This window comes from Emys orbicularis, chromosome 5, assembly GCF_028017835.1.
Source record: "Emys orbicularis isolate rEmyOrb1 chromosome 5, rEmyOrb1.hap1, whole genome shotgun sequence".
NCBI classification, from domain to species: Eukaryota; Metazoa; Chordata; order Testudines; family Emydidae; genus Emys; species Emys orbicularis.
In genome coordinates, this window is record NC_088687.1 from 89,452,187 (window position 1) to 89,740,544 (window position 288,358).

Sequence of the window (288,358 nt, forward strand, 5' to 3'; positions counted from 1 at the left end):
AGGAACCCTAATAGAGGTTGCAGTGATGTCCTGCTGTTAAGGGGAGGAAGAAAGGACTAACTGGAGCTCAGGGGACTGGAAGTTGAGCCTGCGAAGAGAAGGGCCAAAGGCTGTTGTATGCCTGACATAGGTCCAGAATGGAAATTTAGTGTTTTCTTTGGACCCCAAATACCCTCAAAGCAGTGGACTTTTGTGACTTCACCAGAGGGCCCAATTACCTCAGCAACTGAACTGTGCTGAAAGATGAGCATTGAAAAGCATTGAAAAGCCAGGATTTTTGTGTGTGTGTATTTATATGTGCACATATGCATGTGTGTACATATACCTAGGGGAGGGGATAATGACTATAGACAGAGCTAACTCAATAACATATTCTTAACTGTAGTCCCCAATAGATCTTTCAGGACTATCAACTCAAAGAAAAACAACCTTAACTATCTCTATAAATTTACTCACACCCAAGGCACCTAACCTGTATGCTTCTGGCATTCCTGACTTAACAATAAATAACAATAACCATGTCTTCTTGCCACTCACCCCCCTCCCTCTGAAATTTTTGCCAGCATGTGTCACTGATGTATAATAACTCACCCTGAACTGTTCCATTCTCTTACTGCATGCCTTAAGGGAGGATCACATAATGGCAAAGAAAATGTGTCAACTGCTGCGACCACTAAGAGATCTAATCCAACAAACTCATTATGCCTTTTATAATGAAATACCATTGGCACAGGGTGTTATTCTGCATCCAAAAAAGAGGTAGTAGACAACTCTTGGGTTAGTTATGTGGCTATTTAACTACAATCATCACAGTGAAGAAAATGCAAGAAGCTGTTCTTCATCAGCTATTGCTAATGCTAAAGAAACCCTCCATTAGCTCTGGCAATTGTGAAAACATTCTTTGACAGGACTAAAAATGTTTTATCTCCCCCATTGAGTGAAAATGGACTCAGACCCTTAACTGCAAATATATATTAACACTATACTTTGTAGAGCTTAGAGTACTGGCTAGTACTATAAACTGCCAACCATAAAGCTTTCCTGTGAGTAAATATCATGCAGTTTAGGACATGATTTTTTTTTTTTTGAGACAAATGCTACAGGAAGGGGAACAAAAATATTTATAGATAGATTACAGAATGCATATACTATAACCAGACTGAATTTTTGCAATTCCATTCAGCTATTGCCTGAAGCTCTCCCCAGTAATGACTTACTTAGAGGCTTTTTTCCCCTCTCTAGAGCAAGATCCCTAAAATAAAATCCTAACTTAAAGCTTTTCAGATTGTGAACTTCTGAGAAACTTCTTCATTACTAGCAGCAAAGAGTCCTGTGGCACCTTATAGACTAACAGACGTATTGGAGCATGAGCTTTCGTGGGTGAATACCCACTTCGTCAGATGCATGTAGTGGAAATTTCCAGAGGCAGGTATAAATATGCAAGCAAGAGTGAGTCAGGCTAGAGATAACAAGGTTAGTTCAATCAGGGAGGATGAGGCCCTCTTCCAGCAGTTGAGATGGGAACACCAAGGGAAGAGAAACTGCTTTTGTAGTTGGCTAGCCATTCACAGTCTTTGTTTAATCCTGAGCTGATGGTGTCAAATTTGCAGATGAACTGAAGCTCAGCAGTTTCTCTTTGAAGTCTGGTCCTGAAGTTTTTTTGCTGCAGGATGGCTACCTTTAAATCTGCTATTGTGTGTCCAGGGAGATTGAAGTGTTTTCATACAGGTTTTTGTATATTGCCATTCCTAATATCTGATTTGTGTCCATTTATACTTTTACGTAGGGACTGTCCAGTTTGGCCGATGTACATAGCAATGCCCCTCTGCTATGTACATCGGCCAAAATGGACACAAATTTCAGGTGATCTGGGCAGCAGCACCTTGAGAACAGACAATATCTCGTAATTATTAAGGTTACTAACCAGAAGAAAACCCTCAAGTTTTATTTTTATACTATGTTATATAGTATACATATGCACGTGCACACACATGTACACCCATACACACACAAACACACATAAAAGTTGAAGAGAATAAGTGTAGTACAATCATTTTGAAAATATTAAAAACTATTTTAAATACATTTGCAGCAATGCACAAAGAAAGGGGAGAAAGAGACTGTAATGACCCAACCTCCCTTTGAAATATTAACAACTTATTTTGAATTGTGCAAGTGACCAGTCAGGGGTAAAGTGAGGACATGGACTTAATTTTCAGCATAGGCAGCCCCAAACTAAAACCACTCTTTGAAGGCTTGTTTACCTGTGGATATTGGTTTTAGTTTATCTCATAATGATCAAGGAAGGCAAAAGACTGCGAGCTAATTAACTTTTTTCCTGTGGATAATAATTTGTCATATCTAATTCTTCCCAGGGAAACCACAATCACTTCTGAGCCTCTATAGATATCCCGCCACCCCACCCCACCCGATCCCATCCCCCCGAAAAATGGGAAGCTAAAAGGAGAATTACCTACATGCAATTCTTCTCTGAAGGTGTCAGTTGTAATAAATCACCCCTCTTGGGGCTGTGATCTTACTGTGATACTGGCAGGAACTCCCAGAGCTCACAATTTTAAATTTGTTGGCAGAGCCTACAGCTGCCCCTGTTGCAGAACCATTGCAAACCCTACTGCTTCCAACTATCAGTTTCTTTGCTATAGAGAAAAACTATTTTCTTTAAGGTGGAAAACGTACATTGCTGAAAAAAAAACCAACCTCAGCTCTCAGTGAACTGGATGGGCAAGAGGTATAGTCTAATAAACTTTCATCCTTAGAGATGAAGAATTACAGACAAGTCAGTTTATTTTCTCTAATCAAGCCAGTTTTCAAAGATCACCACTCATGGAGATTCAAAAACTACAGGAATGTCTTTATAAAAAAGGATGGGGAAAAACTATTCCAAAAGCCACAGACATTCTGCAAGATAAAAACTTGGTATATTTTAAATTTTTGTAATGACAAAGGCCCTGATTCTGCAACTGACTCTGGACAGACATCTGCAACCATCTGGAACTCCCATGAAATCCATCTAAGCCAAACCTGAATTCTTAATAAAAGGCCAAGTCCAAGTAATAATGCTAGAAAAACTGTATATTAAATGCGATGTGGTTGTCCTGGAAATTTCTTTGGCAGGAATTAACTTGAAACAAACCTCTGTAGAAACCAATTTTCCTTGGAAATGCGTCTCATGAATGTGAAATTGCAGACTTGCCAAAAGGAGGCAACAACAGAACCATTCACACATTTAGGCACAGATGGCTGGATTTTTAAATGAATTCAGGTAAGTAAAGATGCAGATAGGTACTTTTGAAAATCTCACAACTTGCCTATCTGCATCTTTAGGCACCTCAATACCTTTAAAAATCCAGGCATTAGTCTGCAAACACTTAAACATTTGCTTAAACTTTAAGCACTTGAGTAGCCCCATTGACTTCAAGATCAGCATGATTTATTTACTGCATGGCTTTCCAGCACACCTGCTTAATCTGAGGCTTTTGATTGGAGCCTCAGGTATAAGAGTAACTAAAAAAATCTCAGAACTCTTATGAACACTATGGTCATGGTGGCAGAGACTGTAGTCATTCCAGTTATGACAGTGGCATTTCATAAAATAAAACAGGAATAGAGTGATAGAGCTTTTCCAGGTAGGCCACCAAAAAGATTACTTTAGTCCCTCTCCTGTTATTTACTTAAAATGGATGATATAGAGTATTATTTTATCAGTTTAAAATAGGTGTATGTTTTTTCCATTGGCTAAGAGAAGCCCAAGATGGTAGCAGTGGTGTAGGTCATGAGCAAAATATCTTGTTATTCAATTTCTTATGGCAAGCAGTCAGGAGTCATAGTGGAAATAAGTAGGTTGTGGTATTCTTCCAACCTCCACCCACAAAGTAAACTCTACCCACAAGACATATGGCTCACAGTAGATTGTGCAGACATTTAAGACATTGTCATACATACTCTCACACTGCTTGGTTCCCCCTCATCTGTGTCCAAATACACCCATAGATTCCACTGGGCTCATGATGCTTGGCTTCCCATCAGTAAGACTTATACGTCCAACTATGTTTCTTTGGTCCCTTTTTGAGGGCTACGTGCCCTAATGAGCTGTATTAGTCATCTTCTGTTTGACTCTTCCTTGACCTGGGCATGAGATGGAGAAGAGTGTTGGCATCTCACAAGCTTATGCTCTTGGGCTGCCAAAATAAGCTGTCATTCACCATTGATTGTGCAGATTTACATAAAGTGATTCTCTTCCTCCTTTCCTGCATGCTTTGCTGAGCACTGAAATAAGTGTTGATGTTTAAAGTATTTATTATCACTAGGCTTCTGAATTAGCCTCCTCTGCAGCGAATAGAGTAGCTCACACCTCTCTGTTTACTGTTTCAAATTCTGCAGATGCAAACAGACATCACTGTATCATCCAGCCTCAAAAATGTGAGTCCAATGAATCTCAACAACCATAACATCTAGGCCCAGATATTTACATGCCTATACATGCTGACTACATGTGGTGTGCTCATCCAGTACATCAAATGCCCCGACCACAACTATGTGTGTGAAACCAGACAATCACTATACTTTCAAATGAACGCAAACAGAAAATTGATAAAAGACAAAAATACGCTATCAATCGTGGGTGAACGCTTTTCACAGAGCAATCATTCCATATCAAACTCTTCGTCCCTCTCCTCAAAGGAAACCTGCACAACACCTTCAAGACAGGAGTTTGGGAACTTAAATTAGTAACTTTGCTGGACATTAAAAATCATGGGCTTACTAGAGAAACTGGTTTTATAGTTCATTATAATGATTTGTAACACACCCTACTGCCTGCTAATCTTAGTTATCCCCTTCATTTAAAGTTGTCTCCCACAGCATGTGTGAAATGCCTATGTTTAAACTGTCCCACTTCGTATTTAGCTCAGACACTCGTTACCTCTTCCAGACCTTAAGAACAGCGCTGTAAAATTTAAAAGCTTGTATCTTCCTCCAACAGAAGTTGCTCTGATAACAGCTACTCCCTCACCTATCCTGTCTCTCAGATCGTTAAAGATATGTAAACATTGTTGTGCTGAGCATTGGGACAGTTAACTGTTTGAAGAGCCTAAATTTCATTTTCAAAGGGGATTTAGTCATTTAGGAGTCAAAATCTGATTGACAGTCAATTTGCAGTGTTGTTTTACCTATGTTGGTCCCAGGATATTAGGTAGGTGAGATTATATCAATTATTAGACCAACTCCTGTTGGCTTTTGAGCTACACAGAGCTCTTCTTCAGGTCTTGAGAGTCAACAGGGTTTAGATTCCTAAGGGCTAGATTCACAGAGAAACTTAGGCATGGCAAGGCTGAGCATCACATCCAACTTTTAGGCACCTTGAAAGTCACTGGGATTCACAAAGCCTGAGTTTGGTGCCCAGCCTCCCTATGCAATAAATGGGGAGAGACATATGCCTCAGAATGGGATTCACAAAAGCCAGTATGCTAGGCTGCTCCCCACCAAAGCATGCCAATGGGAGATGTCAAGATGATGGGTTATTCTAAGCCCTGTCCTCTCTCACTGACATATGTGCCTAAGTCTGGGCTGAAGGGAGGTGCCTGCCTTCACTTGGGATTCTCAGCTGGAAATCCTTTATTGAGGTTAGACACCTACGCTGCTTTTACAGGAAGCTGGGTGAGGATGACCTCCCTCATAACTTGTAGCCCCATGGGTATAAGGGAACTCACCTGGGATGTAGCAGACCCCTGGTTGAACCCTCTGCCTGAGAAAGAATCACTGGGCCAGAGAAAGCACACTTATGAGAATGACTTGGTAGCCTGGTGGTTAGAACACTCCGCTGAGATGTGGGAGACCCAGGAGCCTTTCTTCCTGTTCCAATGACTTTTTAAAATTATTTAGCCACAGTGGAACAGCTTCAACAGAGAGATAAGGGAGCCCCACATCAGAATATCCCATAGCCAAGTGGCTACTGCACTTTCCTGAGAGATGGAGATACCTGTTCAAATCCCTTCTTCCCAGGTGGATGGGGCACTTGAACTGGGGTGTTGCGCCCATCCCAACTGAGTTCCCTAACCACTAGGCTAAAAAGGGGTCATCCTCCCCCCAGCCATTTTGTGTAAGCTCACCTATAGGGGCCCAATCCAATGGGTGAGTGCTGAGCATGCTTACCAGATCAGGTCTCCTGAGTTAGGGGAGGAACACCTATCTTCCCCCAGTTTGTGCATTGCTCTTGGGCTTAGGCTTCCAGACACCTGGTGTGGGGTTGCAGTGCACATGTCCACAGGCAGAAGCCTAGGTATCTGGGGAATTTGAGTACAAAGGTTTTGGCATTGAAAGAGTTTAGGCATCTGCAGTACTCGACAGCAGTTCAGTAGGGGGTTTGTGATTCCCAGTGGGGCATGATTCCACAATGTAGGTGCCTAAAGTTACATCTAGGGGCCTAATTTCTTTTGTGAATCCAGCCCAAAGTGCCTATGCCACTTTTGAAAAAGAGATTTAGGCTCCTAAAGCAGTTCAGCATTGCAATACTGAGCACAACAATGACTAAATAGCTTTAAAAATCTGGATCCTAGAAACTAAAATGGCATTTTGTTTTGAATGAAAGATTAGTTTCCATAGAATAAGAAGCCAGCATTTCAAGAGGTGCAGGAATGCTATACTGGCTACAAGCAAGTATGCTCTCTAGGTAAAGGAAGGAGATCTGCTAGAGTATGCATACTACAAACTTGTCCAGTCTATGTTCTTATCAATTACGCTACAGAATACAAAGCTCACCAGTCTTTTACCTTAGGAGAGGAAATCATTTCCAGTGTTTCTAGGTTTCTTTTAGAATCAGGGCACAGGGGAAACAAACAACACTCAGTGCTGAGAGAAGCCATCTTAAATCATTTGAGTGGGCATCGGGGTGGCTGATTTATAGCCTTATATAGTACCACATGGTGGCAGCTATTAAGTATTACAGTCACCTATTGTAGTGGATAGAGAAAGTCAAATGTTACTTGGATATTTTTTTTTCAGTTATGCTTTCTCATCTTGTCTCTTTACAGGTGAATGGCATCCTGCTTATTTCCAGAGTAAGTTAAGTGAGTATATTATTTTAACAGTTTGACAACAACAAAAAAAGGAAGAAAAGAAGAGTGGGGAGGGGACTCATGAGACATAACAGAGAAACACAGATAGGGCCGATTGGCTGAAATGAAAGGAAAGTAGCCCCAGAACTCAAAGTTGGTTTCTAGTGCCAAGGCCAAAAGGTATAGACTACAATTTAGCAAGGGTGAAGTCATCTAAGCAAAAATTAGGTTCTTGTGCAGGTGTAACTCAGTAGCAGTATCTGCGAATGGCAATTTGATGGAAATTTTTAAAAGGAATTTAAGAAAAAATGCAATATTTTGTTATAGAGCAGTATGCTGTTTGGGCTCTGACTTTTCTCTCTGCATCTCACATTTCCCATGCTACAGACTTAGAAGGACAGGTCTATTTCATATTGGGGCATAGAACGGGCATGATAGTGTAGGGAAAATATTGCTTGATTAGGGAAGAATTCTAACACAAACTTTGGAAGGAATTTAGGATGTATCTCTAGCACCACCTTAATCTTAAAAAGGTAGGCCATGATTCTCCACTACCTTGCACCTTGTGGTGCAATCATTTACACTTGGCTCGAGTGGGTATAAAAAACCCCTCTACATTCTGATTTGGTAGTCTCTTTATACTCGCTTTACATTCTCTAAAGGGGTTTTAAAGTTGCATCAATGTAACTTACACCCACTTTAAGACCCAGAGCAGCATAAGGGATCTTCATGTAAATGAGGCTCAGAGACACTGAATATAACAGTACAGCTCATATGTGTAATATTAAAGCATGTGTATGAGTATTTGCAGGATTAAGGCCTAAAATATCTAGATGGCACTCCACTGACAGCACAAGCAGAGCTTCTGATCCCTTCCCAGGTGCTGTTTTATTATCTGTACAGGGGTGAAGATGCACTTCCATCCTTTGTAAACAAGCTACAATGGTCTGCAAGCATTTTGTAAAGATATGAATCAGATAGCAGCTATAAAGGTGACATTTGACATTGTCAGTTCTGTACCTGTGTCAGAAGACTGAGATACAAGGATATGGGTATACATCCCAATCAACAGATTTGTTTAAGGTCCACAGCACATTCCTCAAGAACAGGGATTCTCAACCTGGGGAGCAGGAGTGTGAACAGGTGTCACAGGGTTGTGACCCCCCCCCCAAGCATTCCCACATTGCTAAAGGGGAGGAGAGGCCTGGTTATATGGGAAGAGAGTTTCCATACGGGAAAGGTTGAACACCACTGTGCCAGAACACAGGATGATTGTTACTAGAGACACAGTTTAAACTTTCACAAGATAGAAAGTAAGATCTCCAAACTCTTGGAGGAACTTTCTTCATTTTAAGACATCAGGATAGACCTAGAATAAAAATCTTCCCTCTTTCATATTGTGGGATTAATTTGACAGCTTTCTATGGCAAGAAAATTTGAAAGTCCCGCAACATCTTTTCCCCAACATTGTTGATCTAGAAAGCATTATCACTAACTAGGACATCTCTATTGATCAAAATCTGGAGCCTTACTTTACAGTGCTCAGGACCCATATGACTGAGGTGACCAGGGACCATTGTCTATCACCTTCAGGGAGATCCTCTGAGACAGAAACTGACTGACAGGCTATTTGCTCTGGAGCCTCATGGATTATGGCTGTAACATTTGGAGGTTTAGGGCCTTTTGTTTCTGTCACATGGCAGAGGACCTTGAGTGTAGTGAGTACTGAGATTTACTGGTAGTCTTCCAATGGTTTGATCCTTCAATCTGAACTGAATAGGTGTACAATCACTCTTAACTTTTTGGTCAAAATCCTTGCTGTTCTTGAGTAAACCAATTCCAGGAAACGTATCTATTAGAAATTTCAATGCATGAGGGAAAAAAAAAAGCCTACACAATTTAGAAGCTTGTTCAACATTTATTTTCTTTATTGTCCAAGTGGTATTAATAAATTATAATATGCTCTATGTGATCAAATAACAGTTTTAACTTCATGTATGGTTTCTCCAATAGCAGGGTTTTTTTTTTTTTTTTTTTTGGTGTGTGTGGGGGGGGGGTTCTAAAGTGCATCTCAAGACAACTTTATAACACTTTACCAAAAAAGACCCCAGTCATATCCTTTTGGTTTTTTAATAACCTGTCAACAAGGTGGCAATACAACCACAAGACACATTATAATTAATGTTCTTTAAATTTTGCACCATTAAATATACTGTATCCACAACAGTTTGCCACATTTTCCATTAAGATATTTAACATTTAATATATAGGTTCCTATAAATTAAATGAAGCATTCTTTATGTAAGGCATAAAAACAAATTCTTTTCTCTACAAGAATACTGTAACTTATCACACACAAAAAAAAATAAAAAAAAATACACAGATGAACCAACACAGGAATCTTGAATAAATGTAATATAGGTGAGCAGATATCAGTAATTGCTTATCTTCATAGTAAACATTAGCCTTATGCATATCCCACTTCATTTAATTAAGAAGCTGAAAAGAAAAGGAAAATATGATTAAATGCTGAAAAAGGCTTAGGAAACGTGGCATCACAAAATTAGTTTAGAAGAATCAACAAGGACTTTAAAACTTAAATTCATTAAATCATTCAGTATTTGTAGGACACAATCTTTTAAAAAAATGTATATGACACATTCAGTAATTAACAAAGTAAGCATGAAGTAAGTTATTAAAAACAAAAAACAAAAACCTGAATGACTGAATAAATGTAAAGATTATCCCATTACAAATATTTTAAAATGCAAAATTTACTATAAGCACATATTTTCTTCCATTAAGTTAGGCTTTTGGTCTTAATATTCAAAGACATAAACAAGTACTGCCACTCTCCTGTGGTATTGAAACACTTGTATTCCAAAGATTTGTTTATAACCATCCTTCTCCACAGCTCAAGTGGCCCAAGAGTGTGCTCAGCATACAAGAGTTGGCAAGAGTCAGTGGGTCTGCAGATTTTTAAAAAAATCTATTTACTAAAATGTGTTGAAGCTCAGATGAAATTACTTCACTCAGTATTTATTACTGTCTCAATTTCCTTGGAAAGAAAATTTCAAATATACTGATCATACATATAGTATTTTTCAAAAAACTTTACAGAGAAGATATGATCCACTATCCCCATTTTACAGATGGAGGAACTGAGACACAGAGAGGGGAAGGGCTAAATCCACAAAGGGACTTGGGCACCTGACACTTTAGGCACCTGAGTCCAACATTTAGGTGCCATTCTGCTTCTCAAAACACTCACTCAGCTGCTCCCTAAAGTCCCTATGTTTCTACCTGTGGTCATGAGCAAAACTGCCTAAGCACTGAAGCCACTGAGCTGCTTGGCACCCTATCTTACATCTTAGCACTGGCAGGATTCATGAACTAGGTTTTCTCAGAGCACACCTAACCTGCACAAAAGGTAGCTCGGGCAAGCAGATCAATGATGGTCACCATCTTCATTGTACCCAATAGATCAGTGGTTAGTGCATTCACCTGAGATGTGGGAGATCCATGTTTGAATCACCACTCTTTTGAGCAAGGACTTGGATCACAGGTCTCCCTCCTCCCAAGAGAGTGCCCTAACCACCGTTCTATTGGCTATAATGGGCTGTGGGAGAGGGCAATCTTTCTCTCTCTCTCTCTCACCCCCCCCCACACACACACTTTATGAGAAAGTCCTGACCTGGACTAGGTATCTAACTCCAGGATCAGGTTCATATCTTTGAATCCTGAGTAGACATAAGTGCCTCTCTCTGGCCTGGAGTTAGGCACCTAAGTACCTTTGAGGGGCAGGAGTTAGGCCATACCCTTCTCCTCAGCATTTCCTACTGACTAGTTTAGGTGGCTCTCTGTTCAGCTTGCTGGATCTGTGAATCCCATTCTTAGGCACAAAATTCTCCCTATGCATTGTCTATCGAACCTAGTGCTTAACTCAAGATTGAGAATTCCATAGAGTGCCTAAAAGTTAGGTGTTGCAGTGACTAAATCCCTTTATGGATCGAACCCAAAGTGACTAGCTCAAAGTCACACACAGAAATAATAATGATAACCCAGAAATAGAATCCTTCCTGTTGGTCTGGTGACGTGTCCACAGGACTGCAATATTTTAGAGGACAGCAGGGAAGGATTGCTATAGTTTCACTACAACATTCCTCTTTAGCTTCTTGTAAAATATTATTTCGCAACTTCTTACAGATAAGTTGAGTTCCCTGGCATACCTACTATGCAGATATTTGAGGGGAATAATCAGTTTGTTTATGGCATTATTAATTATTATGAAATATCCATACAAACACCATCAAGTTTAAGAATATTTACAAATATAGTTCCCATCACAGAGTTTACAAGATACCAGACACATGGCAAAACAGATGCCAATTGGTCAGAAGCTGCAGTGTGAGGGGATTATTAAATCCCCATTTTGCTGAAAAGACAGCAAGATGATTTCATGAAGAGGTGGGGATTTAAAAGGAGATACAGAATGCTCAGCTGAGAAAACACCACAACTGATCCAGACATAACATGATGGAAAGCGCAAAGCCAAGAGTGAGAAAAGGAAATGAAGAGAGGAGTAAAGTAAGACAATAATTCAACATTTTATATGCGCTAAACACTTCCGGTTTATCCTCTTCTCCAAGTGCTTCAAAATGGATTCCTTGAGGACCTGCTCCATGATTTTTCCAGAGATTGAGGTGAGGCTGACTGGTCTGTAGTTCCCCAAATGCTCCTTCTTCCCTTTATTTAAAGATGGGCACTATATTTGCCTTTTTCCAATCATTCGGGACTTCACCCAATCACCATGAGTTTTCAAAGATAATGGCCAATGGCTCTGCAATCACATCAGCCAACTCCCTCAGCACCCTCAGATGCATTGCATTCGGCCCCACTGTGCATGTCCAGCTTTTCTAAATAGTCCTTAACCTGTTCTTTCATCACTAAGGGCTGCTCACCTCCTCTCCATACTGTACTTCAGCTTTTTCCACATCATCTGTCACTAGGTTGCCTCCCCGATTCAGTAAGGGTCCCACCTTTCCCTGACCACCTTCTTGTTGCTAACATACCTGTAGAAACCCTTCTTATAGATTCATAGATTCATAGATTCTAGGACTGGAAGGGACTTCGAGAGGTCATCGAGTCCAGTCCCCTGCCCGCATGGCAGGACCAAATACTGTCTAGACCATCCCTGATAGACATTTATCTAACCTACTCTTAAATATCTCCAGAGATGGAGATTCCACAACCTCCCTAGGCAATTTATTCCAGTGTTTAACCACCCTGACAGTTAGGAACTTTTTCCTAATGTCCAACCTAGACCTCCCTTGCTGCAGTTTAAGCCCATTGCTTCTTGTTCTATCCTTAGAGGCTAAGGTGAACAAGTTTTCTCCCTCCTCCTTATGACACCCTTTTAGATACCTGAAAACTGCTATCATGTCCCCTCTCAGTCTTCTCTTTTCCAAACTAAACAAACCCAATTCTTTCAGTCTTCCTTCATAGGTCATGTTCTCAAGACCTTTAATCATTCTTGTTGCTCTTCTCTGGACCCTTTCCAATTTCTCCACATCTTTCTTGAAATGCGGTGCCCAAAACTGGACACAATACTCCAGCTGAGGCCTAACCAGAGCAGAGTAGAGCGGAAGAATGACTTCTCGTGTCTTGCTCACAACACACCTGTTAATACATCCCAGAATCATGTTTGCTTTTTTTGCAACAGCATCACACTGTTGACTCATATTTAGCTTGTGGTCCACTATAACCCCTAGATCCCTTTCTGCCGTACTCCTTCCTAGACAGTCTCTTCCCATTCTGTATGTGTGAAACTGATTTTTTCTTCCTAAGTGGAGCACTTTGCATTTGTCTTTGTTAAACTTCATCCTGTTTAACTCAGACCATTTCTCCAATTTGTCCAGATCATTTTGAATTATGACCCTGTCCTCCAAAGCAGTTGCAATCCCTCCCAGTTTGGTATCATCCGCAAACTTAATAAGCGTACTTTCTATGCCAATATCTAAGTCATTAATGAAGATATTGAACAGAGCCGGTCCCAAAACAGACCCCTGCGGAACCCCACTCGTTATGCCTTTCCAGCAGGATTGGGAACCATTAATAACAACTCTCTGAGTACGGTTATCCAGCCAGTTATGCACCTACCTTATAGTAGCCCCATCTAAATTGTATTTGCCTAGTTTATCGATAAGAATATCATGCGAGACTGTATCAAATGCCTTACTAAAGTCTAGGTATACCACATCCACAGCTTCTCCCTTATCCACAAGACTCGTTATCGTATCGAAGAAAGCTATCAGATTGGTTTGACATGATTTGTTCTTTACAAATCCATGCTGGCTGTTCCCTATCACCTTACCACCTTCCAAGTGTTTGCAGATGATTTCCTTAATTACTTGCTCCATTATCTTCCCTGGCACAGAAGTTAAACTAACTGGTCTGTAGTTTCCTGGGTTGTTTTTATTTCCCTTTTTATAGATGGGCACTATATTTGCCCTTTTCCAGTCTTCTGGAATCTCTCCCGTCTCCCATGATTTCCCAAAGATAATAGCTAGAAGCTCAGATACCTCCTCTATTAGCTCCTTGAGTATTCTAGGATGCATTTCATCAGGCCCTGGTGACTTGCAGGCATCTAACTTTTCTAAGTGATTTTTAACTTGTTCTTTTTTTATTTTATCTGCTAAACCTACCCCCTTCCCATTAGCATTCACTATGTTAGGCATTCCTTCAGACTTCTCGGTGAAGACCGAAACAAAGAAGTCATTAAGCATCTCTGCCATTTCCAAGTTTCCTGTTACTGTTTCTCCCTCTTCACTAAGCAGTGGGCCTACCCTGTCTTTGGTCTTCCTCTTGCTTCTAATGTATTGATAAAAAGTCTTCTTGTTTCCCTTTATTCCCGTAGCTAGTTTGAGCTCATTTTGTGCCTTTGCCTTTCTAATCTTGCCCCTGCATTCCTGTGTTGTTTGCCTATATTCATCCTTTGTAATCTGTCCTAGTTTCCATTTTTTATATGACTCCTTTTTATTTTTTAGATCATGCAAGATCTCGTGGTTAAGCCAAGGTGGTCTTTTGCCACATTTTCTATCTTTCCTAACCAGTGGAATAGCTTGCTTTTGGGCCCTTAATAGTGTCCCTTTGAAAAACTGCCAACTCTCCTCAGTTGTTACCCTTCTTGTTACCCTTCACCTCTCTTGCTAGCTGCAACTCCAATTGTGTTTTGGCCTTCCTGATTATACCACTGCATGGAATATTTTTATTCCTCCCTAGTCATCTGTCAAATTTCCACTTCCTTCCTTTTTATGTTTAAGCTCACCGAAGATTTCTCTGTTAAGTCAAGCTGGGGGGAGCCCCGAGCCCTTTAAATCTCCCCCCCGCAGCTCCGGCAGCCGGGCTAGGGCCGGGATTTAAAGGGCTCAGAGCTCCCCGCCGCTGCATGTTGGGAACACACAGTCACATACATGTATACACTCTGCTTCTGACTGTGGGTTTCATTTCACAGCCACCCAAACGTATCCCTTAATCGTCCAAATTCCTGTTCGTCATTGCTCTTGTTGAAGACAAATATAAAAAAGATTTTCAGTTTCTCAGCCCTTGCTGAGTCACTAATTTAATCACTCTGCTTATTAAGGCCTAACTTTTACTCTAAGCCCCCTGCAAATACATAAATTGTCCAAAGACCAGACCTGGCATTAAATTGCTCCCAAGGGGAGGGGAACTTAATGATAATGAGCCCCTTTACCGGACAAAGTTTACTTCCTCTGCCATGCTTGTTGGTATATTGGAGGGCAAAGGACCCACCACATGCCCACTCATATATACAATAGATTGATAGCAGCCACATGAAGGCTGCTTTTCTCTCTGTGCCTCTACTTACACCCTTCCTCCCCTGAGTTGCAGAGTTAGACTCATGGCAATTTAGCCATTATTCATGAATTTACTTTTTGTCTTGTATGTGTTTCCTCTAATACAGTGGCTCTCAAACTTTCCAGACTACTGTACCCCGTTCCAGAGTCTGATTTGTCTTGCATATCCCAATTTTCTCCTCACTTAAAAACTACTTGCTTACATAAGAATGGCCATACTGGGTCAGACCAAAGGTTCATCTAGCCCAGTATCCTGTCTTCTGGCAGTGGACAATGCCAGGTGCCCCAGAGGGAATTAACAGAACAGGTAATCATCAAGTGATCCATCCCGTCACCCATTTCCAGCTTCTAGCAAACAGAGGCTAGGACAGAGGTGGGCAAACTATGGCCCGCGGGACCATCCTGCCCAGCCCTGTATTAGAAGCTAGCCCCCGGCCTCTCCCCCGCAGCCTCAGCTTGCTGTGCCACCAGCGCTCTGGGTGGCAGGGCTGCGAGTTCCTGCCGGGCAGCGTGGCTGCGTGAGCCGCTGGGTGTAGTGTATTAAATTGCTCCCCATAGGAATGTGCTACTTATGGTGTACTACTTATGGCTGCCAGTCCTGGTGCTTCGTAAGTAGCACATTCCTATGGGGAGGAATTTAATACACTACACCCCGGGTAGGGAAGGCTGTGTCTCCCCAAACAGCCTGGCCCCCGCCCCTATCCACCCCCTCCCACTTCCAACCCCCTGACTGCACCCCTCAGAACCCCTAACCCATCCAACCCCCCCTGCTCCTTGTCCCCTGACCGCCCTCTCCTGGGACCCCCCACCCCTAACAGCCCCCCTGGGACCCCACCCCCTACCCAACCCCCTCCCTTTCCCCTGACTGCCCTGACCCCTATCCACACCCCTGCCCCTGACAGGCCCCCCAGGACTCCCATGCCTATCCAACCCCCCCGCTCCCCGACCACCCCCCTCACCAGAACCTCTGCCCCATCCAACTGCCCCATGCTCCCTGACCCCAGACTGCCCCCCGGGGACCCACCGCCCCTTATCCAACCCCCCCACTCCCCACCCCCCTACCATGCCGTTCAGAGCACCAGGACTGGCAGCCGTAAATAGTACACCCTAAGTAAGGAGCACATTCCTATGGGAAGCAATTTAATACAGTACACCAGCCCTCCATACAGTTTTGGAACCCCAATGTGGCCCTCAGGCCAAAAAGTTTGCCCACGCCTGGGCTGGGGACACCATCCCTGCTCATCCTGGCTCATAGCCATTGATGGACCTAGCCGCCCATGAATTTTTCTAGTTCTTTTTTGAACCCTGTTATAGTTTTGGCCTTCACAACATCCTCTGGCAAGGAGTTCCACAGGTTGATGGTGCATTGTGTGAAAAAAAATACTTCCCTTTGTTTGTTTTAAACCTGCTGCCTATTAATTTCATTTGGTGGGCCCTAGTCCTTTTGTTACGAGAAGGAGTAAATAACACTTCCTTATTTATTTTCTCTACACCAGTCATGATTTTATAGACCTCTATCATATCCCCCCTTAGTCGTCTCTTTTCCAAGCTGAAAAGTCCCAGTCTTATTAATCTCTCCACATACGGAAGCTGTTCTATACCCCTAATATTTTTTGTTGCCCTTTTCTGAACCTTTTCCAATTCCAATATATCTTTTTTGAGATGGTGCAACCACATCTGCACACAGTATTAGAAAATCAGACATAAAAATATAAAAGTGTCACAGCACACTATTACTGAAAAAATTGCTGACTTTCTCATTTTTACCTTATAATTATAAAATAAATCAACAGGAATATAAATATTGTACTTACATTTCAGTGTATTGTATGTAGAGTGGTATAAACAAGTCATTTTCTGTATGAAATTTTAGTTTGTATTGACTTCGCTAGTACTTTATATGTAGCCTGTTGTAAAACTAGGCAAATATCTAGATGAGTTGATGTATCCTCTGTAAGACCTCCGTGTACCCCTAGGGGTTCACATATCCCTGGTTGAGAATCACTGCTCAAATACATACATAAAAGCCTCTAGCATCTGCTCATGAGGACAAAGACTATGAAAGACACAAATGATTAGAGAGCAGAGGGAGGGGTTTTGGTTCAGTGGTAGCCTTCTGAGGAAGGACCATGCCTTCACAAACTTTTTCTTTAATTAATTGGTGAATGTAGATCAGAAATATTGACAAAATTAGGCTAATAGTTCTGAACAAACAGCCACACTGAAGAATTGTTAAGGAAAAATAGTATGCAGAGGCTTAATTTTTTGTCTACTTCATAAAGAAGTGGGGTAAAATAGGCAAGATATCTAAATACATGGCTTGAGAGGTGGTTTTAAAGGATTTAAAATTGTTGGGCCCTAGAGCATTCTGAGATACTGTATTGATTAAACCAAATGGGGATATTGGTTTGATATCAACAAACCAAGAACCGGTAGTGTTAAAGAAAAAGGGAATTGTGAAGAATTTATGTCTGCATGGAGAACGAACAAGTAGACAATAGTCTCAAAAAAATTGGTAGATCATTTCAGGAAAGCACCCAATGGTTATCTGAATCTTATCAAAACCTCTTGAGACTGAAAAATTGGGCAGGAGGTCTCAAGAAAAAAAAGACTCCTTCTCAAGAATCTTGGGACTTCCCGCTTTTGGGTTTGACCAAAAATACGGTGAAAACAGCGGTCAGCCATTTGGCTTCCAGCTTGATGCAGGAAGTGCAAAGATGCACAAAAGCATTTAAAAATAGAGAAGCCAAACTTTGAACCCAAAATACGTTCAAATTAAGTTTCAATGTGACTTTGGGGTGAAGGGTGGTTTTGTTTGTATTGTAAGTAAACTTATTTGCTCTTCTCCAGTCAACATGGAGAAAAGAGGGAATCATAATGTTCTGGTAGAGAGGCAGATGCATATATAAAGGTAATAGAGCTTAAACAGTGTAAAAGTGGAATTTATAGGAGTTAATGTAGGTCCACATTCATGAACAACGTGGTATTTAACTACTTATGGACAATAACAAATAGCTCTGCAAAGCAAAGTACAGCAGGAAGCCCATCCATACAGTAAACTGAAAAACGCTATATTGTGCATTTAACTGAAAGCTGACTGCCAAGTAGAAGTAAATTTGGAATTTCATTGCAAAGGGAAATTCTTCTATAAGAGGGACTGTCAGGAATAGAAAGGAGGCAGCATTGGTGAAAAAGAATTTATCAGAAACAGAAGAGGGCATTTGGGGAGAAAATAACATCAAGAAAATCAGTATGGACCTTCAACAAGAATACTTGCATTGAAGCTGGAGAGAGACCCAAGGCAATAACTGAAAGTACGTTTTTTAAATTGCATTGCCTTAAAGCATACAAGCAAATCATAGAATGCACTTGTCATCTTACTACTCTGTATTATATTCTTTACTGTGCTTATTTTGCTCTGCACAGACTAAATGAATAATTCCCCATGTGACTGAAATACAGTAGTTCATATAGTTTCTCTCTCTTGTGGTGGGAACATACCAGTTTAAATATTTTTGCAAGCAAGTTACAAAACAGTTTTCTCACATAAGAGAGCAGCTTATAAATGCTTTCTGGGTAGGGCAGGAGGGACAATATTCAAGATCACTATAAAAGAAAGTAACTAATTATTTCAACATTAAATGCCAGCAATTCAAAAACTGTTATTTCAGCAAAATGGAGAAATCAACACTCTGCTGCTAGAACAGTGGACTTGCAAAGGCATAAGAAGTCCCCTCTATGGAAAAATGACTAACTCTGGAAGAAGCTGTTCAGTACATATTTAAGCAAACTGTTTTTCTTCTTGTATTATTGTTATATTTACCCAGTAAGAAATCTTTCTGTTAACCCCACTCATGATCATATCTTGTGATTGGCATTTGGTCCCAGTTTGCCTATTGCTGTGTTATTTTTCATGGTGTAAAAATGTATTGATAACTAGAGTAAAACTATAAAAAATTCATTATGGCAGAGATTGGAGCAGCTTCAGAAGAAAACACTACTTACATTACTCTGTACTGTAAAGTCAGAAATTATTACACAAATAATGGAGCTCACAGAGCGTGAACAATATGCAAATGTGCTGTATCACATTATTTTTTCTGCAGTGAAAAGAAAACCAAACACACACACACACACTCACAGCTTCTGCCCTCCCCCCCTTTTCAATCATTATATGCATTTATTTTTGTCACCAAAGTGATCAACAGCTGAAGTAACAATGGCAGAGGCAATACTGGGGTCAGGGGGCAGCAAGCAGCAGCATTCCTATCATATTGTTTTATGTACTTTTATAAAAGAAAATAACTTCCTTTCTCCAGTCATTGGCTCTTGATATATCTTACCTCATTGAGGTCAGTGATGGCAGGAGAGAGGATGCATACAAGGAGACATGTTATTTCTTAAATCCTTTATTGATGGACACTGTTTCAGTAAAGATTTACATGGTTGTTCAGTGACAAACAGCAACCAAGTAATTTAGTATTTTTAACTTTCTCTGAAGAGGGACAATGGTGGATTTGTGATGTTGCTTGTAGCTCTGTTTATACAGCATGAACGTCATTTCAAACATTACTTTTTAAACACATGCAAATATGAGCTGAAAAAGAAACCAAAACAGCCACCACCCTACTTTTTTCAAGACTGTCAAATGTTATAGTTAACATATCCCATTACTAGGTTTCATTTTTAGGGCCAAATTCTCAGCCGATGCAAACTGGCATAGCTCCCTCTGGCCCTTCATGTTCATTGCACAGGTGAGATTTACCAACCCAAAGAAAACAAAAGGTAACAACCATTTCCCATGTATCCACCAGCTGCACAATGTGAAGAACTCAAAGAAGTAATGGGATATTTTATTACTCAAATACAAACTGGAGATTATTCAACAGAAGAAGTCAGGTAAGGCAAGGATTTCCTTCTACTGCATAACATGTACATCAAATACAAAAAAGAAATGATATTCAATGTGATACTATACAAAGCAGAACAGAAGAAAGGATGAAAAGCAAAAGGTAGGAGATGAACATTGAGAACATAGAGAAAGAACATTGTAAAAAAAAAATAACCTGGTACCACTGTCAGTAACACATTTGGTATTTTTCTATATATTTATCATCATGTGGATAAATTTGGAGGATTAGTGGTAAAAGGAAAACAATTTATAAGGCTACTAAAATACCAGGGGTTGGAAATAAAGAATACAGACCAACAAAAAAAAAAGGGGAGAGTAAATAAATACTACAGATACAATTTTCCTAAGTACAGTGGCTAAATGAGGGAAATTAATAATTTAAATACAAAAGGGTCTTTATGTTCTGTCCTTAGTGTTCTGTGAGTGCACACACACACACACACTGATGAGAATTACATGCATGACTTGAGAAGAAAATTGAACCTTAAAATTTAACAGGACCCAGGCAAACAGGGAAGAAGCTAGTATGACCTCTAAGGATGACTGTAGAAGACAAGTTGATATCAATCACCTCTTTATTCACAAATGAGAAGGCAAGACTCCATTGGCTAGGGTAAAGCTTCACCAATTGGGCAGAGAGAAATGTTAGAAACATTTGACATTACATTGGAGCAGATAGGCAAAAAGTGAATAAACGTCGACAGAGTAGCAAGCAAAATCTCAAGGTGCAAAAGGAGTAACAGCTTTAGAGATAATATTCATTAATTCTCCAGTGTGAGGATCACACAAAAGGACTGAATGGTGAATAATTTGTTCCCGTTATCTGTAAAATGACATAGAAGAATCTAGGCATACAAGTCTGTAACCTTACTTCACTTCACCAGGAGGGGAGATACTAGAAATGCTAATAAAAAAAGAACTAAGTAGTTAGAATGGAATATTTAGTAAACACTGTCTAATTTAGTTGTGGCTTCATAAAAAAGAGTGTGCCTTGTGAATCTGCTTGAATTTTTAAAGAACATTACTGATTTGGTAGGAATCAAAGAGGTTGTAATGGTATATTTTAAGGCAGAATTTGGTCCATGAGGCTACTGATTCCATTATGGTAATAACTTGCTATAGCCATATCTCATGATGTGATAAACTTACACATTTCAATATTATACTTGATCCCCTATGATATCTTTGTTCTATTCGCATGTTAAAGCTGTGGAAGAAAAATAATTTTTTTTCTTATATATGCTGTGTATGTCCATTTAAACTTCTTGGATTTTGAAAGAAAGGTCTGATGGATTATACAGTTTTCTTCTATTTCTTAATGTTTTTATTCTCTCATCTTGGACAATGTTTTAGTGAAGGGTGGGTCTGGAATCTGCTCAGGCTTTTGATTTGTACCAAATACACTGGCTAGAAGAGATATGGAGTCTTCCTGAAAACCTTCTGAGTGGACAGTAGAGATCTAGTAAGGTGGAGAATCTGCTCCAGTGGCTATTCACATATTATTGAATGGGAAATAGATTCATGTGGAAGATGTTAAGCAAAATATTTATAATATTTTCAGAAGAAAATGATAGTAAGCCAAAAAAGGAGGGAGAAGATGTATTTCAGATTCTTTGTGCTGATTCAAAGGGTACAGGAAGCATGAATGGGCTGAAACTGAGCAAATGAAAAATTAGGCTTAACACCAAGGAAAAGATTACTAAAAGTGAGGTGTACTGGCTGTGAAATACTTCCAACATGGTAAGTGGTAAATACCCCATGATTTGCATCAATGAAAATGAGGGTGGACTAAATAAGCAAGATTATTCTTACTATTAATTATATGAATTCCAATATGCATTAAGTTCACTTGTCAACAATGAATTCCATCTGCCATTATGCTGCCCTTTTACCTAGCTTTGTTAGGTCCCTATGAAGTTCTCACAATTTTCTCAGTCATCTGCAAACTTTGCTACCATTATTCTTTTCTGGATCATTAATACTTAAAACAAAAACAGTCCTAATATCAAATCTTGAGCTTCTCACTTTCGCCATGCTGAAAAAAACTGTTTAATTTCCTTTGTAGAAGTCTTGCTGGCTTATTCATGTCATTATGCTAATCTAGTTGTTTAGACATTCCATTTTTAAATATAGTTTTAACCTGTTTTCCTGGTACTGAAATAAGGCTTGCCAGTCTGTAATTCCAAGGATTTACTCCTGTGTCTTTTCAAAAGGTAGGTATTATATTTGCTACCCTCCAGCCCTCTGATATAATAGCCAATTTTAATGTTAGGCTGCTGAATGTGTGATGCTATTGGATTTAAAAATCTCCATATGAAGAACTGAATAATTCTTTCATTAGTTTATTTTTAATTTCTCTTCTAAAGTATCTGTCTATACAATTTTCATTGCTTGGTAATAGTGTATTCCAATTCACATACAGGGATAGACGTTTTCTGAAATGGACTAAACTACAGTTTTAAGAGGACATACTAAACTCTATGAATGTTATTCTGTTAATCATATTGATTCACAGAATAACCTCAGCAAACAAGGAAATAATGCAAAAAATTAGTTTTACTGTTATCGCAAAACTATTAGAAAGTATTGTTTTAATTTCTCTCTGGCTGAAAACATCCATGTTAGGTGCTTTACCATAAGAAAGGTTTTTATGGCTAGAATGGATTGTTAGAATAGTGTGACAGGCATAGTTTCACAACCACGAAGACCTTGCTGTGGAATGTAAAAAACCAAAAACAAATTAAACTACAAAAGGCATTTGTGGAAAAAGTACAAATTTTCCCTAAATCACCCAGTCACATGGTCTGTATGAAGTGGCAGAAAAAATTTCTCTTGATTTGTATCAGTCTTCCAAAAGAGAACGTAAAAAGGCTTTTAAGAACATCTAGAACTGTGATATTTCATCTTGCAAATTATTGTTTATATCATACCAAAATTGTTCCAGACACTTTAGAGACAGGTGAGTAGACAAGGTCCCTATGCAAAAGGGCGTACAATGTTAATAGACAGATATGGGGATAGAATATACCACAAAGCAAATAATTCAGCAGTGAAGTTCAGCACAAACATTTTGTTAGTTCCAAGAGCTGTTTACATAGTATTTAATATTTTAGTAATATTTGTTGGGCCACAATCACCGCCAGCAAGAAAGTGAGCTACTGTCTCCTACCTAGCCTTCACTAATGGGTTTCTTCTGAAGATACTGGATAAAAACATGCACCCCACCAACAGAAAGTAGGGAGGGTGGCAATACAAACAAACAATGTCTATTCTCCCTTATAGAGGTGAATGCCCTCACTGGTTCAGCTGGCCTGCTGGAGTTTGCAAGCTGTTCCTCTTCTGCTAGCAAAGGTGAATCAAGCAAGTTATTCATAAACATTCTTAGAGTGGAGGAATAGAGCTTGTAGGTCTGTTGGGAACAGAGTGTTTTGGGGAAGAACTTAAAGAAGCACAAGTTAGAGAGGAACATGGTAAACTAGGAAAAGAAAGTAATATTTTATTAGTGCTGTACTTTGGATCTGATTAGCTTAATCCTTCGGAGTTCAAGGTACAGTCATTTCAAAACAAATGTAAATAAGCACACAAACATCACTTTTTAAAAATGCCATATGTATTAACTTTCAGGGTTTGCTGACAAATACATTTAGATAAGGCTGCAGGTATAGGAGCACCAATGGCCATAGAGTGTTTTTAATTGTATTGCTGTGTAGCAGGAAAGATGCATGTGGTATCTAACTAAGGGCTTGTCTTCCCTACCAATGCTGCTGCAATCGATGCAGCAGGTGTCGATTTAGCGGGTCTAGTGAAGACCTGGTAAATCAACAGCAGAGCATTCTCTGGTTGACTCCGGTACTCCAGCTCCCCGAGAAGAGTAATGTAAGTCGACCAGAGAGCATCTCCGATCGACGCAGCACAGTGAAGAAACTGTGGTAAGTCGACCTAAACTATGTCGACTTCAGCTATGTTATTCACATACCTGGAGTAGCATAACTTAGGTTGATTTACCCGGGTAGTGTAGACAAGGCCTACCTCAGCAGAAAGGAGATAAAAACAGGCAAGGCAAGACCACAGGAAACACAAGGCTCCTAGAGTATCATCTCATTTGGGGTTTATCTCTTGTCATGGTCCATGATTTTCAAAACCATGAATAGTATCGGCTGTAGCTATCTGAAAGATCACATTCCCTGTGCTGACCGCACAACAGATTTGTCCATCGCAAAAATAAAGCTGTCAATAAACAGAGAAGGCTTATATCTGTCAGATGTATCTTCCACAAGAGCTAACCCATGGCAGTGGAACTCACTGCTTGTTGCCATAAGAATGTTCACCACCATGACCATGTTCAGAAATAAATGAAAAAACATTTCTTTATTTTTCCCACAAAAATGGTCTCCATCACATCACCATCCTCATACTTTATTTTTAAAAATAACTAAGCTAGTTCCTGTTGGTAGGGCTGGAAAGGAGAGTGGGTTTTATTTTTTTCTTCTTGTGAAAGGTGCTAAGATATCACAGTGATGGAAGACAACATAAAAAAAAGTCAAGCGAGTGCTAGTTATATATATAGTCACACAGCACACAAGATCCAAGTCTTACACACAAAATGCCATCCTTTTTTGCTTTTGCAAAATGTAGCCAGATTCTAAGACATGTTGCAGATGTTTTTGAGATGATGGCACAGAAGAATTAAATCCAAAACATTGGAGAAGAGAACAAGCCAAGCTCTCACCTCTGACTGTTCTTGAATCAGATTCCAGTTCCATTCAATATCACTTCTTGTTAAAGGATAGAATGGATGTAACATTATGGTCTACTGAAATATCCTACAACAATGAGAAAACTCATCATTTCACTTGTGCTGAGGGAGTGAGCAAAAGTAAAATGAAATAAAAGGCAGAATGTCAGAAGAGTTTCAACTTTATTTCCTCTTGTTTGATGGAAATGTTGTTGATGAGATTTTACCACATTTAACTTGGGGGGAAGTTTACAAAGTAGGAAGAAGAAAATAAGTTCTCAGCTCATCAGGATATCTTTCTCTTGACATGGTAGGAAGTCTTTTTCCATTTATGTATCATTTATAATGATTTGCCAATGAATATGAAGAAAGAACAAATGTAATAAAATGAATTATCTTTACTGAAATAATATGTAGGCATGTTAATGAGACTTAAAATCTTTTAGTTTGAGACATCAAACGTTTTTACATTGGCCAATATATAGTAATCAAAGATTTTAAGCATGTAATTTAGATTAGTATGCATCCTTCCATGTTTTGAAGGGGGGTTCAAAAGAGGATGGAGCTAGGCTCTTCTCAGTGGGGCAGATGACAGAACAAGGAGCAATGGTCTCAAATTGCAGTGGGGGAGGTCTAGGTTTGATATTAGGAAAAACGATTTCATGAGGAGGGTGGTGAAACACTGGAATGGGTTACCTAGGGAAGTGGTGGAATCTCCATCCTGAGAGGTTTTTAAGGCCCCGCTTGACAAAGCCCTGGCTGGGATGATTTAGTTGGGTTGGTCCTGCTTTGAGCAGGGGGTTGGACTAGATGACCTCCTGAGGTCTCTTCCAACCTTAATCTTCTATGATTTGGGTGGTAGGTAGCAGCAGTTTAGGCTGCTCTACTTCAGGGTATGGTCATCCCTGGCCATGCGTGCCTCTGGTTGGTAGTACCTGATTAGGGCTTCTGCTCAGGGTAACAAGTGAAGGCCAATGACAAACTCAGCAGATGAGGGCAAAGTTCCCCAAAAGGTAGTGAAGGTGAATGAGCCATGACTATGGATGTGTGGATCGCATAGTGTAGAAGAGCCAGATATTCATAATGGTTGTTCATGCCCCCAGGAACCAATGGCATCTGAGGGACTAGTTCCTAGGAAGTGGGATGGTGTCCCCCACATATGAAATCCCTCTATGTCTCTCCGCCTCAAGAAGACAGTGTGAAATGAAGGGGGAAAAAGCCACGACAGACTGTGACAATAGCACCAGTATTCAAGTCCCTGCTATTATTGACTGCAGAAGGAGAGGCGTGCTCTGCCTGCATAGGACAAGTGCAACCCAAACCTCTCATAGGGAAGGCGCAGCCCCAATGACCCCAACTTCCTGGAAGTCCAAACCAGATTTTAGAGACATTTTCTGTGTCACCACATGGAACATAAATATATATATATATATATATATATACCTATCTCATAGAGCTGGAAGGGACCCTGAAAGGTCATTGAGTCCAGCCCCCTGCCTTTACTAGCAGGACCAAGAACTGATTTTGCCTCAGATCCCTAAGTGGCCCCCTCAAGGATTGAACTCACAACCCTGGGTTTAGCAGGCTAATGCTCAAACCACTGAGCTATCCCTCCCCCCAATTCATGTTAATTCATATTAACCCTGAATGGCATTGGGTACATGACAGTTCATCAAATAATTTATCCGTTAAAAGACTGTAATTGTCAGCATCAAAGAGCCCTGTCTACCAGAAAGCAATCAAGTTACTGTAAAAGGAGCAACCATCCTCCATGCTGGTTGTCCTCATCCAGCTCAAGGTATGGCACTTATTAGACAGCAGCTAGTATAGACTTTAACCACATGGAACCCCATCTCTCCAGGCTTACTCTTTGTTTGGCTCCAACATCTTTGTGGACACTTATCTGTCATTGTGGCCTATGAGCCAACAAAAAATGCATCATCTGTGGAAAAGGACACATTCTACCACCAGCTAGCAGCAAATATCCAGTTAATTCCACCACATGATAGACTACTAGTGCATAGAGAATATAATGAGATGAGTGGCTGTGATTGAGCTGGGGAAGTATGAAAGGCCTTTCAAAAGTTATGGAATGGACCATACTGCTTGACCTGGTGGCATTCCACTCCAACTGCTCAGAGATGCCTGAAACCAGTGAGCATCAGCCTGCATCAATTGTTCTTAGAAGTGTGGCCATCATGCAAAGTACCAACAGAATTGAAAGATGGCATCATAGTGCCCTTGTAAAAAGGATCTCACTCTGAGTGTGGCAACTACAGGCCAATCTCATTGTTACTGGTCTCTGGAAAGGTCTTTTATCATGTTCTGCTTAGTAGGATGCAGCCACTCTTTAACAGACATTGTCCACAACAATCAGGGTTCATTGCTGGGTGGTTGGCAATGGATGCTGTCCTTACCCGCCGGCTTCTGGCGGAGCTTCACCAAACATTTAAACACCCACTTGACATAATATACATCTACATCAAATTGACTTCTGATTTGGTTGACAGGTCAGATTTTGGTTCACACTGAAAGGAGTTGGTATTCCAGATATTCTAAATCTACTGCACAATCTTCACATTGGTACTAGCGAGAGAGTGTGTTGGTTCACAGATTCACCACATTTCTATACAATCTCAGCTGTGTGGCAAGAATGCATCCTCACCCTGACTACTCTGTCATGCTACTGACAGGATACTTGGACTTGCTGCATCACACATTGGATGGAATCAAGATTGGTCAAGAAGTGTTCTCAGACTGAGCCTATGCTGACGATGCTGCCCTGCTTGTGAAAAAGTCAAAATTTCAGCACTGTCCTCCAAGGTCTCCAAGATGCTGCCCACATTGTGGGGTTGAATGTCTTATGGTGGAAGACCAAGGTATAGAAACTTGCAGGTGGGCCACCAGAATCCCTGGTGCAAGTGGTGTTGAGTACCATGGGTAGTGCTGACAAGTTCATCTACCTAGGCTGCAAGAAGAGTTTAAACGTTCACAGCAAACCAGTCATTCATTGATTAATAGGTCTCACTGCTTCCTTCATGAAGTCCATGTTTATGGAAGGAAAAACGTCTGTGCTGAGACAAAGTTCAGGATCTATCAAACCCGTACTACCCGTATTGCTATAAAGGTCAGAAACCTGGACCCTCTTACAAGCAAACTTGGAGCAGTTAGAGACATTCCATATTCACTGTCAGTGCCAAATCCTAAGCATAAAATGTTTTGATTTTATGCAAAATGTCATAATCCTCACAGAGCTCTGACGTTCATTCAGGTGCTCATTCTATTCAAAAGTGTTACTGCACACTATTCTGCCATGTCGCCAGGATGGACAAAAACACCCTGGCCCACCATGCTCTCAAGCTTCTTATTGATGTACACCCCGACTCTACTTGATGCCTACTGCGAGGGTGCCCTAGCAATTCCTGGATACAGGATTGAGCCAGATATGCGAACTTCACTACACAATGCCCGGTACTGCCTTCAACCATGGTCACTCTGGCTGGTGCAATGGTTCTCAGTAGACTATGCATGTTGACTCAACATTCATGTTATTAAAGTAAAAAAAAATAATAATCTGAAAATCAATTGAGGTGATATGTACACATTGTCTGTTGAAAAACAGTGACAGCTGTGCTATGTTCACATTTCAGTGAAGATTTCACAGTAAAAAAGTTGTTTCTACACTTATTTCTAGCATGTATGTTCTTAACCACCCACTCTTGTATATTTAGAAGCATTCATATATATGCAGCACTAGCTATATTTTCCTGTCCCAAAGGTGGGGGAAAATTCTACCCATTAGAGTTTGTGTATTCCGATCTGAAGTATTTGTGGTTTTAGTTTATATGGTATGTGAAGTTTCTTATGGAATGTTTTGACAGGGTGATTTATCCATTATAACGAATAAGGGTATTGCTTATCTGTGCAGTAGAGAGAGCTTGTTTGAGAGCTGGTCTGAGATGTGGAATAAACTTCCACAGGAACTAAGGACCATCACAAACCTCATCATCTTCTACTCCAGGTGCATTATCTTTCCTGGGCCCACTACAAAGAAATTCAGTCACTCACAAACACGTCCTTTGACCTGTAAAGTGCAGCAGAGCTGCTAAGACAATGGGTCAGTTACTTTTTTACATGTATCCAAACATCACTGTCTTTTTACTCATGGCTTGCTCCTGCTCCCGTAGATATCAATGGCAAAATACTCATTAACATCAAGGACAGCAGGATCAAGCCAATCTTTTGAACTTTTAAAAATACCCGGTACCCATTATAATAGAAAAATGGATTTAATAACATAAAAGATTACCTGTATGGATAGCCATGGTATTTGGAGCGGAATATCGACAGCAGGAAGCTGAAGAAGAAAACCACCAGACCCAGTCCTACGAGGCATATTACTGGAAAAAAATATTAACTGTGTTTACTAGCATATAAAAACATGGAAAAGATTAACATCTAGAGTCTATACTAAAAATATCATTTATGTCAATCACTTACAAAGAAATTTGGCATAGTTTAGTACTCAAGTTTTGATATATTGCCTTATGATGTCCAGTATCTTCTAACAGGGCATCAAAACACACCTGGAAATTATTTATTTGTGGTTATTAAAAAAAAACTTCTTATCAGTAGAAGTGTATTATTGAGGAAAAAGGAACAGTAGTTTGCAGCTTTTGGATACAAACACCTTACTGGAGACTGTGGATATAGACATCTTTGTAAATTATACATTTCAGGCAATGTAATGTAATATAAATTCCTTTGATTACCCCTCCACCCCCCCCCCCCAAAAGAATCAATTAAATTCATTCAATATCCCTGTGACATCTGGGATAATCAAGAATGTTAAGTGTAAATTGGAATCTGAACAATCAGGGTTGTGTGTGGGGAGGGGGGAATCACACTATTCCTATTGAAATAAATGGGAGAAACCATTTGCTTTAGTTCATCTGTAAGAAAAGAGGCAGAGAAAGGAAGAAAAGTGAGAGAGAACAAATACCTTATTAAACTCAAGGCAGGTCTAAACTACAAATTTTGCATCGGTGCAGCTGCACCGCTGTAACGCGTATGATGAAGCTGCTCTAAGCTGATGGGAGAGAGCTGAAGTCAAAGGGCATTTTGCCAATGACTTCCATGGGAGTAGGATCAAGTTCTAAATGCCGTAAGTGGTCACATTGTGGGGGTCTGGCAAGGGGCCAGCTCAGCTGCAGGAATGCCTGGAGGAATTCTTCCTGACTCAACATTTACATGAGAAACTGAAAAAAATGAGGGCTTGATATTGAGAGGTGGTGATCACCAAAAACTGAAGGCAGTGGGAGATGCAAACACTGAGCACTTCTCAGGGTATGTCTACACTACGAAATTAGATCGAATTAATAGAAGCCGGTTTTATAGAAATCGGTTGTATACAGCCGATTGTGTGGGTCCCCACATAAAATGCTCTAAGTGCTCTAGTCGGCGGACCGCGTCCACAGTACCGAGGCTAGCGTCGACTTCCGGAGCATTGCACTATGGGTAGCTATCCCACAGTTCCCGCAGTCTCCGCCGCCCATTGGAATTCTGGGTTGAGATTCCAATGCCCGAATGATGCAAAACAGTGTCGCGGGGGGTTCTGGGTACATGTCGTCAGGCCCCTCCCCCTCCGTCAGAGCAACGGCAGACAATAGATTCGCGCCTTTTTACCTGGGTTACCTGTGCAGACAACATACCACGGCAAGCATGGAGCCCGCTCAGCTCAGCTCACTGTCACCATATGTCATCTGGGTGCCAGCAGACGTGGGACTGCATTGCTACACAGCAGCAGCAGCTAACTGCCTTTTGGCGGTAGACGGTGCAGCATGACTGGTAGCCTTCATTGGTGATCTGGGTGCCGGCAGCCGTGGGGCTGGCAGCCGTGGGGCTGCATTGCACCAGCCCCCTTGCCTTTTGCCTTTTGGCAGTAGATGGTTTATTACGACTGGTAACCGTCCTCGTCGTACAGCAGTGGCTGTCAATCATGGGCACCTGGGCAGACATGCTCAGTCCTATGGAACTGTCTTGATGATGATGGTTATCAGTCATAGTATGCCATTTTCTGCCACGCGCCCTGTTGGCTGATCGCACGTTAGCTGAGTCTTCCCTGAGCAGCAGATCGTGCAATAGGCCTGAAGGCTAACTGCCAAGCGCCCAGTATTTGCTGCCAAGCACCCAGAAAATGCCGAGGGCTATCAGTCATGCTGCACCGTCGTCTTAAGATGTAAAAAATAGATTTGTTCTGTATTCATTTCCTTCCCCCCTCCCTCCGTCAAATCAATGGCCTGCTAAACCCAGGCTTTTGAGTTAAATCTCTGGGGGGGGGGGGAGCATTCTGTGTGACAGTTGTTTGTGTTTCTCCCTGATGCAAAGCCACCTTTCTTGATTTTAATTCCCTGTACCTGTACGCCATGTCGTCACTCGCCCCTCCCTCCCTCCCTCCTTCCCCTGGTCCGTCAGATACTAGTTTCGTGCCTTTTTTCAGACCAGACGCCATAGCTAGCACTGGGATCATGGAGCCCGCTCAGATCACCGCGGCAATTATGAGCACTATGAACACCACGCGCATTGTCCTGGAGTATATGCAGAGCCAGGACATGCCAAAGCAAAACCAGGACCAGGCGAGGAGGAGGCGATTGCAGCGCGGCGACGAGAGTGATGAGGAAATGGACATGGACCTAGACCTCTCACAAGGCACAGGCCCCAGCAATGTGGAAATCATGGTGTTCCTGGGGCAGGTTGATGCCGTGGAACGCCGATTCTGGGCCCGGGAAACAAGCACAGACTGGTGGGACCGCATCGTGCTGCAGGTGTGGGACGATTCCCAGTGGCTGCGAAACTTTCGCATGCGTAAGGGCACTTTCATGGAACTTTGTGACTTGCTTTCCCCTGCCCTGAAGCACCAGAATACCAGGATGAGAGCAGCCCTCACAGTTGAGAAGCAAGTGGCGATAGCCCTGTGGAAGCTTGCAATGCCAGACAGCTACCGGTCAGTCGGGAATCAATTTGGAGTGGGCAAATCTACTGTGGGGGCTGCTGTGATCCAAGTTGCCAGGGCAATGAGAGACCTGGTGATATCAAGGGTAGTGACTCTGGGAAACGTGCAGGCCATAGTGGATGGCTTTGCTGCAATAGGATTCCCAAACTGTGGTGGGGCGATAGACGGAACCCATATCCCTATCTTGGCACCGGAGCACCAAGCCACCGAGTACATAAACCGCAAGGGGTACTTCTCAATGCTGCTGCAAGCCCTGGTGGATCACAAGGGATGTTTCACCGACATCAACGGGGCTGGCCGGGAAGGGTACATGATGCTCGCGTCTTCAGGCACTCTGTTCTGTTTCGAAAGCTGGAGGAAGGGACTTTCTTCCCGGACCAGAAAATAACCGTTGGGAATGTTGAAATGCCTATCGTGATCCTTGGGGACCCAGCCTACCCCTTAATGCCATGGCTCATGAAGCCGTACACAGGCAGCCTGGACAGGAGTCAGAACCTGTTCAACTACAGGCTGAGCAAGTGCCGAATGGTGGTGGAATGTGCATTTGGACGTTTAAAAGCATGCTGGCGCAGCTTACTGACTCGCTCGGACCTTAGCGAAAAGAATATCCCCATTGTTATTGCTGCTTGCTGTGTGCTCCACAATCTCTGTGAGAGTAAGGGGGAGACATTTATGGCGGGGTGGGAGGTTGAGGCAAATCGCTTGGCCGCTGATTACGCGCAGCCAGACACCAGGGCGGTGAGAGGAGCACAGCATGGCGCGGTGTGCATCAGAGAAGCTTTGGAAACGAGTTTTGTGACTGGCCAGGCTACGGTGTGAAACTTTCTGTTTGTTTCTCCTTGATGAACCCTCCGCCCCTCCCCCGGTTAACTCTACTTCCCTGTAAACCAACCACCCCACCCTCCCCTACCCTCCCTCCTTCGAGCACCACTTGCAGAGGCAATAAAGTCATTGTTACTTCACATTCATGCATTCTTTATTAATTCATCACACAACTAGGGGGATAATTGCAAAGGTAGCCCAGGATGGGTGGGGGAGGAGGGAAGGAAAAGGACACACTGCAGTTTAAAACTTTAAAACTTTAACACTTATTGCTCAGGAAATCATCTGGGGTGGAGTGACTGGGTGGCCGGAGGCCCCCCCACCGTGTTCTTGGGCGTCTGGGTGAGGAGGCAATGGGACTTGGGGAGGAGGGCTGTTGGTTACACAGGGGCTGTAGCGGCGGTCTGTGCTCCTGCTGCCTTTCCTGCAGCTCAACCATACGCTGGAGCATATCTCTTGCAAGACTCTTGCCTTCTGTGTGCAAGCTGACGCCACCTCTCCTCTTCAGCCCGTGATTCAGCACGCCCCCTCTCCTCTTCAGCCCGCGATTCAGCACGCCACCTCTCCTCTCGCTCATATTGGGCTTTTCTATAATCAGTCATTGACTGCCTCCACGCATTCTGCTGTGCTCTGTCAGCGTGGGAGGCAGTCTGTAGTTCTGTAAACATTTCATCACGCGTCCTTCGCTTCCGCTTTCGAATATTCACTAGCCTCTGTGAAGGAGAAAGATTTGCAGCTGGTGGAGAAGGGAGAGGTGGTTAAAAAAAGATACATTTTAGAGAACAATGGGTACACTCTTTCACGTTAAATTTTGCTGTTCACATCACACAGCACATGTGCTTTCGTTACAAGGTCGCATTTTTCCTCTTATATTGAGGGCCTGCCAGTTTGGTGTGAGAGATCACTCAGGCAGTGCCAGGCCACAGATTTCAGCTGGCAGGCAGCCATGGTAAGACACAGTCTTTTGGCTTTTTTAACCTTCTTAACATGTGGGGATGGTTTCAAACAGTACTGCTCTCATTAACCATACCAAGCACCCGTTGGGTTGGCCATTTAAAATGGGTTTGCAATGTAAAAGGAGGGGCTGCGGTTTCAGGGTTAACGTGCAGCACAAACCCAACTAATTCCCCTCCCCCACACACCCAATTCTCTGGGATGATCACTTCACCCCTCCCCCCCACCGCGTGGCTAACAGCGGGGAATATTTCTGTTCAGCAGAGCAGGAAGGGGCACCTCTGAATGTCCCCTTAATAAAATTGCCCCATTTCAACCAGGTGACCGTGAATGATATCACTCTCCTGAGGATTACAAAGAGCGATAAGGAATGGATGTTGTCTGCATGCCAGCAAACACCGGGACCATACGCTGCCATGCTTTGTTATGCAATGATTCCAGACTACGTGCTACTGGCCTGGCGTGGTAAAGTGTCCTACCATGGCGGACGGGATAAGGCAGCCCTCCCCAGAAACCTTTTGCAAAGGCTTTGGGAGTACATGAAGGAGAGCTTTCTGGAGATGTCCCTGGAGGATTTCCACTCCATCCCCATACACGTTAACAGACTTTTCCAGTAGCTGTACTGGCCGCGATTGCCAGGGCAAATTAATCATTAATCATTAAACACGCTTGCTTTTAAACCATGTGTAATATTTACAAAGGTACACTCACCAGAGGTCCCCTGTGTGCCCACAAGGTCTTGGGTGAGTTCGGGGGTTACTGGTTCCAGGTCCAGGGTGATAAACATATTCTGGCTGTTGGGGAAACCGGTTTCTCCGCTTCCTTGCTGCTGTGAGCTATTTACATTATCTTCATCCTCATCTTCCTCGTACCCCGAACCCGCTTCCCTGTGTGTTTCTCCAGTGAGGGACTCATAGCACACGGTTGGGGTAGTGGTGGCTGCACCCCCTAGAATGGCATGCAGCTCCGCGTAGAAGCAGCATGTTTGCGGCTCAGCCCCGGACCTTCCGTTTGCTTCTCTGGCTTTGTGGTAGGCTTGCCTTAGCTCCTTAATTTTCATGCGGCACTGCTGTGCGTCCCTGTTATGGCCTCTGTCCTTCATGGCCTTGGAGACCTTTTCTAATATTTTGCCATTTCGTTTACTGCTTCGGAGTTCGGCCAGCACTGATTCATCTCCCCATATGGCGAGCAGATCCCGTACCTCCCGTTCTGTCCATGCTGGAGCTCTTTTGCGATCCTGGGACTCCATCACGGTTACCTGTGCTGATGAGCTCTGCGTGGTCACCTGTGCTCTCCACGCTCAGCAAACAGGAAATGAAATTCAAACTTTTGCGGGGCTTTTCCTGTCTACCTGGCCAGTGCATCTGAGTTGAGAGTGCTGTCCAGAGCGGTCACAATGAAGCACTGTGGGATAGCTCCCGGAGGCCAATAACGTCGAATTCCGTCCACACTAACCCAATTCCGACCCCCTAAGGCCGATTTTATCGCTAATCCCCTCGTCGGAGGTGGAGTAAAGAAACCGGTTTAAAGGGCCCTTTAAGTCAAAAGAAAGGGCTTCGTCGTGTGAATGTGTCCAGGCTTAATTCGATTTAACGCGGCTAAAGTCGACCTAAACTCGTAGTGTAGACCAGGCCTCAGAGTCACGCTCTAAACATGTAGAATTTCAGTATCTCAATTAAATTATGACTGAAGCTTAATGGCATATTAGACTGATTCACAAGAATCTCTTTTTGAAGGACACTGAAAGACATCTACCAATATTTTCATCAATAGGAGCTGATTCAAGGACAGTATACCTGTCCCCGTCAAGTCCTCATGCCTGGGGTGGAGCTCTGTGTGAGTATTGGCATTTCCACAGTTCAGTAACTTTATAAAATTAAATCATTATCTATTAATACTACACATCACAGGATTGCATCACAAGATAATTAACCCCTTTTTTATAAAAAAAGAAGTTGGTAAGTGGCAGTTCAATAAATATGATGAGACTGTCAATTGAATGGACCTGACTAACCCTAATAGGAATTTTAACATTTTCCAAAAAACACTTTAGCAATTATGCTATAATAAATATATAGTTTGGTATGTTACAATTGACATGTTAGCTCTTTAAATGGCAGATGACAGCTGGCAACTTTCATTATTTCCTCATTTCCTTTTAAACCAGAAAACAAAACGTTAGGACATTTTCAGACACTGCTTCTCCCCATCACTTAAGGGCCAGATTTTGCCATCCTTATCAGATTGAGTAAAACTTACTCTCTGAGCATTAACATTTATTTCAATGGAAATGCTTGTAAAATAAGGTACTATTCATCATGAGTAAGAAAGTCAGAATCTGGCACTAGTGTAATGCAGACTTACAAATCCAAGAAATACGATCAGAGAACTACAGTCAAATTTAAATCAAGCAACTGTCTATTTTGACATTGATGGTAAGTTAGGGACTGAGGACAAATTTTTCAAAATTATTTTAGCAGCCTATGTCCAATTGAAGGAGACCTGAGAATCATTGTAGATAGCTTGATGAAAAGGGAGGATAGTGCAAAGACCTCCGTTTTTACTGGGGGATGAGGAAATACCTTGAATAAAACACTCTTCCCCTTTCCTGTGAGGGGACCTCTTCTATGGAGCCAAGAGCTAAGATGACTGGACCTTCTGGTGTAGAGTGCTCTCATGAGATGGGTCCCTGAATAGGGATGGGGAGAGTTGGTGGGTAGGAGAGGAAGTCAAGTGTGTAGCCCATCTCTACAATGCCCAATACATACTGGTCTGAGGTGACCAGAAATGGCAGAAATGAGACAGATGTATGCCATACAGAGTAGATGATCAGGGCTGGGTAGTGAGTGGCATGCTGTCTTTGGGAGTGGAATCAAATCTGCTGCCTGGTTGCAGAGAATGAGGGACAGTGGGATGTAGTGGCCACTCCTGAGGGCCTTCTCCCAGAAGTCTTCTGCCCCATTCTGGCATACTGGTGTGGTCTATAGTAGAGGGCCTGCTTACATGCTGAGACCTGAAGTGCTGTCTGGGGTGATGGCTGGGGTGCAGAACCCCAAGGACTTGAGTGTGGCCTTATATAGTTCTTCAGTGATTTCATGGCCTCATCCATCTTATCATGAAACAAAGAGCAACCTTCAAAGTGCAGGTCCTCAACTGTGGTCAGCAGATCCTGGATGCTATGTGCATAGCATCTAAAGCCACCTGGACGACTGTTTTAGAGACCAATTTCCCTTCGAACACCAAAGTCCAGAACTCACTCTTGAATTCTCATGGGAAACTATCCACAAAACACCCCACAGCACTCCATATTTTGCCAGGATCGCCTAGTTATTGAATATCCTCATTTGGAGACTTGAGGTGAGAATATGATTTCCATGCCCTTCTGCTCTTTATCCCTGGTCATCGATTTCTGCTGACCCTGATATGTTTTCACTTGCCACTGTCACAACTAATGAATCCAGTACTGGGTGTGAGAAAAATTGCTCATAGCCCATAGTTCATATCTGGTACCACCTGTTGGACTTCTTTGAAGTTGGAGCTACCAATACAGAATTTGCCATAAAACCTTCACTGGCTTCAGCAGTCTCTCATTAATGCTTATCACTATGCAACCTGGTACCAATGAGTGCAATACATCAAGCAACATATGAAGCGCTTTCCTGCACCTTTTTCTATAGTGATCTCTAAATTTGCCACTACTGTCAATATAAGTCCTGGAAGACCATATGGTCCTCCAGTACAGCTGATGCCTAGTGCAGCAACAGGGTTTTATCTGATCAAGACAAGGAAGTTTTGGCTGGTACCTGCTGAGAGACCTCCGACTCCTGTGATTGCAGTTCCTCATCTGGGCCATGCAGAGGGGATGGTGCTCTCCCATCCACTGGGAAGCTGACCTGAACCTAGAGTATGCTAGGGACGGTAGGCCCAAGACAAACTGAGGCATCCATGGCATCCATACAGTCCACAGCTTAAAGTGAAACGGCAACGGAGGCTGGGTCATGGTTCTGGTATGGATCAGTACTGGCATCACAATCTTCTTGAAGCTAAGCTCCCCTACCCGGTGGAGGTGGTGTGTGTGTGTGTGTGTGTGTGTGTGTGTGTGTAGGTGGTGTGTGATCCTGCTGGACCCCAAGATGTGGTTGGGGATGACTGTGGGCTGTCCTCCAAGTCCAAGGATGACAGGTATCACTCTTCTGGGAGCAGGGGAGCTCTCACTGGCATTGGCGGTACCAGCACCAAGCATGTGGATTGCCTTCTGCTCCTCTTCTGTCCTGAGGACCTCTGTTCAGCATCCAATCGATCCCAGTGTTTTCCCCGCACCACGGCCAACTTAGAGGGTGCCTCATTTTGAAGATGCATGGGGCACAGACCTTGAGGATCTACAGGACCTCTGATCCCCTGACAATCTGGAGGCCTGGGAACTAGGGTCTGAATCCAGTCACATGGACTTCTTGAGAAGGGATGCCCTAAAGCAAGACTCCCTCGAACACTGGTTCCATTTTGAGAAATAACTTCCAGATCAAACATATACCCAGAATATGCCCCTCACCAAGGCAGAGTAGACATCTTGTTTGACCATCATTGAGAGGTATGAGGCCTTGCAAATGAGGCAGTGCTTGAAACCCAAGGACTTGTGGTCTGCCATGCAGAACTGAAGGTGGTACTGGTCCTATTGATGACCTGTGGTCCCATTGGTCCTGAAGACTAACTAGCTAAAAAGGTAAGTAACTCTGAAAGGACCTGCTGTGACACACACCATGGCAGTAAGAAGGAACTGAGTGTGAGGCAGCTCTACCCTTTATACTCTCATTGAATGCATGAGGAAGCAAAGGATGCATGCTCTGTCCCCCAGTCACAGATAACTAGAAAGTTTTCTAATGCATCTGCACTGGATGTGCACTTATCAGCTGTGGAATTATATGGATTATCACACGAACCACCACCAGGGTTATCAGCATTAATGGCTACACATTTTTGAAGGGATGCTATATCTTAGGCTTCAGGTTTTAAACAATCTCTAACCATAAGAGATTAGGATAAGAACTATTGTGGGAGCAGATTATCCCACATCTGCCTACTGCAAAGCACTGAAACATCTGGTACTGGCCAGTGTTGGAGACTGGTTATACTGAACTAGATGAGTCTAATCCAGTATAAAATTCCTATGTTCCAATGAAAGTCAATGGGGACTCAAGATTCAAAATTCACTTTTGAAAATAGAACTTAGGTGCTTTTGAAACTCCTACCTTAAGTCTCACTGACTTCAACAGGACTTAGGCTCCTATATTAATTAGGTGCTTTTGAAAAATGTTACCCTTTGGTTCCTAAGTCACTTAGGACTTGTCTATACACAAAAATGGCAGTGCTTTAACTAGACCCTTATAGTTAGAGAAGTGCAACCCACCTAGTGTGGATGCAATTATATAAGTATAAAAATGTTTTATACTTGTATAGCTATTTCTATATGGGAAGATCATAAGGCCTAAGCTATATGGGTATAAGGTACCTTTATACTGCTATAAATGTGTCCATACTAGGTGTCGGACTTATTTTCTAAAATAAATCACATTCCTAACTGAAATACTTATACTGGTATAAAAACTGTGTGCAGACCAGGCCTTAGGCACTTTTGAAAACTTTAACCTGAATGGCAATTCTTACCTTTGTGTTTATCTCAAAATGCCTTCAATAAGTAAAATTCAGAGATCCTACAAATTACACTAAATAACTTACTTCTCCTTTTTCCAACATCCCCTTTGGAAGTAGCAGCTTCATTCAGAAGAACCATTCCCATGGTGATAGCCGCATCTATACAGTTGTTGTCAAGGAAACAGCAGAAATATGGATGTCTCAGAAATCCATGAGAGTGCATCTGTGAACTAAGGTTTTCATTTTCTATAAACCAAAAATATCAAAAATGCTCTATTCCATAAATAGGCTGAAAATTTATGCAAAACTGTAGGGAGACAAATATTTAGATGTAGTGATAATTTCCATTGTGTAAGCTACATTTAGTAATCGAATTTGTGTGTTAAAGTTAACAACATGTAGCTTTACATAAAACTCAAAACATTTTAGAACAGAAATAAAATTTGAAAGATTTTAAAGGGATCAGGTAGGAGCAATGATGCTTTTGTATTTATGTAAATATTATAAAAACATAAGCCAAAGTATGTGAAATCTAGAAAGCAAAGTAATTTTACCAATGCAGAATGAATACTGGCAGAAAACACATGCAGTGTACATACTGTGGCAAAGTACCTTCTTCTCCTCAGCAGGCTCAGTCCTTTTTAGCCTTGGAGACACAGGCTTCGGCAAAGCAAATCCTTGTAGGTAGCACAGGGTCTGGCTATTCCTTCCCTCAGTCAGTCCCTTGTGCTTGTTTATCTTCCCTTCTGGGGATAGAGTGCGGCCTTCCTTGCAGGAAGGGTTCAGAGCCTTGCTGCTCCTAGCTTACTGGCAGCTTTCCTGCTCCTCTCACTCTCTCTCTCTCTCCCCAGTCCTTCCACGCCGGGGAGGGTTTAAAAAGGTCCCAAGCAGTTGGAGCCAGCTGAACCTAATTAGTTTCCTAGTAACCCCTTGCCCAGCTGAACCTTATTTCCGCATGGTTCTCTCTCCTCAGTGGCTTGGGAGAGACCGTTTTAACCCCCTGGGACTGATTACTACCCCCCCCCCCCTTTTGTAGCTGTTTGTCCTGGGGTTGCCACAATACATATAATTCTGTTAATTCATTGATTAATTAATTGATGCAAACTGAAGCAGTTGACTGCATGCAGCACACCCTTTTCAATGCTTTCAGATTTACAAGATCTCTCTCTATGCCGAAATATTGGTTAATATTTTGTTCAGCTTAGAAAAACCTCAAGCAAGAAAGTTTTTTTTTCACTTGCATTTTTATTGTCTAATTACAAGCTTTACAAGTGCAAACAAGTGCATAATGATAAAACAATTTAACTAATTTAGCATGATCCTCAGCCATTCACTTAATTGTTTGAAACTATCAGTGAAAAGGAAGTTACTACTGTACTTAACATCTGTTCTGAACAGGAGGCATGCATGAATGCTATATTGGAAGATGGAGTGCATAATGCTTCATGGAAGTTGTATTTGTAATCAGCCATTTAAAGAAATAAGAACTTCACTGGTACACTATGTATCTAAAGATATTTTTTGGCCAATATTATTTTTGCTGCAAAAAGCTTTGGTTAACTTACTTCATCTGAGGGTAACAAATTGTTCATCTTGTTTTACTGTTTAACAACAGTATATTAACATGCTACAATCTCCTTTGTGTTTTTATTCCAAAATACAATTGAGAGTATTTTAACATCTGTTGCTCACATAGGAGCATAACACGTGTCCATCCATCTCCAACTATCCTCTCCTCTGAGCCCTGGCTTGTCTTTGTGCTCAATAATTGCTTCCACAAGTACCTCTTATTGAAGAGATCACTTGTATAGAGGACTTCATTAGAATATCAGTTTTTCAAAATTGTATCCACTCACTTTTCAGAATACTGGTACTATGTTCCTGGGAATGACAGCTAGGAGCTTGCCATCACCTCTGAGTTAGTATACTGATGTGGATAGCAAAAAGCAAGACTTACTTACAGGTGTCTGGAGGGGCAACCCAATGTTAAAAGATACTTACTTCTCTAATGAGTGAAAAATAGAATATAAAACCAAAGGTAACTCTCTAATACAGTTTGGAAAAAAACAATTTTGTTAGTGTTACTATTCCAGGGTTAGATGGGAGAAGATACACCAACTATCAAATTAAAGAGAGGAGAAATGTACAGACGACATTTCAAACATGCCACATCTATAAACATCACTCGTATCCAGTAACATACCATAAAAAGCTCTACAATGCTCCCCGGAGCATCTATCCCTTACTGCAGTGGGTCTTAAACAGGAGTATGTGCACCTCTAGGGGTATGCAGAGGTCTTTCAGGAGGTACTCAACTCATCTAGATCAGTGTTTCTCAACATGGAGGTTGCATCCCTCAGGGGGTCTTGGGATGGGTTTAGGGGGATCGCAGGGCCGACATTACAGGGTAGCAAGCAATGCAACTGCCCGTGGCCCCATGCCACGGGGGGGCCAACAAAGCTAAGTTACATGGTTCAGGCCCGACGCATGGGGCTCAGACTTCAGACAAGGCTCACTAGTGAAAAACAGGCTCAAATATCACACTGAAATGTAAGCACAATATTTATATTCCAATCAATGTATTTTATAATTATATGGTAAAAATGAGAAAGTAAGCAAGTTTTCAGTAATAGTGTCCTGTGACACTTTTGTATTTTTATGTCTAATTTTATAAGCAAGTAGTTTTTAAGGGAGGTGAAACTTGGGGGGTATGTGAGACAAATCAGACTCCTAAAAGGGATACAGTAGTCTAAAAAGGTTGAGAACCACTGCCCTATTGATTCCATTGAATGGACACCTTGGTATTCTTCATACCTGATCTAAGTTTTATTTCTCAAAAATAAACTATGCCTGAAGTTTTAGTTACAATACCCGATTTCTAGGGACTTAAGCACATTCTTAAGCACTTTGTCTACATGCTTAAAGTTAAGCACATGCTTAAGTGTTTTGCAAAGTTCCCATTATCAACAATGGAAGAGGGTTATTGGAAGTTGGAACAAAACAATGTTATGACTGTATGAGCCTCTACTGTATCTGTGACAATAAGTAGAAAGTATTGTAGAAATCCAAATAGCATTTGATGGGGGGCGGGGAGAAGAACATTCTAACAAACCATCAGGACTAATTCATGTCACATTTTATTATGATGACACTATATTGCTATTTGGAGATACAGTGATGGGATAAAATACTACATCTCACTTAGCTCTCTATTAAGTTTGCTCATATGAAGCCGTCAACTGCTTTCAGAAACAATCAGTGAAGTGGAATTACATTTCTGTAAAGAAAAGAAATAATACTGCCAACACATAATCTCATTATGTAGATAAAGGAATTGTATTAAAGTATTAAAAAGCTGCACATATTAAATACTGCAAAGTTTTCCAAATTTCAGCTTAACAAGCTTTCCCTAAGGGTGCAGAATCTGGGCTGTTTCAGAGTGAACCCTACTCGAATTATTGCTTAGTTTCTTATCTAAATACAAATAGCAAAAATTAAGTTAAACTCGTCCCAGGTTTGATTGAAGCTGGAAAAAGCAAGGATATTCACAGATAAGACTGTTCTGACCTTAACTCACCTCTTTGTGCACAAGAAATGAGCAAAGAACTCTAAGTAGATAGGCTGCAATAGGAGTGTGATAAGTAGCTGCCATTATTCAGAATTCCTTACTGTTTAATATCAGACAGTGTTATGAGGTTTTCTTCCTATTTTTTATTTTTTAAATGAACAGAAGTGAAAATGACAAAGGCAAAGAACATCAAAATAAAACTCTTCTGATCTAGTTCATGAGTCTGTTGGGCCCACTGCTTCAGCTGCTGAAAGTTTTGGTTTCTTATACTGATATTGAAACGGTTCTTTGGAAATGTAGTGTCAACTTTTAGCTCTAGTTTTGTGCATGTACTTGCTACTCACTTCATCCATTTGCTGAGGGTGTATGCATTAAAAGCAGTATATGCCATACACAGTTTATATATATATACATATATATATATATATACACACACACCTATCTCATAGAGCTGGAAGGGACCAAAGGTCATGGAGTCCAGTGCCCTACCTTCACTAGCAGGACTAAGTACTGTCCCTGACAGTCCCCCATCCCTAAATGGCTCCCTCAAGGATTGAACTCACAACCCTGGGTTTAGCAGGCCAATGCTCAAACCACTGAGCTATCCCTCCCCTGCAAGTTAGAAGTTTATTTTCCTCTCCATGACACTTTTGGACTGATCCTGCTTTACTGAAGTCTTGCTTACAAGACTCCTGCTAATATGTCCCAGAATGATGTTTGTTTTTTTTTGCAACATGACTCATATTTAGCTTGTGGTCCACTATGACCCCCAGATCCCTTTCTGCAGTACTCCTTCCTAGACAGTCATTTCCCATTTTGTATGTGTGCGACTGACTGTTCCTTCCTAAATAGAGTATTTTGCATTTGTCTTTATTGAATTTATTCCTGTTTACTTCAGTTTGTCCAGATCATTTTGAATTTTAATCCTATCCTCCAAAGCATTTGCAACCCCTCCCAGCTTGGTATCATCCACAAACTTTATCAGTGTACTCTGTATACCATTATCTAAATAATTGATTTGAAGATATTGAACAGAACCGGACGCAGAACTGATCCCTGTGGGACCCCACTTGTTATGCTCTTCCAGCATGACTCTGAACTACAGATAACTACTCTCTGGGAATGGTTTTCCAACCAGTTTTTCACCCCCTTATAGTAGCTCCATACTAGGTTGCATTTCCATAGTTTATTTATGAGAAGGTCATGCGGGACAGTATCAAAAGCTTTACTATAATCAAGATTATACTATGTCTACCACTTCCACCCTATCCACAAGTCTTGTTACCCTGCCAAAGAAAGCTATCGGGTTGCTTTGACGCAATTTATTTTTGACAAATCTATGCTGACTGTTACAGATCATATTATCTTCTAGATGTTTGCAAATTGATTGCTTAATTATTTGCTCCATTAACTTTCTGGGTACAGAAGTTGAGCTGACTGGTCTGTAATTCCCCGGGTTGTCCTTATTTCCCTTTTTATAGATTGGCACTATATTTGCCTTTTTCCAGTCTTCTGGAATCTCTCCTGTCTTCCATGACTTTTCAAAGATAATCACTAATGGCTCAGATATCTCCTCAGTCAGCTCCTTGAGTATTCTAGGATTTCATCAGGCCCTGGTGACTTGAAGACATCTAATTTGTCCAAGTAATTTTTAACTTGTTCTTTCCCTATTTTAGCCTCTTCTGATCCTACCTCATTTTCACTGGCATTCATTACATTAGACGTACAACTACCACCAACCTTCTTGGTAAAAATTGAAACAAAGAAGTCATTAAGCACATCTGGCATTGCCACATTCTGTTATTACTCCTCCCCTTTGAGTAACAAGGCCTACCCTGTCCTTTATCTTCCTCTTGCTTCTAATGTATTTGTAGAATGTTTTCTTGTTACCCTTTATGTCTCTAGCTATTTTGATCTCATTTTGTGCCTTGGCCTAATTTTGTCCCTACATACTTGTGTTATTTGTTCATATTCATCCTTTGTAATTTGACCTAGTTTCCACTTTTTGTAGGAGTCTTTCAATTTTTAGATCATTGAAGATCTCTTGGTTAAGTCAGGGTAGTCTCTTGCCATACTTCCTATCTTTCCTACACAGTGGAATAGTTTCCTCTTGTGCCCTTAATAATGTCTCTTTGAAAAACTGCCAACTGTCTTCAATTGTTTTTCCCCTTGCTTCCCATGGGATCTTACCTACCAACTCCCTGAGTCTGCTAAAGTCTGCCTTCTTGAAATCCATTGTTTTTATGTTGCTGTTCTCCCTTCTACCATTCCTTAGAATCATGAACTCTATCATTTCATGATCACTTTCACCCAAGCTGCCTTCCACTTTCAAATTCACAACCAGTTCCTCCCTATTTCTAAAGCAGAGTATGGAATGAACCAAGAAAGATTAAACAAAAAGGGCTGGAGACAAAGATGCCACTTGTGTTTCTGCTCCAGTCTTCTTTTTACAAGTGAGAAGACTGGTGGTGTTTCTGTCCTTGTAATATTAGGTCTGGTAAGGGGTGATACCTGCTTAACAAGATACAGCGCACACTGAGAGACCCAGCAGTGCTTTTAGTATCTTTAATTTTAGCTTGGTAAAAAAAAAAAACAAATAAAGGGCTGACGGTGGGACAACTTTTTCCAGGAGCCCCAAGGAGAGTCTGTCTAGGTTCCAAAGAGATGGACCAGGGGATTCAGCAAATGAACCAATGTGTCATGGCCAAAACAAAACATACAAACAAAAAAATACTGCACTTTTGTTGTGTGGCTCACCCACCTCCCGCCACAAAAAACGTCTTACATAGTCACTACTAAGAAACAAAAACTGAAAAAGAATTACAGTGTCCATCGGCAAGTACTCTTTCTATAACAGAAATTCCTGTTTCCTTGCCTCTTACTTTTATTCCATTTTTCTACAGTTAGGAAGAACAGTTATTGATAGGAAAATCTCACTTTTATGCAAAGCAGAATGCTCTTTGGGTGAGGTAATATCAAGAGAGTTCTTTTGCTGTGGATCTTTAGCCAGCCTTATTTGTTGATGTTTTTCAGCCTCACATCATTGCTTTTTAAGCTTCACTTGCATTGTTACATTTTTGCTTCAGCTGTTGCTTTTTAGCTGCAGTCAATATTGTTGAGTTTAGGCTTCACATGGCTGGCTTTTAGCTTCAATGACAGTAGCTTGACATCACCACATTTTAGCATTGGGCACATCATTTACTTTAACTCCACAGTGATGAGTGAAATATTCAATCATATTGAATTGTGGTTTCAGTTCAATCACTGGCTTCATATCACAGAATATTAGCTTCTGTCATTATTTTCAGCCCTTATTTCCAACATTTCCTAAGTCATCTTGATTTAAAAAAAAAATATGCCACAAAGGAGAATGTCAATTCTATCTAGGAAAACGACTTTTCTACAATATAATTTCCTTCTAACACAATAGAATTTAAGTTTTTGTAGTCATTTATCTATATCTTGGACAGTTTTCCATCTGAAAAAAGGAGATGACATCACAAGCTGTGTAGATTTTCTTGTTTTTCTTTATCTTCTTTACAGTGCATTGCAGAAATGTAACATTCAGCTAATTTTGCCAGAATATACAGATTGATATGCCTAACAATAGTTCCAAATTCCAAATAATATGGTTTCAGATAAATATACCTCTGCATAGTGTTTTGTTTTTGTTGGGGGAGATTTTTGGTGTAAAATCCAGTGTAATCTTTTCCTATATTCATTTCTAATTTAGAATGGTTTAAATTTTACATATTTTTAAAGATCCTGATACCCATTTTCCCAGTGGACAGAATCTGCTCACAGCAATTGACAAGACATTATTCAGTGAGTACAGTGAAAAAATGGCACTGAAAAGTTTGATACTGGAGGAGAAACAGCTTTATATTGGGATAACAATAATAAGCAGGTTCACCTACAAAATCCAGGGGAAAAAATAGGTCATTCAAATAGTAAGGGTTTGTATTTGAACAGTCCCCCCAAAATAAGGACGTCAAGTAAAAAATATCTGGAGTATAGAAATAATATGGGACAGCATCCACAAATGCCCTAGAGTATACAGAGACCATTAACCTTATTAGTAGGGCTGTCAATTAATCGCAGTTAACTCACATGATTAATTCCAAAAAAATTAATGACGATTAAAAAAAAATCAATTGCAATTAATCGGTTTTAATCGCACTGTTAAACAATAGAATACCAATTGAAATGTATTAAATATTTTGGATGTTTTTCTACATTTTCAAATATATTGATTTCTATTACAATGCAGAATACAAAGTATACAGTGCTCACTTTAAATTATTTTTATTACAAATATTTGCACTGTAAAAATGATAAACAAAAGAAACAGTATTTTGCAATTAACCTCATACAAGTACTGTAGTACACACTCTTTATCATGAAAGTGCAATTTATAAATGCTCTCAAAACAAAAATTAAAACTTTACAGCCTACAGGTTCACTCAGTCATACTTCTTGTTCAGCCAATTGCTAAAACAAACAAGTTTGTTTACATTTACGGAAGATAATGCTGCCTGCTTCTTATTTACAATGTCACCTGAACGTGAGAACAGGCGTTCACATGGCACTTTTGTAGCCAGCGTTGAAAGTATTTACATGCCAGATATCCTAAACATACGTATGCCCTTTCATGCTTTGGCCACCATTCCAGAGAATGTGCTTCCATGCTGATGTTGCTCCTTAAAAAAATAATGCATTAATTAAATTTGTGACTGAATTCCTTGGGGGAGAATTGTATGTCTCCTGTTCTGTGTTTTACCCACATCCTGCCATATATTTCATGTTATAGCAATCTCGGATGATGACCCAGCATGTTATTCATTTGAAGAACACTTTCACTGCAGATTTGAAAAAATGCAAAAAAGGTACTAGAGGTGAGATTTCTAAAGATAGCTACAGCACTCGACCCAAGGTTTAGGAATCTGAAGTGCCTTCCAAAATCTGAGAGGGATGAGGTGTGGAGCATGCTTTCAGAACTCTTAAAAGAGCAATACTCTGATGCAGAAACTACAGAACTCAAACCACCAAAAAAGAAAATCAACCTTCTGCTGGTGGCATCGGACTCAGGTGATGAAAATGAATATGCATTGCCCTGCACAGGATCGTTATTGAGCAGAACCCATCATCAGCATAGATACATGTCCTCTGGAATGGTGGTTGAAGCATGAAGGGACATATGAATCTTTAGCACATCTGGCACGTATATATCTTGCAATGCCAGCTACAACAGTGCCATGTGAATGCCTGTTCTCACTTTCAGGTGACATTGTAAACGAGAAGCGGGCAGCACTGTCTCCTTCACATCTAAACAAACTTGTTTGTCTTAGCAATTGGCTGAATAAGAAGTAGGACTGAGTGGACTTGTAGCTCTAAAGTTTGACATTGCATTCAAAAATAAAAGTTATTTTTTGTGCATAATTCTACATTTGTAAGTTCAACTTTCATAATAAAGAGATTTCACTACAGTACTTGTATTAAGTGAATTGAAAAATACTATTTTTACAGTGCAAATATTTATAATAAAAATAAATATAGTGAGCACTGTACACTTTGCATTTTGTGTTGAAATTGAAATCAATAAATTTGAAAATGTGGAAAACATCCAAAAATATTTAAATAAATGGTATTCTATCATTAACAGCGCAATTCATTGCGTTTTTTTTAATTGCATGATTAATCGCAATTACGTTTTTTTTAATTGTTTGACAGCCCTACTTATTAGTAATAAGCTTTTGATGGTTTCTATTATTGTACTCTAATAGACAATACCATAACTATCAATTTCACCCAAACTGCTCAAGAGAAGGAGAACTAGATGGGTCAGAGGACTGGTAATACAATATATCATTCAGATCTTTCTACTTCCTGGTGGCTTGCAGCTTCAAACTCCATCCCAGGAGTGGGATACACAAAGATACTTAGGTGCCTAAACCCCAGACTTAGGCAGTTTTGGCTCCATTGTGATTCACACAACTCCTGCCAAACCCTGTAGGTGCCTAAACTCATTCAGCACCTAAGTTTTTCAGAGTAAAATTTCCCTAGGAAGCTATATTTGGGCCTCTGTACATGCCCCTTGCTACCTCCCTCTAGGCATCTAAATGTCTATCTCCTACCTAAGCCCCAAAGCAATTCATGAACCAGGGAAAGAAAGGCATTTGGATGCCTAATCACATGCAGGCCCTGAGGGAGCCCCACAATAGAATATCCCATAGTTCAATGATTAGTACTCTCATGAGAGGTCTGGGAACCTTGTTTAAGTCCTTTCTCACTCACAGGCAGAAGTAGAACTTGAACCCAGGTCTTCCACATTGTAGATGAGCAGGCTAACCCCTGGGCTACAAATTGGGACCAGCACCATGTCCTCCTCCTCTCGCCCTGCCATTTTCTCCCATTTAATGTTGTGTGAGGCAGATGTCTAACTCCCTCCCTCAAAAAACAGCTTAGGCACCTATGCCGCCCGACTCCAGGTGGCAGTTTCCTATTCACGGATCGCTATGCTGATGTTGGCACCTCCCTGCAACTTGGACTTAAGCACCTACCTCCGAGGGACTTATCACTTTCCCTCTCTTGTCAGTATCTGTCAGGAGACCGGGTCATAGGCACTCATGCCTAGTGGTCAGAGTCTGAATGCTAAAGCCCAAGGTCAAAGCAGAGTCAGAACTGGGATCAGAGCCAAAGGTCAGAACTGAAGTCAGAGTTCAAATGCTGGAGCCAAGGGTTGAGACAAAAATCAGAGTGATGCTGTCTAGAGTGGCTCACGACCGTGAGTGCCTACCTCAGGGCAGAGTACCAAAAGAAGGGAAGACATCCCAAACTGATGGTGTGTTCTTTAATTAGAGTTCACCAACAGTACCAACTGTGAACGCCTGGATCACTACAATAGTTTTACCATGGAGTCATAGACAGTTCTTAGACTTGCTAGGCTATCTTGCCACCCAGACAAACTGGATTTATGATAAATGGTCATTATATATATATATATATATAAAAATCACAAATGTTCTAGGTTATTCCCAGTCCCAAGAGACCAGTAATTCACCCAGGTTGAGTTGCATTCTAGCTCTCCCACCAAAGACAATACTAGTAGCCAATTCTATAGTAAACTAACTATAGGTTTTCGTGGGTAAGAACCTCACTTCTTCAGATGCAAGACATCTTGCATCTGAAGAAGTGAGGTTCTTACCCACGAAAGCTTATGCTCCCAATACTTCTGTTAGTCTTAAAGGTGCCACAGGACCCTCTGTTGCTTTTTACAGATTCAGACTAACACGGCTACCCCTCTGATACTTAACTATAGGTTTATTAGCTAAGAAAATGATGAGAGTTACTGAGAGGTTAAAGCAGTTAAAATATATGTTCAGGTGAGTAACAGTCTATAATTCCAAATGGTGTCAGGAGTGTAATAAACTGCCAGTTTCCCCAAAGTCCCCAAAATGTCTCGATGATCTTCACTTTGCATCCAGTATCCTTCCCTATAAGAGTCCAAACAGTCCAGAAATCCACGATCTTTCCCTGAATCCACATTTATAGCCTCGTCTCACAGAAAACATGCTGACAGGGTTACACCCCACATGGACTCTTTCTTTGATTGGTGGAGAGAGAGGAGCACATTTAGAGTCTTTGATCTCTGCTCAGCACACACATGAATTGCCTTCAAATGTGCATGAATTAGTACTTTCCTGCTAAAGTTCTTCATTTGCATTACACAAGGCTTCTTTCTGGTTTGACGGGTTACTTAGTTACAGGCGTATGTACAATGTAAATGTTTGCTATTACATTATAATAGGATATAGATAAGTGACTTCATATGTAAGATTAAAATATTTTTGGCACCATTACTGGTTTTGTAGAGGGCAATGTTTGTTTCACAATATTGAAAAGATTATTGCTAATAAATTGTGAACAGCAGTTAGCTTACAGTATTTATTATTTGATTTTGAAAATATAGAATACATTTAAGATATATTAAATGACAATTTAAGTGGCATAAGTCTACAAATCTGGAAGATAACTCCTTGTACACAGACTGAAACTACCAGCCATGAACCTCGGAAGACCTGGGTGATAGATCTGGTTATGGTCACAATCGAGTTAATTTGGCAGGTTCAGTAAGCCTGTTTCTCCACTTTGTCACACTAATTTTTAAATCTGTGTAATTCTGTTGAAGTTAATTGAGTTACACAGGTGGAATGTAATGTGTGTGAGGAAATCATGTGTCGTTCTTAGTGGACATAAATCCATATCACAGAACCACCACCTAAATTATCCATAGTTCTTCCAGTACAAGAGATGTATGGTGGACTAGAATGCTAGGGGAGTTGCATGCTGGGATTGACGTGTTTCAGCAGAGTTTTGTAGAGAATGCAAGAAGTGACCTTCTTGCAATATGGCTATTATCTGTCAAGAATGCCTTACATCTGAAGAGATCTAGCCTCTTCCAATCTTTATCATATGGGATTGTCCTGGAGTGATGCTGTCTTCCCTTCTCATTTATTGCATTAACCACAAGGGAATTTTGGGTAAGGGGTGAGAATAAAAGTCCATATCTTTTGTGGGGACATAGTACTTCTTACCAGGCAACTTACATGTCGGAGGTATTGAGGCCGGGATCAGCCAGACCACCGTGGCTGGGTCTAATATGGTCTTGTTGACCAGGAGTGTGATTTTAGCCAATGTGGAGGTGTGCAATATGTCCAGAAGCTTATGGTTCTCACACTTCCTCCAATGGGATCTGGAGAGGTTTTGTTATTCTTCTAAACAATTCTTGAAATTGTTTAAAGTCATCAGCAGACCTAGGTGGAAGTAGCATGATTGCCTCATCTGGTGAGGATGAGATGTTGGTTGGTGGTGTGACTTCTTCCTTGAGACCTTCCTCGTGCTCCTCAAAAGGTTCTACCTCAGGTTTGGGAGGGCTGGCTACAGAGGAGGATTGAGAAAATCTGTCAGTTCCTCTGAATCATGGACAGTTTGGGAAACTCCTGCCTGTATGCAGCCCAGGATCCCAATAGGGTCAGTGTGGGGGCATAGACATAGGGTGGCATCCATGGGTGCCCTACCAAGGCCCTGGGTTGGTTCTGGTCTCCTGGTACTGAGGGCATGCATAATGTTCTGTTGTGCAGCTCCTGGTATGAGGGGGTTGTGTGGTGTAACTGGGTAAGGCTCTTTATCTTCTTCTTCCTCCTCACTTGAGAGGTGCGGGGGGTAGATGGTGATGGGGAGTGGTGGGTATCAGTTGCATCTGGGGGAGAGGCATGTACTGCTGGTAACTTGGTATGGAGGAAGGAAAACTCCAGGGTTTCACACACAAGCGGGTCTCTCAGAAACCTGAACTTCTGTGGTACCATGGACTACCATGAAAGGTCTAGGAATCAGTGCAGATGTGGTTGGTGTCGACTGTGCAGAGTTCAGTCTGCATTCTTCCGAATGGCCAGAAGATGCTAGAATGCTAGGGGAGTTGCATACTGGGATTGATGTGTTTCAGCAGAGTTTTGTAGAGAATGCAAGAAGTGACCTTCTTCTGAGTGCTGAAGCCCTCAGTGCCGTATGTTTAGTCAGAGTGGCAGATGCTGACTTTTAAGGCTTTTTGCCTTTGACAGTACTGTCATATGTGGTCCTGCCCTTTTAGGGTCCTTGGACTTATCAGTACAGTAGTGCTGGTACTGGAGGTCCCAGGGCAGTCACCAGAGCTAAGTCTCATTGCGAAAGATGTGAAGGCTACCAACCTTGGGGGGAACCCTTTTCTCTCCTTAGTAGGTGAGCTCAGGATCTGTTTCTTCACATCTTTACAAAAGTCTGTTGCATTTTACAGTGTGCAGCATGTCCAGGGCAGGAGATGACAGTGCCAGCAGTGACCGCTACCCAGGAGAAGCACTGGGGCCAGGGTTTGAGTCTGGCCATAGTGCACTCTCCATCATTAAAATTTTTAACTTCAGGTCACAGTTTTTGGGTCTGTGCCTTTAAGTTGAAGCAATTGGTTCACTTCTGTGGTACGTGCCCTTCTCCCATGCATCAAATGAATTGTGAGTGCTCGTCACTTACGGAGATGGCCTCACGCCAGGTGAGGCACCTCTTAAACCCAGGGGATCCAAGCATAACCTGTGTATGGGGAACTTCCATGTAGGGGAAAAGGTAGAAAAATTACTATTCTAACCTAGGGAGTAACGGGGAGGAAGGAAAAAAAATTCCAGGAGGGGAATGACTATCAACTATATACTTTTAATGAAAATGCTTAGACTGCTAAAGGCACTAAGACTTCCCTATGAAGGGCTCTGCTAAAGATTCCTCCCACACTAAGAACAGTTGAGAAGGAACTCAGGGTGATTGGACCACACAGCGCTATATAGCTGCCGCTTGTGGCACGAGACAGGGAGGAGCACATATGACCCAACGGGCACTGCTAGCAGAGATTTCTGATCCTAGATGCAGGGATGCAAGCACACCTAAAGTGGAGTGCCCATAGGGGCGCCACTCGAAGAATTTCTTAAACACTTGTAAAGACTCAGAAATTAAAAAAAATCTTGTGAAGTTACATGATTTTCTTACTTTTAACTTTCTAGCTATACTATTGCTACTGTCTCTGACATCAGGCACAGCAGGGAAAGGATAGATAGATAGATGATGACTGGAGTAAGGAGTTGGAAAAGAACAAATTAAAAGTTTGACCCTCTTGTAAGAAATATAAAAAAGACAATTCTCTGTACTTAGGTATACTTCAAGATTTGCAGAACCCATTAAACGAAAAGTTTTCTTCAGCTTTATTTTTGGTATTACAGTAATTCTGGATAAAATGTTATTTCTTTTAACATGGGTGTGTTATGATGGCTCCATTTACTCTGAAGTTCCCCCTTGTTATTGGTTGAAGGTTATATATAATATATGTGTGTATATACACACATACATTTATAAAAAAAGATATGGACAACACTAACAAGGAATAACCTACAGTGCTGTTTAACAATGGTGGAAACCCACACTAGGGTCATGTAGTTAAAAGGAAAAAGAAACTTGGCAGAGCTGTTCATTCATTGTATGACTATGGGTAAGACACTTGACCTCCGTGTGCTTCAGTCAACTCAGCTGGAAAATTGAAAGAGCAGGATCTCAGTGAAAAGCAGATGCTACATCTGAGCTGAGATATTCTAAGGAAATACATTACAAATAATATACAAATACATTGAATATATAAAAATCAGGTCAGTGGTTCACAATAATTAGTTACTCAACTATCCCTTTTAATTTTTATAAGAAAGTGGTTATTAGATGCACTCTTCCAAACTAGTTTGAGAAATTACAAAGAAACTATAAAAGTGTCACCACTAATGCTGTTGAATGAAATCATTAATATGGTAATCATCTGAGTTTGCTGAGAGTGACTTATCCATTTTCTGTGCAGTCAGAATCTCCATTTCAGTGGCCCTAGTTAAAGAGTTTTCATTTATTTTTTATTTGTATTGCAGTAGTGCCTAGAGGGCCATTGTGCTATGTGCTGTACAAACATTCAGTAAGACACAGTCCCTGCCCTGAAGAGCTTATACTTAAATTTAAGTATACCAAACAAGGAGAATGTGGGGAAGGGAAATATGGGTAAAAGTAATAAGATTACACACAGCAATCTCTTTTAGGCATTCTGGTAGTGCTGGGATTTGAAGGAAGAGAAGGACAGTGATTTTACAGATCAGTTCAAGAACAGCATTTCAGGTGTAAGGCTATTATGGAAGAAAGCATGAAGAAGCTTGTTGGATAAGGCCCTAACCAGGCTACTTCCATTTAAATATGGAATGAAATTAATAAAGCTACCAGGAAAAGCAAAACAAAACAAAAATTGAACTTTGTCCATTGTATACTCCCTTAAAAATGTAATTAAATTCAAATGATGTTGGACAGAAAAAAGACAAAAGGAACTATTAATTATATGATACAAGAAAGATTTAATCTAACAACCCAGAAGAATCAACGGTTACCTCTTTAAAGTGACACCGGAATATTTATATAGCACCATAAACATGCATGACCCTTTGTACTTCATTGCAATGTCTATTCCTGTGAGGCACTGAATGAAAAACAAAAAAAAAAAGGATACTTTTACTGTAAAGTGCATGGTGGGTAAAAAATAATTCTCTCTGTAACCCTGTACACCTCTCTTCAATTCCCAACTTCTCCCTCCCCAGTCTAACTCTTACTCCGTCATTCCTTTAGTGTCTCTCCCCCAGTCCCATACCAATTCACTCTTTGGTGAATGAGAGATTCAGCAGTTGATTCCATCCTCCTAGCCTGTTCCTTCTTGGCTCAGAGCCCCCCAAAACCCTTTCACCTCATCCAATTCAATCCCCCCGTCCCCCGAGCTCAGAAACAACTTGCCCACACTCCTATTCAGCGAGACTGAGAACACTCTTCTTCCTACCTGATCTCTCTAGCTTAAAACAGTCCCGCCAGCTCTGAATCCTCTTCCACATAACAATCTTAGCCTCTGTACAACTCCTTCAGCTGACTGTGCTAGACCACTTAAGAAATATCCTTTTCACTTGTGCTGCTGTGAAAATTGCCAGTCAAACTGAAAACAAATTTTGAAAAGCCAGAAACTGTAAGCCCTCCACCCCCCCAAAAAAGTTGAGGATAGAGTGTTACCCAACATCATGCACCAGAAGTATGTAAGTAAGGTATTAATGCAATCTTTGATGAATGAAAATACTTTAGTGGCAGCAGAATGGGAGAGATTTTTCTCCAATCTCATAGGTTTGTGGAAAAAGCTTTAGTCAAACATCAAAAATCTATCCTATATTCCCAAATCTTTCCGCGGAGTGTGCTCTCTAGCAGTTTACATTCTGACAGGATATTGAACCATTGCAGAAACAGATTGCTCCTAAACAATGAAGGCAGAATAGAGTTTTGGTGTTTTTAAATGAACTTGTCAAGTACTAACATTAAAAATACTGGTTGTTTAACAGATTTAGATGGGAGTCATACGCCTTATGATATGTATTATCCAAATTATGTATTATCCAAAATACGTCTGTGAGAGTGGTTTCTTTGATGAACCTTTTAAAACAATTCTTCCTCAAATTTTGATATCTCCTCTGGATTTGTAAATGATTAATCAGTATCTTATAAATCTCAATATCCTTCCCCTACATTTTCTGGTTAGCTTAGCTTGTTATCCTACCAACTATGAGATTATTGCTAGCTCTCAGACTATTTTGTAATTTGCTCCTACAGCTTTCCTACCTCTGGGGCATGCAAGTCACACAAACATATACACATCCCTCTGAAAGAAGTGTTTGTGTGAAATTCCTATGGTTCCTTAAGCATTGAGCATTAGAAGTGATTAAGCAAGCTGAAGAACTTTATTACTAGCTGTAATTTCTTAACTTTCACATACAAAACTCAGACACATTGCCTGAAGCAAACGGTACTAAGGCTAGTCATGATTAAGGGTTTATAATTCTATACTCATTATCTCCCACTTTTCAAACACATTTCCTCATTTTCAGACTGGTGCATCATTCTACTAATTTTTTTCCCCAGTACAAAATATTGACTTACAGCGCGCGCGCGCACACACACACACACACACACACAACCTCTCTTCAATGTCTATCGCTCCTTACCCCCTTTCTATGCCCCCATTTGTACAACTTTATCTCTATAATGAATACACTATGAATAAATTAATGTTCACATTTTATCATCAAATGTGTGCACATGAGTCCTGCTGAAGTCACTGGGAGCCAAGTGTGCATCCAAATGCAGCCTTTGACCATAAGGTTTTTTGCCTTGTTTAGCCTATGCAGAACATTTTGCAACAATATTGATCCTTTATCAGCACTGACTATGGTAAAAATGACAATATATCGCCCTTTAAATGTGTCAGGAGAGCACATGACATGGAGAAAAGTATTGCACCAAATATAGTATCAAGCTTCTAGCCGTTCAAATAATTAAATTGCATTGTGATGATTAAATGCTCAGCATAAGGTTACAGAGCTATTGTGCATTTCAATGACTCCTAATGATGCTCAGAACCCTTCTTGAAGGGCAACACTATGAAATATTTTGAGAACCAAGTAGTGGGAAAGTGGAGAGCTAGGAAGAGAGATCATGAGAGAGACTCCTTTAACTAAGTAGTTGGCAGAAAGACTGAAGAATCCGCATGGTACTTTATAAAGTTTTGGTGGATAATTTGGCAACTAGACAGTAGAGAATGTGCATTAAGTTGTAATCTTGGGGAATGTGCATTAAGTTGTAATCACACAATTTTGAGCAGAAGTCTTTACTGGACTCAGTTAAGAGTTCCACCTAACAACTGATGCTATGATATAGCTTTGTGTTTTTAGTCCTATTTCTTCTCCATTACATTTTCCCCCTCTCATTCTCTTAGTACTATGGTGATGAGTGTAATATAAAAACCTATATAAAACAGAATCAATCATACTAGTACAAAAGTTCAACTTCATTATACTATTCCCACTCTCTGTGGTGGCCATATTCGGATACCTTATTCATATTAAATAGTACCTTACTCCACAAGCATGCAACTCAGTATATATCAGAGTCTGGCCCTCGATGGATTACATTTTCACTTGCTGTATGGACTCATAGAAAGGGGCCTTAAAATTAATCCCTTTTATAGATTCATAGATTCTAGGACTGGAAGGGACCTCGAGAGATCATCGAGTCCAGTCCCCTGCCCGCATGGCAGGACCAAATACTGTCTAGACCATCCCTGATAGACATTTATCTAACCTACTGTTAAATATCTCCGGAGATGGAGATTCCACAACCTCCCTAAGCAATTTATTCCAGTGTTTAACCGCCCTGACAGTTAGGAACTTTCCTAATGTCCAACCTAGACCTCCCTTGCTGCAGTTTAAGCCCATTGCTTCTTGTTCTATCCTTAGAGGCTAAGGTGAACAAGTTTTCTCCCTCCTCCTTATGACACCCTTTTAGATACCTGAAAACTGCTATCATGTCCCCTCTCAGTCTTCTCTTTTCCAAACTAAACAAACCCAATTCTTTCAGCCTTCCTTCATAGGTCATGTTCTCAAGACCTTTAATCATTCTTGTTGCTCTTCTCTGGACCCTTTCCAATTTCTCCACATCTTTCTTGAAATGCGGTGCCCAAAACTGGACACAATACTCCAGCTGAGGCCTAACCAGAGCAGAGTAGAGCGGAAGAATGACTTCTCGTGTCTTGCTCACAACACACCTGTTAATACATCCTAGAATCATGTTTGCTTTTTTTGCAACAGCATCACACTGTTGACTCATATTTAGCTTGTGGTCCACTATAACCCCTAGATTTTGCAGGAAGAGTTCCCCATCCCCAAAGAAGAACTCCATGCACTTCAATAGAATTCATTCTGCAGGAGCAGAAATATCTTGCAAGACAGATTTCAGACAGATTTTTCTCTTTGTATCCAATAAGCTTCCTTTCTCTTTTTCAATCATTTTGTCTAACATCCACCTACACAGCACTATGCTGTCACATTACATTCTGACTTGACATACCAAGTTATCAAATTAAAAAGACTTCCATTCCTCCTTAGTTGCAAACATTTTATCAGCATTAAATGTATTCAAGTTTAGGATAAATAATGAAAAAAATGACTATCGGATTAATAGTTATTGCAAAATTCCTATAATAATGACCTTAAATTTATCTCTTGCTGTACAATGAAGTAATTTGCTTAATAATTGAAAAACCTTTTGATAATAAAAATATGTTTGCATCTTTTAAAGACTTAATCTGCATAATGAGGATTACTATTGCACAAGCAAAGTATTAAAGTGACAAATTACCTTATCTTAAATGTTGCAGCTCCAAAAAACTGAAACAAGTAGTATTAAAAAAATCTTCAGGTAAAAATGTGCTTTGATTTTTGACATAAAGGACAAAGCAGCACTTAAAAATATATTTGTTGTTTGTCAAAGTGGGAATCCAACTGTTCTCTGGTTCACAAAGAGTTAATCCTGGCTTCCCCTTCCTCTCTCCTTATACAAGAGTTCAGTAAAATGTATATTAGAAGGCTGCTGAAGAGAGAAGGAGAAGGAAGAAAATGCTGGGTATCAGATGGTTTTGCAGGGTTCCTAGGCACTGAGGGATGGGTTGATCCTCAAGGTGGGAAAGAGTTTGAAACTTTTTGCTAATATTACCTTGTTTTGATTTGTGTTTATAAAGATTCCTTCCTGCTGAACTGACATTACTGTCTGTTACTATATTTTGCAACCTTAATAATGTTCTTTGAACACATGTTTTTTATAGAATTTAGATAAAATGAATACATGGTGTAGTGTGGTGCAGATATTTTACAAGCATGAGCTTGAGGCGGCTCTATTACTCACAAGTGGCAAAGCCACCTCATGAATTATAAGAGTCATTATTATTGCAGTAGTACTAAAAGAAGACATGGCCCCTTGCAATGAAAAGTTTGACCTCAGAGGACAGGGAAGAATAATCTATCCATGAAAGCATATATGTAGGAAACCACTGCCAAGTCTTTCTCCCTCAGGTATTTCTAGAATTCCCATTGCCATACTAGCTGACTGCCAAATGAACAGGCAGAAGAGCACAATCACATGGAACATAGGTCCTACCTGAGAACATCCCTTAGCAATTTCTGTTCTGGAATGGCCCATCTGTAGTTTTTGGAAGCAGCAAGGTTAGGTACCACTAACTTTTGCCAAATTCCTGATGCTGACTGTTGCTTTTTTATTGAGTTTTTATATTTTGGCACAATACATTATATCTCGTTCTCATTTCCTAAACCAGGGAGAAAAAACTAAATTCATGCATTCTACTGACAACCTACAGGCTACTCCCACACGACGGAATTAGTCTCCTAGGATAGTGGGAATATTTTCTGTTTCCCAGTCTCTCTACTTTGGGAGGACTGGCTTATGGCATATTTTTTTTGCTCCTGGCACAAAACTAAAGTGTCATATGAACCATCCCATTTGGCAAAGGATTATTATGGAATGCCATAAGTCTGAGGGCTAGTCTTCACTACAGGGAGATCGATGCTGCTGCAATCGATGCAGCAGGGATCAATTTAGCGGGTCTAGTGAAGACCCGCTAAATCGATGGCAGAGCGCACTCCGGTTGACCCCTGTACTCTAGCTCTCTGAGAAGAGTAAGGAAAGTCAACCGGAGAGCATCTCCCATTGACACAATGCAGTGAAGACACCATGGTAAATTGACCTAAGCTACATCAACTCCAGCTACGTGAATAACATAGCTTGAGTAGTGTAGCTTAGGTCAACTTACCCCCGTAGTGAAGAAAAGCCCAGAAGACATTTCTCACACTTTTCCTGCCCCCTATACAGTCTCTGTAAATAATCTGCAATGCCCATTCTCTCAAACCACTTTCATTTTAAGAATCAATTAGAACAGTTTCTGGAAAGAGTTTAAATATGGCTTACGCCCTTTCCACATGCCAAACAATTTTAACGAAATTATTTGTTAACCATTTTTTCTAATTCTGTTTTACTTCTCTTAAAAACTATTTAAATAGTAGGGACAGGGCCATATAGACATTCATGGTGACAGACTGACCAGATCTCAGCATAGGTGTCCTACTTTGATGGCTGATCTAGTTAGACCCCAACACCAAATCCTGTTTTGTGAGATACATCACCAGGTAGAAAGTAATTTTTGACTGTGCAAAGTCAGGCCCTATACTCAACAGCATTTGTTTGTTTGTCTGCAACACAATAACGTTGGAATGCTGCATCTGATCAATTCCAAAATTTCAGGGAATGTTTTAGGCATAAGTGGCCAAGGAATGCATGCATGCAATGCACTTTGCCTACCGAAACAAAGTAGAATGTGACTCCCTAGTAAGACAGTGACACCATAGCCTGTTGATTTAAACAAATAACTGTGAGCAAGTTACATGAGCAAGCAACAGAACCAGTGGCAACTATGTACAAAACAGAATTATCTTCAGCAATTCAAATGTCACAATTTCCTAATAGTCACATCTGAAATATTGAATACAACCAAGTACAAAATTACCTACCCTGTGTTTAAAAATTGTACCAAACTCCTCTTCAAATCTATTCAACTAACTTTCTCTTCACTTCCCACATCAAATTTAAGATCCTTGTCCTGACCTTCAAAGTCCTGCATACCTTAGCCCCTGCCTACTTTTCTGGATGTCTCTATTCATTCACTGCTATCTGCCCACTTTGCTCAACCCAACCCTTATGATTAGCTATCCCTTAGGGATAGGCCTAAACTCACCATTGTGTCTTCTTTAATACAGTTTTCTTAGGACTAGAATCGTCTTCCTGGCCTGATCATACCTGCTCTCTCTCCTTCTGTTAATCCTTCCTTAAAGTACACTTCTTCCAAGAGATCTATGAACTCTAGTCCTCCCAACAGAGAAAAATAAATATTAGAAAACCTAAACTAACTGTGGCATTAACATGGCACATGCTAAACTTAACTGATCAATCACATTGTACTTGGATTCATCCCAACACTTGTATATGCATTGTGCAATCAGTTCAATCTTGCAAACACTTACATGAAGTCAACAGGACTACTCATGCGAGTCAAGTTATTCATGTGTAAATTTTGCAGGAATGAGCCCTTGGATTGAAAATTGTTCAAAGCAGGGACATTGTATTATGTCTGTAAATCATCTAGCAAATTACTGGTTCCAAACAGATTACTTTAATATCTATTTACTAATAAATACAGGTTTCAGTCTAGATAAATCTATTTCATGTACATTGGTACTTAATAGTTTATTGTGTGGTATGTGTTCACTCTTCTGCAGGGACATCTCAATTTCTGTGCTGATTTATTGATCACTGTCTTACTACTCAGGGAAGTCAAAATACATATATAATCCCACATAAAACAAGCTATTATTTTTGTAAATTACATACAGTAGCTTGCAGCAATGATCATCCAACTGATGATCGTGACATATATCTTTACATTATATAAAGCTTCATTCAATTGCACATGATAACAAGCTACTGTTGCTCCTGGGAAGGAAATCAGAATTTTGTCAATTTAATGAGAACCGATGTTGAAAACAAATATAGTACATTACAGAAGATTAAAAGTAATCTCAACCTAAAATTATTCTGACTTGCATTCAGCATTGATTTTCTTCTGCAAATATGTATCTTTAGATATTATGCATTAAAAGAAAGACAATTGTAGTTACCAGTCTATGGCTGGGAATGATCTCTAATGAAGTATGAATTTTGGCAAGTTTTTCCCATGCAATTAAAAAAATACACTGAGTCCAATTCTTCTCCCCCTTTTTATCAGCTTTACTCCACTTAATTCAGTAGAGTTACTCCTGATTTACACTGATGAGAGAGTTTATATTGTAAACCCTATAGTTTAAAATGCCACAATGAGTAGGAGGACAGAAGCTTGTAATCTTGCAGCAGCAAGCTTTGAAATTGTAGCTCATCCCAATACATTAACTGGGCGTATTCCAGTGTAAGGAAAAGTTTTCAAGCTCATGCTTGTGCTAGTTATATGAAAATGTCATTGGAGACCTCTAACATCAATATTAGGTTGGCATCAAACCTAAAGGGAAGTCAAAACCTGGGGATGGACCAGATTTTTATTTATATTCCATGAATAACTATATTTGGAGCCTCACGATAGTTGGTGTGGTACAGCCACAGTAATTTACAGTGCCTGCCCTGAAGAGTTCACAGTCGAAAGAGGCAAAACTGAAAATGGGTCAGAGAAAGAAGTATAATTATCCCCATTTTATTGACGGAGAACTGAGTCACAGAGATATTAAGTGACTTGGCCAAGGTCAAACAGGAAATCCGTGGCAGAGCTCAAAACTGCAAGCCTCTTAACCGCAAAACCATCTTTCCTCAAATGATGTATAGTCTAGATCTGAAAATTGCATTTATGCATGATAAACTTCTACAAACCATGATTTGATGCATAAGTCGAGCAGAGTTAAAGAGATGTTTCACATGATTTCTACTTTAAAAATGCCTTTCTAAAGTCTCTGCTTCACTATTGCACAAGTATAAGCTCATGAGGCCTAACCAATTATGTAAACATCAAAAGGCTATAAGTAGTGTGTTTTTTCTTCCCTACTAAAAGAAAAATTTATCCAAGATATAAACAGACTGTGGACATCTGACGGGGGACACTCACCTCACATGAGCATCTCCTATTGGGGCTGGGGGTGTATGTGTCCCCCTTCTCTCTCACTGCTTTAGCAGTGCTCTCTGCCAGAAGTTTTTCTTTTTCAGGTGGGTTTTCAGTGACTCAGCCCTCCGGTCGAGTCACACATAATCCATGCATGAAACAAAATAGAACCCTTCTGGGGTAATCAGTCCAACAGGGCCTATCCCAGTAACTTCACTGGTCTTCTGCAGCCCTCCCTGGGCTAATTCCCAAATAGTCGTGTTCTGGAATGGAGCAGTGCCCCGGGGCTTCGTCCCTGAAGACTCTTCACTGTCTAGTGAACCGACCCAGCTCTCCAACCGAGTCACTCTTTCAGTTCAGTGCATCCCCCTTCTGGGGTATTAAAAGTTCAATATATACTGGCCCTTTCAGTGTTTTTAGTCCCTTCCCTGGGCCTATATACACTCTCTTCTCAGGGCACTCAGCCACTTTGCCTGCAGCGTGTCGGGGGGACCCAGGCCTGCCCACTACATCGGGTCCCAACCCAGGCTTGGTCTACACTAACCCCCCAAATCGAACTAAGGTACGCAACTTCAGCTACGTGAATAACGTAGCTGAAGTTCGAAGTACCTTAGTTCGATCTTACCTCGGTCCACACGCGGCAGGCAGGCTCCCCCGTCGACTCCGCGGTACTCCTCTCGCCGAGCAGGAGTACCGCAGTCGACGGCGAGCACTTCCGGGTTCGACTTATCGTGTCCAGACAAGACGCGATAAGTCGAACCCAGAAGTTCAATTGCCAGCCGCCGAACTAGCGGCTGGGTATAGACGTACCCCCAGGGACCCTATAAATAGCAGCTAGTTGCTGCACCCCTTTAACTAAATTGTTGTTACTACTGTTCCCTGCCCCACTTCCCTGTGGCCCCAGCAAGTTCAGCTTCACTCTTACCTTGCTTGAAGTCTTGCTTGAATCCCAGCAGCCAGCCTTGCTCCCAAGGTCCCAGCCATCAACTGCTCTGTCCAGTCTTGGAACTGCTGCAACCAGCCAGGAGCAACAGCCTTGCTCCACTGGCTCCAGCCAGCAACTGAATGTGCTCTGATTCAACAGCTCCTTTTATATGAGCTAGCTGGGCTCTGATTGGCTGCTTCCCTGCAGCCTCTCTAAGCAGCATGGAGGACTCACCTCTTCTGCTCTTTTTCTGGGGTCGGCTATGGTAGGACCGCAAGGCCTCCAGCGGGGGGCCTTTGGACCTAGTACACCCTGTCACGGGATGTCACAGTTCAGGGCAACTGCACCTGTATTCCCCCTCTGTGATTCTGCAAGGGCACCCACTTTCAAGCTTCGCAGCCATTGCCTCAGTTGGGTGGAGACCAGCTTCTCTCTCATTCCTGATTGGGGTATTTCCAGGCTGAACAGTTCCCTGCCTTCATTCTGTTATTCCCAGAAACAGTCTGTCTAAGCAGACCTGCTTTGCTTCTCTCCTCAGGGATAGTGCACAGTGTAATGGCTACAGCTATACATAACCACACAGTTCTTTGCAAGTAAGCATATTTTATTAAGATAAAAGTCACTACAGAGAAACAAAATTAAAAAAGAATCTACACACAAGATAATAAGCTTACCAGAGATCACTCCAACAGCAATATGGGCTCTGGCTGGAGCAGTCCTTCAAATCCCACCCAGGAGTTTTACTGTTCATCACACCCTTTGCGCCAAACAAGAACACTCATGAGTAAGAGTCACTCATTGATCTGGTTTGGCTTTTTGGAGAGACCATGTTAATCAGCCAGACAACGGGTTTCTGCTCAAAGTACAGCTTCCACAGGATGGACTTGAGGAGGGTCATTTGCATTTCCCTCACCCCACAATAATTTCTTAGGAAATCTACTTCACACACAAAAAATCCTTTGAAATTCCTAATATTTCACTGAGATTGCATTAATCCTGCCTCCTTTTAAAGAAATTCTATACAATCCGACAAATGTACACTAACATTTGCATGTTCAACATAATGTACTCCTCTAATACTTAAACTTAATTCAATTAATTTTTTCTTAATTCCATAAGCACTTTATCCAAGATATTGCAGAATATTGTCATATCTGTCACAGTGGACTCAGTCCTCAAGTGAGCTAGAGCTCTGTCACCTTCCTACCCCCTGGTGACAAAGCCTGTCAGGATCCTGACAACGGGAGTCAGAATCAAGGGTCAGAGCAGGGTCAAAGCTGAGGCTGAGAGTAGCGGAGAAGCTCAGAGTCAAGTTGCAGGCTGGGGTTGATATCAAATTACAGGGTCTGGGTCAGGAGGTGAGGGCTAAATCAAGCCAAGGTCGAAGCAAGTTCAAGAGCAGAAAGCAGGCACTTTTTTAGCAGCTACAGGAGATCCATCCTGTTGCATGAACACTTCCTGGAATGTCCTTTGGGTTTATATAGGGCAGGAAGCCAATAAGGAGCCATGAGGCTGCTGCATGTTGGACCCCTTGAGGTAGGGCTTCCCATGGTCTGTATCTGCTGCAGTGGGCTGTTGGTAGTGGAGTGCAAGCTAATTACAGCTTCTGCTGTGTAGCAGTGTGAATATGTTTGATGCCTAGCAGTTCATTAGGATCATTAGTTCACAGGATCAAGACCTGCTAGGCCTTAGAGAGTTTAAGTTTGGCATACCCTGGAGCAGTCACAGGGCCATGATGGCTGGGATCACTGTAGCTTGTCATGCCCCAACTTATATCCAGCACACCCTTTATTAAGCAGCTGAAAGGTTCTGGCCTGGTGATTCTGCCCCAAATGTAAATAGTCAGTATTCCTGTATCAAGGAGCTTAGGATAAGTTTCTAATACATGCATGGAATTTGGATGTTTAACATATGAAAATTGGTCTAAGCTGTTGCTATCGAACTGCAGTGTTAGAATTTTAGCAGTTAAATGGTTCAAGATGGTCACCTGTTCATACTGACATACATCTAAGTCATCAAGTTTAGTGCACAAATAAAGTGACTCTTTAAACTAACTAAAAATCATTACTTTTCAATGTTCATTGAATACGTCTGAAACTGGTTAAAACTTGGAGAGCCTAAGCAAAATTTCTGAAAACTGCACTGTGTAAATCAGGGTTACTTTCAGGCAATTAACAACTGTGTAGGTATTTCAAAATTATCTTTAAAATCCTTTTTCAGATATTGGGAAATAAAACAATTTAATATTAAGACTAATAAACATCAAATTTCTGCAACTGTGCAAATATTAAAGTTTTCTTTAGTGATGACATTTTCTACTTTGTATTTATTTGTATTTATTTTTAAGCAACTTCCACTGTGCTATTACAATTGGTGACTATTCAAGCAATTTACCATAATAATTAGTTAGGACCAAAAAACAGATTTTTAAGTAGTTCTGTTAAAATAAAAAGTGTGATCTGATTATGTAACCAATAGACAAGTATTCTTCTGTATTTGGAATGGGTCTAGAACATTCAGGGCACTACCACAACTTAAATGATAAGCAAGAGTTGTGTGAAAAGTTTGTCATGAATAGTAGATAAGTCCAGATTTTCCCTTTTCCTCAAAAGGTGTTAAAAACACCTTAAATCTACACTGTTAAAGAGAAAAAACATGCTGTATATTCTATCACATAGCTAGAAGTGACAGCTATTTCCTTATCCTTCTATATTATAAAGTGAAATATAAAGTGAAAAGAAGCAGCCAAATGAGACATATATAGCATTAGCATAATACTTTGCTTTAAAATCTAATTCACCTTTTAAAGTTTTAATGATAAAGTGAATACATCACTGTTTATCAATTGGGCATATTTTTTAAAACTCATCTTTGCTCTAAACACCTCCTGACTAAAAAAATAATAACAAAGCAATGGAGCAATTACTAAGTACTGCCAACATAAAGAGAAGGAAACATTAATTCTTTCATGTGTAACTGTTAAAGTCTGTATAAAAACACAAGAACAGCCATACTGGGTCAGACCAAAGGTCCATCTAGCCCAATATCCTGTCTTCCAACAGTGGCCAATGCCAGGTGCCCCAGAGGGAATGAACAGAACAGGTAATCATCAAGTGATCCATTCACTGTTGGTCATTCCCAGCTTCTGGCAAACAGAGGCTAGGGACACCATCCCTGCCCATCCTGGCAAATAGCCACTGATGGACCTATCTTCCATGAATTTATCTATTTTTTTTAACCCTGTTATTGTCTTGGCCTTCACAACATCCTCTGGCAATCAGTTCCACAGGTTGACTGTGCACTGTGTCTTTTGTATGTAAGACTTTATACTATTTGTGAAATTTCTTTGCATCCAAATTCTCTGCTTGATAGTACTGAGCTATGAAATGAAACCTTAGGTAATTCTTGTTGCAAGAGACAATGAATAGTTTCATTGAAACTATTCATTCTGTCAGCCAGTTACAGTGACTTTCTATTATATAGACTGTACCAGAAAACAAAAAGATATCACAGCCTGAATAATAAGACAGACAAGTGCATTATGACATGCAAACAGAAGTTTCTTATTTATCTTGATGCATGTTGACTTTGCTAACACTTTCCCCTCTCGAAACACCCAAACACACATTGGAAATTGTTCATACTTGTATTAAGGATGTGGAATCTTCATAAAAAAAACAAAACAAAAAAACACCCAAACCTGACTATATTAAAAAAATATACAAGGAAGATAGCACAGAATTTTTATTATATAAGATATATTATATTATAAAAATCTGTGTTTTCTTTGTACATTTTTAATATGGTATTTACATCAATAGTAATGCAGTAGGAGGCAGGGGCTGGGTCTCTCTCTGTATTCAAGAAGTACCTAGCACATTTTGGGTACTACCACAATCTAAATACAGAAAGCCAGAGAAGCACTATTTCCATTACACTGCTGCCTGAGACAGGGCTCCACAGAAATAACAGGCTTCTCTGCATGCTGGGAGATGCTGCAAGGTTAGGGAGGGGCAGTGAGCCTGATCTAGAGCACTAGGAGTTTGTATACACAGCAACTGGGAGGTGTAATTTCCAGTGTGGGAAGACATACACATGCTAGCTCTGCTCAAATCAGCACCTAAAAAGAGTGTGGTTGTGGTGGCCTGGGCGGTACCTGCCCCAATACGTACTTTGGGGTTAGGTGGGACTGTACTCAGGCAGCTAGCCCAAGCCACCACCCATGACACTGCAGCCACGCTGCTATTTTTAGGTGCAGCTTGAGCAGAGCTAGCATGTGTATGTCTTTCCACACTGGAAATTACACCTCCGGCACATCAGTCTGACTCAAAACCTCATTCCCAGGCAAAGTGAGGGTCAGTGGTTCAGTACTGCCAACACCACAGTCAAAAAGCATGAACATTCCTACAGCAGCCCTGACTGGTTGCTCTTCCGCAGGAGATGGGGAAAGCAGAGGGGGATCTTCCTTGCACAGGGCTCAGTCATACAGGGACTGGAATGTCTCGAGTCATTGTGAGATTGACTCCAGCAGGGGCCAAAATCACGTAACTCACAATGAAAGAGTTGAGAACACTGATGGCTTGTGGCTGCCAGGCATCACTAACTCTCAAACTCCATGCCCTGGCAGAACAAGGATAGGATGTTTGTGGCAACAAGGTATATCTCCCTCTACGAGGCTCCTGAAATGCTGCCTAGAACACTTAGATTTGTCTTGTAGATTGCAGGGCTTCCTTACCACTGTTGTGGTGGCAGAGGGAGCCTGGTAGAGCGGTGCTCTACTAGGAGATCAGAGGGTTAAACTCTTGCTGCTGCAGTGACTCAGCTCAGGAGAGGAAGAGGGGAGCTACAAGCTGAAATAAAGTCGATATTGAACAACAGCAACAACTGATGAAACAAAGTGGTGATAAGCAACTGAACTGCAGTGCTTAAAAGTTGTGCCAGAATACTCAGAAATGCCATTCCGGCACTTCTTTAAGGAGCCAAGGTAGCATATCAGTACATCTGATGGTGGCAGGCCAGGCTCCTTTTCTGCCCTGGCTGCAAAGAATCCTCCAAGTTGGGAAGTGCCAGGCACTGGCAGAGTGTGCTTAGTGGCAGGTCAGTGAAGAGAGAGCTGGGGAAACTGCAGCCAGAAACTGCAGGGGAACATGGAGGCAGGAGCCACCAGGAGCTAAGGGCACAGCTAGAGCCAGGATGTTAGGAGCTAGGTAATGGGCTCACCTGAATAGTATAGAGCCCCATTGGCAGCAGGAGATGGACACAGGTAGGGGGGAGGCAGGGATGGGATGGAATCTAAGGGGAGTGACATCTCCTGGTCCTCCCCCAGCTCTCCCAGCGCCTTATCTTCCTCTCAGCTCCTCCCATGATCCCCTGTTCCCTTCTGCTTCCTCCTGAGGCATTCTACTGCCCTGCATTCTGACACTTTTTTTAAAGGAATCCAGCACTGCTGAACTGCCATCTTGTTCCACCACTAGAGGCAGAATTTCTGGTGGACTGAGCTGAAGGGCAGGGCTCAGTCCTGAATCCTCTAGCAATAACACTGGACCATCTCCAAATTCCACAAGTGAGAGGCATCACCTATTTGTTATGAATGAGGAGAGAAGCTGTGAATCAGAAAAACTCTTGATTTGATCTTCAATGTGCACATTTCCGGTACATTTATTCATCTTTAAACCTTTTGAAAACCTTATATTAAAAACAAATTAATATAATTTGTTATTAATAATTTTAATAATTTTAATAATTAATAATTTAGAAATTAAGAACACATAAAAATGCTTTTATCTGTTCAAAAGGATATATTCTCACCTTGATGCATAGTTATCTGATGCATTTAGAACCTGATGAAAAGACCAATGGAGTTAATTGAAAGTCTCCCATTGACTTCAGTGTGCCTAAGATCAGGATTTGGGGGCTAAATCTTCCCCTTCCCATCTACGGGACACATAAGACCCAATAGGCAGAAAAACTGATGTGGTTTCACTGCATGGAGTGGGGAGCCCAGACAGTGGATCACTATGTAGGGGGTGAAGTATGCTTGTGGGGGCCCACCCATAGATGCTGGAACTAGGGGTGCTGGCGGTGCTGCCGTAGCCTCTGGTATGAAGTAGTAACAACAACCCAAAGACATGGTTTCCACGTTCAGCACTATAAAAATTGTTCCAGCACCACTGGGCTCATCTTCCCAAACATGAAGATGGCTTTGGAACCTGTAGGACAGGGGCTATGGATCTACATCAGTGTGGATCCACTTACTAAATCCTCATAATTTGGGAGGGAGCAAAGTGATTACCAAACCCTAAGGTTTTGGCTGCTGCTCCATAGTCTGGGGAATTTGATTTGTTTCTCTTCCACCTCCCCGTGCCACCCACATGAGAAAGGTAACTGTGATTAGTAATGTGTTATAGTTTTCATTGAGTGAGCATAACTTAGGATCAGAAAAAGGGTTTAGAGAAATCACAAGTTCATCTTTACAGAAACTTTCATGCAGGTCTTCATCTAACCCACTCAAGTTACTCAGAGTCTTCCTCTTGACATTAATGGGAAGTAGTGGGTCATTTATCATCACTGGAATTGAAGGAGAAGTTAGTGCAAACAAGGAAACGTCTAGTCAGGTGTGTCTTTTCCATAGAAAGAGCTCTGGAAAGATAATCTCTTTTCATAAATATTTTTGCTATTTTTCCAAACTAGAAAACACGTATATTCTCCTCAACATTTAACAGAGCTGAAAGCTGAGGCAAAATAGTTTTAAAAGTAGCAGACAATACAAAGAGAAAAGCAAAGAAAAAATATCTGCTGATGATTTAAAGATAGAAAAGAAAGGAAAAATATAAAATAGTACTGTACCAGGCAGATTGTTAGAGTTGGCAGTTAAATAGATACACAGTAGGAGACAGCAGCTCCAGCATTCCCCAACAGTAAACAGCAACAACACTAGGTATCTGCTTAATCATATAGTAAATAAAGTGAAAATGCAATACCTGTTCAAAGCTTCAATGATATTCACTGTCAGAGCAATTTCATATAATAGCATACTCTGATTTAGCTTGCCTTGTTCTATCCATCGGTTTCTGAAGGATACTCAGTAGTAGTATAATATGGGATTCTGCAACAAATTGAGCCTGACTGCTCCCATGTATGTAACTCTGCAAAATGAGAGTAAGAAACAAAAATAAAACATCATCATTAAGGCTGTGAAAAATGTTGAAAATGACATGATTTAGTATGTGTGAGAATTAAAATTAAACCTGTCTTGCAAAACAATGCATAAATAGTGTAGTGCCCGCAGAAGATATATACTTCTAAAGTTACATTTTTTATAAACCATTGTTAAAAGCAAACCATCTGAAAAGCACATCTAAAGCCCAGGTCCACCATATGTAAAAACTGCTATACTTGATTGGCCACCCATGAATCAGAAATCCCACATATTTTGAAATTTAATTTACAAGCTTCATCCACCTGAGCGATTCCAAGTTCTTCATCCCATTGCAATTTAAATGATGGGAGGGATGAGTAATAGATAGCTCTTAGCAACTAGTAACACTGACCAACAAGAGTGTGCGTGTGTCCATCTTCTTTGAAGATCACTTGTTGACTGGGAAGGGGCTGGGTTCAGGGATATGTCTAAACATGGCTTTAACAGATATTCAAATGCCAAGTGAAAAAACAGGAGGCTTGAGAAAGGAAGTTGAACTTTGCCAAAATGTTAACAGACTATCACACAGCCACCATTTCATAGGCTACAAAATTCACAGAATCTGCAACCCACTGGAGACGCTGCCACTTCTATACCTCCTTATCACAAGATATTTTAGTTTGCCACATGACTAACCTCACGTACACAGCCATCTGCACTCACTTCTCAGAAGCACTAAATGCCGCACATCCCTTCAGTTAAAGTAGGTCTCCCAATACCATCTTACCTGAAAACAATGTGTCCTCATACTCCTTAGCTTATACAAAAGAATTTTACTGAACCACTGAAAAAAAAATCTACATCCTTTCCCAGTCTCAGAGTGGGCATCATATTTAGCATCTACTCTCATATTTGGAGGGTGTAGATGGGGGGGCGGGGAGGAGGGAGAATCATCCTTGCTGAGAAAGGCAACTTGCACTTGTTCTCTCAAGGCACAACAATTGAATAACATTGACATGTGCTTCAATGTGGTCATGATATTCTCCCTTTGTATTTGGCTTATTTACTTTAATTTCCCCCACCCCAAAGAAAAAAGAAAAAAAGAAACTTACAATAAATAAAATAAGATACATTTATTAGATATGGAAAGACATTTTAAAGAGCAAATATACTCAAAATTTGATGTTTTTGATATATAGTCCAATAATGACTTGAAAATATCGTGTTTTGTGGACTTGTTTTTAAACCAAGTGACTCACTGAAAATTGAAAGTATGTTTTCAATACAAAACTAGCTATTGTTGAAGGATAGCGAATAACCACACTAACTGAAAAAAAAAGTGCTATAACCAGACAGTGAAATCAGCTTGTCATATTACTTTTTTGAAATAATTATATACTCATCAAAAGTCAAACATGCATTTTTAAAGCACCAGGGTAAAATCCTGGCCCCACTGAAGCCATTGGCAAGATGCCAAGGGGAGCCAGTATTACCCCTCATATTTTATAATTTTCACTTTTTAAAAAAAAATTCTGTATGTAGACTATCGATGTTAGGGCCCAAAATGATTTCAAACTCGAAAGAAAAATAAAAGATGCTGCTGCTTCAAGCCACAAAAAATGCCTTTATTCAAACTGACTAAATTTTGGCTGATGTTGTTATGATAAAATGCATAGCCCATAAGATATCATAAAATAATTGTTACTCAGTGGATGGCTACCTGCTATTCTTTAAAAGTCATTATATATGTTCAAATACTCAATTTTGCTTTAGTTTGGTTAAGAAGTTCATATTTATCAGTGATTTCTCCCCAGCCAAGTAAAAACCATTTTTTTCTAACAAGAGAAAATGATTAATCTTAGAAGATTGGACTTTATGATTTTACAGTAAGGCATGATGCAAGCCAATCTATATTCTGTAAGTTTTTGACAAGCCAGCCAAGAAACTCTAACTAGCCCAAGATAGAGGAATGTCAAAGAAGAGAAGGCAATACTCACATTTTTCAGTTAACTTGAGAATAGTTAATTATTAAGTTGAATTAAACTAAATTGATTCTGAAACCATCATTATTTGCTCTGCTGTGTTAAATAGCATAAAAGGGACATTTGTGTTGCTCTTCACATTACTACTTACATATGAGGCTGACTATAATTACAGATCCATGCTAACAGTTATTCCTGCTCAGCTATCCAATGATAGCAGTGGCCTAACTAACCTATAGTCCACATGACTGTATGTAGCCATGGGAACAAATGGAGACCAATTTGATCCCAGCTCTCTCTTCACATGGGAAACCAAACACTGTCCCCAGGCACCTTCCAATAACAAAAGGGAAAACTAAAATTTCAAGTTTTTTTGAAAAATGGAGGAGAAAAGTAAGGTCTTCTCTGTGTATATGTATAAATCTCTCAGTTGTGACATTTGGGATTTTACAAACTTAGCAGACAAAAGTATGCTGGAACTAGGGGTGCTAATTCCTAATTCAAAAAGAAAATATCTGCAGTGGACTTTGATCTACACAATTATGGTCCCGTTCCTGCAAACAAACACTTAAGCACGTTTCATGACAGGGGACTGGACTGACCTCACTGTCCGTTCCAGTCGTATGATTCTAGTGTGCCTTTATTCACCTGAGCACTCTCATCTCATTCAGTGGGATGTCTCCTGTGTTTTAAGCATTTGCAGGACTGGGGCCTAAACATGCACAATAAATGGTGAATGTCTCCTACTTCTCATTACAATTTTAGTAGAGTGTAGTAGACTAAGACTTCATTATGTTTACAAAATATACCATAGTATATTTACGAATACAGTATTAACTGTTTGTATCAAATCATTCAATCTAAACTACATTTCTCACAAATTAATATTTTTGGTTGCTTACACATAATAAAATCATTTTTATTTTTAAGAAAAAGTCAAGAAATGGGCTAATTACATACCCCAAGTTGCACACACACACACACACACACACACACACAAAAGAAAAAAGAAAAAAGAAAGAGGGAGAGTCCAGCTGCACTTTTTATGTATAGAAATGTACATGTACCCTACTTTGGCCCATCTCCAGGGTGAGCTAAATTGCAAGGAAAAAGGAACAGTGGGGATTCAAGGAACCAGTCTTCAAGAGATAGTGTTGTTAAACAATGGTGATGATGCTGACTTGTTATCAAATGAATACAGAGAAAACAAATCTCTTCTGTACATGTAAAATACTTGATATCAGAAGGGGTCAGTTTTACTGATATACTTTTAATTGTCCCTATTCCATTAAAGCAATTAAAATTGATTTTAACAAGTATGAGTAACATGAAATGATCTTATCTTATGGAAGCAATCTGGCAGCTCATTTTTATCCTAAATAATACACTGCACTACTGACTTTTCCTCTTTCTTTATACATATAGTAGCAATTTAAACCACAATACCATTTTATAGACTAAGATCTTCAGTATCTTTCCATATTTGTATTGTATGCTGCTGATACCCTATGATCACAACCATTGTTTTGTCATGTCTAATTTGTTAATTCTAGCACTATATTTATTCTAGCACTGGAAGATAATTTAAATAAAAGAAAAAAATATTATTCTCAAAACTTACTGTTAATTTCCTACCAATGTGTCCTCTTATTTCATGTACACAAGGCTCTCTTCACATTTGACTGCACAATAGACAAAGCTATTTAATTTTTTTTCTTACTTAATATTGTTACACGACCTTACAGTCTACTTATTGATGGGTTAGCACAGTCAGCCAGAGCCTTAGGAATAATGATGCAGGCACGAACTCAATAAACAACAGAACTACATCTGTTTATTACTGCAATAGGGTAGAGAGGCAGCTCCCTGGCTGCTGCTGGTTACTGTTACCAAACAGCTATGCTCTCTTTGCAAGCAGGAAGCATACCCCCACCCTGATCTTCTCTATCGAGTTGCTTCCTAAAGCCAGGTTCCTTTCCCTCCATGTGGGAGAAGCCACAGTCTTTAGGGGCTGTCTGTGGGAACCAGTACAGTAAATATGTTACAAAGTACTGCTCAAATTACATTGTGTGGTTTCTGGTATCAGTAGGAAATATTAATTACAATTCTTCAGTATATTCAGTCAGTGATATGGGTTTATTTTACATGTAAATATCTAGACCTCCAACCTGCAAATTAACATTCATTTTTGTTAAGTGCCAACAAACAGCTCTGGTGCTACAAAAGACTGAACACTGAGTTCCAAACTCTGAAAATTTAGAGCCTGATTTTCCATTTTCTTACACCGGGTGTAGTCATTTACACTTGGCAAACTGAGTGTAAAATTCTACTATTCTGATATAATAGATGGTTTGAGTCCTTGACATTTACATCAATTTTGCACAGATGTGCAGACTACTTACAAGGACAAACAGTGAAGAATCAGTTTCTTACGATCTAAACATAACAGATGAGATGCTGAAATGCTTATACTGTAGCAGCAAATACCTAGAATTTTGTAGGGTTTTTTAAACCTGAACTTTAAAGAAAAACCTGAAAGGGTCTAGATAATTTAGGTCCAGTCTCCCTGAGAAACTACCTCCTCTCCAAATGATATAGCAGCGTTAGAGATCAGTTGACGCATTGGAGCTGCTTGCCCAGTGATATAATTGGGAGAGGGCTAGGGGGAAGTGCATTTTGAATTAGCTGCCCTTGGTTTTGGAACTGCCTTCCAACACTGGGTCATTAAGTCCCAAATGTGGTGACCTTTAGGGCATGCTGGAATATTTGCATGTTATGACAGGTTTTCCTGGGGGAGGAGGAATGATTATGGATGGGAGGGAGGTAATGAGACAAGCCATGCTGCTTGTTGGGAAGGATTCAGAGCTCTGATTTTTAAAATAGGTTTATGTATGTTGTTAGAGTTTGTTGTTTACTGTATGTAATATGCCTAGAACACAAAATACATACAAATGACTTAATGAAATAAAAAAACAAACAAGTAAAATACTGGTGCTTAGATACCAAAGTGATAAGTGACTTAAAAACACCTGAAATGTATATTTTAGTTTATTACATCATCATAGATACAAAGTATTAACTATTTAATTTTAAATAAAGAAAGATTATATGTCTGCAATAAACTCTACATATCAGGGTTTGATTAGTGATGGTTACAGAAGCAAGTATAATTACATATTGAGACTACAAATTCTTCTTACCCATCTTGGCAGTCCTTTGGCCTGGGGGGGGGGGAGGGGAGAGCAGGGAGTTTTATTTTTAAACAAAGAGGCAACAATACCACAACTTCCACTTTAAAAAAAAATCCATTAATAGAAGACAAACCACTAGAACTGGGCTTTGCAACAACAACCCCCCCCCCCACATAAATGTTGTAATATTTTAGAAAATGCTATCTGAGATATTCCATACTAGAATAATATTTCAGAATATATATGTATGCACATACTTGAACAGTGTGAATCTCAAAATTCCCCCAACTACTAGCTAAAATTTGAAGTCAGATGATTCAGAATAATATTTTGACATTCTCATGTGTAGCATTCTATAACATACACCTCTACCTCGATATAGCGCGACCCGATATAACACGAATTCGGATACAACGCGGTAAAGCAGTGCTCCGGGGGGGCGGGGCTGCGCACTCCGGTGGATCAAAGCAAGTTCAATATAACGCGGTTTCACCTATAATGTGGTAAGATTTTTTGGCTCCCGAGGACAGTGTTATATCGAGGTAGAGGTGTATCATGCAGATTTCTAACAGATTAATTAGATTAATGTTAGTATATTTCTGCATTCTGAACTTTTAGACCAACAAGAAATGCATTGTAACACAAAATAGACTTGCAAGGTTTGGGCTTGGGGTGGGGGAGAGGGATTGTCACTGTGAAAACCCACATGTTAACTTCAGATATTACAACACAGATTAGCCCACCCATTAAAGTAAACAGACAGACAAGAGCACATCACACCAATGCTTCACTTATTCAGTTGGATTCCTATTCCTTCTAGATCTGCTTCAACATCCTGGTCCTAATCTTTAAAGCCCTCAATGGGTTAAGGCCTAGCTAGCTGTTTCATCCACATCCAATCAAGACAGCTGAAATCCACAGCTGCAGTGATACCTAGTGGTCAGAATCCAGGCTGACTGTTACGTATCCTCTGACTAGGGCAGAACCCTTTTTGCTGAGGGCGCAAGGGTAGGGGGTTGTAAGCATGAGTTCAGAATGAACCTGAGCATAATCTCTTTTCCACTGCATTCTTATCTCTTTGTGCAAGCTCTCCTGAGGGTTGTAGAGGAATATGACATCTTTTCTCAGAGTCACATTTAGAAACAAACAAACATTAGCAATAGCATTCTGACCAATAAGGGGCGAAATAATTTGTTACTGTGTGGAAACACTGTACGATTCTGAAATGTTTGTATTCAGTGCTCAGATACTACTTTAATTGCCATAGAAATGCCTAGAAAGATATTAGAGGCTAGATGAAATCCTGCTTGAACTTGTTGTTTTGTTTTTTGTAGAAAGAACAGATTCTGGCTGCAATGGAAAGACAGAAGAAAACAGAAGACAAAGAATAGTAAGGAGAGTGGAGTGGATATAACTGTAGATGAGGAAGATTAAAAAGGGAAGCATGAGTTTGCAATGAAATGACCAGTTTGATTTTGGCTTTCAGGCAGTCCATATATGTAGGGGAAATGAATATTGTTTTAAAATAACTACAATTGTTAGTCTTCTGATAGTCAAACTTAATGTGTCCTAAGCGGGGAGGAGTCTATTAAAAAGCCAGTCCAGATGCTAAAGCAACAGATATCCTTGTATGTAATTTTGAAGTATATGTGGATAAGCTTTTATATTCACTGTGACTCTACAAATTTCTCTGTAAAGATAATACTGATATTATCAATAAAAGGTGATCAGGTTACATTTGTATGGGTAAAGTGGGATAATAAAATCAATACAAGTTACAAGAATGTCTAAGGTCAGGTGATGCAGGTGGGAAAGACCCAAGCTTGGTATATTTGTAGTGATTGTTAATTGTTTCATCAAGAACTGAACAGAACATGGCATCACATGAATTGGCCAGGAAACCAAATTGTATATTCTATAAATGTAATATTTATATTATTCTACAAATTATTATATAAATTGTTATATAATTAATTAATGCCTCAAGATGGAATGTTTCCAATCCATGCAAACAGATACTCAAAATACATAGGTACTGATATCTGGGTACAGTTTCATCAAATCATATCTTAGATGTTATATTTAATATGGGCAGCAAGGAAACACGATACAAAAGAAGAGTATGTTTCAACATGTGCATACACTTTCAGAGTATGAAAAAATTGAGAGGGTAATCTCAATCTGAACTATGGAGGGGTAACCAATTCACAGCTATTGCATGTGAAGCAATGGTGGTGGATACACAGTAATTTTAAAGGCCTAAAAATTGTACTTTCAGAGTATGTCCCTAAAATAGAAATTTAAAATTATGGATAAAAATAGGTAAGTGCCTTTTGCACACAAAAATGTTATTTCCTTTGCAGTTATATTTGTCTATTTGCATGTTTTGAAGCCACAAATCATCTTATATTAAAAATGCCAAGAACATTGGATTTATGTTTATTACTGTCAAAGCAACAAAGAAAGGCCAATACTTTCACACATGGATGTCTAAGTTATGTGCCAAACTCCATGGTTAGGCACCTACATGAAAGCTTGCCAGATTTTCTGCAGGTTTTGACAAACCATCTCTCATTTCAATAGAAGTTCTGGGTGCTCAACTCTTCTGAAAATCTAGCTACTTTGTTTTATATGACTACTTTTAGGCACTCACTGAAAAGTCTTACCTAAATAACTTAATTTACGTGGCTGTTTTCAAAATGTTGGTCTGAACAGAGCAGCGCTATTATTATCTTTCAACAAATTATTAGGCAGTGCTGTGTTACTTTCATCAAATCAAGACAATAGAATTCCTTCAATAATGTTACATTATGCCATATCCTCACTGATGTTTGCTGCACAGTGCTTCAAAGCTGAAAAGTATAAGCTGGTAAAATATAATGTGAGAACTTCAGCATCCTCAAATGTCAATCACAAATGCAATAATTTTAAACAAGGACATTTTAGATAAACTGCAGGTACAAAAGTAAAAGATTTCATCCAGGGTCTTGCACTGTGTTCCTTTCCAAATCTGTTTCAGTGATCAAAGTTACTGTACAACAAGCAATAAGGGCCAGACGCCCCCATAGACTTCAGCAAGACTTAACTGAATATGAAAGGTCAATGCTTGAAAGTAGATATCTTTTTTGCAAAGTCCTTCATCTTTTGCAGCATTATCTCCTAAATGTTAACACTGATATGACTGGGGAAGAGCTTAAAGCCACCTTAGCTGTGGTAACAAGTAACTTACAAAATGAATCTGTTTTATTAGTCAGTTATCCAGAAGGTTTTACACTTTAGCATTATCACCAAACTGGTACTTTTTATTTTCATGGATTACTAAAGTGATAGCTTAATACAAGTTAAATTAAGTTGTCACATTTTGTAAAAGAAAGATTTTTATTTATATCTATATCTATATCTATAACTATATATAAACAGCAATATATTAGAGATAAATGCAATGTCTTACTACTAATTATTCCCTTATAGACATGACATATTGTTCTATTTATTTTTTATCTTTTATGTTTTGTGTATAATTATGGTTTGTTTAAAGTGCAGTTCTACTCTGAAAAGTGCATCAAAATTTTTTACCCTTAGATTCTGAGTTTGTTTCAAGTATTCTACATCAGATGTACTCACTTTAAAAGAAAGTGTTTTCTCTTTCTAATTTCCAACTCTGCAAACTAAATCTGAGAGTAAAGAGATTCTCTCCTTCTCATACATCAACAACAGTAAAGTATTCTGGAAGATAAATCATAGCCTCAATTAATCTGTGCAAACTCTGCCTTCAAATTATGTCCTCAGTAATACCTGAGGGCTATAGGTTTGCATGGCTTTAACTGATTGCCTCTCTAACTGGAATTTAGTAAATAATAAAATCCAACTCTTTCTGCTCTGTAGGGCTTACCTAGATAAATTAGATAGATAATAGAAGTTTCTTTTGCCATTTAAGTCAGACAACATTGCTCTGAACACATCTAAAAACAATAAAAAAGTTTTGTACATATTACTCAATTTTCAGACTACAACTGCACTTTGAAATGGTGGAAAGTGTCAGCATATGAGATTGGCCTATTACTTGGGGCAGGAATTATAATTACTAGTGGTATACCTATTGCCTAGACATGACCAACAATTTTCTCTATATTTGCATATAATCACAGACAAGTCTCTCATCATCCCATAGGGGGAAATAAATGATATGAACTTTCTTCACTAGAAGGCATAAATAGACCACTTAACATTTAATTTGAAAATGTAACCAGATTTGAACTAGAATTTCTAAAGGCAGTTTATAAAAATCACTGTACCAATATGCTGAAAATCTAGCATTCATAGTGGCAAGTGTGGTTTATTAAAGGCTATTTTTTAATTCAGTAACAAAAATAGTTAATGTTTATTGCTTATGATATATCAAGTAACAATATTATGATGGAATATCCTAAAAGAAGATTGAAATGCTTTTCTTTTTGAGATTCAGAATAGGTGCTTAATTATATGGTATACATTTCTTTATAGTCTTGAAGGAAATATATGAAGAGAAGAAACTTGTTCTCTGCTAGTAAACTATGGCCTAGTTTTCCAGAAGAGAATGTGTAAATCACCTGATAACTGCAAGAAAAATAGAGTTGTGTGTGCACACATTATTCATCTATGAACTGGGGTCAGGTGTTTGAACTGGCAACTTGAGCACACAAACTTACTAAAAGTTAGGCCTATGTGCATAACACAGGTGATATACCTGGCACTCATGAAGAGAAGTGCCAGCCATAGAATTCCATCTCCTCTTTTAATACAGCAGCACAGATTGCAATATTAGGGGAGCTAATGGAATCTTTGAGGCAGCCTCAGAGATGACCAGAATTAATTTAACAGAGTCCCTGACCACATACTGCTGTGGAGTCTCCCTGGATCCATCTCCTAGATCTGAACCTGAATAAAAAGGGGGCACTGGAAGCTTTGATACAGAACTGCCTGAGCCAGGGACTTTGACAGTAGCAAGTCAGAAAGCAGCTGGCTCTTAATCCATGTCTCCTGCCAACACTTTTTCAGAAGAGGTAATGTCTTGTTTGAAGAAGTAGAGCTTAATACCACAGACTTCAGGCACCCAGAAAAGGAGATCCTCTGTCTCTGGAGTCCTGATCTTTTCTGGGATGGAGCAGGGCTCTTTAATAGTGGAAATACCTGCTGAGTTTAGAAGGAAGCCGTGTCTATGCTGAAGTGGGTAGAGTTCTAAAGGGTTTAGTTTAAGGTACCTTTGTACAGGCACAGGTGTCGCAGTATTTGATCTAAACCTAAATGTCAGACTGCAGTTTTGGCCACCAAAACGATTGGTGTGACAAGCATATGGTTTTTGCCTGGCTGAAGTGACCCATCCAAAGGACATTGTGGCATAGGCAAAAACTACTGCATTGTCTCAAGTCTTCTGGGTTGATGCAGTAAAACATGAGGAAATGCTTTAAGGCTGAGGAAAAGTAACTAAAATATGCCACCTCATTTAAGGGAGTGTACCCACAGTTTTAAGTTAGATCTAATATAAAATATAGTTTGTAAAGCTATCAGATTATTGGAGGTAGCAGTGGCATTTTCCCTCTATTTGGTGAGAAGAATGCAACTTTGTATTTTCTTTCTTTCCATACCTTAGACTTCTCAAGCCTGAGCTGCTCCAATGCACTCTACATGGTTCTATGCCTCAAGAGTACTTAAAATTTCAGCTAGTGCAGACTGTGGCTGCCTGCTTCTTAAAAATGGTACTTCTGACCTGCCACATATTATGCTTTTTTTTCTGAAATCTGTACTGACTTCCAATTTGCTTCTGGGAAAAATGTAAGGTGCAAGTGGTTTGGGCCTTTGTCCTTAGAGACTTTTCACTTAGGGCTGGCCTGAAAACAAGAAGTCCAGTTCATGAACAATTCTGAGGTTTTAGTATTTATTTTTGGTCCACATTGAGACAAAAAACTGAGACCCTTTGAATTTTTTTGTGAAAAGAGGGATCACCAAAAACCCAATCCAGGTGAGCCAACTGGTTAGGGCACTCACTTGGCACACAGCAGACCCAGGTTTAAGTCCCTGCTCTAGAATACAGACATGAGCCTGAGTATCCCATATCCCAAGCCATTGCTCCACCTATTAGAATACAGAATCACTCTCACAATTTTTCCTGTTAGAGCTATTCTACTTTGTATAAATAATTACAAATTCATTGGACAGGAGAGACTAACTCAATAGCCCAGTAATTACAGAACTCTGTGGGGGAGACCCAGAGCACAGACTTGAACTTGACTCTTCCCTAGCCCAGGTGAGTACACTAATCAGTGAACTATTGACTATTCTTAGCTTTCACTCTCTCTCAATTGCATCCTGGACATGAGAAAACTTCAAGAAGAAAGTTTAGTCAAAACTGATATGTTGCTGCAAAAAGAGTTTTGGTTTTGACAAACTGGCATTTTCCAAACAAAAAACATTGCATCAAAATATTCCTAACCTATTCTACCCTCACTCCTTATGTCATTCCATAGCAGCTGCAATCAGGGGAAGCTCTCATACTTATTACTTGCTGACTTAAAGAGGGGATTGGTCAAAAGTATTTTCAGTCAGGGGGCCTCAACTCTGTGATTCTCTTTCTCTGATCCTTAAAAGCCCCATCAAATGTTGAATGCTGCATATCACCCTCACCCCCACCCCGCAAGCTCTCCTTGTGGATGTTGATTGATTGGGTGGATTGAGGAAAGAAGCTGTTATTTGCAGTCCCCTTTTGATGATACTGAACCAATTGAATTTTGGGGGGGTTATTTTTAAGCACGCACATGCAAAGTATTTAATGCGCCTGGAGTTCTAGACAAGTGATTTTAATAGGTAAATAAAAGTGAAAAACGAATCGTTACCCCTCACCATAGTTTATGGGGGAAAAGTGTGGCAGGCTGGGGGTGATGACTGAATAAGGCCCACAGCTGAACAGTTTTGAGAATTTTGGAGATCTGGTCCCTTTCAGATTTTAAAATTCTGCTATTCTTGGGCATAAATCACTTTGAAATAATGGGAGCTGAGAATGTCAAGTGTCAGTGGCAAACATTTGTTCAGAGCATGTAAATTTCTACAAAGCAGAGTTAAGTATTTATATGCTATTGCTAAACTTATTAAATATTTAGTAGTATTAGATTAGAGATGGCACATACATATATTATGTCAAAAGGATAATCAAGAATAGCCACAATGGAAAATATTTAGTTTCTCTAAATACTGCATATGCTTAAGATCTCTAGAGTGTCATGGTTCAGTAAAATACTTATATTAAATGTAGATTGTGCTCCTTCCTTTCTCCCCATTAAACTATGTAAATAAAGGAGAAACACAATAATTTGAAACAAGGCCTCGAAGTTATATTTTAGTCCTTGAGGCAATTCAATTAGCATCAAGGATAGCCCACATTAAAATTTAAACATGATTGCATATTTCAGTTGCCACAATTGTCTCCAGTGTGGTTACCTGAATAAAGCAGCATGAATTTTATGCTTGAATTAGCCTGTGTGGGGGAATCAAATTATTCTAGGGGTGGGGAGCACTAAACTCCACTCAATTTACTAACCTCTTATCATATGGGGTTCTTTTAATTAATTAAGTTCTGAAGGATATTTCTCCTTTTTAAAAAAATGAGAAGTACATTTGTTACACATTTTACCATGCTGGAAACACTGAAATGGAAGAAACAAGGGGGTGGGTAATATTTTTTACTGCAGCAACTTCTGGTGAGAGAGACAAGCTTTCAAGCTACACAAAGCTCTTCTTCAGGTCAGACCTGAAAAACTCTGCATAGTTTGAAAGCTCGTCTCTCAGTATCCTGGGACCAACATGGCTACAACAACACTGCAAACAATGTTGAAATGAAAACATATTTGAAAGCTGTCACGAGCAGAATATTGTAATAATATCAAGATTTGTATTTTCCATATTATACTGTATTTTCTTAATTACATTCTCAGCCATCAGAGCTGATTATCTAATACTCTATTTATACAAAATTAAAAAAAAAGTACAGAATATTTAAAACAAATCTTGAATACCTGCGAGAAATTTTAAGCTACAAAGAGAAAGAAGGTCTAGGTTCTGTGAAAATGGGGACTCTGTAAACCATACACATGCTCAGATTTCTAGGAGCAAGAATTCTGGTGACTTTCTCCTTTTGGCAAAGCAGGCAGAGGGTTAAAATGGGAAGTTGTTTGGGTAGAGTGTCAATGAGGATAGCTTCTTAACCCCAGACTAACTCATGTTTTGAAACAGTTTGTCAGTCTTAACTATACAGTTACTCTAGTGGAGGGGAAGAAAATGACTTTATGTGCTCCGCATAGAATTGCTTGAATTCAATGAGCTGAGGTCTGTCAGACCTAACTTAGATTTTACACCACTGCCTTTATAGTCTTATTCTATCATGCTTAATCTGTCCTTTGTGGAGGATGTGTTGGACAATGCAGAGGGAGATGCCCTCATGAGCCAGCAGTGGATATATTGGACTACTGAGATCACATACTCCCTCCTGCAAGTTACATTGCTTAAAAACTGAGCAGATGCATTGTGGTAAAAGGCAAGGATCACAATGGTAGGGTTTGCATCCAAATGAAATAGGTGCAGTTTACTAACAAGATGAACACATGAAAAAAAGGGTTGCTGGACATTGATGCTATACAAGTGTTTAAGAACAGCTGGGCATATGACACTGCTGGAACAGACATGGACACACACAGATCTAAAGCACAGGTATATACCTTACCATAGCTTCTGGTTGTACCTGTGTCTTTACCTAGATTAAGATTCAACCAAGCCCCAGTCTCATTCAAACCCTGGGCCAGGTGTTCAACATCAGTGGCTGGATTAGGAGAAATAGCTATAAAGCTGGGTATTGTCAGAGCACTGAAAACAGTGTTATTTGCCTGTTAGTCCCTTTGTCTGCCACAGCCCAGATTTGTTAACATTTTGAGAATGTTACAAAGCCCTTTTTATTTGTTTTTGTTTTGCTCTGCTCTTTGTTAAGGCTGCTGAGGGCATGGGCTGAGATGATATATTTAGGGGTACTCCTTTTTTAATGTTGTGATTTTTAAGTTATGGTAGAGGGGCCCAGGACAGCGGATGGGCACATGTAGTCATGTTTTAAAATTTTGAAGTAATTAGTTATAATATAATGTGAACCATGTGAAACTCTACACAACAGCACCCTTAGGAATGACAAGCAATTGCCAAATATCGCACTCCAGCAACACACAGCAAGAGTCATCCAAGCATACAGGGGTCACTGCCATACCCCTTTATGAGGTACAGCTTACCCCCACTCCACTGCAACAGTGCGGGAAGTATAGGCACTGCATGATCATGACCTTAGGGTAACCAGATAGCAAGTGTGAAAAATCAGGATAGGAGGTGAGAGGTATATAAGACGAAGCCCCAAATATTGGGACTGTCCCTATAAAATCGGTACATCTGGTCACCCTACATGACCTTGACTCCTCCTCCATCCTCTCTGCCCCTTTTGGGGCACTATGTGCCCACAGAAAAGTAGGGTTGGGGCATTTCTTGGTCTCCTCAGAGTATAGGGAGTTCAATTATCCCTATCCCTTACATGTGCTGTGTTATAGGTTAAGTGAGGGAAAGCTACTTGAGTCTTACCACCCATTGTGCAGCATGCAAAGGCCAGGCAGAATCTGACCTTAAGTTTTACCAGTTGCTTTCTGTGGGCAAGATTCTGCCAACCTTAATTTTGTTAGGTACCCCATTTGGGACTATTCATGGTGCATGGTCCTACTCAGTGAATGGAAGAGTGGTAGAATATGACTAAATATATTAGCAAATTCATGAAAAATCTTTTAATGTGATTTTAGGTTTTGCCTACTGTTTTAAAATGTTGAACAATAATGAACAAATAATAATAATGCCAACAGCTTTAAAAAGTACTGTGGTGAATATATTTCTCCTACATTCATTCTGATCTTCCTCCATCTCCTTTTTACAAGGCTTACATGCCTTTTTTGCAGGAGCTCTCTTTCAGTAATTTAATCTTCCTCAACTCAGCTACACACAACTGTTATCCTAAGAAACTCCTTTTAAGTAACAATTTTGTGATACTAAAGCCTTTCAACTTATTTTCTAGGTTGGGGGAAGTCAAAGAAAAAACATAATAGGCTAGCAGACTATCATATTCGCCCCCATGAGAGTATTCAGTGTTTACATTGTTCCTTTGAAGGAAGTTCCTTTTATCAATATCCGCAAAGCTAACCGTGCTATTTCATTTTGTATTCACAAGGCAACCTAACCACTAAAGTGAATGCACCAGAGATGAATTTGGCCCAATATATTAAGAAAGTCATTTTAAATGTCTAAGGATTTCCATTCCAAGAAAGCTAGCTTCCCTTACTGACTCCTTCCCTCCGTGATGCTACTGAGTTTCTCATTTATTTTATTTTATCATCATGTTAAAATAATATATCTTTAGATTACATTTTTCAGCATATCTACCACCAATTACCATAATTTTGCATTCTGTTAAAGTAAACAAAAACAATTCTACATTCACTATTTAAATTTCTAAACCTGTTTGATGCTGTTATCACACAAGAACACAGAAAAAAACAGCAGTTTGTAGATATTTGCAGATTTGATAAATTCTTTAACCACTCAAATGCCAGAACCCTAGTATTTCAACCTTTGCAATGTTTCCATTTGTCTTTAAATTTCAGCTTTTCTAGTTCTAGGAAGTATATTAGGTCATATGATCACTGCCCCAATGCTGGTCAATGAAGAAGGGGAAAAGGTGTAGGGATTATTTGCTTCTGTCCTGGAGCTCCATCACAGGAAACAAACAAAACAACAAAAAAGACTTAAGTTTATAGAGGACAGGTCCATCAATGGCTATTAGCCAAGATGGTCCTGGGTGTCCCCCCATACTCTGGTTGTCCCTAAACGTTGGACTGCCAGAAGCTGGGACTGGATGGATCACTAGAAATTGCCCTGTTCTGTTCTTTGTCTCTGAAGCATCTGGCACTGGCTACTGTCAGAAGACAGGAAACCGGGCTAGATGTCCCATTAATCTGACCAGTATAGCCATTCTTATGTTCTAACAACCATAATGCTAGAACCACTGCTTCCCAAGTACAAAGGTGGGGTGAGAGGGAACTAGAGTACTTGTGCTGCTTTCAACACTGAATACTCCGGATGGGGTATGTCTGGGCAGACTAAGGGTGCTTCAACTCTTCAAAAGTTGGTTAAGGTCTACATTGTTTCCAGCACCTTTCAAGGCACTTTGCTAGCTCCTGATGTAGGCATAATACCTCCAGCATTCAGATAGTGTATCTCCTCCTCTCCCTTCCAAACAAGGACTCTTAAATGTTTCCATTTAAAAGACAAGTGTCAGTTCGGTAATTCTAGATTATAAAATTGACATTTATTCCAGTTAATGCTGAGATCCAAATTTGAAGTTGTTGAGGGAATCAGCAGGAATCTCTTCTTTTAGAGAGAGTAGGGGACAAACTCAGAAGTGACATAGATAGGGCAGGAACAGGCTACTCAATGGTAAATTGCTGAAAGGTTACATGCTATTCACCTATGAGGCCAAAGTCAGTGATGTCACAGCAGAGACAACTAATGGAAGAGACTAATATGAGTTTAGGTAAAAGGTAGTGGGGAGGGGAGCTACTGTTAATTGGTTTTCCTTCAACCCTTCTTTCTGCCCCCTTATGATGTGGAGAACCCACACCAGGCCTATTTACATGCTCAAAATAACATTTTTCAACCCAAGGCTTTTCCAAAATCCAGCACTCTATCCTACTTTTGCTCAGCGTATGTACTGGCTATAGGAGTTCAGTTCTCTTAATCTAAGGAAACCTGACATTTATGGTTACAAATCTACATTTAGGATTTGTATTGTACACTTACAGTTTTTAAACAGCTTGATATGATGTTCAGCAACATTTGATTAAATGTTAACAATCCCACTGTTGTAAGGGAAAGTATATCATTATCTCAGAATCTTATTTATGCACCTTATTGGAAAAAGTCTGATGCAAAATAAAGCTGAATACTTTGAACAGGAGTTGTAGTGCACAAATTGGAATCATTCTAAGAAATATAATTAGAGGAACATAAGTGCCATCTTTTTATTTTATATTTTCAGGAACAGATGCACAGTGATGCAGAAAAGTGTGTTTATTATTCAAATGGATTATATACTATTCTAACACTTTAAAAAACAGTGCAGTTTTGTGAATTCAAGAATGGGGTTTTCTGAGACTCAAACACCCTAGCTGTCAACACGAGTTTGTGCCAGCAAAGAAGCAAATCCCTACAGTTTGTCTAACAGATTTGTTGCTTTGTAATATTAGATCTGCCTATTTGTAGTTATAAGGGAGGGTCTCAAAAGACTCATTTTATTAACAGATGTTTGGATCTGTGCATCATGCACAAATAGAAACTCCCAAAGTTGTAAAGTGCTGTAGAAACCAATGTGGGGCTTGGTAATGAGACTAACCATATGTCTTTGAAAAATCTGAAATTAACATCCTAATTTAGATGATTGAAAGTAGCTGACCATCACAGACGATATGACTACCGCTGTATACAGTACATGCACAGTAGGTTATTTGTATTGGGGCCAATCAGTGTGTCAGGTATCCTCACTCATGGACACTAAAATTCACCACTCACCTACCACAATTAAAATAATCATTTGAGTCAATAACTACCTCAAAAAGCTTTAAGTCTACAATCAAATAAAAGCCAACAGAGTGCCACATACCAAGGAGTCCAGGCTAGTAATCTTTGGACAGAATGTAACTGAAGCCTACTGAGCAGATAGGACAATACACTGGGGCAGTAAAAATTGGGGAAGTTATGCACCTTGAAGTCTTTAAACCACAAGTTGAGGACTTTAATAGCTCAGACATAGGTCAGGGGTTTGTTACAGGAGTGGGTGAGTGAGAATCTGTGTCCTGCGTTGGCCACAGGAGGTCAGACTCGAAGATCATAATGGTCCCTTCTGACCTTAAAGTCTATGAGTCTAGGAGCTGATACAAAGCTGTCAAATAAAATCCAGCCCACTGTCAACATATAACCCAGACAAGCATATAGAAAGACATGGCTGTGAAAGAATGCATGTGGAATGGAAACAGAATTAACACAATTGAACAGGTTAAAATAACCCCACTATTGTGGCAACTTAGAATGCTTTAGTCTTTATTGCTTAAAATTCAGATGCATGAGATGACCAGTAAGCAACCTCTTTTCCCTAGGTGAAATTCAGACAGGCTTGCTACTAACAAAAAGTAATTGTCTGATGGCCGCTCAGAAAACTATGTGAAATGTATTGATGGTAAATCATTTCTAGAGAAGAGGTGTCTGCAATGATTAATACTATACAGTAGAATTAATTAACCATTACTGCTTTTAATGGGAATGGGAACAAATGAAACTGAAAATGAGGTAGTGAACACTACCTGCTAGGAATGGCAGATTCTCTCAGCTGGCATACTGCAACAGTAAGAAATTCCTCTATTACATCAATACAAAAACACTATCCAGGTTGAATGTCTATAGAAATAATGGATCCTGGGCCAGGTGGAACACTCCTGCCCAACTGATTTTGTCCATAGAGGTATAGGCTCGAGGTCAGGGTGGAGACACAGTGGCAGGGCATTGTACAGCTTACTGCGAGAAAATACTTAAGTTTGTAGGTACCATAGTGATAGATACTTGGAATACCTTGATAAGATTTAGATCAAATGAAACTACATAATCACTAAAGTTGCCTTAAAATAGTTTCTAATTAAACTATATCTGACATCCTGAACCCAAGATTTTAATATCAATACCAAAACATCAAGCCTCTATCAGTTTTTACATGTTGTATAAGCAAATTAGGATTCACGTTTTACAATGCTTGGCATTAGGTACTGGGACTTCCAGATGCTAACCATGAATGCAAAATGCATTAACATCATTTAGTGAGGGTCTTGTACAACTGTTGCCAATAGGCCAAGCATAGTATAGATTCTGTACTGTAGTTTAGAAGTAATGTTTAGCAGAACCCTGGTTAAGTGAACACTAGTTAACCAGTACTTCCAATTATATGAATTGGAGCTAGAAATGTAGAGGGCTGGAAGGAACCTCAAGAGGTCATCTAATCCAGAATCCTATACTGAGGCAGAACCAAGCAAACCTAGACCAGGCCTGACAGGTGTTCGTCCAACTGTTCTGAAAAACCTCAAATGATGGAGATTCTACAACCTCCCTTGGAAGCCTGTTCCAGAGGTTAATACCCTTATAGTTAGAATATTTTCCCCAGTATCTAACCAAAGTCTCCCTTGCTGCAGATTAAGCCAAATACTTCTGGTTCTACTGTCAGCAGATATGGAGAACAATTGACCCCTGTCCAATTTATAACAGCCCTTAATATATTTGAAGATTTTTATCAGGTCCTTCCCCACTCGCAAGTCTTTTTTCTCAAGACTAAACATTTTTTTAACCTTTCCTCATATGTCAAGCTTTCTAAACCTTTTATCATTTTTGTTGCTCTCCTCTGGACTCTCTCTCCAATTTGTCCACATATTTTCTCAAGGGTACCCAGTCCTCCAGTTGAGGCCTCACCAGTGCCAAACAGATATTTGCCTTTTTCACAACTGCATTGCATTGTTGACTCATTCATTTTGTTATCTACAATACCCCCCTGATCCTTTTCAACAGTCCTATCATGTAACCAGTTATTCCCCATTTTGTAGTTGATTTTTTCCCTTCTTAAATGCATTACTGGGCTTTATTGAATTTCATCTTGATTCACTGGCGAACTGGTCTGAATTCAACAAGGTCATTTTGAATTCCAATCCTGTCCTCCAAAGTGCTTGCAGCGTCTCCCAATTTGGTGTCATCTGCAAATTTTATAAGCATACTCTCTACTCCATTATCCAAGTCATTAATGAAAATATTGAGTGATACCGGACCCAGAACTGTCCCCTGAGGTTCTCCACAAGATACACCTCCCAGTCCGACAGCAAGCCATTGACCACTACTCTTTGGGTATGTTGGTAAACAACTGGGTAAAAAAGCCTTATAGTAATTTCATCTAGATCACATTTCCGTAGTTCGCTTATGAGAATGCCACGTGGGACTGGATCAAAAGCTTTACTGAAAATCAAAATATATCACATCTACTACTTCCCTCCTAGCCACTAGGCCAATAACTCTGTCAAAAAAAATTAGGTTGGCTTGGCCTTATTTGTTTTTGACAAATCCATGCTGGCTATTGCTTATAACCCAATTATCCTCTAAGTGCTTACAAACTAATTGTTTAATAATTTGTTCTAGTATCTTTCCAGGTATCGAAGTTGGTTGATCAGCCTATAATTCCCTGGGTCTTCTTCATTCCCCTTTTTAAAGATTGCCTTTCTTCAGTCCTCTGGTACCTCACCCATCGTCCATGAGTTTTTTAATATAATTGCTAATGGTTCTGAGATTGCTTCAGCTAGTTCCCTAAGTACTCTAGGATGAATTTCATCAGGCCCTGCCAACATGAATACATCTAACTTATCTAAAATAGTCTTTATTCTGTTTTTTCCCTATTTTGGTGTGTGTTCCTTCCCCCATTTTGTTAATATTGTGTTGACCATTAACCTTTTTAGTGAAGACTAAAGCAAAATAGGTATTAAACACCTCAGTCATCTTGATATTTTGTTTATCCAACTGTTTTAGGTGTCCCTGGATACCTTTAGATAAATGTAGTTCTACTTCAATGCTTTTAAAGTACTTAGGGGTAGGTCTTCACTACTCCAGCGATAGCGGCACGGCTACAGCGCTGCACTGCAGCTGTGGTGCTGTAGCATAGATGAGTCCTACATAGACAGAACGGGGTTTTCAGTCAGTATAATTAATCCACAGCACTAGCAGTCAAGACAACAAGATCAGATAAACTGCAGTGATATTGTTGCAGAGCTGTGCTCATGTTGCTTCATCTTGTAATAATTTTATATTAAGCCAGCTGATTAGTTTATATGATGAACTGTGATGCACTGATTGTATTACTAACAACAGTTTGGAGCAGATTATGCAATGGTCTATCCAGCAGTCTGTCCTGCACATGGCTGTCGTGATTCATACATTCTGTAGAACTCACTATCAGATGATATAATCAATAAGATGCCATTGGATCTTGGTGCATCCATGATGTTCTGTTTTTGTCTGGTAGGTAGAAAAGGTATGTGATTTCTAGTTGCTGCCTGATTCACTCAGTGAGTAGCAGAGTTCCACTGCTATTCTCCTTCCCAATCCCAGGCTATCCAGTGGTGTGCTGCTTGGTTACTGCATTAATGCAGCGGTTGGAAGTAAAGTCCCCCTGATGATCAGTTTATCTGACACCAGGGTGGATACGAGTTTGTCTAAGTCACTGTAGAACTTCTGTTTCTCGCTGTCGGCATTTGTCATGGAGGGAGTGTAAGCGGTGTGGAAGCAGCATTCTCCGACAGCGGTACGCTAGCATCGTCAGCGCTTGTGTTTCAATGGCAACAGTAGAAACATAAGATGATCACTTGTTCCTTTAGGTAGACTTTTGAGTTTGGCAGCAATGGAGTTGCTAATGGCAAAGCTAACAACACCAGATTGTTTTGGCTCTGTGGACCAGCAGCCTCACCAGAAGAGCATGTACCTTTCACTGATCTCTGTGAGTTACCCATTGTTGGCGAGTCCGGTTTCATGCAGTGAGGCGATGTTGATCCTATACCTGGCCAGTACTTCTGCAACTAGTTCTGTGCCTCTCTCAGGTAGGCTGGCGGTAGGATTGTCACACAGAGTCCTAACATTCTACAAAGCTATTGTAAGTTTGTTCATTTTCTGACCACCTAGGTGCACAACTTTCCAGAAGCAGTTATCTAATCAGGCTCTATGCAGAAAATTTTTAGATAACCTTTCCTAGCCCCTTCCCTGTATGGGATGAGCAGTTTAATGCTGACTAGAGCTACTCGGATACCCAAGATGTTGCTGAATTGTGCTGCTACTGCCAAGTGACCAGTGTCAGGGGCCACCTTCATGTACGTCTGTGACTATGATCACCAGCATCACCATGACTATTGCTTCACCACTCATCCATTACTGGAGGACCTTGCGCTATCATCAAAGCACATAAGTTGTTTGGTGGTGATGACTTGCACTGCACTATTCATACACTCTCGCCTATTCTCCTGAACTCTAGGGACATGCATTCACAAGACGACTGGCATGGGTGAGTGTGCAGTCTGTGGATGTCGTTATAGAATCATTCTATACACCCTCTATAGTAGTGGACAACTGCTGTGCCTGCGTGTGCTTGTTATACCACTGTAGAATGTAGCACTCATCTGTCACAAACTGCAGCGGTCTTTGCTACTGGCCTGGTAGCTGGAGGCATGGATTAATGAATGTCAAGGTGTATTCCACACACTGGTGCACCTGCTCATTGCACCTCTGGGGATCCATCCTAATCCAAGCTCTCTTGCAGAATCAGCCTGGTCACGCGAGGGCCCAGTTACCAGGTGCTTTGACTCAGAGGTACTGCAAGGTAGAGAGGCTATGCATCATCAGGGAGAACTTATGCATGCAACCTCCTTTTCACCTAAACAAGGCTATCTGGCAGCCAGTGGTGATAGTAGCAGAGTCACAGCATTTGTCACTGGCATTAGATACTTCATGCAGGTGTGTGCCATGGCACTAGCCAACCTGTTGGCTTGAATACTAGTGCTAATATAAATAGTGAGTGTGTGACTTTGTGATACTGTATATGAAGTTGCTTACACCACCTTGGGTACAGTAAAGATCACTGTATTTCTGGGTCATTCTTATAAAACCAATTATGCTATTCACTAAAAAACAGGAGATGCACTGACAAATTCTTCCATTCCAGGTCACGGTAGGCACAACAACATCATAGAGGAATCTGTGACATGACATCCAATCTAATTTTAGAGACATGTGGATCAATACTGGAATGCCAAGGCCAATACAATCCAGGGCTAGGCCAACTGTCATGACACCAAAGACTTCTATGCTGATTTGAAAGACATATATCAGGGGTTGGCAACGTTGGCACGCGGCTCGCCCGGGTAAGCACCCTTCGCTGTCCCGGGCCAATGGGGACGGCGAGAAGCCGCAGCCAGCACATCGCTCGCCCGCGCCGCTTCTCGCCGCCCCCATTGGCCCGGGACGGTGAACCGCGTCCAGTGGGGGCCGCGATCGGCCGAACCTGCCACGTCAGCAGGTAAATAAAACTGGCCCGGCCCGCCAGGGTGCTTACCCTGGCGAGCCGCGTGCCAACGTTGCCGACCCCTGACATATATGGTCCTACACACAACAACAATTACTTTGAAGAGTGAAGACAGTCTAACACTAAACACAGAGAGGAGAAACCCTTTAGAGGTGGCGACAGCATATCAGTGATTTTCTGAACATATTGTCCAACATTGTAGACAAGGCAATAGTAAGAGTAGTGGATCAGCCAATGTGCGATGACAACATGGACGCAGCCCCATCCCTTGACAAAGTCAGCACTGCAATCAGCGCCATGAAGGACTGTAGGGCCCCTGGATCTGATGGTGTTTCTGTAGAAATAAAGTACGGAGGTGAGACCTTGCTGAGGTGACTGTATGGACTCAATATATGGAGTACTGAAGAATATGTACCACAAGATTTCAAAGATACCACCACTGTCACCATATACAAGAGGAGAGGGGAAAGTCCTACTGTGGCAACTAATTATGGTAGCTCATTTCTCCCCACCACCGGAAAAGTTCTGGCCAAAGTACTCTTTAATCATCTGCTGTGCAACATAATTAGTTGCATGTTATCGGAGTCACAATGTGATTTCAGGCCAACGCAAGGATCAACAGAAATCATGTGTAGCTTGTCAGAAGCAGGTGAAATGCAGAGAACAGCAACATAACCTTAATATGGTCTTCATTGACCTGGCTAAAGCATTTGACACCATCAGTAGATTTGGTCTTTGGCAACTATTATGTAAGTTTGATTACCCAGAAAAATTCATCAACACTGAGGCTATTTTGTAATGGAATGCTCAGATGAGTTTGTTTACATGGTGTTCTGTCTGACCCATTTCCTATCATTAATGGTATTAAGCAGGGCTGCATAATTGGTTCAATCCTGTTCAATCTCTTCTATGCAGTAATGCTCAATGATGCTACAAGAAACCTGAATGCCTGTATTTGGATACATTTCCTATTGTCTGGAAAATTATTCAATCTGAATAGGTTGTGATCTTCCACAAAAGTCTTTCAGGCAACCAATCGTGACTTGCTGTATGCCAATGCTGTGTGCCTCTAGATCGGGGCGGGCAAACTTTTTGGCCTGATGGCTGCATCGGGTTTTGGAAATTGTATGGAGGTCCAGTTAGGGGAGGCTGTGCCTTTCCAAAGAGCCAGGCTTCGCCTGGCCCCCACCCCCTATCTGCCCCCCCCGAGACTCCTGCCCCATCCAACCCCCCCGTTCCCTGACAGCCCCCCTGGGACTCCTGCCCCATTCACCCCCCCCGCTCCCTGTCCCCTGACCACCCCCGGAACCCCCGCCCCTGACTGCCCTCTGCTGCTCCATCCAACCCCTCCTCTCATTCCTGACTGCCCCCCTGGGACCTCTGTTCCCATTCAACCACCCGTTCTCCCTGTCCCCTGACTGCCCCCAGAAACCCTGCCCTTGACTGCCCCATGCCGCCCCATCCAACGCCCCCTCCTTCCTGACTGCCCCCCCGGGACCCTTGCCCCCATTCAACCCCCCTGTTCCCTGCCCTCTGACTGCCCTGCCCCCTGACTACCCCCCGAACTCCTCTGCCCTCTATCCAACCTCCCCGCTCCCTGCCCCCTTACCGCGCTGCCTGGAGCACCGGTGACTGGCGGCGCTACAGCTGAGCTGCCTGGCAGGACCCAGCCACGCCACCGCGCAGCACAGAGCACCGGGTCAGGCCGGGCTCTGCAGCTGCACTGCCCTAGGAGCTTGTAGCCTCGCCACCCAGAGCACTGCGCTGTCAGTGGAGTGACCTGAGGCTGCGGGGGAGGGGAAACAGCAGGGGAGGGGTTGGGGGTAGCCTCCAAGGCCAGGAGCACAGGGGCCGGGCAGGAGGATCCCATGGGCCAGATGTGGCACATGGGCCATAGTTTGCCCACCTCTGCTCAAGATGCACATACTCAAGAAGAGATACAGTTGACTAGGCCAGATTCACAGAGTCTTGAAAAAGGTATGGGATGACAATCTGAAGTCACATATCAACCTGCGCCAGAGAAACCCTACATGAAACCATCAGCAACGCACAGCTGAATGTGGTTACTCACTTCTGCTATCTTGGCAACACATTGTTGAATGATGCTATTATAGACAAGGAGCTGACAAGTCACATCAACAAAGCCAGTTCATCATTTGGCAGACTGTCAGTCAGAGTCTGGCAGCAACATGGTATTAAGTTTCAAATGAAACTAAGAGTCTGTAAAGCAGTTGTGCTTTCCAATTTGTTGTTGCGAGATATGGACCTGCTACCGGCATCACATCAAGCTTTTAGATGAGTTCCTTTTATGACATCTGCGTGCCATACTCCACGTCAAATGGCAGGATAAAATTACCAATGATGAGGTTTGGAATGCAGCCACTCCACAGGGATTGAAACCATGCTCTTTGGATACAGTTATGTTAGGCTGGTCATGTGTTGAGGATGGATGACACCAGAATGCTAAAGCAATTGCTTTATGGCAAAGTGAAAGTGGGTAACTGCAAACTAGGCAGCCAGAAGAAATGCTTCAAGGACCCTGAAGCATAACTTGAAGCAGTGCAGCATTGATGATAACTACTGGGAGTGTCAGCAACAGACAGATCACATTGGTGAGCAGCAGTCAACAATGGGGTTACTCAGTTTGAGGTTAATCACTGCATGGATCCTGAGGCAGAGGCCATGATGTAAACAGCAGTAGATTTAGCAGGCACAGACTGTAATCCCTTCCTCGATATCAAGCTACGTATGCACTCAATGTGGAAAGGACTGCCACTCATGCAGCAGCCTATTTAGCCACAACTGTACTCATAAGATGTAATACCATGCTCTGCATCATCTTCAGTTATGAAGGACAACAATTTAGGACAGCTTTATAGTTAATCCATCTCTCAAAGAGGTAGTAGCTAGGTCAATGGAAAAATTATTATTCTGCCGACCTAGCTGTGTCTACAGGGGGGTTAGGGAGATCTAAATATGTTGCATAAGGTGCAAAATTTTTCACAGCCCTGAGCGATTAGGTAGGTTGATCTATTTTTAAGTGTAGACCAAGTCTAAGATAGCAAGCAATTAGTTACTAGAAGTGAAGTGATGGTTGCGGTATTTGCCTCACAATTACACATTTAGTAAAATATTAGCTTAAATACAGGTCCCGTGAATCAGCATTTATTTTAATTAGGTGCTTCTCTCACCTTGATTAATTACTGTGTAGTACTAAGAAAGAAAACACAATAAACTCTTAAAGAATCACTACTTTGTGAACTTAATTCCATTCAATAAAAATAGACTCTGGAATCATTCATTAAGACCATGGCTCTGCCACCCATATTTATGTTGAGTAGTACATTTCTCTACAAGTTGCTCCACTGCAACATGCTTACAACAATATCATTTTGTTGAATAAAGTATTAACAAGTATATAGTCATTAATCTGAAACACCTAAATAGCAGTGAAAAGACATTTACAATGTAGAATATACAGTCTAATGTTAGCAGCATTTGTTTAATATCAGATGATTTCTGGTAGCTTTAGAATGAATGTCGCTATTTTTCTTTATACTTGGGAGAGGAAATAAAGGCCTGAACAAAAGCCCATTTAAGCCAATGGCAGTCTTTCAGCTGATTACAGTAGGCTTTGGGTCTGGCATACCTGTAGAATTTCAGATGCTATTGGTAACAGCCAGCAAGTGTTCATTTCTTAATGTTCACTATGACCAACTAAATCTCAACATTTACTACTACTAATTAGTTTATTACTTGAAATGGGAGAGTTCAGAACAGATCTGTCATTTACCATTGGTAAAACAGGAATGACTAATTGTTGTTCACTCAGTCAACAATTATGAAATTTGGTTGTATCCTCTGGAATTCTCCCAAAAATAGGTTTTCGGGAGAGAGTTCCTCTTTTAGTTTAATACACATCTTTTTTACTGCAAGATGTCTTTTATAGTCCTTTCCCAGCATAGATTAGGTTGGGAAATCTGAAACTCTAACATACTGTGAGACTCTGCCAATTAGTGCCACTGTAAATTTGCTACATCTTTCCAGAGAAAGACTGAGCACAACCCCTTTAAATTGGCCTAGTTCCAGACAGTTCAGATTAAGTGCTTCTCTATACAGTGTGGCACTGCGGACTAGAGAGGTGTGAATTCTAAAGCACACCAATGTGTTGCACTCTAACTAGCCTTTGTAGACCCTACTGGACAGCACTACATTAACATGCACTAGGGAATGTTTAGTGCATGCCAGGAGGGTCTATATGGGCCAGTTAGTGTGCAACATGGTGTGATTTAGAATTCACACCCTTCTAGCTTGCACTCCTGCACTGTGCAGACAAGGCCTAAATGTCTCAGCCTACTTGAATTAAGGAGTAGACTATTTGGGGGGAACAAAAAGAAAAAGAAAACTAAGAAGGTTGAACAAAAATGTAGAAATTATGATGCATATAAATGTAACCAGGCTGTCTAGGGAGAGCCCACTTCTGGCCTGTCAGGGCCTGACTCACCTCTCTGTCTCACCCTTCACAGATTTGGTGATGTTGTGCAATAGCCCTCTGATCATGGCACTCTTGAGTCCCTACCCCTTTCAGGGTGTAAGAGTCCAAAACCAAAAAGGAAAACAATTTTAAAAATGGGGTCATCTGTAGATTTATTGGCAGGACCCTGCCTTTCAGCTCTGGACTTGTCTTCCTGTGGCTAGTCTCTTTTAGTCAGTCTTCCTGGGCGTCTTTGTCCCATCCTCCAAATAGCTCATTCAGGTAGCAAGCTGCCCCAGGCTCTTCACTGGAACCAGGCTTCCCTTGTTAAGGAAGTAGCATAATTCTGATTGATCAGCCCTGAATTGTCCTAGTTTTCCTTCCTTTAACTCCCCTCTCCACACCTGACATTGTGTAACCCTGCAGGTGTAACAGAGCAGGGTCAAGTGGGTCCACATGTTTTCCTTAGGCTCTACACTGGCAGTGAGGGGGCTATTCTGCCTCATTAGCCCCCTCATTGCTAGTGTAGGGCCTATCCACCCCATCACAATCCTCTATAGAAATAAAAGTCCAAAAGTCAAATTAACACAGTAGCTTTTGTTAAAAAAGCTTACTATTAGATCTTGAGATCCACATTTCCAGGATAAGCCCTCTTCTTTCTTCCCTCTCCCCCCAGAACTTTACAACTCAGTCATTAAAAAGCTTGCTATGTATTGCCAGGAACAATTTTCTTTAAAAGGATATTAAATCTAGTCAGTATAGAAGAGGAAATGCTTCTGACATGATACTGAAATTAAACTGAATAAAATGAGACCCTTAAAAGGAAAATCTGAGAATAAGGAACGGCATACTGACACCATGTTTTAGGACATAAGACTTGGAAATGCACACACTGCTATTCATGGAGTGTATTTCCTAATAGTAAATGTTAACTAATCATTTATGAAGGCAACTATGGTGTAGTCACTTATTTAATTTCACTGTTTAAACACATTGGCAGATGCTTCCTAATGATTAGAGTGTAAGAGAGATGGCATTTTCTCAAACATGCTGCATCATTAAACATTGTTGGCAATCTAACTTCCAAATTTATAATAATGATGTTTCCAAAGTTCTTTTTGTCGTGGCAAGAATAAATTTAATGTCCCATAAATGCTAATCTGTAAAATTTCACAATACAAAATAGATCTGCATATGGTGCCATGCACACCAACTATGTGCAGACAGAAAAAAGCCCAGACCAGTGATTGTGCGTGTACACACACCCCATGCGTTAGTAGGGCCAATTTCACAAAGCTGAAAACAGTTATGAGCCAAATCAGCTGGGTGGAAGAACTTAATCAGAAAAATGGTAATAATAATTGGGAGTTTTAGTAAAGCATATTTAAACATGTCTAAAAAGCTACAGTCCCACAACTTAGGAAGAAGGACATATTGATTAAAAAGTGGTAGAATTATCAATAATACAGAAAAGGCAGAAGTGTTCAATACATTTTTCTGTTCTATATTTGTGGGGAATATAACAGATGTAGTCATATCATATGATTATGATAACATTCCCTCCATTCCACTAGTATCTCAGGAGGATGTTAAACAGCAGCTACTAAAGTTTGAAAATTTCAAAGTCAGCAGGTCCAGATAACTTGCATCCAGGAGTTTTCAATATGTCTTGGAACACTGAGGAATTTCCAGAAGACTGATAGAAAGCTAGTGTTGTGCTAATATTTAAAAAGGGTATCAGGATGACCCAGATAATTATAGGCCTATTAGTCTGACATCAATCGTAGGCAAGATAATACAGGATTTGACTAATAAAGAATTAAATGGAGGATAATATAATTAATGGGGAAGTCGTAAATAATGAAGAGGACAGGTCACTGATATGGAGCTATCTAGATTGCTTGGAAAGCTGGGATCAAGCAAACAATATGTATTTTAATATAGCTAAATGTAAACATATATATCCAAGAACAAAGAATGGAGGCCATTCTTATAGAATGGGGGGCTCCACCCTGGGAAGCAGTGACTATGAAAGAAATTTGGAGGAAGTGGTGGATAATTAATTATTTAAACATGAGCTCCCAGTGTGACACTGTGGCCAAAGGGACTAATGTAATCTTTGGATGTAAAAAGAGGGGAATCTAGAGTAAAAGTAGAGAGGTTATTTTACCTCTGAATTTGGCACTGGTGAGACTGCTACTGGAATACTGTGTCCAGTTCTGGAGTCCACAATTCAAGAAGGATGATGATAAATTAGAGAGGGTTCGGAGAAGAACCATGAGTGTGATTAAAGAATTAGAAAGTGCGTTATACTGAGAGACTCAGGGAGCGCAATCTATTTAGGTTAACAAAGAGAAGGTTAATGGATGACTTGACTACAGTCTACAAGTACCTGCATGGGAACACATTTAATAATAGGCTCTTTAATCAAGCAGACGAAGTCAGAACATGATCTGGAGCTAGGTAAATTCAGATTTGAAATAAGGCATACATGTTTAACAAAGAGTGTAGTTATCCATTGGAACTACTTGGAACTTTTAAATCAAGATTGGATGTTTTTCTAAAAAGATCTGCTCTAAGAATTATTTTGAGGAAGTTCTATGGTCTGTACTACATGGGAGGTCAGACTAGATTATCACCATGGTCCCTTCTGGCCTTGGAATCTATGCATCTATTCCAGAACACAATACACAAAACCCAGACAAGACCATTTCCAGCCACATTTTAAGTTACCTGGAAGAGAGGTGGGGAGGGGGGACACTAAGGAAATCAGGACCATGAAACTCTCTCTTGGAAAAAAAAAATCCTATCCCTAATCAGCACTACTACCTATTTCCTCACATCCAGATACTAGTTCAAGGCTGTCTAGAAATATTCAAAGTGCTAGCTCCACCAGATCAGGACCACCATAAAAATTACTGCCTAGAAGGGGATAACTTATAGAATATAGAAACATTATGTACATTTTGGAATAAAAAATGAATTTATCTGAAGCCAAATTAATTTGTTTTAAAGTTCTGTAAAGGTGTAAAGTGTTCTCAACTGCTTGATCATGTGAGAAACTTGACAGTTCTTACTACAGTACGTACGAGTTAAAAATCCATGGTTAACAGAATCAGATAATTTATTCATCGACACATTATGTAACTGCAGTTCAGTGATAAGAAAGACATGGACTAATATTTTAATCTCAACATTAGAAAGGGGGGGGAGATCAGCTTGAACATATTTCACAGATAACAAAAGTCAAATATAGTCCTTGTTTACGATGCTCAAAGTTCATAAAGCAGCCAATCCTTTCCTAACTTCTAAGTTGCATTTCCATGATGCAGTCAGAGTTTAGAAATAGCTAATAATGAAAAGTCCAATCAGCAAATAAGCCTTTGGTTCAAAGGCCACAGTGAACATTAACACCATAGTGCTGAAAATGGATTTCTTCAGAAATAGCTCCACTTACCCATACTAATGGGTTTTCCCTTTCTCCACAGGTGACAGGCAGATGAATCAAAAAGTATAGTTTTCTCTAGTTGAGGTCAGTTTTTAGGACAGAAATAGAGCCAAAATAATAACTAGACCATAATTAAGATACTTAACCCAGCTAATGAAAAACAAAAACAGCCAACCTCCACTGGGCATATGTATGGATTATTTTAAAGTACACTCAAAGAAACCCACTTTACATATATTACTTGAGTTCCTCCATTAGCTGATACTAACAGGGTCTAAATAGCAATAACAATTAATTGAATTATAGAATTGAAAAAAAAATCCACTGTTTCTTCAACAATACTATTTTAAAATATTAGCCCATAGGATGTGCATGACAGGACACTCACCTTTAGCAAGTGCCTCCTGTCGGCTAAGTGTGATCCTCCAGTCTTCTCCTGCCCCCAATTCCTGGCATCCCTTGGAGGTTTTTGGCCTCACTTGGTCGACTTTCAGGGGCTCAGCCCTCTGGCCAAGTCACACTGTTGTAACTGGGGTATTCAAATCCAAAACCAACACAAACAAAAGCCTTCCCATTCCCTGACTAAAACTGGAGTCTGCCACTGAGGGTGCCTTCTCTCTTCAGCCTCTCTTGGGCTCTTTTAAGCCCAGCCCTCTGCTCAGGTTTCTAAAGGAAACTTATCCCCTTCTCAGGGCTTAGCAATGAGTCCCATCAGAACGGGGCCTCAACAGGACCTTCATCCCTGCCTCTGTACCCCTTTATATCTAGCCCCTTTTCTTGGGCTTTTAAAATTAGCTGTATCCCTTTTACAGAGGTTAGGCCACTCCAGCACTGGCTGCTGGGGGTAGGCACGACTGAGGACAAACCACTGCTCTGAGATCCAGCCCAGGGACCCTATATACAGCAACCACACACTACTTCCTTCAATTTGCTGCTGCTATTCCCTGGGCCTTTTTCCTTGTAGCCCCCTTCTCTTCACCTTTACCTCAGGGTTACAGGTTCTCTTATCCACTGTCTCCTTGCAGAAAGCAAAATGCAACCAGAACTCAACTTCTGGTTATTGCTCAGGATTCTGTAGCCAAAGCAGAGCATTCTTCCTCACTAATCAGGTCCCCGGCAGGAAGTGGCTTACTATGCCCCTGCAGATCCTTTTAACTGAGCCTTCTGTACTTTGATTGTCTGCTTCTCATAAGGTCTCTCTAGGAAGTCCAGCATGACCCACCTTTGCTTTACACCTTCTCCTAAGTAGGTGTGTAGTAGGGCTGCCGGGCCACCAGACAGGGGCCTCAAAGGGCCAGGTGCACCCCACCACGTGTCTAATGAATGTTGCAGCAGTAGACACACTAACATCCACTCCATAATGATTAGTGAGCAGTAATGTAACTAGGTATTTTAGTGCGGGGGGAGAACTAGCATATTTGCACCCCTACTACAGTCCTGCGCAGGACTATTTTTTTAATCCTATCCTATCCCGCAATACCCACTCCCACTCCCAGCCGCTCCTGCATTGGCTGTTGAATTTTTATCCTTCTTCTGAGAGCAGGTGGGAAGTGGGTATTGGGGGGCAGGATGGGAGCGGGATTAAAAAATAGTCCCCCCTGCACCACAACAACATGAATGCCCTGGCCAGAAGCCGCTGCTGTCCAACTGCCCAGCTCTGAAGGCAGTCCTTCTGCCAACAGCAGTGCAGATGTCAGGGTGACATGGAATGATATTGCCATCTTTACTTCTGCGCTGTTGCTGGCAGCAGTGCTGCCTTCCGAGCTGGATGGCCAGAGAGCAGCGGCTGCTGGCCGTGCACCCAGCTCTGAAAGCAATGTCGCTGCCAGCAGCAGGACAGAAGTAAGGGTGGCAATACCATGCCTGTTGCAGGGCTCTACCCAATACCATTTTTCTGACCCATTTTTCCATCCCCACCCTAATTTTGTGCCCTGGGCAGCTGCCTTGCTCGCCCTGCCCTGGTTATGGCCCTGTTAGTGAGGGCAATGACAGATGACTCACAGATCTACTTGTCTACTCAAGTCCTGTCTCTTTCTGTCTAAACTAAAATCTTGACCTGTTTCTGACATCTCCACATCATCTTCAACCCAGACCTTTCTCTGGGTCCTGTGATCCAGGCTATGCCTACATCTTGCCAATGGAGTTTCCTCTCCAGTTTTCCAGGTCTGTTAGTCTTTGATGCAACTTTTCTTTGTAGCCAGTTCTTTGTTGGCTAATTGTTTCTGGTTCTTTTCTATTTTCTGGAAAACCACGGTCCATGATAGTATAGCTGCTGGTCACCTCTTCAATCCATTTTGCCACCCCAGATTGAATATTTTGTAGTTAGGTTTCCAAAGCTGTTCAGATATTTTGTAACTTCCAATCCATTAAATATTTATTTCCACCAAACTGATTTTGATCTATTTCATCAGATCCTCTCTCATTCCATTCTGTGAAGTCTCAAGATCTGTATTAGTTCCTTCTGAGAAGTCTTATTTTGATTTTTTTCTGGTCTGTTTTACTGGGTGGCTTTCATTTCTGCTGGCACCTCAGCTATTTCTGTTGATATTCAACAAGAATCCCAGTTAACAATTTATCTCTCTGTCAACTATACCTAACTCCTCAAACCACTGTTGTCTATTTGTTGAGCAGTGAAAGATTGTTGGGTCAGTTTTTCCTTTAGATAATAAACAGGACACAGATTTCTGGTATTTTCTAATGTATAAATTTTCAAAACATACACAAGTTCTAGTTACCTTGAACAAAAGTGGTCAAAACTGCACACAGGCATTTCAAACCATTGGGTTAAGCCCTGTTTCCAAGATCCTGCTCCTTTCTCTCTTACATTTGATCTCTGTCAGGTTATTTTGGAATTATAGTGTTTTCCCTAAAATATTTGCTAGTGCTATAGATTAATATATTAGCATCAAATTCCACATCCTATGTTCATCAGGCAATGCAGATTAGAATAACGATGTGCTGCAGGAAAGAGTTCATTCCAAATATTTCAGTATGTCTCAGTCTTATCCCTGTTGTAATTCAACATTCATGACACTGGTTCATTGATTTCTATCTCTAGAATGTCTTTCAAATCAGATAAGTTACATTTGTTTTTGGCTTTTTTGTTAACAATTTAAATTTCCAATTGGAATTTGTCATGTAACCCATTTAAAAATACAAAAATATTTTAAGAAGGTGGTTTGTAATTTATAAATTAAATTATTATAAATTATAAGATACAATATTACTACTGAAACTATATAGCCTTTTTGTTGCAATATTTTGGATAAAGTTGATTTCTCCCTTATGTGCTTGGAACTTTAATGAAGGTCTTCAATATATGACTTGCAAAAGATTGTTGTCTTCTAGAATGGAAAAGCCTAATTGAACCACTGTTGTCTCAAATTATTGCCATGTTTGGCTGGCCTTAGAGAGGGAAGATTTTAAATCATGTTTACTTAAGAAGAAGAACAGGAAGAGAAGCTGATTAATAGGTGAAATACTTATTCTTCACTCTTGACTCTGCATTACTGTAATTTCCATTCTCTGTTTAATTATTTTGATTGAGTAATTGCAATTTAAACTTTAAAATTTCCTAACTTCCCTAAAATTACAAAAATGTGTTCAGCTTCTTTCCCCATAAGTTATTAGTGAATTTAAAAGTGTAAATTGAAACATAATCAGTTTCATTGTCTAAAATTTCCTTTGTTATGTTATTTTTTAAAAATAAATTACTTGGCTTCCATGTATACATTGGCTTAAAAATCTATGCTATTTTTTCCTGTCCCCAGCAGCCAGGCCAGGGCGGGGAGAGGAGGGGAAGGGACGCTGCCACCTCCCCAGCCAGGCTCTCTCTCAGGCAGCCACCGTGCTGCACAGGAGCGGCCACCTTCACTCGGCATGAGCAGCAGCTCCATCCCGCCCCCTCAACTCCCCACCTGGGCCTGGCTGCTGGGGGGAGGGGCTGAGCCAGCTGGAAGTGCCGCAGCAGAGGCGCAGCAGGAGAAGGACAGAGCCGTCCTCCCCAGCCAGCAGGCTGAGGAGAACAAGTCCTGCAAGAGCAGTTCAGCACTTGACGAAATCTGGCGGGGGGCACTTGACCTTGCATTTCCCCCCATGTGTCACCTCCGATCCCAGGAATGCTACTGGTATAGCTTCCTTCCTTCAGCCCACAAGAAAGGAGCTGAGGGTAAAAATTAAAAGATAACTGCTGTACTGTTCTTAAAATATTGTACTGTTTATGGTGCATCAAGGGGGGCTATAGGGTGACATTTGGTTCCTTTCAGGAATTACATTTCTTCTTTAAAGGCTGGCCTTGATTTGGAGAACATAGCGGTGTTCAAGGTACCAGAATGGAAAAAGAAGTGGCTTTCCAGGCCTGTGGAGAACACCTGGCCACCTATGCCAGACCCATGTTTCTGCTAATGGTCACCTCTCTTCATATTGATAAGGGGATGGGTTTGGTGAACTACAAAGGAGGGCCAAGCACATTTGCCTTGTCATTAAATCTGAAGAACCAGCTTAAATTTGTGCAGCACCAAAAATTTGCTGAATTATGCTTACAGGACTGGGAGGCAATTTGATAGGAAATTGATTATATTCTAAGATAGCAGATGGAGTTTCCATGGAAGAGGAAGAGAAAACATCCACCCACCCCATACCACCCATGCCTCACCAGGAAATCTGCCTCCTGTGTTCAGTAAACAGCACTGAAAGGGACAGAGTCATACTGCAGGTGTATTTCCTTCTCGAAACTTTTGGATTAATTCCACAAAGCAGTCACTGCTAATGGACACTGTATTGTGTTTGTGCCACTGCTGGAATGGATGCTTCACCCACGCCGCCTTCTCCCAGTTTCTGCAGAGTGGCTCAGTGTGTGAAGAGGGCACTAGTATTTGGGAATGATAACGAACATTTGAAACGGTCATGGAGGGGAAGGATGGCTATGACATTCCTCAGTCACCCCAATGATTCCCTTCCCTTCCCAGACCTAGGAAGGCCTGTACACAAGTAACCAAGCACCCTGACCTCCCTTACTCTCAGCTAACATTCATAAGGGGAAGGAAATATGGAGGGAGGAAGAGGAGTAATATTGGGTCTTTGTACCAGTGTCATAAAATTGTTCTCTTTCCACCCTTTCGGAAACCACTCCCTCCTTTCTTTCCTTTCCCCCTGTCCATGATGCGGCCCAGGGACTATCACTGCCAGAGTGCTGGTTGTGATATCAGGGTACAGCTTCATGAGCCACAATACGAGCGGGTATATGGGATTCCCCAAAATAACTGGGTACAGAAACACCGTATAGACCCACATCATTTCTTCCCCCTGGTAGTGTAATCCTGATCTTCTGAGCACCCTGGCATCGTGGACCTTTCCTGGGTGTCCAGTGTTGGTGTTCATGAACAAATCCCTGTGGTCCACTAAGACTTAGAGAAAGATGAATAGTAACCTCATCAGTTCATTTATTCATTGGCCTTTTTCGATAGGCAAAATATTGGGATGTTTGTTCCATTATTGGCCCTACACAGTTTAGAAACCCCATCCTCTGAAATCCCACTATGATTTCAGGGATTTCGTTTTTGGCAGCCAGCAGTGGGTAGACTACAGTACTGATAGCTTGGCAAACTTATACCAAGTTTGCCAAGTCGACTGACAGTCGACTTCCCAGACTGAACTGACCAGTAGCTATCAGGTGTTGCCAGCTTCTAAAGGGCAATACCCACCCACTTCTGTACTGGTATAGGTTTCAAAAAACAAGTTTACTGGCACTGGGTGGTTGGTGCAAGCTGCTCACATAATTCCATGAAGGTCCTCATTCGGAAATTCTCCAGTCACTGGTTGTCATTCCAGGTTTCCACTACACCATGCTGGTTTTCTGGGGCTAGAAGTGGCAGTCCACCCGTGGGCATACCGTTGCAATTCTAGCATTCAACACCTAGGACCTTAGTCAATTTTAATTTGCCCTCTCATTTGGTGTCTTGAATTTTTCTGTACCCATTCCATATAGTATCCAGTACTGGACTGCATGAACATTTGTCCCACAAGAGTACCAGGAGCAGAACCACATCATCATGGACTTGCTCCATGTCTTCAATGCAGGTTGGCGGAAGGGACAGATGGCTGGGAGCTGCTGTCACCAAATGCATGAAGCAACATGCAGCAAGGCAGTTCCACGAGTGTCTCCTATGATGCAAAGAACTCTATGATACCATCAGTAGAATGGCAGTGTAGAATGGGTATATGCCTGTGTACAGAGTATACCCGTGCCCAGCACAGCATATGTGGACATTTACTCTGGGTACAGGGTACATGTGTTAGCAGTACAAAGACCAATACCTGGGAAGCATGTAACTGTAGCTAAGCATGTAGCCTTAGAGAAAATATCAAAAGCCTTGCCTGCATTACGCTGGTATGAGACTAGCTTAACTGTGAGCCTACATAATTACAGAATAATTTATTTTATCTTCATTGAATTTAATCAAAGGCCACAATAAAAATCATATGAACAGAACTATAGCCCTGATCCAAGAAAACATTTAAGCATACATCCTAAATGGGGATGCTTTCTTGAATCAAGGCGAATAATCCATTTTCTTTTCAGTATGAAAACATCAGCATATTAATCAAATGCTATACTGGCCTTTTATGAGTAAATATTGTCTATTCACTGCAAGGGCATGGGGAGCTGAAAGCAGCAAAACGAGTCCGATGAGGCCTGAACTCCTTACACACTACAGAGCAGTGCTCCAGGACGATTCCTTCCAAAACTGTTTGGGAGCAGAGAAGGTGGATCCATAGTTCTGAAGAACAGCCATGAGGGCTTTTGAAACCCTGAGGATACAGTAATAGTCACAAACAACCCCTGTGGGTTTTCTTATGCTAATCCCATATAGTCATGCTAAGCATAGTGAACAGGATTGGGTAGTTATTAGTCATGATAAATATGTCCATGCCTCAAACACTTAACTGATTTAAAATTAATTATGGCTTGTCTGTTCTCATTTAGTATTCAACAATATTTAAAGGCATTCTGAAATACTACATGCATTAGATGAGCCAAACCAAGAAATTAAAAGTACATTCTAGCAAAATAAAAAACAAACAAGACCCTATAATCCAGTTTAAATGTGATCTCTGCACATATAGTCAGCAGTTAAATGATGAAGTTTGAATAGCTTACCTACAAAAGCTTAAAACTCATAGTACAATTATCATAAATAGTCTGCTTATTATTGTATTTTTATGTTACACAGAAGGACTACATTGATTCCATAAGCAAGTTTGTATTTTAGCACTAAACTTTATAGTAAAACCTGGTAGAAGAAAGTTGACAGTTGAATACATTCTTCACCAAAACAAATATACATTTAATGTCGGTTTCTTTAAAAGAGTTAGAAATCTGTTTGAACAATGAAAGATTATTCATAAAATATCTGTATATGATCAAAGTCGAAGTTCACACTTTACGTGGACTGACGGCAACATTTGGGATTTATTTAGGACATATGAAATATTTATCTTTTTACTAATAGCTGAACTGTATGAAAAACTACATTTCAGTATATGCAATGAGAAATTGGTTACACTATAAAAACACTGATAATAGTGTTATCTTTTCCGTTCCAGCAAATATAACCTCAAAGAGGAAGCTTCCTCTATTGACAAAGCCTTCTTGAGTATTCACATTATGACTCTGACATTTGCATGACTGATAAGAGACAAAGTCACAGAACAAGTTTGAAGGTTACTCTTTTAATTGCCTCACTTGAAACCAGTATTTTGAATACAGTACTAGAGACCCTTGTCTGGTTTCAATGCTCTGGGAAAGAAACTCACTATTTTGGGGTAGAAATTAAAATGCATATGCATGCAACCTCTGGTCATATGAAACTGTTCTTTTCCTTTCCTTATGATAATAAAACTATCAAGAATAATCAGTCTGACCTTTAAAATGACAAGGAAGCATTCTAATTAGGAAATATGTATACATTATTGTATTTGTGAAAGTTCTTTTAAAATATTAAACCTTATATAAATGTATATACCTAATATCTTAAAAATGTAAAACTTGATTCGATTTTGTATTTTTACTAACTTCCCAAAGAGTTTTACAAGATTTAAAAACAGTAGGAGTGAATGTGGAAAGCTGTAGGACATCATAATTAAATGAGGCGATATTGTTTTAAAACTACAGCAAAAATTACAGAAATGTAGGGCTGAAAGGACCCTCTAGAGGTCATCTAGTCCACCTCTCCTCAACCTCCGGAGGTAGGAGCATGTATACCTAGATCATCCATGACAGGTGTTTGTCTAACCTGTTCTTAAAACCTCACTTGGTAACCTGTTCCAGAACTTAACTATATCCTTATAATTAAAAAGGTTTTCCTAATACTAAATCTAAGACTCCCTCACTGCAGTTTAACCCTATTACTTCTTATTCCACCTTTGGTAGTCAAGGAGAACAATTGATCGTTGTCCTCTTTATAACAGTCTTCAGCCTATTTGAAGACTATCATCAGGACCCCACTCGGTCTTGTTTTCTCAAAACTAAAAATGCCTGGTTTTCCTCATAGGTCAGGTTTTCTAAACCTTTTATCATTTTTGGTGATCTCCTCTAGACTTTCTCTAATTTGTCCATATCTTTCCTTGCCGGAGTTCTGCTCCTTTCCCCGCGTGCTGGTACCCCTCCCAGTGGGGAAAGGAGCGGAACCCCCAGCCCTCTCCTCCGGCAGGGTTGCTGCTGTAAGGAGCTGGAGGAGAAGCAGCTCCCTGGAAGCGTAGGGAGCGGGGCTGGGAGTTTTGCTCTTTTCCCCACTGGGAGGGGCAGCAGCACACAGGGAAAGGAGCAGAACGCCTTAGCGGGTGTGCCCCCCCCCCCCCGCACCCATACCGGGAAGAAAATAATTTTACTTGCGCCACTGCCACTGCCACACCAGGAATGCAGCTGACTTGCTGGGCACTGGCAAGGGCGCCATTTGGGGGGGCAGCACTCCCCCCACCCCCCTGAGTTTCATACAGGAGGTGTGCAAGCTCCCAGGTGGAGCTCTTAACTACAGCACAGCAAGTTGCAGCACGGTAAAGTGCCAGTGTAAACAGTGCCCCAGCGTTGGGAGTCGTGCTTCCAGTGCTGGGAGCTACGCACCTCGGTGAGGTAGAGCAATGCTGTTATCTCCATTGTACAGATGGGGCACTGAGGCACACACAGACTAAAGGCCAGATTTTCAAAGGTATTTAGGCACCTAGTGAGATTTTCAAATACACTTAGAAGGTTAGGTGCTTTGTAAACCCCATTAGATGCCTAGCTGCATCTTTAGGTGCCTAAAAGCCTTTGAAATACTGTCCTTAAAGCATTGGCCTGGGGTCAGAGAGGAAGTCCATGGTGGGAGCAGAACCCAGGTCTTTCAGGGCTAGCTCCCTATCCAGCAGACCAGCCTCTGTCTCTGCTGCATGCTGCCAAAAAAAGAGGACTCTGATAGATGGAAGCAAAACAAAGGCAGCCCTTTCTCTGAGATGCCAGCAAATGGTCCCGGGATGGATGCCATGGCTGACAGCATGAAAAGCAGCACAGAGGTTAGAATGGATGGAGAATGAGAGTCAGATGAGAGGAGATCACTTAACTCCCAAGAGGTGGCAGGTTCTACCCTATGCTGGGTTGTAGAGCAATGGCTGCTGTGCAATTTTACATTTTAACTGAAAACCATTTTGTTCAGTCATTTTTTGTTCTGAGTTTGAGAAAAGAAAAGAATGAGAAAGTATTGTATGAGTATCAGATGTGTGTATGACTCAAATTCTTAGGGTTCAGCTGTATTCAGGCCAATTCCAGAACAAAGAATAGAAACTGCATCCGCAGAGTCCATGAAGTCAACGATTATTGTCATGATTTGCATTATTCACTGGGCACCATCTGTGTGCTCAGCACTGTTCAGAATATGCCAGAAAATCCAGTCCCTGAGCCAATGCATATAACATGTGTAACTCTGGATAAGCTGGCTCAGATATTTAAGTATGATGTGCACATTTATTGACCACATGTGTTATCACATGTTCACTATAATGTTTATATCTATGAGTGGAGGCACTGATGGCAATAGAAGTTTTAGTTGATTAAGGATTAGAAGATTTGACCCTCCAACTTTCTTTCTAAAGGAAAAGCTGCCCAGAGCTCCTGTGCCTGTTTATTTTCCTTTCCTGCCTACAGTGACCCTGATATACCTCAGAAGTCTCCGTTTTTTTCTCAACTTTAATATGTAGAATTTTCATGGTGTTTGGTTTTAAATATTCTCCTGTGAGAACTGCAACTCAGTCACTGTAATGTTGTGTTTAAGAGCCTTCTGGAAAGTAACTAGCCTTTAAACAGAAATAAAAGCAGAGTTGCCAAATCTCATGATTTTGGCATGAGTCTCATGATAATTGTTTTCCTTAAAGCCCCAGCTCCTGGATTCAAGAGGATATGGGATGATTTCAGCCTTCATTCTTAAAAGAAAATGAAGTTTCTAGTCCTCGTGGCTGTGAAGAAAGCTTCAAAATGCGAACCCAGTGCACCCTAAAGGCTCAAAAAGCAGAAGGCAAATAAAAAGAACCTCAAATCTGTTATTTTTACATAATCTCATAATTTTAAAGCCAATCTCACGATTTTTGGTGAGCCTGGCTCAGGATTTTTGAACATTTGGGATTGGCAACACTGTGAAAGTGACTTGAAAGTGTCAGTTTCACTCCTGTTTAAGGTTAGTTTCTAGTCTATTATTTGTAGTGAGGTAACACCTCTAGAGCCCCAGGCACGTGCAGTATAAACTCATGGGACCTTGCCCTAGTAGGATGTTTCCAAAGTTAAATGATCTATTCCAAACTTGATGAACTGCAAAAAAGTGACAAAGTAATCTAGATTTTTCTACAATTCTTTCAACTATTGTATTTAGGAGTCCCCCCACCCCACACAAAAATTTGAAATGGCACCCCTGGGTACTGGACACTTTCAGGGCAGACTCTGACTACAGAACCATGCCAGGCCCTGCGGACTCACCTTGCCACCACCGTCTGGCTCTGGTGACTTTCCCTGATTATCCTGCTTCTAGCCCTAGCTACCCACTCACCTATGCCTCTCAGATCCTTCCCGCCTGTAGTGTCTCTCAAGGCAACTCAACACCTGATATTTCAGGAAGTAGCACAAGCCACTGAGGGAGAAATTCTGAAATGACAGAACATTCTTATATTCTGGATTTCAAGTGCGGGCTGCACAGCATTAAGCTATACATGGTTGCTGCTGAAGTTTTAAAGAAAGCCAAACCCATGACTAAGCACCTGGAACCAGAGTTTCTTGAAATTCTAAACTAGTTTATGACAGCAGTAGCTTTTACTGCAGATGTAGAGAGAATATTCTATTCATTTTAGTTTATTCAACTAGTTCAATTCAATGATTAGTTCATTCAAAGTTAGAAAAGTGATTGGGAGCTGGAAAAGCAGAAAAGCTTGTTTTCCTCTTCTAATCAATGAATAAAAACTAGGTGCAAGGATAAGATCCACTACTTCAAAAATCTTGAAGGCCATGGTGACCAGAAACAATCAGCTCAATTTGTTAACTACAGATGATACTTTCTTTGTTTAATAAATCAGTTACATTTAATTGCATAACATGTTTTGATAAACTTTTTTTATGTATTCAGCATGTTTCAGGTAGTTTTATGTAATAAAAGTACATGCTGTTTTATGCATTTTAATTGAATTTGAATTTCCATCCAAACAAATCACTTGACACAAATCACTTAAAAATTAATCATTTAGGAAATAAGAAATGCATCATTCACTATTTTCAAACACAATAAAAAAGGTAAAATTTAAGAATCTCAATAAATGTAAGATATATAATTCCTTAAATAAATGTGTATAGATATTATATAGAGCATCTTCCTGGCTACCAAAAAAAATAATAATAAAATAAAATAAAATAAAATAAAATAAAAAAGCATCAAATGTAATGTACAGGCTATATTTAGTTGCAAATCAGCATTTTAATGATTACCAAACAATGAGAATCAACTTTTCTATAGGAAAATAACTAAAAAGTAAAAATGTAAAATAAGATTAAAATCAATTATTTAAATCAGGATTTCCTGATTTCTGTTTGAAATCACGATTAAAATTGGTAATGTAAAATGATCCACCCTGACAGGTAATAACTTATATTGAAGAGAGAAAAGTTTGCAAGGGGTTAATTATACTAATTGCAAAATATATCAATCAACAGGGAGTATTTCAGATAAATTTACTGACTGAATTCCATTTATCTTTGGAATATTAATATTACTATCGCAGGTCCACAACTAATTCTGAAGGACAGTTCACCTATCTCTGCCTATTTTTTGGGTTCACTTCCACTTTTTTATATCTACTATACTTTTATTATCTATTCTGCAACCTAGGCAGAATTAATCAGATGAGTTTGGGATGCTGTCTGTGTAAGATATTTGGCTGGCTGGTTTTTCCTTAGCTTTAAAGAGGTTTTTGTATTTGTATTTTACTAAATGAAGTGTAGATGCCTCTCAGAAGGGACCATATTGGATTAAATAAAATAAAGAGAGGAAATACTAGAGTAAGATCTTGTGGGTTGATGTTTCAAAACTTTCAAAGTATTGATTTACTACTTTCCATAGAGATTCTCAGAAAAATGCAAGAGAGTTCAGATACTGAAATATTAAATGAGTTGCACAGCTTGAATTTAATTCAATTTTGTGCTGAAAATCTATGCTCAAACTGTGCAGTTAATACTGGAAATGGCTGCATGATTTTCTTTTAACATAGCAGTTTTCTAAAATTAGATAAGTGCACATTCACAAGGTTTGATGGCTAAATCTGTACAATTCCCTACTGCACACCACAAAAGCAGTTGGTGCACCAACTATAAAAAAAGCCCAAATATTTCTGCTTATTTCCATAGCTAAATGTTCTACAATACATTTATAAGCAATTTAACTGCTGCGCTGCTGTGTTCTGCGAACAAATTGTTTCACTTTTCCATTCTAGACACAAGCAACAATATTGTCTTAATAAAAGGAGGCATGGCACATAGACAAACACCTGTCAGGGATGTTCTAGATAATACTGAGTCTTGCCATGAGTGCAGGGGACTGGACTAGATGATCTCTTGAGTTCCCTTCCAATCCTACGATTCTATAGGTAATTGTGTGAGAACAAAATACAAACATCTTGGCCCTATACCCTTCAAGTCCGTCCTTTGCCACACCGAGCTGCTTCTAGGAAATACTGCTACTGTTATTTATACCACTGAGAGCTTTACAACAGAGTTCATTCTCTAAGGGCACTCATTCTTTTACCTGACAGAGGTTACCGAATCTTGGCCTATCAAGAACTACAGAATAGAGGTACCTTGGCTGACACTTTTGAAAGAAATAACGAAAAGCAGTAGTTACCACAACTCCCCGGACAAAAATAAATATTTCTCTCCTATTCCACTAATCAGGCTAACAGACAAAGAGGCCTGGAGGATTAGTGAGTCTGATCACAAACATTTCCTTTCATATATTAGAATTAGTTCCTCCCCACGAGGAGGGAGAAGAAACTGAATTGTTTGTTTTATCCACCTGGATTTTCATAGTTCTAGCCCTACATTTGTAACCTCTTTGGGGCAGGTACTCTCTGTTATGTGTTAGGTACTGTACAAACATAACGGTGTTCTAGCCCATAGGTGCTACTGTAATACAAATTAGTAATGGTACTAAGAAAAGGGAAAATGAGTTGGTCACTTCTTTGAGTGAGTATATGCAAAGAATATACCACTTCGAAAAACTGTGAAAGCCTGCATCAATACAAAAAGTTAACTTTGTGAGTGTTACATAAGTAAGAAGATAGTTTAATAAATATGTTTCTGACTCTTGTTTGTTCATTTTTCCTGGGAGAGTTAACATAACTGAATTATCCTATACTAGTCCCACACAAATCCTGCATTCTTTGTGAATCCACAATTCCTAGCGTAATGGGTTTTGGGTATACAAGGAATGAGGAGTCAAATTTTCTTCTCACTTGCATCAAAGTAAATTCAGAATAACTCTATTGTGGTCAACAGAGATATAGCTAGAGATAGAGTAGCTGCTAAAATTAGCTCTAAATACCTTGTCACATTCTTAGGCCTTGTCTTCACTACCCGCCGATCCGGCGGGTAGTAATCGGTCTATCGGGGATCGACTTACCGCGTCTAGTGAAGACGCGATAAAATCGATCCCTGATCGCTCTGCCGTCGACTCCGGAAATCCACCACGGCAAGAGGCGGCAGCGGAGTCGGCGGCAGCGCGGCAGCGGTCGACTTTCCCCCGTCCTCACAGCCAGGTAAGCCGACCTAAAATACGCAACTTCAGCTACGGTATTCACGTAGCTGAAGTTGCGTATCTTAGGTCGGACCCCCGCTGTAGTGTAGACCTAGCCTTAAAGAATCTTTTCCTCACAAAAGCAGAATAACTCATATGGAACCCTGGTTTTGGATCTTTGGTATATTTGCCATTTCCAGCTAAAACAAATACCTATAAAATAAATACAGCTTCAACATTTAACAAGAAAAAAGTAATAGGACAATTATTTTAAAAATGCTCACTTTTAACACAGGCATTGATAATGTTACAACTACATAATAACCTATACTGGCAAGTGAAGTCTCATTAGCTATAACGCATAGTGCAACTAATTTAACAATTTTCACTTTTAACTAGTCTCCTAATTTATCATATTAATGATCACAAACTAAGTATATTTTACAGAATTCCAATGGCTTAGGCTGAGTTTGTTTTAGAGACATAAACAAGCAGCAGAGTGTTTTAATAATAAATGCCACACTGAGCTTATATCTCCACCAATATAAAAACATTAGACAAATGATTCAGTAAAATTTGTGTTTTCCCAACACTTCTGAAACAACACTAAATATATTTTCAAGATATATGCCAATAATGAACTTTACAATAACTACAATCTGAACAGCTTCTTATCCATTCCAGATTTCCAGCACACAACAAACACTGTAATATAGCAAAGCACCATTCTAATCAAAGGACACTAAACATATATCAGAGGGATAGCTGTATTAGTCTGTATCCCCCAAAACAACGAGGAGTCTGGTGGCACCTTAAAGACTAACAGATTTATTTGGGCATAAGCTTTCATGGGTAAAAAACCCACTTTTTCAGATGCATGGAGTAACCAGACTCTGTTTTTGTAGACATATATGCTTATAAATACTTAAAATCTATTAGGAAAAGAAGAATCATAGACTTTGAGGTCAGAAGGGACAAGTATGATCGTCTAGTCTGACCTCCTGCACAATGCTGGCCACAGAATCTCACCCACCCACTCCTGTAATAAACCCCTGAGCTGTTGAAGTCCTCAAATCATGGTTTAAAGACTTCAAGGTGCAGAGAATCCTCCAGCAAGTGACCCATTCCACACGCTGCAGAGGAAGGTGGAAAGCCCCCAGGGCCTCTGCCAATCTGCCCTGGAGGAAAATTCCTTCCCGACCCCAAATATGGTGATCAGCTAAACCCTGAGCATGTGGGCAAGACTCACCAGCCAGACACCCAGGAAAGAATTCTCTGTAGTAACTCAGATCCCACCCCATCTAACATCCCATCTCAGACCATTGGGCATATTTACCACTAATAGTCAAAGATCAATTAATTGCCAAAATTAGGCTAACCCATCATACCATCCCCTCCATAAACTTATCAAGCTTAGTCTTGAAGCCAGATATGTCTTTTGCGTCCACTGCTCCCCTTGGAAGGCTGTTCCAGAACTTCACTCCTCTGATGGTTAGAAACCTTAGTCTAATTTCAAGTCTAAACATCCTGATGGCCAGTTTATATCAATTTGTTCTTGTGTCCAGTCTTGATACTGTGCTTAAATAATTCCTCTCCCTCCATGGTATTTATCCCTCTGATATATTTATAGAGAGCAATCGTATCTTCCCTCAACCTTCTTTTGGTTAGGCTAAACAAGCCAAGCTCTTTGAGTCTCCTTTCATAAGACAGGTTTTCCATTCCTCAGATCATCCTAGTAGCCCTTCTCTGTACCTTTTCCAGTTTGAATTCATCCTTCTTAAACATGGGAGACCAGAACTGCACACAGTATTCCAGATGAGGTCTCACCAGTGCCTTGTATAACTGTACTAACACCTCCTTATCTCTACTCGAAATACCTCGCCTGATGCATCCCAAGACCGCATTAGCTTTTTTCATGGCCATATCACATTGGTGACTCATAGTCATCCTGTGATCAACCAATACTCCGAGGTCCTTCTCCTCCTCTGTTACTTCGAACTGATGAGTCCCCAGCTTATAACAAAAATTCTTGTTATTAATGCCTAAATGCATGACCTTGCACTTTTCACTATTAAATTTCATCCTATTACTATTACTCCAGTTTACAAGGTCATCCAGATCTTCCTGTATGATATCCCGGTCCTTCTCTGTATTGGCAATACCTCCCAGCTTTGTGTCATCCGCAAACTTTATTAGCACACTTTTTGTGCCAAGGTCAGTAATAAAAAGATTAAATAAGATTGGTCCCAAAACCGATCCCTGAGGAACTCCACTAGTAACCTCCCTCCAGTCTGACAGTTCACCTTTCAGTATGACCCATTGTAGTCTCCCCTTTAACCAGTTCCTTATCCACCTTTCAATTTTCATATTGATCCCCATCTTTTCCAATTTAGCTAATAATCCGCCATCTGGAACCGTATCAAATGCCTTACTGAAATCGAGGTAAATTAGATCCACTGCATTTCCTCTGTCTAAAAAATATGTTACCTTCTCAAAGAACGAGATCAGGTTGGTTTGGCACGATCTACCTTTTGTAAAACCATGTTGTGTTTTGTCCCAATGACCATTGACCTCAATGTCCTTAACTACTTTCTCCTTCACATTTTTTTCCAAGACCTTGCATACTACAGATGTCAAACTAACAGGCCAGTAGTTACCCGGATCACTTTTTTTTCCTTTCTTAAAAATGGGAACTATGTTAGTAATTCTCCAGTCATACGGTACAACTCCTGAGTTTACAGATTCATTAAAAATTCTTGCTAATGGGCTTGTAATTTCATGTGCCAGTTCCTTTAATATTCTTGGATGAAGATTATCTGGGCCCCCAGATTTAGTCCCATTAAACTGTTCGAGTTTGGCTTTTACCTCGGATGTGGTAATATCTACCTCCATATCCTCATTCCCATTTGTCATCCTGCCATTATCCCTAAGCTCCTCATTAGCCTCATTAAAGACTGATGCAAAGTATTTGTTTAGATATTGGGCCATGCCTAGATTATCCTTAACCTCCACGACATCCTCAGTGTTTAGCGGTCCCATTTCTTCTTTCTTTGTTTTCTTATTTATATGGCTATAGAACCTTTTACTATTCGTTTTAATTCCCTTTGCAAGGTCCAACTCTACATGGCTTTTGGCCTTTCTCACTTTATCCCTACATGTTCTGACCTCAATAAGGTAGCTTTCCTTGCTGATCCCTCCCATCTTCCACTCCTTGTAGACTTTCTGCTTTTTTTTAATCACCTCTCTGAGATGATTGCTTATCCAGCTTGGTCTACAACTCCTACCTATGAATTTCCCCCCCTTTCTTGGGATGCAGACTTCTGATAGTTTCTGCAACTTTACCTTGAAGTAATTCCAGGCCTCCTCTGCCTTTAGACCCATAAGTTCTTCAGTCCAATCCACTTCTCTAACTAATTTCCTTAATTTTTTAAAGTTAGCCCTTTTGAAATCAAAAACCCTAGTCACAGATCTATTTTTGTTTATCCTTCCATTTAGTTTGAACTGAATTAGCTCATGATCGCTCGAACCAAGGTTGTCCCCTACAACCATTTCTTCTATGAGGTTTTCACTACTCACCAAAATCAAATCTAAAATGGCATCCCCTCTTGTTGGTACAGCAACTACTTGGTGAAGGAATCCATCAGCTATTGCATCCAGGAAAATCTGAGCCCTATTATTATTACTAGCACTTGTCCTCCAGTCTATATCTGGGAAGTTAAAGTCTCCCATGATCACAAAATTCCCATTAATATTTACTTCATTAAAAACATTAAAGAGGTCTCCATCCATATCCAAATCGGATCCCAGCGGTCTGTAGCACACCCCAAGCACTATCCCAGGGGAGGATCTAGTAGCTTTCTTCCCCAATGTGATTTTTTCCCAAACAGACTCTGTCTTATCTATTCCATCACTTCTTATTTCTTTACAGTCTACCTCATCATTGATATACAATGCTACTCCACCACCTTTGCCTTTATTTCTATCTTTCCTAAACAGCACATAGCCTTCAATATCTGTACGCCAGTCATGACTACTATTCCACCATGTTTCTGTTATCCCTATAATATCTGGTTTCACTTCCTGCACCAGTAACTCTAGTTCCTCCATTTTGTTACTTAGGCTCCTCGCATTGGTGTACAAACATCTTAAATTTTGCTGTTTGGCTTCACTCACATTCTTTACCCAATTAGGCACAAATATTCTACCACCAGTATCACCTATTAGACTGGTATCTAGACTACCCTTCCTCCTTATGTCCCTTCTCCTACCCACGGCTGTATCCTTCCTTTCTTCATTTTCATCCCTCTCAATGTTAAAAGTCCTGTAAAATCCTTTGGGGTCATGCATTTTCTGATTAAGGCCTCCTCAACTGCCATAGTGAGACCAAGGGTGCCAGCTATCCTTGCCAGTCATCCCAAGGCTGTGCTCTGGTTTAACAGGCCAACCAATTTTACTGAGCTCTGACCTGGTCAGGGAAGAAGGGCCTGACTTCTACCCATTCTTCTCCTCCTTGGTTACCCCCTCGCAGACCAAACTTTTTTTTACTGTGGAATTTTTATTAGAGGCTATGGGTGGGGGATTTTGTAACTTTTTTAGTGTTTTAAGCAGGGGACCATATGGGGACTGCTTGAAAGGACCCAAGGGGAAAGGAAATTTATAGGGATTTTTTTTTAAGTATAATAAGTAGGATAAAAATAGGGTGCTTTTTTAACCCATCTCTTCCCCCCTCAAACTACAATTTCCTCTAATCACAGCCACTATTCCTTTCTGCTCCCCCAACATGTCTCTGAGAGCACAACATTGTCTTTTACATTTCCATTGATTTGCCTGGGTCTTATCCTGGGATTCCTTCAGTAAGGCTCTAGCTTTCCTCATCCCCAAACACAGTTACCCAAAGTCTGAGATAGTTTTGAGTCATTACCAACTAGGCTTTCGGGGGCCCTCCTTCTGTCCAGCTGATGGGAAGTTTAGGTGTCAGTTTCTTGCCCTAAGAAAAGTTCCCTCGGACTGTCCCAAGGTGTTTACTTTTATTTAATGTTTATAATTAATTTTTATAAAACATATAACTTTGGGGTTATATATAACCTACTGGGTTACCAATTTTTAAATTTAAATAAATTGCTTATTATTTTTATTAGTAAATCATTTTTTAGTATTTTTAGTTATAATAATAATAAAACTTATATGTTAGGACCACTTAGAATGAAGGTTGCTTTTTTATTTTTATGATTTGTTATATATATATATATATATATATATATATATTTGATTAGCAAAGCTGAAATTGCAGCAATTTGGATTTGCATATGAGAACTCTGACAATTATTTCTAGCCATGTGGTATTTTGCTATTAATTAATGATGGCTAAATACACCCAAAATGGCTACGGTTTAGTTTGGTCAAGTTCTGGGGTTACACTGGAGGCCTGCCACCCACATTTGGCCATATGGGTGGCCATATAGTCCATGAAAAGGCAGTCTTGTTGGAAATGGCCCTTCTGTACACTCGTAACATTTGTTGTGGGGTCCTCCAGCCTGTGGGTCTGACCTGGATAATGCTAGTAGTCCCCACAGTGGGTCTACTCCCCCACCCCTCAGGGTGGGGGTGAATCAGCAGGGCACCTCCAGCTGGGAGTTGTCATGGTTGTGGATGGCTTCGGTTGGCGTCAGGGGTACCCTACCTCGGTCTTGCATGGTCCCCACTCAGTTGGGCAATTTGTTTCCCAGGCTTCCCAGTTTACGTGCCTGCTGTTCTGACCCCTCTGAAGTCAGGTAATCTTGCATTAAGGAGACGGCCTCAGCAAGGGTCGCCAGGCAGTGCTGCTGCACCCTTTCCTTCCCCCTACTGGGTAGGATCTGGGTAAACTGCTCCAGCATCACCGTATCTGCCACTTGGACGTGGGTCAGCTTCTCTGGTTCCAACCATCGGCAGCAGTAATTCTGGAGTCACTGGGCTACTGCCCTAGGCCTCGTCCCAGGTGGGTACCGTTCATAGCAGAATCATTGGCGGTACGTCTCAGGACAGATGCTGGTCTAATCTAGAATAGCCACCTTCACTTTGCTGTATTCCAATGCCTCGTGCAGGTCTGGGTTTCAGTAGGCAGTCTGCACCGGGTCAGTCAAATACAGGGCCGAGAGCATAGCCTAGTGTTGTGGCAGCCACTGGGCGGCAGTGGCGACCCACTCAAATGTCACAAGGAATGCCTCGGAGTCATCAGTGGGCCCATCTTGGTGGGATGCACAGGGAGACCTGCCAAAATGTCCCTGCTTCTGGCCATGCTGGAGTGGGGGAAGGTGGAGTGGTCGGCTGCAGCAGTGCTGCCATCTGCTGGACTAGGTGCTTTTGCTGCACCTGGTGATGGGCAGCAAGTTCCTACCCCATCTGCTGCTGCTGCTCATGCTATTTTGCCATTTGGAGCTGCTGCTGCATGGCAATCTGTTTTGGAAACTGGGTCTGGTGTTGCTGTTGCTGCGCCGCCTGTTGCTGCTGGCTCTTCAACAGACACTTCAAAATCTTTTCTGCCTCCATATCTGTCAGGCAGGAGGGTTGTTTTGTTGGCTGCTCTCCATTATCCAGACCCTTTTAGCAGGTCCCGGTTGATGCCCACATTATCCACCAGTTGTCGCAGAGTAGGTAAACCCCATCATGGGGTGTCAGATTGTGGGGGGTTTCAAAAATGTGTTTTTGACAGCCAAAGTGGTCTGGATCTAGGTGGCAGCCCTGCAGCTCAGGGCTGTATGGCCCAATGCCAGAGTCAGTAAGGCTCTCCTTCTGCTCGGGGAAGCATGGCCTAGCGACCCAAGTCTCTGTAGTGGCCCTGCAGCTCAGAGTAATACAGCCCAATGGACAGAGTCAGTAAGGCTGTCCTTCTGCAGTAAAGTTCACCCCTCCGGGTGTTAGCTGTGCCTGGTGGTGGGGCAGCTGGAGTAGGGAGACCCAGGCTCACCCTTCTCCACTGGGTATGGACCCAAAACCCTAGGGAACCGGTACTTCTATAATCAGTCTTGGTCACCCATTACAACAGTCCTGTTCTCTGGGCTGCTTCCTACCCTTCCTTCAAATGCTAGTAGTCTTACAGCCTCTGCTGTCTCTCCTCTGTCAGCCGTCGGCTGGGGTCCACTGGCGTCTCAACCCAGTTGGTTTCTGTGTCCTGGAGCTTCAGCAATGTCCAAAATCCTGCAACACACGTCTGCTCTCATCAGTGGCCAGCCCAGACTGATCTGAGCTACTCCCTTTTATACTCTGGTTCCAGTTGGTGCATGCCCAGCAGGGGTGAAGAAGTGTGACTTCCTTGGCCTACAGAGTGTGATTAACCCCTGCTAAATCGGTATGGGGTAGGCACACCCAATCACAGTGCCATATGGGGAGAAAGCTGCTACACTATGCCTGGCCACAAGGAGGTGTTCCTGTGGTGTGTGAACCCCTTCACACCTTCCCATGTGCACATCCTGCAGTCCCATTTTTTATTTTTTGTGCAACAGTAGCTCTACCTCCAAGTGAAATTGGATATGGTGTCTAGAGGCCTATTTTCACTCAACTTATTTTTTATCTTCTTGTCAGTGCTTGATGCTATTATTGGGTGATTTAAATTGGGTTACAATTGTTACAGGTAGTAATTAAAATGTGTCCTTTTCATTTGATTTAATCATGGCAGGTTACTTGTCTGATCATTTGTCTGAAATCAAGTCTTGGTTGATATAGAATGTGCTTTATCTTCACCTGGCCAAAACTGCAATGCTCTTAGTTCAAGACCGCATAAGCATAGAGAAATAGTAGTCCTGGCTTGTGCTTTTATGGCATATATCTTTTGAGAGCTGATTGTTTTAAGAATGGAGGGATCATTTTGAACTATGAGCTCTCTTCATCCAAGCATATTTCTGTCACTGAAATCTTGGCTTTTTTCCCATTAAAATAGTATGGTGTATAAGATAAGGTGTTATTTCTCTGTGACTACAAGAATATTACTCAATCTTTCTTTACGAGTAGATTGTGTTATTGAAATGCCCTTTACAATGACCCTTCTAGAAGACAATAAAGAAAAAGGCAGCAGACTTCTTACACAAGTTAGTTTTACATTTTCTTCCTGTACTACATTACATACAATGGATGCCTGTTTGTCCATGTTCTGATTTCCTATATTAATCCTTAAAATGCAGAGACATTGTTTTATGTTAGTTTAATATCTTACATATTGAATCTGATTTCTAAAGTTTTCTTGCTCCAATCAGAATACAGGTTTATAACTGGAGTGTTGCAAAAGCCTTTACTAACAGTAACTTCATCATAAACTCACTGCTTTGGTGGTCATTGGAAATTAATTTTATTGTACACAGACAGAACCCAAAATCCTCAACTTCTCACTTATAACAAAGCACAATATTTTATCACCAGTAAAGTAATTTATATACTTGAACAAATGCATTATTTCTGCAAGAAACTGTAATCCAAGAAAAACAGAAAAAGACCAACCAATTACCAAATCCAGGATTCAATGGGATCTGGAATTAAACAGGACTACTCAGAGAGCATGACAATGGGACTTGATCCCCCTAAGAACTACTAGAATATAAATAATAATTGAACCTGCGCAAGGATTGCAAAATTGGATGCTAAGTTTGCAAGTTAAGATAACACACTCTATAATCTTTATTTATGAATAAGGTAGCAAAACGTGTCCATATCAACCTAAAATTTATAATTGTACATTACAAACACTGTATGTGATGGAATGTACCAGGCCCTTTGATACCCTCCAGAAGGCCCTGCGGTCCTACCATACCCTGCCCCCCAAAAAGGGAGTAGAGTGGGGTCCTCCAAGTGGCCTGCAGAGGAGGCAGTCAATCAGAGGTTAGAAGGCTCATATAAAAGAAATTACAGGGTCTGGACAGCTTGGTTGCTGGCTGGAGCCAGCGGGGGAAGGATGCTGTTCCTGGCTGGCTGAGGAAGCTGCAGCAACTGGACAGAGCAGTCGCAGGCTGGGAGATTTCACAGGTACAGAGACTGGGGAGAAACTCTGCCTAAGCAGGGGAAGGACTGTGAAGCTCTCCAGGCACAGAGGCCTAAGAGAGAGAGCCCTGATAAGAAGGGCCAGAGACTTGTTAGAAGCTCACCAGGTGAAGGCACCTGTGAGAAAGAGTCCTGAGCGAACAGGGCAGGGATTGTTATGGACTCTCTGGGCAAGAAGGCCTGGGAGAGACCCTGTTTAAACAGGCAACCAGCCAGGGACCCAAGAAGCTGTTGGGACAGAGTGGGAAACAACGCAGGGAATGCTGCAATAGACAGTAGTGAAGGAAGCAGGAGGTGGCTGCTAGTCATAGGGTTGGGACCCAAAGTAGTGGGCGGGCCCAGGTTCTCCCACCTGCCACAGGCACAGTGGCCAAGGGTCAAGGAGGTGCTCGTGAATTGCTACCCCTTTACACTGCCAGAGGCAGGACTGATTTTATATTCTGATACTGTTATAATTAAATCTGGTGTACAGATATGTGTGTTTAGAATGCAATGATGTTGAACTGTATTTTGTATGCTTCAAACATTTATCCACATATGTGGAAGGCAAAAAAGCAATATGGTCTATTATAATTTACTTGGCTTGAAAGAAAAAGCCATTCTTTGAAATGGTTCAAAGCACCAGTTCAATTTATTTTAATTAGAATCCTATGAAAAAGCTATGTCAAACAATACTTAAGAATGCATTGTCACAAATAACATTTCACCCCTTAGCTACTGATGAATGTAACAGTCCAGATACTCTAAAAATATTGTGATACACACTACTTCATTCTTCATTGCCTAATAGTAAAAGTCTTCAGAGAAACTGTGAATATTTTCACCTAGTTTAAGGAACATACCGATTACCGAATGCCATTGTTGGCATTCCTCTTTGAAAAGTGATAATTTAGGTACTGTGCAAGAATAAAGACCAGTGATTACAGAATTGTTGAAGATATAGAAAGAAATGTTTGAATAAAGAGCACTGTAATTGAACATATATTTATATTTGATCCACTTTTATAAGGTGTTATATTTTAGGGGTTTAGTAAATGGACATAAATTGCAACTCCAAGGCGAAATTCTATCCTAAGAACATAAGAATGGCCATACTGGGTCAGACCAATGGTCCATCTAACCCAATATCCGGTCTTCTGACAGTGGCTAGTACCAGGTGCTTCAGAGGGAATGACAAGAACAAGGAAATGTCAAGTGATCTATCCCGTCATCCAGTCCCAGCTACTGGCAGCTATAGGTTTAGGGACACCCAAAGCATGGGGTTGAGTCCCTGACTATCTTGACTAATAGTCATTGATGAACCTACCCATGAACTCTTATGCTCTAAAAACTTTAACAAGCTTTTAAAATACATATGCCATACAAAATACCTACCGATAACCAATTCACAACAGCATCAAGCTGTGTAAGAAAACCGCCATCTGACAATAAAATAATCACATCCCACCCTCTCTCACTTTCCGTCCAGATCTCTCAATCCCCCCCACACATACAAGGAAATTCATGGGCTTTACAGTATGCTATGAAGATCACAAATCCAGACTGCTTCAGAACAAGGGTGGGCTGCCCAATTCTGCACTACACTAAGGTTTCAAATAGTTTTAAGGTGTAGTCTCATGTAGGGTACATTACAGAAGACTAATTTTGAAGCAACAAAGACAAGGATAATGGTATAAGTTGCTTCCAAACCACTGAAAAGTCAAAATCTCATGAACATATATAAATGAAATCAGTCCAGGCTATTCCTATTATATGATTATCTAAAAGCAGCTTAAAATCTAATAAGATTGCCATGTTATAAAATCACATAATCACTGGCAAGTGTACACCCTTAATTAAGAGACCTGAAATAAACTCCACCATCTCTTACTGACCTTCAGACAGCTAATGCTCATCCATGGACCATTCTTAATCAGACACCAATAAGACACCTGATGGCACCATCTGATTCAGATAAAATAGTGACAGAGCTGAATGTCACACAGATCTGCATCCAATCCTACAAGAAATATTGTGGAAAAAGGTATAGAGGAACTCCAAAAATGGAACACTGATGTAGAGAACAATTGCCAAGACAAAAGACTAGAGTGAATGATCCTAAAGGACTCATTGGGAGGCTCTCAAAACAGAACTGAAAAGCACCACTGAATAGCCACTGAAGGAAGTACCACAAGAAGACACCTAATCTATGGTTCTATTTTCTACAGTAGACATTGCTGGCCAGGTTCCTCCACCCTTAGGGTACGTCTTCACTACCCGCCGGATCGGCGGGTAGTAATCGATCTATCGGGGATCGATTTATCGCGTCTCGTCTAGACGCGATAAATCGATCCCCAAACGCGCTCCCCGTCAACTCCGGAACTTCACCAAAGCGAGAGGAGGAAGCGGAGTCGACGGGGGAGCCGCGGCCGTCGATCCCGCGCCGTGAGGAAAATCGATCTAAGATACATCGACTTCAGCTACGTTATTCTCGTAGCTGAAGTTGCGTATGTTAGATTGATCCCCACCCCAGTGTAGACCAGCCCTTACATAAGACCAAATACTAGAATAAGCTGAAATTGGTGTGACTATTAAAAAAAAAAAAAAAGAGTACTACCCAACATGAGTAAGGGTCACACAAACAGGCCCTTAACATTTACTTTCAGAAATATTCAATAAAACAACAGAGAAGTTTGAGAAAGTTTCTAATAATACATCACAAAATTAAGTGAGGGTAGTGTTCTACATTATGATCACAGTCTTAAAGTCACTAAAAGATGGTTGAAAATGTCATACAAAATAATGTGTGCAGAATTAGAGTACTTTGGGGAGGCAAGCTTAGTATTGTAAGGGTAATAGGTGAGCTAAAGATAGAGTTGTGATGATCCTAAGGAAAGCTACTGGCAAGGTAAATATTGCTTTTCAGTGAAGCAGACAAAAGCTCTTAGTCTCTTTAAAGATAGGAATTTAAGGAGAAATGAAGTTGTCATTTTAAATAATGACAAGTACAATGAATCTTCTATGGTGATATGTGAGGCAAGTAACAGTTTATAAGTAGTTATGAACTGCATTACTTTTCTCCAGTTCAGTTTAACATAACGGTAGCTGTCATGGACACCAATATTATACCATCCAGAGGAAGATATGAGAGTGCATTATGACTGAAAAATATTCTCATTTATGCTACCTTCTGTTCTACAGAGGGAAACAATTGAGTTAAAACCAGGGTGGATAAAAATCAATGATTTAAAAAAAAAAATTAAAAAAAATTAGATTTTTTTATTTAGATCGGATTTTTTTGATAAAATGCTTTTTGAGGAAAAAACCTAACTAAAGATAGTTTTAATTAAGATACATTATAGCTCAAAGATATCTCATCATGGAATAGGGATTATAAATTCTAATTCTATAGTATGAGACAATATATTCATATTGTTTAAGGAAAGTTTTGTAAATGAGTTCCAATAGTTCATGGATTACGGACCCAATTTTATGGGGTTCCACAGGCTTCTGTATAGATTATTTAGGTTAATCTTTCTATCTACCCAATGGGACTCAGTGCTCAGTCTAGAAGATACCATCAGAGATGTTTAGTTTTGCAGTTCTCAAACTGTGGATTTGTCTCCCCAGAGGTAACATGCTTGTTAACAGCAAAAATGTTTTTAAATAAATAAATAATATATAGAGGTAAAAAATAACAGACCTCAACTCTATTGTCCCACTGCAAATTTGTGTACACAGAGTCAATCCCTTACCTCTCTCTAAAAGTGCAAAGTTTCAAAAAGTTCAATGAATAGAAGATTGTTGGGGGTGGAATAGATCTGGACAAGGAAAAGAAGTCTGGAGATAAATGTGAGAAGCAAGGGACATTTGCTTGTTTTGTTAAAATATTATATGTTTGCTGTTGAAGAATAAAATACAGAATACTTAACCTTGCATCTGATGAAGTGGGCATTCACCCATGAAAGCTTATGCTCCAATACTTCTGTTAGTCTTAAAGGTGCCACAGGACCCTCTGTTGCTTTTTACAGATTCAGACTAACACGGCTACCCCTCTGATACAGAATACTTAACGTTGTCTTAGTTAAATAAAACAATTTAAATGTCTGTCTGGTGATGTTCTCCTCCTAATACAGCATGGCAAGAAAATCCTCCAAATATTAATCATTAGCCTGTTGAACTGGAGAGATAGTTCACCTCCCAGTGACTTCATAAATATCTGCTTCAATTACCTTTGGTAAATGAAATAACCAAACAATCATTCATTTTCTGATATAGCTCTAAAACTAATCTGAAAAATTTTCAAAATAAATCACTGTTTAAAAATGTATAGTGTGTACCTTCTAAAAATGAAACCTACATCTATTTCTGAGTTGTGAAGAATATGTATTAAGGTTATAACAACCAACAAGAATGCACCTTTATGTAGAAAACCATGATTAAATCGAGTCTTTCTGACTAGTGATTTAAATCGATTTGATTTAAATCAAATCCACCCTGATTAAAACGGGTGGCAACATCTGGAAATCAGAAGAGGGGTCTTTTACAGTAAGCTGCAGAAGATCCTCTTTGTTAACATCATGTCATCAGGGAACACATACTTTTGATTGCCAAGGTTTTGGAAAAGCTCAATTTTCCATTTACTTGTACATATCATATCAGTAACAAATGTCTAATTAAACATTTAAATCAGTAAGATACAGTTATAAATTCTGTACATCATCTGACTCAGAGTCTGATGGTATTTAAAGAAAGTACATCCAGGACTCAGAAAACCATATTTTAATTTGAAGATTGTTAGAGGGCAGGTCACATTCAAAATATAAAATAGAGCGATTCTATGTAAGAAACGTACTGAAACAAGACTTCAAAATTATAATTCATAATGCTGTACACTTATTTCTCTGAGAAACAGCTTTGGATTTGAAAATATAGGCCACAATCCTGCCACTCAAATAAGTAGTAGCACAGTCTATTTTCATACCAAAATTTATTATTTGTATTATCTGATTCGCAGTAGCACCTAAGAGCTGAAGTCGTGCTCCCATTGCACTGCACTGTACAAATACATAATAAAAAATCATACCTGCCCTAAACTCTTACAATCAAAATATAAGACAAAAGACAACAGGTGGATACAAATAGATGGAGGAGCACAAGGAAGCAATGAGATAAAAATGGTCAGCATGACAGGCAGTGGTCTCAGCACACCAGCTGCCTACCCATTTTTCTTTGTAGGTGCCATGGCAAAGGAGAGTTTTAAGGATGGTGTCGTCATGCTTGGTCTGGGTTACAGCTGAGAGGGCCTATCTCAGGTCAGACTGAAAAAACTGGGAAGACACGCCCATCCTTGGTGGTATATCCTATAATTAGATTTAACCAGACAAATGTGTGCTCCTGGATTGCTATACTATCTTAAAAATGGAGCCACAGACAGTCCCCTTAAATACTCCAGTCCATATTGCCACCCAGACAAACTGGACTTCTGTGATGACAGGTTATTAAAACCAAAAATCACCACACATTAGGTTCTTCCAGTGCTAAGGGGTCAGTCACTTACCCAGGTCAATGGATGCTTAGGACCTTATTCCAAAGACAACACTGCAGTGAATCCTCTAGTAAACTAACTAAAGATGTATTAACTAAGAAAAAGAAATGAGAGTTACTAAAATGTTAAAGCAAATAAAAGACATTACAGTTGGATCAAAGTATGTATTCCAAAATGATAGCAGGGATGTTAAATCTGCTAGTTTTATATAAGTCTCTCTTGATTGCCCAAATAGTTTCCCCTATCAGAATTCACCAGTCCAGAGATGGGATAGGAAAGAGGTGACCGGTGGCCTTTGTTCGCCTTCTTTATATTTTGACCCTTATTGCTGGAAAAATCCTGTGGCATGGGGTCAAGCAGTTCCATTGCATACATACTTTGCCATCAGTCCTTTATACAAATTGCAAATTTTTGCTCGCACATTCTGTGCATGTGCCATTTGAGGTGTCTTTGGAGATGAGGCTTTTGTTTACAGTTCCTTTTTTATTCCTGAAGAGCTGACCTGTGGGCATATCTCAGACTCACAACATGTTTGAGTAACAAACATATAGCAAAATCTCATAATTCCACACACAATCTCGATATACAATGTATAACCAGATAATAATACTCAGGAGATTACAACTTTTCCAATGAGACCTCACAAGGCATACTTTGTACAAGATTTATCACAGTTTTGTAAAAGTGGTGACTATGTTAGTGTAGATGCCCCTTAAACAGCATCAGAGAGAGATCTGAAGGACAATGAAGTGACTTTGTGGATGTTTAGTGGGCTTTTTACTTGCAGCAGCTGTGCCAACAGGGCTATGTTACAAACACAATGGAGAAATTATTTCTTCCCTCACTTTCCTTGCTTTTAAAACTCACGACAAATTTTGTTCAAAATCCCACCTCCACACCCTATCCTTTCCTTCCAAAGTCATCTTTGTCAGACAAGAAGCCTGGAAATTTTCAGCCTGAAAGGTGAAGATTCAGGAAGTTATGAAGGATTTAAAATGGGGTTAGAATGCAAGTGATTTTGTAAATGTATCTGATAACAGCTCTGCCTCTATCCCAAATCACATAGCTTTGGAAATATGAAATAAACATGAAAGTGATCAAATAAAGAAAGAAACAGTCCTCATCAGCTGGACTCTTAAAGCCTGCATTAAGGATTGCCTCAACCAATGCTTACTCATGACAAAGATAAAGTCTGAATATGCCTTCCCAGAGGCGTTTAAAGAAACAGGTAATTTGGACCATCACAGATATTTTGCAATTTTTTTTTAATTGACTCTCGTGGGCAGCTATTAGTCATGGCTTCAAGTAGTTCCAACTATCATGGAACCACATAAGTTAGATGGAGGGCTAGTCCAATGAACTAGACCAGAGCCAGAAAAAAATCCATGACTGAACCGATACATATACAGAGAACTGCTGATCTGAAACAGCATGGACTAAAGAAAGAAGTTTTTTAAAAGTTTTTATTCATTTGAATAATAACTACAAACTACACCATGCTACAGTAATGAAATGGAAAATGGAAAACAAGAAGCAATGGCTCTCAGACCTGCTGCCTACAGGTACACACTAAGAAAGAGGCTGCTTGAGGCCGCAGGCCTTCATATAAATCTGTCTCGGAATGATGGAATCTATAAGAAAACATGCTTGAAACAGAAACTGTCCTTGTCTTCCAATTGATTCTGAGGCACACACACTCAACTATTTTTGAAGTGGTATACATTATCCTTCCATCTAGAGGATTGTAATCTGCTAAACTACATACCACATCTAGCCAGCCTATAATAATTAAAAATGATTGAGAGATGTTGAAAGCTTTAGTTTGTACAATGTAAAATGAAGTTGTCTAAGTTAAAGGGTGTATCCTTGATAAATCTTTGGATTCACTGAATAAAATGAACAGAGCAAAATTGTTTCCGTTACAAAAATATTCATTTTACATCCCATGTCTTTGTGGTATTGAATACTCTTCTTAAGCAATCTGATAATGAGTGGTGTTTTGATGTATCATACTGTTAAGTGGACCATTAGCACTTGACTGGTGCCAGACTAGACAACATCTAAATTGTGCCAAATAAACTTGCAAACCAATCCCAGCATCACACAGCTCTAGTTATTGATTTTCCTTACATTATGTTGTACTATGTTAATTTACATGTACATTCAATTTACTAAAACTTATTTTGTGTAAAAGTAAACAGAAGTCAGTTTTCAAAAATATATCAAGTATTTGTATTTACAGACTAGTAGGGTGCTATGAAAGGGTAACTGTAGAAAAAGCTGTACAGAGGAGTTTGGTTGAATGAGGAAAGAAGGGCAGGAACATGTATTCCATTATAATTATCTATAATGCAATCCTTGGGATTTAAAGCACCTATGTAGTAACCATCCCTTTTATCAGACCTAGACAAGTTTACAGCGAAGGGACATCACTGATAATAATTTATGATGTAGTCTTCAAAATCCTATATTTCATCCTGCAGCCTTTCGCAGGAGTCAGAGTGAATTCACAAGCACAAAAATCAAGCAGTTCCATCAAAACCGTAAAGAGGACAAACACCTATCATAGGTGGAAAGTGAAATGGGTGCCAATATTTACCATTGATCAGGACAGGCAAGTGAATGAAACAAAGAGATGGATTTAAAACAGGCTGTAACTTTATTGACTGAACTTGTACTATCTCCCTGCATTTAACTGAGTCCAACGTGGGGTTAAATGGCCTGATACCAAATAACCAGTAATTCAGGGTTGGTCCTCTTCAGCCTTGCCCCTAACACTCAGTTCATCTCTGAATCTGCTCACCCTTCTCCAACAAGGCGGTATGCAGGTACCTCAGTCTGCCAAGGCTTAAGATTTCCCCATTACTTCACAGGCAAAAAAGATCCACCAGCCATATCCTTGGCCTCTTATATACACTTCTCTCTGGGAGCTGGCTCTTTCAGCCCTTTATCTGCACTGAACACCAGCTTCAAGTTGAGATAAACCAAACATTTCTATATCTCTTTCTAACCTTAAAAATCACCATTCACACTCCTTTTAACCTGAAACTGTGCCTCCATGATGCTGCAAGGAAGGTGAACAGCTCCCCCTCCCCCAACACCCCGACAATTTGGCCCCAAGGGAGAAAAAATCCCACCTGATCCCACAGATGGTCAGACCCACAACATCTGGGAAGTGCAGCTCAACAATATCTCAACCATCAGCAGTAAATATTTTTTGGCCTCATAAACATACAGTTGACATAAAGATAGAGCCCTGCAAATCCACAGATATCCATGTTTGCGGACTGTGGATCAGATGTGGATACTAATTTTGTATCCGTGGAGGGCTCTAAAGATAGAATGCTGTCTCTTTAAAAGTGTGGTGCATCTCAGGCTAAGCAGGACTTGTGAAAACATGCACTATGCATCAACCTGGATTCCAGCAACAAAGGCAGAGAATCCCTTCAATCGTAGAGGATTTAAATCTCACATTAAAACTACTAAGCCTTTATATGCCTTTTCAAGAGTGTGCATGCAACAACTGATACACACATGAGCACACAGTTGGGTCATACTTATGCATCCAGTGTATTATATACACAAAAGTGAGAACAAATTTGAACACAAAATTTAATAAATTTAGGATGTAACCTATCCATATCTCTCATGTGTCCAAGGATAATGTTGCTTACTCATGTTTGTAAACATAATCAAGATGTACAGATTAAAAATTGTGATAAAGTACCAAGTAGTGCTATTATGAATTAACAAAGAGGCCACATAAATATCACAGAAAAGCTACTGTATATATTTGTTATGACTCCAACTTAAAAGATATGTAACTAAAGCCTTGAGGGTGTGACTTTAAAAATGTACAATACTATTATCTGGAAAAAAAACAGTAAAATATGCTCAGGTATATCAAATATCACTAAACTTCTAGTTTAATATTTGATAAGTCCTATATCAGACTTCTGAAAATGATGATCTATCTACCAGTTATGAACTGAAATTTGCTTTGACCCCTAATTACATTGGTCAATAGTTCACAAACTAGACCACTAGTAGCCTGTGTCCAAATTCTTCTTGACATCTCAGAAACTAAAATGTATTATTTGTGTTAAGCATTTTATAAAATCATAATGAGACAGTCATGGCCTCAAAGAGCCTATAGTATAAATAAAGAATATGGACAAAGGGTGAGAGGCACTGAGAGAGGAAGTGACTTGCTGAAAGTAACACAACAGATCAAGGACAGAGTTGGGAATAGAATCTAGGTTTCTTGACTCACATTCCAGCTTCCCAGATACTCAAGAAGGGACAGCCCCTAGTCTGAGGAGCTCACAATCTGAAGACGGTTGAGATGACAAAATTTATGGAAAGTGGAATAACGTCGGCATTTTTTTATATAACTCAACTAGCTTCACTGTAGGCAGCACAGCAGAAATTAGTCTTTAAGAAGGACAATATGTATGAAACTAGATATGAAGAAATTGTTTAGGACAGTGTCTTTTCTCTGCCATCTTTCACCTTACTGTCACTCTGTAGGAAGACATTATACATTAAATACTCCAAGGCACTAATGAAAAATTCTAAACCCTTCTAATCACAATGTTTTACTGACATTATTTATCACTTTATTGGATCTAGTTCTGCATAACAAAGCACCAGACTGAATCACGTCATTTTATGTCATCAATCTCCTGCTATAATCCTGATACACTGTGGGTCAGTAATCAAATTCAAGCCATCACTTTCTGCTACTCCAATTAGGATATGAAGCATCAAAAAAAAAAGAGAGAGGATTTATTCTTTTAGACCTAAACAACAGGCAAGGTGAACTAGCAATGGGAAAACTTGAAAATGGTTAGAAGTTCCATTAAGTAGGAAAAAAGGTGGACATTTGCCAAAGTTTTTGCAAGCCTTGTAAGCTTCCACTCCAATGACTTTTTGGCAGTGGCAAATACTGAAAATGATGGATAATAACCTGGGCCATCTTTTCATCATCTGTTGGCACCTTCTCAAAGGTGAAGTCAGGGGGCTTTGCTCCCCCTTCTCAGCAAATCACTGTGCATGTTGGGGAGTAGTTTGGAAATTTGTTTTCCCTCTCCTATGAGCATTTTATTTTATTTAACAGTAGCAGGGATACATAGCAGCAATGATGGCAGACCCCAGCTCATAGGAAGTTGACAGTTTTCTGAGCTGAGCTTGAAGAATAAGTGAAAGTTCAGACTAGTTTACATTTTAATCTTATTACTTAGCACATCCCTACAAAAAAGCATATCATTTATTTATCTGTGATCAGCAGGAGCTGCTTGGTGTTGAGTGCCTTTGAAAATCCAACCATTTTGCTTAGGTGCACAAATAGAAGCTAAGATGTTTTGAAGACACGGCTACTTAGTTAGGTGTCCAAAAGGGAGGGGTGCAGAGTGCTTTTGAAAATCTGTTAAATTCCACAATAGGCAATATTCACGTTTCCTGAATTGTGATCCTGATCCATTTTCCCACTGTACTTTAGATTTGCAGAACTCTGTGGCAATCAAGTCAATTTAGATACTGATGCAAAAAATTCACTCACCACTTGTCCATTCTGAGGATTCTTATGAGCATATGGAGGTCCCCGGATATGATTCCACATTTGACCAGAAGTCATAGCAAACACAACGCACTGAAATACAGGAGAAAATATGAAACTTAGAAGACAAAGGTGTAAAGCCAGATAATTCTATATTAAATTCACTGGGCCTAATTTTGTTTTGGGCACTGAAACTGAATAGGTTTGTTTCACTGGGCATGCCCAAACAAAACAGTTGCAGCTATTAGAAGCTTAGGATAGGATTTTCAGAAGTATTCAATGATGGCATAATTCTGCTTACAGCGAAGTCAATGGTAGAAACTCCCATTGACTTCAATGGGATCAGATTCAGACCAAAACAGAGCTTTAGAAAATTGTACATCTAATAGTCTTATTTTCCCACATATATATGGTTGTACACAAAGAATGTGCATGTCACTAGGAAAGCATCAGGTTCCTTGACCATGAGATGCTGTTCCAAGAAGAAGGACTGCTGAGCAGAGATGGGGGCCACCTAGCCAGGAATGGGAAGAATAGCTCTGATACAGACTGGCTAACCCAGCGAGGGAGGCTTTAAGGTAAGTTTGATGGGAGCAGGAGACAAAAGCACACAGGAAATTCCAGAACATGGAGATCTGGATGAAGGGTCAGAGTCTGGAGAAGGAAAAAAAACGGTTACTCACCTTTGTAACTGTTGTTCTTCGAGATGTGTTGCTCATATCCATTCCAATTAGGTGTGTGCGCGCTGCGTGCACAATCGTCGGAGAATTTTCTACCCTAGCAACACCCGGTGGGTCGGCTGTGGAGCCCCCTGGAGTGGCGCCTTCATGGCGCCGGATATATACCCCAGCCGACCCAGCGCCCCCTCAGTTCCTTCTTACCGCCCCTGACGGTCGTTGGAACTGTGGAGCGCGGCATAGCTGTTCTCCACTCTCCCTAGCTTATCCTGTTAATTCTGTAGATAGTTGTAGTTATAGTTGTTGTATAGTGTTAGATAGTTATTCATCTTCGTTGTTAAATAGTTGTAAATAGTTAGCGGGGGTTAAGGGGGTTGTTCTCCCCCGTTTTCCCCCCGGCGCATAGCCGGGCTCATGCCCAAGGCTCCTGGCTTTAAGCCGTGCGCGTCCTGTGCTAAGCCTATGCCAACGGGTGATCCGCACGACTCGTGTCTGAAGTGTCTAGGAGAGTCCCATCAGACAGATAAGTGCAAGATCTGTAAGGCCTTCAGACCGAGAACCAAAAAGGAGCGGGACTTTAGGCTCAGGCAGCTCCTCATGGAGGCGGCACTTAGCCCAGATCCTCCCTCGGCGCGCCAAGCCCCGGCACCGAGCGCCTCGGTGCGCAGCGCCCCTGCGGCACCGACCGGTACTGCACCGCAGGCAGAATCAGATAAGGCCTCACGGCACCGGCCTCCTTCGGCACCGCGGCCGCCACAGGGGCCTTGGCGCCGTTCCCTGTCTCCGGGGCACAAGAAATCCCGCAAGGCACAGGAGACCGCTGTCCTGCAGACGCCGGCTCCCCCGGTGCCGGTGGTAGAGCCGCGTCCGCCTTTAGAGTGCCAGAAGTCGCAGATATCTGCTACACCGTTGACTCCGGCGCCACAGCCGTTGAGTCCGGTGCGGACTGGCTCACCACCTCGATCAGTGGTGGAGCCTTGTCTCCCGTCGACTCCGGAGACCTTCGCGACGGCGAAAGACCTTATCGCTCTCACGGAGCCGGCGCCATCTCAACCCGCGGCACCGCCCGCTCCTCGCACAGTGCAATCCAGGGGCAAGCCTGCCCTGGTACACCCGCCGTCTCCGGGCGTGGACTCACGGCACCGCTCCAGGTCTCGGAGCAGGTCCCGACGCCGCTCGCAGTCCCGGCGCCGACTATCACCTCGGCACCGGTCGTACTCGCGGCCTAGGTCCTCTTCACGGCACCGCTCTACGTCTCGGCACCGTCAGGATCATCGGTACCGATTGGACTCACGACGTAGTTCTTGGCACCGGTACGAGCGCCGCTCCAGTTCAAGGGGCCGCTCCCGGTACCACGTCTACTCGCGGTCATCGTCGTCTAGGTCCAGATCCGGATCTCGGCACCGACATGGCCAGAGGCACCGATCCCGATCACGCATAGGGACCGATCTCCTACGGACCGGCACCGATCGGTACCGTATCGTGCTGAGCCCATTTAGACGCGTTCGGCACCGCCTTGGCCCTCGAGATCAGCGTCTCGCTCCTCCGACGGGGCTTCGAGATCAGCATACCCTCCTCAGGGTCAGGCTGCTGCTGCTGACTTGGGCCACTGGCAGGAGGCGGCAGAGGACCCTGCGCAGGACCCTATGCATTGGTCTTTCTGGACCCCGTGGGCATATCACCAGGCGCAAGGGGCTCCATCATCAGCCTCTCGCTCAGCACGCTCTGAGCCCAGAGTCCCGGAAGCCACCATCTCCCGTCCTCCCCCAGGGGGCATGGAGGCTCCCGTGCCTACACCACCTCAGGCCCTGGACCCCGGGGCAAGCGATGCTCTGCTTCAGGGACCCTTAGAACAGGACCCTCCTTTAGACCCTTGCCCCCGGAGGCATCCTCCTCATCTTCCCCGGATGAGGCGGTGGCGGGCACAACAGCCTCGGGCCCACCCCCAATAGATCTTCGTGCCCACCAGGACCTATTACGTAGGGTGGCGCGTAATATGGACCTCCAGGCGGAGGAGATAGTAGAGGTGCAGGACCCGGTGGTGAGCATCCTCTCGGCTGATGCCCCATCCCGGGTAGCATTGCCACTAATTCGGACGATTCAGGCTAATGCCACTACCATATGGCAAACTCCTGCCTCTATTCCACCCACAGCCAGAGGCGTAGAGAGGAAGTACTTCGTCCCTTCCAAGGACTATGAGTACTTATATACTCATCCCCCACCATGCTCACTGGTTGTGTCTTCTGTAAATGCAAGAGAGTGTCACAGACAGCAGGCGGCAGCGCCCAAATCGAAGGACGCTAAGCGCTTCGATTTGTTCGGGCGTAAGGTGTACTCGGTGGGGGTCTGCAGCTTAGAGCGGCAAACCAACAGGCGCTCTTGAGCCGCTACAGCTTCAACTCATGGAACTCCATGGGAAAATTCAAAGAGTTGGTTCCCCAGGACTCAAGGGAAGAGTTTGGGGCCTTAGTGGAGGAGGGTAAGGTGGTGGCGAGGACCTCCTTACAAGCCTCATTGGACATAGCGGACTCGGCCGCCAGGACGCTGGCATCAGGCATCGCCATGCGGTGAGTCTCCTGGTTCCAGGTCTCAGGCTTGCTGCCGGAACTGCAGCAGACCCTGCAGGATTTACCTTTCGAGGGCCAGTGGTTGTTCTCGGAGAAGACGGACTCTCGGCTGCAGAGCCTCAAGGACTCGAGAACCATCATGTGCTCCCTGGGGATGCATGTCCCAGGGCCCCAGCGCAGACCCTTTAGGCCCCAGCCTCAAAGGTTCTACCCTCCCCCGCCTCATCCCAGACAGGACTTCGCCAGAAGGCGGGGACGAGGTGGTAGGGGAAGGTCGACCGGCCCTCAACCCGGTCAGAACCAGGGCCCGCCTAGACCACCTTCAGGTCCTAGACAAAACTTTTGAAGGTGCGGTCGAGGACGGCGCCCCAGCCACTACCCAGGATCCATCTCCCTCTTTTCGGGATCGCCTCTCCCGTTTCCACTGTGCTTGGTCCCTCATAACATCAGACTGTTGGGTCCTTCGCACGGTGGAGAGGGGTTACGCTATCCAATTTTCTTCGTTCCCCCTCTCCCACCCCCCTCCCCATCCCTCTTCAGGGACCCTTCTCATGAGCATCTCCTTATACAGGAGGTTTTTGGCCTCCTATCTATGGGAGCCATAGAGGAGGTGCCACCAGAGTTAAGGGGCAGGGGGGTTTATTCCCGCTACTTCCTGGTCCCCAAGTCAAAAGGGGGTCTGCGACCCATTTTAGACTTACGCGGACTCAACAAATTCATAGTAAAGTTGAAGTTCCGCATAGTCTCCTTGGGGACCATTATCCCTTCCCTGGATCCTGGAGACTGGTTCGCTGCCCTCGACATGAAGGACGCATATTTTCATATAGCGACCTACCCCCCTCACAGGCGCTTCCTTCGATTTGTGGTAAACAAAGTGCACTACCAATTTGCAGTCCTTCCCTTCGGCTTGTCCGCGGCTCCGAGAGTGTTCACAAAATGTATGGCTGTCGTGGCAGCATACCTTCGTCGACAAGGGATACAGGTGTTCCCGTATTTAGACGACTGGCTGGTGTGCGGCCGCACCAGGGAGCAAGTTCAAGCTCACGTCCACATAATATTACAAACATTCCACGAGTTGGGAATTCTACTCAACAAAGAGAAGTCCACTCTGGAGCCAACCCAGAGGATAGAATTTATTGGGGGCAGTCCTAGACTCCAGACTCGCCCGAGCTATTCTACCAGACAATCGTTTTCATACCGTCACAAGCATCATTCGAGGGCTCCGGGCCTTTCCGATTACCACAATAAGGACGTGCCTTGCCCTATTGGGTCACATGGCCTCTTGCACTTATGTAACCAGGCACGCCAGACTTCGACTTCGCCAACTTCAGGCCTGGATATTGTCAGTGTACCGCCCTCATCGACACAGCCTAAACATGGTGGTCACAATCCCGGCCTCGGTCCTGGCCTCTCTCACCTGGTGGCTGGACCGCAAGGCGGTTTGCGCAGGAGTGCCGTTCCACGCCCCTCAACCCTCCCTGCACCTGGTCATGGATGCCTCATCTCTAGGTTGGGGCGCTCACCTCGGGGAGCACCATACCCAGGGAATGTGGACCGCACCCCAACTAGCCTTGCACATCAATGTTCGAGAGTTGATGGCGGTGCGCCTAGCCTGTCAGGCATTTCTCGGTCTCCTACAGGGCCGTTGCGTGTCAGTCCTCACCGACAACACCACGGCCATGTTTTACATCAACAAGCAAGGAGGAGCCCGGTCGTCGCTTCTATGCCAAGAGGCCATTCGTCTGTGGGAATTCTGCATCGCCCACTCGATACATCTCACGGCATCGTTCCTTCCTGGAGTCCAGAACACGCTAGCGGACCGTCTCAGCAGGTCCTTCCAGACGCACGAGTGATCGATTCGCCCGGACATCATCTATTCCGTCTTCCAGAGGTGGGGATTGCCCCAGGTCGACCTGTTCGCATCTCGAGCCAACAGGAAGTGCCACGCGTTCTGCTCCCTACAAGGGCGATCTCTGGGCTCCCTGTTGGACGCGTTCCTTCTAACGTGGAAGGACCACCTGTTTTACGCTTTTCCTCCATTCCCACTGGTCCACAGGGTACTGCTCAAGCTACGCAGAAACCAGGCACGGGTGATTCTAGTCGCTCCAGCTTGGCCAAGGCAGCACTGGTACACCACGCTGTTGGAGCTATCGGTTCAAACACCGATCACGCTTCCCTTGTGCCCAGATCTGATCTCTCAGGATCACGGCCGACTGTGTCACCCCGACCTCCAGTCGCTCCACCTCACAGCGTGGATGTTCCATGGCAGAATCGGACAGAGCGGCAATGCTCGCATTCCGTCCAACAGATTCTGCTGGGAAGTAGAAAGCCCTCTACACGGACCACTTACTTAGCCAAGTGGAAGCGTTTCTCCTGTTGGTGCGAGCAGCGAGCCACGCCCCCCTTGCAGGCATCAATTCCTCTTATACTTGAATATCTCCTATCCCTAAAACAGCAGGGCTTGGCGATATCTTCGGTCAGGGTTCACCTGGACGCTATATCGGTGTTCCACCCAGGAGAACACGCTTCCTCGGTCTTCTCTAACCCGATGGTCGTCAGATTCCTCAAGGGCTTAGACCGACTGTACCCACAGCAACACCAGCCCGTTCCAACGTGAGATCTCAACCTGGTTCTCTCAAAGCTCACAGGGCCCCCGTTCGAGCCATTGGCTACCTGTTCACTCCTGTACCTATCTTGGAAGACAGCCTTCCTTGTAGCCATCACTTCAGCAAGGCGCGTTTCTGAACTCAGGGCGCTTACGTCTGAGCCTCCATACACAGTTTTCCATAAGGACAAGGTGCAGCTTCGCCCCCACCCTGCCTTTCTTCCCAAGGTAGTTTCACCTTTTCATGTGAACCAGGATATATTTCTCCCGGTCTTCCATCCTAAGCCGCACGCTACCCGTCAAGACCAGTGTATGCATTCCTTGGACGTACGCAGGGCCCTGGCTTTCTATATTGACCATACAAAGCCGTTTAGGAAGACGACACAACTCTTCGTTGCAGTGGCCGACCGGATGAAAGGCTCACCCGTCTCCTCACAGTGCCTGTCCTCTTGGATCACGTCCTGCATTCTTGCTTGCTACGACCTGGCCGGTGTCCCGACGCCGCGCCTCACCGCCCACTCCACGAGGGCCCAAGCCTCCTCCACCGCCTTCCTGGCTCAGGTCCCGATCCTGGACATTTGTAAGGCGGCGGTTTGGTCATCGGTCCACACATTCGCTGCTCACTATGCGCTGGTACAGCAATCCAGAGACGATGCTGCATTCGGATCAGCAGTTTTGCACACAGCGATGTCTCACTCCGACCCCACCGCCTAGGTACGGCTTGGGAGTCACCTAATTGGAATCGATATGAGCAAGCATTCGAAGAAGAAAAAACGGTTACTCACCTTTGTAACTGTTGTTCTTCGAGATGTGTTGCTCATATCCATTCCAAACCCGCCCTCCTTCCCCACTGTCGGAGTAGCCGGCAAGAAGGAACTGAGGGGGCGCTGGGTCGGCTGGGGTATATATCCAGCGCCATGAAGGCACCACTCCAGGGGGCTCCACAGCCGACCCACCGGGTGTTGCTAGGGTAGAAAATTCTCCGACGATCGTGCACGCGGCGCGCACACACCTAATTGGAATCGATATGAGCAAGCACTCGAAGAAGAATGGGCAATTATAGTAGGGGAAAAGGAAAGACAATATGGAGGAGAATATTGTGGGAAAAATCTAATGATCATCTTTGATGCTGTATAATAATGCAAGAAGTATGGGGAATAAACAGGAAGAACTATAAATGCTAGCAAATAATCACAATTACAACATAATTGGCGTCATAGAGACTTGGTGGGATAATCCACAAGGGTAAAATATTGGTATAGAAGGGTATAACTTGTTCAGGAAGGACAGGCAGAGAATAAACAGAGGAGGTGTTGCCTTGTATATCAAGAATGTATACACCTGCACTGAGATCGAGATAGAAGTGGGAGGCAGACCTGTTGAAAGTCTCTGGGTAAGGATAAAAGGGGTAAAAAACAAGAGTGATGTCATCATAGGGATCTACTACAGACCACCTAACCAGGACGAAGAGGTGGATGAGACTTTTTTTTAAACAACTTAGAAAATCATCCAAAGCAGAGGACTTGGTGGTGATGGGGCAATTCAGCTACCCAGACATGTGTTGGGAAAATAACACATCAGAGCACAGATTTTCCAACAAGTTCTTGGAATGTATTCCAGACAACTTGTCATTACAGAAAGTGGAGGAAGTGACTAGGTCAGAGCCTGTCCTAGATTTGACAAATAGGGAGATGACCCTGGCTTAACCAGGAGATCTTCAATGACCTGAGACTCAAAAGAGAGTCATACAAAAAGTGGAAACTAGGTCAAATTATGAAGGTTCAGTATTAAAAAAAACACATGCATGTAGGGACAAAATTAGAAAGGCCAAGGCACAAAACAAGATTAAACTAGCTAGAGGCATAAAGTATAACAAGAAAACATTTTACAAATACATTGGAAGCAAAAGGAAGACAGAGGAGGCCCATTACTCAGTGAGGAGGTAAAGACAATAACAGAAAATGCAGCAATGGCCAAGTGTTAAATGCCCCTTTTGTGTCAGCTTTTCACCAAAAAGCTTAGCAGTGATCTGACTACTAACATAGTGAACATCAGTGCAAATGGGGTAGGAGCTGAGGCTAAAATAGGGAAAGAACAAGTTAAGAATTACTTAGACAAGCTGAATGTCTTAAAGTCAGCAGGCCCTACTGAAAAGGGCAAATATAGTATCTAGCTATAAGAGGGGGGAAAGGATAACCCAGGGAAATACAGACAAGTCAAATTAACTTTGGTACACCTCTACCCCAATATAAAGTGACCCGATATAACATGAATTCAGATATAACGCGGTAAAGCAGCGCTCCGGGGGGCGGAGCTGCGCACTCCGGCGGATCAAAGCAAGTTCGATATAACGCGGTTTCACCTATAACGCAGTAAGATTTTTTGGCTTCCGAGGACAGCGTTATATTGGGGTAGAGGTGTACCTGGAAAGATAATGGAGCAACTACTCAAACAATCAATTTGTAAGCACCTAGAAGATAATAAGGGGATAAGTAACAGTCAACATGGATTTGTCAAGAACAAATTTTGTCAAACCAACCTAATATCCTTCTTTGACACCTAGCAAGCTTTGTGGGGGGGGGGGGGGAAGCAATACATGTGTTATATCTTGACTTTAGTAAGGCCTTTGATACTGTTGCACATGACCGTCTCATACACAAACTACGGAAATATATCCTAGACAAACCTACTATAAAGTGAGTGCACAATTGGTTCGAAAACCACACTCTGAGAATAGTTATCAATGGTTCACAGTCAACCTGAAGCGGCATATTGAGTGGAGTCCCACAGGGATCTGTCCTGGCTCTGGTTCTATTCAATATCTTCATAAATGATTTGCATAATAGCACAGAGAGTACACTTATAAAGTTTGTGGACAATACCAAGCTGGAAGGGGTTGCAAGCACTTTGGAGGACAGGATTAGACTTCAAAATAATCTTGAAAAACTGGAGAAATGGTCTGAAATAAATAGGATGAAATTTGATAAGGACAAATGCAAAGTACTCTTCTTAGGAAGGAATAATCAATCACACAAATACAAAATGAAAAATAAAAACCTAGGAGGGAGTACTGCAGAAAAGAATCTGGGAGTTACTGTGGATCACAAACTAAATATGAGTCAACAATATAATACTGCTGAAAAAAAGTGAACATCATTCTCAGGTGTAGGAGCAGGAACAAGACACAAGAAGTAATTCTTCCACTCTACTCAGCACTGACAAGGCCTCAAGTCGAGTATTGTGTCCAGCAGGGCCGGCTCCAGGCGCCAGCTTAACAAGCAGGTGCTTGGGGCGGCCAAGGGAGAGGGGCAGCACCTGCGGCAATTCGGGGGCGGCAGGTCCCTCACTCCCTCTAGGAGCGAAGAACCTGCTGCTGAACTGCCGCTGCCAATCGCAGCTTTTTTTTCCCAATTGCTGCCGCCGATCGCAATTGGTTTTTTTTTTTTTTTTTTTTTTTTTTTTGGGGCGGCAGAAATGCTGGAGCCGGCCCTGGTGTCCAGTTCTGGAAACCACACTTTGGGAAAGATGTGGACAAATAAAAGGAAGTCCAGAGGAGAGCAACAAAAATGACTGAAGGTCTAGAAAACATGAGATTGAAAAATCAGTGTTTGTTTAGTCTGGAGAAGAGAAGACTGAGGACGGACATGATAATAGTCTTCAAGTATGTAAAATGTTGTTATAAAGAATAGAGTGATAAATTGTTCTCTTTATCCACTGAGGACAGGACAGAAGTAATGGGCTTAAATTTCAGCAAGAAAAAATTTGGTTAGATACTAGGAAAAAAATTCCTAACTGACAGGGTAGGTAAGCACTGTAACAAATTATCTAGGGAGGTTGTAGAATCTCCATCATTGGAGATTTTTAAGAACAGGTTAGACAAAACCCCAGGGGACTAGAGTAGATGACTTATCAAGATCCCTTCCAATGCTACATTTCTACGATTCCATGTCAGTAGCAGGGGCTCATTGTAAATTTCTTACCACTCTTAGGCCTAGTCTACACTAAAAAATATCAGTATAACTATATTGCTCAGGGGTATGGAAAATTCAGCCTTTACTTATAGGCTGCTTGGAGCTTTCTCAGGAAGGCTCACCAGGTGGGGATAAGCGTCTTCTAAGGCCTATTGTTTTTTCCTAATGACCCATTACCCTGAATAGTCCTTCATAACCAGCCATCTAGGCTGGAAGCATTTTGCCTAGTGGGTGTCACATTTGAAATACAGATATAACAGGGACATAGTCAATATTTATAACTTCAGATACAAAAATGATACATGCATTCACATAGAATAATCATATTCAGCAAATCAGAACTTTCCAATGACACCTTACATGACCCATCTTGTACAAAATGCATGATAATTATACCATAATCATATCATAATAATATTACTATGACGAATATGGGGTGTAGTGTCACTTACTGACCTAACCTCAAGTGTTGATAGTGCAATGTCAATGGGAGTGCTTCTCCTGTCGACATAGCTGCTGCCTCTCAGGGAGATGGAGAACCTACACTGACAGAAGAAGCTCTCCCATTGGCACAGGTAGTGTCTTCACTAAGTGCCACAGTAGCACAGCTGCAATGCTATAGTGCTGTAAGTGTACACGAGCCCTTAGAAAAATATACAAGTTTTCTTCAAGTCACCTCAGTCTCTTACCTAGTACAACAGATTTTAGGCAAGTGCTTAGCAAACATCTTTGGTTCCAGGTTTATGCAATGCTATGGAAAGAGTTGCCACCACAAACGTTCCTGAAAGAAAGCTCCATCCCTATTTTCAGAAATAATTCGATGAATCTCCTATGGAACTCTGATTTACATACCTGTGACAAAGAACTATGATGGAGTCTATAGAAAAATGAAATTCCCTATAGGAAGGGACTTGTGAAGTTACGCTTGGAATCTAAGAAAAAAATGTAATAATGTGCATTACTTCTTGCAGAAGGCAATGCTTCAGAATCTACAGAATAAAAATCATTGCCATATCAGTAATCACTGACGCTAAATAAAAAGAGAAAAAGAAGATAGTCCAGCATTGCTCCTTGGATTAACAAGAAAACAGAGCAATAGAAAGGGAAAATTTGTAAAGTCTAAACATGTCTCCTATGTTCTCAGCATGGACATTCTGCACACAACCTAAATATGTATAGCTTGGCTGAATGACAATGATTAAATAAGAGGACATAATAACATTCTACAAGAATTAAAGCAGCAAGCTCAACAAGGAATTAGACCCTCACTCTCTCACTGACTTCAGCAGTGCTACTCACAGTACTTAAAGTTAAAAACATGCAGGATCAGGGCCTTAAAATATAAGACTGGTTCAGGGGAGTCGTAACGGAACATAATACACTTTAAAAATGTTTAGCCAAAATAAATAAGAGCCACATTTTTGCTAATAATCTTAGGTATGTGAAGGGCTTTTTCATATACATTTATATCTACAATTTGATAAAATATATCAAACCAAAGTTTATTGCTATTAAGTCCTAACAGGACTTAATCCAGTTTCCGGTGCTCAGCACCTCTCTGTATCAGACGTTGAAGTCAGGGGGGTACTATGTTTCTATTGCTGAAGAAAGAGAATCAACAGTTATTTTCATGTCTTGCTAATGCAGCCTGCCGAGGGATTTCTATTGTGATTCCTCTGATGAGTCATGCAGGAGCTAGCAGATGTTTTTAAGACATTAAGATAACAAGGAAGTTGAGATTGAAGATAAGAACACAAAAGGGGGGCGAGAAAGACATTGGAGGACAGTATAATTCAATTTATATAGAGTAAAATATTTTTATATTTTAAATTTTTCTTAACAAATCTCTCAACTGAAAGCTAAACCACAGATCTCTAGTCCTTCTTAACTCTGTTATATAAATACAGAAATATACCTCCTCACAATGTAGTAATTTCCAACAGAAAGAAGTCCATAAGGTAATTTTTTCTTCAAATGTAGACCAACTTATTCACAATAACTGAATTAAATTTATTAAATGAGGAAATATTAATAAAATGATGGTTCACCCAAATGGCCTCTCTCAATAATGAAATTTACATTTCAATGCACTATGCTCTGGATTATCCATTCCAATGGCCGGCCTCCTAGCCTGCCCACTCTTCCCCTGGTATACCCAGCCTCCGCCCCCTCCCTCAGTGTGTATCCAGGCCTTTAGAATGCCTTCTATGGGGTCCAAATGAGGAAGAAGGTGGTGCATCCAGGAGGGAGAAGAGCCACTCAAGGGGGATCCACTCCCTGAACAGATTCCAATGGAAGAATGTGGATGTTTTGTTTCTTTTCATCTGTTTTATTTCCAATTAAAATTGAAATTTATTCTTTCTTAATAAAAACTAAGTTGACACAGTACTGGGTTAAATTTAAGAGCTGAATGATTCAAAATGTTTCTTTGTTACCTATCAAGGACTGAATCTGACAAATAACCAGGCAAGACGATCCACAGTCTGGTGAAGACTATGTAAAGTCTCACTTTACAGACCATTTCTAGTGAAAATGGATGCATAGCCTACAAATATAAATCTTGGCAAAAGCATTATTGGGGGGGTCAAAGCCAGAATTTTGAAATAATTAAATCTTGTAGCCTTGACTTATGTACACAAAAATGAGGTAGCACAGGGCTATTATACAACATCAGAAACAACACAATAAGGGTCATGAATCTCAGGAGAACAATGTCTAGTAGAATACTATACAAGCCTACCAGATCTTCTTTCTGTATAGACTAAAATATCACTTTTCCTTCATTTTTTCTTCTCCAAGCAGGGAATTTTGGCTTGCACAGGCAAGCCATGGCAACTTAAAGTTTGACTCCAATGTTAGAATGTCTAGAATATTTTACAACACCCAGGATGCTTAATGTGCTTATCCTATTGAATAAGTATTGTTAATCATTCATCTATAAATCTGAAGCAATGAGTGAAAAATCTGATAAACATAAATGTAAGCATAAAATGGTTTCACTGTGAAACTGTATCATAGAAATTTGAGATGGAAAAGATATTTAGATCATCTAGTCCCTTATCAATGTAGCTTTGTTTTCTACAGTATATTTTCTAGAGCTTTTTGTCTAGTCTAGGTTTAAATGTCCCAAAGACAGGGCTTCCACCTTTCCCTTAACTGACCATTCAATAATCCTATGGATCTCGCTTTCAGTAATTTTTTCCTTGATATTCAGGCTCATTTTGCCCTTTATATTCATCCCATTACTGCCACAACCCATGCGTCACTAAATTCTCTTTATCATTGGCATTTATATGCTTCAAACTTTGTAAAATATACAAACAGAATACTATATTCCAAGCACACTCTTAATGTTTATAAATATTATACATTTATATTTGATACTTCTGATTATGTAGCTCCAAATCACATTGGCCTCTTTGTTTCTATATGGCTGTACAATCTTGCAGATAGGATTTTCAAACACACCTAAGGGTTTATCTGATTTACTCTCCATTATCATCCATAGGTCTGTGCCAGAATTATAGCTTTCCAGGTTTCTCCCTCCCACTGAATAACACAGTAATTTGTGATTTGTCTTACACATTTATATTTGCATTTTCGTCCATCTGTGGAACAATTTGTATGCAAAATGTCTGCCTCCTGTGCATCTTAGGAGCTCTGTCAAAATGGAACCAGGACAGTTTAGCAAGAGGAGAAGGAGGTCAGGGCCGTTTTCCCCTTGAAGGCTCTAAGAGCTGGTCAGCTGGGAACGTACCTATACTAAGCTCCAGCAGACCCGGGACTCTCCTTTGGCAAACTTTCCCAGCAGCAGCCTTAGGCATAGCCCTGCCCATTTTGGACTTTCAGGAACCTCCCCTCCACTAATTCCTTTCACTTACTGCTTGCTACATGCCACTTAAGGAAGAAAAGAAGCTTAGAGCCTAGTTGCGGCAGCAGACAGCTGAGACACTTGGGAGCTTGGCAAGCTGAGTTAGCTTGGTCTGTGATATTGTTGGGGCTCACCACAAGTTACCTTGGGCTGTTGTTACAGCATAGTTCGGGGGGAGCTAGTAGTGAACTGGCTTTGACCGGCCGGGCTGGCTTGCAGCCACTGGACTGAATAAACAAGTAAAGAGATAAGGAAGGCCGGAGAGTGTTGAGTGTGGGACTGGAGAACAGCAGTGTCTCCTGCCAGAGCCTGCTTGTGGGCGAATATGCCCCCCCTTAGAAGGAAATGGTGATAAAAATGGCTATGAGGATTGATTTAGACGAACAGTTTCACCCGCAGACCTAGGTCTTGTGGGTGCCCAGGAATTCCCTACACTGGAGCAGAGCCTGCTACGAGCCCTCAAGGACAAGGCTGGAGGGTCCGTGACTGCCCATAGCAGGAGGGGTGTAAGCATTGATTCTTGCTTGCTTGCTTGCTGGAAAGCACGTATTTAGTAATGCATGAAGGCTGGGAAGCTTATTATACTTTGGCAATAAAACCGGGTATACTTATGCACCTGGTGTGGCTTCATTGAGTGTATCCGAGCCCACCCCCTTTGGCTTGATAGATAGGAAGAAGGTCTGTAGTAGAAGCAGGCTGTTAGGGATTGTAAGGAGAGTTTCTCTTCTATTCTTGGCCCTCCCACATATTTTTGGGGTTTTGCCACATAATTTAGGCCTACTGTGTCACTTTGTACAAGAGGCGCTGGCTATGTTCAACAAGTAGCACTGTAAAAAGTACTATCTATGAGGTTATTAAAAACTGCCACAGGCTTGAAAGACCAATTTCTGTGCCTTTTGAAGTTAATTAAAATTTTTGTGCGCTTACATAATACAAAGCAACTCACTAGAGTCCCTAGTAGGTTAAGAACAAACAGAATACTGCAGATACTGGTGCCATCAGTAGCCCAGGAATAATAAAAATTAATGATGCATTCATGAACTCTGAGAAATAGAAGTGTTAATAACATTTGTGTCTATTTTAAAAAGGTAATAATTTAAATCAAGGGGTGACTCAGATGCATCAAGGTATTATCTTCTAATTTCTTCTATATTCAATAATTTATCAACTCATTTTACAACTATTCTTTTTTCAGAAAAGCCATCAGTTCTATTCAGCTCAAATTTGCCTCTGTGTCTCATGGAAGCTATAAAAGCTATGCAGTTGCAGGGGCTGTACTCAATTTCTAAGTAGTAGTTAACCACTCATAAGTGGCCTCAGCAGAGGACACACAGTTCAAGGCCAGAGAGCTGTGGTGCACAAGCAAAGGTTAGCTCATTTACAGTGTATGAGCTCTCTTACCAGGACTTCATAAGGTATGTCTACACTGCAATGTAAGATTGGGCTCACACTCAGGCTCAAGCCTAACCCCCCTTCCATTCACAAATCATGCTAACCCAGGGCTTGGACCCAGGGTCCCAGAACACTGAAGGCACGCAAGGTCTTTGTCCAGGTCAAGTCCTGATCCAAGGTTCGAGCCCTATCACTTTGCAGTGTAGACACAGCCCTGCTTGACTCAGGTCCTGGGAGTCCTGCAAAATGTATCCCACAATCCCATGGGCCAACTTCCTTTGCCCTCTCTATCCCAAGAATCTTAAATCTACTCTGTTGAAAATGGAAGCAACCACTCTTGGTGTACTGCAGCCACTCAGTGAGTCAGCATTAACCCCTCCATTGTCTTCTGACCACTGAGCTACAAACACCATCAGAAAGCCTTCTGTGTTTGCAATGGAAATTGAACAGAAGAAGCCTTTTGCAAATTGTGCTGCTTCACGGTCATGGGAGCACAGCCCGATCTCTGGTGCAAGGCCAGCAAAACTGTGGATTTTATTAGGAATACCAGAAATGACCATGCATACTAGCAAATAATGAAGAAGTTGGAAGTTTTTCAAATTTACTGGACCAGTGACCAGTGCAGGGAGCAGATTAAGTGGCTCAAGACTGAGTACCAGAAAACCAGCATAGGAACTGATGTGAGCCAGCAGCAGAGGATTCTAGGTCCATACCCAGAGGAGCTGATCTAACACGCCTCTCCCCCCGAAGGAACAGCACACTGCAGAGCCTGCAACAGACACAGACTGGACAGAAGCCACTTCTGAGCCCGCTAAGTTTCTGGCTCCATTTTTATGTTTATTAATAGAGCAATGGGAGGGATTTCCACTCTATGAACCAATGCAAAAGTTCTGAGAATCACCAGCTAGCAGCATGTATCCACTAGTGGCAGATTGTATGCCAGCAGCATTGTTGCCCCCGTCCCCGTCCCCACCACATGGAGTTCAAAATGGTGACTGGGACATGAAAATAGTAAACATCATTAAAGTGTATGTTTACTAGAAAGACACAGATTTTTGCTAGGGCCATTGCAGTTTCTTGAAAATAACAACATTATATTGTCATGCCTGTAGATAGGTGCCTCTGTAACCATCTACAGTCTATTGAGCTGCCTGTAAACAGTGAACTCTGTGAGTGTGTTTGCAGAAATGTGTTGCATTCATAAATATAGTCCATTTCAGTTACAGGTAGTCCATGCAGTCAAGAGGTGACAAAATCATTTGTTCCAAATATGTTTATGGTTTGAAATTTTGTCCAGCAATGTGCTGAAGGTGAGGAGGAGTTAGTCTTTGGATTTCAACATGTTTACATGTAGTCATAACAGGTTAAGCCATGTAGAAGCTAACACATCATCCTGTTGATTCCCTCATGAATTCTGACCCAATCCTGGGCTGACAGCTGAGTGCTGATAAATTTTTCTGAAGCAGGAACTCCAGATAGGAACTCCAGATAGGTAGTCATATTTCAGGGAAGGGCATATTTTCATGGGCCACCTTGGTAGCTGACTATACCACACCACTCATAGTTACGCTGTTCAGTCACTATATGTTTGAATTCATCACCTGCATACCCTGCAGGTTTCCCACCAGCAGCTTGGAATAACATCTCCCTTTGCCAGTTGGGCATCACAAGCACTGTTATGTTCTCCAAAATGTGGAAGGCCTGAAATCGTACAAAACGCTTTTGTAACACTGCCACTGACAGAAGTCTCCCCCAGCTCTGCCCCCCAAACCTAAGTAGTTTTGCAATCTTCTAAAATAAAAAAAGCAGCTTTGCATTTTTTAACTAACCCTTGGGCCTGCAATTCTTTCATTGTGATTAACCAGGCTGTGTCCAGGGAGCTTCTGTGCTCTGTGACATCCTTCTTGCAATATATTAAAGTTCAGTTTGTAAAAGTATCATTTTATGTCCTTGAAATTCCACAAGTATTTTTTCTGTGTTGCTGCAGTAAGCTATTTGAGACAATAACCCTCTGTGTTTTGTCCTATTCCAGGCCCCTGGAGAATAGTTGGCCTGGGGACATGCCACAGTAGGGGGCTTGTGTCTTGTACATGGTTTCACTGTTTGCACTTGTTCATGCACTTTGGGTTTTTATTTATTTATAAAAAGCGACAAGGAGTCCTGTGGCACCTTATAGACTAACAGACGTATTGGAGCATAAGCTTTCGTGGGTGAATACCCACTTCGTCAGACACATATTTATTTATGTTTTTATTTTTCTGTAAGGTACCGTTGTTACTGGGGTTTTGGTGTGGTAATGGCCTGCCTGGGAATGGGTGAATGTTGTACTTTTCTAGTACATGTTTATAAATAAAGTTCTTTTTTTAATCAAGAAAATGTATTTCTCTGACTGCTTCACATCATATGATGTATATTCAAAATAATAAAGGTAAACACATGATTAGGGACAATTAGGAATTAGTATGCAAAAACTATCCCTCAATATAATTACCTATAACAATTCATACTTAAATCACTTCCTTACATCAATCCTTACTGTGAATAACCTCCCAACCCCTATTTCGTAAGTGGCCATGCCATTCTTAAGTACATTGCATGGCACTAAAACCCCTGCACACATCTCCAAGCACCCTACTCCTCCCCACAATCAATGAGTCCCCATACCCTCCCCCCCCCACAAGCACATTCATAAAGGTGCTATTTCCCTTCTTCCATTGAGCCATGCAAGTCCACAATGAGGGAGCACAAAGCATCCCTGTCTCCTGTTGCCTGGGGGCATCCAGCTCCAGAGGTGTAGTGCACTTTGTGGCTGAGTATACCCATTCAGAGGACACTCACTGTCATAGCTCCATTCAGGGGGAAATGGCTCGCCTCTGACTTCACAAACATTGTGAAGAGCACAGCAAGCCATAGTGATGCAGACAGTATTGATGACACTGGCATCCAAATAGGTCTGTAAACATCTCAAACGGGATTTCAATCTGCCAAAAGCACATTCAACAACTATTCTGCACCTGCTGAGAGTGTAAGTAAACCATCTTTTGCCAGGGCCTCTAAAATCAGGGTATGGTTTTAAAACCAAGGCAAAAGGGGGAATGTGGGGTTCCCCAGAATAATGGTGGGGACAGTAACTCAATTTATGACAATGTAATTTGGTGGGAATAGTGTCCCAGCTTGTCCATGTATGTAGACTCCTGATCAGTGAAAAACCCTGGCATTATGAACTTTTTCAGTGCAACCTACGGAAATGTTCATAAATTACACTCTGTGGTCCTCGAGGGCCTGCGTAACAATGGAGTAGCACCCTTGCGGTTTCTGTGCTCCTTGAGGAGGGCAAACTATGGACACACAAGTCCCATCAATGGCCCCAGAGCCGTTTGGAAACCCCATTCTCTCAAAGCCAGCAATTACTTCAGGCATATCTTTTATGCCTGCCACCTTGGGGTAAACCACACACCTAATTGTCTCAGAAACCTCCACAACCACTTTACCCACAGTTGACTTTCCAACACCAAACTGATCTGCAACAGCTTCCATATGGCTATAGCATGCCTTTTGGACTGGCAGGGGTGGCCTCATGCTTGTGTCTTTGTGCTAAAGGGTCAGGATAAGCTGCTCACAAATCTCCAGAAATGTAGCTTTCTTCATGCAAAAATTCTAGACCCACTGCTGGTCATCCCAGGTCTGCGTGATGATGTGAGCCCACCAGTCTATGCTTGTGGCCCTGCTTCAGAAGCATGGTCTACATAGGGGGCATCAGAGACTGTACCAAGTATATTGAGAAGCATCAGCCAGTTTCAGTATTCCTCTTCCTCTGCCTTCTCCTCCTCCTGCTCCCTCATAAGCGGTGTCAGGTGCCTCTGGTGGATCAGAAAATGCTGCTGAAATGTTCATCAGCATTTCACAAAAGCTCTGCCCATTCCCTGACACAGGAATGAACACACAAGCAAGATAAACTCTTCAGAAAGTGCCTCCATGTTTCTGGCTCTGGTAGCTGTCATTGACCCAAAAATGACTACTCAGCAAAATGTGTCGGTAGGCTGTTCAAGCTTGCTGTAATGTGCAGAGTGGACAGTCTGGTTTTCCCACAGTGCACCATGGTCAAAGGGCTAGCGTGAACACATTTCAGGTGGGCGCTAGGGAGTCTGGGATATGGTTGGTTTGACTCAGCTCTAAGTATTGCAGTGTGGATGCCAGAACCCCAGGTTCGAGCTCAGGTTAGAAAATTCTTAATTTAGGGTTAACACTCAGTGTAAACACTCAAGCCCTGGGTTTTCTAACCCAAGGTAAGTTGACTCGACTTCCACTGACCAATGGCTTACATTGCACTGTAGACAACCTTAGTGGCTCTGAAAGCCCTTAAGTGTGCCAGGCAATGTTTTATTAAAAACTATGGTCATGTTTTATTTTTTGCCATTTGCTGGTTGTCACTGGAATTACTAATTTCTGTGTTGTTGTTTCCCCCCTCTCCCCTAACTGAAATGTTAAGGAAAAATCCTATTTATTTGTTCTTTTCCAATTAAAACAAAAAGATCTGGGAAACAAAAGCAAAACATGGAGTGGTTGTAGGTGTATACAGTTATTATAAAACAAACAAATCAAATAAAATCTAATTGAGACTTCTGATAACAAGCCACTCAACTTCTACTGAGCCAGACTCTGCAAACACTATGTGCTAATAAACAAAATAAGGTATATATAATTATGTTCTACTGTTATTCTAAAATGATAGTGCTTCTCAAATTATTAAGAAAAGACAAAGATTTTAGGCCAAATTCTGCTCCGATACACAAAGTGAAAATCCAAATGACCATTATAAGTGACAAAAGAACATGTCCCTATATCCATTATGAAGGATAATCCAGCACAGATGTAAATCAAAAATATGTATTTTTTTCTTCATTTTAGTTTTACACACAGGTTATCTGGATAAGTCTGACTGGCAAAGTTAGCATCTTAGACTACCTTCCTACTTACTGTAAGAAACCATACAAACCAGGAGATCACTTTCACACATCCCACCCCCTCCAGAATAGGTTAAGAAAAAAAGTTTTAATGCAATTTTTCACACTGGAAAGATCTATCTGATTCAATACTTTTAAGTCTGTGTAGTATAAAAACGGCTTCAAAGAAGGATATGGCTTGGTGTGAAGAATAATTTAAATGTTCTTTAAAAAAAACCTCACGCATCACAACAAAAGTCCCAACAAATCACAAATTCACATGTCTCCTCTTTGAAGATACTACTGGATTGGAGAAGGCATTTTCAAAAGGCAGTTTGAAAAACTGTTAACTATATTTTTTTTTAATTTGAGCAGAGTTGCAAAAACTACTGTTTGAAATTAGCTCCATTCCCTCTTCAGCTCTGCATCAGCTTCAAAAAGGGCTGCCAATGGTGACCAGGCATAACTGCCAAATTTCCCATCTCAAGTGAGAGCCTTCTGCAGATGTTATATCTGTTGCCAGGTTGCCCCAAGTAAATTAGCTTTTAAATGTCTTAAAGAGAAAAAATGTGCACGAGACAGACTACTTTTGAAAGTGTTTACTAATTATTTATATGCTTCATAACTGCTTCAGCACTTCTGTAAGGGATGATTTAGGCATGACTCACCAAACTTATCTAGACACTGTCTATTGCCATCTTAACATTCCCTTTTCAAGGCCTTTTATGAAAAAGTAGTTGACTGTTTTAATATTTATTAAGCACCAAATAAAAATACCAAAATGCATAACTACAATGCACCTTAAGATGCATATACATCATTAGTATTTATATAGCGCCTAAAGTGTGCTAGGCATTTATAGAACAAGAACAAGAACTCATACCTGCCCTAGAGAGCTTGCAACCCAAGGTCCTAGTCCTGCAAAAGGATCTGCTCATATAGAAACTTTTATTCATGTGGAGTTCTACTGAAGTCAAAGGGATCCCAGGCAACTGTGTGGTTCAATGCTGGAAGATCCCATTGCAGGATGGAGATTTATGTTTAGATACAGCATAGAACAAACAAACAAAACCAGTAAAAAGTAATTTGGATAGGATAAGGAAGAAGAGACTGAGCTGTCACCTCAATCATTTTTGTCTTCATCAATGTGTTAGCTACACATGCAAAACTGATTCTCATTAGATACAGTATTAGTGGTGTGAATTACTCAACTATATGCTGTCGTATGTTGTTGCTTATGTAGTCACTAACCACATTGATTATATCTACTTAATTACATACTCGGCTTGACAAATTCATTCACCAGGGCAAGTCATAAGCCACCATGATTTTCATATTTGTCTATCAAAATATGATTAAGAAAAATAAAATGTACAGTTCTTATGATTGCAAAGATTACTTTCTAAGGCTGCTGTGGATCTGTAACCGTCCTCCCCCTGCCACAAAGTCACATAGCCCCCACACACAGAGTCCCAAACAGGAGGGGTGGCAGGCTCCGTTGAAACAACCAGTCCACCACTGCGAAGCCTGTCATTCCTGGAGTTTAGAAGCGTCCTTTGCATCACTACACTACACCCGCTCCCCACCACAGTCTGCGTCCCAGGTTCAACACTTTACCGAGAAAACAGTAATAAAGAAAATGGTGTTCATTAACAAAATTCAAGTGATTTTATTTTTAAACGTGTGTTGGAAGGGGGGGAACGGGGTGAACGGGGTATGTAACTGGAGAGGATAGTGAACATTTACTGGGTAAAGAAACGGGGGCAGGTTCAGCTTCTCTGTAAACAAACTTAATAGTCACAGGTTACCCTGCTCACTCAGGAACCTAGCTTTCAAAGCCTCCCGGATGCACAGCGCGTCCCGCTGGGCTCTTCTAATCGCCCGGCTGTCTGGCTGGGCGTAATCAGCAGCCAGGCTATTTGCCTCAACCTCCCACCCCGCCATAAAGGTCTCCCCCTTGCTCTCACACAGATTGTGGAGCACACAGCAAGCTGCAATAACAATGGGGATATTGGTTTCGCTGAAATCACAGCGAGTCAGTAAGCTTCTCCATCTCCCCTTGAGACGGCCAAAAGCACACTCCACCACCATTCTGCACTTGCTCAGCCGGTAGTTGAAGAGTTCTTTTTCAGTGTCCAGGGCGCCAGTATAGGGCTTCATGAGCCAGGGCATTAGCGGGTAGGCTGGGTCCCCGAGGATGACTATAGGCATCTCCACATCCCCAAGAGTTATTTTGTGGTCCGGGAAGTAAATACCTTCCTGCAGCCGTCTAAACAGACCAGAGTTCCTGAAAACACGAGCGTCATGAACCTTGCCCGGCCATCCGACGTTGATGTTTGTAAAACGTCCCCTATGGTCCACCAGTGCTTGCAGCACCATTGAAAAGTAGCCCTTTCGGTTAATGTACTGGCTGGCCTGGTGGTCCGGTCCCAGGATAGGGATGGGAGTTCCATCTATAGCCCCACCGCAGTTTGGGAATCCCATCGCGGCGAAGCCATCTATGATGACCTGCGCGTTTCCCAGGGTCACTACCTTTGAGAGCAGTACCTCAACGATTGCGTTGGCTACTTGCATGACAACAACCCCCACGGTAGATTTGCCCACGCCAAAGTGGTTCGCGACTGACCGGTAGCTGTCCGGCGTTGCAAGCTTCCAGAGGGCTATGGCCACTCGCTTCTGGACACTCAGGGCTGCTCGCATCCGGGTGTCATTGCGCTTCAGGGCAGGGGACAGCAACTCACAAAGTTCCATGAAAGTCCCCTTCCGCATGCGAAAGTTTCGCAGCCACTGTGATTCATCCCAGACCTGCAGCACTATGCGGTCCCACCAGTCCGTGCTTGTTTCCCGGGCCCAGAATCGCCGTTCCACAACATCAACATGACCCATTGCCATCATGATGTCCTCGGCGCGGGGTCCCGTGCTTTGTGACAGGTCTGTGCCACTCTCAGACTTCAGGTCCTCACCGCGCTGCCGTAGCCTCCTCGCCCGATTTCTCAGCATCTGCCTCTGGGAAAGGTGGATGATAAGGTGCGAGGTGTTGAAAACGGCCATAACTGCAGCGATGCTCGCAGCGGGCTCCAGGCTCTCAGTGCTGTGGCGTCCGCGCTGTCACTGACCAGAAAAGTGCGCGAACTGATTTCCCGCCGGCGCTTTCAGGCAGGGAGGGCGAGAGTGACGGTTGGATGACGACAGTTACCCAAAAGCACCCTCAACACATTTTTTTCCCCAGAAGGCATTGGGGGCTCGACCCAGAATTCCAATGGGCAGCGGGAACTGTGGGATAGCTGCCCACAGTGCACCGCTTCCAATGTCGACGCTTGCCCCGTTAGTGTGGACTCACAAAGTCGAATTACTGTCCTTAGTGTGGACACACACGTTCGACTTTGTAATATCGATTCCACATATTCGATTTAAGTACAATCGAATTACTCTCGTAGTGTAGACATACCCTTAGAATATAGTAATCTAAATCAGCTCACTGGTTCTGTTTGAGTTTTTCTTCTCAAAAGCTACTTTTATCTAAGCATCTAAATTTCTACTCTCTTTCTTATTTTGAAAACAGATTTTTAAAGTAAGGAGTTATTCAGCTATTTGTAAATATAATTTTATCCCTTTCTTCATTCATTAATGGATCTTCTTTCTTTGGATCACTTTCTCATTCATATATTTATAAAAACCTTTTAATTCCCCTTAGCCTTATTATAAAGTTACTCATTCTATCTCCACATTAACTACTGAAGCTTACCACCACTTCCTTTGCATTTTTAAAAAAAGTTGCTGCAATACAATGGCAATAATGGCCACTTGAAACCTTTGCAATATTTTTGGTTAAAATACATCTCTACTAACCCAAGTTAAGAACATAAGAGCTGCCATATTGGGTCAGACCATGGTTTATCTTTCCCAGCATCCTGCCCATACCAGAGATTTAAGGGAAGCATACAAAACAGAGCGATTATGGAGTGATCCACGTGTGTCTCCTACTCTTGGTTTATGGTAGTCAGAAGTTTAGGATTGCCCTGAGCACGGGTTCTGTCCCTGAGCACCTTGGCTAATAGCCATTGATGGACCTATCCTCCATTAATATATCCAGTTCTTTTTTGAACCCAGTTATACCTTTGACCATCATAACATCCCACAGCAACGTGTGTTGTGTGAAAAAGTACTTCCTCTTGTTTGTATTAAGCCTTCTGGCTGTTAATATCATTGGGTGACCCATGTTTTTGTATTGTGGGAAAGAGGTAAGTAACAGTCCTCTATTCACTTTTTCCACACCATTCACAATGTTATAGCCTTCTATCATATTCCCCCTTAGTCATCTCTTTCTAAGTTGAATAGTCCTAAACTTTTTAGTCTCTCCTTGTATGAAAGCCTTTCCATATCCTTGACCATCTTTGTTGCCCTTCTCTGAACCTTTTCTTGTTCCACTATATCCTCTGAGATGGGGAGACCAGAACGGGACACAGTATTCAAAGTGTAGGAGCACTATGGATTTATATAGTGACATTATATTTATGGATTTAGATAGTGACATTATGTATTGTTAGCATTTTTGACTGCTGCTGTGCATTGAGCTGAAGTTTTTAGAGAACTATCCATGGTGACTCCAAGTTCTAAATTAGCTATTAAAAATCAAGAAAGAGAATCTACCATTATAATTATAATTATAATTATAATTATATTATATTATATTATATTATATTATATGAAAGAAAGAAAGAAAGAAAGAAAGAAAGAAAGAAAGAAAGAAAGAAAGAAAGAAAGAAAGAAAGAAAGAAAGTTGGGATTATTTTTTCCCAATGTGCATTACTTTGTACTTATCAATGCTGAGTTTCATTTGCCATTGTGCTGCCCAGTCACCCAGTTTTGTGAGATCCCTCTGTAACAACAACTTGTTCTCTGCTTTGGATTTAACTATCTTGAATAATTTGGTATTGTCTGCAAACTTCACAACTTCATTATTCATTCCCTTTTTCAGCTCATTAATGAATATGTTGAACAGCACCAATCCTAGAACAGATTTTTTGGGGACCCCACTGATCCCCTCTCCATTGTGAAAACTCACCAATTATTCCTATCCTTTGTTTCCTATCTTTTAACCAGTTACTGATCCATGAGAGGACCTTCCCTCTTATCCTATGGCTACTTGGTTTTCTTAAGAGCCTTTGATGTGGGACCTTGCAAAAGCTTTCCAAAAATCCAAGTACACAATCTCAAGTAGATCATCCTTATCCACATGCCTGTTGACTCCCTCAAAGTCTAATAGACTGATGGGGCATGACTTCCCTTTACAAAAGCCACGTTGACTCTTTCCCCCAAAAAATCATATTTACCTAGGTGTCTGTTCTTTACTGTAGTTTCCACCAATTTGCCTGGTACTGAAGTTAGGTTCATTGGCCTGCAATTGCCAGGATCTCCTCTTGAGCGCTTTTTAAAAAGCAGCGCTACATTAGCTACCTTCTAGTCATATGGTACACAGGCTGATTTCAGTGATGGGTTACATACTACAGTTAGTAGCTCTGCAATTTCATATTCAAGTTCCTTCAGAACTCTTAGGTGAATGCCAATTGGTCACTGCGACTTATTAAAGTTAAATTTATCCATTTGTTCTAAAACCTCTTCTACTGACACATCAAATTAGGACAATACTTTAGATTTGTTGCCCAAAAAGAAATGCTCTAATGTGGGTGTCTCCCCCACATCCTCTGCAGTGAAGACCAATGCAAGTAATTCATTTAGCTTGTCTGTAATGGCTTGCCTTCCTTGGGACCTCCTTTGTCACTAGTGGCCCCGCTGCCTGCTTGACAGGCTTCCTGCTTCTGATGTACTATAAATATTTTTTTGTTAGTTTTTGTTAGGTTTTGTTTCTTTAATAAGTTGCTTCTCATATTTTTTCTTGGCCTGCCTTATTATATTTAACCTGCCAAAGTTTTTACTCCTTCCTATTTTCTGCATTAGGATTTGACTTCCAAATTTTAAAGGTCTCCTTTTTACCTGTAACAGCCTCTATTACTCTGCTGTTTAACTATGGTGACATTCTTTTGGTTCCCCTACTTGTTTCTGTGATTTAGTCTGGGTCTCTATTATGTTTTTTTTAAGTGGTCTCCATGCTGCCTGCAGGCATTTTACCTTTGTGACTGCTCTTTTTAATTTCCGTCTAACTAGTGTCCTCATTTTTGTGTCATTTCCCTTTTTGAAGTTAAATGTTACTGTGCTGGAGTTATTTTGCTATGTGTTTTACTCCCTCCAAAGACACTAAATTTAATTCCATTATGGTCGTTATTACCAAACAGTTCAGCTATCGTTACATCATGTACAGATCCTGTGCTCCATTTACGACTAAATCACAAATTGCCTCTCTCCCCTTGTGGATTCCAAGAAGCAGCTCCAAGAAGCAGTCATTTATGGTGTCTAGAAATTTCTCTGTGTACCATGCCCTAAGGAGACATATATTCAGTTAATATGAGGATAGTTGAAATCACCCATTATCATTTCGTTTTCTGGTTTTGTAGCCTCTCTAACCTCCCTTAACATTTCACCATCATTATCAGGTGATCAGTTGCATATTTCACCACCAACAACACTGGAGCTAATTATTATTAATTAACGAATTAGTAAATTCTTAGTTGTATACACCCCCCAATTAGCAACGTTTACCACCCATCAGATTTAGCCAAGCTATTCATATTATCAGTCTATATTCAATACTGTCTCATTCTGACAAACTTATTACAGCAGTACTTTCTAAATTACTATGCAAGTGGCATTTACATCCTGTCATTGCATACAAAAATTTAAAACTGCTACAATATTACTGAAATGTTTAAAAATATCAGTATTAAAAGTTGGCATACCAGAGCTGCCATTGCCCAGCCAGTCTTGTTGTAGATGAACTCCAAGTTATTTCTTCGCAAGTACAGCAAGCCACCAACAAGTGACACTAAAAGAGCCAGTGCAATAGTGCCTGAATAGTTTGGAGGCCTGAATACCCTAATCTGTGGGGGGAGGAGGGGAGAAAACAAAAGCATCAATTATTCTTTCACTTTGTGACAAACAGAAGTGATGCAATATTACATACACACACACACAGCGTAGTAATAACCCAATATCTACTACTGAATGCACAGTATTCTCTATGTTAAGGATGTTCTTGTACAGATAATAAGTATTGATGATAGGGAATATTGCTAACACTGTCACACAACTGGAACTCAATATCTGACAGACTGGGGAGAACCCATCCCCTTTCCTTTTTCCTGCCCTCCCTTTGCCCTCAGATGAGTGGAGGGCAATAGGGTCTCAGTAATTGGCTGGATCCAAGCGGGGAGGGTAAGCGCTGATGGCAGTCTTCCCAAAGATCCCTCGGGGGAGAGGGATAGCTCAGTGGTTTGAGCATTAGCCTGCTAAACCTCAGGTTGTGAGTTCAATCCTTGAAGGGGCCACTTAGGGATCTGGGGCAAAATCAGTACTTGGTCCTGATAGTGAAGGCAGGAGGCTGGACTTGATGACCTTTCAAGGTCCCTTCCAGCTCTAGGAGATAGGATATCTCCATTAATTGGGGGGGGAGGGATAGCTCAGTGGTTTGAGCATTGGCCTGCTAAACCCAGGATTGTGAGTTCAATCCTTGAGGGGGCCACTTGGGGATCTGGGGCAAAAATCAGTACTTGCTCCTGCTAGTGAAGGCAGGGGGCTGGACTCGATGACCTTTCAAGGTCCCTTCCAGTTCTAGGAGATGGGATATCTCCATTAATTTCAAATTTCAAAATAGGTGGAAGTGATTAAGGAAAAAAAAGATCATCTGCACTGCATGAGTTATTGCCGGGTATTCCCAGATTTAAGTGAATAAAGCTGTGGCCTAATTAAACCACATCCACTGTATCTTGTCTGTCTTCCTGCATGATCGGGAAACATGTATAGATCATAAGGAATATTGCTAGCAAAGATAAGATTTTGTTTCTGAATATATTTTAAAATCTGAGAATAGTCCCTTTGAATGTGACTGAACTGGGAATTTAAGCAGTATGTTTCTTTATTATTTTAGAAAGTTTTTGATTTCACCTTTAAAGAACAATTGTATATAATATTCAACTATATAAAAATAATTAAATAAGTTTCCTCAACATATTTGCAGATTATTATGTCTGTGCCATTATTTTGGCATAAAACACTTTTGAAACTTCAAACTTTGTTTTTTAAGTAACATTGCAAATACACTCACATTTATCAACTAATTGTCACAATACTATCACTCATTTTGTGCTAGAATAAGACTGGATGAAAATATAACTACCAAACCAAGACTGAAATGCAACATTCAAATTGCTGAAGTTACCACAGTGCGCTCAAGTATCGCAGCTCATATTTGTATTATTTTAACCTATTTTTGTGGATTTCATTTGATAAACAAACATACATGAGGGGAAAAACAGTGCTTGGTGTCAGTTCATCATACGGTAGGCAGATTAAGTTTGGATCAGTCTTAACGTTGTCAAATGACTTACATGAACATCCGTTCTGTCAGCTATCCATTTAGCTAGCTGCTCTGCTGCAAATCCTATTCTCTGCAGGTCGAAGGTGTCAGCTCTCTTGGGTTTACCTTTCGGAGGAAAATGCATGAATGTCGGAGCAGAGTTCATATTGAGCTACAAAAAACAGAAGGCATCACAATATTAAATAACTCAAACATGCTTTGTGCAACTGCTTGCCTTCTTCCTACCATAGACACTGGCAAGATACTATTAGTTAGAAAAATATTAGTGGCTTTCCAAAGTTTGAAATTACTATTTTCAAACATTTAAAAATATTTTTCTATTACTAAAAAAGTGCTCAGAGCTAACATTCCTTCAGTTTCTTCAATTGGGCTTTTTAAGGCACAGTAGTCATTACATAAACCATATTTCAATTTTAAGCATTCCTTTGTTGAGTATTTTTCCTAATATGCTCATTTATGCTGTTACATAACTAGCAAAGCAGCATCTTTAAAAATATTGTTTATATTACACAAAGTCACAAGATTTAAATTACATCCCAATCTTGAAAAAAACTTAAGCACATACTTAAAAGGTTAAATGCTATGTGGATTATGTGGATGACCTGAGGAGGTTGTGAAGGCTAGGACTATAACAGCATTTAAAAGAGAACTGGATAAATTCATGGAGGTTAAGTCCATTAATGGCTATTAGCCACGATGGGTAAGGAATGGTGTCCCTAGCCTCTGTTTGTCAGAGGGTGGAGATGGATGGCAGGAGAAAGATCACTTGATCATTGTCTGTTAGGTTCACTCCCTCTGGGGCACATGGCATTGGCCACTGCAATAGACAGCATACTGGGCTAGATGGACCTTTGGTGTAACCCAGTACGGCCGTTCTTATGTTCTTATGTTAATGTGACTACTCACACTGTGTAAAGTTAAGCATACATGTAAATCTTTAGAGCACTGGGGTCTTAAATATTAATTCATCCAGTGAACGTTCCCAATATTGTCAATTTGAAAACAAACAGAAAATAGTGACAGCCCCCCCTGCTGGACATTCTAGGTGAAAAAAATATTCCCCAGGAAGATGAACAGGACAGGGAAATATATTTTAGTATATGAAACTTTCTGGATTTCAGAAAATAATAATGCAATACATTTATCAAGTGATTTGAAATTAAATATAAAATTATCATTGGAAAATATTGAAATGATTAAATATGAATGAAATTATTTGAGTTCTCTAATGATACAAGGGCAGTGCCATTTTATTTACCTGCCTTGCTTGCTGCTCTCCAACAAAATCAATGTTATTAACTTACATAAATGCTTTAGTTAAACATCAAGTACACAGTTCAATTTATAATTTATGAAAAATAAACTAGATACTAAAATATTTTCTTCTAAATACAATATGTCCCATCCTTTAATGAACAACTGTTGAAAGAAAAATATGTTTGTGAACTGTGTTAAGAAGAATGTTGTAAAACAGTTGAATTTAGTGGGATACTCAGATATAGAAATCTTCTGTCAGGTTTTTTTTTTTTTTTTTTTTTAAAGACTGCTGACAGCCTAGGTGCACCAGACTTACAATTGGTTTCCCATTTCTATATAATCAGAATGAAAGGTGAAATCAAATCAACTGACATGCTTTTATGTCAACTCTGAACCAGTATACAGCAACTGCAGCAGTAGCTTAGCTACCAGTATTACAGTCAAGAATTAAATCTCCTGTGCTATTATAATTAGTTCAGATGTCCACTGTCTTGTTACATTTGCCTATATAAACTCTGATAAAAATAATATTTCTTCAAAAACCTACATGACAATATGCTCACTTGTTAGTTCCTCTTATTTTCACAGATATCCAAAATAGCTGGAGTTCTCAAAGACAATGAACAAAATACAATGTAGACATAAGCAAGTGTAAGTCCACTGACATAAATGGAGTTGTATCTCTTTACACCAGAATGAATTGGGCCAAATGCATCTACTGAATATAATTTGCTGTGTGTGTGTGTGTGTGCAAAAATACATATTTGAACTAAAAATAAAAAGCAAAATTTGGAGAGAGCATGTTATTTCTATACAATGTGGTCCAACTGTTCTGTTGGAAAACCATCCAAGCTTTACTGTGTATTGTTTAAACACTGTAGATCTGCTTTTTTTGCTTCATAGTTTAATATCTCACAATTCACCAAAAGGGAGTAAAAATGGTTAGTAACTTCTACTGCTTCTTGCTTTTATTAATTCATCTTCTAGTGCCAAGCAGGGGGCTAAGCTTCAAAGAGAAGAAAATATTTTGCTTTCTGGAATTATGATTCAAGTTGAACTTCAGTTGAGTACCCAAACCAAAGTGAATTTGCAGGACTAGCGTATTTGCTAATAATTGGTTCTCCACACTGTAAAGCAACCATAGCTATTTACAAGAGTCCCAAGACTGATTATTCTATAAAGATAAAAAGGTTATTAAACATTTAATTGAAGTCTTCATGTAAGGTGATACTTGTTAAGTACTTTTTTATGTCAAGAGAACCTATGGGAAAGTTTAGCTACGACTGATTTTCACTGCACTTCACATAATTTTGGAGTCAATTTGTTTTACAATGTCCAATGGAAGCAACTACCAATACATTAACAATGGCTTGATAAACTTCATTTAAACTTGATATAACCGAAAACTAATATGGTAGACTACATATGACGTAGCAAAATTGGCTATTTTGCATTTTTGGTGTTTCCTGCTATAGCTACCAAGGATGCATTATAGAAATTCCTGTGACTAACCACAGTTATCCAGACTTTTCCCCCCACTATAATTCTTTATTATATTATCTAACAGAAAAACCCCATTGTACTTAAAATATGTGATATATATTAAACAAAGTTAAAAGGACATCATTCAACACCTTTTACCTGTTGAAAAACATCTGCCCCTTCATCATAATCCACTATAGTGAAGAATAATTTATTAGAAAAAGCAGATGAGTAGCGCCAGGAGTTGGCCAGCACTTGATATTCTTCATTAGCTTGCCTGTTAGGGAAAAAGGCATAGATACAGATAAAAAAATATAGATATCTGTATGTAAATGACTACCAGTAAAGATTCTATAACCATTTGTAACAATTGCAATCCAAACAGAGGGATTAACTAAAACTGTAGCAAACACATTCTCAATTCTCTACAAAAAAGATTTTGGCTGGTATGGCATGGCGGTGGTGGGTTCTTCTTGTTGTTGGTTTGTTTTTCCAGAATTACAATTAATTTATAATGGGTGAGGTAATATCTTTTATTGGATCAGCTTCTGCTGGTGAGAGAGAAAAGCTTTCGAGCCACACAGAGCTGTTCTTCAGTTCTGGTACTCTGAGCATCACAGCAAAATGGTCCAGTAAAAGATATTACATCACCCACATTGTCTCGCTAATATCCTGGGACCGACACGGTTACAACTACATTGCATGCAGTTAATTTATAATAGCTATCTAAGCAACAAAACTCACAAACAAAATACTAATGAAATGGGTTTTAACATTTTTAACATAAAAAGCTTTACAAAAAGTGTAAGTTAAATGCTCCTATAGTTTGTGCTGGAAAATATGGCCCCAAACCTGCAAATTGATTCATGTAGAGAGACACCCTTGTGGCAATGCAGATCCAGTATCAGGATTTATATGCTCAAAACTGCTCCAAATAAGCATCGATTCAGACGAGTAGAACATTGAGCTATACACCAGGGGTGGCCAAACTGTGGGTCGAAAGCCACATGCGGCTCTTTTATTGTTGAAGTGCGGCTCGCGTAGCCTCCTCCCACCTCCACCTACCAGACTGGGGGGTGGGGGAGCTCAGGACTTCTGCCTTGCAGTGGGGTGGTGGGGTTGGGGCTTCTGCCCAGCAGGGAGGGAGGTCTTGGGACTTCAGCTTTGTGGGGCGCACCTGCTGAGCCTCGGGGCTTCAGCAGAAGTAGGGCTGAATCCCCGAGCCGCATCAGGAGCCTTCTGCAGGGATGAAGCCCTGAGTCCCGGCAGGTGTGCCCCGGTTCTTGAATTTGTGAAGATTGTTGTATGCAGCTTGGGGGGTCAGTAAGTTTGGCCATCCCTGCTATATACCAATGCAACATTCCTCCTAGAACAAAGGATACATGGAAAGAGCTCTGTCAATACTACACTGAAAATTGTTGTGCCACAAAAGGAGTGGTAGTGGCAGATCTAAAGTGGGTGGAGTTGCCAATAACATCCCTATTCGACATTCTTTCCTTCAAAAAATATTTAAAAACCAACACAAAATAAAGTATAGTTTTTTGCAGTCTGTAGTAATTTCTATCAGCATTAGAAAGTCACATTCCTCCCCCCCCCTCCAGCAGGCTCCCTACCCCCAAACCTCAAGGAAGAGCCAGAGAGAAAAATAATGCAGCATGACACTACATTATCTTTTGCACTCCTCCCTCTTGGTGCTCAGAAAATCACTTTTAAAGGAAGATTCGGAGAGAGAGGGGTTGAGGGGATGAGAGAACTGCATTACCAGTGAAGAAGTTAATCTGCATGAATAGCCCTGGAACCACATAGACTTGGAGGCAAAACAACTGTATAATTTACCAGGGGGCATCTCAAAGTCATTGAGGGGATCTTTGTGGAGATTTCCACCCCACAGAGCTCCGTCTGTGGCTATTTCAATATTTTTTATTAATTATTTATATTACAGAGACCTGGCCTTTATCTACCTGTCTTTTCAGATGGAGGGATACAAAAATAGTATGAATACATTGTTTTTAAAACTTCTCACAAAAGGATTTTTTTTGTAAAGCATGTTGCATGTACATTATGGTGTGGTATACAGGTATTAAAAGCAACTATTTGGCTACTCCTGCAACACTTGTCTATGATTTGAGTTACAATGAATATAGGCAGATATATATGGGAAAGGAAGAAAAGGGAGGCAGGTATAAGCAGTCTTTCATAAAAAAGTGTTGAAAGAATGCTTATTCTTCTCATTAAAAACAAGCCATAATACTGAAGTCAATGCCACCTCAGCACACAGCACTTCTGGAGCTGTGTGTACCAAGAGAAATAACATGCATGGGCAAATGCACCACTATAAAAAATAAAAAGTGAAACTTGATCATCCATTTAAGTCAATCTCACATGCAGTCCAACGAAAACCTAACTTTTATCCTTGTCAACTATTTTTTTTTAATCCCATTTGGTAAACTAGATTTGAAAGTACAGAAAATGTTGAGCTTATGCACTTATTTGGTAATTTCTAGAGTTTGGTATTTCACACTGAAATAGGCTAACATGTTCATTGGCATCCTGAAGAGGGCAGTCAAGCAGCATCAAATGACTGCTGCAAATAACTATAGGGCACTGTTCTGCTAAACCTGTTATATTAAAACCTTACCATTTTTATTATAAGAACAAGATGATAGCATCAAGATGAAATGATGTTATCATTCTCCTTATTCTACCCTTTCATATTTGTTACAGATATTTATGTAAAATCATAAAAGAATTATAAATTATAGTTATGCCTCTACTAGTCAATACGTTTCTTAATTTGTCCCCATCTTTGTATACTTTGCATCTTTAAATTAAATCAGTTTCCAATTTATTTAATGGATATCTGTCTTTTCAGAAGAGAGCTTAGCTTCTAAGTTTTGTTGTTATTGTTTTTGTTTTCATGTGTCTACTTGCACGTTCTGCAACAGAGTGGTTTTGGAATACAATTTTTAGAACTTACTGAAGGTAACTTAGCAAAGTATTCTGTAAGACTTCTCTAGAGCAGCTTTTATAAAGACACTGACAAGGCATTCTGTAAAGAGCAAAAGTGGGTAAAATTCAAATATTTGCACTTCAATACTGAAGCTAGCTCTTAATTCAACTGGTGAGCAGGTGGCTGAAAAACTATAGCTGTCTCTCTTTTGAAACCAATGGGACTACTCATAGTACATGAAGTTACGCATGCACACAAGTCCTTGAAGGACTGGAGTCTAATTAAAGACAACACAGAAGTGGGCATAACAAATAATGGAAAGGTCTGGAGAAGGAAGGATGAGACGAACAGTGATAGGTTCACACAATTTGTTACGTGGTCTAACTATGTACACAATCAGATAGCATCACATCATTCTTATTACAATACATAATATCTCCATAATCCATCATGTCTCTCTATCTACTTAGACAGATGTCATTTATTGCATCACTGCTAACAGCCTTCTGAAGTGATTGGGAACACCTATCTGGACTCTGATAAATACTAGGCAACATTGTTCCAGAAATGGTAGTTCTCTAGGAGGGGATTGTATCTCAAGTGCAAAAAAAATCCATCTTTTATTTATTATTATTATTTTTTAAAATTGGAGTCTTTTACTACTGAAAAGGCTATAGACACAGCCATCGTCTTCCAATTAGCTGTGTGAGCTGCTATGAAGAAGTATGGGAGGAACTGTATTTGGTCTTGGCATGAAAGGACTGCATGATCAGACTAGAAATAGACACTAATGCTGCTAGTTTGGCATTACTTTTTCATCAGGCTGAGCCAGAAAGAAGAATAGAGTATCTAAGAGCACAAATAGTGTTACTGTTACTACCACCATTTAAGAGTTTAGGCAGAGATGGTAGCACTGCAGTACCAGCAATGACAGCAGTATTATCTACCAGTGAGAGATGCAGAGACCAGGTTAGATGACACAGTGCCATCTAAACATTGTTTACCTAGGATATTCAGTATTTTTACAATAGTCATTGTTGGTATGAGGTTGTTTCCTTTCCTGCATGACACATGCTTAACACATATTAAATTATGGGTTTGATATTTCCAGCAAACCAGATTAACTAAATAAGCCTCATCTATGCTTGGTTTTCTCTCCAGAGCTTATGAACAGCTGTAATTGCCAGCAGTTACAAGACATCATACAGCTCTTTAAAAGAAGGCACATTTATTCTTAAGATAAAAACATTAGAGAAAATCTTACAAACAATAAAAAAAAACCTACACACAAACAAAAAGCTTACCAGAGGTCAGAACACTAACAAGACCTTAGTAAATACTACAACACTAACAAGGCCTTAGTAGGGGTCAGTCTTTCAAACCCCACAAAGGGTTTTTTTCCCCTGTGGTTGCAAGTTTGTAACAGCGTTAGCTCAGAACTCCCACACCCACAAATAACTCAGTCTTTCCTTTATGCAGATTGGGCCTTTGATATTGGCCTCATATAACTTGTGATCAGCAGACAAAGGCGTGCTCCTCAGTGCATAGCTTCAAAAGGATATTTTTTTGTAACTGGAGGTGGGAAATTTGCATTCATCTCCTCCTACATATTTCCCAGGAAATCTACTTTATACGTATCATCCCAAAAGTCCACTCTTGTCTGGCACATTGTTCAATAGTGTTTTGATCATGTAGGCCTTACATTACATTTCTTTACATTGGAGAGGTTATATACAATCCCAGCCCACAATAATACATAATATTTGCATTTAATACAATGAATTCCCAAATATATTTAAACCTAATAAGTTTTCTCAAGGATATTACAGGAAATTGCCATATCTGTTACACGGGGTTTTGTTAAACAGAATCAATTCAGCAAAGAGGAGCGTTTTCTTTGTGTATGTGTCTACACGACTAATCTCATTTGTATAGCTTTAGCACTATTTGGTTTTCTGAAGGTGAAAATAGGTGCAGAACTAGAGAAAATTAGCTTAGTATAATGCTCGAGTAAGGGCTTGTCTACAATTAAGACACTACAGTGACACACCTGTAGCACTTTGGGTTATCCACCTCCCCAAGAGGCGATAGCTAGGTTGACAGAAGAATTCTTCCATCGACCTAGCTCTGTCTACATAGGGATTTAGGTCATCTTAACTATGCCCCTCAGGGGGTGTCAATTTTTCACACCCCTGACTAGCGTAGATAAACCAATCTAATTTTCAACTGTAGAGCAGACCTAATGGAATAAAATTAAGAAAGAGAAAATGTAGGCAGAACATTAGGAAAAAAATCAGTAAGATCTATTAAGTTGTGAAATGATCTGCCCAGGGAAGTGATGAAAGCATTATCACATGGTACATTAAGTAGATTAAACAAAACACTAATAACTATACAATAGGCAACAACTTGCATTGGCAGGGGAATGGACTAACAGAAAATCTAGAAGGCCTTTTCCGTTTCTTTATAAGAAGATTTGTTCATTGCTACTCTTTACTGCTACAATTATTTTGCTGTTTGTTACTTGGAATAATATTTTTCCTAATAATAAAAAGACGAAAGAGTGTTGCAACTCAACAACAATTTATAACTAAGTTCTTTGGCCATGAGTCTGGGAAGATCAATAAACATACTGATAAACATAAATAGACCCACACCTATCTTAACCAAATAATGCATCTTAACCAAATATGGTTAAGATGCATTAAAGTCTCTGCAACTCCATGTAGAAAATGTATCACATATATAATAAAAATACTACAGAGTGCTCCAGAAAATTCAAACTCCATAACAGAATTCTCATAGGTTTCAGAGTAGCAGCCGTGTTAGTCTGTATCCGCAAAAAGAACAGGAGTACTTGTGGCACCTTAGAAACTAACAAATTTATTTGAGCATAAGCTTTCGTGGGCTACAGCCTACTTCATCAAATGCATAGAATCTTACTATATGTTCCATTCTATGCAGCTGATGAAGTGGGCTGTAGCCCACGAAAGCTTATGCTCAAATAAATCTGTTAGTCTCTAAGGTGCCACAAGTACTCCTGTTATTTTTTTTAAGAATTCCCATACTCTTTCTACAGACTAGTCTTTCATCATGAGTGAAAGTCTGAATTCTATCAGATGTACTGGAATGCTTAAAGCTGTCCAGTCCAGTCTAGATTTTGGTTTTCTGCCTTGAAGGTTCCTCTTATATGTAGCTAATGTTTCTTCTTCAAATGATTGTTCATATCGATTCCAATTAAGTGTGTGCGCGCCGAGTGCACAGTCTCCAGTGCCTTATCATCCGGCACCATCTAGAGGCAAGCTGGCCATGATGAGGTGTTCACCATCATCTTCTCAGCACTGTTCGCCTCGGCACCGCTCCCCATCACTGTGGCTGAGACACCATTCGGAGGCATCAGGTTCCGGGCATGGCTCCCCGGCACCAGCGGGGAGACGCTCCCCTTTCCCAGCACCGCGAGAGAAGCAGCATTGGTGCCCAGCATGGGCTTCTCGGCACCGGTATCCCGTACCGTCAGTTTAACACAGTTTGACACAGTTTGGTCATCACGGTCAAGATCAGTCTCGTCCGATTCTGATGGAGATTCCTTCTACTCTCGCCACAGCAGACACAGATCACACCGGCGATGGAGGGAGACACTGCCAGCATGGCACCCCAAGTGGCGACCCCTGGCACAATGGCCCTTTTGGACGCCCTGGGCATATCATCAGGCCCAGGGTTCCCTCACCAGGCACTCCCGCTTGATGCCTCCGAAACCCAAGCAACCCAACCAACCATTGACAGGCCTACGCCACAGGGATCTGACACAATGTTGGCACAGGCCCCACCACCTACCCAGGTTGCCGCTGCGCCGACTCCAGCACAAGCCACACCGCAGGACCAGGCTACTGTCACTGCAACAGTGGTCACCTCAGGGCTCCTAGCACTGACCACGAGGAGATCAGTGGTCAGAGGGTCAGGAGGACCCCGTGCCACCTCTGGCTTCCTCATCTTCATCCCTGGATGAAGCGGTGGCAGGAGCTTCTACTTGGGTCTACTCGGGTCCTACCCCGATCAACCATAGGGTCCACCAGGACCTTCTGCGGAGGATTTCCCGTAACATGGGGATACAGGCAAAGGAGGTTGTCAAACCTGATGGCCCCATGGTCAACATCCTCGCACCAGAAAGCCCATCCAGGGTAGCTCTGCCTCTGATAAAAACAATTCAAAACAACATTAAGACTCTGTGGCAGACACCCATATCTATACCGCCTACCGCTAGAGGCGTGGAGTGCAAGTACTTCGTCCCTTCCAAGGGATACGAGTACCTGTTCTCACACCCGCAGCCATGTTCTTTGGTGGTGGCCGCGGTTAATGAGAAGGAAAGACAGAGCAGCAGTGGCCGACCCCTAAATCCAAGGAGTCGAAAAGCATGGACCTTTTTGGTGGCAAGGTCTACTCTACAGGGGGCCTACAGCTGAGGATAGAGAACCAGCAACCTATCCTCAGCAGATATGACTTCAACTGCTGGGCCACCATGGGGTAGTTTAAGGAGTTGATCCCACCAGACTCCGGAGTCAAGTTTTCAGCTATTATTGACGAAGGGAAGGCAGTGGCGCGGACCTCACTGCAGGCCTCACTAGACTCTGCGGACTTGGCTGCCCGCATCCTTTCCTCCGGGATAGCCATAAGGAGGAGCTCATGGCTACAAGCATCCAGGCTGCCCCCGGAGTTGCAGCAAACCCTGCAGGATCTACCATTCGAAGGTGCAGGGTTATTCTCAGAGCAAACAGACTCCAAGCTGCACAGCCTAAAGGACTCGCGGGCTATGAAGTTGTTGGGTATTCACACACCGGCTACCCAACGAAAACATTTCAAGCCCTAACAGCAACAAACCTTTGTCAGGCTCAAAGCAGGCCTTTTGAAGGTCCGCCCAAGGATGGAGCACCTGTCTCAACACTGGATCCTTCCCTGTGTTTTTTCAACTGTCTATCCCACCTTTTCCGTGCTTTGTCTCGAATAACTTCAGACAGCTGCGTTCTTCGCATGGTGGAAGCGGGATATTCTTTCCAATTCTGCTCCTACCCTCCCTCCCACCCTTTTCCCTGGCCCTCTTCCAGTCATGCTGGAAGGGCATAATGAGTGGAGTCCCGCAGGGATCAGTTCTGGGTCTGGTTCTGTTATATATCTTCATACATGATTCAGATAATAGCATAGAGAGTACGCCTATAAAGTTTGCGGATGATACCAAGCTGGGAGGGGTTGGAAGTGCTTTGGAGGATAGGATTAAAATTCAAAATGATCTGAAAAAACTGGAGAAATGGTCTGAAGTAAACAGAATGACATTCAATAAGGACAAATGCAAAGTACTCCATTTAGGAAGGAACAATCAGTTGCACACATACAAAATGGGAAATGACTGTTTAGGAGGGAGTACTGCGGACACGGATCTGGGGGTCATAGCGGACCACAAGGTAAATACGAGTCAACAGTGTAACACTATTGCCAAAAAAAGCAAACATCATTCTGGGATATATTAGCAGAAGTGTTGTAAGTAAGACCCGAGAAGTAATTCTTCAGCTCTACTCCGCACTGATTAGGCCTCAACTGGAGTATTGTGTCCAGTTCTGGGCGCCACATTTCAGGAAAGATGTGGACAAATTGGAGAAAGTCCAGAGAAGAGCAATAAACATGATTAAAGGTCTAGAAAACATGACCTATGAGGGAAGATTGAAAAAAATGGGTTTGTTTAGTCTGGAGAAGAAAAGACTGAGAGGGGGCAAGATAACCATTTTCAAGTACATAAAAGGTTGTCACAAGGTGGAGGGAGAAGAATTATTCTTCTTAACCTCTGAGGATAGGACAAGAAGCAATGGGCTTAAATTGCAGCAAGGCAGATTTAGGCTGGACATTAGGAAAAACTTCCTAACTGTCACGGTGGTAAAGCACTGGAATAAATTGCATAGGGAGGTTGTGGAATCTTCATCATTGGAGATTTTTAAGAGCAGGTTAGACAAACACCTGTCAGGAATGATCTAGATAATAGTTAGTCCTACAATGGCAACATGATAATTTTAACTGTCTTTAAGATTTTAAATAGAAAACACAGAGAAAAACTAGGGCTGGTCTATACTACTAAGTTAGGTCAACCTAACTACGTCACTCAGGGATAATTCACACCCCAGAGAGAAATAGTAAAGCCAAACTAAACCCCGGTGTAGACACCACTCAGTCACTGGAAGAATTCTTCCACTGACCTAACTACCACTTCTCAGAGAGGTGTATTTACTACAGCAACTGAGGAACCCTTTCAGTCGCCGTAGTAAGTGTCTACAGTATAGCACAGCATTTCTAGTGCTGACATATCTTTAGATGCCTTAATACTACGGTAGACATGATTGAAAGAAAGAGCAGATAGAGAAAAATACGGAGACACGGTAGATAAATCTAACGAGCACAGAGAGTGGACAGAAACAGCTTTATAATACCATAGTTTATGTGATGCAGAAAGTAGCCAATGCTACTTTTTAGGGAAAAAATGGAATGTGTAACTTTGCTAGAGATTATCAACAGAGAGTCCTGTGGCACCTTTAAGACTAACAGATGTATTGGAGCATAAGCTTTCGTGGGTGAATGCCCACTTCGTCGGATGCATCCAGACTAACACGGCTACCCCTCTGATACTTTGCTAGAGATTATTAGTCATAGTAGTAAAAAGTTAAATATTTCAGTGTTGGTGCTACTTTATACTTGAAATATCACATTGATTTTTGGTGTGCATTCATTTTGAAAATGTTTTGATGAGTGACAGTTAACTTAAATCCTAAATAGAAGAATATCTACAGAACATTACTCATTAAGTTGCTTAAAGCAAAAATAGATTCTTCACAAAGTGTATACTGAGTAGCTAACAAAAAAGTAATTCATGCATTCAAATTCTGTACATACTTACAGTTCTCCTGCCCATTAATTAACCATTGATTTGAGAAATGTCAATTTTCTGATAATAGTTTTATGTGCCATATGATCAACTTAATTAAATTCACATTATTCCATGTGGCAGGACTGGGTCTCAATTTCACATCTGCTTAAAACAATTTAATTAAAAGCAATATGTTGATTTTTTTTCCTTCCAGGATTATTTTAAAGATTTACAATTGCTATATACTTAAATGCCTAGAGTGGCACATTGCAGGATGAAGTTTATAAGCATTTTTCCACCTCAGTAAACAATATAAAGTTGTAAATGAGATTGTTTCTTAATAATGACAATGTTTATATTATTTTAAAGGCAGTACAAAAAGGCTCATAGATGTACACAAAAAACAACATGAAGGAGTTAATTCCCTGCTATTCCATGTAATGATGACTACACTGGCCCTTTTAAGAGAGAACTTTGTACTTCTGCTATATACCAGTGGTTCTCAAACTTTTGTACTGGTGACCCCTTTTACATAGCAAGCCAAACACATTTTTATACATTTAACACCATTATAAATGCTGCAGGAAAAGCAGTGTTTGGGGTGGAGGCTGACAGCTCAGGACTCCCCATGTAATAACCTCACGACCCCCTGAGGGGTCCAGACCGCCAGTTTAAGAACCCCTGTGCTATATCTTTGCTGATATTGAGGAGGAAACAAAATCACCAGATGGATCCTGATGTCCACCCCACACAAGACCTGAAGGGGTTAACGAGTCTAGGTGGGCCAATTAACCACGTAGGTTGCACCTGGAGGAGGAGCCAGAGAGTAATGAGGGCTAATTAAAGAGGAAGCTCAGCTATACAGGCCCTAGAGGGGCTTGTATATCCAGTAGCTGAGAGTAGAAGAGGGGCTACAGAGAGAGAGGGTTTGCAGTCACCCTCAGCGTAAGAAAACACAAGGTAGGAAGTAGCTCAGGGATACATCAGGAAAGTTCAGGACTGTGCAAACCAGGACTGGCTCCAGGGTTTTTGCCGCCCCAAGCGGCGGGGGAAAAAAAAAAAAAAAAGCCGCGATCGCAATTGCGATTGGCGGCACTCCGGCGGCAGCTCCACCGTGCCGCTTTCTTCTTCGGCGGGAATTCGGCGGCAGGTGCTTCCCTCCGAGAGAGACCCGCCACCGAATTGCCACCGAACAGACCGACGTGCTGCCCCTTCCCCTTGGCCGCCCCAAGCACATGCTTGCTGGGCTGGTGCCTGGAGCAGGCCCTGGTGCAAACCTTGACTGCTTATTGTCAGGGCCGGCTCCAGCTGTTTTGCCGCCCCAAGTGGCGAAGCGGGGGGAAAAAAAAGGCGATCGACGGCACTTTGGCGGCAGCTCAAACGCACCGCTTCATTCTTCTGTGGCAATTCGGCGGTGGGTCCTTCGCTCCCAGGGACTGAGGGACCTGCCGCCGAAGACCCAGACGTGCTGCCCCTTTCCATTGGCCACCCCAAGCACCTGCTTCCTTCGCTGGTGCCTGAAGACGGCCCTGCTTATTGTAGGGTCCCTGGGCTAGAACCCAGTGCAGAGGGTGGGCTTGGGTTCTCCTACCAGTCACTGGAGAAGTGGCACTGTTAAGGGGCAGTGAAAGAGAAGACTGCCTGGGACAGTGGGTCCAGAGAGACTTAGATGCATGCAGTTTTCACAGAAGGGGAAACCCTTCCTGGGTTTTGGAATCAACAATCCCATCTGGCTTGTGAACTCTGTCTGGGTGTGCATCTTCCTTGAGCGCACCCCCGAGTCCTTACCTCAGCTCAGTGCCTTCACCATAGACTTTGAAGGTCCCAGTACCAAGTCTTTGGGAGACTTATGTAGTCTCTTTTTAGGTACCAGCAATGAGGATATGCATCTGGACTGTCAGAAGAGGAGGAACACTCCTAACTGACTCAGATGTACTCAGTACCTGTTCCAAGTGGGAAGGTTCCTACGGCGGGTGAAGCACAGACTCCATAAGCAGGTACTTGTGTCTGGCAGCCAGAAGAATGAGGCATTAGTCTGGTACTGAGCCCGGTACTCAACAAGAAACTGTGAACCCCACTCTAGAGAAATACTATTCTAAACTTATTCTTATATGTATGTATGTACATACACACAGGGGTTCTCGCAACAAATTTTTTAGTGGCCTCAGAGTGCGGCCACCAACTCTCACTGGTGGCTGCACTAACACTTTTTTCCCTAAAATACTTAATTAATTTTAGGAAAAGCAATTAAATATGCACAGATCCACATCCAAATCATTGTAATGTATGTTTGTAGGGTTTTTTGGAAGACTCAATGGCAAAAATAATACTGCCTCCCCTTTCAGCGCCCCCCCATCAAGTGCTTAGTGGATCCTGTGGCTTGCTGTGAAAAGTGATATTTGTATCTTTGTTAATATCACAGAACACGCAGTAGCTACCTGGGAGGCTATGAAAAGTGATAAGTGACATTAACAAACATATACGTATTACTTCTCACAGATAGTTAGTAAGTCTGCTGGGAAAAGTGATACTTGCATGTTTGTTAATATCACTTTTCTCAGCAAGCCCCAGGACCCATTAAATCCTGGATGGGGGGGCCGAAGAGGGAGGCAGCAGGGGCTGGAGGCTATGGTGGGATGGATCTGGGGCAATGGGGAGGATGGATGTGAGGCTGAGGGAGGCAGGATGGGCCCGGGGCAATGGAGGAACGGATGTGAGGCTGGGGGAGGCAGCAGGGGCCCGGGGCAATGGGGGGATGGATGTGAGGCTGGGGGAGGCAGCAGGGGCCCGGGGCAATGGGGGGATGGATGTGGATGCGAGGCCAGAAAGGCAGCAGGGTCCTGGGGGTGGGGGGGAATGGATACAGGGCCATGGGAGGTAGCAGAGGCCAGGGGCGATGGGGGTGGGTGATAAGCCCCACTGTTGCATGGCCAGAGCCAGGGTCTGGTGTCTGCTGCTATGTGGCCAGGGATGGGGATCAGTGCACGCGGATGGAACCCGGAGCTGGGGACCAGGGATCGGAGCCTGCTGCCGGACAGCCAGAGCTCAGAGCTGGGTACACGGGGATCAGCACCAGGGTCTAGGGCCGTGTGGCTGGAGCCTGGGTCCTGTGCCCATCACTGTATGGCTGTAGCTGGGGGCCAGAGGCTGACTGAAGCTCCACGGCCAGAGCCGGGCATCAGCACCTGCTGCCCTGTGGCCAGAGCCAGGGGTTGGCACCCAAAGCCCTGTGCTTGGAGCCTGCTGCCGTGCAGCTGGGGCTGGAGATCAGCGCTTGTAGACAGCACCTGCCACTGCATGGCTGGAGCCCGGGACTGGAGCCGGGAGCCAGCGCCTGCTGCCATGTAGCTGGAACCAGGGGCCAGAGGCCAGGGCCATGTGTCCAGAGCCGGTGGGGGGGGGGTAGAGGGGGATGGCAGTACCTGGTGCCCCACGATCAGAGCCCGGGGCCACAGGGCCAGGTTCCTGAAGTCCCGCCACTGGAGCCTGCTTCCCAAACCTCCTCCCTCCCCCCCCCCCCCCACAATGTGGATCAAGAACTCACCTTGCTCCTGCAGCATTGTGCCCCACCTCTCTCCAGAGGCGGTGCTTTGCCCCCCACCCCCATCACCACCCAGGAGGCTGTCGTGGCCGCACAAAAAGCCCCTGGTGGCTGCATGCAGCTATCGTGGCCACATTTGAGAAACGTTGCACTACACTAGACTAACACTACGGGCAATATGCATACTAAAGAGGGAAGGCTTGCAGATGCAAAGATTGTAGCTCCAACAACCACCGTCACCGGCGGTAGGAAGGAACATCTGGGCAGGGGAGGTCAGGGGCAGTACGGCCCTTTATACATACATGTAGAGGCACAAGGCACTAGAGGGGGCTCACACTGCTCCTATCGGTACTCATGAGGGAAAAATCTCCAACAACCATGCATGAGGTGCATACACATCTACATGAACATAAAATCACTTGAAGAACTTTCCTGTTCCAGCATAGGGGAGTCAGGGGTGAACTCAGGGGCAAGAGGGAGACAGGGCATAGCAGACAGCACTATGAACTTAAGAAAATAAGAATGGCCATACTGGGTCAAACCAAAGGTCCATCCAGCCCAGTATCCTGTCTGCCGACAGTGGTCAATGCCAGGTGCCCCAGAGGGAGTGAACCTAACAGGTAATGATCAAGTGATCTCTCTCCTGCCATCCATCTCCACCTTCTGACAAACAGAGTCTAGGGACACCATTCCTTACCCATCGTGGCTAATAGCCATTAATGGACTTAACCTCCATGAATTTATCTAGTTCTCTTTTAAACCCTGTTATAGTCCTAGCCTTCACAAACTCCTCAGGCAAGGAGTTCCACACGTTGACTGCACTGTGTGAAGAAGAACTTCCTTTTATTTGTTTTAAACCTGCTGCCCATTAATTTCATTTTGTGGCCCCTAGTTCTTATATTATGGGAACAAGTAAATAACGTTTCCTTATTCACTTTCTCCACACCACTCATTATTTTATATACCTCTATCATATCCCCCCTTAGTCTCCTCTTTTCCAAGCTGAAAAGTCCTAGCCTCTTTAATCTCTCCTCATATGGGACTCGTTCCAAACCCCTAATCATTTTAGTTGCCCTTCTCTGAACCTTTTCTAATGCCACATCTGTACACAGTATTCAAGATGTGGGCGTACAATGGATTTATATAAGGGTGATAAGATATTCTCCGTCTTATTCTCTATCCCTTTTTCAATGATTCCTAACATCCTGTTTGCTTTTTTGACTGCCGCTGCACACTGCATGGATGTCTTCAGAGAACTATCCACGATGACTCCAAGATCTCTTTCCTGAATAGTTGTGGCTAAATTAGCCCCCAGCATATTGTATGTATAGTTGGGGTTATTTTTTCCAATGTGCATTACTTTACATTTATCCACATTAAATTTCATTTGCCATTTTGTTGCCCAATCACTTAGTTTTGTGAGATCTTTTTTGAAGTTCTTCACAATCTGCTGTGGTCTTAACTATCTTGAGCAGTTAGGAGTTTTCTAAACTTAATTTCTCCCTACTGTTACTCACACCTTCTTGTCAACTGTCTGTAATGGGCCACTCTCTTACCATTTCAAAAGTTATTTTTCCTCCCTTGGTATCCTGCTGTTAATTGATTTATCTCGTTAGACTGAACTCACACTTGGAAAAGCAACCCCCATCCTTTAATGTATTTATACCTGCTCCTGTATTTTTCACTTCATGCATCTGATGAAGTGTGAAGTGGGTTCTAGCCCACGAAAGCTTATGCCCAAATAAATCTGTTAGTCTCTAAGGTGCCACAAGGACTCCTTGTTGTTTTTGTATTTGCTCAGGTTCTGATTCAGCAAGGTACTTAATCACATGCTTAACATTAAGCATGTGAACAGTTATGTTGACTTCAATGGGACTGTTCACATACTTAGTCACATTTTAAAGCAAATTGGGGCCTTAGAGAGAGATTCTGGATTGGAGAATTTTATAGCCCTGTAACTGAAGATGCAATGTAAAAGCCGTTGTGCTATACTAGGCACCTCCAAGCCTTCTCGCATTGGGAAAGATGTTAGACAGCATAGGAGAACTGGAGAGTCATGAAACAAAGGAATAGCTTCACTCTTGTATCAGAGCGTTGGACCCCCATAATCCCATTCTGAAATGGTAAATCCAAATTAATCGCACCTATCACAGTATTTATTTATAAAGAAATGAGGCTGTGACATAGAGACTATTTGGCAAAAAGCCCCTGTTATTTGCAAACAATTTTCACCTGGGGCTGACTAACTCAATGCAACAAGCACATGCTTTACAGGATATTTATTCATAAAGAGTAACATGTAAGGTATCTACAGAAAGCTCTCAATTTGCCAAGATTCTTAACCATTGTGAGATATATGTATGGGTAATATTTAATGTATTTATATTGAAAATGTGCTTTATGGCCTTGGTGTAGAAATTAGTCACAAGGAGATAATGTGCCTCAGAGATGACTCATTCAAGCAAGAGGGAACTGTCACCTCTCTCTAAATCAGCCAGTGAGGTAATGCAAGGTTCTATTGTCTACCCTTGCCACATCTCAGAACAGTCAATGGGAAACCATCAAAGACAATTGCAAATGATCTCAACCACTTGGCAGTAAAAAGGGACATTATAGCTGGCAGGAGATCACCCAGGCTATGAATAGAGACAAAATTCTGTTTCAGAATAACAAAGGGTAGGTAGATGCAGTCTTGATCCATTCACTGAGGAAACCCCTAAAGGAGTGTGGGGCTTTCATTAACATTTCGATCCTGGTTCTTGTGAAACCAGCCAGCTCTGCAACAGACTGAACTTGGGGGGTGGGGGGGAAATCTACTTTATTACATAGGAAAGGTAACTACTGGTAAGTGTAGACCCAGATTCATGTTTTGTGATTTTGTTTTGTATTGCAACCTGTTGTTTCCACTACTCTCTCTTGTTTCTACTTAAATATTTATTCTTTCTTAAAAAAATTATTTCTTTCTTTTATCATAAGTGCTGCACGGTTTACAGGAGTGGGGGTTTAAGGTAAAACTGGTAAATGGGGCTACCCTGCACTTTTGGAGGCAAAGGATCTGGAATTTATGTAAGTAGCCAGCGTCAGGGGCTGGATATCACGGGGGAACGATTCAAAGAGATTTAGAAATGGGCATGTACCTATTGTTAACCTGCAAGACAAAGTTAGTGATGGCATAGCCCAGAGGAGAGCACTTGAGGGGCTGAAAGGCTAGTGGTGTTAGGGAGCTGATATCTAGCTATCACAAGAAAGACTCCCTCACGCTGGCGGCAGGGGGAAACAAGGTGACTCTCAGTCCTGAGTGCTCAAGAACCATCACAACGGCTAACTGGCAACAGACACTTACTGGGAATAAAAAAGATTATTTTAAAGAATGAAAAGAAAGCCTTGCATCAGTTATTAATTTAAGTAGAAGCTCTTAAATAGTGAAAATTAATAAAATAATTGACAACATTCATAAGATGTATCAGAGGTAGAAAATGTATCACAGGTAGACATTTATAAGATGTATCACAGAAGGAAGATACTATGGTAAGCACCCACAAGACAGAGAGGTATTTATCTATCTTCCCAGGACCCAAGCTAGAACAATAATACTTATATTGTACATCAATTAAAACATAGTTAATTGAGCATTGTGGGGAGGAAGGGGAAAAGAAGAGCAGAAGAATCTGTTTCATAGGGTATAAATTACCTGCAAACAGAACATTGTCTCTGTGGCTGGAGAGCTGTGAACATTACAATCACAGAGTAGTTACGAGGTGGGGCCTTCACAAATCTTCTGAATTTGTCTCCATTCATGCGGATGACTGAGCGCCTTGAGCTCCATTCCATAAGCTGTTCCACCTTTTCCGCTAACAGATTCTGTAATCAAATACAAGGAGGAGGCATGTTAAATACAAGCACCATGGGGCTAAATTCTGCCCTTGTTTGAACATACCCAATAGAAGAATTTTACCCTTATTCTATCTACTTTTAACAGCAATTGAGTTAAAGATTTTTTACAAATATAACTGAATTTGGTTTGAAAAAAATTAAACTGATTAAAGCAGACTTGTAAGTTACTACTTAAGGAAAACATTTTATTTCAAATTCTGGTGAGTACAGCACTATTGTACAGGTATCTGTGTCTAGAGAAAGAGACACTTGTATGGCCTTCTTAGCATACAACACGTCATCAATTTCCATTGCAAGTAAGATTGTTTCACACATCTGCACAAAGAAAAAAATCAGAATATAGCATTATGTTACATTTGTTATGTAACCGTCAAGTCATAGCAGCACAATCACGGCCATTCAGATCTCAAATTAAAAGAAAAATGGAGCTGGAAGGGCCAGAAAAGCAGTTATATCTTTTTTATAAACACAATAATTAGTTTAAATAAAAGCAGAAAAAAAAGACAGGATTTCCTTACAAGTGTCTACCATATTGCCACTGCATTTAAGTTATACTTACTAATAAGCATTGGTATTTTATTGTAGACAGGATTGGTACTGTTGTAATAATTGGTCTTAAAAATTTACCCTAATTGTGAGCTCAACTGTAAAAAGTACGTGAAAGTTCATGAGATGTCACAATAACCTACAATAACAAATGTTGATGGGAAAAGGTACAAAAAGGAGACAGAGAAGCTGAATTAACCAAACCAAAAGGCCGAATGAACTCATTTAAGGACTGTGTTAAGATCATACTTGCAGGGCCGGCGCAACCCATTAGGCGACCTAAGCGGTTGCCTAGGGCACTACAGTTTGGGGGGCGGCGACCGCGGCGGCATTTCGGCGGCGGGACCTTCCGCTGCCTAGGGCAGCAGAAAAGCTGGCGGCGCTCCTGCATACTTGGCAAACAACAGAAGAGTGGAACCAGAAATCAGTGAACCAGAATTGGTCTGTCAGAAACTAGGCCTAACTGGTGGACAAAATAATAAAGAGACGGGTTATTTCACCCATCATTCCTTTGTGAGTCCTTAAAAAAATACTGTGGGGAGAAAAACTGGCTATTGGAGCAAGTTTCGCCATCATAGCTGCCATCCTCACGAACTCCTGAGACCCCAGGCCTTCATCATCTTGATCCTGAGAGATGTCCTATCCAGAACAGGCCAGAAAGGCACCCAGATGACATCACCACCTCCACTGGCTCCAGCTGAATCCCAAACATCACCTGGGATGAAATGGGATCGGACTTTATCAACAACAGCTCCAGGCCATTGAAACTAACTTCTTCTCTTTTCCACCAGAAGGACAGTTATTGAGTTATTGCCATCTTTAATGCCACCTAAGAAACTGTCAAACAAGGGATTTGTCCTATTAAAAACTCTCTCCAGCTAAAGGGAAAGGGAACAAGAAATACTGTTAAAATGAAAGCCTTATTTAATACTTTACATTTCAAATACTTTAATTGTTTGTCCTTCTTTTCTTTATCTATAATAAAAGGTTTAAATGATTTTAATGGTGTTTGCCGTGGTACTAAGAAGGCTGAGGTTTCTGTATACTAAACCCTGAACCTTGCTTAACACTATTTAATGTTGGACAGTGAGTAATTGGGTTATGTCATCTTTGGGACCCTATGTTCCATTTAAATTAATACAACAGTATCACAGTCTATTATTAAGTTTGCCCAACATTTCCTACAAGACCCCAGTTTCAGTTGCTTATAACTTTGCTAAACTTTACCATTCAGGCTGAAATTTCCCATTGCATGTGCCTGCCTCGGGCTGATGTCTTGGAAAATTTAGCCAGAACAGTTCAGCTACTTCTGAGAATGAGGCTATGAACAAAACACATTTTCCCCCCACTTTGAAAAATTCTGGTGATCTCTTTTGAGAAGTTCTAGCATCCCCATGCTTTGGAGAAGGGATGTGAAATTTGGCAGGCAGTGACATTTAATGTCAAGAATGTGCATTTTCCCAATAATTCTCCTAAATTTAGCAAGTTATAAGCCTCTTAAAAATTGCAGTTTGCACATGCTCATTAGATTTATTAAAGATTTGCAGCTGTATTCCCTGAAGAATCCGTTGGCATTGAGCTTGCTCCAGAACCTGACTGAGCACGATTTTCCCTGCAACTGCAGAGCTGCTGCAGAGTGGGCTGAGGCTGGGTATCAGAACTGAGTGAAGGCAGTCTCTCTCTCTCGTGTTCTCAATTCGTCCATGCTGGCAGTGTGGAGTAAAGGAGGATGTTTGTAGGACCCCTGCCTCGTTTGTGGCATAAGTTGGAAGATGTGTAGTGAATGAGAGAGGCAACACACTTCTCAGTGCAGGAAGAGAAAAGATGGTCTAATGATTAAGGAAGCTGAATGCTTTTCTGGGGAATTTGATTCTATCCCTGCCTCTGGCCACAGAGTTGCTGTGTGATGCTGGACAAATCACTTAACTCAAACTTTTCACAGATGATCACTAATTTTGTGTTCCTCATTTTCTGGGCTCCTGACTTGATGCCTTAGTGTCTGATTTGAAGAAGTACTGAACCCTGCAATTGAAGTCAATTGTTACTGTGCTTTGAACATGTAAAAGGTTACATAATGCTAAGTACTCTGAAAAATCAGGTCCTAGGTGTCTCAAATTAGGCAATCAAAATTAGTGGATACTTTTAAACAATCTCTCTGTGCCTCAGCTCCCCACTGTAAAATTGAGATAATACCACCTCCTCATCTCACAGTGGTGTTGAAGAAAAATGAATATTGTGAAGCACTCAGATGCTACGCAGATGAGCACCACAGAAAAGCCCATGAAGTCTTTAATAATTCTGTCTCCAGAGAATAGCGTGTAGTAAATAATGCCTTGGTCGATACACTGAACAAAGAGAAAACTAAATATTGAATAGTTGCTCATTAATTGAGCACCATCCATCCTGTAAACTGAGGGATAGAGGCCTGCACAGATACACATTTATATTCGCAGATGCAGATATCCCTGGATATAAATCGGTATCCGTGGAACCGCAGGCCTCTCCCAGGACCCACAGCGGCAAAAGGAGCAGAACATGGGGCCACCACTCCCAGGAGCCAGCGCCCCGCACCAGCAGTTTCTCTGGCACAGCTGTACCACTCACAGCCCTGCCCTCGTCCCTTCCATGCAGCTGTCTGTGTCTCCTGTTTGGGGGCAGTACGGCCACGCCAGAGGAGCTGCTGGCGCGGGGCACTGGCTACTGGGAGCAGCAGCCCCAAGTTCTGCTCCTTTGACCGCTGCGGTTCCCGGAAAGCCCTGCGGTTTTGTGGATACTGATTTATATCCATGGATACAAATTTATATCCACGCAGGGCTCTACTGATGGAGGCAGTGGTCCTTATGTAAAAAAATATGATGTGATCTTGTAATTAAAGACTATATAATAATGCATGTGCATTCACAAGGTGGGTGAATGAAGACTACATACGCAACTTTAATTCTGGCATTTCCTAACTTTTAAATGCTTGACTTTGCATCTTTAATGTCCTTTTTAATGTAGTTTTGTGTTTGTAATATGCATTTATTTTCATTGAGCACATGTAGCAATTAACAGTCATTACTGAGAGCTCTCGCAGCGCTACATGTACTCCACCTCTCCGAGGGGAGTAGCTTGCAGCGCTGCGAGCGAGCGTGCAGTGCTGCAGGCGCTGACTACACTGGCGCTTTACAGCGCTGCACTCGCTGCGCTCGGGGGGGGGGGGTGTTTTCACACCCCTGAGCGCAGCAAGTTGCAGCGCTGTACAGCGCCAGTGTAGCCAAGGCCTGAGTGTGAATTGATGCAGTGTCACTTGCCTAGGGCTATGTCTACTCTTCAAATGCTGTAGTTAATCCACCTTCCCAGGAGGCAGTAGCTAGGTTGACAGAAGAATTCTTCCATCTACCTAGTGCTCTCTGTACTGGGGGTTAGGTCAACATAGTTATGTCTCTAAGGGATGAGAATTTCCCTGGAGAGATGTAGCTATGCTGATGTAAATTTCCAGTGTAGAGCAGCCCTAAGTCTGCAAAGAGCTTAAAGCAATAGCTCAGATGTGAATATCCAACTGAGCCCACTCAAGCCCACATAAGAGTCAGATTCCATGACCACAGTATTTGGCGGTTTTTTAAGATGTCATGAAATTCTGTATTTCTGCCAGCATCCAGTGTTTTGTTTTCTTTCTCCCCGTCCCATTGGGACCTGCCTGCAGCTGCCTCATGCTCTCTAGTTTTCTTCACAGGGAAGTTAATTGGATTACAGTGTGCACTGCCTGCACTGTTCCATGGAGCTGAGCTCACTTCTGCAGAATTTACAGACTGTGCCCTTGACAGTTTAAAGAAGCTCAGTCCCTATCTTTTTCAGCCAACATAATTCAGTGCAGAAGGCACAAGACTGAAGTCGGAAGACACGGATTATATTCCAGACTCTGCCACTGACCTGACCTGCTATGTGACCTTGGGTAAGTCTTAGGCCTGGTCTACACTAGGCGTTTATGTCGAATTTAGCACCGTTAAATCGAATTAACCCTGCACCCGTCCACACCACGAGGCTATTTAGTTCGACATAGAGGGCTCTTAAATTCGACTTCTGTACTCCTCCCCAACGAGGGGAGTAGCGCTAAATTCGACATGGCCATATCGAATTAGGCTTGGTGTGGATGGAAATCGACGCTAATAGCTCCGGGAGCTATCCCACAGTGCACCACTCTGTTGACGCTCTGGACAGCAGTCCGAGCTCGGATGCTCTGACCAGCCACACAGGAAAAGCCCCGGGAAAATTTGAATTCCTTTTCCTGTCTGGGCAGTTTGAATCTCATTTCCTGTTTGGACAGCGTGGCGAGCTCAGCAGCACTGGCAACAATGCAGAGCTCTCCAGCCGAGATGGCCGTGCAATCCCAGAATAGAAAGAGGGCCCCAGCATGGACTGATCGGAAAGTCTTGGATCTCATCGCTGTGTGGGGCGATGAGTCCGTGCTTTCCAAGCTGCGCTCCAAAAGACGGAACGCAAAGATCCATGAGAAGATCTCTAAAGCCATGGCAGAGAGAGGATACAGCCGGGATGCAACGCAGTGCCGCGTGAAAATCAAGGAGCTGAGACAAGGCTACCAGAAGACCAAACAGGCAAACGGACGCTCCGGATCCCAGCCCCACACATCCCGTTTCTACGAGGCACTGCATTCCATCCTTGGTGCGGCCGCCACCACTACCCCACCACTGACCGTGGACTCTGAGGATGGGATATTGTCCACAGCCGGTTCCTCGGACATGTTAGCGGACGTGGAAGATGAGGAAGGAGATGAGGAGGACGAGGCAGTCGGCAGCGCTTACCAAGCTGATTTCCCTGACAGCCAGGAGCTCTTCATCACCCTTACAGAGATCCCCTACCAACCCTCCCCAGCATGTAACCCGGACACAGATTCAGGGGAAGGATCAAGCGGTAAGTGCTTTAAACATATAAACCTTTATTTTTTACAAAACTTGAATATTAATCCTAATAACAATCTTTGATTCATGATTTCTTCCCCCTGGGCGCTTAAATAATCAGTAACAACTATTTATAAAAAAATCAAACAGTGTCCGGTTGTGCATGATTGTGCTGCCCAAGCTGCTCCACTCTTTTGTCCCTGCTACAGCAGCTATATGAAAAGCCGGTCTATATGTCCGGGGATAGAGCAATAGTCCTCCACGGACATCTCCACAAAGCTCTCCTGCAAGTAATGGGATAGCCTGTTCATCAGGTTCCTGGGGAGAGCGGCTTTACTTGGTCCTCCAAAGTACGAGACGTTCCCGCGCCAGGAGACAAGCAGGTACTCTGGTATCAGTGCCTTGCATATCATGGCGGCATAGGGCCCCGGTCTCTGCATGCTTTCTCGAAGCATCCTTTGGATCTCGGTGTCCGGGATCCTCATCAGAGTAATGTCGCTCATGACAACCTGCTTTGAATTAGGTAGGGGACTGTTAGTATTGGGACTGCTTGCAACAAGTTCCTTTACAGAACTGTGACCGCTGGTTTACAGCCACGCGGTGGGGGCAGGAGAGGGTCAGCATCCAGGGATCTTTCCCTGGCACATCCGCGAGGGGGTGGGACAGGGCCAGAGTTCTTGCTTGGCCGATTGCTGGCAGCACAGACTGGCAGTGCTTTCAATGTGAAAGGTGGCCAGTGGTACTCCTAAAGTTTTAATCTGCAACAAGTCTACGGCTTACCATCTTTGCCTGCTACAGAGAGTACCGTGTCCTGCCCCGGTTCCCAGATCGGCAGTGCAAAAGCCCAGGCACTGAAGGCGAGGTTCGAAAATTCGACCTTGTCCTCAGTGCGCATGTGATAGGTGTGGTTCATGGTCTTGTTCACAGAGAAAGACTAGGTTCTTGTGAATCAAGGTTCTTGATTCACAACTACATTTATCTTTCGGAGGAATTCACTGCCTTTTCCTCATTCCCACAGCCACATCTGCAACCGTCTCCCAACCCAGCCTGGAATCACACTCCCAGAGGCTAGCGCACATTAGGCGGAGGAAGAAGAAGACGCGAGAGGACATGTTCTCTGAACTTATGGGCTGCTCCCGAGCCCAGGCAGCACAGCATAACCAGTGGAGGGAGAATTTGTCCCAAATGCACCGGACACACATGGAACGTGAGGAGAGGTGGCGGCAGGAAGACCAGCAGGCGACTCAAACGCTGCTTGGACTTCTGAGGGAGCAAACGGACACGCTCCGGCGCCTTGTTGATGTTCTGCAGGAACGGAGGCAGGAGAACAGAGCCCCGCTGCAGTCTATCAGGAACCGCACTCCCCCGCCACCAAGTCCCATACCCCCCTCACCCAAAGTCCAAAGAAGGAGGGGCGGAAGAGTCCGTGACAACTCTCACTCCACCCCTGCAGACTGCTCAAGCACCAGAAGGCTATCATTCCCCAAAATTTGAAAAGTCCTTTCCTGGCCGCCTCAAGCAAGCCCCCGTCCAAGTTTCACACCCCAGTTTCATGTGTGGTTGTTAATAAAAAATATGTTTTTGTTCATTACTGTTTCAGTCATGCTGTTTTGAGGGAGAGTCTGTCTGCAGGGGGGGGAAGGGGCTTGGTAATTGGACAGGACAGTCACCTTTAGCAGGCTACAGAGGCGGGGGCAGGTCCAGCAGCAGGGCACATACACAGTGCAGTGACTAGTTACCCTGGTCAGTCTGGGAGGTGGTTTTCATGTTCTGTGCGTGGGGGGGGGGGGGGGGGTTGCTCTGTGACTTTGTGGCGGGGGAGGGCAGTTACAGATGTTATGCAGCGGTCCTTGTCCTGGATCACAGAGCCACGCAGCAGGGGATCTGTAACCCTCCTCCCCCTGCCATAAAGTCACATAGCCCCCACATACACGCAGTCCCGCTCAGGAGGGCTGGCAGGCTCCGTTGAAACAACCAGTCCGCCACTGCGAATCCTGTCATTCCTGGAGTTTAGAAGGATCATTTGCATCAGTACACTACACCCGCTCCCCACCACAGTCTGCGTCCCAGGTTTAAAACATTCCCGCGAAAACAGTAATAAAGACAACGGTGTTCATTAACAAAATAAAACTGAATTTATTTTTTTGGAAGGGGGTGGAGGGGGTCTGTAACTGGAGAGGATAGTCATCCTTAACTGGGTAAAGAAACGGGGGCAGGTTCAGCTTCTCTGTACAGAAACTTAAAAGTCACTGGTCACCCTGCTCACTGTGGAACCAGGCTTTCAAAGCCTCCCGGATGCACAGCGCGTCCCGCTGTGCTCTTCTAATCGCCCGGCTGTCTGGCTGGGCGTAATCAGATGCCAGGCTATTTGCCTCAACCTCCCACCCCGCCATAAAGGTCTCCCCCTTGCTCTCACACAGATTGTGGAGCACACAGCAAGCAGCTATAACAATGGGGATATTGGTTTCGCTGAGATCACAGCGAGTGAGTAAGCTTCTCCATCTTGAGACGTCCAAAAGCACACTCCACCACCATTCTGCACTTGCTCAGCCGGTAGTTGAAGAGTTCTTTTTCAGAGTCCAGGGCGCCAGTGTAGGGCTTCATGAGCCAGGGCATTAGCGGGTAGGCTGGGTCCCCAAGGATCACTGTAGGCATCTCCACATCCCCAAGAGTTATTTTGTGGTCCACAAGAGTTATTTTCCTGCAGCCGTCTAAACAGACCAGAGTTCCTGAAGACGCGAGCGTCATGAACCTTGCCCGGCCATCCGACGTTGATGTTGGTAAAACGTCCCCTGTGGTCCACCATTGCTTGCAGCACCATTGAAAAGTAGCCCTTTCGGTTGATGTACTGGCTGGCCTGGTGGTCCGGTCCCAGGATAGGGATGTGAGTTCCATCTATAGCCCCACCGCAGTTTGGGAATCCCATCGCGGCGAAGCCATCTATGATGACCTCCACGTTTCCCAGGGTCACTACCTTTGAGAGCAGTACCTTGACGATTGTGTTGGCTACTTGCATCACAACAACCCCCACGGTAGATTTGCCCACGCCAAACTGGTTCGCAACAGACCGGTAGCTGTCTGGCGTTGCAAGCTTCCAGAGGGCTATGGCCACTCGCTTCTGGACAGTCAGGGCTGCTCGCATCCGGGTGTCATTGCGCTTCAGGGCAGGGGACAGCAACTCACAAAGTTCCAGGAAAGTCCCCTTCCGCATGCGAAAGTTTCGCAGCCACTGGGATTCGTCCCAGACCTGCAGCACTATGCGGTCCCACCAGTCAGTGCTTGTTTCCCGTGCCCAGAATCGCCGTTCCACAACATCCAGATGGCCCATTGTCACCGTGATGTCCTCGGAGCTGGGTCCCGTGCTTTGTGAGAGGTCTGTGCCCCTCTCAGAGTTCAGGCCCTCACCGCGGTGCTGTAGCCTCCTCGCCTGGTTCATCTGCATCTGCCTCTGGGAAAGGTGGATGATAACCTGCGAGGCGTTCACAAGTGCCACAACTGCAGCGATGGTCGCAGCAGGATCCATGCTCGCAGTGCTGTGGCGTCCGCGCTGTCACTGACCCGAAAAGTGCGCGAACTGATTTCCCGCCGGCGCTTTCAGGGAGGGAGGGAGGGTGGTATTGACAGACGGATGACGACAATTACCCAAAAGCACCCTCGACCCTTTTTTTTTACCCAGAAGGCATTGGCGGCTCAACCCAGAATTCCAATGGGCAGCGGGGACTGCGGGAACTGTGGGATAGCTGCCCACAGTGCACCGCTTCCAATGTCGATGCTTTCCCCGTTAGTGTGGACTCACAAAGTCGAATTACTGTCCTTAGTGTGGACACACAAGTTCGACTTTGCAATATCGATTCCACATATTCGATTTAAGTGAAATCGAAATACCCTCGTAGTGTAGACATACCCTTAGTTTCCCCATCCCTAAAATGGAGAAGATGCTGGCTTTCCTAAAGCCCATTGCCAACTCTGTCCACATATCTTTTCAAGGGACACCATCATAGGACCTAATCACATCAGACACACTATCAGAGGCTTGTTCCCCTGCACATCTACCAATGAGATATATGCCATAATGTGCCAGCAATGCCCCTCTGCCATGTACATTGGCCAAACCAGACAGTCTCTACCATAAATGGACACAAATCAGACATCAAGAATTATAACATTCAAAAACCAGTAGGAGAACACTTCAACCTCCCTGGTCACTCTATTACAGACCTAAAAGTCACAATTATTCAACAAAAAAAACTTCAAAAACAGACTCCAACGAGAAACTGCAGAACTGGAATTAATTTGCAAAATGGACACCATTAAATTAGGCTTAAATAAAGACTGGGAGTGGATGAGTCATTACACAAACTAAACTATTTCCCCATGCTAATTTTCTCCCTACTGTTGCTCACACCTTCTTGTCAACTGTTTGAAATGGGCCATCCTGATATTCACTACAAAAAATGTTTTTCTCTCCTGCTAATAGCCCACCTTATTCGATTAGTCTCATTAGAGTTGGTATGACAACACTCATTTTTTCATGTTCTCTGTGTATATATATATATATATATATATCTTCCTACTGTATTTTCCACTGTATGCATCTGATGAAGTGGGCTTTAGCCCACGAAAGCTAATGCTCAAATAAATGTGTTAGTCTCTAAGGTGCCACAAGTGATACAGACTAACACGGCTACCACTCCGAAACCTGTCAGTATTAATACTGTCACTCCCAATTCAGCCATTTAGGAGTGTGGTATTTCAACCATTATTTAACTAACAGGGCTCCTCAGCTCTCCCCATTTAGGAGGATACTGTGGGATACAGCAGTGGGATTCTATGGAGGTATACTAATGAAGGCATAAAAGGGGTTACCTATCTTTCAGAACTCCTGCTCTCCAAATAGGCTTACCCTCATAAAGCTATATTGATCACCCCAAGTTCCCCACTATCACTTAGCTTTTCAAGATAGAGATGAACTGAGGAATGTTAGGTGGGGCAGGGCTGTTTATATTCTCAGTCAAAAGGCTGATGGAAGCACAAACTTGTGCCCCCAAATGTGACTGCTGTCTATGGCCTCAGGTACACTTCAACAACAGGGCTCTATGCCGGCACACTCATGAAGGAGAGCTTGTATTCTCACTTTCTACAGCCATACTTCCAGGAATAATGTCCCAGAACAGAGGCCTCTGGCTGTCTGGCCTTTTCCAGCAGTGTAAATAAATAGGGCAGCCACCTATCCAGTCTATGCTGAAATTCATCTAGGTTCTATACTCTGGCAAAGAAGAAAGTACACAGCCCTAATGCAATATACCTTTGTTGATTTTCCTTATGTTTTTATTTGCCAAAACAAAACTATTTGGGCTTTATTATTGCCAATCAATAACAGCCAAAATCCTGCACTGATCTACATCAAGTGTAACTCCATAGGCTTCAACCTCTACAATCAAGGAGGTTGCATGAGTTGTAAATTAGTACAGAATATAGCCCTGGATATACAGTAGTTGGGGTCTGGAGTCTTTTACTTTGCATGGGTGGGGAGTAAAGTTTACAGCTAGTAATTTTGAAGAGTAAATACTGAAAGATGTTTCTATCACCACAAATCCTGAATCAGTAATTTAATACATCAAATTTATTTTCACCCTGTTAAGTCCTGAAAACAAAAGGAAATGTTCATGCCTATAAAATGGTGTTCTGTGATTTAGAGCCACCAGTCTGAAGGATAGGTTCTTGACGGATTTACAGTTCTGTTCATCACAGGCATGCAAATGAACAAATTAATAAAAAGAATTTTCCTGCCAAAAGAAATATTTGCTATTTTGCTTACATGGAGGAACTATTGGAGTTCTTCCCTGAGAGAAACAAACAGAATAGATTAAAAAGAAACCTATCCTCTGCTAAGTTTACTCAATACAGGGCATGGTTCGAATTGTAAGATCTGAATTAAACAGTTTACAGGTAGGAAATATCTTATTTCTATTTCAAAAGATCTACCAGTTTTGGATGATGTTCCAATAGTAATGTTCAATAAAAATGCAAGAGATGAACTAACAGCAGCATAGAAAATATGATTTCTCCATGCTACATTCACTGAAGCTAAGCGATGAAGTCTGTAGAAACTAATGAAAGGATAGAAAGATTTTCAAGTTTTCACATAGCAACAATAGATTCCTTTTTGTCCTGTGTGGCTCCCAGAGACATAAAGGAATTTGCTTCCAGCAAAACGGGGTAGAGACCCCTTACTGATACTTTACAGATCTCTGAGAGCACTAGCAGAAGACTGTAGGCTGCTTGACTACCAGAAACATGAGAAACAAATATCATCTGCACAGACCCTAGTAACTATTCCTGCCAAACTAGAAATGACCTAACTAAGGCACAGCTTCCTTGATATTTTCAAATTGCCCAGGTACAAAACCACAGTATCAAGCTGGACATATATAATGGTGCATTCTTTGAAACTTGCTCAGTCGTTATTGGGTTTATTTTTAAAAACCACCAGAAAACTTACTGCAAGTACACTATTCTAAAAACCAGAAACTACTATGACTTTGCAATCTGCTTCAATGACACTGAAGGATTCCAACTCTCATAAAAAATAAGACTTTCATTCAGTACATGGAGTGATAACCTGCTCCACTGAAATCAGTGAAAACCTCTGTTGATTTCAAGGGGGCCAGGATTTCACCCAGGGTTCTGAGAGACTTCTTATTAATAAAATCCTGGCACTTTCTGGTTTATTGCTATCCCAAGATATCTCTTTTCATAACATCGCTGATACAAAAGATCTTCCTGTGACTTGTGATATCTGATCTCAGAAGCAACCTAGGAAGTGCTAGAAGGATTTCAAAAACTGAAGAAGGCTTTTTTTAGTTATCTAAAAACCTATTTTCAGTATGTGCTTAACTGAGTTTTCATTTTAACTTTATATTTTAAAGTCTGACCACTTAAGCTCTGGAAGTCAGACATATTTCAGGTTATGCTTATAGCTTTGACTTCAGATCATGTGCTGAAAGTGACATCTACTTTTCTGTCACTGGGCTCAGACAGTTCAACATTTCCACTTAAGGAAAAATAAGTGTTTTGACACATGCTGCTACTGTTGGGACCCACTTTGGTGATTTCATGCTTCAGGAAATCTGTATAATTTCCACAAAACCATTAGAAGAATTTTTTTGTGCTATGACAAGACCAAACTGCCATGACTTTCTCTTACTTAGTATGTAAGGAGAACACCTTAATCGGTTTAGGTTCTTTACAGTTGGAAAAAATTACTCATAAGCAAAGAGGTTTTAGAGAATTAATATTTCATGGATTAAAAATGTCCTGTGTAAATTGTATCTCTCATGAATAAATTCCTCTTCCTGAAAAGTGGCAGTGTCCTGTAAGGAAAAAGGTAGTGGGGTAATTGCTGACAGAAAGCACTAACAGGAAATGCCCTGATTTTTTTTTTTAATATATATATATAATCCGATTCTAACAGTTGGCAAGGGCACTGTTTGAAAAGGCAGCAGTCTAGTTCCAAGTATCCCTACTGTGGGCTGTTCTGACTCAGATTAAAAAATAAAAACAACGAGGAGTCCTTGTGGCACCTTAGAGACTAACAAATTTATCTGGGCATAACCTTTCGTGGGATAGAACCCACTTCATTAGATGCAATGTCGTTGTACCCAACTGGTCCCAGGATGTGAGAGAGCCAAAAAGGGTCAGGTAATATATTTTATTGGACCAAATTCTGTTGGTGAAAGAGGCAAGCTTTCAAGCACCACAGAGCTCTTCTTCTGGTCTGGGAAAGGTAATCAGAATGGCACGGCAAAATAAAATGTAGAACAGATTGTTAAGCATAAAGAGTTAACACAGATGTGAGCAATTAAAACCTCTGCAGTCACAGGACAAAGGAGAGATAGTGGGTTACAGACAACTGTAACAAGACATAAAACCAATATCTGTATTCATTCTATTACGATTCATGTCTAGCAGAGTTAGGCTTGTCTTTTGAAAATATTGTGCAGGTTTCCTTTGAGGATGAGTACAGAGAAGTCAAATATGGAATGATCATTTTGTGAAAAGTGTACGCACATGGATAGTGCTTAATTTGTGCCAGGGCTTGCCAGGACTGAGACCCAGCACCTCTAGGCTTAGCAGTTCATAGTCCTGGCACCTCTGGGCTTGCTGCATCAGTTATCAATATTAAAAATTGTTTGAACCTCGGCACCTAATTGCTTGAACCTGGCACCTCTTTCATTAGAAATTAAGCACTGCCCACAGGTGATAGAGTTATTTTTGTCTTTTATCATTCTTCTGCATATATTCATTCAAGAGCATAGGAATTGTCTAGTTTCACCCACATAGTTATTGGTGCCTGTGATTCACTGGATGAGGTACACCACTTCTTGTGACAGGCATGTGTAGGACCCAAGTGTGACGGGTTGGATCACAGAAACCCCCTTGGGAGCTGCCACCCAATGTACCAAGACTACCCCGTTCCTGTTTTCCCTGCCAGCTCAGGACTCCAGCACCCTGTCTTGCTGAGCCAGACACTCCCGTCTGCTCCAACACAGACCCAGGGTCTGAATCACTTGTCCCAGAGCTGCAAGTTTACCCGAAAACAGCTCACAGAAGTGTGCTTGTCTCTAGCACTCAGATGCTCAACTCCCAATGGGGTCTAAACCCAGATAAATCCGTTTTACCCTGCATAAAGCTTATGCAGAGTAAACTCATAAATTGTTCGCCCTCTATAACACTGATAGAGAGATATGCACAGTTGTTTGCTCCCCCAGGTATTAATACATACTCTGAGTAAATTACTAAATAAAAAGTGATTTTATTAAATACAGACAGTAGGATTTAAGTGGTTCCAAGTAGTAACAGACAGAACAAAGTAAGTCACCAAGTAAAATAAAATAAAATGCGCAAATCTATGTCTAATCAAACTAAATACAGATAAGTTCCTCACCAGTTCCAGAATGCTCCCTTTTACAGGCTAATCTCCTTTTAGCCTGGGTCCAGCAATCACTCACACCCCCTGTAGTTACTGTTGTTTGTTCCCGTTCCCTTCAAGTATCCTGGGGGGGTGGAGACGCTCCTTCCTTAGCCAGCTGAAGACAAAATGGAGGGGTCTCCCACGGGTTTAAATAGACTCTCTTGTGGGTGGAGACCCCCCTCCTCCCTCCTATGCAAAGTCCAGCTCCAAGATGGAGTTTTGGAGTCACCTGGGCAAGTCACATTTCCCTGCATGACTCAGTCTTTACAGGCCGAAGCCATTGTTCACATGGTATCTTGCATGTCTCCAGGAAGACTTCTTATGTGGATTGGAGCATTCCAAGATGCATTGTTCCCCAAGTGTTTCCTGATCAGGTACTTAACCTGGTGAATTCCTTCCTAAAGAAGCTGACCAAATGCCTCACAAAGCTTACTTAGAAACCAAGCAAGCATTCAGCCCATATTCTTAACCTCAAGTAGAAAATGATATATATGTACAAATAGGATGAATAGATATAGCAGACCATAACCTATATGGAGATATATTACATGGCACAGGCAGCACAAAACATATTCCAGTTATGTCATACATACATTTATAAGCACCCCCCCGATAAAGCCTTATGGGGTACGCTGTCACACCAAGCATCTTGAAAGGTATGGTGTGGGGGGTATTGATCATCATAGCAGTGGAGATATGGCTGCAGGTTTTGCATCTGTTGTTATGGCGGAGTCTGGCACTGCTCTGAGTTGGGATGTCCTAGTCAGTGAGGAGCTTGCTTCTGACAATGAGCTTGGTGAAGTAGGGGGATTGTTTTGAAGGCCAAAAGAGGGTGTTTGGGAAAGGGCCACTTCCACCCTGATTGAATTGGCCTCGTTAGCACTGACCCCCCCACTTGATAAGGCAACTCCCATCTTTTCATGTGCTGGTCATGCCTCATGGTCAGAGCAGGAGTCAGGCACCAGGAAACTTAGCTGAGGATCAAAACCAGAGGCCGGATACCAGAACCAAGAGGCAAGACAGAGTCAGAGTCTGAAATTGGAGCAAAAGGTCAGAAATGGAATCAGAGGCCAAAGCCAGGGCCAAGAATCAGAGCCAGAATCAGAGTCAGAGAATTGAGCAAAGTTTGGAGCCAGGGCTCAGAAGTTAGTCAAGAAGGCAAGATCCAATGAAGCAGACATCCAGAAATTCACTCAGCTGCATGGACAACTTCCTATGCCTCTTTACAGCTTAAATAGCATAGCCGGAGCAATCAGTGGGGCTGGGTGTTCCTCCAGGCAGGATTCTTGTGGACAGTGCCTCTGGTAGGGCTATGATTCCATTAGCCATCAGCCAACCAGGAAGTAGCAAGATGCCAGATGGCAGCTGGAATAGGAGGGTTGCCTGGAGACCCATCGATCCTCACAAAGATATCCATTGCTATGTGTGTGTTAGAGAAGGCAAGACCAAAGAAATGTGCCTTGACTTGGAGCAGAAAATGGTAAGGTTTGTGATGGTCTTTAGTTCCTGGGGACAGTTCATTCCATAATCTCAACTGCCCGCATGCACCCCTGCCTCCCAGAGAAGTTCTGTCTCCTGGCACAGGCTAGCTTTCCCCTTATTGTAGAAAGTTCCATTGTGTCAGAATAGCATAATTGTGGACAACAGTCTTTGTCCATTGAGCTTGAGCAGTCTGTCCTTTGAGCTTTAGACAATCTTTTGGATATTATGGGCTTTGGCCACTTTGAGATAAGTACCAAGTACTTAAGTACTTGATTTGAAATTCTATGGGAAGCCTCTGTGGAGAGCGGAGGACAGATTGGATGTGTCTGCAGTGGCCTGAGTGCTGAGGAGACACATTCCAGCATTCTGTACTAGTTAGAGTTCCCTAAATGCTGAAATCTTCATTCCCAGGTATACTAAATTGCTGTAATCCAGCAGAGAAGTGACAAAGGCATGAATAAATGAATCCAGGTCTTCATCCACCAGGATAGGACAGTCTCCTAGCCAAGCGGAGATGGTAGAAACTGTTACTCATGGATGCTGCTATGCAAAAGCTCAGCATCAGCTAGGAATCCAAGAGCACTGCTAGAGTATGGACTGAACTGATCAGTGGTGGGTGGGTATCTTCAGCCAGTGGAGAATTCAACATGGCTACAAGCTCTTCAGAATACCTTCCTCTGCCCACCAGCATCACCTTTGTCTTCCTTGGGTTCAGCTTCAGCAAGCTGTGTATACAGTCTTTTTCTTCCACCCCTTCTTGTTTGGAATAAGAACTAGCATCTGTTGTTTTGACCCATTAAAGTACCTGTATCTTGTTACACTGATCAAGAAACATAAACAGTTGATCTTTCTCTTTATAAGAGTGATGGGAGGACCTCAGTGGAATATGCTATTCATGTATGTGAAGACTTTGGCCTTATTTAAATCAGTTTATTGATTTACAGAATTCTATTGTGCACTTGCTAGCTATACATCCGTAACTCAGTGAGATTATTTTAGATGAATTATTAAAAGTCAGAATACACATCTGAGGAAGGGGAATCCTTTCTTAAAAAAAACAAAAAAAACAAAAAAACCTTTGGTGATGCCAAAACCTGAGTCTTCTATAAAAGGGTTAATGGCTACAGTACAGCAGTCTGAGGTTAAAGCCACTTAGGATGTGCAATTTAATAGCATGTTTTATTGGGTAATGAATATAAATGGGGAGGAAGCAGTAAGGGTGTGCAAGCCTTCGTAGATGAAGGAACAGCATGAATGCCAACTTCTGTACCCCAATAAGGAAAAAAGCTCAACATTTCTGTCAGTGCTACAATCTGTTACAATGTTAAAGATATAGATTAATACATATTTCTGTACCAATAAACAAAAAAATCACTCAAATCAGCATCCGATCAAGGTTCTCTGATACACATCAGGAGGAAAATGGTTCTACATTTTAGATATGAGTTTCTCCAAAAATGGAACACCTATGAAATTGGCTTTTCATGAGATTAGGGCTCAATCCTGCAAATTACTTAGCACTCTGGCCTCAATCTTGCAAAGTAGTTGAGTAGTTCTCACTGAAGTAAACTCTCTGTTCACCAAGTTTAAAAAGTCTGTCCTAGTCTTTAGGGATGGCAAAAGTTTCTTTCATCACCATAACCACCACATCAATGAACCAGGGACAATCTGAGAATAAGTCTCCCCTACCACACACCTCACATTCTACTGGAGGGATCCAATAGGGAATATTCACTCTCTTCCAGATTGGAAGAACTGATTCAGATATCAACCAAAAGTTCCTCCACTTGGTTCTAGGATACTTGTTTATCAGGGTTATAATTCACCTCCATTACTGTTGCCTGGCAATGTCAAGACGCAGATGTTGCCTATTGCCACATCACTGATAACTCTAGCCTCCGTAAGAGGGGAGGAAAAGGAAGTTACAATCCAACAGTGTTAGCTTCAAGCAACTTCTGTAGCACTGTGAGGAACAAGAGAAAGGGCTTTAGAGTCACTAATTAGCTAACAATTGTGTACCAAATTTCCTAACAAGGTGGGAAGAAAACCCAACTAAAGATGTGACACCACTGGAGGAATCAAGCCCGCTACATTGGCACTCAAAGAATTGAGACGTGGTTAGAACTGCACCCTTCTTTCATATAGTTCATGTCAGAGGCTGTCAGCATGGACCCAAAAGTCACAGCTAGCTATAGATTCTAGTTTACACACTGAGATGGGTCACATCTACCAAGAATTATGATTCATGTAGACAATTATTGAAGTAGTAAATATAATGTAAAGAACAATGGTTCATTGGTTAAAGATGCCAAAATGGTCTAATAGGTCTTTTGCTACCTACAGTATATGTAATTCAAACTATAACTTATAATTTTCAGCTTTTTTATGTTTAAAATGAATGACAGTTTAGAGTGTATCTGACTGCACTGCATAAATGTATTTCAGCAATATGGTTCCAAAAACAAACACTCCCTACAGAAACATGGCCAACAAGAGTAAATATTAAGTGAAAGAGAATGACTGATGGACTGTATTATATTAATAAATCAATTATGAGGCAAAATGGACAAAGTGGGATGAATAAATTAAAGATTGTTGATTTAACTACACTTACAGTAATGCATATTGCCTCAACTTTTCTGTCTTTGCTTGTTCATCTGGTAACTTGTACTTTCAATACTACCATTATCTATAATAGAAATAGTACAGCAGGTCCCCAGTATACATTAGGGTTGTGTTCTTGAAAAGGACCACAGATACCGAAACGATGTATACCGGAGACCCGCTATTACAGCAGTTGCGTAGGCAAGAGGGGACACTTGGGGGGTGGGGGGTGGGCAATGACGGGGGCGGAGGGGTAGGAGCGAACTGTGCTTCTCCCACCTTCCAGGCAGCCTTGCGGGGGGGGCGGGGGCAATAGACGCTCTGGGCTGGGGCTCCCGGAAAAATGGGGGCCCCGTAAAAATTTGCACCCCTGACTCCCCCCGTGCTGCCCCCCTGCCTGACGCTTGGGGCTTGCCCTGCTGCACCTGGGGCTCCTGCCAGGGAGCACGATGCGGGGTTCGGGGCATGAGGGCTTGCCCCGCTCCGACAGTTGGGGGCTTGGAAGCCCCTGCACCCCAACCCCACTCCACCGCAGGAGGGCCAAGTGAGCACAGCGGAACTAGCCCCCGACCCTGCTCTGCGACTGGTGTGCCAGAGCTGGACAAGCTCCCGCTACTGCCTAAAGCGGCTTCCTCTCGTTTCTACAAGTCTGCACTAAACAACTCAAAAGGCAAATAAGCCTGACATTACTCTTAAAGGAGTATTTTTCTTCATCTCTCTTTCTTCTTTCTGGACACACACTTTTTAAAGTCTATTACTGCTAAAAGAGAGAATTTTGGAACTTTAGAGACAAGAAGCATATACTTTCTGTACAAGGTTATTCTTCACAAAAAAATGCAGTCTGTCACTGGTATTATCTGAACTGACTTTTTATTCCCTATCACAGAATTGTCTGCAATCCAGGATTGGAATTGTTTGCCACATCCTAGTACTAAAATATGCTTGCTGACTTCATAGGTATTGTAACTCGATTGGCACCAAAAAAAGTCAATGTCTAATATGAGACTTCTAGGATTACATTTCCGTTCCTCCAAACAGCAACTGCCATCGTGCAGCAGAAAGTAACAGCTTTTGTGTCAACCTCTGTAACCAATATTAGCAGAATACAATCTGTTATATGTATAAGTTAATTTTATGTGTTGAGAGCAACTGTATCAGTACTGCAAATGCTTCTCTCCCTCTCAAGAACTGCTTCAAAGTAAAGAAGTGGGTCTTAGTACTTTAGACATGAGTGAATACATGCATAAAATTACTCAAACTTGCAAACAAGTCAGTAAGAAATCTTCATTCCCTTTCTAGAAATTACTTGTTTTGAACATGGTTTTGGTTAGAAGTATGAGTTGACTTGCAATCACGGTTAGAGATCTGGGTGTAGATTCTCAGCTAGTATCAATTGTCATTAACCCAATGTCTTGAAGTCAGTGGAGTTGCGACAATATTCAACAGATGAGGATCTGCTTCTTGGAATTAAAGTAGTGAATTTCATCTTTATGAAGAAGCAGAATTTTCAGATACTAAATCTAAAGTGTTCTTTTAAGTTTGAAAAGACAGGAGCTAGGACTTTAGTGAGTACTGATTCTTTTTTTCTTTCTTTATATTTTAGCCTATATTTTTGTCTATTAGCAAGAAAGACAAATCTGATTAACTGAATTACTAATTATAATAGTTGCCACCTTGAGACCAGTTTATAAAAAGAGTAATAGTATTTCTTCTTTCATTGTTGAAGAAGCAAACTATGAAGAAAATAAGTTTGATTTAGACAACATTTTACATTTGCAGAATTATTGATATCTATTTCAGGGATTAATATCACCATGGTATCTAAACATTTCCCCAGTAAAATAGATTTGCATGAAAAGATCTAAGTAGACATTATGGAGTCTAGTGTGAGAAAGGAAAGAACTTTGTGTGAATTCTAGAGTTTATTTATTTTTTGCATTTATTGTTCCTTTAATTTTATAGAGTATTTGTCAAAAAATTACACTTTTGGTGATCAAAACATCTTTCTATACAGGTTCAAAACTACAGACTGAATTAACCAGTTATGGGTGTGTACCTCAACCAAAGTAAACTTCCCCACCGCTGTGAACTCTTCAAGATGCCCACCAGCATCCCTTTAGGAAGGACTCAAATCAAACCATTTTAGCACATTACCTTGCACACCCACCACTTTCTCAGGTGATACAGCTGCATTTCATGATCAACTGTCTCAAATGCACAGAGAAGTCCAGGAGAAATATAATGGTTATCAATTCTCTATCCATTAATAGGAGGTTATTATCCATCAGCGTCACTAAGTCATTTTAAGTTCCATATCCTGGCCTGAATCCAGATTATGCCAGGTTTAAAACATTAAATTTCAATGAGATTACCTATAAATTCCCACTGATATTAAATGAAGTCTTTACAGTGTAGACAGGGTACTGACGTACACTAATAATGCTGCTTACGGAATAAAGACTAAATATTGCAAACACTTAGGGCATATCTATACTACAAATTTAAGTCAACTTCAGTTAAGTTGACATCCAGCCGCCACAGTAATTAAGTCAGTAGCGCGTGTCCACACCATACAACTTGTATCGGTGGAGCATGTCCTCACTAGCAGCACTTGCATCAATGCAGAGAGCAATGCACTATGGGTAGCTATCGTCACAGTGAAATTCGCTGCAGGGGGTTCTGGGGTGGGCTTGCAATGCCTCATGAGACCAAAACATTCTCAGAGGGGGGACTGGGAACATGGCTTCAACATCCCATGATGCAGTTTTCTCTCTCCCTCCCCTGATTTCAACTAGACCCCATAATATTTTGTGCCTTTCTTCAAAAAGCTGGCATAGCCACACGTATGCCATATCCTGAGAAGCATGGACCCCACTCAGCTATGCATGATTGTTTTCCAGAGCCATGAGAAGAGCCACCATGCAGAACATTGCAATGTCCTTCAAGCATCCCTGCTGGAAGGCATAGAACAAAACAATTCCCGGTTGCTGCTGGCAGTCATGCAGCAGCTGAACACAGTGAAGCACCGTTTCTGGTCCCAAGAAACAAGCACTGACTGGTGGGATCACATTGTTATGCACGTATGGGATGACAAGCAGTGGCTACAGAACTTTCGTATGCACAAGGCCACTTTCCAGGCACTACGTGCGGAGCTCTCCCCAGCCCTGCAGTGCAGCGACAATAAAATGAGACCTACTCTGACAGTGGAGAGGCACGTGGAGATCGCTGTGTGGAAGTTTGCAATTCCAGACTGCTACTGGTCAGTGGGGAATCAATTTGGAATTGGTAAATCCACTGTGGGGTCATTGTCACCCAATTATGCAGGGCCATTAATTGCCTTTTGCTGAGAAGATTTGTGACTTTGGGCAATGTGCAGGAGATATTGAATGGTTTTGCCGCAATGGGGTTCCCTAACTGCGGTGGGGCAATAGATGGCACACATATTCCTATCTTGGCACCAGACCACCTTGCCAAAAGGGGTATTTCTTAATGGTGTTGCAAGCGCTGGTGGATCACAGGGGCCGTTTCACCGACATCAACGTGGGATGGTTGGGAGAGGTGCATGACGCGCACATCTTTAAGAACTCCTGTCTGTTCAGAAAGCTGCAAGCAGGGACTTTCTTTCCAGAATGAACAATCACCATTGGTGACATTGAAATGCCAATAATGATCCTGGGAGACCCAGCCTACCCCTTATTTCCATGGCTCATGAAGCCGGACACCAAGGATTGGTTCAAAAAGTGCAGAATGGTGGTGGAATGTGCATTTGACCATTTAAAGGGTCACTGGTTCAGTGTGCTTACTAGATTAGACCTCAGTGAAAGCAATATCCCCATTGTTATAACTGCCTGCTGTGTGCTTATAATATCTGTGAGGCAAAGGGAGAGAAGTTTCCACAGGGGTGGAGCGTGAAGGTGGATAGGCTTTCTGCTAGTTTTGAGCAGCCAGATACCAGGGCCATAAGAAGAGCTCAGTGTGGAGCACTGCGTCTCAGGGAGGCTTTGAAACCCCATATCAGTAATGATGTACAGTAATGTGCGCTGCTTCTCTGTATTTTGCCTTCTCAGTGTGAACCTTGCTGTTTCTGCCTGGTTTTTGTCTCCAGCACATCCCCTCCATTTACTCAGTTTACCTCTCTGTCTCCTTTCTCCTTCCCCCATTTTTAAATTAATAAAGATTAATTCATTCTCAAGACATGGACTTTTATTGAAGAAACATACTGAAACTTAAAGAACACAAATAGAATTTAACCTTGGACACATGGTGGAATAAAATTAGTGGGGAAAACCACAGTCAGCTTATCTTTAAAAGCACAATGGCCTTGCCTGTCACACCTCATTGTATGTGCGGCTTTTATTCTTAGGACCCTCCCCTGGGGGTGAGTTGAAGGGATATTGCAGTTTCCCCCCTCACCTCCTGGAACGTTTCGGGGAGAGGGAGAGAGAATGCTACGATGTTGGAATGCCATTGTGCAGGGGCTTCAGAGGGAGTCTAGCCTGAAGGTGCTTCTCCTGAAGGTCAACCTGATGCCTCAACATGGCTGTTTATTCCTTCACAATCCCCAGCATCTTCTGCTGCGTGCCACACTCACTCTCCTGCTCACTATGTCCATGTCCAGTTTTTCAGAGAGAAATCCTCCACGTTCTCTGCTTGGTGTCCACTGTCCCAGAGGCATTTTTAATCTCATTAAACATGTCATCACACGTTCTCTTTCCCCTTCGTCTTATCTGGAAGAGCCTCTCCACTAGTATGGAGGAAAAGCTGAAGGCCGCACTTTCAGCTGTAAGCTATGGAAAGAACAAAGCAACCCAGTGTCTACGGCAGAGTTGCTATATAAAAATCACTCCCCCTTATTTCATGCAAGTTTAAGTCAGAACATTTTCATTTACACCAGGTATTCACTGTACCAGTTTGCTGTCCCAGCCATGGTGAGTATGGCACTGGGACACGGGCACCGGATCATCATCAGCATTGGGTGGGCAACGTGCGGTGGGACCAGAGGTGAGCAGGGGACCATGCCACTCCCCCTTTAAAACATGGATGTTGTCTGGAGATCAGGGACCAGCATTCACCCTCCCAAACTGCAATCCTTGGCAGAGGCTGTGCCAGGGGGGTGATTGCTGTGATGAATCCGAACCACAAAATTTCTCTTCTCTCCAATCCACCCCAGGGCCGCTGCTGCTAGCTATTGCCCAAAACTGAGTTTCTAAAAGTCAATACTGACGCTGTCACCCAAACTACAGCCATGTTTTGGAAATTGTGGATGTAGGGGTGGAAAAATCACAAGGGTGGGAGGAACACAGGCACTATTGTTTGCACAGACACCATCGTTTGTGGTACAAGTAGCTGAAATGAAAACTACCATTGTCTCCCTTAGGTGACCCTAGCTGATATCACTCTCCTGAGGGTAACAGATGCTGCATGTGTCTGGGTGCAGACCAGGTCCATATGCTGCTATGCTGTGTACTGCAATGATGCCAGCTGAATTAATAATGGAATGGTGGGAAAGTGTCCTACAACAGTGGAAGAAATAAGGCAGTCCTCCACTGAAACCTTCTGAAATGGATTGCAGAGTACCTCCATGAAAGTTTCCTGGAGATCTCTATGGAGTATTCCCAGGCCATCCCTGTGTACATAAACAGTCTTTTTTGTGGGGGACCCTCTACCTAGCTGGTGTGGCCACTGGGAAGCAGATAGCCATTCTACCTCACCTTGTTAATTTTGACAAAAAATAGAATATATGAACATGTGACCCCAAAATAGTACTTGAAATACCATACTCACCAGAGGTTCTGGTGGCTGCAACTTCTGCAACTGGCTGGACTACAAACAGCTTCTGGATACTCACCAGATGCTGTTCTGCAACTGGCTGGACTACAAACAGCTTCTGGATCTCTGGGAGAATGGATCCCCTGCTCGCCTGTCTCCCATTGTCCTCCTCCTCTTCCTCATCCAAAACCTCCTCCTTAGTGTTGCCTGTGCTGACCCAGGACTCTGACTCCTCAGAGGTATCCACTCTGCTCTTGGGGGTCGTGGTAGGGTTGCTGCTGAGAACTGCATGCAGCTCCTTGTAGAAGCAACATGTCTGTGGTGCTGCACCAGAGCGACTGTTCACCTCCCTTGCCTTCTGGTATGCTCGCCACAGTTCCTTGATTTTCATGCGGTACTGCTGCCTGTCCCTGGTGCAGTCCTTCTCACCCAGGCCCCGCACTATCTCCTCATAGATGTCTACGTTTCTATGGCTGGATCGGAGCTGTGCCTGCACAGCCTCTTCTCCCCACAGACCAAGAAGATCCATCATTTCCTGTGTACTCCAGGTGTGACATTCCCCAGGTGTTATCTGGACCAGTGATCTGCTAGGTCACTCCAATCCTTGACTCTGGGAGCCAGCTTTACCCTGCTCTGCTGTGAGAACCCCCACTCCTGGGCTGTTCACGCAAAGCCTCTGGCATGTAAGCTGCTCCTTGGATTGTGCAACCGAATGACACCAGCCAATACCTCCGGTCCCAGACACAATCCTAGGAACCTCCATCTTGCAGTGTCCAGTTATGCCTGCTGGATGCTGCAAGCTCATATGAGTTTGTCAATTTAACAAAGAAATTGATATGTACCATCAATAAGATATTCTAGCACTAGAAAAGGTTCAGAAAAGAGCAACTAAAATGATTAAGGGTTTAGAGAGGGTCCCATATGAGGAAAGATTAAAGAGGCTAGGACTCTTCAGTTTGGAAAAGAGAAGACTAAGGGGGGACATGATAGAGGTATATAAAATCATGAGTGATGTTGAGAAAGTGGATAAGGAAAAGTTATTTACTTATTCCCATAATACAAGAACTAGGGGTCACCAAAAGAAATTAATAGGCAGCAGGTTTAAAACAAATAAAAGGAAGTTCTTCTTCACGCAGCGCACAGTCAACTTGTGGAACTCCTTACCTGAGGAGGTTGTGAAGGCTAGGACTATAACAATGTTTAAAAGGGGACTGGATAAATTCATGGTGGCTAAGTCCATAAATGGCTATTAGCCAGGATGGGTAAGAATGGTGTCCCTAGCCTCTGTTCGTCAGAGGATGGAGATGGATGGCAGGAGAGAGATCACTTGATCATTGCCTGTTAGGTTCACTCCCTCTGAGGCACCTGGCATTGGCCACTGTCGGTAGACAGATACTGGGCTAGATGGACCTTTGGTCTGACCCAGTACGGCCTTTCTTATGTTCTTATGTTCTTACCAGGCTTGTTCTCCCAAGGGGAGTCTCTGGCATGCTTCAAACCAAACGCACTGCTTCAGGTAGAATAAACAAAGAGATTTATTAACTACAAAGATAGTTTTTAAGTGATAAGTCAAAGCATAACAAGTCAGATTTGGTCAAATGAAATAAAAGCAAAATGCATTCTAAGCAAATCTTAACACTTTCAGTGCCCTTACAAACTTAGATGCTTCTCATCACAGGCTGGCTAGTTGCCCTTCAGCCAAGCTCTCCCCTTTGATCAGCACTTCAGTCACTTGATGGTAATGTATGTAGATGGAGGTGGAAGAGAGAGAGCATGGCAAACGTCTCTCCCTTTTATCATGTTCTTTCTTCCCTCTTGGCCTTGCCCCCCCCCCCCCAGAGTCAGGTGAGCATTACCTCATAGCAGTCCCAAACTGACCAAAGGAAAGGGGGGTGACTCACTCGAGAGTCCAACAGATCCTTTTGTTGCTGCCTAGGCCAGCATCCTTTGTTCCTGTGAGGCTGGGCTGGGTTTGTCCCATACATGCCCTGATGAGGTGTGAATTGACTCTCTGCTCTTGGACAGTTTTTGCCTGGGCTTATTTTAAGCCACGAAGACACATTTTCAGCCTCAGAACTATATACACATGAAATTATAACCTAACACATCACTATAACATTGCTGTAACAACAATGCTCAGTGCATCATGAGCCTTTCGAAGACACCCGACATGACAAACTTTGCATTGTATCCCACATAATCATTTTACAAAGATAAACATGGGGGTGCTGGGTGTTCACCAGGCTAGAGCGCGTTTGGAGCATGGAACCATCACAATCAGCTGGGCAGGTGAGCTTTCCACACCAAAACTTAAATTCAAAAGTCCTCGGTCCTTTAATAGAGGAGGGGCTGTTTCCTCTCTACAGCAGAGTTGAAAACGTTTACCAGAGCAGTCACAGCAGAGCATTGTGGGACACCTCCTGGATGCCAGTTAGATTGACTTAAGCAATGCAGTGTCTACACTGCTGCTACGTTGACCTAACTACATTAAGAGCTATGCCTCTTGTGGAGGTGAGTAATTAAGTCAACGTAGCAGGCAAGTTATGTTTGCAGAAGGGATCTGGTAGTGTAGACACATTCATTATTAAGTTGACATAAGGCAGCTTACATTGACCTAACTGTGTAGTGTAGACTAGGCCTTAGACTCATTCTTAACTTCACGAATGACTAGTCCCAATGTATTGAATAAAATTAATCAAATATAGTTTAACAGCGTAAGTGTTTGCTGAACTGGGGCCTAGGAAAGAAATGTAAATGTTATTGTAAGAATTTTTTTTTTCAATTACTGGCCAAGAACTTGGAAGCAGCTAAAAGAATGGGGAAGTGGATATCAGAGGACTTAATTATAAATTAAAGGGTTACTACAATAAAACCACTAGTTAAACCTCAAAGAATATCCTGTTTAGGTCACCCTTACACCGAAAGTATATTGCTCTGGGATAAGTATTATGTAGGACATCCAGGAAGATTCCAAATATAGTTTTTATATAGAAAAGCTAAAGAGGTTCAACTTACTCTCACTGCAAAATACATCAGGGTAATCCAGTAGAAGTATTATGAAGGAGTTTGATTAAAAGGAAACACAAATACATAAATACATAAATACATAAATAAATAAATAAATAAATAAATAAATGGAAATAATCCTTTAAAATTAGGGAACTCCAGCAAAAGTATTTCAGTGAAGGAATACTAAAATTAGAACAAGTTGTGAAAACTACCAATAAAAATAATAAATGTGAAAAACCCTGTTATTGCAATCTTTAGAATGCCAAAGACAAATCCAAAGTAAAGAAATGCTCACCGAGGCCTGCTTGAGACAGTAACTCGCCTCTGTCCCGGCTCTGCGTCACGTCTGTGCAATGCACACGAATGCCTTAAGTTCCTGTCTCTAATCACTCGTCGTGTTCTTAGCATGTCGGCGGGAAGCAGCGCGGACCGAGAGATGTGTTTGCCGCTGCTTCCCGCCGCCCCCATTCGCCTGGAGCGGCGAACTGCGGGAGCCGCGATCGGCAACCTGCGGACATGGCAGGTAAACAAACCGGCCCAGCCCGCCAGGCTGCCGATCCCTGTCCTATGTGATATACCTCTTTCCTTCTGAAAAAGGAAAGAAGAAAGTGAGAGAATCACAATACTAAGAATTTCCAGAAAGGATGGTTAGAGGCACAGAAGGATATTGAAATGAATAGTAGAAGGATATTGAAATGAATAGTCTAAGGAAAAACCTGATACTTACTAGTCTTTTCAGAGCCATATATACTTTGGCTCCTAATTCAGGAAAATCTTTAAACATGTGCCAAAGGGACTTAAGCACATATTTAACTGAAATCCCAATGACGATAACTTTTAACACTTATTAAATTGCATTCCTGAATAGGGAAGCACTCCTAAATCCTCAGAAAGCATCTCACATCTACAAATCATTATGACATGCTGCAAGTTTCTTCTACACAAATTTAACAAACTATCTTCAAATATTAGTAAGTATTAGCTAAGACTGTGTTTTTGTTGTAGCCCTTACCTTTGTGACTTTTAGCATTTATTTTAATGAACTCATTCTTTATCATCTTAATCCTTAATGAGGACTTCTCCTCCATGAATAACATTTTCAAATTTAGCTAAATTCATTGTAATGGATTATGGTTTAATAGTTTAAAGCCATATAAAAATGTTGAATGGTTTTATATAATTGTTACTTAAAATAAAGGATATGACTTCTCAGAATTTCCATGACAAATTAAAATATTGTGGTGGCACAAGTGTTTAAAGTAAAATTACCGTTGTATTTTTTGCCATGACAAACACCCAGCCTTAATGACAATGTGCTACCTGGACTACATGAAACATATGTTCATTTGTTTCGGGGAGGGGGGGGGGGGGGACGGGGACCAGAACAGAAAGTAGATATAACATTCTTCTCCATAGTCCTTGACATAATTATCTTCTATTGTTTTTTGAACCTGGAGCCAAAGTGTCTTTAAAAATGTAAAAAATTAACTATTTCCCTAAATTATGTTCCAGTTTAAAAATCTCTCTCAAGCACTCTCTGTGAAGATAATCTGAATATTCCACTGAACAATGCTATGTTATTAACTGTTGTTTGTAAACTTCATTGTAAACTGTGGCACTTTCTTAAACTTTCCTTAAGAAAACATCTTTAGTCTATAATTACTGTTCCAGAAAAAAATACAAAAAAATACAAAACAAAAACCAATGCAGAAGCTGGTCTTCCAGCATCAAGTAGGTCATGTGATAAGATATTTCCCACCAGATGAAAGCTACTTTACATGGAACCACAACAGCTGCTTTCCATGCTATCACCCTATGAAAGCTGAATAGAAAAAGGAACAAAGAATTTCCCAATAACCAACAATTTCATGGATTTTTAAGATAAAAATTAAGTTTTAATCTCACAAGAGAGCTTGCACAGTGAGTTTCTTCTTTAAAAAAAGTAAAGTAAAAAAAAAAAGTAAAGCTTTTCCAGAAAAACTGTTCAACATTATTTGTCTTGATATTTTCTGCAGCCAGCAGAGAAAGATAGAAAGAAAAGTCAAGTCAATGTTAATTTGAATAGGAAGGTTATTTTCTTTAGGACACAAGTCTAGGAGTCAGGATATTGGTTTATACTCTCAATTTATGCCACAGACTTCCTGTGTGACTATGATGAAGACATTTAATTCTTCTGTGCCTCAGTTTTATCCTCTGCAAAATGAGGCTTCTCTGGGGTGTTCAAAAACTTAAATTAATATTTGTACAGCTCCCTGAGGTCATTAGATGGAAGGCACAATATAAATGTGAAATATTATCAAAATAATTTTGGTGTGCTGAAAAAATAGGCATAAAATCTACCAGTGGCAGAGAATGGCTCCCTCATATAATTGGGCTCTTCGCAACACGGCTCATGCCCTCTTTTACTCAGAGACAAATCAATATAATGCTTTTGTACTTCATAATCTGTGTGGTTGTATTAATTGTACAAAACAATGGCAAACTATAAATGAGACTTGCTTAAGGAACTGTTTCCTACGGAGTACCCAGTGTCAGTAAAATGTCCACAATTACTCAAAAAAACGGTTACTCACCTCTTGTAACTGTTGTTCTTTCAGATGTGTTGCTCATATCCATTCCAATTAGGTGTGTGCGCGCTGCATGCATGGCCGTCGGAAAGTTTTTCCCCTAGCAGCATCCGTTGGGTGGATGTGGAGCCCACTGGAGTGGCGCCTCCATGACCCTGCCGACCCGGTGCCCCCTCAGCTCATTTTTGCTGGCTACTCCAACAGAGGAGAAGGGGGGCGGGTTTGGAATGGATATGAGCCACAGATCTTGAAGAACAGTTACAAGAGGTGAGTAACCGTTTTTTCTTCTTTGAGTGATTGCTCATATCGATTCCAATTAGATGACTCCCAAGCCTTACCTAGGCACTGGGGTTGGAGTTAGGGAACACTGATTGCAGCACCACTCTACCAAAAGCCGCATCATCCCTGGCGTGCCGGATGATGGCATAATGTGAGGTGAAAGTATGCACCGAGGACCAAGTCGCTGCCCTGCAGATTTCTTGGATCGGCACCTGGGCCAGGAACACCACTGACAAGGCCTGGGCCCTAGTGGAGTGTGCGGTAAGAGTTGGGGTTGGCACCCCAGCCAGCTCATAGCAAGTGCGGATGCAGGACGTGATCGAGGAGAATACTCTTTGAGAGGAGACTGGAGGCCTGTCATCTGGTCCGCCACCTCTACGAATAGCTGGGTCGACTTCCTGAACGGCTTAGTGTTCTTGATGTAGAAAACTAGGGCTCTGCAGACACTGAGGGAATGCAGTCGCTGTTCCCGGGGACCAGCATGAGGTTTTGAGTAAAAGACAGGTAGGAAAGCGTCCTGGCTGGTATGAAAGTTAGACACCACCTTCGGGAGGAAGGCCGGGTGCAGTCTGAGTTGCACCTTATCCCTGTGGAAGACCATATAAGGCGGTTCCAAGGTGAGGGCCTTCAGCTCAGAGACGCGTCTCGTGGACGTAATGGCAACCAGGAAGGCTGTCTTCCAGGAGAGATACAGGAGGAAGCACGTGGCCAGCAGTTCGAATGGGGGTCCCATGAGCCTCGAAAGGACCAGGTTAAGATCCTATGCAGGGATAGGCTGACGGATCTGAGGATAGAGACGGTCCAAGCCTTTCAGAAAGCGACCAACCATAGGGTTGGCGACGACAGAGCGGCCAGACGCGCCTGGGTGGAAGAACGAGATGGCAGCGAGGTGAACACTTATGGAGGATGCTGTCAGGCCTTGCTGTTTCTGGTGCAGGAGATACTCCAAAATGAGAGGTACCAACGCCCGGACTGGGGGTGTGAGGCGCTGGTCACACCAACATGAAAACCTTTTCCACTTCGCCAGATATGTGGCTCTAGCAGAGGGCTTCCTGCTGCCTAGTAGGACCTGTCTTACTTGGTCTGAACACAGCATGGGATGCAGCTTCCAAGCTGTGAGGTGGAGAGACCGCAGGTCAGGATGACAGACACAACCATGGTCCTGAGTGAGTAGGTCAGGGAGGAGAGGCAATGTGATCAGTACGTCCACCGACAGCTCCAGCAATATGGTGTACTAGTGCTGGTGAGGCCACGCCGGAGCTATCAGAATCACCTTTGCCCCCTACCTGTGGATTTTGAGCAGGACTTTGTGCACAAGAGGGAATGGAGGAAAGGTGTAGAGCAGGCAACCTGTCCAGGGCAGCAGGAATGCATCCCTGAGGGAGCCCGGGCTGTGACCCTGGAAGGAGCAGAACGCTGGTCACTTCCTGTTGCATCGGGTGGCAAACAGGTCAACTTGGGGAAACCCCCACCTTTGGAAGATGGGGTGCACGACATCCGGTCAGAAAGACCACTCGTGTGAGTGGAAGGAACTGCTGAGGCGGTCCGCCAGTGTGTTCTGGATCCCTGGAAGAAAGGACGCTATCAGGTGAATAGAGTGGGCTATGCATAACTCCCACAGTCGAATGGCTTCCTGGCAGAGGGGGGGAGGAATGGGTCCCCCCTTGCTTGTTGATGTAAAACATGGCTGTGGTGTTGTCCATTAGAACTGCCATGAAGCGACCTTGCAGTTGGGCCTGGGAGGCTTAGCAAGCCAAGCGCACCGCCATTATCAAGCGGAGTGCCCCAAGAGTCGGTCCTGGGGCCGGTTTTGTTCAATATCTTCATTAATGATCTGGAGGACGGTGTGGATTACACCGTCAGCAAGTTTGGAGATGACACTAAATTGGGAGGAGTGATAGATACACTGGAGGGTTAGGACAGGATACAGCGGGACCTAGACAAATTAGAGGATTGGGCCAAAAGAAATCTGATGAGGTTCAACAAGGACAAGTGCAAAGTCCTGCACTTAGGACGGAAGAATCCCATGCACTGCTATTGACTAGGGACCGAGTGGCTAGGCAGCAGTTCTGCAGAAAAGGACCTCGGGGTTACAGTGGACAAGAAGCTGGATAGGAGTCAACAGTGTGCCCTTGTTGCCAAGAAGGCTAACAGCATTTTGGGCTGTATAAGTAGGAACATTGCCAGCAGATCGAGGGACGTGATCATTCCCCTCTATTCGGCATTGGTGAGGCCTCATCTGGAGTACTGTGCCCAGTTTTGGCCCCACACTACAAGAAGGATGTGAAAAAATTGGAAAGAGTCCAGCAGAGGGCAACAAAAATGATTAGGGGGCTGGAGCACATGACTTACCAGAAGAGGCTGAGGGAACTGGGCTTATTTAGACTGCAGAAGAGAAGAATGAGTGGGGGATTTGATAGCTGCTTTCAACTACTTGAAGGGGGGTTCCAAAGAGGATGAATCTAGACTGTTCTCAGTGGTACCAGATGACAAAACAAGGAGTAATGGTCTCAAGTTGCAGTGGGGGAGGTTTATGTTGAATATTAGGAAAAACATTTTCACTCGGATGGTGGTGAAGCACTGGAATGGATTACCTGGGGAGGTGGTGGAATCTCCTTCCTTAGAGGTTTTTAAGGTCAGGCTTGACAAAGCCCTGGGTGGGATGATTTAGTTGGGGATTGGTCCTGCTTTGAGCAGGGGGTTGGACTAGATGACCTCCTGAGGTCCCTTCCAACCCTGACATTCTATGATTCTATGATTAGCTCCCTGATGTTAATATGGAGAGAGAGCTCATTCTGTGACCACAGGCCCCGAGTCTGAAGGTTCCCCAGATGTGCCCCCCACCCCATAGCTGACACATCCATAACCAGGGACAAGGAAGGCTGGGGGCTGTGGAAGGGAACTTCCCCGCACACCACTTGGGGGTTGAGCCAGCAGCGAAGGGATGTGAGGACCTGTTCTGGCACCGTGACTACTGAATTCAAGCTGTCGTGCCCCGGATGGTAGGCCAAGGTGATCCATGCCTGCAGCAGCCTGAGACGGAGCCTGGCATGCCGGGTTATGTATGTGCAAGAAGCCATGTGGCCGAGGAGACTCATGCACCCTCTTGCTGTCGAGGTCGGGAATTGCTGAAGGCCTTGAATGATGTCCGTGATAGCTCGGAAACGGGACTCCAGCAGGAGGGCCCGAGCTTGAATGGAGTCCAGCACCGCCCCAATGAATTCTATCATCTGGGTCGGTTCTAGGGTGGACTTCTCCATGTTTAGGAGGAGACCCAGCTGTTCGAACGTATACCTGACCAGACAGAGTTGGGACTGCACCTGCACTCTGGTATGGCCCCAAAATAGCCAGTCGTCGAGGTAGGGATATACTTGCACTTGCTGTCGACGGAGGAAGGCAGCCATGACTGACATGCACTTGGTGAACACCCAGGGAGCTGTTGAAAGGCTGAATGGAAGGGCCATAAACTGGTAATGTTCGCGGTTGACCACGAAGCGCAGGAAGCGCCTGTGCATTGGATGAATTGTTATGTGGAAGTACGCGTCCTTCATATCGAGGGAGGCATACCAGTCTCCAGGATCCAGGGAGGAGATAATAGTGCCTAGGGAGACCACGTGGAACTTCAGCTTTACCATGAATTTGTTGAGCTCACACAGGTCCAGAATGGGCTGGATGCCCCCTTTGGCCTTAGGGATTAGGAAATATTGGGAGTAGAACCCCTTGCTCCTTAACTCCTGTGGAACCTCCTCCACTGCCCCCATGGTAAGGAGCGCATAAACCTCCTGAATAAGGAGTTGCTTGTGAGAGGGGTCCCAGAAGAGGGCCGGGGGGGCTGGGTAGGAACAGAATTGGAGAGAGTATCCCGTTTCCACCACGTGAAGGACCCAGCGGTCCAAGGTTATTGGGACTATGCATGGTGGAAATGGGATAAAGTATTCAAAAAGGGCGGGGAAAGATCCGGGGTTAAGTCCAGTACGCTGTCCTCGGCTGTCCCTTCAAAAGGCCTGCTTGGAACCCAATGATGGTTTGGTCGGGCCCTGGCCTTGTCCCGATGGGGGGTTGGAAGGCTTCCTTCTGCCATTCCATCCCCTCTGCCTGTAGAAGTCCTGCTTCGGCCGAGGAGGGTAGGAATGTTGTTGCAGCTGCTGGGGCTTGAAGTGCTTCCGCTGGGTTGCCAGGGTGTGCATACCCAGGGACTTGATAGTTGCCCTCGAGTCCTTTAGGCTATGCAGCCGAGAGATGGTCTGTACCGCGAGCAAGCCCTCCCCATCAAAGGGCAGGTCCTGCAGCGTCTGCTGAACCTCAGGCGGTAGGCCCGAGGCTTGCAACCAGGAGGTGCATCTCATGGTTAGATAGTCGGTTAGATAAATGTCTATCAGGGATGGTCTAGACAGTATTTGGTCCTGCCATGCGGGCAGGGGACTGGACTCGATGACCTCTCGAGGTCCCTTCCAGTCCTAGAATCTATGAACCTATGGCAATACCCGAGGACAAGGTATGCACCACTGAGTCTGCAGCATCCAGAGAGGCCTGCAATGAGGTCCATGCCACCATGTTGCCCTCGTCAGCAAGGGCCCCAAACTCCTCCTGGACTCAGGTGGCATAAGCTCCTTGACCTTGAGCATTGAGTTCCAAGCCATTTCAGACAAGAGTCGTGGGGGGTCACTCGTTGGCATGGGCTTGTTGCAGGATTTGAAGGGTTTGAATCCCGGGGACTTGGGCATGAGAGTTCTCATGAAACTCTCCCAAGGGAAAGCAGTGGGGACAGAGGGAAACCCCCCAACCCAACTGCTACTAAATACAACAAAAACAAAAAAAGAAACTACAAGAAAGAACAACTATTATTAGAATCAAGCTAGGGAAACATGAAGAACTTGCTAAGCAAGACGCCACAGTTCCAACGACTGTCATGGGCGGTAAGAAGGAACTGAGGGGGCGCCAGGTCAGCAGGGTCATATATTGAGCGCCATAGAGGAACTACTCTAGGAGGCTCCACAGCCAACCCGTTGGATGCTTCTGGGGGAAAACTTTCTGATGGCCATGTACACGGTGCGCGCACACCTAATTGGAATCAATATGAGCGATCACTCAAAGAAGAACAGTGTTTACTATCTCAGATGCCAGAGGCCTGAGGTTTCTGAAGCATGGTTCAGCATGGTTTACCAGTTCCTCAAAATATTTCTCTCTCAACTTTTACAACTTCAGCTTTTCAAGAACAGACCAAAAAGTCCCAATAATTATGGCATTCTACCTAAGAATATACAATAAATTATACTGTCTGGTAAAGCTGGAGAAGTAGGAGAGAAATAAAGATATCACAATGCATTGTTTTTCATATGATGTCCCTGTACTCTGAGAAGTTCAGACAGGTCACTTCTAATGTCCCTTTTATGGAAAAAAAAAATGAATCCAAATATTCAAGAGTTTGGAACTATTAAATGTGTGCAAGACATTGCTAGACTGAGCTCTTTCCATTGCATTCACCAAGAACAACAAGATCAGTGGAATGAGTGTTCAATGAAGCAAACAGCATTTGAAATGAAGAGAAACTAAATGAGCATAAACATTAAAAAAAGCTGAAAAAGCTGTATGGCTCAAAAGCATGACTCTCTCACCATCAGATGTTGGTCCAATAAAAGATATTACCTCACCCCCCTTGTCTCATTAAAAAATGCTGTCATTTTGCTTAAATTGAATATTGGTAACACTTGTTCAGTGTTGCATGACAAAGTCATTCAGAATTTTAAAGTACTAGAAAAAGTCTTACACGCCAAAATATGAAGGCATTGTTGTTGACTAATAAACTGACACCAGCACACATTTTAAATAGTATGTTTTTGTATGCATATTTTGTGGCCCTAAAAAATGTTGGCACAAAAGCGTCTTTAGGATTTTTAAAATATGGCCCTCTCAGCAGAAGTACATTTAAGAGGGAACAACTTGACGAGTCAAGTGGCACTTTTCTCTTCAGCAATTCTTTAAGTCATTACAGTACTCTGGAGGAAAGTTTGAATTTGATGATCGCAGTGGAAGTTCTGTTCAGGTTTGAGGCTGTAACTCCTTCACTAGAGTATCAGTAACAAATCACTATTTGAGGGCGAAGGGGATGCAAAAATAAGGGCACTGACAGAGCTATTCAATGTGATAGAAGAGACCAAGCTATATAAAATAGGATCCTCGTAGACAAGTCAGGTAATACACAATTAGACTAAATATAAAAGCAAGAAGGAACAAAAGTCACAAACTCACAGAATGGTATGGTCAACAAAGCAGACTTCTCTCCTTCCCCAAAGAGAAAAGGATGCTACTAGAAGGACACTTGGAACCTTTCTTCCCTAAAAAAGGAAATAGCTCTGGAACATATGCAGAGACACTGACAGCTGAACTCCCTTCACTATAGATACACCACTCCAGAATTATGAGCTATTGTTAACTAAGGGTATGTCTACACTACAGGATTAATCTGAATTTATATAATTCGAATTTAGGAAACCGATTTTATAAATTCGAATGTATTCGGCCACACTAGGCACCATTAATTCGGTGGTGTGCTTCCAAGCTACCTTAGTAGCATCGATTTCCAGAGCGTTGCATTGTGGGTAGCCAATAACATCTAATTGCCGATAACATCGAATTGCGGCCACACTAACCTTAATTCGGATTAACAATACCGATTTTGACGCTACTCCTCTCGTCGAGGAGTACAGAAATCGAATTAAAGGGCTCTTTAATTCGAATTAAATGGCTTCGTTGTGTGGACGGGTCAAGCGTTAATTCGAATTAAAGCAGCTAAATCCGAATTAAAGTCGTAGTGTAGACCAGGCCTAAGAATTGCCCAGGAATCAGACTTTTCTGAAAAGACAAGACAAAGGCCCGAGAGAGGAGAAACTCAAAGCCCAACAGCAGAGCTTCCTCTGACTTTCACAAGAGTACATAATGCCACTTAGCGCAGGCAAGCCAGGAAGCGTATCTGAAAATAAACATCCCTTTCCCTATTTTTCTCTAATTTACTTAGAATGAATTGAAATAAATACTACATACTAAAATACTATAAGATGTTGCCAGATACAAAGCTAGGGATAAACACAGGGACCTAGACTGAATAAACTAAATTTGATGAAGGGCTAATGTTACATGTAAAAATGGAAGTCAACTAAAAATTAATACAGCTTTGGGAAAGACAGTGGTAATCCTGTTAGGAAAGAATGGGGTTGTACTCATCATGATTTCTTTTAAATTAGTGATGAAATCAAGTTGTAAGAATGTTTGCAATCAAGCGTGCTTTTATTACCACAAATAAATAAAATATACATATTCTGGAAAAGGCAGTAATAAAAAGGGTTGAAACTAAATAATGTCTTATAAGCACTTGATCACAGAGTGAAATAATCAGAAATGTAACTGATCAATAATGCTCAGGCACAACTCAACCATATACACAGAGGTCCTACCGTTATTGTTAAAATAAGGAGAAAAGTAATGAAAGATTTATACAGTTATTCCCATCTGCTGGAGAACAACAGTTCTTTAGATGAATTTGTGTTACTGCACAGCAGATTGTTAAAGTTTAAAGAGCATTAAAGAATGTAGAAAGACTCCACATGAAACAAATTTAAACTAGATATTTCAGCAGTCAGTAGAGTGCTGATGGAGAAACTGGAACTTAGGCAAGGACAGCCATGCAAAGTCGGTGAACGGATGCACCAGAAAGGGATCTACAGAAAGCAACTTTCTGAAGTAGGTGGCTGACTAAAGCTCAGCCAGCAGATGTTCAGTGTATGTCCCAAGACGGTTGTACAAACAGCAGTGGCCTAACTTTTCTTAGACAAACGGATATGGTACAAGAAGTTCTGCACAAAAAGACTTTTCCAGACACAGTTGCAAGAATTCAAAAGCAATGGCTTATTTTCTGATTGGATGGTGAAAGGGGACATCTAATTTTGGCTGGTCATTTCAAGTGTTCATCACAAGTATGGGTCACTGTTTGATTGGTCCAAGCCAGCGTCTATAAAAAGAGGAACCAAACTGTACCACCCAGCAGAAATGGGATAAAATGGCCTGTCGTCTTTAGCACATTGCTTCCCAAAAGCTGACGGTATCTACTAGAGAGCAGACTGGCCACCTGGGAATCCTCCGGCTATCAAGTACCTATCTTGGATAGACACTTTCCTTTCTCTCTCTCTTTTCAAGCAAGTTTAGGTTGCCTACTAGCACATCAGGAAAAGAACATAGATTGTCCCTCATTTGCTCCACCTGTGTTTGCAGTATCAACTCCTGCTGTGAATAATAACTGAGCATAAAGCTGATGGCTAAGCAAACTTCTAATGAAAAGTAAACCATTTCCCTGGGGTGACTACCCAAACCAGTCAGTTGACTATTTCCTGAAACCGGTTACCTAATTAACAGGGAAGTGTACATGCTTATATAGGTGTTTTAACACTTATGACAAAGCTCACGCACATGGGTGTGTGGGTGTGGGTGTGGGTGTGCCTGTGAGAGAGAGAGAGAGAGAGAGAGGTTCCAAATCAAGATTGTCATAAAATAGCTTTGAAACTGAACAACTTTGTTAACAAGATTGTGAAACACTATACACGTCTACCATACTTTTTGGTTTCAGTTATAACTTTATACACACACAAAATAAGAGTAAGTGTGAAAGTCTTTTGAGCAATACTCCATCCACACAGTCTGTCTTAAAAAGTAGGAGTTCAAGTTAGATAGTTAGGAGTGTTAATCAGATTCTGGATTAATATAATTTGTGTGGGTATAAGTTAAAAAGGTGGACTCTGAGAGATCTCAGTGAACAGCATGTGAATAATAGACATCAGACCATTTGGTCATAGGTTTTTGGGGAAGGGTTCTGTACAGAGGGAGTCAGCTGAAAATTCAAACACAGTCACCATCATAGACTAATAATTGAATAACACTGTGTTCTGTTATGGTTGTGTTATGTGATTTTTTTAAATAGCCTGGATGCTTTTAATGTTGACCAGTTTTTCCAACTTCTGTTAGCCTAAATAATAATTCAGTGGTGTTTGCATTTTTGTAACCTATACTAATGATTGCTCTTGTTAAGGACAGCTAAAAAAAAAAAAAAACCCTCTGTAAAGTCAAATATAATTCTTGAGTCCTTTCCTTTAGTTAAGCAATCAACAGCCAAATAATCCTAATAAAGGTCGTACAGGTAATCAGTTGAGCACTTTTGCTTAACTAAGGTTTATTTTATATCCTTTCTTTCTTTACAACCATCTACCCCTTATAATCCTGAAGTTGATCCTGCACAGGTAGACTTGTAGGCAGAGTGGAGTCCCATTAGATCAGGGCAAAGTCTTGTGTTTCATCATTACATACTTTTCCATCTGAATTGAAGATTTAGAAGACAAATAACATTTATTGCCATTCATCTTTTTTTTTCCAGTTTCTAAGCTTATATTTTATTAATGTTAATTACTGCTACTCTTTCTGATTTTTTAATACTTTTTCAAGCCTTAGAAGAATTGAATAGAAACTGTCCTTCACAAATCAGAACAGCATTCTTGGGAGGACAACTATTACACATACTAATTAGTTTAAATTTGTTTACCTTTCTGTGTACCTTAATTTGAGACAATGCCATTATAAAAGATATACGCACTTTAGTACCTACTATATAGTATTCCCACAATATCTCCAGTGCTATAATTCTTTCATCAAATGAGATAACTACACAAATTTAGCTACACTACATTAGCTATTTATTGACAGCACAATTTTTGTGCAGTAAAAACAATTCTCATTAAGCACATTTTGAAAAAAAAACAAAAAAAACAAACTAAAATTGCAACCTGGAAGAAAACTATAGATAGATTTTGCTGAGTATCAAATTAAATAATAGTTTCCTCATCCAGAATGTCACATTTAAAAAGACAAAAGTGAATAGTAATGCATCATGTTTCCATAAGACATCAACATTCTACTCCTGGGGATCTGGTAAACTGAAACTAGAGAACCCTTCCCCAAACTTCCAAAAGATATGTTTAATTTCAAGAGAAGAACTGAATGCACTGGAAGTAAGTGTTTTGTATCCCATGCATTGCTACAGACCGAGTGCCTAGGCAACGGTTCTGCAGAAAAGGACCTCAGTGAACGAGAAGCTGGATATGAGTCAACAGTGTGCCCTTGTTGCCAAGAAGGCAAACGGCATTTTGGGCTGTATAAGTAGGAGCACTGCCAGCAGATCAAGGGATGTGATCATTCCTCTCTATTCGGCATTAGTGAGGCCTCATCTGGAGTACTGTGTCCAGTTTTGGCCCCACACTACAAGAAGGATGTGGAAAAATTGTAAAGAGTCCAGCAGAGGGCAACAAAAATGATTAGGGGGCTGGAGCACATGACTTACGAGGAGAGGCTGAGGGAACTGGGCTTATTTAGTCTGCAGAAGAGAAGAATGAGCGGGGGATTTGATAGCTGCTTTCAACAACATAAGAACGGCCGTACCGGGTCAGACCAAAGGTCCATCTAGCCCAGTATCCTGTCTACTGACAGTGGCCAATGCCAGGTGCCCCAGAGGGAGTGGACCAACATGCAATGATCAAGTGATCTCTCTCCTGCCATCCATCTCCATCCTCTGACAAACAGAGGCTAGGGACACCATTCCTTACCCATCCTGGCTAATAGCCATTAATGGACTTAACCACCATGAATTTATCCAGTTCTCTTTTAAACGCTGTTATAGTCCTAGCCTTCACAACCTCCTCAGGTAAGGAGTTCCACAAGTTGACTGTGCGCTGTGTGAAGAAGAACTTCCTTGTATTTTTTTTAAACCTGTTGCCTATTAATTTCATTTGGTGACCCCTAGTTCTTGTATTATGGGAATAAGTAAATAACTTTTCCTTATCCACTTTCTCCACACCACTCATGATTTTATATACCTCTATCATATCCCCCCTTAGTCTCCTCTTTTCCACGCTGAAGAGTCCTATCCTCTTTAATCTCTCCTCATATGGGACCCGTTCCAAACCCCTAATCATTTTAGTTGCCCTTTTCTGAACCTTTTCTAGTGCCAGTATATCTTTTTTTAGATGAGGAGACCACATCTGTACGCAGTATTCGAGATGTGGGCGTACCATCGATTTATATAAGGGCAATAATATATTCTCAGTCTTATTCTCTATCCCCTTTTTAATGATCCCTAACATCCTGTTTGCTTTTTTGACCGCCTCTGCACACTGCGCGGACATCTTCAGAGAACTATCCACGATGACTCCAAGATCTTTTTCCTGACTTGTTGTAGCTAAATTAGCCCCCATCATATTGTATGTATAGTTGGGGTTATTTTTTCCAATGTGCATTACTTTACATTTATCCACATTAAATTTCATTTGCCATTTTGTTGCCCAATCACTTAGTTTTGTGAGATCTTTTTGAAGTTCATCACAGTCTGCTTTGGTCTTAACTATCTTGAGCAGTTTAGTATCATCTGCAAACTTTGCCACCTCACTGTTTACCCCTATCTCCAGATCATTTATAAATAAATTGAATAGGATTGGTTCGAGGACTGACCCTTGGGGAACACCACTAGTTACCCCTCTCCATTCTGAGAATTTACCATTAATTCCTACCCTTTGTTCCCGGTCTTTTAACCAGTTCTCAATCCATGAACGGACCTTCCCTTTTATCCCATGACAACTTAATTTACTTAAGAGCCTTTGGTGAGGGACCTTGTCAAAGGCTTTCTGGAAATCTAAGTACACTATGTCCACTGGATCCCCCTTGTCCACATGTTTGTTGACCCCTTCAAAGAACTCTAATAGATTAGTAAGACACAATTTCCCTTTACAGAAACCATGTTGACTATTGCTCAACAGTTTATGTTTTTCTATGTGTCTGACAATTTTATTCTTAACTATTGTTTCGACTAATTTGCCCGGTACCGACATTAGACTTACCGGTCTGTAATTGCCGGGATCACCTCTAGAGCCCTTTTTAAATATTGGCGTTACATTAGCTAACTTCCAGTCATTGGGTACAGAAGCAGATTTAAAGGACAGGTTACAAACCTTAGTTAATAGTTCCGCAACTTCACATTTGAGTTCTTTCAGAACTCTTGGGTGAATGCCATCTGGTCCCGGTGACTTGTTAATGTTAAGTTTATCAATTAATTCCAAAACCTCCTCTAGTGACACTTCAATCTGTGACAGTTCCTCAGATTTGTCACCTACAAGAGCCGACTCAGGTTTGGGAATCTCCCTAACATCCTCAGCCATGAAGACTGAAGCAAAGAATCCATTTAGTTTCTCCGCAATGACTTTATCGTCTTTAAGCGCTCCTTTTGTATCTCGATCATCAAGGGGCCCCACGGGTTGTTTAGCAGGCTTCCTGCTTCTGATATACTTAAAAAACATTTTGTTATTACCTTTGGAGTTTTTGGCTAGCCGTTCTTCAAACTCTTCTTTGGCTTTTCTTATTACATCCTTGCACTTAATTTGGCAGCGTTTATGCTCCTTTCTATCTGCCTCACTAGGATTTGACTTCCACTTTTTAAAGGAAGTCTTTTTAGCTCTCACTGCTTCTTTTACATGGTTGTTAAGCCACGGTGGCTCTTTTTTAGTTCTTTTACTGTGTTTCTTAATTTGGGGTATACATTGAAGTTGGGCCTCTATTATGGTGTCTTTAAAAAGCGTCCATGCAGCTTGCAGGGATTTCACTTTAGTCACTGTACTTTTTAACTTCTGTTTAACTAACCCCCTCATTTTTGCATAGTTCCCCCTTTTGAAATTAAATGCCACAGTGTTGGGCTGTTGAGATGTTCTTCCCACCACAGGGATGTTGAATGCTATTGTATTATGGTCACTATTTCCAAGCGGTCCTGTTATAGTTACCTCTTGGACCAGCTCCTGTGCTCCACTCAGGACTAAATCTAGAGTTGCCTCTCCCCTTGTGGGTTCCCGTACCAGCTGCTCCATGAAGCAGTCATTTAAAGTATCGAGAAATTTTATCTCTGCATTTCGTCCTGAAGTGAAATGTTCCCAGTCAATCTGGGGATAATTGAAATCCCCCACTATTATTGGGTTCTTAATTTTGATAGCCTCTCTAATTTCCCTTAGCTTTTCATCATCACTATCACTGTCCTGGTCAGGTGGTCTATAATAGATCCCTAATGTTATATTCTTATTAGAGCATGAAATTTCTATCCATAGAGATTCTATGGAACATGTGGATTCACTTAAGATTTTTACTTCATTTGATTCTACATTTTCTTTCACATATAGTGCCACTCCCTCCCCCCCCCGCACGACCTGTTCTGTCCTTCCGATATATTTTGTACCCCGGAATGATTGTGTCCCATTGATTGCTCTCAGTTCACCAGGTTTCTGTGATGCCTATTATATCAATATCCTCCTTTATCACAAGGCACTCTAGTTCACCCATTTTATTATTTAGACTTCTAGCATTTGTGTACAAGCACTTTAAAAACTTGTCACTGTTTATTTGTCTGCCCTTTTCTGATGTGTTAGATTCTTTTTTATGTGAATGTTTATCATCTGATCTGGTCCTTACATTATAAACTACCTGAAGGGGGGTTTCAAAGAGGATGGATCTAGACTGTTCTCAGTGGTACCAGATGACAGAACAAGGAGCAATGGTCTCAAGTTGCAGTGGGGGTGGTTTAGATTGGATATTAGGAAAAACTTTTTCACTAGGAGGGTGGTGAAGCACTGGAATGGATTACCTAGGGAGGTGGTGAAATCTCCTTCCTTAGAGGTTTTTAAGGTCAGGTTTGACAAAGCCCTGGCTGGGATAATTTAGTTGGGGATTGGTCCTGCTTTGAGCAGGGGGTTGGACTAGATGACCTCCTGAGGTCCCTTCCAACCCTGAGACTCTATGATCTATTAGATCTTTATCACTCCTTACTGAAAGTAGAGCCAGTTTTCAATTGTCCTGGTCACTGCAGGAAGACAAATCAGCAGGAATGTGGTTTAACTAGGCCATTAACATATCTATCCAGTAATAATCTGGTCATCCTTACTCTGTAATCTGTGCCACCTGCTCGATGGCTGCTATCAGCCCCTTACCTCATTAACCTAGTCCCAGCACTGTCACTGAGACCCCACCACCATCCCTCATCTGACAGCTAAGGGACTTAAGGGGAGGTCATCTCCTTGCTGCAACTGTCATTATGAATTCCAGCCCCATTCCCGACCTTCTTCTAATCTGCTTCCAAATCCAGTTTACCAGGAAACACTGCCCCCTATTGATCAATTACCTGCACTGCACACCTGCCAACTTGAGACAAAAATGAGTTTTACAACCTAACATACTATAGATGGCAATTATAGATGACAATTGCTTAACTCAAAAAATGTTGGGGGAGACTTGGCATAAAATATTACTTGCAAGGTGAACTCTAGAGCCACGAACAGAAGCAACTAACAAGAGAGTTTTGGAGAGCGCAGCTGCAGGCCATGCTTGAAGGAAGTGCAACTTGATGAGTGGTGCATTTGGTCCATCTGTTAAGTTTGTTTGACCGTGTGTTTGTTTGTTCACTGTGTATGAGCTGCATATCTGGGTTGGGGGGGGGGGCCTGAGGAGTAAGCAGCTGAGACAGGTCTGTTCGTTGGTGCTGTTAGCTAATATCATATTTCTAAAATGCTTTGTACTTATGCTAAATTGTATAACTATGAACTGTATTCCCAGAGTACCGTGTCTCATGTAAGCTTTGTAGTGGAAATTTACTAGAAGTTAAACTGTGTGTAACCGCTGTTCCTTGTATGTGAAGACTGTCAGAGACAAGATGTATGCTCTATTGAGGCTTGCCAAATATGAACAGTGAACTAGGTACAGCTGTTACAATATGCTAGGGATAATTGGTGTATGTGTCCTTGTACCCTGAAAAAACACATAAAACTAAATAAAAAAAGGGAAATCTACTCATACTGTGGAATTTTCTATCTGTTGTAAACAATGGTCTTATAAATATAGGCAGAACTGAGCTCACATTTTTGGAACCGAGTGAAGATGATTTAAGTGCTGCAAGTCCATTCTCCAGAGTTGGTAACATACGAACCTTTGTTTTGCTGATTTATCTATGTTTAATAAACTGATTGAGCCTGGTTATCTGACATCTTTAACAGTACCATTGTAAAGGCTATGTGGCTCTGAACCTTGAAGATTTGATCAGCCCCACTGTTTGAAGTCTGAGTGGTTTATCTCTCCCTGATGATGAGGGGCAGAGCTGAGGTGAGTAGGGAGACTTGGTATAAAAAGCCATTTGCTAGATGAACTTGAGTGTCGTGAACAAACACAAATAACAGAAGAGTTTTGGAGGGAGTTTGTAGAGAGGAAGTGTGAGAGGCTTTCCTTCCAGATTCAGCTCTACATGCTTTTTCAAGATAGCCAATGATGGAACAGCGGTAGTGACCTGTAAACGACATGCCACGTTTCTTTCTTGCTTGAAACCAGAAGGGACTTGGTGGGTATGAAGTGCAAGTGGGTGGCTGTACTGGAAGGAAAGATTCTTGGATTGAAAGGACAAGTAAAGAAGGTAATGAGAATCAGAGAAGCTGATGAACTCCTAGACCAGGTTTGGAAAACTTCAGTACCCCAGGTTCAAGGAAGAAAGGAGCTAGCCACCCAGGAGTCACAGAGAGAGGAAGTCACTGAGCAGGCTTGCCAGTTCATAGCTACCAGAGGCAAGAGGTCAAAAGTAGCATTCTACATGGCTGGAGACAGATGGCAGGCTGTGGCCACCAGAGAGAAGATGACTAGGAGGTATTTCACAGAGCTTGAAGTTTCCAGTCAATACCAGGTCCTCAATATGGAACCCGTGGAAAATATCTCTCAAGATCCAGATGGTCTGAGGGAACAGAGAGACTTATGTGCCAACTGTGGAAGGCAGCTTGGTCCAACCTCTAAGAAGAAAAAAAATCAAGCTTCACCATAAAGATCTCCAACCATCCAAGGAAGATAGATGATCTTTGTTGCAGTTCCAATATTAAGAAGAACCAAAGGAACATTTTAATCTGCAAGGAACAGCCTGACAACAGGATGGCGTGCTGTCTTCCCAGAGCCAAAGCACAGGACGTCACTTTAAGATTGGATAGACTGAACTCAATGTGCATGGAACCATTAGCGATATCAAATAAGAGCTAATGGCACTGGTTCATATCAGCACTAATAACACAGTTGCAGAATATTTTACAGAAAATAAATAACTTCAGCACTTTTCAGAGATCCCTGAAGAAGAAGAATGTCCAAGTGATCTTCTTGGCAATCCTTCCTGTCTCAGGAGCAAAAGAAGACAGTAGGCAGAAGATTCTGGAAATGAACCACTGGCTAAGTTAGTAGTATAGGGGGAAGCATTTTGATTTTGTGGAACATTCTGTGGGGAGAGTGGGCTGCACAGTTGGGGTAGCTTCCACCTCAGCTGAAGAGTAGTCAATTTCATCAGGGACAGGCTTGCTAGAGTAGTCAGGCAGGAGTTAAACTAACAAGAAAAGGGGAAGGTAAAAAGTGGGAAGATATGAGCACTTATTTAACTCAAAATCAAGATGCTGAGCACAACATTAATCAAGGAGCCAAAGGACATGAAGAGAAGACAACCTTTAATCGCCTATACACCGCTGTTAGGAGCCAGGATACCAAACAAGAGGATCTGGTATCATAAACAAGAACTAATTGCTATTACTGAAACATGGTGGGATGATGTGGATGACTGGAATGTTAAAATCAATGGTTATAACCTATTTAGGAAGACTTGAGTGAGCAAAACAAGGGGTGGGGATAGGAAGTGGCACTATATCAAAAATGGCATTACCAGCTTCCAAGTTACTGACAACTCAGAAGCAAATTATCTTGCATGCTTATGGATTACTGTCATAACAGATAAAGCACAAGTTGGGGTGTTATTGTCTGCTACAGACCACCAAATCATACTAGGGAACTGTGACAAAGTTCCTCCTCTATCTTGGTGGGTCCTGCGCTTATTGGCGGATTTTCTTGCCTCAGAGAGTCACCGTGTGGGTTGGGGAACAGCCCAGAGACCTTTCCCTCTGGAAGAAGCCACAGTCCAGGTCAATTGGGAGGTTTGGGGGGAACCCGGGCCCGCCCTCTACTCCGGGTTCCAGCCCAGGGCCCTGTGGACCGCAGCTGTCTATAGTGCTTCCTGTAACAGCTGCATGACAGCTACAACTCCCTGGGCTACTTCCCCATAGTCTCCTCCAAACACCTTCCTTATTCTCAGCACAGGACCTTCCTCCTGGTGTCTGATAACGCTTGTGCTCCTCAGTCCTCCAGCAGCACACCCTCTCCCTCTCCCTCTCAGCTCCTTGCACCTCTTGCTCCCAGCTCCTCACACTCGCACCACAAACTGAAGTGAGCTCCTTTTAAAACCCAGGTGCCCTGATTAGCCTGCCTTAATTGATTCTAGCAGCTTCCTCTTAATTGGCTCCAGGTGTCCTAATTAGCCTGCCTGCCTTAACTGGTTCTAGCAGGTTCCTGATTACTCTAGTGCAGCCCCTGCTCTGGTCACTCAGGGAACAGAAAACTACTCATCCAGTGACCAGTATATTTGCCCTCTACCAGACTCCTGTACCCCACTGGTCTGGGTCTGTCACAGGAACAGAAAACTTGCTCCATACTCACCTATCTATAATGTGTGTGTGTGTGGGGGGGAAAGCTATGTGATCATGGGGGACTTTAATTTGAGTGACATATGTTGAGGGTCTCATGCTACCAGTAATAAAACATCCTTGGAATTTCTGAATATTATTGCAAACTCAAAAGGTTTTGCATCCAATATGGGGGAATTCTATATTAGGTCAATTCTTGGCAGATAAAGACTAACTGATCAAAGAACTAAAAATTAATGATAACTTAGGTACAAGTGATCATGACTTGACCACATTTGTAATATGCAAACAGAATAAAAGTCCAAACCAGTCATTTTATGTTTTTATACACGTATTTGTGTGTGAGCGCACACACATGGTGCTTTCGAAGAGATAATTTCACAAAGCTGAAAACAAATTATGAGCCAAATCAGCTGGAAGGAAAAATAAAATCAGAAAAATGGGAATGGTAACTGGGAATTGTTTAACGCTTTACTAGATGCCCAAAAAGCCACAATTTCACCTTTTGAGGAAGAAAGCCATACTGGTTAAAAAACCTGACCTGGTTCAGAGGGGATATGAAGGCATCTATAAAAAAAAATGGAAAAAAGGGCAAGTCGATAGTAATGAATTTAGATCAGAATCTCAGAATTGTAGAAAATTGATAAGAGAAGCAAAGAGATACAAGGAAAAAATCTATGACTGGCAATATTAAGGATAAGAAGAAGGAGTTTTTAAGTATATTAGGAACAAAAAGAATCTTAACAATGTTATTGGTCATTTACTGGATGGAAATGGTAGAATTATCAATAATAATACAGAAATTGCATGTGTTCAATAAGTATTTTTATTCTATAATTGGGAAAAAACAGATAATGCAGTCGTAACACTCTTTCCTTTCCACTACTATCTCATGAGGATTTTAAAAGCAGCTATTAAAGTTAGACATTTTTAAATCAACTGGTTCAGATAACTTGCATCCAATTGTTTCAAAAGAACTGGCTGAGAAGTTTGATGGACTGTCAATGTTTATTTTCATTAAGTCTTGGAACACTGGAAAGTTCTAGAAGACTAGCAGAAAGCTAATATTGTGCCAATATTTAAAAAGGGTAAACAGGATGACCTAGTTAGTTATAGACCTGTCAGTCTGACATAAATCCCAGGCAAGATAATGGAGTGGCTGACATGGCAGAACAATATAATTAATGCCAATTAACTTGGGTTTATGGAAAATAGATCCTGTCAAACTAACTTGATTTTTTTTAAATGAGATTACCAGTTTGGTTGATAAAGGAAACAATGTTGATGTAAAGCACTTTGACTTCTATAAAGCATTTGACCTGGTGTCACGTTATATTTTGATTCAAAAATCCGAACAATATAAAATTAACATGGCATATTTTAAATAGATTAAAAAGTGGCAAACTGATAGGTCTCAAAATGTAATTGTAAAATGGGAATCGTCATTGCATGGCTGTGCTTCTAAGTGGGGTCCTGCAGAGAAGGGTTCTTGGCCCTACACTATTTAACATTTTTATCATTAGTTAGAAGAAAACATAAAATCATCACTGATAAAGTTTGCAGACAACACAAACACTGGGGGGAGTGGTAAATAAAGAAACAACTCACTGATACAGAGCAATCTGGATCACTTGGCAAGATGGATGCAAGCAAACAATATTCATTTGAATAACACTAATGTATATATCTAAGAACAAAAAAACCAGTGGGGAGACTCTATTTTGACTCTGAAAAAGATCTGCAGGTTTGTGGTGAATAATAAGCCTAACGTGAGCTCCCAAAGTGACTCTGTGGCCAAAAGGGCTATTGCAATCCTTAGATGCACACACACAGGAATCTTGAATAGGAGTAGAGAGGTTATTTTACCTCTGTATTGGGTGTGACCACTGTTGGAATACTGGGTCCAGTTCTGGAAGGATGTTGATCAATTGGAGAAGTTTCAGAGAAGAACCATGAGAATGATTCAAGGATTGAAAAACTTGCATTACAGGGATAGCTAAATAGATTGAGCTCCTTGAGTCTAACAAAGAGAAGGTTAAGGGTCAACTTGATTAAAGTCAATAATTACCTATATGGGGAACAAATATTTGATAATGGGCTCTTCTGTCTAGCAGACAAAGGTAACTATAATGTGATCCAATGGCCAGAAGTCAAAGGTAGACAAATTCAGACTCAATATAAGAAAAAAAAAAACAGTGAGGGTAATTAATCATTGGAACAATTTAGCATGGGTCATGGTGGATTCTCCGTCACTGGCAATTTTAAATCAAGATTGGATTTAAAAAAAAAAAATTCTGCTCTCGTTCAAAAATACTTTGGGTGAAGTTTTATGGCCTGTGTTATACAGAAGATCAGATTTGATGATCACAATGGTCCCTTCTGGCCTTGGAATCTATGATTCTACCTACCAGTTCCTTGGGCTGCTGAGAGGAAGATAAAGAAAACGCACACTGCTCTGACCATCTGGAGGTAAGGGAACAATTCCTTCCTCATCCCAAAAGGCAACTAGCATGATGCTGTGATGGGGTATTCACCCCACACTTGCTCCAAAAGGGTTATTGCAAACTGAGAAGGGGGCTAATTAACCCAACAGGCCACAGCTAAGAGGAATCAGGTGGCTAATATATTGCCTGTTTGAATGAGGAATCCCAGCTGAGGAGGAACAAGCTGGGCTGGGAGTATAAAAGCAGGAAATTGGCAGCAGAGGCGGGCTGGTGAGAAAGTCTGCAGAGGGAGGCCAGGAAGGTAGCAAAAGGCTCAGGGAAAGACAGTAAGGTCAAGAAGAGAACAGAACTTGACTACTAGCTAGAGGGTCCCTCAGCCAGAACCTGGAGTAGAGGGTTCCCCTCCCAGCCACTGAGTTCACTACAAGGCAGTGAATCGGAAGACCGCCTAGGACTGCTGAAGGAAGACGTTGGTACCCCAGAAAGGGAAAGCACGTAGAATGACCTAGCCAGTGGTCAGAGTCATGAGGAGGCAGCAGCACCTCGTGGAGCGAGAGAGGGGTTGTAGACCAGAGAGAGGGAGAGAGGAAGTGACAGCGTGCAACTGCAGAAAGGGGTGTTGACCTTGTGAGCAATTCTTTGGCCTTGACAAATGCAATGTTGCCCCATTCATATCTATTCAGAAGGCTGCTGCAAAGATGATTTTCCCAGATCACCACTTTGACCAGGTCTCCACTATTTCATTCCCTCCATTGACTTCCCCTTCTCCATCATAAAGACTGCTTGTATTCATTTTCAAAACACTTCACAGTCAGTCCCCGTCCTCAGTCACCTTTCATTCACTACTGAGCTCTCCATGCTCCCCTCCAATCGGCCCACGGTGCCAGCCTCCACTGCCTACTTCTTAAATTTCCTAACGAGCACTCATGCTTTCTCCCATGCTACCCCATATGCTTGGGAGGTACTCCACATAAACATCCACAAAGCTACCTCATTATCTGCCTTCAAATCCCTCCTCACTCTGATTTGCTGTGATGGCTACAAAAACAAAACAACAAAACTTGACAGCAGTTAGACTATTGCTGTACCTAGATCACTGCCTACCATGGTGACCAATATTGTCTCATTGTTTACTTGTACTCCCCCATCTATCTATACCCATCTGGTGTCTCTTATCTTATAATTAGATTGTAAGCCCCTCAGGGCAAGGACTAGCTTTTAGTTTTGTGTTTGTACGACATCTAGCACAATGAGGTCCAGGTCCATGACAGAGCTCCTAGGCGCTACAGTAATACCAATAATAATAGTAATATTCTAATCCAAAGGGGGATACTTTCTTATTCCACAGAATGAGCCTCAGAGCTGGTGAAGGGTTTATAAATCCTCCCATTAAGTGCACAGGAACCAATAGGCACTGTTATGGCTTTGTGTCCTGCTAATCAGCCCCAGAGCCCTCATCCTCAAGACCACAAAGGGGCTGAATATCTACATGGTGCGGAGGCATGGAAACTCCTTAAAAGGAGCCAAGGATTTTCTTTCCTCTGGTGGCCCAGACCAAGCCCCTCAATCTGAGATCACGAGGGGAGGGAGCATTTACATCACCAAAGTAAAAAAGTGTGCAGTCATTGCATTATTTATAGTAAAAACTTGTTACAGTGTATTCAACAAAATTAGACCCAACTGTCCACAACACTTTGTAACTTTCTGCAAATACAGAAGCTGAAGTACAGCATCTGTGAGATGTAATCATTTCAATCATTCACTCTTGACAGTTTTTACTACCTACCACCACATTATGTTCTTTGTTAACTAGACTGCTTTATAAATATGAAGTATTTGTAAGACTTAGAAGGAAGTTCAGTCCATTGGACATTTCTTCTGAAGACAGAAGATGAAATTTAAGGGAAGAACAAGAACAGATTAGTTGTAATAGAATTAAGCAAAATTATCTGCAAAATGTTCAATATTATAAATACTGTAATCAGATTATGGCAAAGGAGGCCTGGAAAGATAGTTCATAGGATTCCATCCAAAAGCTAGTTAATCTTAGAAAGCTTTATAAAAACATTGTTGAAACACAAAAGGTTGGAACATCATCTGGCATTGTGGAAGTTGATAGCAATGGGTTCCCAAGAAGATCAGGAGTAATATTGAAGCACTGATCCCCCAGCATATTTGGGAGAAATACTCTTCTGTACTTTATAATGACAGGCCATTTATTGGCTTTTTGGGATGATTCCATTCCTTGTTCCCTTCTAGACATCCAGTGAGGAAGTTGTATCTTTTATTGATCAACAAAACTGTAATAAAGTGCTGGGGAGAATTTTATCCCTGCAGAAATATTTAAGGGGAGTATTGACAGGTTGGCACCTGTTTGGGCTAAATAGTTCTCTAATATAAATAATACAGGAATTGTCCCCTCAGGTTGGGTCTCCAGTATTATCATTCCACTTTATAAAAAGGGGAATAGAAAAAAAAATACAGGAATTACTGACAAATTGGCCGCTGCTTTAAAAATTTACATTACATATCTTTTGGGGGAGACGAAGATTGGGCAGGAAAAATGTAATTTAGTTGCTGAGGAACAATCCAGTTTCTGAAATGGCCGTTCCACTACAGATAATTGTTTTACTCTTATTTGTCTGATCCACAAATATTTGCCTCCTAAGTGAGAAAAATTGTATGCAGCATTTGTTGATCTAAAATTGGCCATTGATTCTATGATAGGGACCATCTGTGGGGCAATCTGGAAATTGCTTGACTAGATCTCCAGTTACTTTTTCTTTCAAAAGCTCTTCACGGACAAACAGTGGCCAAAATTAGAATAAACCTGGATGCAGAATTAACTGATTCCATCCTAATTGCAAAAGGGGGTTCAGCCCTTTTTTATCTATCAATGATGTTGCTTTAGCATTAAAAGGGGCTCAGTATCCCCCCTCCCCCCAAAAAAAATCATGGCTCTCCAAGTGTCTGTATTATTTTATGCAGATGATACTTTTACTGTCACAAACACCTTTGGGACTGAGGCATTTATTAAATGTATTTGGTTCGTACTGTCAGTGGGAGGACTTCTCGATAAATTATTCCCAAACTAAAGAAATTATCTTAAGTCAGAGATGGAAGTTGCATAAATGGAGAATTGATGGGAAAAATATTGAACAAGTTAGCTCTTGCCCATATACGGTTCTCAGAAAATGGTTAATGGGATAAGCATATTTAGGTAAGAAAAGAGAAGGTCTCAAATGCAGTGCAAACCTGGACTCATGGTGGCATTTTAATTGCACCGTGTGTTTGAGGCTAAGTTATGTGTTAAAATTTTGTATGGTGCAAAAATAAAATAAAAAAAAGGGGGGCGGGGGGATAGAATGATCCCACAGGACTGGAAGGGACTCAGAACAAATTTATTTGGAAGATTCTTGGTCTCCCAAATAATAGCCCAGCTGCTCTTCTTAGAGCTGAGGCAGGTATGAATTCTATTCTGTCCAATGTGCAACGGGGAAATTTTTTTTTTTTGCTTCATATTTATAATATGCACCCACAGCATTTACCAAGGTTATGTTTAGAGGAACAGCTCAGAAGGACTTTCCTCTCATAAATTTCCCTGGTTAGAATATATTCAAAATCCATTGCATTGTCTAGGTTTCTCAGAATCGGAAATGATTAGATTTAAGTTTTAAAATGTGAAATCCCTAGTCAAGTCAAGAACAGAGGATATTAATAGGCAACTGGATATAGTAATTGTTTCTATTTCAAATATGTCATCTTGGTTTCCTCTTGTTAAAAAGACTCATGAGTATGCCAGATATTTAGACAATCTGAGTAATAATATGCTAAAGAGGGCCTTTACAGCTCTCTGTTGTCAATCCATGCAGACAGCTTACTTAGAAGGTCGATATACTGGAATAGACAAATGTAAACGCTTCTGCCCATGTCGTTTAGGGCAAGTGGAAGATCTACTCCATTATTTATTACATTGTAATTTTTATTGCCATTTGAGGTCAAAATAGCTTAAATAGGAAGAGGAGGAGTGCAGGGCGCTCTGGTTCTCCGCGCCGCCGCCCCCTACAGGGCGGCCGGAGCGGAACAACAACAACAACAACAACAAAAAAGCAGCCAGATCGAGGGAAGTGATTATTCCTCTCTATTCGGCACTGGTGAGGCCACACCTGGAGTATTGCGTCCAGTTTTGGTCCCCCCACTACAGAAAGGATGTGGACAAATTGGAGAGTCCAGTGGAGGGCAACAAAAATTATTAGGGGACTGGGGCACATGACTTACAAGGAGAGGCTGAGGGAACTGGGCTTATTTAGTCTGCCAAAGAGAAGAGTGAGGGGGGATTTGATAGCAGCCTTCAACTACCTGAAGGGGGGTTCGAAAGAGGATGGAACTAGGCTGTTCTCAGTGGTGGCAGATAACAGAGCAAGAAGCAATGGTCTCAAGTTGCAATGGGGGAGGTCTAGGTTGGATATTAGGAAACACTATTTCACTAAGAGAGTGGTGAAGCACTGAAATGGGTTACCTAGGGAGATGGTGGAATCTCCATCCTTAGAGTTTTTTAAGACCCGGCTTGACAAAGCCCTTGCTGGGATGATTTAGTTGGTGTTGGTCCTGCTTTGAGCAGGGGATTGGACTAGATGACCTCCTGAGGTTTCTTCTAACCCTAACATTCTATTCTATTCTAATGAATTTTTCTCTTTTTCCTTTTTTATTTTATCAGCTGGTATTTTTCTAGTATTATAAAATAATATAGATACAATAAAATGTTTGCTGTACTACTGGAAACTGTACCTGCTCCGATCATCATAGACTCGGAGACTAAATGCATCTCAATATTCCTATCATGTTGCAATAAGTATTAAATTTAAGATGTAACTATATATTAAGAACATTTAAATATTTTAAACTAAATAGATGAAATGTGCCACAGTATTTTTCGATGGCTCACTATATCCTCGCCATAGTAGATATCCTGTTAATGGCAATATTCTACACTTCCAGTAAACAATTCTGTTTTGTCATAAATAAAGTAAGCACACAGCATATGGAATCATACTGAGAGAAGGGCAACTTATGTATTAACTGCACAGTCTGATTAAAAAAACAGCTACCTCAAGTAGCAATGCTTGAAAGAACATATGAGGTTATGTCACTCTGTTCTTCTCCTGGAAATAAGAACTTCAGTTTTTAAAATTAAAGCCAAAGTTACTCTGTCACTTACAATAATGCTTATCTTTTTTTAAAATGCAGTCATCTGAAGTGAGGGAGCTACTATACTTAAAATGTGCAATGAGATATTTAAAGTAATTTGTTTTTCAAGTTTATCTGATATAGATGAGAGAATTAACACATAGTATAAAGCTTTATCTGCACATATTTGGGATGGCTGTGTTATTCACAAGTAAATTTGTAAGCTGATGGACTGTCTCACTCAGTCCAAGAAGTACTAATACCACACCCAAAGACAGTTTAAGGACACTCCTGCACAGCACAGTTTTATTCTTCAAACTCACAAAGCAAAGCTATTTCCCTGACCAAAGCAGGCACACAGAGGCCTTTCCCGGTGGATCTCTCTCCCAGGTTCCAGAGCCAGCCACAAAAACCCATCTGCTTCCTGCAAGTCCTCTCCTCAACTGAGCCATTGCTGGCTATTATAATTGTTCAAATAGTCTCAGCTGAAAGGTGGCTGATCAGTCACAGGGGAGACTGAGCCCAACTCCCCTTAAACGGTCAGCTACCCTATGACAGAGGGTCATCCCAAAAAGAGTTCTGTTAATGAAACCTTTCATATCACAACACCCAAACACATTCCATATATGCCACAGAACAATTAATTAAGGCCCACTCCAGCTCCCGAACAGCACTGTTCCTAGAACTCCTCCTCTGTGGGAGCCAATGAAAAAAATTAATATAGCTTCCATCTGCATTATCTTTAGTGATAACGTTCACAGGTTAGGTGGGGGACATGAATCAAACTCACACAGTTTCCTGCCCCTGCTCTGGGTTGGGAGTGTTGAGAGAAAAACACATGGCCCTTGATTCAGCTTACTTTTTAGTCACTAAACCCTGAGTTTCATTCTTGTAATTTAGAACCCAGGCTTCTTTGTAAATCAATAGTCATACACTAATAGTAACAGTTTCCTAAGAAGGGAGGTTGGGGAGACCTCTCTCAACTGTATGGCTTTACAACAGCAAGAAACTCTAGAAACACAATAAGCTTCTTTCCTAAGAAACAATGTACATGGTTTGTTTTCATGACTATATGCAGCTACATCCCCAATGCCAAGTCGCATAACGACTGATTTTTATTACAGTCCTAAATCCATGCTTTGCAACTAGAGGAGCTAGTTATGAGTAGCATTTTTTTCTGCATTTGGGGAGACGGAAACTATGGAGTTCACCTACACATACTGACCACTCAAGAAACAAAACTTAAAAAAATACAGGTTATAGTTTTATTTAAATAAGAAACCCATTCCAATAGCTTCATATTCAACTCCATAGTCGTATTCCAGACTCACTAGAGGACAGCCTCATCCCATTTGAAAGAGCAAATTTATCTATATCTACAGAGAAGAAAAGCATCTTTCTAACTCAGAAGGAGCCACTATCCTAAGCCGGGCACACAAAGGACACCACTATATTCGTTTGGTCATTAAACAAGAACCTGTCCTTCCATACGTACAATACATCATTCACTATATAAATTAAGGAGCGAATCACATTTTATTGACAATGCAAGGCTGTTTTTCAATATACTATCCTGGTTAATATTTTTCTCTCACTATGTGCCACCCGAAGAACTCAGTTTTTTATTCAATGGAATTCACTATATAGGACAGGCCCCATTTTAAAAAATAACACAACAACGTTGTGACAAGCAAACTCTACTGAGGAAATATTTTATAAAATGCACAGAAGGCACAATAAATAATGAGTTTCTTAGAAGAACAACATCCATTATGTTTGATGCTGTTTTTTATTTACACAAAAGCAGCAGTATCACTTCTAAGCCAGAAATTATATGAAAGTTAACTCAGCCATGCCAGCGGTTTGCCTAAAAAGAAACACATTTATATGTACTATTCCTAATCTTCTCTGAATATGTTAGTGATGTATTACCAATAGCTACACCCCAGCAACCACTGATGAAGTGGTTACTGGTACAAGGTGACATTTGATATTTTCAAAGCATTAATTTGCCTAAAGTATATGAACATATGGTTCAGAAGATCAATAAGCTTATAGAAAACCAAGTATTTAAAGATGCCATTAAATTTGTCATCAAAGTTCCTGGGCCAGATGGCATCATACCAGATCTTTATAAATATGTCAGTTGTAGAGTGACTAAGTCACTACTTTGCATGTACAAATTTCTACCGTCAGGGCAAGTTACCAGAATCTATAAGAATGATGTTAACGGTTTCATGGAGAGAAAGAGACACCCGAATTGAGATACAGAATATAGATTTGTTTAACTTCAAGAAAAGTTGACTTTCATAACAGCATTTTGAATAGACTGGTAGGGGACAAATGAGAGGCTGCTGAGACAGTCTTTAGATGGCAAATGATAACCAATGCAAGAACAAGACTTTTAGCACTGAGGACTGTCAGGATAGAACACATTTTAGAGATATTAAAGGATGTAGCAGAAAACTGGGTGCAGGCAGAAGAGAGCACGAAAGCTTGCACAGAGGTTATGGGTCTAAAAGATACAGAAGGTAGTGCAGTTGTAAATGGAGATAGATGGGTGGGCAGGCAGGAGGAGAAGAGAGATTTGGAATGCCAAAAAGCTAATTTTTTAAAACAACTGGAGTTTCAGAAGGTCTCTGCACACCCAAGAAGTGATGTAAGACAGGCAAGACTAGATAAAGGAAGAGAAGAAGATTTGGGAACCACCACCAGAGACAACGTTAATACAAAGGTAGTATTTTGGCCTTAATTCAGCAAAGCAGTTAAGCACATGCTGAAATAAGCAAGTGGGAAGTGCCAGTGACTTACCCACAGGCCCTAAATGATTCCACAACAATGTATTCAATTCACAAGATATTTGTACAAAGATATTTTTCAACTGCAAGGCCAAGACATATTCTTTCCTTCTCTTATTACAAGTGATAAACGTTCCGCAGACCAGATTAGGTCCACTGGAACACCTATGCACCTGCACTATCTTCAAACTGTTCTCTCAGGCTATGTCTACCTATGAGCTAGGGGTGTTATTCCCAGCTCACATAGACATACTCACATCTGAGCTAGTACACTAAAAATAGTAGTATAGCCAGGGTACCACAGGCAGCAGCAGCAGAAGCACCACAGGCTAACCTCCCTGAGTACATACCCATGGCAATCAGGCAAGTTAGTATTCAGGGCCACTACTGCAGCTACACTACTTTTTAGTGCACTAGCTCAGATGAGAGCTAGCATGAGTATGTCTATGTGAGTTGGGAATCAGACCCTAGCTCATAATATAGACGTAGCCTGAAGTGGCATCTATACACTCCCATAAACTTTCAGTTGGTTGCACAGACAAAGTTAACTGGAAGTTAACAAGCAACTCAGTTGGTAGATTAAGGTAAATTAAGAGAATATAATTCACCTCATTAGCTGCGTTGACTTTTCAGCACATGCAGAAGAAAAATGGTAAAAACCTTGTTTCTCACTAACGTTAACAGATGAGATTCTGAATAAATGGGCGACAGACCTGTAAGAAGGCATCATTTTTACAGAATCCATTTTCAGAGCAAAAACCTCACTGTAAAGGTATATTGAACCTATAGAGGCCTATTATTTTGTCCCTGAAGACCTAATTATTGTGATTCCAGTACCACCCACACTTTTGTTACAAGAACATCGACTCTTCTCTTTTAGACGACTTAATTATATCCATAATAGGACAGTATAAATGTAAAGGATACAGAACATAAAATATCACCTTATGCATATTTATTAAATTCTTATGAACGCTAAAGCATCTCTTCCCAAATTAATGGTATGGAAAAACTGATTTAGCTTACCTGCTAAATAGTTTGCAGGTGCTTATGATGGGGATCTAGTCTCTTAGAATTGTTTGGAGGCAGATTCCAAACCTTTGGTATTATCCCTGCAGTCTAAACTATATCCCCACTTTCAAATGATTATTTCCAGAGGTAACTCATTACAGCTTTACTATTGTAATCATCATGTGAAAATAACTCTGAAATCTACTTCACTCTCACTAAGTGAGCAGTTCCCTTTTCTTGTCCAAATTCCCCATTTTATAAAAATAATCCAACAAAGAAGGGATTAGATGGCAAGACAGGGCTTTTCTGCAGACAAGCAATTTTCAATAGGAGTCTGGAACCTAACTGCCCTCTGTTTCTTTGAGAACCCCAAAACCCAAATCATCATTCTTTGATACAAACTCACCTGCCAATCCACATAAAGGAAACTTTCCCAACAGGCAGTAAGAATAAGAACTTGTTTATTTCACTGCAAGATAGACCTAAATTCTGCATGAAGGCACCCATCCTAGTTTCTGCTGCATATTGAAGTTCTGTAGTAACTTCAGCGTATTTTTAAAATTGAGCTTTTTGTTTAAATGAATGTGAAAAATATGTTCTGTTTTTTGTTTTTCTTTGTGTCTCTGTGAGTTTCTGACTGGGGCTCTTTGGCTTTTTCATAAAAGCCGATGTTTGAAATCTGAGTGATTAATCCTCCCCTATTAACGAGGAGGATTGCTGAGCAGTGAGGCTAGGTATGCAAACTAGATCTGTGGTGAACTTCTGAACAGGCAAACAGAAGAGGCTAACAAATGTGTTTCTGATGGAGTTTCTAGGAACGAGGTGTGACCGAAAGCACCCCTGTAGTCACACCCTACATACTATTTATTATAATCAAAATATGCTTTTTGAGGTATCACTGTAAAACTAATAACTCACTGGTCAATAATATCATGGTGAAATGTATGTAGCAATATTATGTGTGAAGTTATGAAATCCCCCTGTATGATGTTATTAGCTCATGTTCAAAACCATACAACCCTGCCCAGGTCTTTCCTGAATGAAGGAATACGTGTTTACCTTAATTTACGCATGAGTAGCAAACAGGGTCCTCCAGACAGCAGTGACAGGAGACGGCAGGAGACAAAGCAAATTTGCATTTCAGCATACACAGGTAAGAAGAAAGAGCATGGAGCTTCCTTCACCACCAGACTCCATATCACCTTCTTTACTATTTGTACAAACTTTGCTTGAGGAGTAATCCTCAGAAGAATCCACTTAAAAGGTTCACTGGACTGTAAGAGAGATGGGCAGAGAACGCCAACGGATTTCTCTCTCTCTCTCTCTCATCTAAGAAGACAAAGGCACCAGCACCTTTGGCCTCGGGGAGAAATCCTAACCAAGGAAAGGGTCAGTCACCATCTTGCTGGAAGACTGTGGGTGAGAAAGGCCATTTTAAATGAAGCCTTGAACCAAAACTTACTAATTTAAGTTTTAGACTTTTAGATGCATGTTTTGACTTTTATTTGCTTGTAACTATTTCTAACTTTATCTCTTATACTTGAATTCACTTTAAATCCTATATTCTTTTGTTAATAAACTTGTTTTATTTTTTAATCTAAACCAATCCATTGCTATGTTTAAACTGAACTGTTTGGTAACTCCAGTTAAAGTAGCAAACTGTTGAATATTGACTCTTTACAGACGCAACAAACCTTTAAATATCTGAACTGTCCAGGAGAGGGCTGGATAATGCAGAATACATGATTTGCAGAAAATTCGGGACTGTGATTGGTGTATGATTGACAGGCTGCTGGGGTCAGAGCTGCTGGACCAGGGATGCGGCTACACACAGACACTGAGGCTGTGACCTGCATGCTAGTAGGCTGTTTGTGAGAGGCCCAATTTGGCAGCTAAAACAGAAAAGCATTTGTGAGGCACCCAACACTGTGGGGGCAAGGAGTAGCACAACCCCTCACTTGCCTCACTTGTCTTGATTGCACCCCAGAATGTGACAGGGGAATAGGAGCATTTTCTTCAGGTACAGCAGCCAGTAGTGGCACAAATTGTGAATGGGAAGGGATTTGTCATGTTCTCTTTCCTTTATGAAGGAAAACACTATCTCTACTTGAGATGCAACTTTTGATGTTTATACTGGAAGAAAAAGATCTATGGATTGTAAAGATCAGCTATTGACCCTGCATAGCATCAGAGAGACATAATGGTCCTTGGACAGCCAGATTCAGAAAGCACCATTGCTGATCCAACTGAAAAATTAATTGGTTTCAAGGGAACAGTAGAATGTGGAAAATAGAGAGGAGGATTGGCAATTTGTGACAGTGAGGAAAGAGAACCAGCAGAAATTTAACACATACACAATATCTACTTTCAGGTATTCAAGTATAGCACTCACAGAAAATGTCTTGAAGATTCAAGTGAAGGAAAGGAATAAGGATCTCCATGGGACACACCTGAAGATGCATGCTCAGCCCAATCTGAGAGGAGGTTGAGCATGCCCAGAAGACCACAGACCATACAAAGGAGACTGATAGCATCACGTCTGTGACAAAGGTTAAGCAAACAGAAAAAATATTCTGCAGGAGACAAAAAGGACAGCAAGACTGTGTACTGTCATCATGCAGTGAAAACAAGACACATTACTTACAGTTTAGATGAGATTCAGAAAATTGTGGGGAAAGACAGAAAATAATGGAAGCAAAGAGTTGGCTAGCCAAGTGCAAAAGTAGAGGGTTTGGTTTTGTGGAACACTGGCTCCTTTGCTACTGAGATGGAGGCATCCAAGCCATATATCCTCCCCTTCCCATATATAGAGGTCCAATCTTCTAGGTGATAAACTAGCAACTAAAAGGGAGGATAATAAGAGGGCAAATACAGTCAAACGTAACAGACTCAAAGTAGCTTGAATGTAAAGAATTAAGGGGCATAAAGAGAAGAAATTTTTCAGTTGCCTATATACCAGTGTTAAAAGCCTAGTAAAGAAACAACAGAAGTTAGAAATACTCATTTATGACATTTTAGATAATTGGAGATACTGAAATCTGGTGGAATGAGTAACATCATTAGAATGCTAAAATCACTGGATGCGCCCTATTTACAAAAGATAGAATGGGCAGAATGGAAAGGGGCTGGGGTAGCGCTCTCTAGATACCATTACATGCTTTCATTATTGACAATTCAGAAGAACAGGCTCTGGAATGTTTATTGATCATATTTTAACTAATAAATCCCAAGAGATACTGATGGAGTATCTGTTATAGACTACCAAATCAGACCAGGGAACAAGATAAACAGTTCCTTAAACATCTATCTGTAATGGGGGATTTCAATCTGGGGGACATATGCTAAAGAGCTCAGGCTGTGACTAGTAAAACATCCTTAGAGTTTTTAAAAATAGAGACAGATTTCTAAGACAAAATATTGCAACCAACTCAGGGTTATATAGCTGCCATTGATCTCAGCCTAAGTTTGTTATGTGCAAATTTAATACAGTCCCAATCAGTAACATATGCACTTGGTGCTTTAAAAAGGTGTAAGCAGTCATGAACAAATTTCAGCTAGAGGAATTTTTTTCATAAAAATGTGAATGATAATTGGGAATTCAAGAATGTTCTGTTAGAACCCAAAAAAGCAAAACTCCACAATCATGATATAAAAATGGCAGAAGTACTCAACATTTTCAGTTCGGTAGTTGGAAAAAGGTAAGATTATATGCTTATCATATGTGATAAGGAAATACTTCTACACTAGCAGTGACAAGGGAGGATACTAAACAGCAACTATTAGTTATAAATTATGAAAATCAGCAGGGACCAGATAACTTGTACTCAAGAGTATTAAAAGAATTGGATGAGCAGCTCTGAACCATTAATATTGACTTGACTTAAATCTTGGAACACTGAGAAAGTTCAAGAGGACTGGAAAAAGCTACGTTGTGCCATTATTTTAAAAGGGTAAGTAGGGTGACTTGGGTAACTATAGATCTATAAGCTTCACAATGACCCAGACAACATCATGGAAAGGCTGATACGGACATCATCAGTAAAGACCTAAAGTATGGTATTAGTTATGTTACCAGTTAGTATGGTTTTAAGGACGATAGGTCTTTTCAAACAAACTTTATATAGTTTGAGATTGCAAGTTTAGTTGGATAAAGGTAATGGATATAAAATAGTTAGGTTTCTGTAAGGCATTTGAATTAGTCCCACATGATATTCTGATAAAAACAGCCTGATGCAAAAATCACTAACCCATTTAATATGGACTACAAATTGATTAACTGGTAGTCTCAAAGTAATTGTAAATGTGGAATCATCATCATCATCATTATATGGGGTTGTTTGTAATGGGCTCTTGCAGGAATACATTCTTAATTCACTACTATTTAATATTTTTAGTCATAATCTGAAAGAAAATACAAAATCATTGCTTCTAAAATTTGAAGCTGACACAAATTGGTATTGGAGTAAGTAATAATAGGCATAGTTCAGTTATACAGGCTCTTGATAAGATAGATTCATTAAAAACATGTTCAAACACAACCAAATTCAAGGTGAAGGTAGGAACAAAGTAAGTATGACCTACATGCAAGATGGCACACAGCATCATTGAATGCAGTGACTGAAGAGGCTTTAGGAGTAATGGTAGATAACCTGAGCTTCTAGCTCACTGCTGTAGCTAAGTAGACAAATGTGATCCTTGAAGGAATAATCAGGGGAATATCAAGTAGAAGTAGAAATGTATTAACTTGGTACACAGAATAGTGGGACCATTACTTTAACATTGTGTCCAGTTATGGTATAAACATTTCAAAAGGGATGTTGACAAATTGTAAAAGATTCAGAAAAGAACTACAACATTGATTTGAGATCTGGAAAACCAGCTTTGTACAGAGACAGACTTAGACAAACTTAAGAGGAGCCTTGATCAGTCTACAAATATCTACACTGGGAGGAGATTTCTGATAATGGACAGCTCTTTAATTTAGTAGAAAAATGCATAATGAGATCTAATGGTTGGAAGCTGAAGTTGGACAAAGTCAGACTCGAAATAATGCACAATTTTTAAACAATGAGGATAATTAACCACTGAAACAACTTACCTAGGGATGTGGAGTATTCTCTATCACTTGAAGTCTTTAAATCAGAACTGGATTTTTTTTCTGAAAGATATGCTATAGTTGTGGGCTTTGATAAAGAAGTTACTGGTGAGATTTTATGTTTTGTGGTATGCAGGTTGTCAGACTAGATGATCGTAATGGTCCATTCTGTCCTGAAACTATGAAAATTAGTGACACAGTCAACACAGTTCACATTGTATTTTCCAATTCAATTAATTTCACGCCACCTCTAAATTTTCAGTGTTTAGCGTGCCAGAGATTTTGTGACAACAATGCATAAATGTTTAACTGCATTGCACAAATGACATGAGCAAAAATTGGAAGTTTTGGTATCTGGTTATTAAACCAGATAAGTTGGGGCTTATGGTATTTGAACAATAGTGGGAGGTACTTACGGATTTTGAAAAATACTAGTTGAATATTTCTACTAAAATGTACAGTGAAGTTAACAGAGATGGTTTAGAAGTCATCAGCCCATTAAAGTAAATAATGCCATTCATGTCTTCAAAGCTATTGTATGAAAATGTCTACAAACTTCAGAAACCAGCATCAGTTTACAATCAAATCAGTTATCTGTTTCTTGGTTTTCATCATAAGCGGCTCAAATTGTTTTTTTAAATGAAAAATTCTGGAGCACAATTTTAAAGCACCTAGCAGATGTTTGAAATTCTGAGCCTTAAATGTGGGAAATGAATAGTAAAATAATAATCTGAAACAAAGTTATCAGTCACTATTCCTAGGGGGAATACTGAATGCCCCTTCTGCTGAAAGCAGTCTCTGATGACAAAAAGGCCATCATGTCTAGTTTATAGTCACTGTAATTGTGAACTTTGACCAGCTAGCCACTGTAACTAATTCTTATGAAAATGCTTGAGTTCTTTCCACTAAGACACTGACAAAATGATTAGTTGTATGTGCTGTGAACTCATCCAATACAGCTTTCTTGCTAATGCTGTATGATTCTTTGATGCACACTTTATCCATCTCCCAATGGTGGCTTTAGTTACTCTCTCTTGAATTGCCTGGTAGCACTGAACAAACAGAGCCATATATTCTAAAACTTTTTGGAAATGTTGAATTTATTCCAAATGCTGCTTATTGCATCTAGTTACTCCAAAGCTTTTCCTTTAGATGACTAGGATTAGGACAAAATAAGGAAAGAGTTATTTCCTGCAAATGATGAAATATGTTGGGGTTCAAGGAAGTTCTGGGTTTAACACTACTTTGGGAAAAGAAGCTCTGATCTTTGACTGAAAACATGTTCAACTTTGGAATTCTTAAAGCAAAAATTGTTAGTAATGAATATTATCTTGATCAGAAAAATAAAATGAGGCCAAATGTAAGGGCTAGGGTGGTCTTTGGCCAGAGCATTTAACATTAAATTAAGGTTTCAGAGTGGCCATCTATACATTAGCAAGGAAGCTAGTTTCTCTGAAGCCTTGAGAAAATCTCATGACGACTGGATGTCTTTCCCCCCATTTTAGCCTCTAATTAAAGACAGCTGGCAATTGTACTTCCAAGCCTAGGTTAAGACCATCCCAAAGGTAAGTTAATTTGATCTCTTAGGATTTTCTATAGACTCTATCATGGCAGTTTGCAAATACTTCTCAGGAAATTATATCTACAGAAAACTGCCTAGGAGATTTTGTGGACTCTTCTTCTCCTTCCTTTGGTTATAAAAGAGACCCTGTTGAGTTATTCACATAATATTTTAAAAATTATATCAAACTATAAAACATTGTTCATGTGTTAGTCTCATCACTTCAGCTTAAGAAGACAGTTTTGATACATGCCCTAAGGGTGGTTAGATTTTGGATGAAGTACTTCTAAGAACTCACTCTACGGTGTGACCACTGAGGATGGGGTGAAGATTAAAGATAATCTAGCTACCACCCAATACTTAAATAAATAATTCCCCCCCTTCCCCATTGTTAATAAGGGTATTGAGGAGCTAAGGGCAGTGGCAGGGTGGCCAATGGGTAAGAGGATATGGAAGTAGAAATTACCACATCTGAGATGGAAGCCAAAATCAAGGCGCTCTTAATGGGACCAAATCAGGGGTGCCAGTATAATCTCCATCCAAGAATATTAAAGGAACTAGCACATGAAATTACAAGCCCAATAGTAAGGTTTTTAATGAATCCATAAACTTATGGGTCATACCCTATGACTGGAGAACTGAAAATATAGTACCTATATATTTAAGAAAGTAAAAAAAAAAATGATCTGGGAAACTACAGGCCTATTAGTTTGACCTCAGTGGTATGCAAGGTCTTAGAACATATTTTGAAAGAGAGAATAGTTAAGGACATAGAGGTAAATTATAATTGGGATAAAATACAACATGGCATTACTAAGCATAGATAATGCCAGACAAAACTGATCTTTCTTTGAGAAGATAAGTTATTTTCTAGACAAAGAAAATGCAGTAGATCTAATCTACCTGGATTTCAGTAAAGCACTTGATACAGTTCCATATGGGAAATTATTAGTTAGACTGGAGAAGATGGGGATTAACATGAGAACTGAAAGGTGGATAAGGAACTGGTTAAAGGCAAAACTACAACTGGTCATGCTGAAAGGTGAACTGTCAGCCTGGTGGGAGGTTACTAGTGGAGTACCTCAAGGATCGGTGTTGGGACTAATCTCATTTAACAGTTTCATTAATTACCATGATATAAAAACTGGGAGTGTGCTAATAAAATTTATGGATGACACAAAATTGGGACATACTGCCCATATGGAGAAGGACTGCAACATCATACAAGAGGATTTGGATGTCCTTGAAAACTGGAGTAATAGAAATTGGATGAAATTTAATAGCTCAAAATGTAAAGGGGGGGGAGATAGCTCAGTGGTTTGAGCACTGGACTGCTAAACCCAGGGTTGTGAGTTCAATCCTTGAGGGGGCCACTTAGGGATCTGGGGCAAAATCAATACTTGGTCCTGCTAGTGAAGGCAGGGGGATGAACTCAATGACCTTTCAGGGTCCCTTCCAGTTCTATGAGATAGGTATATCTCCATATATTTAAGGTCATGCACTTCAGGACTAACAACAAGAATTTTTGCTATAAGCTGGGGACATAACAGTTGGAAGTGACAAAGGTGGAGAAAGACCTGGGTGTATTGGTCAATCACAGGATGACCATTAGCCGCTAATGTCTTGCGTCCGTGAAAAAGGCTAATATACTTCTAGGATGCACCAGTTGAGGTATTTCCAGTAGAGATACGGAAGTGTTATTACCATTGTACAAGGCACTGGTAAGATCTCATCTGGAATACTGTGCTGAATTCTGGTCTCCCATGTTAAAGAAAAATTAATTGAAACTGGAACGGGTACAGAGGAGTGCTACTAGAATGATCATAGGAATGGAAAAGCTAATATTACAAGAGGAGACTTAAGGAGCTTGGCTTGTTTAGCCAACAAAACAAAGGATGAGGGGAGAATATGAGAATAATATGATTACTCTCTATAAACACATCAGAGGGACAAACACCAGGGAGGGAGAAGAGTTATTTAAGTTAGGGGCCAATATTGGCACAAGAACAAATTGATATAAACTGGTTATTTAAAAGTTTTGGTTTCAAATTAGGTGAATGTTTCTAACCATCAGAGGAGTGAAGTTCTGTAACAACCTTCCAAGGAGAGTAGTGGGGGTAAAAAACATAAGTGGTTTCAAGACAGAGCTGGATACATTTATGGAGGGGATGGTATGATGAGGTTGCCTACAATAGCATACGGCCCATCCGCAACTGCTACTAGCAAATATTTCCAATGGCCAAATATGGGACACTAGAGGGCTGTGACTTACTACCGATAATTCTTTCCCAGGAGTCTGGCTGGTGGGTCTCACTGACATGCTCACCATATTTGGGGTCAGGAAGAAATTTCCCCCCAGGTCAGATTGGCAAGATCCTTGGGGGGGGGGGGGTGAAAGGAGTCGCCTTCCTCTGCAGCATAGTGCAAAGGTCTCCTGCTGGCTTGAACTAGAGTAAATGGTGGATTCTCTGTAACTTGAAATCTTTAAATCAAGATATGAGGACTTCAGTAACTCAGCCAGAGGTTATAGGCCTATTGAAGGAGTGGATGGGTGAGGTTCTGTGTTTTGTGATGTTCAGGAGGTCAGACTAGATGATCATGATGATCCCTTTTGGCCTTAAAGTCTATGAGATCACTATCTCTGGCTCTTACATACTTCATCCCAAGCTTTGTAAGCTGTTTTGTCCCAAAACACAGCTATCTTGATAAATCACAGATGGAAGTTTGGTCACATATGTTGTCAAATCCTAATCCACTGACAACATTGAAATTAGGACCAAGAACACAAAAAACAACTGGGAGGGATGGAGTAAATTGAAGATGACAATGTCTAAAACAACTCAACCACTGCATAAGTGGGTGATTGTTTTGTGCACAATCTTGAATCTCTACATTTTTTCCATGCTCAGCTCCAAAGTAAATTATAGTAATCCAGTCTGGAGGTCAATACATGGACTACTGTGATCAAACCCTTATCAGAGAGGAAGGGCTAAAGCTACCTACTAAGCTAGAGGTCCAGAAAGTTACTTTGTCTCCAATGCCACCTTGGGTTAGTGTTGAGTTTAATAAGACCCTGCTGAAGTTTCTGTACACTTTGATGAACAGAGCATGTGGTGCACATATAGGGGAAAGTTATGCTGCTCTGCAAGGTGAGGACAGCTTTATTGCTTGTTCAAAGCATTTCCCCTTTCCAACAAGCATCACAGCAGACTATCGGGGGTACCGATCAAGTGATAATTGTAAGCTCTTAATCAACTAGCAACATTTTTTTGCTAAAATATACACTAATTTCTCCCAATTAATATTTTTTCTAAAATATTTAGACACCAATATGAAGATAAACTGTCAGAGAGAAACCTAGTAATCCATACAGTCAGAGTTCAGGGTGTTGTGAATAAATATGCATTTCATTATTCTTGGTAGGAATAAATGTATGTATTCTTTGTATGGGCAGTATGAGGTTTTATGATTCCGATAACTATAAATTTCCTTGCTTGTAAGAGTTTAAGATTTGTAAACTATGTGATTGGCAACCACATTGTCATCATTTAGCGACTTTAATTTATTTTAATTAGACTTTTTTGGTTTTGGAATAATACAGACCAAAGATACTTAAGATAAATCTAAAATAAAGCATGTTCAAATTCCGATCTCTTTAGGTAGTTATTTGTTTATAAAAACTTCTACTTTCTTTACTGAATTATCAGGAATTGAAAATGTAAACACAGTTCATTATGTCGCCTAATCAGAATCATAGTATATTTTCCAGTACAGTATTGCAATTAAATAGTATGTTAGTTGCCATCCAATATAGTCAGCAGTGGTAGACTGTGGAAACATTATTTTGGCAGCCTGCAAAGCCATGTTAGAGTATATGATCGGTGTCAACATGTTGATGGATAAGCATTCAGGATGTGCTGGAAGAGGTCATGACACATCATACAATAGTGAATATTTTGATAAGTTAGCATTTCAAGTACTTGTTACCTAATACCTTTAAACAAAAACAGTTCAACACTTCCCTGTAGTGCATTTAGTATGTGATTGATATTTAAGGATTTCCAAGTTTCCACTATTATGATTTTATAGGGTAAGATTGCCTAACTCTTTCCATTATGAAATATTCTTGTGAGCCTTTTTTTTTAGAAGCATTGTTTGTAACAGGCCTTTGAAACTCAGCAGGTAGAAAGCTCTCAGGCTGCAGAAGTGAATCATTTTGTCCCATGAAACACCATTCAGGTTTTGCCGACATATTAAAAACTATTGAAAGTCACGATTTCCCTTATATTACCTGTTTCTCAGGAAACATGCCAAAATAACTGAACATGAACATTCTAAAGCTAAGCCCATGCTATCACTAAAACAACAAAAGACTCACTGCTGTGGGAATACTTTGGCACTGGGAACGCCTAGAAGCTGGTGGAGCAGCTATATGGGGAAGGTTGGGGGAAGAGAGACAATATGGGCCACCGCAGCCATCCCAGTGGTCCGTCTCCCCCAGTCCACCTTCTGGAATAACAGCCTTCTTCTGCTGACAGCTAATATAGATAATCCTGTAGCCCAAGTGGTAGCAGTCTCTGCTTAAGAATCAGGGTTCAAATTACAATGATTGTCCATGATGGAGGTGGATTGTTATAGTCATACATAATAGAATTAGTTTCCACGTTTTCTCTCTAAAAAGCACGCATTAGGAAAATACATAAAAAACCTACTCTAAAAGAACTTTTAGGTATCAAAGTCAAGTCCTCAAAAAGTAGGAAATGCCAAATTTTAATGTTGTCTGCAACACCTTCATGCTGTCCCATTGTGCGTACTATTCTTTTCACAGGGCCCTGGCATCATTCAGTGCACAGAAGAGATGGAGGAGAGGGAAGAATCGAGACTGCACAAGCATCTATAAATCTGGCATTTCCTTATTTTTGAGTACCTGACTTCACAACCTAAACAGTATTTTGTTTTAAATGTGGCACATTTTTGAATATATATATATATATGTTAAAACAAGATAAGTTCCATAATAGCCAGGTCTATCTTGTGACTTTATCTTCAAATTTATTCTTTAATCAGAAAGAGATGCTTAATTCACAAACATGTAGATTTTAAGAAAAATATAGCAATTTTGGGAGGTTTATTTTTTGCAGTCTCTTTCCAATGCAGCCTAATGATTTTGTCCTAAGACCTGTTCATGAATACATGATTAGATTGAAAAGTATTTTAAAATGTGAGTCACTGATAAAGAAGAACTTAGTAATTAAGACAGATTTTCCAGAGATGCTCTTTCACTAAATTAATATTTGTTAGGGCAACATGGTACAACCAAATCACTATTGCTGTTTTCTGTAAGGACTCTGAGAATCAAAAGGATAAAAATGCATATTTTATTCACAAACACCTGAAAGTGGAGATGGTATATATTGACCATATCTTTTAGTTATAATGACTGCAATACCTAGCTGCTTTTTTATCCTTCTACAAGCCAAAAGAGCTGGTCTTTGATTTGCCAGTCAACTTTGAAAGAAGGCAGACATATCATTCACCCAAAGATCAGAGGAGGGGGAGAAGAGAAGTGATCTAGTTCCCTACTACATGCTCCAATAGGTTATTAATACTTCAATATATACTGAATTATCAAGCATCAATGGGATTTGTAGTTTCTGGATGCCTGGAGTGTCCCTTACCACCTTCTATTCCAAGAAGGTTGATATAATATTGCTTTTTGTGGAGCACCAACCTTCAACAAAATTGTTTTCTCAGCAAATCCCCAAAACTCAAGGAACCTCAATTTGACCTAAGGAGATTTTTACTGTGGAAAAACCAACATTAGAGAGAACATGTGAGTAGCTTTGCCAACTGTCTAATCACACAAACCCAAACACCCTTGCCCCACCCCCTACCCCAAGGCCCTGCCCCTTCTCTGAGGCCCCGCCCCCCACTCACTCCATCTCCCCTCTCTCTATCGCTCGCTCTCCCCCACCTTCACTTACTTTCACCAGGCTGGGGCAGGGTGTTGGGGTGAGGAAGGGGCCAAAGGGTTTTGAGTTTGGGAGGGAGCTCTTGGCTGAGCCTGGAGCAGGGGGTTGGGGTGCAGGAGTGGTTATAGGGTGCGGGCTGTGGGAGGGAGTTTGAGTGTGGGAAGGGACTCAGGGCTGGGGGTTGGGTGCAGAAGGGGGTTTGGGAGGGAGTTTGGGTGCGGGAGAGGGCTCAGGAGTGGGGCAGGGGGGTGGGGTGCGGGAGGAGGTGAGGGGTGCGGGCTCCAGCTGGGCGGCGCTTATCTCGGGTGGCTCCTGGGAGCAACTGGTATGTCAGGCTCCTAGGCTCAGGGGCAGCCAGGCAGCTCTACGCACTGCTCCTGCCTGCAGGCATCATCCTGTAGCTCCCATTGGCTATGGTTCCTAGCCAATGAGAGTTGCAGAGTTGCTGCTCGGGGCAGGGGCAGCACACAGAGACCCCTTGGCTGCCCCTGCGCCTAGAAGCCAGAGGGATGTGCCGGTTGCTTCCGGGAGCCATGCGGAGCCCCACTGCGCCACCAACCGGACTTTTAGCAGCCTATTAAAATTGCTTTCAATAGCCACTGGGAGATCAAGGCCAATCCCGGGAGACTCCCGGCCAAGCCGGGAGGGTTGGCAACCCTACATGTGAGTGGCAGAGAGAGGCAGAAAATAAATAACACCATTCAAGAACTTGGGAACAATAGAAGTGCTATCTGTTTCATACCCATTAGACAAAGGAAACAGGGTAGGGTGTATGCCCTTAGATAAGGCAGTCATGAACTGCAAGTGAGAGGAGATGGTGGACAGAATTTCAGTAGGAATGGAGCCAAGAGAACTCAGCTGCCTGAAATGAAGTGGGTAGAGCAGGGGCTAAGCAAAATAACAGTATTAAGCTGTAGTAAGATGATCCTAACTGATGTCAGCCACAGATATAATGCTTTGGTACAAGGGGATGGAACCAGGAAGAAGTGCACTGCCGTGTATTTCTGAGACTGAATCTCAGGTGGAATGTGTTCTTTTACTACTGTGATCTGAGAGTCAATATAATTAGGGAGAGAAAATATTCAATATGAGCATTGATTCCAGATCAAGTCCAGATCAAGTCAAGCAGTTCAGAGGCCATCTTTGCCAGAAAATGATTATCTTCATAATGATTAATTGTCTTTCTGTGGAAGCTTACTTTTTACAGACACTAACAGCAGGAGTTCCAAATGAATGTACTCTAGGACTCCAGTTGTAGCCAAGTACTAGATATGATTTGTTGTAGTTAAGATTGTACAATATTTTCCTTTATAACTGCCTGTTTTCAGTTGTTTATAACTTTCTGAAACTTGACTCCTCTTTTGGATGAAATTTTTCTGTGCTTGGACTTCATTTAAAGATGATTTTTTTGTAAAGTTGAGCAAAAATGTCTTTTTTTATTATGACAAGAGAGACTAGAATGATTGGAAAAATGCCTTATAATGAAAAAACTCAAGAGCTCAATCTATTCATTTTAACAAAGAAAAGGTTAAGGTGTGACTTGATCACAGTCCAAAAATACCTACATGGGGAAAAGAAAGCTGATAATAGAGGGCTCCTCTATCTAGCAGACAAAGGCACAACAACATCCAATGGCTGGAAGTTGAGGCTAGACAAATTCAGACTAGATATAAGGAGCAATTTTTAACAGTGAGATTAAACACTGGACAACTTGCCAAAGAGTGTGGCAGATTCTCCATCACTGGAAATATTAAAATAAAGAATGCAAGTTTTTCTAAGATACGTGCTCTAGTCCAAACAGGATTTAATTCAGGGAAGTCCTATGGACTGTGTTATATAGGAGGTCAGACGAATGATCACAGTGGGCCCTTCTGACCTTATATATGTATATTGGTCATGATAGATAGAAGTCTCAGCACATCAGAAGCCTAACCACTGTCAAATGTTCTGTAGGCATCACAGCAAAAGAAGAGTTTTAAGGAGTGATTTAAAGAAGGATAACAAGGTAGCTTTGTGGATGTTCATGGAAAGCTCCTGGCAAGCATGAGGGGCAGAATGGCAGAAAGTGCTTTAAATGTGCTTTTATGAAAATTTAACAAGTGAGCAATGGAGGCTGGCATCATGGGCCAATTGGAGACAGTAGCTGACATTTTGATAATAAATGAGAGATAGGAAGTAGGGTGTGAATAGGTCACAAAAGACCTTGAAAGTAGGGGGGAAATGAGCTTATGTTTGATGCAATTGAGAAGGGGGAGCTAGCTGAGGGATACAAAGACAGTGACAGGCTATGAAAATTATCTTTGCCGCAACATTCTGAATGGACATGAGTGGGGTAAAATTGCATTTGTCAAGGTCAGAGAGGAGAATGTAGCAGAAATCGAGATATGAGATGAGAGCCTGGACAACAGTTTTAGCTGTGTGGATTGATAGGAATGGCTATATCTTAGGCCCGTTATGCAGAAAGACTTAGACTTAGATAGGTCTGAGTCAAAGATACTCCCCAGCTCATTATCCTGAGTGACAGGCAGGGTGGTGACAGCGTTCACAGTGATCATGATTCAGCTGGGTGGTCATGGAGGGGGAAGATTAGGAGTTCAGTTTTACCCATAGAATCATAGAAATGTAGGGCTGGAACGGACCTTGAGAAGTGATCAAGTCCAGCCCCCTGCCCTATGACAGGAACAAATATACCTAGATAATCCCTGACAAGTGTTTGTTCAACTTGTTTTTAAAAGCGTTCAATTATGTGGACTCCACAATCTCCCTTGGAAGCGTATTCCAGAGTTTAACTACACTTATAGTTAGCAAGTTTTTCCTAATATCTAACCTACATCACCCTTGCTGCAGATTAAGACCATTACTTCTTGTCCTACCTTCAGTGGATATTGAGAACAATTCATCACGTCCTCTTTATAAAAGCCCATAACATATGGTAACCCTCAGTCTTCTTTTATCAAGACTAAACATGCCCAATTTTTTCAACCTTTCCTCATTGGTCAGGTTTTTATCATTTTTGTTGATCTCCTGTGGACTCTCTCCAATTTGTCCACATCCTTCATAAACTGTGGTGCCCAGAATTGGATATGTTTAACTTGAGTTGACAACTACACATCCATAAGATGATATCATTGACAGGCAGAGCAGATATTTTAGTTTGGACAGAAGATGACAAGTCTGGAGTAGAGAGGTAGATCTGTAAGTCATTAGCATAGAGATGCTAGTTGAATTTGCATTTGCAGATGAGATCACCCAGAGAAAGAGTGTAGAGGAAGAAGTGAAAGGAACCCAGGGCAGAGCCCTATATAATCCCCAAAGAAAGTTGGAGGATGAGGAGGATCCTCCAAAGAACACACTGACAGTACAATCAGAGGTAGGAGGAGAACCAGAAGAGGTCAGAGTCATGGAAGCCAGAGGAGGACAAGATTTCAAGAGTATGCTCAATTGTGTGAAAGGCAATTGACAGATCAAGGAGGATGGGGATGGAGTACTGATTTTGAGATTTAGCTAGAAAGCATTAATTCAAGACTTTACCTAGACTAGTTTCAGTGCAGTGCAAGGGACAGAAGCCAGATTGAAGAGTATCTAGGATGAAACTGAAGGAGAGGAACTCCACACAGCAATTGTAAACAGCATTGTCAATAAGCTTAGAGAAGGAAGAGAGATGGGGTGACAGATGGAGAAGTAAGTGGGATCAAAGATAAGATGGGAGAGACTAAAACATATTTTGTATTACGAGGGAAGAATCAGGGGAGTGTGAGGTTAAGGAGAAGAGTAAAGGATGGGATGAAAATGGGTGGAAGAGAGATCAAGAGATGGTATGGGGTCCCTGCTGCATGTTGAGGGGACAGAGACAATAGACAAACTTATTCGTTCTGTGATAGAGGACAAGGAGAAAGGTGGAGGGAAATGGGAAGGCAGCTGAGGGGGGATTTTGTCCATTTGTATTTTGTCCATTTTCCCTTGGAACAAGTCACTGAGAACCTGCAAGAAGAGAAGGAGAGACAGGAGGTGGGGAAGGTTTGAGGAATGAATCAAAGATGGCAAAAGGCAGCTGGGATTGCAGGAGTGGGATTCAATTAAGTTGGAGATGCAGAATTGCTCAGTTATGAAGATGGCAAAACTGGAGAAGGAGATAGAGAATGAATCTGTAGTGAAGGAATTTAACCTGGTCATGGGATTTCTGCCAGAGACACTCCACAGTGCGAGAGCAGGAACAGAGGAAGTGGATGTTGGGAGTAAGCAAGGGTGGCAGTGCAATGGGAGAGAGGGCTGCAGGTTAAATGGCGAGAGGACAGCAAGGAAATGTGCAGCTAAAGTGTTGGATGGATCATCAACATGTAACCTGAGTCACCGAAAATGAGTGTGGGAGATTGAGGCATGGAAGACAGAGAACCAGAGTTTTAAAAATTTTGAAATAATCTGCAGCTTGCATGTCTACATGAAAATTTTGAATTGATGTCTAATACACTAGCAAACTATATTAAAAGCCCATGGAGGGAAAACCTTTAGAAAAGCAATGTGGAAGTCTCTTAAGAAAGTATCTAAAAATGCATTCAAAAAGCTAGATTTGTTACTGTGCTGACTGGAGGATCAAATGACAGATCTGTAGCTGAGCAAGAGGTGAAGTACATCAGATTTGTGCAGGATTGGAAAACCTCTGCAATTTCTTGCAATACTGGAATCTGGGGCAGCTGATGTATCACACCGGGGATTAAAAACGGGTTTTGGAGCTGTGCAGTTCAAAAGAGATCAAATTAGAGTGGGCTGGCCTGAATTTAGATGGTGCATCAATGAAAATGGATTATTTTAAAATCACAGAAGAAGAACTATGTTCCTTGGGTTGATAGTCAGGCTGAGCCACTTAAGGCAATATGTAATTTGACTGTTGCTCTTTTGGCACTTACAAAAGAAAGTGAGTCTGCTGATGATGTACCCAAAAATAAGGGCAATTTTAAAGAAAAGAGATGTGGCCACACTGTATTTCATGACAACGTTAATGAGCATTGTGACTTAGTCTCACTTATTTTCAGGGAGATAATCTCCTATTTTTGAGGCTTTGTAAAAGGTAGGAAAAGCTGTGCTGTAAATGGCAGCAATGAATGACATGTTGGACCTTATGTCCATAAATACATACTTAAGGTTTGCAGATTTGAAAGAAACATTTCTAGATGTCTACAGGCAAACCTTAAAAAAATGTTTGCTTGCAGCTGCCAGATTTACATAAGAATGGCCATTCTGGGTCAGACCAATGGTCCATCTATCCCAGTATCCAGTTTTCTGACAGTGTCCAATACTAGGTGCTTCAGAGGAAATGAACAGAATGGACAATCTTCGAGTAACCTATCCTCTGTCATCCACATTCAGCTTCTGGCAATCAGAGGCTAAGGATACCAAAAGCATGGGGTTGCATCCCTAATCATCTTGGCTAATAGCCATTGATGGACTATCCTCCATGAACTTATCTAGTTCTGTGTTGAACCCTGTTATAGTTAGGCCTTCACAACATCCCCTGACAACAAGTTCCACAGGTCAACTTTGCGTTGTGTGAAGAAATACTTCCTTATGTTTGTTTTAAACCTGCTGCCTATTAATTTCATTGGGTGATCGCTGATGCTCGTGTTATGTGAAGAAGTAAAATAACATTTTCTTATTCACTATCTCCACAACAGTCATGATTTTATAGCTCTAATTATATCCCCTCTTAGTCATCAATTTTCCAAGCTGAAAAGTCCCAGTCTCTTTACTCTTTCCTCATATGTAAGCTGTTCCATACCCCAATCATTTTTGTTGCCCTTCTCTGTATCTTTTCCAATTCTAATATATCTGTTTTGAGATGGGGTAACCAGAACTGCACACAATATTCAAGGTGTGGGCGTTACATGGATTTCTATAGGGGGCATTATAACATTTTCGATCTTATTATCTATCACTTTCCTAATGGTTTCTAACATTCTGTTAGCTTTTTTGACTGCCGCTGCACATTGAGTGGATGTTTTCAGAGAACTATCCACAACGATTTGAAGATCTCTTTCTTTAGTGGTAACAGCTAATTTAGTTCCCATCATTTTGTATGTATAGTTGGGATGTTTTTCAATGTGCATTACTTTTAATTTATCAACATTGAATTTCATCTGCCATTTTGTTGCCCAGTCACCCAGTTTTATGAGAGCCCTTTGTAACTCTTCACAGTCTGCTTTGGACTTACAAAGCAAATGGCTTCTGGGCTGACTGGAGCACCTCTGGATAATGGTGGAACCTGTCCAGAGGGGTTAGAAACACTGGAGAAAAACATCTATATACAGAAGAAAATCTGTAAATGAGCCTCTCTGGCTTTCAAAATCCTTTTAGAGAAGGATTGACATCCCACATAGAGAAAAGACACCTGGTGTACCAATCATTTACAGATATTATCTCCTTGCAGGAGAGTCAATACTTAAAACTCAGAAGATTTGGGGTTAGACATCCCAAAGGCCTGATACTGGGAAAAACCCGTAAGGGAAGAAAATCTAAAACCTATAGAAAACAAAAATGTGGTAGCAGCAACTAATGCTAACTAACTAACCCTGAAGTAATGCTAATATTTACAAAAAACCACAGTAAAAACAGCTAAGCTAGATGCATCAAGATGTGGATGCTGGGTAGCTCTGTTGTGGTTGGGCTGCACTACCTTTTTACACCCTGAGTGTAGAGCATGAGAGGACTGAGGGTGCATCTGCACAGCAAGTGACAGCCCGTCACAGGGAGTCTTGGCACCCAGGTCAATGGACTTGGTGCTAAAAATACCTGTGTAGACACTGTGGCTTGGGCTGGAGCTCAACCTCCAAAGCCTAGGGAAGGGGGTGGGCTTCAGAGGCTGAGCTTCAGCCTTACACTGGAACATATACACTGTAGAACGTGCTAGCACTGTAGCATGAGTCTGTCAACTTGGGCTCCGAGACTCACTATGTGACAAGGTGTATAGACCCCACGCGGATGAGGAAGATGCCAGAGAAGTCTGAACGGTATGACTAGCCACACCCCTCCAGCCTTGCCAATCACGTATAATAGGGAGGTGGCCTTTAAAAGGGAAGAAACTGCAGTCAGCGGGGGAGGGGTACAATTGCCTTAAGCCAGGGGTGCCTAACCTATGGTCAGTGGGCCGCACACAGACCATCAGAGTATTTCATAAGGCCTGTAGCCTGCTTCAACACAATATACTAATGGCCAATTCACTAGGGTTTTGTCGTTATGTTTACATCATTTTAGTTTACACAAGTGTGTAAATAGACAATACTATACATAGAAACAACCCATCTAAATACATATGTAAACAAGCTGAACTTAAAATATAAATCAATAATCTTAAATCTTATTAAAATATGTAGAATCTGTTTGGCCCGCACAAGATTGTGCTTAGGTTTATGTGGCCCTCCTGTGAAATAAGGTTGGAAACCACTGCCTAAGTAGCAGACTGCAGGAGTGACTCCTGAAGCCACAGAGGGAACTCCTAGCCAGGAGATCTTCACATCGACCTTGAGGGGAAAAAGTGGACAGCCTGAGCCTGAGTCAGAGGCTAGGGTTGCCAACTGTCTAATCACACAAATCCAAACACCCTTGCCATGGCCCCACCTCTCCCTTTCCCCAAGGTCCCGCTCACTCACTCCATCCCCCCCTCACTTTCACCAGGCTGGGGCAGGAAGTTGGGATGCGGGAGTGGGTGAGGGCTCTACGCTGGGGCCGAGGGGTTCGGAGTGTGGGAGGGGGCTCTGGGCTGAGACTGGGGCAGGAGTGCAGGAGCAGGTGCAGGGTGCGGGCTCTGGGAAGAGGCTCAGGGTTGGGGCAGGTGGTTGGGGTGGGGCAGTGGGTGAAGTGCAGGGTGCGGGCTCCAGGAGTGGGTAAGGGGTGTGGGCTCCGGCTGGGCAGCTCTTACCTCGGGCAGCTCCCAGTCAGCAGCACAGCGGGGCTAAGGCAATGGGAGCTGCGGGGGCAGAGCCTGCCTTAGCCCCGCTGCGCTGCCAACCAGGAGCTGCCCGAGGAAAGCTGGGCCATGGGGTTCTGTGCACTGCCCCCTCTACATGCTGCTCTCAGAAGTGGCCAGCATGTCCCTGTGGTGCCTGGAGGGGCGGGGGGGGGGGGTGGCTGAAGGGGGCTCCGCGTGCTGCCCCTGCCTGCAGGCACTGCTCCCACAACTCCATTGACCGCAGTTCCCGGCCAATGGGAGCTGCTGAGTCGGCGCTCGGACAACGCGCAGAGACCTCTGCGGCCTCCCACCAGGGGCTGTAGGGATGTGCCAGGCACTTTGAGGAGCGGTGCAGGGACAGGGCAAACAGGGAGCCAGCCTTAGCCCCATTAGCCCCCTAGCCACCAGACTTTTAGCAGCCAAAATCTCCTGGTTTGGCTTCAATAACCTCCAAGAGATAGAACCCGATTCCAGGAGACTCCCGGCGAAACCGGGAGGATTGACAACCCTATCAGAGTCCCAGCAACAGCAATTTCTCAAAACCCGTTATGATGCTGCAGGGTCGTTGGAAAGACTGTAGACTCACTCCCACCCCTTCTATTAGGGCCAGAGGGAGGGAGTATCCTCAAATATGTTGAGATGTGTGATTTTTATCTTGATTCCACATCTGGAGAGACTTAAGCTGACCCACAAAGGTCAGGACTCCCTTGTAAATAGTAAGGAAGTGGGGCCTATTCTGGAACAGCCAGTGTAGATAACTGGGCATGGTTAGGTTCTCCCACCCTCTGAGTGAGGAATCTCTGAGGTCTCTGTTACACACTGCTAAAGACAGTACAGAGGTAACCTCAGGGCACATGCCTGACCCTAACAGAAGCCGCAGTATAAAAAGACTCGAACCTCAAGCACATGGAGTGGAATACATATTTAAATTTATAGAAAGAGACATAGAGACATGGACAAGCACCTGAAGAATATATATTTAGTAACGATGAAGTATGGAATTCTAGAAGGGGCATTGCTCAGAGCCAGTTATATACAGAGAGGCTCTACAATGCTAGTAACCAAAGCTGCTGATTTCCAACACAACAGCAATCTCAATGTCACGGGTGAGCCTCTCCAGCACGGCCCCTTGTGGTCATGCAGGTGCACTGCACTCAGCACCCCATTAGGGTTCTTTCAAAAAATAGGCTGGTTCAGAAACATGCACCCCCTATACAGGGTCTGATTTATTACTTTTCCCCCCTTTTTTCCCCCCCACAAAGGATGACTTACTTTGTTAGTTGCCGGGGGTCACACTGCTCTGGGTCCCTACAAGAGTCCTGGTCAGCTCTTAATCCCAGTTCAGGTGACCCTCTCCTCCCCCAGCTTCCTTCCTGGAGCTGGTATGGTGCTTCAAATGGCCACTCCCTCAAATTGGAAGTCCCTCTGCAGCTCTCCTCTTTGGAGCAGGGTCATGAGTTAACCAGTCACTCTGACTCTTCTTATGGCAAGAGCCCCCAGCTTTCCTCATGGAGGAAGGTAATTCAGGCAGTTATTATTTTATATATATAAAAGTTGGACCTTTCAAACTTTAAAGGGTCAAGCCACAATATGGCATGGGCTGACCACTAGGCACCACTACAGGCCATGCTGTCACACTCAAATACTAAGTTAGACTTATTCAATATATAACAAATGAATTCATATGTCATTTCTATCTGAAATGTTGTACTTACAGTTGTTAACAAATAACACAAGTTCCGCTGAATGAAAGCTATTAAAAATGTTTCTTTACAGTTATTTGGTTTGTGCATATGTCAGGACTTTGTGTATGGTCAGTTTTGCTGTTACCCCTTCATAGTCAGTTTCCTCACTTGCTGATACAATGCATACAGTTTTAGACTATATTTACTGCATATATTTTCAGCACTAAGCAATCTCTGAATATCAGTGGGATATTACATACACAGAGTCCACTTTCAAAGTTGTTATCCAAATATATTATGAAATGAGATAACCTCTTCAATTAGGAAATTACTATTATGAAGTGTATATATAAGAAAATATGACTTCACTGGAAAAGTAGATAAAATTTATTACTACAGTAAACCTGTTTATGGCAAGGAGTGATTATGATTTCCCATAATTAGGGCTAATGCAAAATGCATTAGAGCATGCACTTAGCTGTTAGATCTCCAAACCATTGGTTCAGCAGGACTAACAAAAGATGAAGTAACTCTTTCATTTTCATACACACATGTAAAAACAGACTATAAAAAGCTTTGTCAATACCAGAAACTACACCATGATCCTCTGTATTGAAATTATTACTGTATAAAGCAGATCCTACAATTTATTATATTAATACATGTATGTAAAACAATGGTAATTTTGCAATTTGTGATGTAGTAAATTAATATTCATGACAAGATTATTTTAACATTTGTTAAAGATCAGAAATGGTCAAGCTATAATTATGGAATACAAAATATGAGATTACAGCTATTTTAAGCATGTATTTAATTTCAAGGACCTTGAGAGTACACCTCTACCTCGATATAATGCTGTCCTCGGGAGCCAAAAAATGTTACCGCGTTTTAGGTGAAACCGCGTTATATTGAACTTGCTTTGATCCACTGGAGTGTGCAGCCCTGCCCCCCCGGAGCACTGCTTTACAGCATTATATCCGAATTCGTGTTATATCGGGTCGCGTTATATTGAGGTAGCGGTGTATATTCAAGATATAACCTGGGGACCTGTATTATCCAACTGGCCAAATCACAGTCATTAGTTAAAGTAAGCAACTCCCTACAGTATATCTTGAACCTAGAATTAAATTGAAACTCTCAACAACTAGTTACTAGGCAGTAAACGGGAGCAAACCATACACATACATTGAGTTTTAGGATGTGATTTTACCTGCAAAACTGCAGGAGCAAATTGTTGACTGGCTGTTTTCTCAAACCTTCCATTTCCCTCAAAATCTCTTCAGTTGAGTTTCATTCCTGCCCCCCCCAATCAATTCTTCCTGGCCTGTCCCCCTCACCCACCTTCCCTTCCCTTTTCTTTCCATTTATCTGATACCCTCCGAAATAAATGTACCCCCTCACTCCAAAAATTGCGGAATTAGAATGACATTTGCTGCCATCACATTGTTAATTCTGCTTGTGTGTGGTCTACACCTTCCCTCACCTTGTGTCTATTTAGACAATGTTGTCTCATTGTTTCCTTGTGCTCCTTCATCTGTTGTCTCTTCTCTTATACTTAAATTGTAAACTCTTTGGGGAAGGAACCATCTTTTTCTTCTATCTTCGTGCAACACCTCAGTGATATGGTAATACAAATAAATAATGAATAATAATAATTAATAATTATTAATAAATGATTCTGACAGATCCTTTCTGCTACTAAGGTTCCAATGAGATTAGCAAGAGTAAGCAAATCCTATGCATAGTTTTGAGGGCTATGAAAAACAGTTAGGAAGTAACTGTCACTAGTAGATTGAACTCTTATTGTGTGCATTTCTTCATCTGCAAAACATAACTGACTTCCTCCCATCCCCAAAGGTAAGTGTAATTGCTTCATTCCATATGCACATTATTATCAGAGTTCTAATGCTAAAGAGATTCTCACTCACTAATTTCAAGGATTTCTTCATCCTAAAAATGAACTTTACACCTCAAATACTATGCTATTTTCTTTTTTGTAATTTGTTAACACATTTAGGGTTTAAGTCCTCTATTGATGACAATAGCACACCTGACATCAGTTTCAACAGATGTAAGATTAAACAGACAATGAACAGCAAAAGCCAAGACACAAGCAAAACCAAAATCCTCATCCCATTGATTATATTTTTATGACTAACTGCATTTTGATTGTCAACAGCTCCATTAAGAACTCCAGTTTTAGGGTTTTGTAACCATCAACATTTGGCTGTAAACACACACTTGCAATGCAGTCCATGTACAGGTTTATTTTTCCCCTAAAACTAAAATATAAGCTGTTGGCAGAAGAATAATTTGACATGGTCCTTGTAATACAAGAGCGAGAGAGAATGTCAGCATTAATTTTCCCTTGTCTAATTTTAATATTTTCCAATATAAAATAAGCTTTGAGAGACTTTATTCTCTCTCAAAACAAAGTACCAGTTTCTTTGATTAGGATAACATAAATGCCTGTAAAAAGTCTTATACAAGTTACAAATGGAAACACCCTGCAGGGTACTCAGTCAGATGGAAGCCAAAAGCAAGATACACCAGCTCTCTGATTTTGAAAAACACCAGAAAGAGGATGATATTGGCAAGGAAAAACAATTTTCTTATCTTTGGAGGAGCTTTTCTGCTTTTATTAAGAAATCAAAAGTAACCAGAAGATTAAACAAATGACAATCAGAACTTTCTAAAGGAATTAGCTGACAGTCACTAAGATTAGACTAAAACGTTTCTCAACCTGGGGGGTCACAAGATGGGTTTAGGGGGGGGTCACAAGTGCAGGGCCAGCATTAGGGGGTGGCAAGCAGGGCAACTGCCTGGGGCCCCATTCCACAGGGGGCCCAGTTACACTAAGTTACATGCTTCAGCCCCTGGGGCGGCCGGGCTCGGGCTTCAGCCAAAGCCAAAGCCCGAGTCACACCACCCAGGGCTCAAGTAAGTACCTTAGCTTTGTGGGGTCCCATGTAGTGTGGGGCTCGTGCAACTGCCCTTCTTGCCAACCTCTAGCACCGGCCTGAATATTATTAATAATTTACTTAATGATATTTAAAGTCTTAGTATGCAGGTCACAAATCATTTTAAGTCCAAAGGGGGTTGCCAGCACAAAAATGTTGAGAAACACTGCACTAAAATATAAAACTAAATGCAAACACAAAATTACATCAAAAAGAAACCTAGTAAAGGTGCGGCAAAACTGAATTCAGTACATTTTGGGATACTTTGACGTAACTCAGGAAGGGACCTAGTCAGAGTAGTCTCCGCATATTTCACTATTTTTTTGACATACAACAATTTCTCCACTTCTTCCTTTTCCCTCTCTCCTATGTATATGATCTATTAGATAGTTCAAACAAGTCTTATGAAACTATCCCAAGTTGCAGTTATGCCACTTAGATCATAATCACTTTTTTATGGTGACATTTTCCCTTGGATTTGCTTATGCACACGTTAGCACATTAATGCTCCTTTTATTCTTCATCTTTTGTTTAAGAACTTCATAATCTTCTGAATTACTTTGTAATTTGGAAGTCAACATCAGAGCACTGGAGTTCTATTAATCCCCCCTCTTTCCTCATTTAAACACAGCCTAACAAGACCTGACAGTTTTTGATCCTACAGCTTGGTAACCCTTTTGTTTAAATGAAAAGCATCTAACCCAAACAGGTTCTCATCAGAGAAGGCATAAACCTAGTAAACTAACAGAGATTAAAAAAAACACTATTAAAAATGTATAGATTTATTTGCGTTTAAACCACCAGCTTTTATAATAAATGCTGACTACAGCCTTCATTTCTACACTTATAATTTCTGTAATGTCATAGGGATTGTATGACAATGACTATGAATGATTCAACTCTTACCGAATCCCTTTTCGAAATTAGGCTTTAGAATATGAATTATAGATTTCAAACTAGCATCTGTACTAACACTTTATAGTACTATAATTTCTTTATTGAATTTAGTAGTGATTTTTCTATTTACTATTATGATGGAAATGATTGATTATACTGTATGAATATGCTCACTACAAAAGTATGTTATGGCACTTTCAAAGGATACCATATTGTTCACATCTTTATTATTTATTAAGACTAAAACCTTAGTTTCTTTGAGATGAGGACTACAGGCTTAAAGATTTTGGGGGTGGGGGGGGGTGAGAGGAAGAATGTATAGGGAAAAAATAGTAGTTTATTTGGAGTCTGTAGTATATCAAGTTTCATATTGTATATGCAAACGTACCTTCATTATATTAAGCTTTCTTAATTGCTTAAATTTGGTTTCCCTATTTATTTTGTGCAGAGTGGAGGGTCTAGCTTCTTAATAATGAGTTAAGGTTTAGTTATGAAGTCTGGTCTTTCCCACAAAATCATTTATTCCACATTTACGACCGAATTTCTTCAAATATGTACAAGATTTCAATTTAATTTTAACTATATGGAAACTTTGAAGAGTATCCAATTATAATATTATTAATAGAGCACACACACACACACAGAGGAATGCATGTATTGCATAGAAGTGCACCTATCAATGTTTTGGGTTTGTTTGTTTAAGCATTCTTCTATAGGTAGGGTACAACATGAAGGAGAAAACCATGCAAGCTTTCTTCAAACTATGTACACTATCCAAAATTTCTTTTTCTTTAGGTGCCACAGTAAAGGTTGCCCGACTTTCTAAGGTAATGAGCAACGGGAGCTGCAAGAGCTCTGCACCTAAAAGTCAAGCTTGTTCTACATATTTAAGCACCTAAATATGCATTGAGAATCTTAACCTTCAGAACCCAAGGTTTCAGATTTTTTTCACCCTCACTGCCCGTTTCCCTTAATCTTTCTTATGCTTTTAGAATTGCTCCTTTCTCAGATGTTGTATCAATTATGTCATCTGTATACTGCATACTATAAATCTGCATGAATATTTAAGATTCTGACGACAGCATTTAAAAATTAATTGCATGTTTGAAAAAGAGCTATCCAATTGAAAAAAAATCTTCTGAATAGTACAGTTTTAGCTCAGGTGTTTGTGTATAAAAAGAATATTTTTGGTGTCAGTGTTCCAAGTTAGGAAATTGGGAGTGTTTACTATATATTGGACAGGTCCCCAGAAAGAGTGAAAGATCTAGAGGGTAATTATACTCATTAACTTTAATTATAAAAAGTTAGCCAAAGTTGCTGGCTAAACACTTTAAAGGTTGTTCATCATCAGTTTACCGTAATCAGCTTTATTTAAGTAGCAGCTAGCAAAAACTAGCAGTGGAAATGGCCAAGAGCTAATCTAGACAGCAATTGTTTTAGAGCTTTTATTAAATACTTTGTCAGGTAAACCGAAAAGGTAGTTGAAAGCAATTGTTTTCAATCTGTCTTTATCTTCTTAACAAAATTAGAGCTTTAAAAGTAGTCCACAGGTTAGTAATGAAAATTTAAAACATTAAGAGCCAGAATGTGACAGAACCTTGTACAAAGGCTAGAGGAGAAGGGCGCAAAGATCCTCCCTTCAGTCCCTATCTGTAAAAGGGCACAGAAATTGTTCTTCCCATTCACATGCACACATAAGGAACAAAAGCAGGACTCAGAGACATGGCACGTAACCCCACCCCACAGAGTAAGATGGCCACCACACCCTGCAGAGTCCCCTTGGCAGAAAAATTCAGAAAGGAATATGCTCAGAACATAAGAACAGCCATACTGGCTCAGACTAGTCCATCTAGACTAGAATCCTGTCTTCTGAGGGGCCAGTGCCAAGTGCTTCAGAAGGAATGAACAGAACAAGGCAATTTTGAGTGATCCATCCCCTGTCATCTAGTCCCAGCTTCTAGCAGTTGGAGGTTTAGGGATACCCAGAACATGGGTATGCTTCCCTGACCATCTTGACTAATACGCATTGATGGACCTATCTTCCAGAACTTATCTTATTCTATTTTGAACCCAGTTATACTTTTAGTTTGAGCCTCTATAATGGTGTTTTTAATTAGTCCCCATGCAGTTTGCAGGCATGTCACTCTTGTGACTGTTCCTTTTAATTTCCGTTTAGCTAGCTTCCTCATTTTTATGTAGTGTCCTTTCTTGAAGTTAAATGCTACTATGGTGGGTTTCTCTGGCAGTTTTACCCCTACAAGGATGTTAAATTTAATTACATTATGGTTGCTATTACCAAGCGGTTCAGCTATATTCACTTCCTAGACCAGATCTTGTGTTCCACTAGAGCAGGGATCGGCAACCTTTGGCACGCAGCTTGCCAAGGTAAGCCCCGTGGCGGCCCGGGCCGGTTTGTTTACCTGCCGCGTCCACAGGTTCGGCCGATCACGGCTCCCACTGGCCGTGATTCACCGCTCCAGGCCAATGGGGGTGGTGGAAGCGGCGGCCAGCACATCCCTCAGCCCACGCCACTTCTCGCAGCCCCCATTGGCCTGGAACGGTGAACCGCAGCCAGTGGGAGCCGCGATCGGCCGAACCTGTGGACGTGGCAGGTAAACAAACCGGCCTGGACCGCCAGGGTGCTTACCTGGCGAGCTGTGTGCCAAAGGTTGCCAATCCCTGCACTAGAGACTAAATCAAGAATTGTCTCTCCCTGGTGGGTTCCAGGACAAGCTGCTCCAGAAGCAATAATTTATGGTGTCTAGAAATGTTATCTCTGCATCCCTTCCTGAGATGACATACCTGTTCAATATGAGTATAGTTGAAATCCCCCATTATTAGTACATTTTCTGCTTCTCAAAAGGTATGACTACACTGCACATCACTAGTGGCGGCATGCAGGGTGGCTATATGCTGCTGTGAAAGGCCGGCTGCATCAATGCTGTGGGGTGTAGCTACATGCGGCAGTGAAAGACTAAGGCAGCTCCCCACATGGATCCTTTCACTGTAGTGAGGAAAGGCTCTGGTAGTGGGGAGACAATGGGAAAAGGCTCCAGAAACTTTACACTGCCAGAATTTTTCCCTATGGCAGCGGGACACAACACTGCTAAAAATAACCGTATAGAGAGGGGAGGCACCACTTGGGCACTTAGAGAGTTGTGTAGGATATATATCTTAGGGTTCTGGTATGTTTGTACTTTATTTGCCAAAGCAGTGCCTCACCCTCTACATTGCTATTTATACCCATGCAAGGCAACATACAGTGTATGTTCCCTATACACCACCATAAGATTTGTTCTGTGTAAATCTACACTAAAGGTAGAATTTCCATCCAAATTTCTCATGGAACACGATGGCTCAACACTGCACCCAATGAGGGCAAAATTTAATCCTAAAAAGAGGCTTGCTTCTGTTCAAAGGGAAATTCACAAATGAGGTTTAAAATACATACTTTTCTAAATCCATCAATTCTGGAATTTTCACTAAGGCACCAATCCACAAAGATATTTAGGCACGTAAACTCCACACTTAGGTACCTAAGTCTGGGTTTAGGCACCTAAGTCCCAGTGTTAGGTTCCACTGAGATCCACAAGACTCTCACTGAATTTTGAAGGTGCCTAAATTCACTTGATGTCTAATTTTTCAGTGTAAAAGTTAACTAGATACCTAAGTTTCTGCTTCTGGGCATGTGCACTGCAGCCTCACACTAGGCCTCTGGACACCTATCTCCCAATTAAGTCCCAAAATAAACCATAAGCTGCAGGAAGATAGGCATTCACCCACCTATCTCACGTGCAGGTCCCAAACCAGAATGTCTGCTCAGAGGTTATCTACCAGATCAGGTTCCATTCAAAATCTGACTGAGGAGTAGATAGTGTTGCCCACCTTATAACTTTTAGCACCTTATAACATCTTAGTGGGTAGAGCACTTGCCTGAAATGTTGGAGACCCAGTTCAATTCACCACTCTAATTATTTATTTATCCATAGTGGAACAGTCATTGGGCAAGAGACAGTGTGCATGCAAAAGAGTGAGAATGACTCTGTAGTCCAGTGGGTAGGGCACTCATTTAGAAGGAGGGAGACTCAGGGTCCAGTCCCACTGGTCCAATCTCTTTTTCATTATTTATACACAGTGGAACAGCTTCAACAAGAAAGACTGAGGGAGCCCTACATCAGAATATCCTATAGTGCAGTGGTTTGAACACTCGCCTGATAAAGAGAGACCCCTCTTCAAATCCCTTCTCCCTGTCAAACAGAGGGGAGAATTGAACCTTGGTCTCAGAAAAGACAGGCACCTCCCTGCAGCCTGGACTGAGATGCCTATCTTTGCCAGAGGGATGGGGCTTAGGACATACCCCTTTTGTCGGTATGTCCCATTGACTAGCATAGCAGGCTCCCCGCCTAAAGTACTACTTTTTGTGAATCACATTCCTGGGCACCTATTTCTCCTCCGTTATTGTATAAAGGTACCTAACTCAGGCTTTGTGGATGGCAGTAGCGTTCCTAGGATTTTCTAAGCATCTAAATGTTAAATGCTGTGACACTGAAGGTTGCAACCCACAAGTTCTTTTGTGGATCCAGGTCTAAGAGCCAGTTCACAGAACTTCCTCATTGAAAGAATGTAGTTCTACCTTCTTCCACTCATTATAAAAATGGAAAATGGAAAGATTAGATAATACATGGAGCAGTTAGTGAAAAATAATGTTGCATTAACTTGATCATCCATTATTGACAACACATTAAAAGATGCTGTTTAGCTACTTTTTTATATAATTGCTATATACTGGGAAGAAAGAAACTGACAATACTTTAGCTTCCATTACTGCAATTAGTCACAGAATACCACATGTGGTGTAATTAGTCTTGCACACCAAGAGGAGCAATTTGATTAGGTGATAAATTTAAATGCAGAAACTTAGTTTTAAATGTTTAAGTCTCTGACAGTCAGACTTTCATCTTTTTGAAATAGTTCTGAAATATAAAATAGTCAATTCCATAACTAACTGCCAGATATGGCTTTTTTTGCCAGTGAGTTAAAAATTGGGGTCCACAATATTTAAATAAATAAAGGATGAAAGAGAAACTGTAGTAAGATTCTTAGTTATAAGTGGTGCAGCTACAGAATAAAAAGGAACCGGGGAATTATAGATCAGTCAGCCTAAGTTTGATACTTGGCAACATAGTGGAAAAAAATATTAATCAAATTGTAAGCACCTACAGAATAATAGGGTGATAAGTAATAGCCAACATGGGTTTGCCTAGAACAAATCATGCCAAACCAACCTAATTTCCACCTTTGACAGGGTAACTGGCCTAGTGTATGGGGGGGAAGCAGTAGATTTGATATATATTGATTTTAATAGGCTTTTGACAGTCTCACATGACATTCTCATAAGCAAACTAGGAAAATGGGGTCTAGATTACATTACTATAAGGTGAGTGCAAAACTGGTTGAAAAAACATACTAAAAGGGCAATGATCAATGGTTCACTGTCAAACTGGGAGGATGTCTCTAGTGGGCTCTTGCAGGAGTCCGTCTTGGGTCTAGTATTAGTCAATATTTTCATTAATGACCTAGGTAATGGACTGGAGAGTGTGTTTATTAAATTTGCAGATGACACCAAGCTGAGAGAGGTTTCTAGCACTTGACGGAGAGGATTAGAATTCAAAAGGACCTTGATAAATTAGATAATTGTTCTGATATCAACAAGATAAAACTCCATAAAGACAAGTGCAAAGTACTTTGCACTTAGGAAGAAAAATAAAGTGAATGACTCCAAAATGAGGAACAACTGGCTAGGCAGTAGCACTGAAGAAAAAATCTGGTGATTATAATGGATCACAAATTGAACATGAGCCAACAATATAACACAGTAAAAAAAAAAGGGTTAATATTCTGGGGTGTGTTAACAGAAGTATCATAAGCAAGACATGGGAGAGAACAGTTCTTCTCTACTCAGCTCTGGTGAATCCTCAGCTGGAGTACCGTGTCCAGTTTGGGTACCACACTTTAAGGAAGATATAAATAAATTGGAGAGAGTCAGTCCAATGGAAAGCAACAAAAATGATAAAAGATTTAGAAAACCTGACCTACGAGGAAAGGATCTGGGGGTTACAGTGGATCACAAATTGAATGAGTCACCAATGCGATGCAGCTGCAAAAAAAGGTAAATGTCATTCAGGGATGTATTGACAAGAGTGTTTTATGTACAACAAGGGAGGTAATTGTCCCACTCTACTCTATGTTGGTGAGGCCTCAGCTGGAGTACTGTGTTCAATTCTAGAAACCACACTTTAGGAAAGATCTGGACAAACTAAAGAGTCCAAAGGACAGCAACAAAAATGACAAAAAGTTTAAAAAACATGAGGAAAGGTTAAAAAACTGGGCATTTTTTATTCCTGGGTCCTGGGGGAATTCTGCACCAAAAAAATAAAAATTAGGCACACAATATTTTAAAATTCTGCATATCTTATTTGTCAAAACAACAATATAATCACACCAGTTTCAATTATTTTTGTAATTTCTTTCAAATACCTGTCAGCAAGTATGTCTAACAATACAGACAACAAAAAAGATTCAGGAAAGGTTTTTTGACAGATAGATTCCTTACTAGGCATATTAATACAGAACTTTGAGTAATAGTTTAAATGGATTACACTACAGAAACGTGTTTCCTGAACCCCACACAAGCAGGGCAAAGGCTTGGGGGATTCTGGGATAATGGAGGAGCTGAGGGAGAGGGAATTGCTGGGAAGGAGCCTGGGAGTGAATCTGGAGGATTGTTGGGTGTGGGTGGGAGAAATATTTTGTTTGGGGGGGTTGTTATGGAGTTGGGGAGCCTCCCCCATGCAGACCCTGGCTGACCTCCTACCCTCTCCCATTCAGTCTTCCCCTGTCCTCATATGTCCCCACACCATCATTCCTATTCATCCCTTGGCTCAATGCTGTTACCCCACTAGCTCCTGTGCCCCCTGTCCCAGTCTGTCCACCCCACTAGCTCTTCTGAACCCTAGTCTGTGATGCCTGTGTTGTCCATCCCATATCCCATGCCTCCTCACCTGGCCCCATGGGTAGGGTGCTATGAGGAAGGTATAGGCAAAAGGTATAATTGCAGCACCTACCAGGCAGACTGTATTATTCTGTAGGGAAAAATTCTGCAGGGACATGAATTCTGCACGTGCACAGTGGTGTAAAATTCCCCGATGAGTAACATTTAGTCTTGAGAAAAGAAAGGACTGAGGGATGACCTGATTATAGTCCTCAAATATGTTAAGGGCTGTTATAAAGAGGACATAGATCAATTGTTCCCCATACCCACTGAAGGTAGGACAAGTAATAATGGACTTCATCTGCAGCAAGGGAGAGTTAGGTTAGATATTAGGAAAAAACTTTCTAACTTTAAGGACAGTTAAGTTCTGGAATCCCCATCACTGGAAGTTCTTAAGAACTGGTTAGACAAACACTTATCAGAGATCATCACAGGGGGCTGGACTTGATGACTTCTCAAGTTTCCTTCAAGCCCTTCATTTCTATGATTCTATTACTGTAACAGAAAAAAACATGTTTCTCTTGTACAATTTATATTGTGTAATTTATGCAACTATATTCCCAACTTAATATTCCCTGTTTGCATGGGCTTTCATACAATAATAAATGCAAGTGTAAAATGACAGGGAAGTCAGGAGCATTTTACAGCACTTGAGAGTTTGGGGGGCACAAAAGAGGTGTTTGTTTTTAAATTAAGGTGACTAGATTTCAAATTGATAGTGTCCCATTAAGTAAGGTCTGAAATTTGTTGGATGTGTTAAACTTAAAGCTGGCTTTTGAAGCATGTTGACTTCCAAATGAATGGAAAGCTTTTAAACTAAAAAAAAAGTTATACAAAAAGTATTATATTACCAAACAGCAGATATCTGGCTTTTAACCAGAGACTAATTGTTTCTCCAGAGAAAAAAAATGGTAAGAATCCACAATCATGGCAGGACGGTCAGCCTATTTCTTTGATTAATGATGACTGTAAATCTAATCTGAAAGCACTGTGCTATTTGCTCTGGAAAAGATTTCAAAATACTAAACACTACAGATCAAATTCTTTTTAAAAAGTTGTTGTAATTTAGTTTATTGGGTTCAGAAGTTTCTCTGTGTAAACAGCAGCCTCTCCACAAATGAAACATTTGATCTAATTCCAGAGGTTTGCTTACTTTATGTCCTTAAATCCCTCTGCGTAGGTATTTGAAAGTAGGACTAGGAACATCTGAAAATTTTACCCACCATCAATATCACTGCTCTACAGCCAAAATGCTTCTGAAATAAATGTAGTCAAACTTTACTAATTCTGGGTCACTGAGAACGAAAATGATGCTTAAAATTGTTGATTGGCTCTAGTTTTCAGGGTATGCTATTGGGTCAGTATATACGACCCTTGACTTGGGAATGGCGGAGGATAAGTGAGTTATAAAGGGAAGGGATCTCAATTTAAACCAGAAATGACTAAAATACATCTTTGACTGGATCTATGAATAAATCTATGACTGGGTTTGGACAGTACTTGCTTTTTAGGCAAAACAATGAATGATGCAATCTGAAGCTGGTATTGCATCATACATGATATGAATTGCATCATGTTATTCCTAGAAGTCATGGATGATGCAATCATAACGAAGCTTACATCACTCTGCTGAACAAATTGCCCTATATCAGCTCTAGAAATCATACAGTGTCGTGCTCTCTTATTTGTCAGGGTTTGATTTTGCAAAGGGACACATTTCTGTTTAGCCAAAGTGAGCAGAGATGCCTCGTACTTGTGTGAACAGTGCAGATAACTTCTGCTATGTTTGTGGTGAAGTGACTTTTGCATCACAAAAGTGCAGTATAACCACTATGGTTAAGAAAGCCTATCACCTTTATTTTGGCTTCAAAATTGGAGATCAGGACAAGAGGTGGGCCCCACACATATGCTGCAACACTTGTGCAACAAATCTTCGCCAGTGGTTGAACAGGAAAAGGAAATCTATGCCTTTTGCAGTGCCAATGATTTGGAGAGAGCCAACAGATCATAGCAGCAATTGTTACTTCTGCATGGTGCCTCCAGTTGGGAAAGGTGTGTCAAAGAAGAAAAAGTGGACTGTGCATTATCCAAACATTCCATCAGCTATACGCCCAGTACCCCACGGAGAAGGACTGCCGGTTCCTGATGCACCAGAATCATTCTCACTTGAGTCAGACGAGGAAGAGGAAGAGGATGAAACTTCTGGCCCTGAACCATCAATGTCACAGGACCCACATTTTCTCCCATCCTCCTCCTCTGAACCACACCTCATAACACAAGGTGAACTGAATGACCTTGTCAGGGATTTGGAACTACCCAAGAGTAAGGCAGAGCTGTTGGGCTCCAGACTACAGCAGTGGAATCTCCTGGCAGGTGATGTTAGGGTTTCCGTGTTCCGTGACCGTCAAAAGGATCTTGTCCCATTCTTCTTCATGGAAGGTGATCTTGTAGCCTGCAACAACATCGATGGTGTGATGGCAGCCCTCAACATCGTTCACGATCCAGATGAGTGGAGACTGTTCATTGATTCATCGAAGACGAATCTTAAAGCTGTTTTACTGCATAATGGCAATGTTTTGCCATCAATTCCAGTTGGTCATGCAGTCCATATGAAGGAAACCTATGACAACATGAAACAACTTTTGAGGTGCATAAACTATGACCAACATCAGTGGCAGCTTTGTGACGATTTGAAGGTTGTTGCTCTCTTGCTTGGTCTGCAGACTGGATACACAAAGTACTGCTGTTTTCTCTGCGAATGGGACAGTCGTGCAAGAGATTCCCACTACATCAAGAAAGATTGGCCACTCCGACAGTCATTGGAGCTTGGGAGGAAAAGTGTTCAGCATCCACCACTTGTTGAATCAAGGAAGATTTTGTTACCACCCTTACACATCAAGCTGGGTCTGATGAAGAACTTTGTCAAGGCCATTGACAAAACACAAGCAGCTTTCAAGTACCTCCGTGGAAAATTTCCAAGGTTAAGTGAAGGTAAGATAAAGGAAGGTGTCTTTGTTGGTCCTCAGATTCGTGAACTTCTTCGAAATGATGCATTCGACCATGCACTGCGCGGCAAGGAAAAGACGGCATGGAAAGCCTTCCAGTTAGTGGCAATAAATTTTCTCGGAAACAACAAGGCAGACAACTACAGGTTGTTGGTGGAAAACCTCCTCAAGGCATACAAAAGCCTTGGTTGCAACATGTCACTAAAGATACATTTTTTGCACTCTCATGTAGATTTTTTTCCACCGAACTGCGGAGCAGTGAGCGACGAGCACGGCGAGCGATTTCACCAGGACATTGCAACAATGGAGAAACGCTATCAGGGCAAATGGAGCCCATCAATGCTTGCAGACTATTGCTGGACAGTGACAAGTGATGCTCCATTTAATGAATACAAGAGACAAGCCAAGAAGCGCCAAGTAGACACTGAATAGGACTAAACTATGTACATAATAGTTTTTTGCCTTTTGTTTCATAATAAATTTTATTTATATAACCCTTTTGCTGATTTTTAAAGTGTTGCATAAACAGGACAGGTGAAATATTATCATGTAAAGCAACCATAAACACATGAAAAGACCTAGGTTTACAATTTATGATTAAAACTCTACTATCTACACAATATACATAGACATAAAATGTAAAAACTTAAATATCTTAGAAACAGTAGCCAGTTGTTTTAATTGTCATATTTGAATTCAGCACATCAAAATACAGAATAAATAGCACATTTTATCTCTGAAGCAGACGACTTCTCAAAAATTGTAGATCAGTGTATTCACTCCCTAGGAGAAAGCAATAGCAAGTCCTAATTACTTTGAAAAACAAAGCTGCTGTATCAGCTAATGAACTTACATTGTACTCTTACAGCCAAGTAAGCCAAGTTCTGCATGACAGAACATTATGTTCACTGCTCAAAAAAAAAAAAAAAAAATTGCTAAACTGATTTGTTGCTATAACAGAACTGCTTCAGTTTGACAGAAATTAAAATAGTAAGTTTTCTGAAACACCTTATGTAGATGCCAATAATCTAATACAGTAACTTAGTATACGTATATTACTTGAACTAGGTGGGGCAAGATAATATCAGTTACAGTTGAAAATATTTGCTTTGTTTTATTTGTCTGATAAATTCCAATTTGCTTTAAATAGTGCACTGAAAGACAGACTGTATTTCAGCTGAAAAAGTATTCAGATTGTAAACAAAGATGTGTTATTATGAACTGTAAGTATATTTTCACACATCCCTTTCACTATATCCTTCATTTGACCCAAGCTCCTCAGCACTATAGGTGTTTTTATGCAGATTATTTAGCAGTAAAGTAAAAAAAAAAAAAAAAAAAAAGGTAATTTAATCTACTGTATAGTTGAAGATGGTGAAAGCAAAAATACACTGATTCACATATTATGCTGGCCTCAGACTGAACCACAACAACTGTTAATATGGATTAACTAATCTGCATTAAACTGTGTGGATGCTTTCATTCAGAATTAAAGTTGCCTTAACTGGATGTAATGTAATTCACTTTGGAAGCAATTTACACAAAACCAAATTAAGGTGGCCTTAATTCTCACTGAATGTACTCCTAACAGGGGTTTAATGCAGACTAGTTAATCCATGTTAACAGTTAATTCATGTTAATTTTCCTGAGTGTCTCTGGGAAGAAAAGCCCTTAGAAGTGGATGATTTGGAAATTTTATTTTTATTCTGTAGCCAGTCAACACTGTAGCTTGATCTATTGGTGTTGTTCTAGTTTGCTGTCCATATATAAATAAATCAGTTATTTGCTTGTAACCAAAGTTCTTCCAGATGAACTTCTGCACATTCATACACTTGGGATGCGCTGACAGTGAAGCTTGGACAAGTAGAACCTTCTAGCAGCAGTGCCTGTTAAAGCTCTCTTGTGTGCCCTGCCTCTCTCCACCTGTTTGGAAGGTGGGGCTATGGTGCACCAACCACCTCCTCAGGTTTAAAGTTGTAATTATGACTCAAAAGAAGAGGGGAAGGTGGCTGAGGAAAGTGAACACAGATTTTTCTCTCTGGTTACAAGGGAGTATCCTGCATTTCCTTGAATGGCCCCTGTATGTGCTCAGGCTATGTTTACACTACAAAGTTATGTCGACACAAATTACGTCAGCATAAAGCCAGTGCACTTAGTACAATCGCTTGTGTTTATGCATACTTGGCTCCTTGTGTCAGTGATGCACGTATTCACCAGGAGTGCTTGTATCAATGCAAAGTGTGGTACACTACGGGTAGTTATCCCATTGTGCAACTCGCCCCCATCCAGCACACTGTCTTTTGGGAAGTTTTGGCAATGCATGATGGGCCTGAAATAAGTCATAGGGGTGGCTAGGAGCATGGGGTCAGCTTCCCAGTTTTCAACTGCCTCCATCCATAATGCCATGTCTAGCCAATAATTTTTGCACCTTCTTTCAAATTACCACAAACCCGCACAGCCCTCCTCGCTGTCCACCATCTCTGAAAGAAGCATGGAGCCTGCATAACTCTTCACTATCTGTTATGAGCGCTGAAAATAAAGGACACATGATCCCACAATATCTGCAGAGCCAAAAAAAGAACCAAATCAGTGGTGAACATGATGATTTATTGGAGAACAAATTACTGTGGGACATAGCAAAAACCAATTGCAGGTTGTTGTTGGGGTTCATGAGGTGCTGCTTCTGGGCCCTAAGTGGTGAGATTGCATCATGATGCATGCTTTGGATAACTACCAGTGCCTGCAGAACTTTCACATGTGGAAGGCCATATTCCTGGATCTGCGCACCAAGCTTGCCCCATCCCTGGCATGTGGGGGTATACCAAAATGAGAGCTGCACTGACAGGGGATTTTCAGAAACCTGCAAGCAGGGACCTTCTTTCCTATCCAACAGATTACGATTGGGAATATTGAAATGCCAATACTGAGCATAGGCAACCCAACCTAGCCCATACTCCCTTGGCTCATGAAACCAAACACTGGCCATTTTGACAGCAATGAGGAATGACTCAACTACCAACTCAGCAGGTGCAGAATGGCAGTTGAATGTGCTTTTGGTCAACTGAAGGGATGATGGCATTGTTTACTCACACAATGGGATATTTTTCTCATTGAGGTCCAAATGGTTAGAACTGCGTGCTGTGCTCGACATAATATATGTGAAGCAAAGGCAGGATGGCAGAGGTGAAGTGTCTATCGGCTGAATTTGAACAACCAGACACTAGAGCTCAATGTGGAACTATATGACTTGGAGGCTATGAAAGAGCACTTTAACAGTGAGCCACTGCAATGTGTTTTGTTATAGTATACTCTACCTGGCCCTACTCTTTTGTAGCGTGTTAGGAATTGTGTGGTGATTACTGTACGTGTAAGAATACACCACTGTAAATATATCTATTAATTTTGTTTGTGGCTTATCCCGTGAGTTTCTTCTAGGGCTGTCAAGTGATTTTTTTTTAATCGTGATTAATCACACAATTAAAATATTAATCATGATTAATGGCACTGTTAATAATAGAATACCATTTATTTAAATATTTTGGATGTTTTCTACATTTTCAAATATACTGATTTCAATTACAACATGGTGCTCATTTTATATTTATGCTTACAAATATTTTCACTTAAAAATAAATAGTATTTTCCGATTCACTTAAAACAATGTAGTACAAACTCTTTATCATGAAAGTTGAATTTACAAATGTAGAATTATGTACAAAAAACCTGCATTCAAAAATAAAACAATGTAAAACTTTAGAGCCTACAAAGTCCATTCAGTCCTACTTCTTGTTCAGCCAATCGCACAGAAAAACAAGTTTGTTTACATTTGCAGGAGATAATGGTGCCCGCTGCTTCTTTACAGCGTCACCTGAAAGTGAGAACAAGTATTTGCATGGCACTATCATAGCTGGTGTCGCAAGATATTTATGTGACAGATGTGACAAAGATTCATATCTCCATTCATGCTTCAACCGCCATTCCAGAGGACATGCTGCCATGCTGATGACAGGTTCTGCTCGATAACGATTCAAAACAGTGCAGTCCAATGCATGTTCATTTTCATCATCCAAGTCAGATGCCACCAGCAGAAGGTTGATTTTCTTTTTTGGTGCTTTGGGTGCTGTAGTTTCCGGATCAGTGTGTTGCTCTTTTAAAACATCTGAAAGTATGCTCCACACCTCGTCCCTCTCAGCTTTTGGAAGGCACTTCAGATTCTTAAGCCTTGGGTTGAATGCTGTAGCTATCCTTAGAAATCTCACATTGGTACCTTCTTCGCGTTTTGTCAAATCTGCAGTGAAAGTGTTCTTAAAATGAACCACATGTGCTGGGTCATCATCCAAGACTGTTATAACATGAAATATATGGCAGAATGCGGGTAAAACACAGAACAGGAGACACACAATTCTCCTCCAAGGAGTTCAGTCACAAATGTAATTAATGCATTATTTTTTTTAATGGGTGTCATCAGCATGGAAGCATGTCCTCTGGAATGGTGGCCAAAGCATGAAGGGGTATACGAATGTTTAGCATATCTGGCACGTAAGTACCTTGCAATGCCAGCTACAAAAGTGCCATGTGAACGCCTGTTCTCACTTTCTGCTGTCACTGTAAATAAGAAGCAGGCAGCATAATCTCTTGTAAATGTAAACAAACTTGGTGGTGCTGCTGGGCTCCAGAGGGGTGGGGCCACGCTGCCCGCCTTCTTGGAGCTGGGGCAGTTGTGGTGGCATCACACGCTCTCCCTCAGGGTAGCCTCCCCCAGCCAGTGGTTCACGCGCCATCCATGTGGTGCCGGCCCGTGGGGCCCCACAAAGCTCAGGGCCTGGAGACATCGCCCCAATTTGCTGTCCCTTACGGACAGCTCTGGGAACAGTAGAGTATTTTATATTTTTTAATACAAAGCCTAACTCATTTAGGGATGGATTGGGATGTGATTGCCCAAGCTTTGCTTTTTTCTCTCCATAAGAAAAAACAAACCAACAAACAAAAAATCAGTCTAGGTGAATCCAATATTCCTTAGGCCTGGTCTGCACTGGGGGGGGAAGGGGGAGAAGAGAAATCGACCTAAGATACGCAACTTTAGCTATGAGAATAGCGTAGCTGAAGTCCATGTATCTTAGGTCGACTTACCTCACGTCCTCACGGCGCGGGGTCGACTGCCGTCGACTCCGCTTCTGCCTCTCACCACGGTGAAGTACAGGAGTCGACGGCAGAGCGATCGGGGATCGATTTATCATGTCTACACTAGACATGATAAATCGATCCCCGATAGATCAATCGCTACCCGCTGATCCGGCGGGTAGTGTAGACGTACCATTAGACCTATTCAAATAAGTCTTATGCATTTTTAGCATCCAGCATTTGTAGCTTAGATTCCCCTTAGTGTGAATGAAGCCTAGGGAAAAAATACAGGCAAATTTATGGCTTAGTTGAGATGGAATTCTCTTACCACTTTGGGAAGAAGTTTTAGGTGAAGATGAAGGGCCACTTTCTTAAAAAACAAAACAAAAAATTCTCAGAGAGGATCAGTCAGAAGAGCCTGAAGCTCCCTCACTCTTTTTATGGCAGAAAAAGCTGCCAATTGAGATTACTCAGGGATCATTCTCCCATTGGTTCAAAGGGACGTTTTATGAATTAAGTATTAGGTTGTGGTCCTATCAGGATGTGTGTGTGTTCTGTATTTAGCGCATTGATGGACTTGGCAGAATTCTTTTTTTAATATATAAAATTGTAACAGATAATACTGATGTTTATTTTAAAGTGGGTGTTTTTTTTTTTAAGTTTTATCAATTTAAATTCACAGTTGTGGGACGCTAGATGTTCAGAAAACTGGGGGGTGTCAGGTAATGTAATGACAGTAGATGCTGAGATTCAACATCATTTCAAAATATAAAGAGCCTTAAAATCAAGAATTTCTTACTTTACCTTTCTGTAGATTTTTAATATCACTGATGAAAGTATCTTTACCATCACTTTGTGTGTGTACAGTGAAATCAATGTTTATTGACATTTATGAATAAAAATCTTAATCCTCCTAAGCCTACGTATAGGTGAGCATCAACCACTTGAAAAATCTTGGTGTGGAAAATAAGGGAGATATTGATTATATATGTACCTCAGTTTACATGCTTGATAATATTCTAACTACATGGAGTTAACTCAAAGTAGGGTGACCAGACAGCAACTGTGAAAAAACGGGACAGTAATAGGCTCCTATATAAGCAAAAGTCCCAAAAAACAGGACTGTCCCTTTAAAAACAAGACTTCTTGTCACCGTAACTCAAAAGAAGATATTAGGGAGAACAAAACAGGAAATGCAACAATGACAGAGATATACCTCCAAAGAGATAACCCAGGATCCCGAAAACACCTGTCAGGTTAAACATTTTGTTTTCTCAAAGCAAGAGCTTAGGATCAAAGCAACACTGAATTGTTGAAATCCCATACCTAGAGAAGAAAGAGGGTGAGAGGAAGAGGAAGCATCTGTGAGCAGTGAAACTGAGACAAAACAAAAACAGACTGTGCTATTGCATTCTCTCCAAGCCCACAAGTAGTGAGTCTGGAGTGAATGGAACTTAGCAAAAACTTGCCAAAAGCAGCTAAGGTTTCTGTTGTTTCATTTCTTTTCTCTGTTTGTGTGTACCTTTGAGTCAACAATCCATAGGTTTGTTATAATAAAACATTTAAGTCAATTCAATCAGCTGTTGGTCACAGGCTCCAGAAAAGAGCCAATGATATTTGGCACCTTCATGATTACCTGGAAGACAGGGGAGCTGCAACCCAGAGATCCAATCCTAGAGTGGTTCCACCCTTGAGAGAGGTGAAAAAAGGAAGACTTCTTAGGAATCTAAAACAGAGCATACCCTGTAACAGCAGTCTTATGCTCAACTAATCTGTTGAGCCAAGATGGATGATAGATCAGGGGTTCTCAAACTGGGGGTCGTGAGGTTATTACCTGGGTGGTTGCGACCTGTCAGCCTCCACCCCAAACCCCGCTTCACCTCCAGCATTTATTATAGTGTTTTATATATAAGTGTTTTTAATTTATAAGGTGTCGCACTCAGAGGGCTTGCTGTGTGAAAGGGGACCCCACTACAAAAATTTGAGAACCACTGTGATAGATGCCCTTTTACTGAATATAATATGAAGAGTTCCAAGGATTTCACATGAAGTACTCCAATATGGATTGAACAGAAGCTGAAGCTGTGTCCAGGTATTGCTAGTTGCCAACAGAGAGAAAAACTTTTCCCATTTGTGATCTTAGAGTAGGTGAGTTGATTGCTTCCAAGTTTAACCATCTCCTGACCAGGACAGTTCAAGGTCTATCAAAATACTATGGCCCATCCTGTCAAATGGAGAGAGTTTAGGTCCAGAGAGCAAATCTGACTTCCCTGCTGAGTCTGTCAGTTCAGAATTGCAGGGAGACAAACAAACTATGGCAATAGTAGATCTGACTGCCAATCTTGTCTCACCCAGACTGGGGTAACTGGATTATACTTAGATTTTTCTTGTTTGATTTTCTTGAGAAATCCCTGAATTAGAGGAACTAGATGGAATGCATAGAAGAGATTTACATCCCAAACTAGAACACATATCAGAGATAGACTGGCTGTCTTCTACTCTGGAGCAAAACCTGAGGTCTATTTGCAGCAAGACACAACTCCAACTATCTCCAGATATCTACAGAGGGAGATGATATTTGCTGCAGAGTTCTTGCTACAAATCTTGTCTCAGATGGTCATCCAGTATTGTTCTTGCCCACAAAGGTGGAGAATTACAGGATAAATGTGTTGTACTATGCATCATTCCCACGAAGCCACAATCACTTTGTACAGCTGGCTGTAATGCGTTCTCCCTTGCTTGTTCATGTGAAATATCACGGCCATATTGTCAGTAAACTACTTTAACCATTCTGTCTTGTA

The 288,358-nt window shown here is 41.5% G+C and overlaps 1 protein-coding gene across 1 annotated transcript; it reads right to left on the reverse strand.

The window, feature by feature from the left end:
* Nucleotides 1-28,902: 28,902 nt before the first annotated feature.
* Nucleotides 28,903-185,043, reverse strand: TUSC3 (tumor suppressor candidate 3). The gene is made up of 8 exons (XM_065404969.1): nucleotides 184,889-185,043; nucleotides 167,965-168,082; nucleotides 165,077-165,217; nucleotides 163,430-163,570; nucleotides 136,553-136,642; nucleotides 70,770-70,833; nucleotides 39,119-39,193; nucleotides 28,903-28,997 (listed from the first exon to the last, which is right to left on the reverse strand). Exons 1-8 carry the CDS (start codon nucleotides 185,026-185,028, stop codon nucleotides 28,903-28,905), a joined length of 864 nt encoding a protein of 287 aa, XP_065261041.1. The 5' UTR covers nucleotides 185,029-185,043.
* Nucleotides 185,044-288,358: the final 103,315 nt, after the last annotated feature.

Coding starts and splice junctions, on each gene's coding strand:
- TUSC3 (XM_065404969.1), bottom strand. CDS start 185,028: ATGGAATGGAGCTCAAGGCGCTCAGTCATCCGCATGAATGGAGACAAA. Junction 70,834..136,552: donor ATCCTCAGAATGGACAAGTG/GTGAGTGAATTT, acceptor CTCATTTTGCAG/AGTTACATACATGGGAGCAG. Junction 28,998..39,118: donor GGATGTTGGAAAAAGGAGAA/GTAAGTTATTTA, acceptor ATTTTTTTCCAG/TAATATGCCTCGTAGGACTG.